At 49.6% G+C, this 277,211-nt stretch overlaps 3 protein-coding genes, 5 long non-coding RNA genes, 1 other non-coding gene and 3 pseudogenes across 24 annotated transcripts in view, besides 48 other annotated features; 3 read left to right on the top strand and 9 right to left on the bottom strand.

Moving 5' to 3' along the window:
* Positions 18,406-18,925: an enhancer, noted in NCBI's record as "H3K27ac-H3K4me1 hESC enhancer chr1:22592955-22593474 (GRCh37/hg19 assembly coordinates)". NCBI's record gives its function as "activates a minimal SCP1, AML or CMV promoter by ChIP-STARR-seq in primed H9 embryonic stem cells {active_cell/tissue: H9 hESC(primed)}" and the evidence as "EXISTENCE:reporter gene assay evidence [ECO:0000049][PMID:30033119]".
* On the bottom strand, positions 19,087-19,148 carry MIR4418 (microRNA 4418). The gene has a single exon (NR_039613.1). It is a non-coding gene; the product is annotated as a microRNA 4418 (primary transcript).
* Positions 19,582-20,464: an enhancer, noted in NCBI's record as "H3K4me1 hESC enhancer chr1:22591416-22592298 (GRCh37/hg19 assembly coordinates)". NCBI's record gives its function as "activates a minimal SCP1, AML or CMV promoter by ChIP-STARR-seq in primed H9 embryonic stem cells {active_cell/tissue: H9 hESC(primed)}" and the evidence as "EXISTENCE:reporter gene assay evidence [ECO:0000049][PMID:30033119]".
* Positions 20,465-21,348: an enhancer, noted in NCBI's record as "H3K27ac-H3K4me1 hESC enhancer chr1:22590532-22591415 (GRCh37/hg19 assembly coordinates)". NCBI's record gives its function as "activates a minimal SCP1, AML or CMV promoter by ChIP-STARR-seq in naive H9 embryonic stem cells {active_cell/tissue: H9 hESC(naive)}" and the evidence as "EXISTENCE:reporter gene assay evidence [ECO:0000049][PMID:30033119]".
* Positions 23,566-24,192: an enhancer, noted in NCBI's record as "H3K27ac-H3K4me1 hESC enhancer chr1:22587688-22588314 (GRCh37/hg19 assembly coordinates)". NCBI's record gives its function as "activates a minimal SCP1, AML or CMV promoter by ChIP-STARR-seq in naive H9 embryonic stem cells {active_cell/tissue: H9 hESC(naive)}" and the evidence as "EXISTENCE:reporter gene assay evidence [ECO:0000049][PMID:30033119]".
* Positions 27,420-32,822, bottom strand: LOC107985377 (uncharacterized). Its single transcript, XR_001737789.1, has 5 exons — positions 32,713-32,822; positions 32,454-32,558; positions 30,345-30,468; positions 29,029-29,070; positions 27,420-27,728 (listed from the first exon to the last, which is right to left on the bottom strand). It is a non-coding gene; the product is annotated as an uncharacterized LOC107985377 (long non-coding RNA).
* Positions 29,867-30,769: an enhancer, noted in NCBI's record as "H3K4me1 hESC enhancer chr1:22581111-22582013 (GRCh37/hg19 assembly coordinates)". NCBI's record gives its function as "activates a minimal SCP1, AML or CMV promoter by ChIP-STARR-seq in naive H9 embryonic stem cells {active_cell/tissue: H9 hESC(naive)}" and the evidence as "EXISTENCE:reporter gene assay evidence [ECO:0000049][PMID:30033119]".
* Positions 30,770-31,674: an enhancer, noted in NCBI's record as "H3K4me1 hESC enhancer chr1:22580206-22581110 (GRCh37/hg19 assembly coordinates)". NCBI's record gives its function as "activates a minimal SCP1, AML or CMV promoter by ChIP-STARR-seq in naive H9 embryonic stem cells {active_cell/tissue: H9 hESC(naive)}" and the evidence as "EXISTENCE:reporter gene assay evidence [ECO:0000049][PMID:30033119]".
* Positions 35,868-36,577: an enhancer, noted in NCBI's record as "H3K4me1 hESC enhancer chr1:22575303-22576012 (GRCh37/hg19 assembly coordinates)". NCBI's record gives its function as "activates a minimal SCP1, AML or CMV promoter by ChIP-STARR-seq in primed H9 embryonic stem cells {active_cell/tissue: H9 hESC(primed)}" and the evidence as "EXISTENCE:reporter gene assay evidence [ECO:0000049][PMID:30033119]".
* Positions 36,578-37,287: an enhancer, noted in NCBI's record as "H3K4me1 hESC enhancer chr1:22574593-22575302 (GRCh37/hg19 assembly coordinates)". NCBI's record gives its function as "activates a minimal SCP1, AML or CMV promoter by ChIP-STARR-seq in primed H9 embryonic stem cells {active_cell/tissue: H9 hESC(primed)}" and the evidence as "EXISTENCE:reporter gene assay evidence [ECO:0000049][PMID:30033119]".
* Positions 48,535-49,035: an enhancer, noted in NCBI's record as "H3K4me1 hESC enhancer chr1:22562845-22563345 (GRCh37/hg19 assembly coordinates)". NCBI's record gives its function as "activates a minimal SCP1, AML or CMV promoter by ChIP-STARR-seq in naive H9 embryonic stem cells {active_cell/tissue: H9 hESC(naive)}" and the evidence as "EXISTENCE:reporter gene assay evidence [ECO:0000049][PMID:30033119]".
* Positions 51,907-52,453: an enhancer, noted in NCBI's record as "H3K27ac-H3K4me1 hESC enhancer chr1:22559427-22559973 (GRCh37/hg19 assembly coordinates)". NCBI's record gives its function as "activates a minimal SCP1, AML or CMV promoter by ChIP-STARR-seq in naive H9 embryonic stem cells {active_cell/tissue: H9 hESC(naive)}" and the evidence as "EXISTENCE:reporter gene assay evidence [ECO:0000049][PMID:30033119]".
* Positions 52,454-53,002: an enhancer, noted in NCBI's record as "H3K4me1 hESC enhancer chr1:22558878-22559426 (GRCh37/hg19 assembly coordinates)". NCBI's record gives its function as "activates a minimal SCP1, AML or CMV promoter by ChIP-STARR-seq in naive H9 embryonic stem cells {active_cell/tissue: H9 hESC(naive)}" and the evidence as "EXISTENCE:reporter gene assay evidence [ECO:0000049][PMID:30033119]".
* Positions 55,842-56,475: an enhancer, noted in NCBI's record as "H3K4me1 hESC enhancer chr1:22555405-22556038 (GRCh37/hg19 assembly coordinates)". NCBI's record gives its function as "activates a minimal SCP1, AML or CMV promoter by ChIP-STARR-seq in primed H9 embryonic stem cells {active_cell/tissue: H9 hESC(primed)}" and the evidence as "EXISTENCE:reporter gene assay evidence [ECO:0000049][PMID:30033119]".
* Positions 109,628-122,044, bottom strand: LOC105376850 (uncharacterized). The gene is made up of 2 exons (XR_947057.3): positions 121,891-122,044; positions 109,628-113,332 (listed from the first exon to the last, which is right to left on the bottom strand). It is a non-coding gene; the product is annotated as an uncharacterized LOC105376850 (long non-coding RNA).
* Positions 112,456-112,955: an enhancer, noted in NCBI's record as "H3K4me1 hESC enhancer chr1:22498925-22499424 (GRCh37/hg19 assembly coordinates)". NCBI's record gives its function as "activates a minimal SCP1, AML or CMV promoter by ChIP-STARR-seq in naive H9 embryonic stem cells {active_cell/tissue: H9 hESC(naive)}" and the evidence as "EXISTENCE:reporter gene assay evidence [ECO:0000049][PMID:30033119]".
* Positions 118,582-118,631: an enhancer, noted in NCBI's record as "active region_351". NCBI's record gives its function as "activates an Ori minimal core promoter by ATAC-STARR-seq in GM12878 lymphoblastoid cells {active_cell/tissue: GM12878}" and the evidence as "EXISTENCE:reporter gene assay evidence [ECO:0000049][PMID:35858748]".
* Positions 120,104-120,203: an enhancer, noted in NCBI's record as "active region_350". NCBI's record gives its function as "activates an Ori minimal core promoter by ATAC-STARR-seq in GM12878 lymphoblastoid cells {active_cell/tissue: GM12878}" and the evidence as "EXISTENCE:reporter gene assay evidence [ECO:0000049][PMID:35858748]".
* A 5,957-nt stretch (positions 122,045-128,001) lies between the features above and the next one.
* On the bottom strand, positions 128,002-144,434 carry LOC105376845 (uncharacterized). 7 transcript variants are annotated; one of them, XR_947050.1, is made up of 5 exons: positions 144,382-144,434; positions 130,061-130,484; positions 129,484-129,590; positions 128,850-128,950; positions 128,002-128,411 (listed from the first exon to the last, which is right to left on the bottom strand). It is a non-coding gene; the product is annotated as an uncharacterized LOC105376845 (long non-coding RNA). The 7 variants fall into 7 exon arrangements; XR_947056.2 differs by lacking the exon at positions 144,382-144,434 and adding an exon at positions 142,396-142,537 and having other exon boundaries at positions 130,029-130,484; XR_947051.3 differs by lacking the exon at positions 144,382-144,434 and adding an exon at positions 142,396-142,537.
* Positions 141,871-142,200: a silencer, noted in NCBI's record as "silent region_400". NCBI's record gives its function as "represses an Ori minimal core promoter by ATAC-STARR-seq in GM12878 lymphoblastoid cells {active_cell/tissue: GM12878}" and the evidence as "EXISTENCE:reporter gene assay evidence [ECO:0000049][PMID:35858748]".
* WNT4 (Wnt family member 4) lies at positions 142,290-168,074 on the top strand. 3 transcript variants are annotated; one of them, NM_030761.5, is made up of 5 exons: positions 142,290-142,541; positions 155,536-155,771; positions 163,811-163,942; positions 164,034-164,176; positions 164,870-168,074. In NM_030761.5, exons 1-5 carry the CDS (start codon positions 142,465-142,467, stop codon positions 165,335-165,337), a joined length of 1,056 nt encoding a protein of 351 aa, NP_110388.2. In that variant the 5' UTR covers positions 142,290-142,464; the 3' UTR covers positions 165,338-168,074. The 3 variants fall into 3 exon arrangements, with proteins under 3 accessions (NP_110388.2, XP_011539899.1, XP_011539901.1); XM_011541597.3 differs by lacking the exon at positions 142,290-142,541 and adding an exon at positions 144,492-144,729; XM_011541599.2 differs by lacking the exons at positions 142,290-142,541; positions 163,811-163,942; positions 164,034-164,176; positions 164,870-168,074 and adding exons at positions 144,587-144,729; positions 157,906-158,354.
* Positions 142,763-142,822: a silencer, noted in NCBI's record as "silent region_399". NCBI's record gives its function as "represses an Ori minimal core promoter by ATAC-STARR-seq in GM12878 lymphoblastoid cells {active_cell/tissue: GM12878}" and the evidence as "EXISTENCE:reporter gene assay evidence [ECO:0000049][PMID:35858748]".
* Positions 145,876-146,830: an enhancer, noted in NCBI's record as "H3K4me1 hESC enhancer chr1:22465050-22466004 (GRCh37/hg19 assembly coordinates)". NCBI's record gives its function as "activates a minimal SCP1, AML or CMV promoter by ChIP-STARR-seq in primed H9 embryonic stem cells {active_cell/tissue: H9 hESC(primed)}" and the evidence as "EXISTENCE:reporter gene assay evidence [ECO:0000049][PMID:30033119]".
* Positions 148,704-149,217: an enhancer, noted in NCBI's record as "H3K4me1 hESC enhancer chr1:22462663-22463176 (GRCh37/hg19 assembly coordinates)". NCBI's record gives its function as "activates a minimal SCP1, AML or CMV promoter by ChIP-STARR-seq in naive H9 embryonic stem cells {active_cell/tissue: H9 hESC(naive)}" and the evidence as "EXISTENCE:reporter gene assay evidence [ECO:0000049][PMID:30033119]".
* Positions 151,472-152,197: an enhancer, noted in NCBI's record as "H3K27ac-H3K4me1 hESC enhancer chr1:22459683-22460408 (GRCh37/hg19 assembly coordinates)". NCBI's record gives its function as "activates a minimal SCP1, AML or CMV promoter by ChIP-STARR-seq in naive H9 embryonic stem cells {active_cell/tissue: H9 hESC(naive)}" and the evidence as "EXISTENCE:reporter gene assay evidence [ECO:0000049][PMID:30033119]".
* Positions 152,537-153,295: an enhancer, noted in NCBI's record as "H3K4me1 hESC enhancer chr1:22458585-22459343 (GRCh37/hg19 assembly coordinates)". NCBI's record gives its function as "activates a minimal SCP1, AML or CMV promoter by ChIP-STARR-seq in naive H9 embryonic stem cells {active_cell/tissue: H9 hESC(naive)}" and the evidence as "EXISTENCE:reporter gene assay evidence [ECO:0000049][PMID:30033119]".
* Positions 153,296-154,056: an enhancer, noted in NCBI's record as "H3K4me1 hESC enhancer chr1:22457824-22458584 (GRCh37/hg19 assembly coordinates)". NCBI's record gives its function as "activates a minimal SCP1, AML or CMV promoter by ChIP-STARR-seq in naive H9 embryonic stem cells {active_cell/tissue: H9 hESC(naive)}" and the evidence as "EXISTENCE:reporter gene assay evidence [ECO:0000049][PMID:30033119]".
* Positions 162,344-162,513: an enhancer, noted in NCBI's record as "experimental_5420 CRE fragment used in MPRA reporter constructs". NCBI's record gives its function as "activates a minimal promoter by MPRAs in K562 erythroleukemia cells, with activity observed for both the introgressed and non-introgressed 1:22449452 variant alleles {active_cell/tissue: K562}" and the evidence as "EXISTENCE:reporter gene assay evidence [ECO:0000049][PMID:34662402]".
* Positions 163,253-163,870: an enhancer, noted in NCBI's record as "NANOG-H3K27ac-H3K4me1 hESC enhancer chr1:22448010-22448627 (GRCh37/hg19 assembly coordinates)". NCBI's record gives its function as "activates a minimal SCP1, AML or CMV promoter by ChIP-STARR-seq in naive H9 embryonic stem cells {active_cell/tissue: H9 hESC(naive)}" and the evidence as "EXISTENCE:reporter gene assay evidence [ECO:0000049][PMID:30033119]".
* Positions 164,490-165,107: an enhancer, noted in NCBI's record as "H3K27ac-H3K4me1 hESC enhancer chr1:22446773-22447390 (GRCh37/hg19 assembly coordinates)". NCBI's record gives its function as "activates a minimal SCP1, AML or CMV promoter by ChIP-STARR-seq in naive H9 embryonic stem cells {active_cell/tissue: H9 hESC(naive)}" and the evidence as "EXISTENCE:reporter gene assay evidence [ECO:0000049][PMID:30033119]".
* Positions 166,085-166,254: a silencer, noted in NCBI's record as "silent region_398". NCBI's record gives its function as "represses an Ori minimal core promoter by ATAC-STARR-seq in GM12878 lymphoblastoid cells {active_cell/tissue: GM12878}" and the evidence as "EXISTENCE:reporter gene assay evidence [ECO:0000049][PMID:35858748]".
* Positions 167,270-167,319: an enhancer, noted in NCBI's record as "active region_349". NCBI's record gives its function as "activates an Ori minimal core promoter by ATAC-STARR-seq in GM12878 lymphoblastoid cells {active_cell/tissue: GM12878}" and the evidence as "EXISTENCE:reporter gene assay evidence [ECO:0000049][PMID:35858748]".
* Positions 168,813-168,982: an enhancer, noted in NCBI's record as "experimental_5416 CRE fragment used in MPRA reporter constructs". NCBI's record gives its function as "activates a minimal promoter by MPRAs in K562 erythroleukemia cells, with activity observed for the introgressed 1:22442983 variant allele {active_cell/tissue: K562}" and the evidence as "EXISTENCE:reporter gene assay evidence [ECO:0000049][PMID:34662402]".
* On the bottom strand, positions 184,027-232,678 carry CDC42 (cell division cycle 42). 3 transcript variants are annotated; one of them, NM_001039802.2, is made up of 7 exons: positions 232,645-232,678; positions 211,168-211,293; positions 206,804-206,958; positions 203,593-203,665; positions 198,839-198,948; positions 198,521-198,718; positions 184,027-193,959 (listed from the first exon to the last, which is right to left on the bottom strand). In NM_001039802.2, the coding sequence occupies exons 3-7, from the start codon at positions 206,906-206,908 to the stop codon at positions 193,870-193,872; spliced, it is 576 nt and encodes a 191-aa protein (NP_001034891.1). In that variant the 5' UTR covers positions 206,909-206,958; positions 211,168-211,293; positions 232,645-232,678; the 3' UTR covers positions 184,027-193,869. The 3 variants fall into 3 exon arrangements, with proteins under 3 accessions (NP_001034891.1, NP_001782.1, NP_426359.1); NM_001791.4 differs by lacking the exon at positions 211,168-211,293; NM_044472.3 differs by lacking the exons at positions 184,027-193,959; positions 211,168-211,293 and adding an exon at positions 194,580-195,444.
* Positions 195,277-195,571: a silencer, noted in NCBI's record as "tiled region #8542; HepG2 Repressive non-DNase unmatched - State 19:H4K20". NCBI's record gives its function as "represses a minimal TATA promoter and a strong SV40 promoter by Sharpr-MPRA in HepG2 cells {active_cell/tissue: HepG2}" and the evidence as "EXISTENCE:reporter gene assay evidence [ECO:0000049][PMID:27701403]".
* Positions 196,107-196,176: an enhancer, noted in NCBI's record as "active region_348". NCBI's record gives its function as "activates an Ori minimal core promoter by ATAC-STARR-seq in GM12878 lymphoblastoid cells {active_cell/tissue: GM12878}" and the evidence as "EXISTENCE:reporter gene assay evidence [ECO:0000049][PMID:35858748]".
* Positions 207,453-207,532: a silencer, noted in NCBI's record as "silent region_397". NCBI's record gives its function as "represses an Ori minimal core promoter by ATAC-STARR-seq in GM12878 lymphoblastoid cells {active_cell/tissue: GM12878}" and the evidence as "EXISTENCE:reporter gene assay evidence [ECO:0000049][PMID:35858748]".
* MPHOSPH6P1 (MPHOSPH6 pseudogene 1) lies at positions 216,548-217,299 on the top strand (annotated as a pseudogene).
* Positions 223,059-223,559: an enhancer, noted in NCBI's record as "H3K4me1 hESC enhancer chr1:22388321-22388821 (GRCh37/hg19 assembly coordinates)". NCBI's record gives its function as "activates a minimal SCP1, AML or CMV promoter by ChIP-STARR-seq in primed H9 embryonic stem cells {active_cell/tissue: H9 hESC(primed)}" and the evidence as "EXISTENCE:reporter gene assay evidence [ECO:0000049][PMID:30033119]".
* Positions 223,560-224,060: an enhancer, noted in NCBI's record as "H3K4me1 hESC enhancer chr1:22387820-22388320 (GRCh37/hg19 assembly coordinates)". NCBI's record gives its function as "activates a minimal SCP1, AML or CMV promoter by ChIP-STARR-seq in primed H9 embryonic stem cells {active_cell/tissue: H9 hESC(primed)}" and the evidence as "EXISTENCE:reporter gene assay evidence [ECO:0000049][PMID:30033119]".
* Positions 231,121-231,689: an enhancer, noted in NCBI's record as "H3K27ac-H3K4me1 hESC enhancer chr1:22380191-22380759 (GRCh37/hg19 assembly coordinates)". NCBI's record gives its function as "activates a minimal SCP1, AML or CMV promoter by ChIP-STARR-seq in primed H9 embryonic stem cells {active_cell/tissue: H9 hESC(primed)}" and the evidence as "EXISTENCE:reporter gene assay evidence [ECO:0000049][PMID:30033119]".
* Positions 231,690-232,257: an enhancer, noted in NCBI's record as "H3K27ac hESC enhancer chr1:22379623-22380190 (GRCh37/hg19 assembly coordinates)". NCBI's record gives its function as "activates a minimal SCP1, AML or CMV promoter by ChIP-STARR-seq in naive and primed H9 embryonic stem cells {active_cell/tissue: H9 hESC(naive and primed)}" and the evidence as "EXISTENCE:reporter gene assay evidence [ECO:0000049][PMID:30033119]".
* Positions 231,690-232,379: a biological region, named in NCBI's record as "H3K27ac hESC enhancer GRCh37_chr1:22379623-22380190".
* Positions 231,970-232,149: a silencer, noted in NCBI's record as "silent region_396". NCBI's record gives its function as "represses an Ori minimal core promoter by ATAC-STARR-seq in GM12878 lymphoblastoid cells {active_cell/tissue: GM12878}" and the evidence as "EXISTENCE:reporter gene assay evidence [ECO:0000049][PMID:35858748]".
* Positions 232,160-232,379: a silencer, noted in NCBI's record as "silent region_395". NCBI's record gives its function as "represses an Ori minimal core promoter by ATAC-STARR-seq in GM12878 lymphoblastoid cells {active_cell/tissue: GM12878}" and the evidence as "EXISTENCE:reporter gene assay evidence [ECO:0000049][PMID:35858748]".
* Positions 232,440-232,589: a silencer, noted in NCBI's record as "silent region_394". NCBI's record gives its function as "represses an Ori minimal core promoter by ATAC-STARR-seq in GM12878 lymphoblastoid cells {active_cell/tissue: GM12878}" and the evidence as "EXISTENCE:reporter gene assay evidence [ECO:0000049][PMID:35858748]".
* Positions 240,085-240,254: an enhancer, noted in NCBI's record as "experimental_5374 CRE fragment used in MPRA reporter constructs". NCBI's record gives its function as "activates a minimal promoter by MPRAs in K562 erythroleukemia cells, with activity observed for the non-introgressed 1:22371711 variant allele {active_cell/tissue: K562}" and the evidence as "EXISTENCE:reporter gene assay evidence [ECO:0000049][PMID:34662402]".
* Positions 245,311-245,380: an enhancer, noted in NCBI's record as "active region_347". NCBI's record gives its function as "activates an Ori minimal core promoter by ATAC-STARR-seq in GM12878 lymphoblastoid cells {active_cell/tissue: GM12878}" and the evidence as "EXISTENCE:reporter gene assay evidence [ECO:0000049][PMID:35858748]".
* LINC00339 (long intergenic non-protein coding RNA 339) lies at positions 254,163-260,196 on the bottom strand. 6 transcript variants are annotated; one of them, NR_109762.1, is made up of 3 exons: positions 259,744-259,883; positions 257,853-257,973; positions 254,163-255,107 (listed from the first exon to the last, which is right to left on the bottom strand). It is a non-coding gene; the product is annotated as a long intergenic non-protein coding RNA 339 (long non-coding RNA). The 6 variants fall into 6 exon arrangements; NR_109761.1 differs by having other exon boundaries at positions 259,748-259,883; NR_023918.2 differs by lacking the exons at positions 257,853-257,973; positions 259,744-259,883 and adding an exon at positions 260,015-260,196.
* Positions 259,217-259,511: an enhancer, noted in NCBI's record as "tiled region #3950; K562 Activating DNase matched - State 1:Tss". NCBI's record gives its function as "activates a minimal TATA promoter and a strong SV40 promoter by Sharpr-MPRA in K562 cells {active_cell/tissue: K562}" and the evidence as "EXISTENCE:reporter gene assay evidence [ECO:0000049][PMID:27701403]".
* Positions 259,217-259,911: a biological region, named in NCBI's record as "Sharpr-MPRA regulatory region 3950".
* Positions 259,310-259,911: an enhancer, noted in NCBI's record as "H3K27ac hESC enhancer chr1:22351969-22352570 (GRCh37/hg19 assembly coordinates)". NCBI's record gives its function as "activates a minimal SCP1, AML or CMV promoter by ChIP-STARR-seq in primed H9 embryonic stem cells {active_cell/tissue: H9 hESC(primed)}" and the evidence as "EXISTENCE:reporter gene assay evidence [ECO:0000049][PMID:30033119]".
* On the top strand, positions 259,339-261,393 carry LINC01635 (long intergenic non-protein coding RNA 1635). The gene is made up of 3 exons (NR_110692.1): positions 259,339-259,423; positions 260,421-260,581; positions 260,942-261,393. It is a non-coding gene; the product is annotated as a long intergenic non-protein coding RNA 1635 (long non-coding RNA).
* Positions 259,589-259,698: an enhancer, noted in NCBI's record as "active region_346". NCBI's record gives its function as "activates an Ori minimal core promoter by ATAC-STARR-seq in GM12878 lymphoblastoid cells {active_cell/tissue: GM12878}" and the evidence as "EXISTENCE:reporter gene assay evidence [ECO:0000049][PMID:35858748]".
* Positions 262,348-262,467: a silencer, noted in NCBI's record as "silent region_393". NCBI's record gives its function as "represses an Ori minimal core promoter by ATAC-STARR-seq in GM12878 lymphoblastoid cells {active_cell/tissue: GM12878}" and the evidence as "EXISTENCE:reporter gene assay evidence [ECO:0000049][PMID:35858748]".
* Positions 266,082-266,141: a silencer, noted in NCBI's record as "silent region_392". NCBI's record gives its function as "represses an Ori minimal core promoter by ATAC-STARR-seq in GM12878 lymphoblastoid cells {active_cell/tissue: GM12878}" and the evidence as "EXISTENCE:reporter gene assay evidence [ECO:0000049][PMID:35858748]".
* Positions 266,342-266,431: an enhancer, noted in NCBI's record as "active region_345". NCBI's record gives its function as "activates an Ori minimal core promoter by ATAC-STARR-seq in GM12878 lymphoblastoid cells {active_cell/tissue: GM12878}" and the evidence as "EXISTENCE:reporter gene assay evidence [ECO:0000049][PMID:35858748]".
* CELA3A (chymotrypsin like elastase 3A) overlaps positions 272,845-277,211 on the bottom strand; it is a 10,886-nt gene continuing 6,519 nt past the window's right edge. The window contains exons 7-8 of the mRNA NM_005747.5: positions 275,530-275,682; positions 272,845-272,937 (exon numbers count right to left, since the gene is read on the bottom strand). Coding sequence (NP_005738.4) covers positions 272,920-272,937; positions 275,530-275,682 — 171 coding nt within the window. The 3' untranslated portion in view covers positions 272,845-272,919. The remainder of the gene's footprint in view (positions 272,938-275,529; positions 275,683-277,211) is intronic.
* RNU6-776P (RNA, U6 small nuclear 776, pseudogene) lies at positions 274,299-274,402 on the bottom strand (annotated as a pseudogene).
* RN7SL186P (RNA, 7SL, cytoplasmic 186, pseudogene) lies at positions 274,441-274,737 on the bottom strand (annotated as a pseudogene).

Genomic DNA, 277,211 nt, shown 5'->3' with positions numbered 1-277,211 from the left:
GACATCTTCCTACACCTCCGCGGGAGCACAAGGAGAGAGGACAGGCTGACCCTGACCAAGGAGGGCTGGTGTGGAGGCTTCTCCAGGAGTGAGGGGTGGTCAGGAGGACACAGTTCAGGACACCCACACACTGGGAGTTATGAGGATGGAGGATGCGAGGCACCAGCCCTGACGATCCGGAACCTGTGGCTTCATTTTTCCCAGTGAGTGCCTCTTGTCAAGGCTGAGTGCAGACTTAGCCTCCTCCCTGGAGCACCCACCGCACCCCTGCTCTCCTCCAGACCGCCTCCTCCATGCGGTGCTCTTCTTACACCACACACCTGCCTCCCCTAGTGAATCAGGAGCTCCTGGGGGAAGGGGCCCAGGCGATCTCACTTCCAGATCCCAGGCCCAGCCCAGGGTGAGGCCATCCTGGGCCCTGTTAGCACTGCTGAGTGAGGGAAGGGAGGAGTCCTGTCTTCCCACATCACTGTCAACGCCACAGGGGCAGAAACTCCTGCCCTCCCAGTGTCACCTCTCCTGGAGACTCTTTTTATTCTTCACTTGGTTACCTCCTGCTCTTCCTTTAGGTCTCTGCTTAACTGTCACCTCCTCCTGGAAACCCTTCCAGACCACTCTGCCAAAACTACATTAGCTGGCCCTGCTCTGAGTCCATTATACTTCCCTAAAAGTGCTCTTACCCCAGGGGAATATAATGGCTTCTTAAATGTTCTTCCCCTCTAGGCTGAACTAGGGCTGAAGTCCCTATCTCTGAGTGAGATGAGACTCACTATTGTGTTTCTAGCTCGGGGTCTGGTGCAGAGTCAGTGCTAGATGGATGGATGGATGAATGGATGGATGGATGGATGGATAGATGGGCCTGGTGCAGAATCAGTGCTGGATGGATGGATGGATGGATGGATGCATGCATGCATGCATGGATGAATGGATGGATGGATAGATGGGTGGGTGGATGGATGGATGGATGGATGGATGGATGGATGGATAGATATATGGATGGATGGATGGATAGATGGGTGAGTGGGTGGATGGCTGGCTGGCTGGCTGGATGGATGGATGGATGGATGGATGGTTGGATGGATGGATTCCTCCCAGAGCCAGGCCCATAGTAGGGATTCAGGAGATGCTGGCAGATGGAGATGATGGTTGTGATGATAGTGGTATCTGGGGTGGATATCTCTTGCTCTTTTCTGCCCAGCATCCCTCTTACCCCAACCTTAATTTACTATCAGCCACCTGGTCCCCTGTGGGAAACTGTTCTTCCTTCCTTACATAAGTCTGTCAATTACTGAACCCCAATGCCTCATCCACATGACCCAGACTTGGTCAATGATTGTCCCCCACTTCCTTGGCTGCAGTGATTGCCCCGCAGGCACATGGCCCAAACAAGGTCAGTCAGTTCTTCCTTGGAACTGACATATGGATCTTAGAAGAAAACAGCTCTCTGGTTTTAGACTGGGGTTCCCAAGCTGGGCTGATGGTAGCCAAGTTCTCCACCTCACAGAAGGGAGAGAATGAGGCCAGCCCCACAGGGAAGCAGAGACAGCAAGGGTGAATGACAGACAGAGATAATCCTGTTGGCCCTGAGCTGTGATTCCAGCCCCCTAGCCCTACTCCTCAGGGCAATTCCCCAGGCCAGCAAGTCCCCTTTTTTGCTCAAGATGATGTGATGTGGCTTCTCTCAGCTGCAATGGGAAGGATTCTGAATAACAGTAAACCAAAGAGAAAACAGTGAGAGGAGCAGGGTGAGTCCAAGTGGAGACACAGATGTTGAGCAGCAATTGACCAGCAGACTCAAGGAGATGAAGGAATCTCCTGCTAAGGGCATGGCCAGAGACTCTCCAGCCCCACTGTGGGCAGAGCCAAAGGACAAAGGCTGTGGGGCAGAAGGAAGGACCTAGGGTGGGGTTGGAGCACCTTTGCTGCAAATGACTGAAACCTCACTGAAACTGGCAGGAAGGGGAGTTTATCAGTTCACATATCTAAAATGTCCATGGTTTTTAGCTTCAGGCATGGCTGGATCCAAGTACTCAACTGCAGTTGTCAGGAGCTGTCTCTCTCCAGGCCTCCAACCTGTTTTCCTCTGTGTTGGATCCACTCTCAGGTAGGCTTTCTCCAAATGATGGCAACTTTAGGCTTCCATCCTAACAGCAAACCCAACTGAAAGGACACCTCCTTCTCCGTTGTTGCAGCGAAATCCCAGAACTTAATCTGATTTGCCTTGATTTGATCACTTACTCACCCCCAAACAAACCCTGAGACAAGACGAGAGGAATGTGGTGCTCTCATTGGCCAGGCTTGGGCCACAGGTGCACTCAAGGTAAACCCCACCCAACTCACAACTTGAGAGTGGGGAGGGGGCCTCTCTAAGGGTGCTGCCATCAGAAGCAGGAGCATGGGCTGGGCAGGCAGGATTAAAGTTGGCTACAATCCGTGGGAAGAGGTCTTTGGCTGGAAGTTGCTCCCCACAGGAATGAAGGCCCGAGGGAGAGGAAAGGAGCTCTTTGGGGAAAAGATAACATTCCCTTTGGCTGGGATGGTCTTCGGGGGAGGGCGGAAGTGCCCCTGAAGGCAAAAGGATGGATGAGAGGAGCTCTCGGTTACTCCCAGCTCTGGAAGTCTCTAGTTTGCAGCTGTGACGCCAATGGTCTGAAGCCAGACACATTCCTGGACTTAGCCAAAAAAGGCCGAGATGAGATTCAAAGATGTAGGAACACCTCTGATGTCCGCATCTGCATGCTCCAAACTCATGTGTGCACCAATCCTGCAGCCCTGCAGAGAAAATTGCAGCCTGACCTGCCCAAATTGCCCAAGTTCTGCAGTTTGCAGGAGAGAGAACTGATGGCTTCCAGGTTGTCAGAGGGCAGCAACGTCCAGGGCCGCTCTGGAGTGGTCACTGAGCCCGCCCTGGGAGGAGACTGCAGCTGCGGAGCTCAGAAACCCTTGCTTTGTGCTTGGAGAAAAAGAGGGAAATGCCCTCTTGGCTCTTCAAGGCTGCCAGGCCCCCGCCCCATACTTCACAGTGACAACCCAGCCTCATACCCATGTTCCCCAGCCTGGCTTCCCTCGGCCAGGCACTTCCCCTTAACTCCCTGCTTCAACTCCTCCTGTCATCTGGAAAGCCGAGGATGGATGTGCCATCTGGGGAGCTACACACATCTTCATGGATGAGGCACATGTTACTCTGAGAGTCTATGTCCTCAGCTGTGTGATGGAGGGGAAACCTTCCTGGCCAACCCCTCAGGCATGCTAAGACCATCACATGGCCCGCGGCTATGACCATGTCTTGGGAAATTAGAAAGCCTCTGTCACAGGGCACTTCATAGTGACCCCCTGCATGGATATGGGGGGTGGGGGTGGGCGCAGGTTCTGAATCCTCCAGTGTGCTGTCCCTTGGAGCTGGGGTTTGGGGAGAGGATGAGTCTGTCTGGTCTGGAGGCAGGAGGATGGAGGATGGCATGAGGAAGTCTCAAAATCCTTTCAAGCCTTCAGTGGCTTCGCCCAGCCTGGAGATGGTGTGGTCAGACTTCCCTAAATTCCCACCAGACAGGAGCGCAGCCCCTTTGTCATCTCTCCAGCATGTGCTGAGCATGTAATGTGAGCTCTGAAGTCACATATGGAGGGAGCCTTCCCCAAGGCTCCCCACCAGTGACACTTCCTCTTGCCTTCCCATTCAATCCGCCACCGGTCCTGTGATGCTCCTCCACAGTCCCTCCAGAATCCACCCACCTCTCACCACATCTGCCGCTACTGCCCTAGTCCAAGCCACCCTCTCTCCCAGCCAACTTCTCAGTCTCCTCACTGGCCTGTCTGCGTCCACTACCCTGGCACCCTTTCTTCATATGGTAGACAAAACACAACAGCCCAGCAACAAAACACAACAGCCCAGATATTTAGGGCCATCACCCGTCTAATGGTATCCCATTACTCTTAGAAAAATAGAAAAATATCCACACTCAGCCAAGGAGAAAAGATGATCAAATGTTTCTTTTTTCTTTTCTTTTCTTTTTTTTTTTTTTTTTGAGATGGAGTCTCGCTTTGTTGCCCAGGCTGGAGTACAGTTGTGAAATCACAGCTCACTGCAACCTCCGCCTCCCTGGTTCTAGTGATTCTCCTGCCTCAGCCTCCCAAGTAGCTGGGAGTACAGGCGCCTACCACCACCCCCAGTTAATTTTTTAATATTTTTAGTAGAGACGAGGTTTCCCCATGTTGGCCAGGCTGGTCTCAAACTCCTGACCTCAAGTGATCCACCTGCCTCGGCCTCCTAAAGTGCTGAGATTACAGGTGTGAGCCACCGCATCAGGCCCAATGTTTCTTTTCAAATTGTAGTAAAATATATGTAACTTAAAATTTACCATCTTAACCATCTTTAAGTGCACAGTTTACTAGTGTGAAGCACATTCACATGGTTGTGCTTCCACCTCCAGAACTTTTTCATCTTCCCATACTCATCTCTGTCGTTAAACAATAACTCCCAGTTTCCTCTCCTCCCCAGCTCCTGGCAGCCACCATCCTACTTTCTGCCTCTATGAATCTGACTCCCTTAAGTGCCTCATATAACTGGAATCATACCATATTTGTCATTTTGTGCCTGGCTTATTTCACTGGATATAATGTCCCCAAAGTTCATCCATGTTGCAGCATGTGTTAGAATTTTCTTCTTCTTCAGGGCTGAATAATATTCCACTGTACGGAGATACCACATTGTGCATATCCATTCATCCATCAGTGGACGCCTGGGGTGCCTTCACCTTTTGGCTATTGTGAATAGTGCTGCTATGAACATAGGTGTGCAACTATCTCTTCAAGACCCTGTTTTCAGCTGGGCACAGCGGCTCACACCTGTAGTCCCAACACTTTGGGAGGCTGAAGCGGGCAGATCTCTTGAGGTCAGGAGTTCAAGACAAGCCTGGCCAACATGGTGAAACCTCGTCTCTTAAAAAAAAAAAAAAAATTAGCCAGGCGTGGTGGCAGCCAGCTATAATCCCAGCTACTCAGAAGGCTGAGGTAGGAGAACTGCTTGAACCCAGGAGGCACAAGTTGCCATGAACCGAGATCACACCACTGCACTCCAGCCTGGGTGACAGAGCGAGACTCCATCTCAAAACAAACAAACAAACAAAAAACCTGTTTTCATTTCTTTGGGGTACACACCTAGAAGTGAAATTGCTGCATCATATGGTAATTCTGTTTGATTTTTTTGAGGAACCACCATACTGTATTCTACAGTGGTTGCACCATTTCACATTCCCAGCACAAATGGAATGTCCACAAAGCTTCCAGTTTCTCCACATCCCTGCCAACACTAGCTATTTTCTGTTTTTTTGATAGTAGCCATCTTAATGGTATGAAATGGGATCCGATGTTTCTTTCTTGCTTTTTTTTCTTTCTTCCCTTCTTCCTTTCTTTCTTTCTTTTTTTTCTTTCTTCCCTTCTTCCTTTCTTTCTTTCTTTCTTTTTTTTTTTTTTTTTGAGACAGGGTTACACTCTGTCACTCACTCAGGCTAGAGTGCAATGATGCAATCTTGACTCACTGCAGCCTCCACCCCCCAGGCTCAGGTGATCCTCTCACCTCAGCCTCCCGAGTAGCTGGGACTACAGGCACACGCCTTCACACCTAGCTAATTTTTGCATTTTTAAAAATAGAGATAGGGCCTTGCCATGTTGTCCAGGATGGTCACGAACTCTGGGGCTCAAACAATCTGCCCATCTCGGCCTCCCAAAGTGCTGGGATTACAGATATGAGCCACTGCGCCTGGCCCCGATGTTTCTTAATGGGGGAAATTACAGTATTGTGTGGGACTTCTGGGTATTGCAGAACATTTGTCATCCCTCCCAGCACCAAATGCCAGTAGTTTGTCCCCCAGTCCCTGTGACAACTAGAAAATATTCACTGGGGAGGGTGGTGCCTCCCTGACTGAGAGCCATCCACCCTGCCCACCTCCCCTTTCTCACCTCATACAACTCTCCCCTTGTTCACCACCCCAGCCACGCTGGACTTCTTTCCATCCCTTGGTCACTCCCACCTCAGTCCCACCTCAGGGCCTTTGCACTTGCCATTCCCTCAGCCTTGCCTGCTCTTCTAGATCCTCACACGATGGAGCTTTCTAGATCCTCACAAGATGGAGCTCATCCTTCAGGTCTCAGCTCAAACAGCACCTCATCAGGGAGCCCTTCTCTGATCACCCCATCTAAAGCATCTTTCTCTCTCTCACATGGCAGTGTTTTATTGTTCCTTCTTGATATCTGAAATTATTTTCTGAAACCAAGGTGACCTTTTAGAAAAAAATAAAAATAGGCTGGTGTGGTGGCTCACACCTGTAATCCCAGTACTTTGGGAGGCTGAGGCAGGCAGATTCCTGGAGCCTAGGAGTTTAAGACCAGCCTGGGCAACAGAAGGAGACCCCATCTGTACAAAAAAATTAGCCAGGCATGGTGGAATGCACCTGTAGTCCTACATACTTGAGAGGCTGAGGTGGGAGGATCACCTGAGGCTGGAAAGTCGAGGCTGCAGAGAGCTGTGATCACACCACTGCCCTCCAGCCTGGGTGACAGAGCGAGACTCTGTCTCAAAAAAAAAAAAAAAAAGGAAAGAAAGAAAAATAAAAGTAATAAAAATAAAAATGGAATTACCTTATTTACTGTTAGTGTATTCACTATCTCTCCATCAAGAGTACAAGCTCCTTGAGAGTAGAATTTGTCTGTCTCCCTCTCATTGGCTCATTGATAACCCGAACACCTGGAGCAGAGCCTGGCACATAACAGGTGCTCAATACATGTTTGTTGACTGAATGAATGATCAGTCAAATTCAATGTTAGAGCTGAAAGGGACATCACCCATTCTTGCCGTTACTCCATTTTACAGAGGGGGATCACAAGGCCCAGAAAAGAGAAGGGACTTCCCCAAGTTCACTCAAGGTCTAAGACAGGGCCAGTACCTGGTTTTTGTGACCCCGGCCTGGTGCTCTTTCCTCTACGTCTCACACCTGGAGGGTTTCTGCACTGGGCAGAATGAAAATCAGTATCTTTACAGGGCAGTGAGAGTGAGAGGGGCATGTGGAACTGAGGCTGCCTGCCACCTGCAGAGGTTCATGGGCACCAACTGCACACAAAGCTGATCAGCAGCTAGTGGGCAGAGTGGCCCTCCCCGTGGAATGACCCTCCATCCATCCTCTTTCTCTTGCTCCTTCCTCTCTCTCTTTTATCTCTCCATCCTGAGCGAGTCCAGTCGAATGAACTCTACGATCACTGTGTCTGCCTTCTCCCGAAAATGGCCACGGGAACCCGTAAATATCCCCCCTCCCAGATCTGCTCCAATTCCAGTCCATTTGGAGAAACTAACTTTGGCCCCCTTGATCCACAAAGCTCTCGGTCAGTGTTAACCTGACATGGGCTGGAAGGTACTTCTCCAGGGAGGCAGTTTTGCCTAGAATCAGGCTGACCCGGGTTCAAATCCCAGTTCGGCCCCTTGCAAGTCAGAGCCAAGTCACCCGTTCCTGATTCAGGGGTTTCCTTGTGTGCAGGGTGAGGCCGCCTTCCCAGGGGCGTGGTGAAGAATGATTTGAGATGATCGTGCATGTGCAGGACTCGGGACCATCCGCTGCTGTTTGTGTCCAGCAGCTGAGAGGCCTGCTAAGCACCATCCTCCTCTCCCGTCTTGCCCATGCTTTCCCAGGAAGCTCCTCCCATGTTCATTTCCAGAGGATCAGGAAAGACTCAATGGCCAGTGCATCTAGAAAAACAGGATAAGTGCAATAATAACTAATACGACCCCATTTTTGGAGCGTTTATGATGTAAAGATGCCATCCTGAGCCTTCTGCAATTGACAACAGATGCAATGCCCACAGCCACCCTGGAAGCAGGTGTGATTTCTATCCCCATTTAACAGATGAGGAAACTGAGGCAAAGAAAGGCATATAGAATTGCCTGGATCACATGGTTCAGAAGCAGCTGGGCCTGGCAGCCTGGAGCCAGGAAGAAGGTGCACACAAAGGCCATGGAGCACCAGAGGGTGCCCAGCCCAGCCAGGAAAGTGGGACAGGCTTTGCTCCCAGGGCCTGAAGGGGAAGCTGGTGAAGGAGAAACACTCTGCTGTAGTGTCACCTTCTCAGGGAGGCCCCTGCGCTAACCACCCCACCTAAACCAGCACCCCTTTGCCCCAGCCTCCCCCACCGGCCTCTGCTTTGCTTACTGTTCTCGTAGGGCACAAAATTACCAGGCTGGAGCAATGGACAGAGATCAATCAGGAAGACCCAGGAAGGCTGGGTCAAGGGTTTGGACCTTACCCTTTTTACCCTTGACTACCTGGGAAGAGGGGGAAGGATCATGGGAGGCAGCCCCTACAACACACACACACACACACACACACACACACACACACACACACACACCCTCACCCCAAACAAGGCTTAGCCAGTCATCCGCAGGAGCATGCTTCAATTCTTCATTTGAACATGGATCCACCTCCCTGAGCATGGATCCATGGCTGAACCCTAGAGAGTTAGGTGAAGGTGAGTGAGCAGACAGACCACTCTTGGGGTGTCCACAGTCCTCCAGGAGACGTGACACATGAACCCACGTATACAACGGCCTTCCATAGACAAAGTGGCAAAGCACCGTGGGGTCCCAGAAGAGGAATTAAATTTCTCATCCACTGTTGAGACCAGATCGTGCATACCTCTATGCCTCTCCTACACAGTCCTGCTACTTGGAATGCCAACCACTCAAACAGCAAATATTTATTGAGCTTCTGTTACATACTAGGCACTTGAGAAACCATGACATTTATGGTTCCTGCTTGCACAGAGCCCTGGTATATCAAGGAAACTCCTGTACATCCCTCAAAACCCTACTATAATGTCCTCTCTTCTCTGTGAAGCCTCCTGATGCCTCCAAGCAGCACTGCTTCTTTTCCAGTGCTCTCCTAGCATCCTAGGACTTCATTTGTAGAGGAGGGAGACAGGGAATGACTGGCCACTGAAAACTCACCATGCCCCAGGCTCCGTACTAGGTACATCACAGGCAATATCCTTCCTCAGGCTCTTAGCAACTCTGCAAGGGAGCAAATAGTCCTCCTTTTTGCAGACAGAAAATGGGCTCAGAGAGGCTGTCTCTTGCTCAAGGTCACACCGTCAGCTGGTAAGTCAGAAAGCAGGGACAGGTAACCAAAGCAGTGTCACCCCAAGGTCAGCCACGTTCTGTGCTGTGGATGCCTGAAAGGCCAGGGTGGTGGGTCACACTGGGATTGCCCAGGTCCCAGTGCCAGCAGGGCACACAGCGCGTGCCTGTGGGTAGGAAGAACCCAAGAGATGGTCCTGGAGCCCGGTGGGGGCTGCACTGCCTTCCTTGGGGCCTAGGTGGCGATGTGCACACTCGTCTCCCCAGTCCAGTCCCTGCAGACGTCCACCTTCTGCTCCTGAATTCGATGCCCTGAAAGGCACTTCTCTCCTTCCCCAGCTTCCTCTCCCTGGCAGCCCCGGGGCAAGCTCAGCCTTTGTCCCTGCCAACTGGGGTGCCTCCCTGGCTGAAGCTTGCCACCAGAATGAGGTCTCAGGATGGGCCAACTCTCCTTTCCCAAGATGTTTCAGGGAGCGGACAGCAAGAGGCGTGGGGAGGACTCACTCACGTCCATGGTCAGACCCAGTAAGCGTCTGGTTCAGGCACCCAGGGGGCTGCCATGGACCCATCCTTGCCTGGTCTCCCCACTCCCTTGGTCCCAGTGGCGCCTCCTCAAACCCAAACAAGGCCAAGAGCTGCCACCTACAAAGTTCCAGGGACAGAGACAGAACATGTCGTCCACCTGCACCATCCAGATGGGAGACAGGGACCAAGAGAGGGACAGGAACCAGATCTTGTCCAAAGTGCCCCATGAGTCAGGAGGGAGTGAGGGTAGAGCCCAGATTTCCCGATTTGTGTCCTCAGCAATTTTCAGCACAATTTGAAGCTGTTTCTACAGGGCCCCGGGGGCAACCAGAGAAAAATGCAGTCCAACCAGTTATCTGATGTAGTAATAATAAAAATAACAACAACTCCCATTTCTGTCTAGTTTCCAGCCTTTCACCTGCATTACCTCATTTGTCCTGTCACCTGCAGGGGAGGTACATGCCACTGTCCCTCGTTTTATGGGTTCCCCAGGGAGGAAGGGGCTTACTCAAGTTTCTAGAGTCTTGGGACCAGGTCCCAGCTCCTAGGCTGGAGTCTCACCAAAGGGAGGGCTAGGAGGGGGCAAGGAGAGGCATGATGGGAGGGAAAGAGGCAAGGAAGGCTGTGTTTTGGGTAGGGGGAGCAGTCAAGCTATATAGTGTGAGTGGGGAGTGCCCGAGGGCTCTTCCTCCTCCCAGACCTGCTCTCGCCTACCCTCTCTTCTAAAGCAGCAGCCAGGCCCTCCCCCTGGCCACCTACATCTCCTCCATCCCTTCCTCCCCTCCTGCAGCCCCCAGACAATTATCTGGGCCTCCACTGACCATCAGGCCTGGCTTTCTCTGCCTGATTTAGTCAAGATCCTCCCCTGACCTTGGACTCAATTTCCCTATCTGTTAAATGAGTGAGTTGGGCTTTGGCTTGGGCCTTTTAGCTCTCATGGTCCGACCCCTCTAGGGAAAAGGGTGAGGGCAAGATAAAGGAAATAGGAACAGCTGGGTATTAAGCATCAATGATGTGCTAGGTGCCAAGCCCTGGGTTCCTTGCTGGTAGCACAGAGCAGTCAAGGCAAATGCTCAGGGTCTTCCTGAACCTCAGTTTCCTTATCTGTCTAATGGAGATGATTAATCTACCTCATAAGATTGTAGGGAGAGCCCAGTGTGATCACATATGTAACAAACTTCACATAGCACCCGCCCAGCACCCATCATCATCACCATCATCATCATTATCAGCACCGCCATCTACCCCCTCCTTCTGGTCTGGTCCGGCCCATGCAGGACTCAGCCCTAAAAGGAATCTCCTGAATCCAAATCAGAAAAGCCTGGGCTCTCCTCCTAGCTCTGCCATTAACCTGCTGAGTTGCCCAAACCTCAGTTTCTTCACCTGCAAAAGGAGACCAAGGTCTGTGTGGGAACGCACTAGGGACAGACGGCAAGGTCACTCATGGAAAAGCATCTCGTGCCAGGCCTGGCCAATGGCAGCTGCCCATGAACACTTGTTTCCTTCCTTCTTTGTTGACTCAAAAGGAAATTGTATGACAGGATAGAGCAAAGACGTGACAATACTACAGCTAATGCTTAATAAGCACATACCATGTGCCTCTCGCTTGCCTGAGGATTTTGCTCATTTCACTCAATCTTCCTAAACAACACTATGAAGGGGGCCAAGCCATTATCCCCATTTTACAGAGGGGGAAATTGAGTCACAGAGAAGCAAAATACCATCCTCTTGAAGCCTCCAATGCTGCTTAAAGCCCATCAATAGTAGGCACTCAAGTTTATTAAATAGCCACTATGTGCCCAGGAGTGTCTTAATCCCTTCCCCCATGTGAGTCACTTCAACCCTTCCAACTATGCTGCAAAGTAGCTACTATCTTTGACTCCATTTACAGATGAGAAACTGGGTCATAGAGAAGTGAAGTCACTCATCCAATCAGCAAATGGCTGCATCAGCTTCAAACCCAGGTCTGGATGATTCCTCTGCCTGGTTCTCTTAACCACTATGCCAGACCTCACCTGGAGCCTGGCACTCCCCTCAGGCCTCAGCACCACCCAGGGGTGTAGGCCAGAACCCATGGCTTCAGGGGGTGATAGGGAGGTGAGTTCTCATATTAAGTATCCTCAAGGAGCTGGGGTCTCAGGTGGGGCAAAGCTACCTTTGCTGAAAGGACAAAAACTTACTCCCCCAACCCCACCGTTTCCCTAGACGGGCAGGGAACAGGTGCACCAGTCCCTGGCCCTGGGCTAGGTGGGGGGAAACTTGTTTGGCAGCCAGGGCCCTGCGTGAACAAGAAGAAACCCAGCCTGCAGCCCCTCAGCCCTGGTGGGAGATTAACAAAACAAATACCCGAACAATCACATTTTCAACACTTGGGGAGGGGGGCCGTGTGTCAGGGGACAGGGGGCAGGAGGGAAACGCAGAGACATTTTACCACCTAAATAACTTTCCCTCTGTTTAGTTTCACACAAATGTACACTCAAGTGCTCGCAATTTTTTTTTTTACATTTTTATTTTATTTTGACAAATGCTCAAACTTTCCTGCCACAAATTATTCTTGGCCAGGTTACAAGTAGAAAGGCCGTGTGTATCCTTTACTTGACAAAAAGAGAGTGGGGGGGGAAGGGAGGGTTCTTATAAAATATTTTGGTTGTGGGTTTGAGGTGGGATTGCTTTCTTAATGTTCCCGATGGTGCCTTTGCCCAGGAGTCCACGGGTTCTCACCCTCTTGTCCATGAGCCGTTTCGACGTGGTCTAAATCCTTCCACCGCTGTGCTTACCTCCAGCTATCCTGACGGGATTTCACGGTTCTGGTTTCACGGAGCCAATTTGGAAGAGCATTTGGCAAGGGCAGATTGGAGCTGGCACTGGTGCATCTCACCTCACCCAGGCCCAGCAGGGTCTTGCACCTGGGCAGGCTGGAGGGTCCTGTTTGGTGTGTCTGGGGGTTGAGACAGAAGTTCCAGGTGGACCTGCCCTGCCCTACGCAGGACCCAAGGAAAGGGCTGGCTCTGGGGCCTCCCCAGGTGGGAGGAAAGGAGTGAGTTGTTTCGTTCACCCTGACCCTGCCCTATCCATCCTCCAGCCTCCTCCCCTCCTGCAGGCCCAGCCCAAGCTCCACTCCCCAGCCTCACTCCCACCACCCCGTCCTCCGTGGCTTCACTCCAGCCAGGGCATCTCTCAGACATAGGGATGGGCCCGTGCTCCTCCTCTGCCTGGAATCCCCACCCCTCCCCTCTTCTCATGGAGGGCTCAGTGTGGCTGTCACCCCACAAACACTTTCCTGACTGCCTCCTCCAAAGCAGAGTCCTTGCTCTTTGCCACCTCAGCCCCTGGTTGGTTTCCTCATAACACTTAGGCAATTTATTCTAGCTTTATTTGTCTATGTTCTTTTTGGTTTTTGTTTTTGTTTTGTTTTTTTTTTTTTGCTGATTCTTTCTAACTAAAGTGAATAAATGACAAGTAAATAAATGAATGAATAAGTGAGTGAGTGAGTGAAGGAGTGGTGAGTGAATAAATAAGTAAACAAATGAAGTGAATGAGTGAATGAATGAGTGGTGAGTAAATAAAAAAAGTGAATGAGTGAACAAATGAGTAAGTGAATGGATGGATGAATGAATGTGTGAATTAGTGAATAAATGAACAAGTGAATGCATGAATGAATGAGTGAATGAATGAATGGTAGTGAATGAAGAAATTAGTGAACGAGTGAGTAAATGAGCGAATGAAGGAGTGGTGAGTGAATAAATGAATGAATGAGTGAATGGATGAATGAATGAGTAAATTAGTGAATAAATGAACAAATGAATGCGTGAATGAATGAGTGAATGAATGAATGATGGTGAATAAATTAGTGAATAAGTGAGTGAATGAACCTGAGTGAACAAATGAGTAAAGAAGTGAGTGAATGAACGAGTAAGGCATCCGGCCTGAGAGGATGTTACAGCTCTACTGGAGGGACTGGGGACACCTTCAAACTCTCCTCTGGGAGGAAAATCCTGCCACCACTGCGGAAATCATTAAAAGTTGATTCCTTTTGTTTCCACTTGAGGACGAGGAGCCTGGAACCATTTGTTCCCCTGGCCAACCCCAGGCCACAAGCAGCTTCGTTTTTATCCCCAACTGCCACTGACAAGGCTGCATTTGGTTTCAGTGTAAGTGAAGACCCCACGTCTCTGAGCCTCTCACTCCCCCTGAAGCCTGGGCCAATTTTCCATTTCCTAACACTGACATTAACCCTTGCCGTGCATGGCTGCCCTTTGTGAGAGGCACTCCCCACTGGGCCGCTTAGCAGGGACCACTGTGGTGCTGGCCTAAAGGGCTTTGGGTGTCCACCAGTCCAGTGGGGGTCTTTGTCCCCAGCAGGGAGGGTCTAGGCCCTCTGGGGACCTGACTGTATCACCAAGAACATTTCAAGGCTGCTTCTTATAAAAGCAAAATCACCCAGCCACCTGAATTAGTGACCACTTCTGTGCCTGGTGTCTAAGGGTGGGTCCCACACTCATTCCATTTAAGTCAGGCAGAACGTACTCAAATCGTGTGTCTTAAGCAGATGTCACTATGAACTTTTCAATGCATGCTCTCACTCTCAGAGGTGCTTTGAGGTAGAGATTCTGAATCCCATTTGACGGATGAAAACACTGAGGCTCGGAGAGAGGCTGTGAATTGGGCAAAGCCACGCAGCAGCTCTCATCTTTGTCTCTCTGCACTGTCACTGGGCCTTTTCTCCGGCTTTGATTTGTCACCACCACTGCCCCCCATCCCCCAGTGTGCAGGCCAGACATCTGGGAGTCTTTGATGCCTTCTTTGATGCCTTCTCCTCAGCCCACATCCGAAGGGTCCCAGTGCCGTGGGGTCTGCCTCTGCACCCCTGTAAGCACCAGTAATTGCTGGACAAATGTGTTCTGGGTTCACAGTTATCAGCCTCAATTTGCACGGCCACGGAACAACTGGTGAAACCATGAGCCCTGATGTTACTTCAGGAACGTTTCATTTTATTAGCGTGATGAAAGCGTTTATGGAGCTCTGTGATATATAATTATGCTCTCATTTTACAGATTAGTAGCTTGAGGCTGAACTTACTTTTTTTTTTTTTTTTTTTGAGATGGAGTCTCACTCTGTCGCCCAGGCTGGAGTGCAGTGGCACAATCTCGGCTCACTACAACCTCTGCCTCCCAGGTTCAAGCAATTCTCCTGCCTCAGCCTCCTCAGTAGTTGGGATTATAGGCACTCACCACCATCCCCAGCTAATTTTTGTATTTTTAGTAGAGACGGGGTTTTGCCATGTTGGCCAGGTTGATCTTGAACTCCTGACCTCAGGTGATCCACACACCTCGGCCTCCCAAAGTGTTGGGATTACAGGCATGAGCCACCACGCCCGGTCAAGGCTGAACTTTCTTATCCCTTCATAGAAACCCTGCCGCTTCTCTCCACCAATTATAATGAAAATTAATGGCTACTTCTATACAAGTGAATTCATAAGCAATAATTTTGGGACCAATGACATGTGAGTTGTGAGAAATAAAACTGCATCTTTCCAGAGAGGATGTCCAGCCAGCATCCCGGATAGAGGACCCTTACCCTCATGGTGGTCTTCAGTGGGCTGGATGGTAGTTATGGTGGGAAGAGTGGAGTATGTCGCCTGCCTTCTGTGAAGCTCTGGAGGGAACATGGCTCCCCCATCACTGCACCCCAGCTCTGAGCACCACTAGAACCCAACAGGCCTTTGCTGAATGGATGCCAACGTTCCTGCATCCACCCCTAGTTAGGGAGGAGAGAGATTAGTGGGGAGCTATGGGGGAGTGTGTGGGCTGTGAGGAGAGGTGACAGAAGGGACTCCAGGCTAGAGGAGGCCCGCCCACTTGGAGCAGAGGCCCCTGGACAGGTAAGGGGAGAATGTTCGGGGAGGGAGCAGGAGACTGGGCTGGGGCAGGTGATTTACCTGAATGTACAGGTAAGTACTCAACAGATGCGTTCTGGGATTGCTGCTATCAGCCTCAATTTGCACAGCCACAGAACAATTTCTCTGCTAAACACCTTCTCCGTCTTGGGTCTGGGACCTGGGCACACATCCTGGTCCCACATGCAATATGATGTATTGCTCACCTCCCATACACCACGCACTATCTAAGTGCTGGGCATATTCAAGGAACCTCTCTGCCAGTGGGAGATGAGAAACAACAAACAGATGGCTCATGCCTGTAATCCCACAAACAGGCCAGACGCGGTGGCTCATACCTGTAATCCCAGCACTTTGGGAGGCTGAGGCGGTTGATCACAAGGTCAGGAGTTCAAGACCAGCCTGGCCAACATAGTGAAACCCGGTCTCTACTAAAAATACAAAAACTTAACCCGGCCTGGTGGCGGGCACCTGTAATCCCAGCTACTCGGGAGGCTGAGGCAGGAGAATCATTTGAACCCAGGAGGTGGAGGTTGCAGTGAGCCGAGATTGCGAGATTGTGATTGCGCCACTATACTCCAGCCCGGGCAACAGTGGGAGACTCCTTCAAAAAACAAACAAACAAAAGCATGATAATCATGGGAAGTGGGGCAGGAACAGGCAGAGGACAGAAAGAAGAGAAGAGAACGGTGAGCGCTAAAAGGAAACATTTTCAGAATCTTGGGTAGGGAAGCCCTTCCTCAGCGTGTTACAAAACCCAGAAGCCATGAAGAAAAAGACGGGCTAATTTCAATAAGTAAACCTTAAGCTCTGTGGAGGAAGAAGGCTTTGGGCAGGAGATGAGAGAGGGGCAAGGAGGGGTGAAAGCAATGACCAGGACCACAATGACCACAATCAGATGGTGGCCCCGGGCCCCTGAGGCCCCAGATGGTGGGGTGGATAGACAGGGCGCCCAGCACACAGCTCCACCCCATCACCCCCAAGGTCACTCCACTCCTGTCCCTGCCACTCTGGCCTCCTGCTGGCACTCCGTGCTGTTCCTATCCCCGTCTCTCCTTTCTCAGCCCCACAACCCGTCAGTGGACTCTGGGTTCAAGCTGTCTCTGGTCTGGCAACTCCCCTGCTCATCCCCTACTTCCTCCGCCTCCACTCCCACCCATGGACTTGACGGTGAGAGAGGAGGTAAAACCAGTCACTTGGGCCCTGAGGAAGGCACCTGTCCCTGCCTTGACACAAGCCTGCCGGGGGCTCCCTCACTCCGCTTTCCCAGGCACCCCCGCCCTGCCCTGGACATGCTAGAGTTCCTCCCAAAGACGTTCAGGCCCGAGGAGTCCTGAGGGCTGTCCCCACCCTGCCCCAGAGTGGCCACCTCCCTCGCAGTCCCGCCTGGGCGTCCTAGCTCAGGTGCCCTTTCGGGACCTGTCACAAGGCCATCCACAGCCTCAGCAACCTCTGCCCTCCTTTGCATCTGCACCTGCCCACTGCTGACCACCCCATAGGCCATGCCTAGACCCTGCCTGAAAGCTGGGCTTCTTGGCCCCTTAGGACCAGGGAAAAAAATTGAAATTGTTGGGACATCCAGGGCTTTCAAACGCCTGGAGTGGAGTCCAGGAATGTCAGGCAGGGAGGCAGGAAGAATAAACCCCGTGGGTCTAGGCAGAAGACAAGGCCAGTGAAACAGTCGCATTGTCCCTGGAAGAATGGAAGCAGAGCCAGGTGTGGGGAGGCAGGCCCAGCCCCGAGCGCCAGGGGTGTGCTCTGGACCCCGCCCCGCTGGACAGGAGCTGGGTTGCTCAGTGATATGCACAAGCAGCCAGGTACCAGCAAGGCCATGCCAGAGAGAAGGAAGCTTCCTGTATCCCAGGGACACCAGACCCTGCTGCCCTGGGCCAGCTGAGAACCCCCTGCGCCCCCCCTCCCCTGCAGCCCCCAGGTGCGGAGGAGGGATCTCTCCAAGGGAGCGAGACGATCAAAAGGAGGTGCCTGTAAATCACCACGGAGCCTCCCTCTCTGCTTTCCATGCACCGGGGAGCCTTCCCAGAGCTCAGATGTGGTTCAAGGACCCCTCGGAGATCCCAGCCTGACGTGGCTCCCTCCAGCCACGGTTCAGCCCCCTCGGCCAGGGAGGAGGGTGGGTAGGGGCAGGGGAGGCCTTCCACTAGACTCAGGTTTTTGCCACACAGGTCTGACTTCCCACTCCCACCCCAACAACGCACACACACACACACGCATGCACACACACGCATGCACACACACACATGCACACACACACGCACACACTCAGGCCCAGCGATGCACACGCCACACAGCTGGGGGCCAGCCACCCAACACCTTCCATTGGGCGGGAGGTCCAGCTTTGACCACCTGCAGCATCCCTGCCCAAACTAAGGCCATCTCAAAGGGTCAGTATGCCTAGGGCCATGTGCTCCTGGAAATTGTCCGGCCACACCTTCTCCCCAGAAGCCAACATTTGCTTTAGAAAAATTGGACTGATGCTTGAACCGGGAGGCGGAGCTTGCCATGAGCCAAGATGGCGCCACTGCACTCCAGCCTGGGTGACAGAGCAAGACTCCATCTCAAAAAAAAAAAAAAAAAGAAAAGAAAAATCGGATTGAAATGAACACCCAGGGCCCTGTTGCAGGGGGAATGGGGGATGCCATGAGGCTGCACCACGGCAGTCCTTACACCCCTGGGCAGAGGTTCCTGGACAGGTGAGTCAGTCTTCAGACCCCAACTCCTTCCGCCTACCTGGAGCTTCCTGTGCAGCGGCAGCTTGAAGCTGTGGGGAGCATGGTTAGAAGTCAGTTCCAATGACAGCTTCACCCTTTCCTTGTGGCCTTGGGCAAGTCACTTGGCCTCTTTGATGAGCTCCAGGTTCCCCGTTTATCAAGTTTATCAACCGTAGAGGGACCAGGCACATAGTAAATACCCCTCTCCTAAGCCCTGCCAGGGGCCACCATAGCTCATGGTCAATATGAATAATAAGGGGGCTGTGTGTCATCTCAGTCCCACACAGGCACCATCTCATTCAACCCTCACAAGCAGCCCGCCTGGGAGATACTCCTATTATCTCCACTTTACAGATGAGACGATGGGGCTCAGGGTGGTTAAGAACTTGTCCAAGGTCACAGGAAGATGCAAGCCAAGGTCTGTCTGATGCCAACACCCAGGTGCCCTGAATCAACTGCTGGCACTGCCCCTTAGTTCGGCTCGGCCCCACCTCAGCTGACCCCTGGGGCCTCTCCTAAGGCTCTAGAGGGGAGGGGCGTTGAAGCTTTGCACACACAAGAAGCCACACAGCCAAGCAAATGAGCGATGTGGCTCCCAGGGGAACTGGGCTCATGCCCCTGGACTGCTAATGGCCCCCAGGTTTACATCTTCCACTCCAGGCTTGGGTCATCAAATCCCTGACGTCCCACTCAACTTATCTGAGATGGGGCCTCCCCCGCCTCCCCTGCTCTGCCCTCTGTTCCCAAGCCACCACCACGTCTCAGTGGGTTCTGGCGACAGCCTCCTCACTGGTCCCCCACCTCCCACTTACTATCCAGAATTCCTGCTGAGTCCTGCAGTGACTCCCACAACCACCACGGTCACTCAGAGCAAAAACCAAAGCCCCCAGGAGGCCCCCCAGGCCCCTGGGTGACACAGAGGCTCTGCTGACTCCTCTCCTCCCACCCTCCCCCTCACCTGTCCACTCCAGCCACACTGGCCCCTTTGCCGTCCCTAGAACCCCCCAAGCATGCTCCCACCTAGGGACCTTTGACTAGCTGCGTCCTCAGCCTGGGCACCCTGCCTCCAGAGAATGACATCTCCAGCCTCTCATCCTTCAGGTCTCTGCTCAGGTATCTTCTCAGTGGCCCTCCCTGAGAGGCCATGTAACACAGCCCTCCTTTTCCCCTCACGCTGCTGAATTTCGTTCCCTAGCATGCGTCACTATGTGCCATATTACTAATGGCTTGTCTGTTTAATGTCTACCTCATCACAGAGGACACACGCTTCTATGAAAGTAGAAGCCTCTCCCGCCTTCTTATCTCCCGTTCATGCTTGGAGCCTAGAACAGTGCCTGGCACAAAGCAGACCCTCGAGAAACATTTTTTGAAGGAATGAATGAAGGAATGTTGGCATAGTGGTGGGGCTGAGGATTGGGAAGGAAGGGTGGAGAGAAGCAGGAAAGGGAAATGTATGGAAGCAGACATGAAAAAGCTGCGCAGAAGTGTGCATGTGTGTGCAGGGGTGGACACGACACACACACGCACACACACACAGGTGTCAGTACGGTAACCATGGATGAATCGCGAGGCCAACAGGCAGAGACACAAATGCACTATCTACTAACAAACACAGACGCACACCACACAGATACGCTCACACACAAATACACACACACATGCACATCCCCAGATATACACATACGTCCTCATACATGCATCCCCAAATATACACATACATGCACATACACCCTGGCGCGCACACACACACACACACACACACACACACACACACACACACACAGAGCTCCTTACCAGAACTCTGCTCTGGCCCCACATCCCCCTCACCCCAACTCTACACCCGGCTCCCAGGCAGGGAAGGAGCTTTTCCAGGTGACCTCACTGAGCGGGAGTTAAACTCCACCAGCTCTTTTTCAAAGCGGATTTGGCTCCAGTCTCCCTTGTAATCTGCTCCTGGATCAGTGCTCACAGGGGCGCTGGCCCTGGCCTAAGGTCAGGACCTCTCACCTTCTCCCAGGAAGTCCCACTGAGTCCTCCCCCACCCCCAGACCCCCAATCAGCTGCTTCCCCTGACCAGTATAACCTGCTGAGCTGAATTCTTGCTGGGTATTTTCAAACAATTCCAGTTATTTGGGGGGAGGGGTGGTACTGTGATCCCCAGGAGGGGTTTGGTATGGGGGTGGGGGCTAGGGAGCAGAGGGGATGCCCGTCAGGGTGGGACAGCCTCTAAGTTGCCTGTGCTGCAACAGCGACCTGGCCCCACCCCACTCTCTTTTTCAGCCTCTTCCAGCCCGACTCCAGCCTCTGTTTCCCGAAAACATGCCACCTTTCAAACCTCCAGGCCTTTCCACTTGCAGGGCCGTCTGCGCTTACTTCCCCAGTGAGTAAACTCCTCCACATCCTTCAAAGCCTCAGTCCGATGTCCTTGCCACTTCTAGGCTGGGGCTGCCACCGCCCTCTGCCCGTCCTGGTCTCTGTGTTATCCTGGCCTGGCTGAGTGTCTCCCTCCTGTCTAGATGGAGGTCTCTGAGAGCAGGAGGCACAGTGATGCCGCCAATACCTAGTGCAGATGCCAGTGCAGGGCCTGACCCCGAGCACAGGCCCAGGAAATGCTTATAGAATGTGAAAAAGGGGTTGGGGGAGGGTAATGCAGAGGTCTGGACGAGGCACCTGGATCCGTCTCTCCCTTGCTTCTGCCTTGAGCCAGACATGTACCCTCTCTGGCCTGCTGTTCCTAGGAGCCTGGGCTCACTGAGGCCTCAGAAGGGCTGACCCCAGAAGGAAGAGGTGGGGCCTAGAAGGAGCTGCCATGGCCAGGTGGGGGCTGGTTGTGGCCCTCAGGGTCGAGAGAGGGAGGGCTGCTGCTGTCTCACACGTCTTTACTGTCACCAGCACCACTGTCACCAGCACCATCCCTAAGACCACCGCCACTAACTTCAAGACCACCACCCTCCCCCGCAGCACCATCCTCCTGTATGGTGCCAGCACCACTGTGATCATCGGCACACTGCCCACACCACTCTTACATCCCTCTATCTGCACAAGCGCGTGTGTACACACACACATGCACACACACACTGTTCTCCAAAGCACAACTGTATCATTTTTGTCTCTGGACACCCCCACCCCACCACCACCACCCAGTGAAGAGCCTGGCACATTCTAGAAGCTCCATGTCGAGGACTGAAGGAAGGACTCGGTGGAGGAGGATGGCTCCCATGATTTGGCCCCACTTGCTCCAGCTCGCCCAGCCAACAGAGAAGGATGGAGCAGGACAGGTCCGAGGTCTAAGGGGACCCCAATGTCCCCCGTGTCCCTGCCCCTGTTCTGGCTGCCCAAGACCAACAGGGCCACCAAGGGAATGATTTTCTCTCTAAGTCCCCAAGTTCTTCTACACAAACCGGGCTGAGCTTCCGCCTGAAATCCCAGGACCCACAGAGTTATATCAGAAAGTCCAAGACACAGTGAGAGCTCCTGAAGCCCACCAGCCTCCGTTTCCTGGTTTGTAAAATGAGGAGCATGGGCCCCGCCTTTCAGGGCTGCTGGAAGGATGCCACGAGAGGCAGCAGGGCAGGTGGCCGGCTCCAGGGCCTGGCATCTAGCGGGGGCTTTCCCTCGACCTGGCAGCCCCTCGTCCCCTGGACTGCACGGCTGCTGGGGTAGGGGTGTTGCTGCACTCTAGGGTCAGGGCTGCAGAGGGACACCAAATGTGAAGCTGCCTGAGTCCTGAGCATCACCCAGATGCTCCCATGAGCTCCTCTCCAGCCCTACGAAGAACAGTCTGCATTCCCACTGGGCACATGAGAAAACAGTGATTCGCTTAAGGCTACCCAGCCATGAACAAGGCTCCCACGGCCCCTCGGCATGTCAGGAGGCTCTTTGGAGTGCTGTGAAGCCCTGGTCACTGAGTCACCAGCTGCCTTGACCTGGCGCTGCCACCCTCTTGGGACAGCAGGGGACCACAGCCTGGCTTGGATGTCCCACTTGGATGCATCCTAGGAAAGGAGTCTGCCCAGCCCCTTAGGCTGCGGAGCCCGAGCTGCCTGGGGAAGTTCTTCCCACAGTCTAACCTCAGTCAGGACCTGGGCAACTGTGTAGTTCGGGGGTCATCCCTGCTCTGCCTCACCCCTACACTCTCCAGGGAGACAGGAGATTGGTGGCCCACACCAGGCCCTGCCCCCTGGACCTCTTCCTCTAGAAGATTAAAGAGTCTGGGTCTCTACCACGCCTGCCGATCCCACCACCAGCCCAGGAGCAGCTTCCTGTTTGCAGGCATGGGCGCCCGTTGCCATGGTGACTGCAGGAGGTGCTCCCTCCAGGTGGCTGATACCAGGCCCGGCCCCACCCAGGGCCGGCCCCTATCACTGAGGCCTGGCTCCTCCAGCAGCTGGGCTGGTAGGACCATCTGGTCTGAGATCAAAGGGGCCGCAGGCAGGCGCTACCCAGGAACCTGGGCAAGGCAGCCCTTATCTCTCCTAGGCTGGGGAACTTTCCAGACTCAGGGCATCAGCAGCCCAGTGGGGCAGGAGGGCAGTCCACAGGGCGTGGGAACAGACTAAGGGTCCCTGTGAGTGGCATGGAGAATGTAAAAGTCAAGCCTGAGAGTGGAGACAGGCAGAAGTGGTCAGTAGCTCGTTTTTAGGGTTTGCTACCCCACATCCCCCTCATCTTGCCCTGGCCTCAGCCTGCTGTGTGACCTGGGGCACAGCACTTCACTTCTCTGAGCCTTGGTCTCCTCTCCCGCCAAGTGGGAACCACACTGACAGGTGGGAAGATCCGAAGGTTCAAGACCCATAGGACACTGGTGGGTGCTTGGTCCTAATAAAAAAGATGTTAGTTACCATTTATTGAGCACAGGCCCTTCAAGTGCATTATCTCTTTCAGTGCGCACAGTCCCCTGAGAGGGCCTTACCATCATCCACCCTCTACAAAACACTGATTTTCAAAGAGGTGAGGAAATTGCCCCAAATTGCACAGGTGGCTAGTAAATGTTGCTATTTTCCTCCTATTATATTTTCGCTGAACTCACAACAGGCCCCAAACCTCCATCCTCCCACCACAGCCCATCCTGCCAGGCCAGTAGCATGATCTTTACCTGGCAGCTCATTTCTTTCATTCACCTAACAATAGTTATCCTGAGTAACAATTATCAGTGACTCGTGCGTCTTAGCCTTGATAATAACTAGCAGGTGCTGAGCCCAGGTACTGAGCCAAGTGCCCTGGAATCTTTGTGATAGTCCCATGAGATTGGAACTGCGCTATGAGTGGGGAAATTGAAGCTCAGAGAGGGGCAGAGGCTCCCCCAGGGCCACACAGCAAGCTGGTGTCACAGCGGAGGCTGCCAACTCTGGCTGCCTCTCCATAAGCACTAGGGGCAGGGTGGGAATCCTGGGAGTGGCCTCATAAGGCCCAACATTGTGGACCCCAGCCTTAGCTCGGGGTGGGAGTCCAAGGAGGCAGGAAAAGGTGGAAATGGTGAGATCGGGAGGCCAAGCGTGAGTCTATTCATGAGGGAGAGGAAAGGAGAGAGGCATCTCCCCACCCTCACCCACCACCTCCTGTCCCTCAGCCCCACCCCTGCCTAGGCAACCTAAACTCCCAGAAAGCACTGCTTCTGTCTCTACCACCCCCTGCCTTGTAGGGAAGGCCCAAGTGGGAGGAAAGGGCAGCCACAGGTGTGGGGGGCAATGGTTGCAGGAAGTCCACGCTGGAAATGCCCCCCTTCTGGCCCAGCGGAAAGGCCCCTTCCCCGGGGAAGCCCTCGCCGAGGCCCACATCTAAATAACCCATTCTCTGCAGATGGTCAAGAGGTTGCTTCTAAATTCCAAGCCTACCATGCCCTCCCCTGCTTACAGCTCTGTCTTACAGCCCCCCATTGTTACCAGTATGAAGAGTGAAGTTCCTCGGCCCAGCATTCAAGGCTCTTCGGGTTCCAGCCCCACTTCTCACCACTTGCTGCACACCTGCCACACACCTGCACGCACACCTGCACGCACACCTGCCACACACCTGCACGCACACCTGCCACACACCTGCACGCACACCTGCACGCACACCCGCCGCACACCTGCACGCACACCCGCCGCACATCTGCACACACACCTGCTGCACACCTACATGCACACTTGCCGCACACCTGCACGTACACGTACACACAAATGCGCACACACTGTGCTCCAATCAGACCCAACTTCTGTTTCTGGAACATACTTCCCTCTGTCTCACCTCTTGGTCTTTGTGCTCTTCTCCCTGCCTGGAACATCCCATCTATTTACAACCTGAGTCTAGACTGGAACACAGGCTCCAGGAAGGCAAGGACAGAATCTTTGCTGCTGTATTCCTAGTGCAGAGCCTCAACTAGAGGAGGATTTGGGTATGCAAACAATGCAGGACTCATGAGTGAATCAAGAACTGCCCAGAATCTTCTTCCTATAAATGTAACAGAGCCTAAGAGACAATCATTAATCCCTGCACTTTCCAGAGTCTCCCCAGATAAAAGAATTCCAATTCCTTTAGCGTTTCCACATTTTCCACAATAGAACCCTGAGCTTCCAGTAGAGTAAATGAATAAGTGAGTGAATAAATGACTGGATGAATTCATAAGTGAGTGAGTGAGTTAGAGAGCTAGAACAAGAAGCAGAGATTTGTTGAAACAATGAAGTATATGGCTGAATAGAGAGATAAATGAGTGAATGGGTGGAAAGGAAGGAAAGGAGGAAGGAAGGGAGGGAGGAAGGGAGGGAGGGAGGGAGGGAGGGAAGGGAAAGCGGAAGAATAAACCCATCGAGGGAAGAGAAAACGGAAGAATAAACCCATCCAGGTGGAGCGGCACCACCTGCAAGGTCAAATGCAGAAGAGTCACGTCATTGCCCTGCAATCCACAAGCTTCCAGGAGGCTCTATACAGTTGGCAAGCGGTGGCTCAGGGTCCACCCCTGGCCCACTGCCTGTTTTTGTAAATAAAGTTTTATTTACAAAACCACACCCACATCCATTCATTTATGTATTGTCTGTAGCTGCTTCCAAGCTACAGTGGCAGAGTTGAGCAGTTGCAACAGAGATAGCAGGATGACCCGCAAAACCTGAAATATTTACTATCTGGCCCTTCCCAGAAAATGTTTGCCTGCCTCTCTGGGAGAGTCTCATGCACGAAGGACCTGAACTGGCATCCTGCCTGGAGTACTCCCAGCGCCAACTGGAATCCTCCTATAGTCTTCAAAGGGTACCCAGCTTGCACACCTCTGGGACCGGGTCCTCACGACCTCTCCAGGCAGCGCCTCCGGCTCTAGGGCAGCTCAGGCTCTTCTTTCTGCTGAGTGGAAATGTTGTCCTCCTTGTCACCACCCCCATCCCGACCTCCCGCCTGGAGCACGGGTGTTTACCCCGACCTCTGCCCTGCGTCCAGCTCCCCGCCAGCCAGGACAGCTCAGGCCCAGCCGGATACGATTCTCAACCAGGGAGGCAAGTGAGTCACCGAGTCCAGAGAGGGGACATCTGCTGGGCTCTGGTTCTCAGCTAATCTCACTAATTCTGTGTGAGGGGCCCAAGCCACCCCTGCTGCCTCTTGTTTGCATTCGGGCCTGGCGTGGAAGCCTGGGAGGAGATTCCCTCACTCAGAATTCTGGAGTGTTTGGACCCCCATGTTTATTTCAACTTCAGTTTTGTCTTTAGCCCCTGGGATGATTTCCCAAAAGAGCCAGGGCCTAAGAGGCTCTCTGACCTCGACGCGGGACTGTGCGCTGGGAGGCAGAGCTGTTCTCATTTGACCCCCACGCGGATTCCTAGCCCCACTTTACAGACAAACACACACAAGTTGTCCAGTTTCTGGCCCTGGGTTCCTGCCTTCTTGTTGCCTTCTCTAGAGCCTTCCAGAATTATCCAAGAACCACACAGAGCCTCTGTGGGTGGCTTTGGACCCATTTCCGCTGTGCTCCACTGATGCCTGGCTGGTGCCTGGAGGAGACTTAGCACAGCGGGGACCAAACACGGTGTCCTGGGGTGGCCATGGTCTCTGCCAAGACAGAAGGCAGCAGCTGCATCCTCATAGACATCCCAAGGCCCCTTCCCCGAAGTCAACACCCAGCATGGCAGGGCAGGACTCCTTGGCCCCACCTCACAGATGTGAAGACTGACACTTCTGGACACGGAAGGTCTGGAGTCTAGAAGGCTTCCTTCCCCGTAGATTCTAGGTCGTGTTTGTTTTCTTTCCTCTCTTCAATGTGTCCATTGCCTCTGTAACTATGACTACATGGAAAGGACCCACAGACGTGGGGGAGAAGAGGAGGGAGAAAGGAATGAATGAGAACAGCCTAGCAGTTAGGAACTCAGGTTCTAGAATCAGACTGGCTGGGTTCAGAGCTGACACCGCCACTCACTCACCAACAGAGCCCCACTTTCCTCATCCATCAAGTGGGGTGCATAAGGCTATCTCATGGCCTTCTGAGGGTGAAATGAGGTCATGTGCAACAAACGCCGGCCCAGAGTCTGGCACAGGCCAGTGGACGCCCCTTCCTTCCTCTAGACACAGGGGGTTTCTAGTTCTTGTGTGTGCTTATTTGTTTGTTTATTTGAGACAGGGTCTTGCTGTGTCGCCCAGGCTGGAGTGCAGTGGTGTGATCCTAGCTCACTGCAACCTCAACTCCCAGGCTCAAGCCATCCCTCCACCTCAGCCTCCCGAGTAGCTGGGACTGCAGGCACATGCCACCATGCCCAGCTAATTTTTAAAAATTTTTTGTAGTGACAGGGTCTCGCTATGTTAACCAGGCTGCCCTTGAACTCTTGGGCTGGAGAGATCCTTCTGCCTTGGACTCCCAAAGTGCTGGGATTACAGGCGTGAGCCACTGTGCCTGGCCGCCCTGGCTATTTAAATCCAGGGCATGATCTTGAGCCGCAGCGTGATGCTATTTCTAATCCTTGTTGGTACAAAACCCGCTGTGCCATCCCCAGCCCAGCCCAGCCCAGCAAGGTCCAGCCCAGGCCTTGCCGCCGTGGGAGCCTACCTGGCCTGCGGCTGCCCCGTGGCGTCACCTGTGCACATTAATGAAAAATTCACGGTGCGGAGCAGAGCCAGGCCAGACCAGGAAATTGGAAAGTCGCGGGCGCCTTACCTCAGCCCGGCCGCACACTCTCTGCTTTTATAGCTCCACGTGTAATAACATAAAAGCATAATTTATTAAAGTATCACTTTAAGTGGGGATGGCAGGAGGGGGTCCATGCCCAGGGAGCTGTGAGTGCCATATTGACCGGAGATGCCAAGGGCGGGGGGCAGGGCAGAGCCTTGGCACTCCCCCGCCCACTGTCACAGCACAGCCAGCTGGGAGGGCCGGGGAAGGGTCCAGGAGCCAGGAGAAGCCACATGCAAAGGCAGAGCCTGGAGGCAGGAGCTGAGCGGTATGGCTTTGAATCCTGGCTGTGCGGCCTTGGCTGGGTCGGCTGCCGTCTCTGAGCGGCAGTTTCCTCATCTGTAAATGGAAGGATTTTCTCAGAGGCCCTGAGCCCCTCCTCAGCGGCTCTCCTCCTAGGACTGTTCCTCCCAGAGCGAGAAAGACCTCCAGGCCCTGAGCCGTGCCAGGAAATGGCCCTAGGATTGCCTCATTAAACACGAAGGGCTATTTACACTGGAGAAACAAATATTTATCTCTGGATCGAGAAGGAGGAAGGGCTTTGGAACCCCAGTCTGGCTCAGCCCTGCCTGGTAGGAGGGGGAGGAGGAAGGGGCAGGGGGAGGGTGCAGCCCCTGAGAGGACAGGAACAGGGCTGGGAGTCATGCAAACCCGGGTTCAAATCCCAGCTCTGCCACCACCCAGGGCAGGGTCCTCATGCCCCTGTGCCTCTGTGTCCTCCCTGGAAACATGGTCCTAAGACCACCCTGACGTCTCAGGGCAAATGAAGGTTCAGTGCCTGGAACAGGGTAGGAGTCCAGCTATGGCCGCCTCTATGCCAGGCACTGGGCAAGCGCTTGTGATCCTGCAGGGAAGAAGGCAACAGGTAGCAGGTATTTCTATTAGAGAAAAAAAGGCGTGCAGGGAGAAGGTCTCACGGGGTAACCTACAGAGCTCTGAGGAGCTGGCAGCACCGGGGAATGGGACATTCAGCACACCTCCTGCAGAGGGTCAAATAAATCGATCAATATGCCCCCGACGACTAGACGCACAGCAGCGCTCTCCTGGTTTCACAGGCCCACTCACCCTAAGGGAAAAATGGCTGGGCCGCCACATGGGGAACAGGATGCAAAATTTCAGAACTCAAATTCAAGAGCATCTTTTTTTTTTTTTTTTTGAGACAGAGTCTCTCTCTGTCACCCAGGCTGGAGTGCAGTGGCCTGATCTCAGCTCACTGCAACCTCCGCCTCCCTGGTTCAAGCGATTCTCCTGCCTCAGCCTCTTGAGTAGCTGGGACTACAGGCGCGTGCCACCACACCCGGCTAATTTTTTGTATTTTTAGTAGAGACAGGGTTTCACTGTATTAGCCAGGATGGTCTCGATCTCCTGACTTCATGATTCACCTGCCTCAGCCTCCCAAAGTGCTGGGATGACAGGCACAAGCCCCCGCACCCAGCCAAGAGCATCCATTTCTACTCTGCATGGAGTCTGGGTGCCGAAATGGGAGAATTTCTGGAATCCAGCCAGTTTCCTCCACCTGCCACCCTTGTCCAGGCCACCATCCTCTCCTGCCTGGATTATTTTGGAAGCCTCCTGGCTGGCCCCTTCCTCTGCCCTTGCCCCCTACAGTCCTTTCACAGCAGCCTGTGTGTTCTTGCACCTTGGTAGCAGCTGGGGTTGTTGACGGTGGCTGAGAAGAACCCTATGAAATGGACAGAAAACGGGGTGATCAGATGTGGGAAGAATTCACTGCATGGGAGAAGCATCATTGGTACACCCTGGGAGAAGCTGCAAGGGGCCCAGCGTCAGGGCTTCTATGAGGGGCCGTTTAGCATCTCTGTGGGCCTGAGGCACAGCGTGGGCCCGGAAGACCCCAGAGGGTTGCACACACCAGAACACCAGCAAGCTCAGGGTGTGAGCAGACCAGACGGGTCAGACAGGAGCAAAGGCCTTCCCCAGAGCTCCGGGGCTGAGCAGCCACCCTGCCTGCCAGACCTTATTTATCTAACATTGTGGTTGTTGAGTTTGATGTTTGTGGAAATGATTCTGGGGCTCTCCTCCCACAGAGCTCTGGACCCACTGAGAACTTGAAAGTGACATTCCTCAACCCAGCTAAGGGTAGGGTGGGAGCCCAGCCAGAGGAGAGGGAAGGGAAAGCTAGCTGGAGACAGGGCAGGGCGACACGGTCAGTGTCCCAGCAGGAAATAGCCTCACAGAAAAGGGATTTACAGTCCCGGCACTGTGGCTCACGCCTATAATCCCAGCAATTTGGGAGGCCAAGGAGGCAGGATCACTTGGGGCCAAGAGTTCAAGACCAGTTTGGCCAACATAGTAAGACCCTGTCTCTATTTAATACATTTTTAAATAAATAAAACCCCGCCACTGTGGTGTGGGTGGGGTTAAGAGGAACCCATCAGCAATTGTGCTGCACCCAGGGGCTAGTAGGAGTGGAAAGCTGCTACCACCCTCAAGCCTGAAGGGGGAGGGGTAGGAACAGTTACTAGAACCCAGAGAGGATCTGTGTCCAGAGCAGGAGAGGGACAAAGCCAGTCCATGGCAACTCAGCAGGGAAATAATTCCTATGACCCACTTCAGCTCTCACCCCCCCAGTTCGCCAAGGCCAACCAGAAACCAGACAACAAGGGGCCCAGATGATGCCATCTGGGGTTGTCAGGTCCCAGAGCCCAGGGCAGGTCTGGGGAGAGGGGCAGGGTGAGTCTGGACGGGCCAGCAGCTCTCACAGGCTCTAGGAATTATCCTTCTGCAGGTGGAATTTGAGCAGGGCCTACTGTGGGCTCACATTTTCTTCGTTAGCCTTGACCTAAAGTTCCAGGCATCCCAAAGACCCCTAGCAGCATGCGCCTCCGTTGCCTGCAGGGACTAGGTAAAGGGGTTCTAAGCTCTTCCTTGCAGTGGACAAAAAGCACAGGCCACTGTGGGGGTAGGACAGTGGGCCACCTCCCTGCCTTTGCTCACCGTGTGCCTTCTCCCGGGCTCCTCTCTCTGCTTCCCTGCAGAAACCCTGCTCCTACTGGAAGGCCCAGCTCCAGGGCCACTCACTCTTCCTCTAAGTTCAAGTGTGAGGCCTCTCAGGGGAAAGCTGATGGGGAGGAGGGGCGAGTGGTGAAAAAGGCCAGAGTTGGGGTCGTCTCCAGCCTAGCAATCCCGCCCCCTACCCCATCAGACCTACTACCTCTTGCCCAGATGGGGCACTCGGCTGTTTGGTGACAGTGGGCCCCAGCAGCCCCTCCACCTCCCCACAGAAGCCAGTTCTCCTTCTGAAACCCAAATCTGTGCCCGTCCCACCCACTACCCTTGACCCTCTAACCCCTTCCCATTCCCTTCAGGAGCAAACCAGGCTCCCCAGGCTGGTGGGCTGGACCCCCACAATCTAGCCCTGCCTGCTTCTCCATGGCTGCTCCCCCAAAACACAGACATATCCCCTTTCCCTTTCGCAGAGTCCCCTACTTTTCTAAAAGTGGCTGCAACTCAGGATTCTTTCTGTCCAAGCACCCTCCACCCCTCAGCCTGACCCAATGCTTACTTAGCCCATAGCAAGTGCTCTTCAAGGGCTATTTGTATCGGAAACACTGACCTGGGAGAGCTGAATTCTGGTCCCAACCTGCTCCCACTCATTTGTTCAGACATGTCCCCTCCCTGCCCCTAAGGCTTGGGGTCCCCATTTGTACAAGGAAGGGCATGAGCTGGGAGCCCACCAGCTTGGAAAAATGCAAGTGTCTCCTCTCTCTCTGCTTGCCTGTCTCTCTCTTTCTGTCTCTTTCTCTCTCTCTCTCTCTCTCTCTCTCTCTCACACACACACACACACACACACACACACACACACACACACACACACACTGCCCATGCCAGCCTCTCCCCGGGACATCGGGCTTCTCCGTGGATTGAATTACCAACATTTCATCGGTGGGAGGAGGGGAGGTGGGGCAGGGGAAGGAGCTGTGAATTCCGCGCACTGAGCCTGTCCCCGCAAGGCCTGGACCAAATGCCACAGCGTGTCTGTGCCCATCTGCCTCTGGGCGGGGTATGGGTGGGGGTGGAGGTGCAGGCAGGGAGGGGCTCCCTAAAACTAGAATGCCAAAGAAAAGACACCGAGGGATCACACAGACTCACACACACTCTTTCCCACGGCCACTACTGCACATGCATGCATTCACGCATGTGCACGTGCTTAAACACACATGCATCTCCTCCACACACAGTCTCTCACATATGCGATCGTCCTTTTTATTTATTCAACAAATACCCATTGAGCCAGTTTGCCATGACAGCCTTGCTCTCCATCTCTCTTTTGTGAAACAGGCCCCCACATTTGGTCACACCCGCACACACACCCACGCCCTCAGTCGCTCACACAAACTCACACATCCCAAGGCTGGAGCTGCAGCCTCCTTCCAGAGCCCCGGGAGGGCCCTTGCAATGTGTTCACACGATGGTCAAAGCCAAAAAGAGAAATAAAAATCAGTAGTACAGGAATGTGCCAGGGAGTTAATTAATAAAAATATTATGATTTTTTTCTGGATTTGGTAATGTTTGTGGTATTTGTCAGCTTAAAAATTGAGTAATTCGTTGTGGTTTCTTTTCTCGTTTTAAAGTCTCTTTAGTATTTGTCATTTTGCATTCCTTTTAATAAAGAAAGTCCCCAAATTGAAGACATCTTGGCCCTTACCAAGCCTCACCCGCCTCTGCAAACATACAAATATTCAAACAATCACACCCACCCTGTCTCACACTCACACTGTTGCACATGAGTTCACACTCCCACACATTCTTATAAATCAAAGACTCGTCACACATGACCCAGTGTGCACGAGGCTCACCTACCTGCCCGCTGCAGACAGGCAGCCCACCCAGGGCACCCCCGGCCAGGCCCGACCTCAGGGCAGACCAGACCCCATCTCTCCAGCCTCCCAGGCTCCTGGCCTCTGACTGCAGACACTTGGCACTCCCTTGCCTACGGCCAGCTCCCAAAAGCCCCACAGCTGCTTGCCACAGACGCCGACCACTCACCCTCCCGCTCCAACCCTGGAACTGGACCATAAGCCACACACCCTGATTCTTTCTCACCTTGGACCCTCGGATGCTCCATGCCCAATGCCGCCTCAGCAGGTAACCACTGAAACCCACAGAATGTTCTGGAGTTTCCTTGGAGACCTTGTTGCCCATAGGTGGCTGGTATGGAAAAGAGGATATAAGAATTGGAATTGTACAGCCTTTCCTGGGTTCAAATCCTGACTCTAACGCCTGCTCTGTGCTCATGGGCAAGTGAGCACACCTCACTGAGCCTCAGTTTCCCCATCTGTAAAATGAGGGGCAATCATCTTACCTTAGAGGCATGTTGGGAGGATTAACTGAGCAAACACAAGCAAAGCACAGAGCGAGAGCCCAGTGCACAGTAGCGGTCATTACCACTTTTCTTCTCCACGACAGCAGGAAGGTGAGGTTGGAGCCCCGTCCCCTCGGGACTGGCCCCTCCTCCAGCCCCCAGCCCAGTCCAGCCCCCTTTCCCTGTTGCCTCAGCCACATCGCCCTCTCGGCCACCCGAGTGTTAGGATCCCAGCGCACCTGCTTCCAAGGGCTCTAATTTCCTGTAAGTGTAAGAATTCAGGTCAGACACGGCCCGCGGCCTGCAGCCCCCCTCCCGGCGGAAACCATAAATAACCCAGCTCCGCCAGCCTGGCCCAGGCACGAGACTTTCCCTCCTTACCCACTGTGCCAGGCAGGTACAGCGATTTCCATTCACACACAGGGAAACTGAGGCCGTAGAGAGGAATCTGAGTTTGAGATCCTGACCAGTGCACTAGAAAAAACTTCCATCAAAATATGCCCTTCCCACGCCCCCTGCCAAACAAATACCTCTCCTCTAATTCCCAACTGGCCAGTGACTTACACCTGAAATCTGCCCATTAGTGTGGGGGAGCCAACAACCTTTTCCTCTAAGGGCCAGAGAGAAAATATTTTAGCACTTGAGGGCCAGACAGTCTCTGTTGCAAGTACTCCACTTTGCTGATGTAGCCATAGACAGTGCAGAGACATTATTTTTTTCACAAATGCAGGCGCCCAGCTGGATTCGGCCATGGCTTGCCCACCTCTATGCTGTACCTCAAGCCCCTCCACCACACTGCAAATGAATTGAGTCTAGAATCCAAGACTGGCACAGCTCGGGCCCTTAGAGTTAGAGATTTCAGCTCAGCAATGACCAGAGGACAAAACTGAGGCCCAAAGAGGGGGACATGGATGGCTTGTCTGTGTTTCTTCAGCTGGTCAGAGCTGGGACTGCGGACTCCTTGTCTAGTGCTCTTTCCCTGACATCATGGGTCTGTCCTCCAAGCCCAAGACTCGTGACCTCCTGCTTGCTCTTCTGGAAGTTCCCTTGCTATGGTGGCTGAGAACAAGCCAGGCACTTGTCTGTCTCGCATGCCAGACTGGAAGGTTTCTGGACCACCAGGATTTGAAACTGGATCATCTCAGCGTCTCCAGTATCAGCTCCAGGGTCTCCCACAGTGAGAGGCTTACAGAGAGTGTGTGCAATGGGGACACTGAATCCCTATTCCAGGCCTTGGCCCGGGGGACTCCAGGCCAGGGTGCCCCAGCTTTGGGACAATCGATGGTTCTCTGTTATGAGGGCTGTCCTGTTCATTGTAGAATGTTTGGCAACATCACTTGCCTCTACCCTTATCAATGCCAACAGAATGGCAGGGCACACCAACATCGCCAGTTGCAACAACCAAAAATGTCTCCAGACATTCCCAAAAGTCCCCCGAAGGGCAAAATCTCTCCTGATTGAGATTCACTGCCCTAAGCCAAGGGCATCCCCCAGGTGAGAAGGTCCTCTTCCCTCCCTCACTCTGTGTGGCACAGTATGGAAACCAGTACCCATCCTCCAGCGGCCTCAGTCTCCACAGCCCAGGATGGGTCAATGCCATTAGCAGCAGCTCCAGCTGGAGGGACCGGCGGGAGGGGAGGGGAGGACGAGGAGGAATGCGGCCACAGCTGCAGGGCCCAAAAGTGCTGAGGAGTCACGAAGACGAAGACGTTTCCCTGTGAGTCAGGACCCAGGAATGTGTCACCCAGAGTGGCCACGAGCCAGAGCCCCCCACACACTACCCCCATCCACCCCCAAGGCATCTGCCTTTTATTAGAACAGAAAAGGCGGCAGGTGCCAGGTCTCTGAGAGCCCATTAAGGACCCAATAAACTCCACGGAGGGGGCTGCTGAGCCCCTGCTGAGTCCCTGAGAAGGAGGCCCCTGCCCCAGTCCAGCCCAGAAGAAGGAGCACAGGCTTTGGTGGACACCAGGGGCTTCCACCCAGCTGTGTTACGTCCCGACTGTGCCACCCCAGCCTGGCTGCCTGGGCTCCCTGGCCTGCCTTTCCTTCTTTTTCAAATTATTGTTTTTTACTCTTTATTTGATGAGGGTTTTTAACATTTTTTTTGCTTGGAATGAAACCCAACACATCACAAGCTCAAGCAAAGCTGCTCATGTCTGTCTTCCCCCTCCCCATCTGAGTCACCAGCATGAATAGCTGCCCAAGAGCCCTCTATGGGCCTCAGTTTTCACATCTGTATAGTGGGGCTCACCCATGCATCTTCCCCACAGGGTGTCTGGGAGGGGGCTGAGAGAATATAGGTCTCTCTTCTCCTTTCCCTTCCATCCCATTCCTCGTTTTAGGACAGGCCCAGCAAGCCCAGTCCCCCAAATCACTTCCCTCCCTCATCCTCAGGGCTCTACCAGCAACCTCCTGAGCTACCCGTAGCCCACCCTAGGTGCCCACAGCCCCCGGCTCCTCCTCCTGGTCCTGTTTCCACAGGCTCCCACCTGGACTCTCAGAACAGCTTCGAAGGCCACGCCTCCTCCAGGAAGCCTGTCTGGATGACACATTTCCAACACAAATCAAGCGCAAAACTTCAAGAAGCATCTCCATGGACCCGTGACTGCCCCTGCACCAAGCAGAGACCAGGCGCTCTGTAAACACTTGATCATTTAATCCCCACATCACAGCAATGAGACAGAAACTGCTCTCCCCAACTTCCAGATGTGGAAACTGAGGCTCAGAGAGGTCGAATGACATGCTCCATCTCCTGCATTTTCCACAGTACCAGGAGGCCCAATCCCGATTTTTCAAAAGGTTTATATTAACTTTTCAGAAACTGTGCCAGTCATTCACATGTACAGCAGAAACTTCTGATTTTTTATTTTTTATATTATTCTTTTGGATTATACATTTCTTCTTGCTTAATGAAACCCTTTGTGAAGCAAAATAACTTGGATGAAGAAACTACTTATTGATAGATTATAAACTCAATACAGAGATAGTTAATATTGATATGGAGATAGCTCCTGCACACACAAACACACACACACACACAACCCTGAAATCATGTGGCCCCAGGACATTTTGGGGACTTGCCAGTCCCCTGCGTCCCCTCCTATTTCCCGGGGTCTCAGTGTGACTTGAGGAAAGACAAGCTCCCCTCCTGACTCGGTCTTCCCCAGGTCTCTGGACCTAGAATTATATCTGCAGCCTCCTTCTTACAGCCAGCCCTGGATCCAGCTTTTCATTAACTGGTAAATGGAGATTTTTCATATTTAAAAATTCGGGGGCAAAGAAAGGCAGCTGTGGGGGTTCTGGACCAAGTCCTGGGCTGCAAAGCAGGAGCCCTTGGGCCCGGCCCTGCCTGCAGGAGGTGCTGGGGTCTTAGGTCCAAGGCCTCTCCCCTGAGAAGTGCCCCCTTCCTCCCACAGAGCCTGCGTCCCTCTCCCTTCCAGCTGCCCCTGGCCCCAGCCTGTAGATCTCCATGACTGTGGGGTGTGCAAGGCATCGTCCTCTGCTTGTATCATTTCATCTAGGAGTACCCGTGTCCTCATTTTACAGATGGAGCAGTGGAGGCTCCGAGAGGTTAAGCCATGCATGGGGCGTGGGTTGGATGGATGGCCTAGGAGCTCCTCCCCCCTGCCCCACACCCAGACCTTGCCAGGGCCAGGTCCAGTCTCACCAGCTTCCCAGAAGCCCTGGCTCAACAGGGCTCCACAAGAGCTTATGCCCAAGGCAGCTTTTCCCCAGGGTCCAGGCTGTGCCAGGAAGGCAGCCAGCACCCGCCTGGGAGGCTGCAAGGCAGGACAGGAGCCCAGCGTCCTCAGGGGCTCTCTGTCCATGCTCACACTCTCGCTCTGCGACTCTGGCAGACATTGCCATCAGCAGCAGCCCGGTGGGTCCTGGCAGAAAGGCCAGGGCAATCAGAGAGTATCAGCTGCTCTCCTGGCCTCAACTCAGGATCAGATCGGGTCAGCCCTGGGGGGCCACCTGCACCCGTCATGGCCACTGCTGGCCCTCCCATACTCCCTCTCCCCCCAGGGCTTCCACTCTCATGGGCTGTGCTCTAGGGGCAAATATACTTTCTGGACCACCTAGTGATCATGTAATAACCCCAATATCACTAACTCAGAATGCTTGAACCATTCTTTTTACTCATGAATTCTTCCCTTCATCTTAAAATGTCTGAACCAGCCCCTCTGTCCCTAGAATCTTTGAGCATGCGGATCTTTTTCTTTCTTGCCAAGAAGATGGAATCCCAGAGCTGGATAAGACCTGAAGTAGTGAGGACACCAATGAGGACACTGAGGCCCAGAGAGGGAGAGTGACTTGCCCAAGGTCACAAAGTGAGATGCTGGCAGAGCGGTGACAAGGACCCCTACGCATTTCCTCTGTCCCTGCCTGTGGGTCTGGAGCCTTCAGCCCCTGAAGCAAGGGAGACTTTCTCTGCGACCCTGGCCCTGCCTTCCTAGTCTGCCCACCAGGGATCAGGAAGAGGTGCCCCGCCCCTGCTCTCTGGAACGGCCCACGGGCGAGGGCCTATGTTCCAAGCCTGTAGCAGGGGCAGGAGGCACCCCTTCCCCCAGTCAGGGTGCCTGGGCCTCCAGTGCCACCCCCGAAATAGAGCAGCTCTCAGCCCGAAGATCAGGTTGCAGCCTCGCTGTCCAGATGGGGCGCCTGGCAGGGCGGGAAGCGCTTCCCCCACCACCCACGCTGCCCCCACCTGCTCCCCACTCACATGTCAGCACTTAAACCAAACCTTAAATCACAGCCTCCCCTGGAGGACATAGCCTTTTCTGGAGGCTGTGGGGACAAGAGCAACGGGTGCAGTGTCTGGGGCTGGGGAAGGGGGACATTAGTAACCAGAAGAAATGGTGGTGGGATGTCCCAGAGAGGAGAGTGATTTGAGGGTTCTTGTACTGTTGTGGATGTGCTGTTTGGCCTTAGAAGAGCCGCTTGTCCTTTCCGAACCTCAGTCTCCCTGTCTGTAAAATGGGGAGAGTGCTCCAGCTCATGCAGAGGCTGTGAACAGATAAAAGTCCCCATCCTCAAGGAGTCCACCTTCCATGGGTCAGCAGACTCGGGCTCAGGCAGTGGGGCTCTAGAGCCCGTGTTAGCAGCCAGCGGGCCATATGCCAGTGGGTGCTGGGAAGCCAGAAAAGAGGTTACGCTCTTTTATTTAGAGTGATCCAAGAAGTCCTCATCAAGGATCTGAGCAGGGGTCTCTACCCTGGCTAAGAGGGATGGGGATTATGGGTGGGGCCACAGGAGGCATACCCCTCTGCCATCCCAGGGTTCTAGGGATGGAACTGAGTTTTCTGTTGCAAGCCTCCAGCTGGACTTTGCCCAACAGCTCCCATTCCCCTAACACCCAGCAGTGCCTGGCCCCTGCAGTTCAGAGGAGCCCAGCTAGCAGGGGCCTGGACAGCCCAGGAGTCCTGGACTCCAGCCCTAAGACAACAGGAAGAGGCTGGTGTCCCTTATGGCTTTCTCAGTAGGGCCCTGGGGAGTGAGCAGGAGGCTGTGGTGTGAAGTCCCCAGCTTTAGGGACACCCCTGTAAGGCACGGTTGGGGCCCTGGAGCTTCAGGGGTGCTGGTGTCTGCAGTGGGTGGGCGCTGTGATGGTCCCACAGTGAGGGGCTCCTTCATCTTAGGGGCCACACCCCCAATACTCCAGGGGCCTAGAGCAGTAGTGATACATCTGACCTTCCCAGCCATGAGCCCATGTCATCCCCCAGCAGCCCTGCGAGGGTACAGATGAGGGCACTGAGACTCAGGGAGGCTGAGTCTTGCCCAAGGCCACACATCTGGGAAACAGCAGATGTGGCTGAGTCCAAAATTCACATGTTTTATTTCTTAGGGGAAAACTACAAATCTTATACTTGGTTTGTTGTCATTAAAGTACTTGTTTATTCAATCTCTTTTTCATTTCAAGATTTTCTTACTCGCTTTTTCAAAACACAAAATAACAAATGCACATTGGAACAAGTGACGTAGCGTTGTGTCAGCTGGTCATTGATCCCCACCTCCCAGTGTTGGCAGGCTCGAGCATCTCCTTCCAGGCCTTTCCCCAGGTCCGAGCATCCTCCTGGCCCTCAGGGTCTACCTGCCTTCTGGATGGTTCTTTCCTTCTTTGGCACAGAAACATTTCCAAAGAGCCTACTATATGCCAGGCTTTGTCATGAGTGCCGAGCTGGGCAGGCTCAAGGCACAATCCCGCCTTTCTAGAAACTGTGAGGACAAAGCATACAAACAGGTAAATGCTAGGTTACCAGCTCCACAGAACAGGGAATTCGGGTGTGCTTGTTCACGGATGCACCCTTGGCCCCTAGAGTGGGATCAGCCACAGAGTAGCTACTCAATAAATGTGTGCTGAATGAATGAATGAATGAATTTGCTGAGATGAACAATATAGAATCTGGAGTCAGTCTAGGGGGAAGTTGATGTTGAACTTGAGATCCCTGTGGGCCACCGAGGGAGGAGGGCGGGGGTCAGCCACCCTGCGGTGTTGGATGTCAGAACTTGGAGTGTGGCAAAGAAATGCAGCAGGAAGAAGTGTCCCTTTGGCTCAAACTCAGCTGCTCCACCCCCAAAGCCGGCCCCTCCCTCATGCCCCCACACCTCCCTTCCCAGGGTACAGACAGGAGGGTCTGAGCAAGGCCCCCTCCCATCAAGCCCCTCCAGCCCCAGACTGGCCAGCCCTGCCTCCCTCCCTCTCCTAAGCCGCCCCAACAAAAGCTGCCGTTGTAGGAGCCAGGACCATTGTAATTAAAAAGGAAACATAATAAAGCCCCTCTCTGAAGCCAAATCCCATCCCTAGAGCAGACGCCCGGGCCCGCCCCTCACTGCCCACCGAGGACACATGGCCCCTTTGTGTGCCCTGGGTGAGGGCCACTCCTGCCCTGCCCCACCCAGCCACTGCCCACCCTCCCCTCTCTTCCCTCGCAATCTGATGGCCCAGTATCCCCTCTGAGAGAGCCTGGCCTCCTTTTTTCACAGGGGGGAGACTGAGGCCTGAAAAGGCAGAGCCTGGACCTAGGCCTCCTGACTTCCAGGTGGCTGCTCCCTTAGCCCAGCATCTGCCCAGGGGGAGCCCTCTCTCCTGGGATCCATGCCCCAGAGCAGGGGTCCCAGACGGACAATAAAGAGCCCCTTCTCACACAGCTGAGCTCCAGGGACCTCTGAGAGACCAGGTGCTGAGGCCCAGAGAGGTTTGATGGTCCTGAGGCCACACAGCAGGGCAGAGGCAGACCTAGGACAAAGCTCCGAGTCTGCACAACTCTCTGCATGGAGCCACCAGCTTCTCCTGAGCTCAGAATCTGTCACCCCAGGAGGGGCCCTGAAGGACTCAGCCTCCAAACGTCGGCATCAGGTCTCTGTGGAGGCCGTAGGAGTGGGTGAGGGAGGAGGAGCGCCCCCTGCCTTCCTCCTGCACTGGAATGAAGACCCCTGCGGGGGATATTAGAACTCCAGGAGGCCTCCAGAGGTGTAGGACAGGCCTCCCTGCACCAATGAGTGGAAGGTTGGCCATGAGTTCTCAGAGAAGACGACAGCCAATCCCATTTCATCCCTTCTGAACTTCCGGAAACTAAGCAGTCTCTTCAAGGCCTCTGCTCAGCATCTTCTCCCAAACCTGCCAACCCCAGCTACCCTGGCCATCTGAACAGCCTCAAACATGGAGGTCAGAGCCGTCCGGCCGTTTCAACTTATCCCAGGGATCCTCTCCCCCATCATCCCCAGGTCCTCAGCTGGGATCAGCCCATGGCTAAATCGTGGCATTGGCTAAGGTTATCCGTGGTCCTGCCTGCCTCCCGTGTTGGGGATCCTGTTCCAGACCCCGGCTGCCTCCCCCCAGCACCCCACCCACCTTCTCCCCTGGTTATCAGTAACCCATACAGAGGCGATCACAGCAGCAAAGGCTCAGAGGGCAGCCAGGGAAACACCACAAGACTTCAAGTGACCAAGGATTGGGTCCCCTTCCCAACAGTGCAATGTTAGGTACGGTGATGGCAATACCTGGGGCACGGCACCCCACCACATGCACAGATGGTCACATCTAGACAGGCACTCATTTGAGACACAGGCACCTCAGGGTGTGCAGAGAAGCAGGACTATGACCAGGAAATGGTTTTGTTCATAACAAGAAGCCACCATTCATGGAGCATCTCCCCCAGAGCCCTGCTCATGCTACCTCCTTCAAGCCTCCCTTCCTTCCGGGGAAAATACTCATGATTCCCATTTGACAGATAAGGAAACTGCTCAAGTACATGCGGCCAGGGAGTGGTGGAGTTTGGATTCCAAGTTAGGTCTGTCTGGCCCCCACCCCCTGCAAGAGGATGTACAAAATGTCTAACACCCAGCCCGTCCCATCGGACACTGTGACATCAATCCCACCCTTTGCACAGCTGACCCTTTCAGAACTAAGTGGGGGTGCAAAGGTACCACTCACCCGCCCGTTCTATTCACATCAGCCAACCCAGAAATTCCCCAAAAGTGTGTCTGCATGTGAGGGTGGGCATGAGTGTGTGTACGTGTGTGCCCGTGTTTGTGTTCAGCGTCATGCTAGACAGGCCTGGGACATAGGACCCATCCATGGCCTGCCATTTTCTCTCCCCATGGTCCAACCACCTTGGCCAAAAGGACTGGGGCAGGGATGCCCCTGGGCACCCAGGGCAGGGAGCAGCCAGGAGGGGGGCAGCGTGGGCCCCACGCACTCCTGTGCCCCAGGAGCCAGCGAGGGCGGGCAGGGATTAGGCAGATAATGCCTCTTGTAAGAACAAGGGATTGTTGCAAAGGGGAAACTAGAGTGGGGGATCGGGGGGCCAGTTCAGATTTCCCCTGGGGTGAAAACTGAGCCCCCGGGAGGAGGCGCCCTGCCTGCCAGGCCCTAATCCCTATGGTTCTCACCCAAACCCCAAAGAAGAGGCTGTTCACAGGCAGCAGATTCCTGGGATTCATTAATTCAGGATTTGCAAGAGGGGCTGCCCAGCGTCCCTCCCTGCAGGCAGCAACCTGAGCAGGGCAGGTGGGTGCTGATGGTCGGGGACACCCTGGGAGCCACAGGGAACGGACGCTGGGCTGGGAGCCCCAGGAGCCTGGGGGCAGCTCAGGGTCTGCTCTGGCGGTGAGGGGAGCAGAATTCACCCCCAACTTTGCCTCACCCCAGAGCTCTTTGCCTGCCGGCCTGCCTGCCTGCCTGCCTGCCTGCCTGCCTTTCCTTCCTTCCTTCCTTCCTTCCTTCCTTCTTCTTCTTTTTTTTTGAAACAGGGTCTCTCTGTTGCCCAGGCTGGAGTGCAGTGGCACGATCTCAGTTCACTGCAGCCTCAACCTCCCATCCCACCTCAACCTCCCAAGTAGCTGGGACTACAGGCATGTGTCACAACACTAGCTAATGTTTGTATTTTTTGTAGAGACTGGATTTCAACATGTTGCCCAGGCTGGTCTCAAACTCCTGGCTCAAGCAATCTGCCCAAGTCAGACTCCCAAAGTGCTGGGATTACAGGTATGTATGAGCCACTACACCCGGCCACCCCAGAGCTATTTCTGTTTTACCAGTTTTTAGCTACTAGATTTTTCTCCTTCTCTTTATGAGATATAATTTACACACAGTAAAATGCACAGGTCTTAAATGTACAGTTGGATGAGTGTGGCAAGTATCTACGCCCAGGTAACCATCATGATCAAGCTCTAGAACATTTTGTCACCCTAGAAGTTTCCCCTGTACCCCTTCATATGAGTGCCCCAATCCAGGCAGCCACCGATCTGCTTTCCGTCACCATAGATCAGTTTTGTGTCTTCTAGAACTTGCGTAAATGGAATCCTGCTGCCTGGCTCTGCAGTAGCTCCAGCCCCATGTTCATTTGAGTGGTTGGGTTTCTGTGGAAGATTTCATCCCAGCTGAGGGCTCGCTGGCTAAAATCGGGGTGTAGACCCTGGAATCTTCCCAGACCTGAGGATTCAGGACTCCTGTGCATCTGATTCTTTGGATTCACCTCCTGGATTTTTTCAAATCTTCCACCCCCTTCCTGTCCCCACCCCAGTTCTGTGTCAGTCCCTCCTCCTGTCACTGCCACCTCTGACCTCTACCCCAACCCTTCGGGGTCCCCACAATTGCTTGCCAGCCCCTCCCTCAGCCACTCCCACCTCCACCTCCACTCCAGAGCAGCTTTCCAAATGCATAAGCTACTCTCCTTCTAGAATCCTCCATGTCTCCCTATCGCACACAGAAGGTCTGAGCATCTTTGCCTGGCATTCTAGGCCCTTCAGGGTCTACCCTGTCTCCATCTCTCAAATCTCATCCCTCACACTCTGGGCTCCACCCACAGAACCACTCTAGGCAAAACCACTGCACCCTTTCTCCCTGTTACTCTCTTCCACACCTCTACTCATGCCATTCCCTCAGGAGCCACCCGGATCCTACTCAAGTACTGCCATCCCAGGAAGCCTGCCTTGAACTCCACCACCCAGACTGGGTCATGTTCCCCCCGCACCTCCCGCCCTGTCGCCAGGTCTTCCATGCCAACGCCTCCCCGCCTGCACCCCCTCCCCCACCTTGATTTCCAGCCTCCAGGGATGGTGTCTAGTTCAGATCTGGATTCCGGGGCCCAAGCCAGGGTTGGCACATCATAAATCCAGCAAGGTCCTGCCCTAGCATCTCCCCTTACCCTCCTCAGCCCTGGCCCACACACACTCAGGCATGAGGTTTGGACTGGACTGGATTGAATCGGCAAGGTGGCACTGGGGCGAGCTGAGATCCAGGGTGGTGGAACAGGCAGGAAGGAGGGGGCATATCAGGTTTCTCCAACAACTGGACAGGTCTGGGTTCAAATACTGCCCCAACAGTTGCAGGGCTTGGCAAATTCACTTCGACTCCTAAGCTTAAATTCCCCTGTCTATAAACTGAGCATGCCAATAATATCCACTTCGCTGTGTGTGTGCGTGTGTGTGTAAGTGCGTGTGTGTAGTGTGTGTTTGTGTGTTTTAGGATCCATTGACATTCTGTGCTCAAAAGGCCTTGCCATAATGTTGCCTCTGACTGTCACTATTAAGGTGAAAAGAGAGAGGACAAGAGGGAGGAGGATTTAAGTGTCCCAATGGGAACTGGTGGGAAAGAGGTGGTCTCCACCCCTCTAAGACCAGCTATCTCCTCCCCAGCCTCCAGAATCCCCGCCTCACATACTGAGCCCAGCTTGTCTAATTGTCCTCCCACACTGGCCTGCCTGCCTCCAGCTTGGCTAAAAGCCAAGAGGCTAAACTTAGCAAGTTAGGCAAAATCAGGCAGAAGGTAGGTAAGGCATGGATGTTCATAGCAGCATACTCCAACAAAACAGGCCAAAACATGGAAACAACCCATATGCCCATCACCAGATGAACAGATAAACAAAACACGGAACATCCCTGCAACGGAGTGTTATCCAGCCATGAAAAAGGAGGTAGTGACACAATGCTACAACATGGATGAAACTTGGAAACACTGGGTTAAGTGAAAGAAGCCACATATCATCTCATTTCCCTTACACAAAATGTCAAGAATAGGCAAATGTATAGAGACAGAAAGTGAACGAGCAGTTGCTTAGGGCTGCGGGGTGGAAGGACAGCGGAGTGATGACTAAAGGGCACAAAGTTTCTCTTTGTGGTGATGAAAACGCCCTAAAATTGACAGTGATGGCCGGGCATGGTTGCTCACACCTGTAATCCCAACACTTTGCAAGGCTATGGTGGGAAGATTACCTGAGGCCAGGCATTCAAGACCAGCCTAGGCAGCAGATTGAGACCCCAGCTCTACAAAAAAACTTTAACATTAGGCAGGTGTGGTGGAGTGTGCCTGTAGTTCCAGCTCCTTGGCAGGCTGAGGAAGGGGGATCGCTTGAGCCCAGATGGTCAAGGCTGTAGTGAGCCGTGATCACACCATTGCACTCCAGCCTGGGTAACAGAGACAGACCCCGTCTCTAAAATAAATAAATAAATAAATTGATAGTGTGGCAATAAATTGGTAGCGGTGATGGTTACACTACCTGTAAACATACTAAAAGCCATTAAACTGTACCCTTTAAATGGATGAATTGTAGGGTATGTGACTTCTAGCTTGATCAAGCTATTTTAAAAAAGAACAGGTGTGACCTGGGTGCGATGGCTCATGCCTGTAATCCCAGCACTTTGGGAGACCGAGGCAGGTGGATCGCTTGAGGTCAGGAGTTCCAAACCAACCTGGCCAACATAGTGAAACTCTGTCGCTACTAAAAATAAAAAAATAAAAAAATAAAAAAAATTAGCCGAGCATGGTGGCAGACACCTGTAATCCCAGCTACTCAGGAGGCGGAAGCTTGAGAATCGCTTGAACCCAGGAGGCAGAGGTTACAGTGAGCTGAGATCTTGCCACTGCAATCCAGCCTGAGCAACAGAGTGAGACTCTGACTCAAAAAAAAAATCAAAAAAACTAAAGGCTGGGCACAGTAGCTCACGCCTGTAATCCCAACACTTTGGGAGGCCGAAGTGGGTGGATCACCTGAGGTCAGGAGTTCGAGACCATCCTGGCCAATATGGTGAAACCCTGTCTCTCCTAAAAATACAAAAATTAGCCAGGTGTGGTGGCATGCGCCTGTAATCCCAGCTACTCAAGAGGCTGAGGTAGGACAATCACTTGAACCTGGGAGGCAGAGGTTGCGGTGAGCCGAGATCTCACCATTGCACTCCAGCCTGGGCAACAGAGTGAGACTCCATCTCAAAAAAAACAAAACAAAACAAACAAAAAAGAACAGGTGGGGACAGACTAGGGAGTAGGCCTTCAGCTGGGGGACAGAGTGACAGCCCCCGGCAGGAAAGTCAAGCCCTAGATTTCACACTAGCTTCCTTGTTCTCCCAACAACCACGAGGGAAGGTTGTCATCATTCCTATTTTGCAGAGCAGAAAGCTGAGGCTTGGAATATGTCGCCTGAGGTCACGCAGCTGGGATGCTGAGATTCGAAATCAGAGAGAAGGGCCTGGCCCGGGCCTGCCCACCGTGCCCCTCCTCGGGCTTCTCTGACACTCCCAGAATGTGAGGCTGGCATCCCCAGCCTGGCATAGGCTGCCCTCCGATAGGCTGGAGGGTAGAGGGAGCGGCCACTGTGCTGGCACCAGCCCCAGGCACGTCCACACAGGTGTGGGCCTCCTGGCTCTGCCCCAGCGGCTGCCTGGCCCTGCACCCCTGGCCAGGGCCGCATCTCCACCCTCAGGGCAAGCCCAAGCAGCTGAGAACATCTGCCCCACCTGAAGGGGATCACCCTGGATGCCTGAGGCACCTGGCACCCCTGGGGTGGCATCTGGGACTGGGCTGGTGGCCGGGCATGAGGGGTGGCAGGTGTGTGGCTCGAGAGGGGACTCAGGCCATGAGCATTTGCATGGTGTATGAGCGTAGAGTCTCCCTGGGCTGCTCAGGGTGTGAGCCCAAGTTCAAGCACACGTGTGTGGGTGAAGAGGATGTGCCAGCCGAGGGGTGCAAGTGTGTCTCAGTGTGTCCTGCTGGAAGTGGGGATCGTGGGTGTACAAGGGATGAGCCTGGGGACAATGAGTGTGTAAATGTGGGATGCCTGGGAGCAGACGCGAGGGTGACAGTGGGCTGGGGCCTAGTGAGCATGCGAGTGGGTCTGTCATCACAGGCGTGTGGCGGCGTGCACACTTGCTCGTGTCTCCTCCTCCTCAAATGGCTGTCACCCCCCAGGGCCTGCCCAGCCACCTCCTTGATTTATTTTTCTCTCCTTCTTGTCTCCCTTCAGGCTGTGAGCATATGGAGGGTGGACACCACCCCCGAAGCCTACCCGCCACTTGTTGCAAATTACAAAGCCATGGGAGAGCGCTTGCCTCTGAGCCTCAGTTTACACATCTGTACAATGGAGATAAAATAGCTCCTACCACAGGAGGTTGCTGGGAGACGTGGACTAGAGTAAATACAGAATGCAGCGGCCCAATGCAGAGAGTAAAGGCAAGAATTCAGTGGCCCAATGCGTGGAAACATACGCAGCCACGCTCCCCAACCCATCCGCTGATTTTGCCCTGGCCACTCCCCTCCCGCCAAGGCCCCTGACAGTTACGGGCTCTAGGCAGCTCAGGGAGGTAGGAGATTTCTGAGGTCAGGACGCACCCTCCTGGGCGGGCAAAGGCAGGCCCGGGGCAGCTTCTGGGGAGGTGACGCCCAGAACACCAGGTGTTCTGCCTTGATGAGGACAGGTGGAGATCAGAGGACAGGGTGTGGGCTCGGTACCAACATGTATTCATTCAGCAAACCCCTTCTAGGCACTAACTGTGCCAGGGCCCGTGCCAGAATCTACAGAGCCCCCAACTCTGTCTGCCAGGCATCTGGCAAAGGAGGAGGTTTTCATCCAGTGTGGTGTGTGCAGGATGGAATTGCAGAAGCGCAGATGAGGGCCCCAGAGCCAGCCTGGCCCAGTGAAGGGTCTCAGAGGAGGGGGCTATGGAGATGAGACTCCTAAGGAGCAGTGAGCCAGGCATTCCAGGCTGAGGGGACATCTTGAGCAGAGGCCTGGTGCCACCTGAGCATCCACCTTGAGGTAAGAAATGAGGGAGACAGTGCTGGAAACGCCGTCAGCACCAGCGGCAGGTTAGACACGATAAGGTTAAGGCCTAAGGTTCAGTCCCAGTGGTGAAATCAGATATTGTTAACAATCATTACTCTCACCCCACCTCAACAGGGGTCTCGTGATTTGCAGAGCACTTTCATATCTAGGATCTTACTTGGCCTTTGTTGCAATCCTCCCATGGAAGTGGGATAAAAGGCCCACTCATCCCTTTTTACTTTGGCCACTAGGGAACTCAAAGACTCCACTGAGCACTTACTGGCAATTACAAAGACAGCGCAGGCATCACTTCTCTTTCTACACCTGTACACCTGCTTTTCTCTCTTGTACTTTGATTTTTCTCCTGGCAGTCTTTTTTTTTTTCTGAGATGGAGTTTCCCTCTTGTCACCCAGGCTGGAGTGCAATGGCGCAATCTTGGGTAATCGCAACCTTGGCCTTAGGTTCAGGCGATTCTTCTGCCTCAGGCTTCCGAGTGCCTGGGACTACAAGCATGTGCCACCACGCCCGGCTAATTTTGTATTTTTAATAGAGACAGGGTTTCACCATGTTGGACAAGCTGGTCTTCAACTCCTGACCTCAGGTGACCCGCCTGCCTTGGCCTCCCAAAGTGCTGCGATTACAAGCTTTAGCCACTGCACCCAGCCTCCCTGGCAGTCTTTTGGGAAGTAAGAGGGCAGAGAAGAGGGCAAAGAAGAAGTTGCCACTGATGGCATATTTTGCTGGGGTCAGGGAAGGCTGTGTGCACACACCCTGACCCACCCAGGCACCCGACTCCCTTGTTCTCCCACCAGGCTCTCTCCCATCATCCCTTCCAGCAGACCCTCTTTCTAAACTCTGCCTGGCACACTGTCAGCTTCAAAGGAAACTGAGGCCCAGAGGGAGATGTCACCTGCCCCAAACCTCTCAACAAGGCCAGAATCTGAGTCTCTGGAGCCCTGGCTTAGGATCATGCTACCCTTCACCTACAGGAGCAGCCCTTCACCACTGTGTGACGGGGGACGTGTCACTAAACCTCTCTGAGCCCTTGCTCTAAGCCGGCTTCCACACTCACGGAAGTTGCTTAAGGAGCTTAGAGGCTTGTTCAATGCTGATTGACTTTAAGCAAAGCAGAACCCCTCGCTCTATTTGTTCTTTGAAAGGAAACAATTTTCGGCTCCCATGGCTGAGAGGAAGGTGCCCACAGAGCCCTGGCTATGGGGCCACAGGACAGTAGCTTCTCCTTTCTGCGCCTCAGTTACCTCATCTGCAAAACGGGGAGGAGCAGGTTCACTACACCCACGCACTGTCCTTCCTGGACTTCACACAGAGGACCTTCATTCCATCCTCCCTGCAACGATGGAAGGAGCTGGTGCTGTGCCCATTTTACAGATGAAGATACTGCAGCCCAGGCCACACAGCTCCCAGGTCTGAGTGAACAGCCCAGGTTCTTCACCGCGACCCCATACCACCTCTCGGAGAGGACAGTCTCCTGCACACAGTAGCGGGTACCTAAGGCTCAGGGACCTGTGGGTCCCCATGGCCCAGAACCTAAGAAGGAGGGTATTAGCCCCAAAGAGGCATGGACCCCACCCTGGGAGCTCCTGGGCTGGGCATCACTCCAGCAGGGTCCCAGCGGGGCTGTGTCGGCCATGTGTGATGCAAAGTAATGACACAGCCTAATGGGAGAAGGTGCCAAAAACATGCGTATGTACAAACCAGCTGCCATCCTGCCGAGCTGCAGCCCAGGATGGTTGCAAAACTCGGCCTGGCAGGTGGACCCTGGAGGTAGCTCCCAGGCTGGTACTGGAGCCCAGGCTGGCACCATCTGAGCCATGGATACCAGGGGCTGAGGAGGGCCACTGCAGGCAGGCAGGTGACACTCAGGGGCAGCCCCCTAGGGAGGGCCGGGCAGAATCAGAATCAGCCCCTTGCTGCTGGTTCTTGGCCCCCGGTCTTCCTGCTGTGAGGCCGGAGGCAAAGCTGGATCTGAGGGAGCCCTTTCCACCCTTTGAGGCTCCGTCTGCCTCCATCTCATCACAGGTCAAGTCCAGCCTTCCTTGTGGGGAGAAGAAGAGGACAAAGGAAAGGTCAGGACTTGGAACACGTCTCGGCGACCCTCTCACCCAGACACCCACCGTTCCAGGAAGCCTTCCCAGGTCTGCCCCTCATTATGACTCTGAGCAAATGACTTCATCTCCCTTGTGCCTCAGTTTTCACAACTGTAAAATGGAGACAATAACAGTGCCACCCTCACAGGGCTGCTGTGAGGAGGCAACATAATGCACGTATAGCCTGACAACGGTATAGCCTGGCATGCAGTGAGGTCTTGCTAACTGTTAGCCAGCAGTGCGCTGGTAAATGCTTACACACGGGGTAGGGCGTGGTGGCTCATGCCTGTAATCCCAACACTTTGGGAGACCAAGGTAGGCAGATCACTTGAGGTCAGGAGTTCGAAACCAGCCTAGCCAACCCGGCGAAACCCGTCTCTACTAAAACTACGAAAATTAGCTGGGTGTGGAGGCAGGCGCCTGTAATCCCAGCTACTCGGGAGGCTGAGGCAGGAGAATCACTTGAACCCAGGAGGCGGAGGCTGCAGTGAGCCAAGATCACGCCACTGCAATCCAGCCTGGGTGACAGAGTGAGATTCTATCTCAAAAATAAATAAATAAATAAATAGAAATAAATGCTTAATAATAGGCTTCTGGGGGTATGAGGGGTCCTGGTTTTGTAGCATTGCCCAGTTTCCATGGTACAAATACTCTCACCGTCACCAATATGAAGCTACCAACATGACATCCCAGAACACGAAGCTGGGGAGAACTGAGAAACAGCACACTCTTTCATAGGTAGCGTTTCTACCCTACATTAAAGTGGAAGAATTTAGCACTAAGAGGAGTTTGTAAACAGACATTTAGAAGCAGCTAGCAGAAGTTTCTTACACCCTTGAAGTGAAAAGGAATCACTATTATCTATTAAGAGAATAGATAATATTACAATTATAGAGAGAATCTATAAGAGAATAGATAATAGTACAAATCTATAAGAGATAGAGAATAGATAAAAGTACAATCTATAAGAGAATAGATAATAGTACAAATCACTATTATCTATTGAGAGAATAGTTAATGGTACAATTATTAAGAAGTAGTGAATCCAGTGTTTATTACCTTTGTAACATGATTTGCTCAATTGCAAATTTACAAAATTTAACTTTTGCTGATAGCTGTGCCTAACAGCTGCTTTGCAAATTCCTGAGAATTCACCAACCAACTCCTGCAAGCCGGTGCAAGCCAGCTCCAGCTCACCCCTGATTTTACTCTTTCTATTCTATCACACCTCCTTGCTTTCACATAAGCCACTTCTTCTGCTTGGAATACCCTTTTTTGCATGCCTTTTCTCTTGGCAAACTCCCACTGTTTCCCCAATAATCTAGATAATATCATTTTTTAAATCCCTCCTCTGTGAAGACAGCATGCCGTTGATTAGAATCTCAATGAGCCCTCACGACTCTATGAGCTAAATCTTGAGGGCCCCATTTTTCAGATGAGGAGGCAGGCTTGGCAAGGTCTGTCAGCTGAATGGTGAGGTTTCTGGTGGGGCCAGACTGTGTCAGGCATTGCCTTTTGCAGAGACCAGGTGCACAGATGCCTTCCCGGCATACTTGGAAGAACATTTCACTGATCGCTTGCATGTTCCCTCTCATGCCCTTGACTCAAGCATCGGGCTCCATTTCTCTGGGTTAAGCATTGCCCTGTCTGGGTAGTCTGGGTACAAGAAGCTGGGGGAGGCCCTGGGATGGAGCGGGAGAGCCGGGCAGAAGCTGGATGGGGCTGAAGAAGCCAGGAAGTTCTGGGACCCACTGCCAAAGAGCTGGGGAGCAGAGCGGGCGGGGAGGGCTGTGCATGGGGAGGTGCTGACCGCCTGCCCGCCTAGGGGAGAAGCTTCTGGAGGAATGTAAGCTATGAGGGAGAAGGGGGCAGGCAGGCCCGGGCAGTCGCAGCGTGGCCCCCTGGGGAAACTGGTGGGGGAGGGGGGACATAAGCCAGAGAAGACCCTGGTAGGGCCCTTGGCCTTGGCAGCTGCCCGCAAAGAAAGCAACCCCAGACTCATCCATCATGGGGGCTGGGAACCAAAGGGAGGGGGTACCTACTGGGGCCACGGCTGCCCAGCGAGGGCAGAGCCGCCCTCCCAGGGCTCTGCTGAGGCAGGGTGCTGGCACAGGGAAGCCATTGGGGTGTGGCAGCCAGAACTGGGTTCACACCCTGCCCAATCATTTCCTGGATGTGTGACCCCTTGGCATGGCACCTCCAGCCTGAGCCTCAGTTTCCCCTCCTGTAACTCCACCTCTCAGAGTCATGGTGTATCATACCCCGCGGGCAGTATCCAAGGTGTCTGGCCCATAGCAAGTGACAATTGGAATCATGATAATAAGAGCAGCCAGCCTCTACCGGGAGCTTCCCTAGGCTAGCACCGTGCTGTGCGCTTCCCATGGTCCCAGCCTTCAGCTTCTCAAGGCCCCTAGGAAGGGGCTAGCCCAGAGCTGCCCTGGATAGGAAAGAAAACCCAGGCACAGAGGTTCAGGGTGTTCCCAGGGTCACAGTACAGCAGTGAGTAGCTGGGAGCCTGGCCCTGAGCTGAGCTCCGGGCCCCTCAAGACAGCAGGCTCCTCAAGGGTGTGCCCCGTCTCTGAGTCTTCAGCCAGGAGCACAGGGAGCGGCAGACCACAGAGCTCAGTGGCTGCTGAATGAACAGAGATGCCTCCCAGATGTGCCGCCACCCCAGTGATCCCCCAGATTTGAGACCAGCTTGGTCCCCCACCTCCACCCAGGATCCAGGCCTCCATTGGCCAATGCAGACACAGCCCGTTTTGCCCCCACACCCAGCCTTGGCCCTGAGGGGCTATGGAGCTCAGGCACCCCGTCTCAAGCTCAGTTTCCCCACTTTGCTACTGGGTGATGGGAAGAACTCAGACGGGGTGGGAGCTCGAGGGGCTGCCTTCGGAACAGGAGCCAGAGGTGGGTGAAGGCGCTTCCTCCCTGGTGGGACTCAGGCCTGAGGACTCCCTACCACCAAATGGCTGCTTCTAAATCATCCTTACAAAATACAGAGATGACCCAAGAGTACCCGTCCCCCCAGCCCTTGGGGGACAGGGGGAAGCTGGCTGAGTAAAGACAGCCCATGGAGGGGGAGGAGAGGGCTGCAGGGAGTGAGAATGGGCAGGGAGTGACAGGGCTGCCCCCTGGTCATCAGGCCCCAGCCCTGCGTGCTCAAATGCACACACTTGAGCCCAGCCTGGGGAGGCCCTGCCAGGCCAATCTCTTCTCTCCGCATGCCCTTCCAAAGGCTGGAGCCCCAGGAGTCCTCACACCCCTGGGGCCTTGGGGGACCTCACAAATGCAGGACACAAACACAAGGCACTTTGCACATTTTATCCCATTTCCCCCTTCCATCCTCCTTGTAGGACAGGTGTATATTTCTCCCCATCTACTGATGAGAAAATCGAGCAGCCCAGAAAGGTGATGTAACTCACCCAGGGTCACATAGTAAGGAAGGAACAAAGCCAAGACCGTGACTCCTATCTGACCTGTCTGTCCTACCCCAAACCTGTATTCCGAGTACTAGAGAACTGTTTGTGACCTTTGGCTGAGAACAGTTTGTGACCACATGGCCCCTGCATCCTCCACCATGTGTACATGTGTCATGGGCTCTAGAACCTGGTCCCTGGGGAAGGAAAGAGCCATTTAGTCTCTCTGAGTCTGAGTGATGATGAAGATGGTGGTGAAGGAGGAAGGAAGTGCTCCAGGGCTAGAACAGCGGTTCCAGGTGCATGGTCAGAAAAAGACGCTGAGACTCAAGTCAAGGGGACCTGGGACCATTCCCGCATTGATATTCACAGGCTGTGTGGCCTCCAGCAAGGCACTTTCCCTCTCTGAGCCTCAGTTTTCTTGAGTGTACAGTGGAGGTGAGAATGCCTCCCTCTAGTGTTGACTTGACATGAGGGTCCAGGGACACCCATCATGCTGAGTATGTGGCACCCACTAGGTGCTCAATAATGGCTTTCTGTGTCCCCTTCCTCCACAGGATGTGAGCCCAGGACAACCTTTGTCCAAGCAGGTGGTCTTTCTGGGTGCCAAGAAGAATAGTAGGGAACTTGGTTCTGGTAGCATCCATGGCACTGCCCCAACTTCCAAAGCTGCTCAGCAAAGACTCACTGGATGTCCTCAGACCGGCCCTGGCACTGGGACAGGAGGGCAGGTAAAGCCTGCGTGAATCCCTGTGACAGCACAGGGTCTGCGGTTCCAAGCAGCCAGCCCATGAATGGGGACTGTGTTTCCTCTGAGGGGCTTCCTGGAATGACAGCAGTACCAGCTATCTCTGGAAGCCTCTGAGGAGCTGGGGGACCATGAACCCAGACATCCCAGGGTTGGGAATCAGGGGCTACTAGCCACAAGAGCCAGCCCACCCATTCCCATGTTGTCTGGTCACCTCACAGCAACCGCCAGAGATATGCAGCCCCTTCAGGGAATGGGGGCGACTGGAATTAAGTCTGGGGAATCATCTCTGGACCTCCAGGGCCTCGAACTGTGCCTGAGACCCAGGATCTGGGAGATGATGGGTGGATGATGGATGGATGGATAGATGGATGGATGAATGGTTGGATGGATGGATACATGGATGGGTGGGTGAATGAATGGGTGGATGGATATATGAGTGGGCAGATGGATGGATGAATGGATGATGGATGGATGAATGGATGGATGGATGGATGGGTGGATGGGTGGATGAATGGATGAACAGATGGGTGGGCAGATGAGTGGGTGGATGATGGGTGGATGCACAGATGGATAGATAAGTGAACGATGGATGGGTGGGTGTGTGAGTGGGTGGATGGGTAGATGGATGGGTGGGTGGACAGACGGGTTGGTGGATGGGTAGGTGGGTGGATGGGTGAATGGATGGATGGATGGATGGATGGATGGATGGATGGATGGATGAACAGATGGGTGGGCAGATGAGTGGGTGGATGGATGATGGGTGGATGGACAGATGGATAGATAAACTATGGATGGGTGGGTGGGTGAGTAGGTGGATGGGTAGATGGATGGGTGGGTGGACAGACAGGTGGGTGGATGGGTAGGTGGGTGGATGGGTGAATGGATGGATGGATGGATGGATGGATGGACGGATGAACAGATGGGTGGGCAGATGAGTGGGTGGATGGATGATGGGTGGATGCACAGATGGATAGATAAGTAAACTATGGATGGGTGGGGGGGTGAGTAGGTGGATGGGTAGATGGATGGGTGGGTGGACAGACGGGTGGGTGGATGGGTAGGTGGGTGGATGGGTGAATGGATGAATGGATGGATGTGTGAATGATAGATGGACAGATTTTAGTTCTGAAAATCCACGTTTTGAACATTTCTGTGGCAGCAGCTGTCACTGCCCATCTATACCCACTATCCCATTTCTCACTGCAAATAACAAACAGTGACTCTGCCTCTACAGCCGCAGAACATACTGGCCCAGAAGTGCCTGAAACAGCCTTCAGCCAAACACAGATGAGAGTGGAGGAAAAATAACCCAATTTCCTCCCCTTTGGAGGGGCAATGCTGAGGCTTGTTCTGTCCCTTCTCCCAGACTTCCCCAGGGGTCTGTGCCCAGCTGGCCAGAGTGCTCACCTGCTGACCGACACACCCTCCTCTTGTTGGCCTCTTTCCCTTCCTGTCTCATTTCCTGACTCATCAATCTGGACATTAGGAAATCAGCTCCCAGGTAAACTGTTTGCACTCAAATCCTTGACTTGGGGTTGGCTTTTGGGGGACCCAGCTTAAGACAACTACCTCTGCCTTTTGCCTGTTCTAGGACCTTGGACGAGTCATTCCATTTCCTGTGCCTCAGTTTCCTCACCTGTAAAATGGGGACAATTATTTAATGTTCACAGCACATCCATGTGGTTGGCACCAGGCAGGGTCCACCATGTGCCCCGCCTCACACTGGCACTGAGGGCACAGAGAAGATCAGCCCCAGTCCCTGCCCTGGAGGAACTCACCAACGACAGTGGAGAGGGTGGGTGCGAGTCCAGGCCACTGGGTTGGAAGACCCAAAGCCAAATCCTAGCTCTTCATATCTTCGCTGGGTGCCCCTGGTCAAGCGACACTTCACTCTATGCCTCAGTTTACTTTTCTGTCAAGTGGGGAGAGCACCAGAAACCACTTCATGGGGCTCTTGTGAAGAGAAGGAGAGAGAATGCAAGAGAAGTGGTCAGTACACGGCCTGACACACAGTGTGTAACAAAGGGAAGGCAGTGCTATTGTCATCATTGTCAAGAAGGAAATGCATAAAGTCATGCAAAATGTGAGCTTGTGTAACTGACAGTTCAGTTAGAAAGAGAGGGAGAGAGTCAGTGCCCTGGGAGGTCAAAGAAGAGAGTCATTAGGTGGCCTGAGAATGAAGCTGAGATAAGGAAAGCCTCATGCAGGAAAAGAATCCTTGCTGGCCTTGAATTTCACTCTTAGTCATGCACGGAAATTCCCAGCACCTGAAATTTTACTCTTAGACATGCATTCCTTTTGCTTAGCCATTGCTGTCCCAGGCCTTGAGCTACACCACCTTTGTCCCCACCCCACAACCTATGCTCCCACCACTTTCCCAGAGGGCCTCACAGTTTCCCTGGCCTTGCCATGCTGTTCCTTCTACAGGCGGCTGTGCCCTCCCCCCAGCTAAAGCTGTGGGAGGCCTTTCTGAAGCCCATTCACAGCGATCCTCTCTGGCCAGTGTGGCATGAATAGGCAGGGGGGCTGGACCAACTGCATCATGCTCCCCGTGGGGCTTGGTAAAAATGCAGGGTCCTGGGCCCTGCCTTCTCAGATTTTGTCTGGGATGGGGTCCAACCAGATTAGAAAACCACTTATTTGGCCATTCATACATGCCATATTACATATGGAGAAACTGAGGCCCAAAGAGCATACACAGGAAAGTGCCCAGACCAGAGTTTCTAATTCCCCATCAAGCCCCCACCTTCCCCTCTGGGATAAAAGCTGCCTGGTGTGGGCTTCAGCACAGCCCCCTCTGGGTCCCGCTTCAGGTGTCCCATCTGCCAGCCACCCCTGCTCAGTCTAGGGGGGGGTCACAAAGCTCCCATGGGGCCGCCAGGTGTGCAGCCCCAAAATGCCTCCAAGAGGCTCTGCCAGCGTTTGGCAGGTGACAGGACTTGGGTGCGGGGGTGGAGAGGACCCAGCCTTGAGTATTTAAATATTTGCTTTCTTACAGAATGGCATTCTTCAGAATATCAGCCAATTTGTATAGAATTAGTCAGTGCCTGGCCCCCCAGCTGCAGCACCGGGACTCCAGGGAGGAGGAATGTACCTGCAGCCTCGCCTGATGCGGAGGCTCCGGCAAGTCCCAGCACAAGATTCGCCTGCCTGCCCACGACCAGGAGGGGAGGCAGGTAGCAGCAGGGCAGACATGGATCCCAGCCACTCCTGGGCAGCCTGTGCCCCACACCAATCATAAGCTGCAGCTGCCAGAAACTTGCTCAGGAACAGCAGGGGTGAGGCCACTGACTTCACACATGTGCACGCACTCACACTCACACTCACACACATCCTGGCTGAGCAAGCCCAGGGCCAGCCCTGGCCCCTGGGTCCATGTCCCCATGGACCAGCCCAGGGACCCCTGGAAAGGGGCAAGAGATAACTGGCTGAACTCTCTGCCAGAGTTCCAGAAAAAGCCGCAGAGGTTATGCAAGAGCTAAGTTCAAATCCCAACACTACCTCTTAACTTGCTGTGTGACCTTGGACAAGATGCTTTACCTCTCTGGGCTTCACTTGCCCCATGTGTAAAATGGGAATCATAAAGTGCTTACCTGCAATCACGTACACGAATGTGCTTTCGGACACTGAAGTGCTGAATGCGCTGGGAGTCAAAGCCGTGCTACTGAGACTTCCAAACAGGTCGTGCCTCCTCTGTAATGTGCGTGTTTATGTTGATTCAATTAATAAGCACTTAGTGAGCACCTACTATGTGGTGACTTTGAGGACATTATTTCTGCTTTCTGGGCCTCAGTATCTCCACTTATAAAATGGACAAGTTAGAACACAGCCTCCAACACTCCTTCTGTAACTACCATGTTATGCATCTACAATAATCATTCATGTAAAATTCTCTCACTACTAACTAAGAGGAAAGGTAAGAAGAAAGAAAGAAGTTCTTGGCCAGGCGTGGTGGCACACATCTGTAATCCCAACACTTTGGGAGGCCGAGGTGGGCAGATCACCTGAGGTCAGGAGTTCAAGACCAGCCTGGCCAACATGGTGAAACCCCACCTCTACTACAAATACAAACATTGGCCAAGTGTGGTGGCGGGTGTCTGTAATCCCAGCTACTTGGGAGGCTGAGGCAGAATTGCTTGAACCCCAGAGGCAGAGGTTGCGGTGAGTGGATATTGTGCCACTGCACTCCAGCCTGGGCGACAGAGCGAGACTCTGTATAAAAAGAAAGAAAGAAAAAGAAAGAAAGAAAGAGAGAGAGAGAGAGAGAAAGAAAGAGAAAGAAAGAAAGAAAGAAAGAAAGAAAGAAAGAAAGAAAGAAAGAAAGAAAGAAAGAAAGGAAGAAAGGAAGGAAAAGAAAGAGAAAAAGAAAGAAAGAAAGAAAGAAAGTTCTTGAGAGGGCAATGTCCAAGCAAAAGGAATGCATATCTAAAAGTAAAATTTCGGGTGCTGGGAATTTCAGTGTAAGAATGAGAGTGAAAATCAAGGCCCCTAATATTATTTTCCTGCAAGTCTACCGCCTGTGTGGGCTTGGTGGGTTATTGAACCTTTTCCCCCTTAGTTTTTCATCTGTAAAAATGGGATAATAATACAGGTTTCACAGGGCAGCTTTTGGTGTCAAGGGGAAGCATATCTGTGATTCACAAGTTGAGCAGGATCATCCCTTTTCAAGTTTTTCTCCTTCTTCTTCAAGTAACTCTGTCCTTTCCCATTCATTCATTCACTTACTCTGCACATGCACTGAGAACCATGAATCACTGGGTATTATTCTTAGAGGGGGTTATGGCCAGGAGCCCAGCGGACGGGGCCCCTGCTCTTCAAGGTCTCACTTTCCAGTCGGAGGAGACAAGGAAAGGCAAGAAATAAAACTGAGACACGGGGTGACATGACAGAGTGGGACCATGGGGCCTTGGGGGAAGTAACATTGCAGCTGAGATCTCAGTTATTTTGTTGTTGTTGTTGTTTTTTATTATTGAGACGGAGTCTTGCTCTGTCACCCAGGCTGGACTGCAGTGGCGCAATCTCAACTCACTGCAACCTCTGCCTCCTGGGCTCAAGCAATTCTCCTGCCTCAGCCTCCCAAGTAGCTGGGATTACAGGCACACACCACCACACCCAGCTAGGTTTTGTTGTTGGTTTTTTTCTTTTTGGTTTTTGGGTTTTTTTGTTTTTTGTTGTTGTTGTTGTTGTTGTTTAGTGAAGACAGGGTTTCACGACGTTGGCCAGGCTCGTCTCAAACTCCTGACCTCAGGCGATCCGCCCACCTTGGCCTCCCAAAGTAGAGATCTCAGTTACAAGCAAGAGCAGCATGCAAGGATCAGGGGAGAGAATCTCCAAGCCAAGGGGAAGTCTGTACGAAGGTCCTGAGGCAGGAAGCAGCTTGGGGAGCCTTAGGATCCGAAAGACAGGTGGCTGGAGCTTGTCAAGTGAACAATGAGGTTAAAGAGGAAGCTCACATCAGGCCTTGGAGGTGGTTAACCGCTGCCCCCAACAGGTCTTCATTCTTGCCAGCATCTCCTTCACCCATTTCCTTGATGGCACAAGGCCCAGGACCCAGGCATCAAAGACCACCGTCTCCTCCAAGGAAGCAGGTCAAACACTCCAGATTCTCTCACGGCCATCTTAACTTTCCCTGGATTTATGAGCACTGTCTCTTTTTCCCAAGGATGAGAAGCCCCATGCCGGGGTGGGGAGAGACCCTGATGAGTTTCCTCCTAGGAGCGGGGATGCCGTGGGCAGGAATGTGGGCCCCTCTGGGAGCCTTTCAGGCCAAAGTCAGATCTTGAAAAGGCTCAGCCCCACGGGTGGGGATTAGACAGGCTGCAGGGAAGGACTGGGATTACAGCAAATCCCTGAATCACAAAGCCAGGCAGGGCTCCCCCTGCCCTCGCTGCTGCCCCGGAAAGCCCCCTCAGCTGACCCCAACCCCAGTTGGGGGCTGAGCCTTTGTCCCTTCCTGTCCATCAGCTCAGAGAGCTAAGGAGGTAAGACTTCAAGCCAAGGCCCTGGGGACTAGGAGGTCCCAATACGGCCACCCCAACCCTTTTTCTTTCTATCTCATGACCTGAATGCTAGTCTTTCCCTCAAAGGTTTCCAGGCCTATAACCTCGAAAGCAGTGTTCATCCTACAGCCAGATGTGACTCCTGAGCAGCCCAGTTTTCACCCGGCATACACCCTATTCCAAACTGGAAGATTTTTCTGTAAGGTCTAATATACAAACATGTGTTCAAGTCATAAATCTACACTCAATGAGTTCTCACAAACTGAATGCATTCATGTAAGAAGCACTCAGAAACCCCCTTCCGGCCCCTCCTGGCCACTCCATCCGGGCCTGCCCAAGGAAAACCACTATCCTGATTTCTATTATTATAGATTGGCTTGGCCAGTCTTTGTATTTTATATGAACGGAGTCACACAGTATGTGTTGTCTGGTGCAGCTTCTTTTGGTCAAGATGTTTGTGAGCTTCATCCACACTGTTGTCTGTAGTGATGGTTTGTTCCTTCTCATTGCTGTATACTATTCTATCCTGGGACTATATCATAATCTACTGTTGATGGGATTTGAGCCATTTCCACAAAAATGAATGCATTCATTATTTGCTGCCGCATAACAAATTATCCCACAAACAACAAGAAATGTTTATTATTTCATCATTTCCAGGGTCAGGAATTCAGAAGCAACTTACGGAGTGGTTTTGACCCAGGTCTCTCCTGAGATTGCAGTCTAGCTGTCAAGCAGGACTGCAGTCATCTGAAGGCTTGACTGGGGCCGGGGAGAGGGGAGAGATCTGCTTCCAATACAGCTCCCTGCCATGGCTATCGGCAGGAGGCCTCAGTTCCTTGCCAGGTGGGCCTCTCCATAGGACTGCTTGAGTATCCTCATGACATGGCAGCTGGCTTCCCCCAGAGTAAGTGAAGCAAAAGAGAAGAAGGAGGAAGCCACAATGCCTTCTGTGACCTAGTCTTGGAAGTCACACACATCTGCCATATTCTATTCATTGGAAGTGAGTCACTAGGCCCATACTCAAGGGGAGGAGGATTAAACCACCTCCTGAAGAGACTATTAAAGAATGTATAAACATATCTTAAAACCATCACAACAAACAAATCTTTTTTGCATCAAGTTCAAGGTCCCTGGTCCTGGGGAGTGAGGCTGACATTTCCTCCTCCAGTTCAACCAACCCTGAGGGGACGATGGCTCCATGGGAAAGGCATGCTCAGGTTCTGGTCTCAGCTTGGCCAAGACCCTCTCTGAGCCCCAAGTTCCTCCTCTGAAAAATTGAGATAACAAGAGTGCCCACTTAGGGCACTTTGGGGGCTAGAATTCCCCAGAGAAGTCATTTGTCCCTGAATTCCATTCCCTGACGGCACTTATTTTATAATCTTTAGTGTGAACTCAAGACAAAGGCTTTTAGAAGATTCAAAATAAGTCAGGCAAATCTTCTTGCAGAAACTCCCCTGTCTTTCCTGCCTCCCTTAATGGCCCCACCCACTATCCTGCTTCCAGTCAATGCACCTGCTGTGGAGCTGAGACCTCAACCACGTGGGACCCAAACTCCCCGTGGACCCTGCTTGTGCCCAGATGCCAGCCTGGCTGTCCACCACTCGGTCCTTCCTCTCAAGCACCTGCTTTTTGCCAGGCACTGTGTAGATGCCACCAACACATAGCAAAGGCAAGAACACACCTCCTACCTTGCAGAGCCGACCTATCAACAGAGAAGGCAAATATGGTGAGAATTGCTGCAAGGGCCGAGGACCAGTGCATTGAGAGCTGAGACCTGGGCACCTGGTCTTGCCAAGGTAGAGAGGTGGGGAGGGGAGGATCCCTGGAGCTGGTCTCTGAGGGCTGAAGCCCAGGAAGGGGACCAGGAACCTGGCATTAGAGAAGAGACAGCAAGAGTCACTGTAGTGCCACCCGAGGCTGGAAAGGTGGCAGGGCCCAGACCCCACAGCTGACAGGCCAGGTGCTTGGGCTCTAGCCTGAGGGCAGGGGAGGTTGCAGACACGTTTTAAGCCAAGAAATAATGTAACTCGTTTTGTGTTTTTAAACTTGCAAGGAACACATTCTTCAGCACGTTCCTGGTTCCCCTAGAAATGCTGGCCGTTCCTGCCTGGCCAAGGAGACATCCACGACAAGGGAACCCGTTCCTGGACTTTTCCTGGCTGTGTAATCTAAGCCAGGTCGCTTATCTACTCCGTGCCTTGATTTCCCCAGCGGATAAGATCGACCCTCCAGGGTTTCCAACTGAAACCAATGGGGAAAATATACTGAGCCCCTGCCTGGGTGCCTGGCATATGGACTGTGTCACAGATGACAGGCCTCACAGCCCCCCAACCCCAGCTTGTCTCCTCTGCCCCATCCTCAGAGGCTTCCGGGGCACCAGAATGGATTCCTCTTCCCCCACCCTGCCAGTGCTTTGGCAAGGAGGCTTCTGTGCATGGCTTCACGTCCTGTCCTGTTTGTTCCTCCTGAGTCACCCACCCTCTTCACCCAACTCCCAGGGACTGACTGTGCGATGGTATCACGTGAATTCAACCAGTTCGACTCCAAGCACATCTGCCAGGCTGTGGAAGGAAGGCATCGCTGAAGATAGAATTATTCTGGCCCACTCACCACTGCTGTCATGTTTTAGGGCCTCAGTCAGTGGCAGGCACTGTGCCAGGCTCTTGATCTGTGTGATCACCTTTAATCCTCACAATAACCTGGGATTTAACTCCATCTTCCAGGAGAAGAAACTGAGGCTCAGGAAGAGATACCATATTTGCTCAAGGTCACATAAGAAGGCTCAAGCCCAGGTTCACCTGCTTTGAAACATCAATCTATCACACACACACACACACACGTGTGTGCTCATTCATGCACCCACACACACCACTGCCACCATCACTCTGGCTGGCTGCTATACTATCGACCGCTTACTCTGCGTCTGACCCTGTGCTACGAGGCTCCTTTGGACGATCTCATTCAATCCCCGCCACAAGCCATTAAGATAGATCCTACATCATTGCCATTTTGCAAATGGAGAAGATGAGGCCCCGAGAGGTGGAGTCACTGGCTAAGCTGGGCTTTGAATCCAGGATCTTCTGACTATACTGGGAGACTGCTTGTGAGGGATTGGTTCCCTTGGCCAATGCGACACAGAGGCCTTAGCACGCCTCCAAGCTGGGACACCTGGAACGCCGAGACTGTGGGTGGGTTCTACCATGACCTCCCCTCCAAGTCTTGCGGTGACTTGGCAGGGACCCCCCTAGCCTCACGCTACCTGGCTTCTGGGGCTCTTTCTGACCATGAGATCCCCACCCTCAGGTTCCTGGGCCCTGGGCTCTTCTTCTTTTCTTCTTTCACTCTGTGCCAAACAGGCTAAAAACACGCCAAAAATGAGCCCCTCTCGCTTTAGTGCACTCACATAATGTGTGGCAAAGAAGGCCGCATTAATCGCTCGGGACCCACATTTTTCAGTGACATTAATCTCTAGCCGGAAAAGCCTCTCTGGACGGTTCTTTTCAGTCTGAAGGCACTTAACGTTGGCCAGGAGAGCAGAAGGGGCCCGCCTGGAATTCCTCTCTAACTCCCAAACACCACACGCACAACCCAGCCCGGCCAGCTTCCCTGGTTATGACGGGGTGGGGGAGATGCCTGCAGGGGATGTGGGGGGACAGGGGGGTGGGCAGGGTGGTGAGTGAGCCATAGGTGTGCCGTGGGGCATGCATGAAGGTGAGAAAGGCTGGGTTTCAGCCCTTGCTTGTTCATATCCAGGCATCTGCTTACCTGAAGAATGTGCATCGATGTGTGTGTGTGTGTGTGTGTGTGTGTGTGTGTGTGTGTGTGTGTGGCGCATGCGCTAGGACACACATGCCAGTGACTGTGAGACACCTATGCGTGCCCATGGGTGTGCCCTGGCAGGTGTGTCTGTGTTTATGATTGAAAGTGTACAACTGTGTGAGAATATGTGTGCAGGAGGAACTGAGACTACGGCCATGGGTAGAGCTGGGTGTGCCACACTTAGGTGCATGTGTGATTTCGTGTACACATGTTGCTGTGAGCAAGATGGTACACAAATGTGTTTGCTGCAGCACACCAGTGCTTGGGAGCCATTGAGGGCATGCCTGACCCTGTGAGTGTGCACAGATGTGGGGAAGGCAGTGATCAGGTCTGGGGTAAGTGACAGGGATGTGGTGTCCCTCACATGTGCACACAATGCATTTTGACAGACATAGGTGAGCGCTGCAGGCTGGCCACTGCAGTGGAGAGACAGGGCTGGGACAGGTGCAAGGTGCTGGAGCCCATGCAGGGTGCTGGAACCCAGTTGAACCTGCACAAAGGAGCTGGCTGCACATCTCTTCCCAATTCCGCATTCAGCAACTTCACGCTGCGGGCTCGACATTGACCACAGTGGGAGTATTTACACCACGGGAATTGGCAAATGCCAAATCAGGGCTTGCTTTCTCGAGAGGGCCTTTTGTGAAATATTTGCCAGCACACCACTGAGCAAGACACAGCCCAACCCTATGTGTGCTGATTTTTCTTGTACTAAAGTGAGTACGTGTGTGCATGTGTGCACCCCAAGGTAGCTCCAAAATTGTGTGGGAGTAGCACATAAGATTAGAACACAGATTCAGAAAAAAGGGACAGAAGAGGCAGACGGAGGTGGCTTGAAGAGCATCGGTTTTGCAACACTCCAGAGAATGGATCCCTTTCTGTCTCAAGGGCTTTTTGTGAAATTCTCCAAAAAATAAAACAACTGCCAAAGAAAAACACTTAAACTCATATGAACGTGAGAATTGTCATGATCCTCTCTCAGCACTGAGCACTGTCAAACCAAACTGAAGTAAGACTCAGTGCTCCAGAGAGGCAGGGACACTCTGGGCCAGGCGGACTAGGACGGGGAGGATGGAGACAACTGTCCGAGGGGGAAAGGCTGCCAGGATCTTGAGAAGAGAACTGCGGTTTCCAGTCCTGTTCCCCCACCAGGTAGTTGTATGCCCTTGAACAAGTGGCTCAGCCTCTCTAGGTCTCAGTCTACTCACTGCAAAATAGGGTCTATAATACTGTCTTCCTAGGATTTTGCTGCGTGGATTAAATGCATGTAAATGGAACACAAAAACTAAGGGTTAGCAGAGCTCTTGTTAATGTAAAGTACATGGCCTAAGCAAGCACTTTAAATTGTCAATGTTGTTAAAAAGGCTGACTCTCAGGGACTGAGACAGGAGAATCACTTGAGCACAGGAGTTTGAGACCAGCTTGGACAACATAGTGAGACCCCTGTCTCTACAAAAAAATTAAAAAATTAGCCACACCTGTAGCCCCAACTATTCAGGAGGCTGAGACAGGAAGATCATTTGAGCCCAAGAGGTCAAGATTGCAGTGAACTGTGATTTCGCCACTGCACTCCAGCCTGGGCAATAGAGCAAGAACCTGTCTCTTGGCCGGGCGCAGTGGTTCACACCTATAATCCCAGCACTTTGGGAGGCTGAGGCAGGTGGATCACCTGAGGTCAGGAGTTCGAGACCAGCCTGGCCAACATTGTGAAATCCCGTCTCTACTAAAAATACAAAAATTAGCCAGGCGTGGTGGTGCACACCTGTAATCCCGGCTACTCGGGAGGCTGAGGCAGGAGAATTGCTTGAACCCAGGAGGCAGAGGTTGCATCGAGCCAAGATCGCACCACTGCATTCCAGCCTGGGGGACAGAGCAAGACTCTGTCTCAAAAAACAAAACAAAACAAAAACCCGTCTCTTTAAAAAAAAAAAAAAAAAAAAAAAAAAAGACTCTCTTCTATAGCAGGAGCACTGAGCCCCAGACTGAGAGAGCAGGAGAGGACGTAGCAGGTGACCAGGCCTCCAGCTGTGTCATGTTAAGACAATTCCTCCTGCTGCAATCTCCGTTTACCCTTCTGTACCCTTCAGAGAACGCTACCTGCCTCCCGTGGCTCTGGGGAGAAACAAAGAAGAGACCGTCTGGGCCCAGGATGAGAGAGATGCTCCCCTCCTCCACCAAAGGGGTTGGGGTCCAAAGAGTCATCATCATTGTCACCACTACTGAACATTCATGCACAAGCCACTCTGTGTTAAACATGTCATGGCTTTAAGTCACATGATTTTCTGTACAAGCATAGCTATTACCAGCCTCAGGCTACAGATGGCATAACGGAAGCTCAGAAGGGTCAAAAGACTTGCCCAGACCACGCAACTGAAAAGCAGTGAACCCAAGTCCGTGTGACACCCAGACCTGAAAGATCAGCCACTACCCTGTGGGAGTCCTAGACGGCCAGGGCAGAAGGACCTTGGACAACTTCTAGACCACCAGCCGGTCTGGGTACAAACCAAGCCTGGAGGAAAAGTGTTTCACCCAGCTGGAACAGTATGTGCAAAGGCCCAGAGGCAGAAGAGGAAAGGCCACTTGCTTGCCTGGATCAGAGAGTGAGAGGCAGCCTGGCTAGAGAGGGGATGGGGCCCAGAACCTAGCGGGGAGACAAACCTGGAGGCAGAGAGATCTGCTGGGAAGCAGCTGCATTGTCCAGGTGAGAGAGGGCAATGACTTGGGCCCAGACAGTGGCCAGGGAGATGGAGAGAGATGGACGATTCAAGAGAAGCTTGGGAGCCATCCGTCTCACAGGATCTGGTGATGGATAGAAGGCACGTTTGAGGCAGAGGGAGAAATCCAGGTTGAGACCACTGTTTGCAGCCAGGGAGACTGGGTAAATGGCAGTGGCCCCGAGGTGGGGACTCAGGATGAGGAGCAGGCAAGAACTTGAGTTCACTGGAATCTGCCCAGTCAGTGATGCCTATGAGTATCTGGGCGGGTTGGGGCGCTGCAGTCGGGGCTATGGGGCTGTGGTTCAGGAAGCAGGAGCAGAGATGCCAGAGGATCAGCCAGTGGAGCTGGAGAAAGGGATGAGCTTACCCGAGCAGAGTGGGTAGAATGAGAAGAGCTGAGTGACAAAGCCCTGAGGACCAGCATTCAAGAACCCGGCCGAGGAGAGCACCTCAGCCAGCCCAGCACTTCCACCTGCCGGACACCAAAGCACTTTACTTTGATCAACTCATTGAAGTCTCGTAGCAACTCTCTGAGGGAGGCACCAGGATGGGCCTCCTTCTGGAGATGAGGAAGTGAAGGACTTGCAAGGTTAAGCCACTTGCCGGGGTCACTGGGCTAGGAAGTGGTGGTGCTGGGTCTCAAACCCAGGAACTATATTGGCTGGAAGTGAGTAAAGACAGCGTGGCCAGAGAAGTAGGAGGGAAATGGGTGTGTGCAGGGTCACCAAAGCCAAAAGACAAGGAATTTTGAGAAGGCAAATGACCTTCAGGACCTGCAAGAGAGGCCCCTCTCTCCCTGTTTTATACAGGAGGACCCAGAGACGCTAGAGGTCAAGTCAAAAGACAAGTTCAGAAGCAAACCCAAGATGATCTGAGGTCAGGACGCCTAGAAGGGGCTGGGGTGAGAAGGACAACTCCAGACCCTTTTCAGCTTCCCAAGGCCCCAAAGCACAGGCTCAACTCCTCTGTCCCTCTCTGACCTCGGCCACCAGCCCAGCTGCCCGGTCACACTGACCATGCTACGCGAACCCCAGCCAGGCAGGACCCAGCCTCAGGAAGCCTCTTTGGGAAGCTCAACTCCAGCTGGCTCCCAGGAAGCTGAGCACCAAGGAAGCGAGGTGGGCACCAGGGAGAGGCCAAGGAGACCCCCGTCCCCCAGCAGCCCAACTCCCCTCGGCTGCCTCCATTGATCTCCCTAGCGGGATAACATCAAGGGATGTTTTTAATAAGAGGGCAGGAGGCCTTGGGAGCTGACCGGGCAAGGCAGTGCCGGGCAATTAATCACCTGGTTGAGAAGCCACAGCCATGGGTAACCGGATCCCCAGAGGGCCGTTAGGCACACCACGCCTTTCATCTCTGCCCGTGGCCGCACTGTGTGGGCTCCTGGGGCATCTTCATTAACTCTGGGCCCCAGGGGACCAGCCAGGCATGGGGGGTGCGTGTGTACCTGTACATGGATTCTTCAGGAGTGTGCATAAACGCGCATGTGTAGGCACATGGTCCTCTGTGTTCATGTGTGAGACCAGAACCCTGGTTAAGAATGCAGGCCTCTGGCCAGGCACAGTGGCTCACACCTGTAATCCCAGCACTTTGGGAGGCCAAGGCAGGTGGATCACCTGAGATCAGGAGTTCGAGACCAGCCTGGCCAACATGATGAAACCCTGTCTCTACTAAAAATACAAAAATTAGCCAGGGGTGGTGGCAGGTGCCTATAATCCCAGCTACTCGGGAAGCTGAGGTGGGAGAATCACTTGAACCCAGGAGGTGGAAGTTGCAGTGAGCTGAGATCGTGCCACTGCACTCCAGCTTGGGTAACAAGAGCAAGATAGATTCTTCTCAGAAAAATAAATAGAATGCAGGCTTCAGAATCAGACAGACCTGGGTTCAAGTTCAGGCCCCACTCCCTATTAGCTAGGTCACCCTGGGCAAGTTATTCAACTTCTCTGAGCCCCTATTTCTTCATCTGCAAACCAGAGATAGTAACAGTGGTAGTAACTACATACCCTTGAGGGGATCAAGTGATACTATTCCTATAGAAGTATCTAGAATGTAGTACATTTAATAAACATACATTCTTATTCTTATTACACATGCATGGGTGTATACATGTGCATATGTGTAGTTGGCAGAGGTCTAAGAATGATCCCAAATGACCCTTATGTCACCTCCACCCCTCTGAGTGTGGGTGGAGCCCAGGAATATGATCAGATATAACTCCCATGATCCTGTTCCATCATATGGCAAGAGGGAGATGATCCAAGTGGGCCAAGTCTAACTACATGAGCCCTTTCAAAGCCGAGCTTTCTCCAGTTGCTGGGCAGAAACCGGAGAGACGAAGCACCATGGAGGCAGACACAGGGAGCCACCCCTGCCCTTGCAGAGATGGGGGCCCACACAAGCGGCCCCAGGAGCTGAGAGGGACCCCCGCCAACCTCCAGCAAGAAGGTAGGACTTCAGTCCTACAGTTGCAAGGCACTGAATTTGGCAATGACCTGAATAAGCTTGGAGGTGGATTCTCTCCAGATCCTCCAGATCAAAGCCCAGCCCAGCAGACACCTTGATGTCAGCCTTCAGAGACTGGGGCAGAGACCTCAGAGGAGCTCACCCCACCTCTGACTGCCCAGGTCAAGGGGCCACTGGTAGAATTTTGACAGCTTCAGGAGACTCCCAGCGCCCTCGTAACGTATGGTGACACACAGGTGTCTGATCTGGGCTCTAGGCAACACCTGCTGTAGCCTCCAGTCCCAAGCTGTCATGAACAGAGGGAACAAAACATGTGGCCTAGAGCAGGCAGAGAGGTGCCCTGGGAGAGGCTGACTGAGCTCTGCGGAGGGGACTCTAGCAAGTCACTTACTCACTCAGCACCGTCTGCATCATGAGCAGAGGTGGACTGAACACAGGGCAAACACTGGTGAGGCAGAAGAGCTGTCCAGCAGCAGAGACGGCGACCGGCTCCCTGAGTAAACAGTCTCAGGCCTGGGTCTAGAGTCCCTCAAGAGGCTGGCCGACCTCAACCCGCACCAGGGCCAGCTTCCCCGCCTCCACCCGCCTGGTCTACTCAGCTCCATGGCTGCCAATTCCACCATCCAAAAGCTTTTCAAGCACCCTCTCCTCCCCATTCCCACTGCCTTGCCTACAGTCCAGCACCTAAGTGTTGCCTAGATGACCACTCCACCTCCTCCTGGCCTCCTGTATCCAGCCTCAGCCCCTAATTCAACCTCCACTCACTCACCTGCTCACAGCTAGTCCAGGGCTCCTATTGTTGTCAGGATGAAGTCTAAATTCTGCCCTGAAGATTAAAAGTCATTTTCACTTCTGCCAAATGAATGAGCCAAGAACAACAACAAAATATTTGAGTTCATGCTTCCTTGCTATGAGTATGCTTGAACAGCTTTGCATCTGTTTATTACCCTGGCATCTTTTTACCCGCCCAACTCCTACTCATCTTTAAATTGTTTTAATTATTCCAGTTTTTTGGGGGGGGGGGGTTGGTTTTTTGTTGTTGTTTGTTTGTTTGTTTTTTGAAACGGGGTCTCACTCTGTCATCCAGGCTGGAGTTCAGTGGTGCGTTCTTGGCTCACCGCAACCTCCGCCTCCCTGGTTCAAGCGATTCTTCTGCCTCAGCCTCCCGAATAGCTGGGATTACAGGCATCCGCCACCATGCCCGGCTAATTTTTTGTATTTTTAGTAGAGACGGAGTTTCACCATGTTGGCCAGGCTGTTTCAGTTTTTAAAAGGTACCACATACACATGGCACAAAATTCAAGAGGTATTTAAAAAAAAAAAAAAAAAAGACAGTGGAAGGGCAGTTCCCAACCAGCCACTCTGTATGGAGCCACCCAGGCACCACCCAAAAGAAAGGCCCTCTTAACTAGTTTTCTGGACACACACAGATTTATTCCAGGCAGATACTGGCAAATACATATATGTGTTCTTTTTTATACAAGTAATAGTGTATTATACTTCATTTTTCCAGCTAACAAAATATCTTAGCAATTGTCCATCTTGGTACATAAAGAGCTATCTCCCTTTTTTTTTTTTTTTTTTTTTTTTTTTTGTTAATTACTGCGTAAGTTCCACTGCTGGAAGGTTATGCAGATATTAACTTTTCCTCTTGGTGATATAAGGCTGTTTTCCATCTCTTGCTACTACAAACAATGTGTCACTGGAATATCATTTCACACACATTCAAGTTTGTTTCTAGAAAGTTCCTGGAACTCAGATTGTTGGATCAAAGGCTATGTCAAAGGCAAAGATATTCTCAGTTGCCCTCCATGGAGGTGGTAAAATTTGCATTTCTACTAGCATTTTATGAACATTCCTACTTCCCCATATACTCACTAACCTGGTGATTTATTCAGTTTCATAACTATTATCTGATAGGTGAAAAATGGCATCACATTGTAATTTTAAATGCAGTTTTCGAGGCCAGGCATGGTGGCTCACACCTGTAAACTCCCAGCACTTTGGGAGGCCAAAGCGGGCAGATCACCTGAGGTCAGGAGTTTGAGACTGTCGGGACAACATGGTGAAAGCCCGTCTCTACTAAAAATATAAAAAAATCAGCCAGGCGTGGTGGTGTGTGCCTATAGTCTCAACTACTTGGGAGGCTGAGGCAGGAGAATCATTTGAACCTGGGAGGTGGAGGTTGCAGAGAGCTGAGATCGCAACACTGCACTCCAGCATGGGCAACAGAGGGAGACTCTATCTCAAAAAACAATAATAAATAAATAAATAAATGCAGTTTTCTTGTTTTGAGTAAGATTGATCATCTTTTCCTGTTCTTCTCTAAGAGGAATTGTTTTCTGTTTCTGTGAATGATCTGTTCTTATACTCCATCAGTTTTTCTATCAAGTTATTAGCCCTTTCTTTTTGATTTACAAGAGCTCTGTATATATAAAGGAAATTAACCCTGGGCCAACTTAAATAATAATTTAAATCATTGAAATTGTTCTCTAAATGTTCAGTTAAATTCCCCTGTGATTTTTTTAGGAGTAATTATCTCTATTTCTTCTATGGTTATTGGTCTGTCTAGATTTTCTGTCTCTTCTAGGTATATTTTTATAAGTAACATTTTCTTTAAAAATCATCTATTTCATCCCAATTCTCAAATATATTTGCATATTCTTTTGATTTCCTCTGAAACTGGCATTATTTCTCCATAACCATTTTTTATTTTAGGAAATAGTGCTTTTTGCACTTTTTTCTGGATTAGATTATCTATGTTATTTGGATTACCTATGTTATTTGTCCTTTTCAAACAACCTTTGTTAGTTCTAGCATTTGTATGACTTCTAACTCATAAAGATCCACTTTTATCTTTATAGATTTCTTTCTTGTGATTTCTTTAGGTTTATTTTATTGATGATTTTCTAACTTCTTGGATTAATGTATGGACTTTTGATCTTTATTTTTATTAATAAAAACACTTAAAGCTATGAATTTTTCTCTGAGTTCTGCATTAGTAGTATTCCATCATCCTGATATGGATTGCTATTATTATCTCCATTGTCTGCATTTCTGAAATTTGATTTGATTTCCTTCTTGATTCAAGAGAGAGTGGTAAAATTTGTTATGTTTCATTGTTAATTTCTTCTTGTATTGCATTGAGAATGTAACCATTCCTAGGAGGATTGGTGGAATTCTTTTTTATTTCCTCTCCCATCCGCTTCCCATCTGTGACTCAAACTTATTATTTTGTATTTTTAATGTTTACCTTCATATCTTTAATATTAAAAGTAATTATATCTCTATTAATTTCATATTTAAACTCTATCTTTTGCCCCGGCTATAAAAGATAAGGAAATCTGTGTATTTCCATTACTTCATATCTTATTTCCCCCTTTCCCTCCCACTATACGTCAGTCATCATTTCTACATAGTTTTATTTATTCCATGTTTCATTCTGTTCCATAATCACGACTCTCAGGTAGGTTTTAGTCTTGGAGACAAATGGGTTTAATTCCCTGGTCAGTCCTCAGTCCTTCTGCCATAGTTTCTCCAAGTTCATCTTCCAAAAGGGATCACAGGACTTATTCCCAGAGTCCTTAGATATTAAAAAACTAGAACTGATTTCTTCAGAGCCCAGCTCGGGAAAGGCTGGTGTAGCCCAGCTGCTTATCATACATAGGGAAGCTGTAGCCCAGAGACAGGAGCAGTGGCCCACGTTGCCCAGGCTGGGGCCAGGGACAGAGCTGGGACCAGCCACCTTGAGGGGGGGCTTTCCCCTCCAACCCCTCTCATCTGCTGTCTTCCTGCCTTCTTAAGTAGGGGTGGGAAGGTAGCAGCGGGGACCCCAGGGTGCTGGGGATACCCTTTTCCACTGATCCCCTGGAATCCCACCTGGAACTCGGTGGGAAGCGACTGGTGGAGGATTCTCTCCCCTCCCCAGAGGATTAGCGTGGCTGGGAGGCCCCCAGCGGCACATCCTCCCCGGAGAGAGGGAAACTGTGAGCTCATCTTTGCCGCCGACAGCGGGCAGAACGGGTGGGGCAAGGGGCTCCACCTGTTCCCGATAATCTCTCTAATCCAGCCCCATAATTATTCTTTATTAACAGAGGCTGCTGCCTTCGTTACACGCTGAAAAGAGGGCGTCAGGAGTGAAGACACGGGGATCAGAAACTGGTCACATTTTCCAAAGGGGTTTATTTGCCATGACCAAAATAACCTCCCCAGGAAAAGGCTGAGTTCCTGCCTTGCCCCATCCCGGTGCCCAGCCTGGGAGCTCCAGGACCCGCATCCCCCAGGTTAGGCCCAGAGGTCCCTGCCAGGCTCCCACAGCCCCCAGTCTTCATGCATTCAACCATTTCCTAAGAGCAAGAGTTTGCACAAGGCCTGCTACCAGGCTTTGCAGATACACAAGTAAATCACACATGGCCCTGCCTGCTTGGGGCTCGCTATTTAAAAGGGAAGGGATGAGTATCCCAACCACTACAGGGCAAAGCGCTACATGTGCGCCATCCTAGGGAGGACTGGGGGGCTCCAGGAACAGCATGGGGGTTGTGGGGAAGCCTTCCTGGAATGAGGGACGACAGAATTCTGCTTTGAAGTATAGAAGTTCCCCAGTGGACAAGGTAAGGAAAGGACATTCTGTAGAAGGAACAGCATGCTAAAACAAAGCTGAACCGTGATTCCTGCTGGCCAGAGCAAAGGTTTGAGATGGGGAAGGGTGATACTGGGGTTGGAGGGGTAGACAGGGCCATGTCACACAAGTACCCATTCTGTGGGTTCTAGGGAATCACAGAAGGTTTTAGGTCAGATTGTGCTTTAGAAAACCCTTCTGGCAGCCGGGCTCGGTAGTTCACGCCTGTAATCCCAGCACTTTGGGAGGCTGAGGCGGGCGGATCACGAGGTCAGGAGTTTGAGACCAGCCTGGCCAATATGGTGAAACCCTGTCTCTACTAAAAATACAAAAATTGGCCGGGCATGGTGGCATGTACCTATAGTCCCAGCTACTCGGGAGGCTGTGGGAGAAGAATCGCTTGAACCCGGGAGACAGAGGTTGCAGTGAGCCGAGATTGTGCCATTGCACTCGAGCCTGAGCAACAGAGCAAGACTCTGTCTCAAAACAAAACAAAACAAAACAAAGAATGAAAGAAAAGAAAACCCTTCTGGCATCAGGAGAGCTGGCTCATTCCTATAATCCCAACACTTTGGAGGCCAAGGTGGGAGGATAGCTTGAGGCCAGGAGCTCAAAACCAGCCTGGGCAACATAGCAAGACCCCATCTCTCAGAAAAAAATAAAAGGCTTAGCTGGGCATGGTGACACATGCCTGTAGTTCTAGCTACCTGGGAGGCTGAGGCAGGATTCCTTGAGCCCGGGAGTTCGAGGCTGCAGTGAGCTAGGATCACATCACTGCATTCCAGCCTGGGAGACCCTGTCAAAAAAAAAAAAAATGGAAAACCCTTTCAGCTACAGATTGGAGACTGGATTGGCTGGAAGCTACTGGATGCAGGGAGTAGTTAGGGATGCTTGTGACAGGTGAGAAATCAGGAGTTTGGAACCTGAGCCGTAGCAGGAATAGAGAGGAAAGGCAGGAGCATCCGGTGATGAAGACACAATCCCCCTGACCCTACTGGCCAGACTGTCCACCAGAGCACGTGGTCAGATGAGGAATCAGGGTGTCCAAGGGTCCCCAGGATTTCATACTCCTATCACCAGCACCTATGTTCAGCCTGACATTCGATCTTTGCGGGGACCAGAGGACCTTGGGCCACACTTCCTGCACTTACAGCTCAGGGGGATGAGATGTAGGGAACTGGGAATTTTGAAATCCAAACTCCTGGCTTCCTGGCCTTTGATGCCTCCCTCCTTCCCAGCCCACCCACCAGCAGCGCCCTCTCCCCTCACACATGCCCCTCAGCCTCTGCCCAGGGGCATCCTCTTCCCCCCACAAACAAGCCCTGCTCACTGCCTCCTCCGAGTGCTTCCTGACCAGCCCATCCCTGCTCATTTCCTGCCCACACCTAGGTCTTACTGAAAAGCTTGGCTTACAGGTCCCTCCTTCTGGGAAGCCGATCCTCCCACGGCAATGGCCTCGCACCTGCCTCCCCCAGTCTCCCTGCCTCTCTGGGGGTCCCTGTATCTGTGCATCCCTTTCTGCCTCCACCCGTGTCTGGGTTGTCCTCTGCATTCATCCTTCTTGGCATCACAGCTTCAGCCTCGGCAGGGACAGAGCTCCCTCTTTGGCCTCCTCCACCTGTTTCTCTCCTTGCTCACTCTGTACCTAATCCCCTCCCCAGAACGCATACAATGCACGGTCCCTTCATTCAAACTAACACTGGACACAGAGTCTGAGCTGGGCCCGGGCTGGGGTCACAGAGGAGGAAACGGCGTTGTGGCTCTGGCCTCTCACCCTTCCCTGGCTGCTCCCACCCTAGCAGCCAAGGTGGGGCGGCACCAGTCAGAAGCAGCAACAGAAGGGAGATGCTGCAGGAACGGCAACAGGCAGAAACGGCACACACTGGGCTCTGAGAGGCAGTGATCACATCGGAGACCCCACACTTGATTTCAAGATCCAGCAAAAGGGCTGGCACTGGGGTCAGAGATGAGAGCAACCCCTTCCTGTCCTCCAGAAGTCCGCGGTCCGGTGTTGGAAACGGACAGATAAGCTCATCCATAGGAAATCATGTGGCCTGTCCCACAGCAGGGCCGGGCTAAACCCTCCCCACGGAACTTGGAGCCTGGAATGATACAGGAGATGCTCTGAAATTGGGCAGGCTGGGCTCAATCCCAGCTTTTCCAGTCATCTTGATTTCTCTAAGCCTCAGCTTCACATCTGTATCATGGGTACACAATAGTTCTCTAGAGGCTAATATAGGTAAATAGACAATATATGACCCAATGTATGTAAGTGTGGCTTAGCAAAGAGCCTGCCATTACATAAGCGTTCAATAAATCATACTTATAATTTGTATTGCATTTATTCCACTGCTGTCTGGGAGGCACCGGACTGGAAGTTAAGAGACCCATATCTGGTTCCCTTCTTGCCACTACCTCGCTATGTAACTCTGAATGATTCCCGTCCTCACCTCGCCCCGTTTTCTGAACTATGAAATGGGGGATGAATATGGAACTTCCTTCCTACCCCGACCTCCTAAGATTTGAAGGGAAGGCAGCCCCCGCCATGCTCTTCAGTCTCCTCCCTGCCTCTTCTTTCTCTCTCTCTCTCCTCCCCCTACCCTGCTCCCTTACTCCAACCACTCAGACCTCCTTGCTCTTCCTCCAACTCCCAGCCACGCTCTGGTCTCAAAGTGTCCACATTTGCTGTTCTCTCTGCCCCAGTCCCTACTCCTGGCCACCTCCAACATCCACACAACTCCCTCACACTTCGTTCAGGCCTTCACACAAATGTCATCTCCTCCCGGGGGCCTTCCCTGACCACCTCCATCACTGTCTCCTCAGTCTGCTTTATTTTCCTTCACAGCACTCTTCAGAACCAGATATGTGATGGGTTGCCTTCTATCTCCACTCACTAGAATGCAAACTCCAGGAGACGGGAATGCAGTCTGTCTGGTTCACAGCTGTAGCCCCAGAATCTACACAGTGCCCGGCCAGAGGCGGCACTCCATTCTCAAATGAGGACTAGCATGTGCCCAAAGCTCTGGAGAGGCCATACGGATGCGGCGGGTGGACAGAAGTCTCCAAAATCCCCTCCGTGCCAGCTCCGAGCCTGCTGCGCCTTCTCACAGCCTGGAAAAGCGCAAAGCCCCATCCACCCCTGCTGGGCACATGCCCCCTGCCCTTGGGGTCACAGACCTGAGACGACCACCCCCGGCCCCGAAGCCCTCAGATGTTTCCAGGTCGGGGCCATGAGGGAGGGGGCGGCCGACTCAGGGCCCCATCCTTTGTCCCAGGCCCCAGCAGAATTTAATTCCAAGGTTCAAAGCGCCTTTGCCCCTTCCCAGATAAAAGGCCGCTCAGCTGGAGAGATGAGCTGGTTAATAAAGGCAGGAGGGGGGCCCTGGAAAGACAGGCCCACCGTCGCTCCCTGCCCACACCCTCTGCCGGTGAATGCTCTCAGCCCTCGGCCGCCGTTCCGGCCCGCTGCCCCACAAGAAAAGCCCATTAATTGAACACTAATAGGATTTTCAATTTGTCACAATCCTTAGAGATCCCGGGGAGGCAGGGAGGAGAAGGACAGGATTCCTGTCATGACTGTGTTAAAGGCGATCTTAGCAGTGAGCCTGGCCTGGATGCCAGACAGGTCCTGCCTCTCTGGGGCCTTCAGGCAAGCTGCAGCCCTCTGGCCTCAGTTTCCTCAACAGAAAGTTCCTAAAACCTACTTCAAAAGAAGGCTGTATGGATTCAATATGATCCTGAGGGAGCAACCTCTGGCAAGTGCTGCCCGGCCGGTAGTGGGCGCTCTGCAATGACTGCCCCTCCCGCGTCAGCCTCTCTCCCTGCTCCTGCCAAGATCTCCCCGCCAGGTAGCAGTGTCCGCACGGGCTGGAGCCGTATCCCCCACCTCTGCCCCTGCCCCTGCCCCAGCCACTGTGTCTCCATTCTTCTGTGGCTTCAGCCAAACACCCCCTGGGGAGTAAGAGGGTGGGGTGTCTGGGAGCCCGTGGCCTTTTCATCCTCGGTGGGATCAGCATCCTGAATTCCTCGTTGTTCAAGGAGAGCCAAGGATTTGGAGCTTGCAAACACGGCGGCCCAATCAGAAGGCCCTAGCCCGTGCCAACCAGCTGCGTCTCGGTTACAGCACACCAGCTGCCCAAGCTCTGTTCTCCAGGCGAATTCCTCCCGGATCAGGAGATGCCAGACAGTGGGGACCGAATCTGTGTTGCTCCCTGGCCACGGGCTCTGCCTGCTCTGCGCTTCCCCATGGCCTGAAAGTGAGGGACACCCTGGCACGGGAAGGGGTTTGAGGGTGGGGGATTGGAGGGAACGTGTCTATTGCTACAGTTGACAAGTGACAGAGACACACAGGGTGCAAGGACTGCCTCCAGGATTTCCAAAGCCAATGGACAAGCCACCTGGCCGGGCCCCATGCCTGGCTCAGAGCCACGCACCCTGGATTCGCTGCTGCTGACACCACCCAGGAGAGAGAGGTGGGAAAGGGGGACTCAGGAGTCTGTCCCTCAACCCCCAATCTGGCTCTGGGCAGCTGCTTCCTTTGCAAAGCCTTCATTACTAGACTGGACAGGAGTGGAGGGAGGGAAGACGGCAGCCAGCACCGCCTGTGGTCCCTGCTCGCTTCTGCCTGATCCAGGCCCCCCAGGAGCCCTGACCGTAATTTACAACATCTCAATTCCTCAGCACCACGTGGTCCCAACCCAGACAGAGATGGGAAAGGGGAAGGGAGGAGAGACAGCAAGGAGACAAAATTGAGGGTGGTTTCAGTTACTCTATATTTCAGTTACCACAGACCCATTCAGGTGCAAAGAGAATCATATATCTTGTTAATAAAAGAAATAGAAGAAGCAAATTGGCATTCACCTCATTTTAATGGTTACAGGGGAAGGCGTGATGAGGCTCCCACACGTGGGAACAGTAGGTGAGCTTTCACCAAACCAATGTCGATGAGCCCTAGGATCCTGGAATGGAAATCTGTGGGTTCTCAGGCCCAGGACAGAAGGCTAAGTGGAGGCCAAGGAGAAGATTCTAGAAGAGAATGCTGTCTGAGTGCCACAGTGTAGACTGTGGAAAGTCTCTGTGGGTTTCAGGTGGAATTCTCAAAGAGGCTAGAAAGAGGGGCAGCCTGCCTGATAGAGGGACAGTGACGTTCTGCCCAGCGGCAGATGAGGGGGCGAGGAAGGACCCTTAATCCATGGGCCCCATCTGGTCCCCTAAACTTTTCAGAACATCTTTGCTTGGGCCTGAGTCACATCTTTGACTCATGCAGCAAGTGTCCAGCTCTGCTCACAAGCAGAAAGTGGCCCCAGGAGTCAGTGGCAGTACGTGCTCAAGCAGGAAAAGGACCATGTCACCAAATCGGAGAGTCCCTGGAGGGGCCCCCTGAGGCAGCATTCAGACTACCCACCCACTGCTCTACTGGGGATTCCTGAATTGTCAGCTCCCACATGAGGAATGATCCCCAGGATCCTCCGAGCTCCCAACTAGAATCTGATCTGGCTGTGTGAGCCTAGGTGAGTTGCTCACCCTCTCTGTGCTTTCAGTTCACTGGGCAGAAGATGTGAAGAAATAGGAGAACCAAGAGTGTTCCCCTGCCCTATGGAGGGTGAGGGCCCTTTATAAAAGAGCTTGGTGAGCTATATTCAGGGTGAAGAGGGTAGTCTATTCCTGTAATGAAGAAATGATGGCATTTATTTATTAGAAAGGGTTTTAAGAATGGGATGGAAGTTATGGATCGGGAGTGTAACATACGTCATTCATGGCCGGGTGCGGTGGCTCACGCCTGTAATCCCAGCACTTTGGGAGGCCGAGGCGGGCGGATCACGAGGTCAGGAGATTGAGACCATCCTGGCTAACATAGTGAAACACCATGTCTACTAAAAATACAAAAATTAGCCAGGCGTGGTGGCGGGCACCTGTAGTCCCAGCTACTCAGGAGGCTGAGGCAGGAGAATGGCATGAACCTGGGAGGTGGAGCTTGCAGTGAGCCAAGATGGAGCCACTGCACTCCAGCCTGGGCAACAGTGCGAGACTCCGTCTCAAAAAAAAAAAAAAAAAGATATGTCATTCATTCATTTATCATTCATTTATTCATATAACAGTGATGTATTGAGCTCCTACACTAGGTCAGACCCCACCCCAGGGACACAGTGAAGAACCAGACAGGCCCTGCCCTCAAGGATCCAGACAAGTAAACAAGGACCTACCAGGGTGATGGAGGCTCTGCCAGAACCCACACAGGGGGCTGGAAAGCACAGAAAAGGTCGGGGTTGGGGGCTAGTCTGGGTGGGAACAGGAGCTTCTAATAGAAGTAACCTCTAAGCTACCGTTTAAAAGATGAGGATAGATAGCCAGCAATGTGGGGGTGATCAGAAGGGATCCCAATGGGGGGCCTGACATTTGCAAAGGCATGAAGCATCTTCCTCCTTGCCTCCCTCACTTCTAACCACCATGCAATACCTCTGCAAAAATGAATGAATGAATGAACAAATGAACGAATGAATGAACAAAAGGTGGAAGGGTTACAGACATACCTATTACAGAAGAAGCATCCGAATACCTGAAAAAACTCCATATATTCAGGAGCACTTTGCCTAAGGTGGATCCAGCCATCTGGTTATTTCAGCACCAAATGGAATGGTCCAAGGCTGTGGTTTCTGATGTCCTCAATAAACCCCAAAAACGAAACAACGGCTCTGCCCCCTCATCCACTGATGTGGCCTCTGCTACACATCCAGTTCCTTCCACTTGAAAAGCTGGCACCATCCCATTCATTCGTGCATTCACGAATCTCTTGATCATCACCCACGTGCCAGGAGCTGTGCCAGGCACATGGAGCGAGTGCCAGTGGGAAAAGCCTGCCTTGGCGCTGCCCTTCTTGGCACATCCATCACCCTTCAGTGGTCACGGTCACAGCAGGAACCTGGAACTACCTGGGAGGATCCTGAGCTGTGGGAATCTTCCCAGTAAGTCCTCAGTCAAGGGCAGGACGGGACCTGTGAAGGGACAATCTTTCTCCTGCTTTCCCGCCCAAACTCGTGGCCAAAGGCAAGGCACATGCACGGGTGGAATCCCATCAGTGGCACCTGGCCAACTGGCTGCCACTTGCTTATTTGGCTTGGAACAGGAAATACATTTTTCTACTATTTAGACTGCTGACCTCAGGAATAAACTAATTACTGTTGCGAAGCTGCATTCCCACACTGTCCAGCTCACATCTGTAACCCCTGGTTGGGACCAACACAGAGGAGGTGCCAGATGGCTGGGAGGTCCAGGAGTCCTGGTGCAGTGGACACTCTTGTCCTGCGCCCTGGGTCTTCGGGGGAGAAGGACTTGAGACCACCTTTCCTGGATCTTCATCTCAGACCCAGAAGAGCTCTGTCTGCATCTGCCCTTTTGCCTTGAGCAAGTATCTCTCCAAGTCTTGGTTTCCTATCCACGCAATGGAGGCATGGTAATGTTGACCCCCAGGGACTGTCATTAGGAGTAAACGACACCATGTCTGAGAATCACTTCGTGGAAACGCGATCACCCCAGAAGACCCGAACAACCCAGCCCCAGAAGCCAGCTTGGCTCAGGCTGGCCCCACATCTCGGCCAGCAACAGCATCAGCCAGGTGTGCTACAGATCCCACCACAGGCATGCGCCCTGGTGCAGAAGCAGGCATCTGCCTCTAAGACTGCTGCCCGCAGCAACCAGAACAGTTATTTGGACTCAGGCAGGCAGGGCCAGCACCATCAAAGAGGGCCAGGAAATAGAAGATGAATGAATGAAGCAATGACAGCCTAAGCATAATACTATTTTAACTCATTCTAATAAATTTACTGAAATAAAAAACTGTTCAGCTCAAGAGTCAGCAAACTGATCTGTAAAGGGCAAGATGGTAAATATTTTAGGCTTTGAGGACCATACAGTCTCTGTCACAACAAACAAGTGCTGCCGCAGCATAAAACCAGCTGTAGACAATGCATACATGAATGGCCATGTCCGTGTTCCAGTAAAACTTTATTTACAAAACAGCTAGTGGGTCAGATGTGGCCAACCACTCTGGTGGAACCAGCCAAGTTGTAACTACATAAGCTCAGCAGTGTCCTTGAGACTTCCTCATCACCCCTTCATCTGATGGATCACCAGGTCCTCTCTCTTCTTCCTTCTATATAGCATTGTTTCCTTCCCACACCACAACCATTCCCCAGTCTAGCCACATCACCCACGACCTGGAGACTCCAGCAGCTTCCCACCTCTTGACCCTCTGGTCCATCCTCTACTCAGAAGCAAAAGAGATCTATCTCAGTGGCTGATCTGACTGTGTCATTCCCCTTTCCTGGCTCCCATGTCCTGATTGTCACAATCATTCAAGCCTAGATCCCACTGTTGGTCCAGCCTCATGGCTCACTGCCCTCCCCAGCCACCAGGCTCAGCTCTAGCAAGATTGAATATCTCTTCTAGTTCTCCTAACACATCACGCTCAGCCTTCTCCTATGCAAGAACACTTCTCTCCCTCCTCTTCCCCTGGCCAACTCCTATTCATTCTCCAGGTCTCAGGTCGGATGTCACCTACCCTACAAAGCTTTTCTGAGGTGCCCCCACAATACTTCTAGCTTATCTCTAACTTAGAAGTGATCACACTTTTGGCACAGACTACAGTGTGCTCAACAAACCACATCTCCCTCTCTTCCCAGTCACACAGCTAGACTACATTTCCCAGCCTCCTTTGGAGTTGGTGGGGCCATGTTGTTGAATTCTGGCCAATGGAAGAAGGTCAGAAGTGATGGATACCATTCCAGGCCTGGCCTTGACTTCCCACAAGATCCTGCATGCTTGCTCATTGTCCCCATCTTCCAGCTGAATGGAGAGGATTCTGAGGATCTGCAGAAGGGCAGAGCCACCAACAGAAGGAGCCTAAATCCCTGAATCACTTAGATGAGGGCAGCTGAAGAAAGCCACCTGCCCAGAAATCCCACTTTGTATTGAGCTCCTGAAATTTTAGGATTGTTTGTTACAACACTTGGCCTACCCTGACTAAACCAATCTTCAAATGGAATCAACTGTTTATTTGTCCACCATCCCTACTAGACTGTAACTAAGATGCATGCGGGCAGGGACTCATTTAAATCACACAACACCATCTTCCCAGAACTTAGCACTATATCCTGCATATAGTAGAAGCTCAATAAATACTTGTTAATTGGATGAATAAATGACTGAATATAACCTCAGTGGATGGCATAGGCTCCTCGTGTCACCATGGGGACACTGTAGCTCCTGAGAGCCCAGATAAGCTGAGTCCAAGGTGAGGGGCTGAAGTTAACACTTCAGCCTAGGGAGAGCAGCCTGTGCAGATTCCACTCCAGGGGGCTGAGCTCAAGTGATGCCAGGGCCAATGTCACCAACCAAGGAGGGGGCTGAGGGCAGCGTACCCATCCTAGGCTGGGGGTGGCAGCCACAGGAAGACCCTGGAGGTTGGAATCAAGCCAGCACTGGACTAGGCATTAGGAGTCCCAGATTCAGAACAGTTCTTCCCTCAGACTTGCTGCAGGACCTCAGTAAATAACTTTCTCTCTCTGAGCCTCAGTTTTCCCCTTCTGTTAAAAAAAAAAGTGATGCAGAGTGGACTATGAGGCTTTCAAATAGTTCCTAGTGGCAGGACCCCTTTCCCCACTACCCCCCCCAAAAAAAATTCTCTCTGGATTTTCAAAATATAAAACAGATACAAGTGGAATGGCTCTAATTAAAGCTGGGAAAGGGAGTCTGAGCCAGTCCCAAGCATTTTTCTTTATCCTTTTTTGTTTTGTTTTGTTTTTTGAGAAGGAGTCTCACTGTATCGCCCAAGCTGGAGTGCAGTGGTGCGATCTCGACTCACTGCAACCTCCGCCTCCTGGGTTTCAGCAATTCTCCTGCCTCAGCCTCCTGAGTAGGGTAGCTGGGACTACAGGTGCACACCACCACACCCAGCTAATTTTTGTATTTTTAGTAGAGATGGGGTTTCACCATGTTGGCCAGGCTGGTCTCGAACTCCTGACCTCAGGTGATCCATCCACCTCAGCCTCCCCAAGTTCTGGGTTTACAGGCGTGGACCACCACGCCCAGCTCCCAAGCATTTTTCTAAAGCACCTTCTCAGAACCTTGAGCTCCATCCTCTCTGACCCCCGCTAATACTTCCCAGAGTCTCCACCTACAGAGAAGCTTCTGGATCATCCAGCCAAACCTGCAGCTTCTGCTTAAACACCTCCAGTGACAGAGGGCACACTACCTCCTGGACAGGCTCTAGGGCAGCCCTAATGGTCAGATTACCCACCAGCTGCATGCTGCTTCCCTAGACTGTGCATCCCGGGTCTGTGTCATCCAACAGTCTCTGAGTGACCCAGCTAGAGACTGGGCCTTGAGAAGCTGGACTCCAGAAATAATGATAATAATAACAATAATAATAATAGCAGCTAGGCACGGTGGCTCACACCTGTAATCCCAGCACTTTGGGAGGCTGAGGTGGGTGGATCACCTGAGGTTGGGAGTTCGAGACCAGCCTGACCAACATGGAGAAACCCCATCTCTACTAAAAATATAATGTCAGCCAGGCGTGGTGGTGTATGCCTGTAATCCCAGCTACTTGGGAGGCTGAGGCAGGAGAATCGCTTGAACTCGGGAGGCAGAGGTTACAGTGAGCCGAGATCACGCCATTGCCCATTGCACTCCAGCCTGGGCAACAAGAATGAAACTCCATCTCAAAAAATAAAAATAATAATAATAATAGCCAACAGGCTTTGGCAAGCATTTTTCTAAGTACTTTACATATGCAACTCACTAAATCCATATATTAACTCCACAAAGTAGGTACCTGTACTGTGCAAGTTTATGTCACTTGTCTAATGTCATGCAGATAGTAAATGAGAAAGCTGGGACTCAAATCCAGACCATCTGACCACCTATTCTCAATTGCTTCTCTAATGTGTAGAAATGCAGCTGAAATTAAAAGGAGGGTAACCACGTGGTTAATAGCATTAATAATAACAACATAATTAATAATAATAGTAATAGTACTAATAATACTTGATACTTACATAACACTATGTGCTTTTATAAGCTTTTACAAATAATTCATTGATTTAATCCATAAGCAACTCTATGAGAGAGATACTATTATCATCCTCCTTTTATAGGAAAGGAGGAAAATGAGGTGCAGAGAGGTTAAGTAACTTACTCAAGGTCACACAGCTGATAAGTGGTAGAGTTAGGATTTGAACTCAGGCAGTCTGGCTCTGGAGTCTGTGTGTTTAACACAAAATATTTCCCTTCAGTTATAACATATGTTGAACCTACATGCCAGCCCCTGTGCTGGGTGCTCCAGACCCACTCATTTAACCCTCTCAAAGCCCTATGTGGACAGAAAAACAAAATTCAACATCCATTATCCATTCATGATAGAACATACACACACACACACACACACACACACACACACACACACACACACACCAAAAACAAAAAACACCTCTCAGCAAATTAGGAATAGGGGTAAACTTCCTCAACTTGATTTTTTCAAAAACTACAAAAAACACTACAGCCAACATCATACTTAATGACAAGCAACCAGACACTTTCCCCCTGAGATTGGGAACAAGGCATGGATGTCCTCTCTCACAACTCCTATTCAACATTATACTGGAAGTCCTAGCTAATCTAATAAGACAAGAAAATAAAATTAAAAGTATGTACATTGGGAAAAAAGAAAGGAAAACTATCTTTGTTCACAGATGACATGACTGTCTAGGTAGAAAATCCCAAAGAATGGACAAAAAAATAAAAACAACCCTCCTGGAACTAATTATAGCAAAGGGTTATAGCAAGGTTGTAGAATATAAGGTTAGTATACAAAAGTCAATTGCTTTCTTATATACCACCAATGAACAAGAAGAATTTGAAACACAATACCATTTACATTTGCACCAAAAAATAAAATAACTGGAGTACTTAGGTATAAATCTAATAATACATGTATAAGATCTATGTGAAGAAAACTACAAAACCCTGATGAAAGAAATCAAAGATCTAAAAAGATATTCCATATTCATGAATTGGAAGAATCAATATGATTAAGAGGTCAGCTTCTTCCCAATTTGCTCTATATATACATGCAATGCAATGTTAATGAAAATCCCAGCAAGTTACTTGTGGATATTGACAAACTGATTCTAAAATATATATGGAAAGACAAAAGATCCAGAATAGCCAATACGATACTGAATGAGAACCAAGTCAGAGGCCTGGCACTACCTGGCTTTAGACTTACTAGAAAGCTACAGTAGTCAAGATAGCATGGCACTGGCAAGGAGAAAACACATAAATCTATAGACCAGAAGAGACAGCCCCAAAATTTAACCCACTCAAATATAGTTATCTTATAGTTGACAAAGGCGCAAAGGCAATTCAATGGAGAAAGGATAGTCTTTTCAACAAACGGTGCCGGGACAACTGGACATCCACATGCAAAAATAAAATTTTAAAAAATCTAGACACAGACCTTACACCTTTCACAAAAACTAACTCAAACTGGATCATAGACCTAAGTGTAAAATAGAAAACTATAAAGCTCCTAGAAAATAAAACAGGAGAAAAATCTAAGTGAGTTTGGGTTTGGCAATGAGTTTTTAGATACAGCACCAAAAGCATGACCTCTGAATGAAAAATGTGATAAGCTGGACTTCATTAAAATTAAAAATTTCTGTTCTGTGAAAGACATCATTAAGAGAATAAAAAGCCACAGACTGAAAGAAAATATTTGCAATACATGTATCTCATAAAGGATTTGTATCCAAAATATACAAAGAACTCTGAAGTTCTATAAGAAAAAAATCCCATTTAAAAATTGAAAAAGATCTGAACACCTTACCAAAGAAGATACACAAATGGCAAATAAGCATATGAAAAGATGTTCAACATCGTATGTTGTTAGGGAATGGCAAATTCAAACAACAATGAGATACCACTACACTCCTATTAGAACAACTAAAATCCAAAAACTTGACAACACCAAATGCTAGCAAGGAAACAGAACAACGGGAATTCTCATTCACTGCTGGTGGCAATGTAAAATGGTACAGGAAGAAAGTCTAGCCATTTCCTACAACGCTAAACATCATCTACCACACAATCCAGCAATCATGCCCCTCAGTATTCATACACATGAGTTGGACACTTAGGTTCACACAAAAACCTCCACGCAGATGTTTATAGCAGCTTTATTATTCCTAACTGCCAAAATCTGGATCAACCAAGATGTTCCTCAAAAGGTGAATAAATAAACAGTGGTACATCCATACAACAGAATGTTACTCAGCAATGAAAAGAAATGGGCTGGGTGCGGTGGCTCGTGCCTGTAATCCCAGCACTTTGGGAGGCTGAGGTGGGCGGATCACGAGGTCAGGAGTTTGAGACCAGCCTGACCAATATGGTGAAACCCCACCTCTACTAAAAATACCAAAATTAGCCGGGCGTGGTGGTGCATGCCTGTAATCCCCGCTACTCGGGAGGCTGAGGCAGGAGAATCACTTGAACCTGGGAGCCGGAGGTTGCAGTGAGCCGAGATCATGCCATTGCACTCCAGCCTGGATGAAAGGGGAGACTCCATCTCAAAAAAAAAAAAAAAAGAAGAAGAAGAAAAGAAATGAACATCAAGCCACGAAAAGACATGAAGGAACCTTAAGTGCATATTACTAAGTGAAAGAAGCCAATCTAGAAAGGCTATACACTGCATGATTCCAATTATATGGAAACCTTCTAGAAAAGGCATAACTATGAAGACAAGAAAAAGATCAGTGGTTTCCAGGGGTTCCTGAGGTACGGGTGTGGTGGAGTGAAAGTAGGTGGGGAAGGGGGATGGCTAGGAGGCACAGGGGATTTTTTAGGCAGTGAAAGTATTCTGTATTATTCTACACTGGAGGCCACAGGACATCATGCATTTGTCAAAACCCATAGAACTGTACCACTTAAAGAGTGAAACTTAATGTAAACTACCTGTGTTACCTAATAATAACTATTAATATTGATTCATCAATGATGACAAATGTATCACATTTATGCAAGATGGTAATAAGAGGGGAAACTGTGTTTGTGAGTATGGGAGAGGGAGCAGTGTGTGGGAACTCTCTGAACTATTGCTCAATTTTTCTCTAAACCTAAAACTTTCTAGAAAGCAAAGTCTATTAATTTAAAAGAAAAAACCCCATATGGACAGATTATGATTACTCCTATTTTATAGAGATGATTATCACCCTCATTTGAAGGAGGGATATTTAATATACCCTCTTTAACAGAAGAGGAAATTAAAGCTTAAGGAAGTTGCCTGCACTGCTCAAGGTCACACAGCTGCCAAGGGACAGGGTCAAGCTTTGATTAGTGGACAAGTGGCCAGAAAACCCTCTGGGCGGGATGCCCAGAACCTACTAGTTCTTGGAACAGACACAAAGACACCTGAGTCCTACCCAGCTTTCTCTAACTCATCTCTGCATCATGAAGGACCAGAGCAGAGATCTGCACCCCACACACTGAGCCTGCTTGTAGGAGGTCATCGCTGGGCTCTTTCTGCTAACACTCCTCACCTTCTACATACAGGAAACCCAGGAGATGTCTGCAGAGGTCTAGCCCTGTCCAACTAGTTCTGTCCCAAGAGATGAGTTGATGTGCAGAATAGAAAGGTAGCTCAGGGTAGGAGATTTGGCCTTTGCCCCAGTTGTCACGGCACCAAATAGACCAGAAATAAGGGATGTGAGCATAAGCTTGTGCTGCCGCCACTTCTTCCAGCATGGGAAGCCACATATGAATGGGACCTCTCATGGCATCAGGTCCAACCATCCCCTCCCATCATGATCAAGCCTGAGGGGCCTCAGCTCATGAAGAGGTGACATCTACTATGGGAATTGCCAAGATCACCTCTGAGTGGGAGCCAGTCGGGGAGCAAAGGGTAGTTGTCCTGAGTGCTAACCATGATGCCCATCTCAGACAAGACAGTAGCAAACACCCAGGACAACGGGGGCACCCCTCTGAGATGCTGACCAGGGTCCCTAAACTCTTGCCAAGACCCTGAGAGCCATCAGGAAGGAAGGACACATGTCCATGGGATGCCTCATCAGAGAACCACAAAGAGTCCTGGAAGCAGAAGAAACCACGACCAATGACCCTTCGGCTAGCCCAGGGAGGATCTTTTGGCTGGGAGGAAGAAACAGGAAAGAATGTGAGGATATGGTGAGATCTAAGATCGTCCTTTAGGGATAAGAAGGGTTTTTCCCCCTAAATGCCTATGTTTGAGCTCCTGACCTGAGCCATTTACAACGGCCTGTCTTCCACTTCATCTTGTTTAAACTCTCAACAGCCCGGCAAGATGGGTGTATTGTACCCATTTTAACAGATGGGGCAACTGAGGCTCGCAGAACTGACATCACCTTGTGCCCATAATCACAAAAGAAATAATGACCAGAAGGCTGGGCACAGTGGCTCACACCTGTAATCCCAGCACTTTGGAAGGGCAAGGCAAGAGGATCGCTTGAGCCCAGAGTTCGAGACCAGCCTGAGCAGTATAGCAAGAGCCCATCTCTACAAAAAAAAAAAAAAAAAAAAATTTAATTAGCTAGGCCTGATGGTATGCATATGCAGTCCCCACTACTCAGGATGCTGAGGCAGGAGGATTGCTCGATCCCCAGAGTTCAAGGCCCCATTGAGCTGTGATTGCACCACTGCACTCCAGCCTGGGTGACAAAGCAAGACCCTGTCTCAAAAATAAAATAAAATTATATAAATGAATGAAAGAATAACAAGGAAGAAAAGAAGAAATAATGACCAGAACTCCTCCCCACACCTTCTGAACCTATACCCTACCTCTTCCACTATCCCCACTCTGCCCAACACCTAGAAGGCGTACAGGAAACCTTGGCAGAGCTTCGCCAAAAGGAATGTTGTCCTTCAGCTCCACTCCCTCAGGGCCCAGCAAAGGGCTGTCTTTTCTCACCATGACCCAGATCAGTGAGGGCAAGTGGCTTCCTCTACCTCTCTGGCTCATGGTTACCCTGGTCACCATGGTTATCCAGCAGGAAAATCCTGGGGTGAGGCCAACGAGAATGACCCTGAGTCTGAAGGAAAGAGGCTGTGTCTCCTCTACTGCCTGGGAGCCCCAAGGCCAAGGGACTTGGCCTTTGAGGAAGAGGACTGGACAGGGCCAGGGCCTCAGCTTATAGTCCTGGCTCTACCACTGACTGGCTCCATGCCAAGGATCAAGAGCCTTAAAATGTTCATACCTTTCAGTCAATCATTTCATTTCTGGGAGTCTCTCATAATCAGATCCAGATAAGGACCCCTGTGCAAAGATGTCACCACTGTGTCATTCATGTAGAAAATGTTGGAAAACAACCTAAGCATATGATAATAGGGGAGTAGTTAGGTGAACTATGGAATATCAACTTATAAATGGCTTTCTAGTAATTGAAAGTTATGTTTACAAAGAATTTGAAATAACATGAAAAAAACATATTCTACAGTTAAGTGTGGCGGGGCGCAGTCGTTCACGCCTGTAATCCCAACACTTTGGGAGGCTGAGGTGGGCGAATCACCTGAGCTTAGGAGTTCGAGACAAGCCCTGGCCAACATGGTGAAACCCCATCTCTACTAAAAATACAAAAAAAATTGCCTGGCGTGGTGGCGAGCACCTGTAATCCCAACTACTTGGGAGGCCGAGGCAGGAAAATCACTTGAACCTGGGAGGCATAGGTTGTTGTGAGCTGAGATTGTGCCACTGCACTCCAGCCTGGGTGATAGAGCGAGACTCCATCTCAAATAAATAAATAAATAAATAAAGTTAAGTGTAAAATAGAATGTTGCCCACTATGACATCAGTGATGTAAAGTAAAATGTGTAGAAAAAAGACCCACCATCATCTTAGCACTGGTGGGTATGGGCATTAAATGAGCACAAAAGAAAACCACTTTTTTTTTTTTTTTTTTTTTTTGAGAAAGAGTCTCGCTCTGTCACCCAGGCGGGAGTGCACTGGCACAGTCTCGGCTCACTGCAACGTCCCCCTGCCGGGTTCAAGTGATTCTCGTGCCTCAGCCTCCCAAGCAGCTGGGATTACAGGTGTGCACCACCATGTCTGGCTAATTTTTGTATTTCTAATAGGGACGGAGTTTTACCATGTCAGCCAGGCTGGTCTCGAACTGGGATGACAGGTGTGAGCCACCACATCTGGCCAAAACTCACTTCTTTCTGTATGTTTACATTTCCAATTCTTCTGCTTTATTACTTTACAAAGGAAAATATAAAGTCAACTTTATTTTTTAAACAAACTATAAGCTGGATCAGAAGATTCCCTATTATAAAGATGTCAATTCTCCTCATATTGATGTGGAAATTCAGTGAAATTATGATTTAAAATCCCATAAGTGTGTGTGTGTGTGTGTGTGTGTGTGTGTGTGTGTGTGTGTGTGACAGAGAGAGAGACAGAAAGGTGTCAAGATGATTCTAAAATTTGTTTGGAAATGCAAAACACCAAGAATATCCAAGTCAAACTTGAAAATGAAGAACAAGCTAGAGGACTTGTTCTCTGAACAAGATATCACCAGATGCCAAATAAAAGTTGATATTTAAAAAAAAAAAAAAAAAAAAAAAGGCTGAACATAGTGGCTCACACCTGGAATCCCAGCACTTTGGGCGGCTGAGGTGAGCAGATCGCTGGAGTCCAGCAGCTGGAGACTAGCCTAGGCAGTGTGGTGAAACCCCATCTCTACAAAATACAAAAAAATTAGCTGAGCATGGTGGCACACTCCTGTAGTCCCAGCTACTCGGGAGGGTAAGATGGGAGGATCACCTGAGCCCAGAGAAGTCGAGGCTGCAGTGAGCTGAGATCGCACCACTGCACTCCAGCCTGGGTGACAGAGTGAGACCCTGTCTCAAAAAAAAAAGGCATTGTAATATTGGTGTAAGGATAGACAGACCCATCAATTAGCTTAGGGAGTCCAGGAACAACCCCACACCTGTGATACCGGATGCATGACAAAGGTGATACTGCACTGCAGTGTGGGAAGCAAAATCTTTTCAGTAAAGGATCAACTAGGTGTCCCCACAAGGAAAAAGCCTTGACCTCTACTTCACAAACCATGCACAAAGTTATTCCAGATAAACTGTCTGTCTAAATGTGAAAGATAAATAAAAGCTTCTAAGCATAAGAGAATAGCTTCATGACCTCTGGGCTGGCAAAAGTTTCTTAAACAGAAAACTGAAAGCACCAACCATAAAAGAAAATAATGGATACATTTAGCAGCTTAAGGTTTAGAACTTCCGTTCACTGAAAGACTCCCCTAAGTGAGTAGAAAGACAAGCTAATGAGTGGGAGAAAAATATTTGAAATCCATACATCTGACAAAGAACCTATGTCCAGAATATATAAAGAATTCTACAAACCAGCTGGGCGCCGTGGCTCATGCCTATAATCCCAGCACTTCGGGAGGCCGAGGCAAGTGGATCACCTGAGGTCAGGAGCTCGAGACCAACCTAGCCAACATGGTGAAACCCCGTCTCTACTAAAAATACAGATAATTAGCCGGGTGTGGTGGTGGGCACCTGTAATCCCAGCTACTTGGGAGGCTGAGGCAGGAGAATCCCTTGAACCCGGGAGGCGGAAGTTGCAGGGAGCCGAGATGGCACCACTGCACTCCAGCCTGGGTGACAGAGGGAGATTCCATCTCAAAAAAAAAAAAAAAAAAATGAATTAAGAAAAGAAGACAATCCAATACAAAAATAGGCAGAAGAAATGAAAAAGCACTTCACCAAAGTGGCTATCCAGGCCAGGCGTGGTGGCTCACGCCTGTAATCCCAGCACTTTGGGAGGCCAAGGTGGGTGGATCACGAGGTCAGGAGATCGAGACCATCCTAGCTAACATGGTGAAACCCCGTCTCCACTAAAAATACAAAAAAAAATTAGCCAGGTGTGGTGGCGGGCGCCTGTAGTCCCAGCTACTCAGGAGGCTGAGGCAGGAGAATGGTGTGAACCAGGGAGGCGGAGCTTGCAGTGAGCCGAGATCGTGCCACTGCACTCCAGCCTGGGCGACTGAGCGAGATCCTGTCTGAAAAAAAAAAAAAAAAGAAACTATCCAATGGCCAGATTAAAACCATAATGGGACACTGGTTCAAGCTCATAAGAATGACCAAAATGAGAAAAACTGACAATAAAGTGTTGGCAAGGATGTGGAGCAAGTGAACTGGAACTCTCGTTCACTGCTGGTGGAGTGTAAAGATGTACAACTGCTTTGTGAAACTGGCAGAATTTACAAAAGTGAACGTACACATACTCCATGGCCCAGTAATCCCATACGGAGGTTTAAACCCAATAGAAATGAGTGGTGATATGCCCCAGAAGGTATGTATAACACAAAAATGTTCTTAGCGGCATTATTTGTACCAACCAAAAACTGGAAACAACTCACATGTCCATTAACAGTAGAATAACTAATTTGTGGTATAGCCGTATAATGAATTCTATTTGGCAATGAGAATGAGCAATCTACCAGTGCACGCAGCCTGGATGAGTCTCACAGACATGAGGTTGAGAGAAAGAAGCCACACACACAAAAAGAGGACATGCCATGTGATTCCATTTATGTAAATCACAAAAATAGGCAATATTGGCTGGGTGCGGTGGCTCATGCCTGTAATCCCAGCACTTTGGGAGGCCGAGGCAAAAGGATCACTTGAGGTCAGAAGTTCAAGACCAGCCTGGCCAACATGGGGAAATCCTGTCTCTACTAAAAATACAAAAATTAGCCAGGAGTGGTGGCATGTGCCTGTAGTCCCAGCTACTCTGGAGGCTGAGGCACAAGAATCACTTCAACCCGGGTGGCAGAGGCTTCAGTGAGCTGGGATCACACCACTGCACTCCAGCGTGGGCGACAGAGTGAGACTCTGCCTCAAAAAAAAAAAAAAAAAGGTAACATTAATCCATGCTGACAGGAGTCAGGATAGTGATTTCCTTCAAGAGATGGCTAGAGAATGGAATGGGACATGCGGGGGGCTCCTTGGGTACAGATGACATCTTTGATCTGGGTGCTGGGTGTTCGGGGGCCGTGTGAAAGAACACTCACTCTCTCTCCTGGTCTTCCTCCCCATGCTCCTGCACCACCCCCAAGCCAGAACTCTCTCCCTAGGCAGCTGGAAGATTCCAACAGCAGCCTCCAGACCATGTCAAGGTTCTTAGACAACTTTCTCCAGCTGAAAGCCACCCCAAGCACTCCTGGGACCCTCATCAGTGCCCTCACTTCATCCCCCTTCCTGCTTCACCCGCTACTCCGCCTCCAGTGGCCCTGCTGCTCTCCTTCCCAGCCAGCATCCTCTCTTTAAAGCCTCCTAATGGTCTCTGCCCCACTTGGACTCCCTCCCACCCGCTCCTCTCCCCACTGCAGATCCAGAGAGGCATTTCCTTTCATCCAGTCCCTCAAACACTTCAGCACATCTGGTTGGCACACTCTCTGGCCCCTCTCCCCCAGACTCCTTCTCCAGACAACTCTTCTCCTCCTTCAGACCTCAGTTTAAACATCATTCCATCAGAAAAGGCTTTCCCAACCCCATTATACCCACCCAGAGCTTCTCCCTCAGTGTCACTCAGGGCACTTGTCATTATTTCATAGATGCATATCTTCCCACTAAGCTCTATGGAGACAGCATTGTTGTACCCACTGTCTGGCACACAGTAGGTGCTCTCTAAGTCCCTTTGAATGGTCAAATGAATGAATGACTTACGTGGCTATGTCCACAGTTATTACTGTCTCCTCTGGCGTGTGACTCTCATGAAGCCTTCTCCCTTTCCAAACCACATTCTAGGAAGGATATTTTTTGGCTGATCTACTGAGTGTGACTACTTGTCTCCCCCAAAACCAAGCATTTCAGAACAAAGTTTACCAGACTTCTCATAGCCTTGAATTAACCTTCATTACTCAAGACTATTTTAATTACAAGTAACAGAAACAAGCTCTAAAAAGAAAAGTTTTTTGACTCATATGCATGAATCTGCTTTGATTTCAGGCAAGGCTGGCTGCAGAGAATCAAGGCATGACATCAGGTCTTAATCTCTCTCTCTCCACCTCTCGACCAGCCTAATCCTCAGAGGGAGTCTCTTCCCTCATGGAGGCATAACAACTACCAGCAGCTCTAGGCTGGTCTCCTATCCTCTCATCAACCCCAGCAGAAAGAGGGCCTCTCTTCCCAATGGTTCCAACAAAAGTCCCAGGGCTTGAATTCATTGGCCAAGCTTGAGTCACATGTCTATCCAGAATCAGTGGAATCCTCTGATTGACCAGGCCTAGTCACGTGCCTACTTACGGGCATACAGACCCGCCATGTTAGCTCACTTGGCAAGAGCCCCTGGTATGAGTTGTAATAACAGCAGCCACCTTTATTCCATGCTTTGTATGGCCCAGACCTTACACTTGGTCCTACATCTGTGCTTCTGTTTCATTTTCACAGGGACAGTATTATGATCTCCATCTTAAAGAAAAAGAAATGGGAGTTCTGGGCAGGAAGTAACTTTCCCAAGGAAATGGGGGTTAGGGGAGGGTTAGGATAAAAACCTGACTCCTAAGTCCATAGCTTTGGCCACATATCCCAGCCTCCTCCTGCCTCCCTGATCCCATCCCCCATCCCCAACCTGTGCCCCGGCCCACTAGACTCTGCTATCGCCCAGGACTCAGCACCTACTAAACACCAGGAGAGCCCTACAGGAGACTCTGCTGAATGAGAACGGGCCCGTCCTCCATCTGCCCAGATGCCCAAGTCTCCTGCTCAAACAAGCAGGTTGGAGACTGACGGGAGCAAGGCTCAGCCTTGACCCTTCCCCATTCTGGTGCTCCTGTCCCCTTCATGTCCCAGGGCCAGCTGCCAAGGCTGGGGAAGAAGGTGCGATGAGTCCTGATGGGGCAGCTGAGGGGCTCCTAGGCTGCCTGGTCTGAGCAGGGACCAGCCTCCTTGGGAGGTCAGGTCTCTGTGACCCTGGAAGGTGAGTTGGCTCCCACCACTCCCACAGAGGAATGAAGAAAAGGAGTTGAGCCCAGTGCCAATTCAAGGACAAGACAGGATTAGATTCATGCCTTACGTGGATTGTCCTTTGCAAATCCTTGGTCAAACTGGGATATTCCCCACACCCCCTTTTTGCACCCTTCCTCAAATTAAGTCCCAGAAACAAGGTTCTGTCTCCAGCCATGCCTGTGGGTTTGTCCTTTAGTAATAATAAGAACAACAGTGGCTCCCTCTTAAATTGCAACAGCTCTGGACCAGGATGACAGCCAATGAAAAAGTCCATAGATGTAGTGGTTAGGAGCATGAACCATGCAGCCAGATGGTCTGGGTTCAAATCCTGACTCTGCCACTCACCAGCTGCAGGACCTTGGAGAGCTACCTAACCTCTCTGAGTCTCGATTTCCTCATCTGTGAAATGGGGCCTGAATAGTACCAAGAATAGTCATGAGGCTTAAACGAGTTTGCACATGTGAAGTGTTAGAACAGGGCATGGCATACAGTAAGTGCTCAAGGAGCGCTCACCCCTAAGGGTTTTAAGTCCTGTCCTCTGGAACGAGAAAGGATCCCTTTTTGTTACCAGGAGACTGAGGCCTGAGGGACATGGCCACCTCCAAGATGGCACAGGTAGCTCAATCTCTCAATAGCCATATACGAGGGCCTCCTGAGTGTCAGGGCCCATGCTGGATACTGGAGCACCACGCTGCACCAGAACTCATCCCAGAAGTGCTCAACCAGTTGGGACTCAGTGGAAGAACCCAGGTCTCTGAGTTGGAAGCTGGGACCACAGCCCAGCTGGCCCTGGTGATACGGAAGCTGCAGTCCGAGGTCGAGCATTTTTGGTATTCCAATTACTCTCCAGCCAAGCTCAGCTCTGCAAGCTCATGGGACCCAGCCAGCAAATCCTCTGTGCAACGCACACCTTGGCAAGCACCTGCCGAGCGCCCAGCACTCAAGGAAGAAGCCAAGGTGCTGTGCCATGATCCCACCTTTAAGGAAGTCCTCTGTCCTCCACATCCCTCCTGGCTCCTTCCCCAAGACAATGGAAGCAAGATAACACCCACGAAAGCCCCAGGCCAAGGTGGGCGCACAGTAGGCACTTTGTCAATTGTCATCCATTTACCGTGAGGAACACCTCACTGGACAAGTGCAAAGATCTGACTTTATCTGTGCAGAGGAAAATATGCTCAGAATAGGACAGGGCCACAGATAACTCAGCATGCCTGACACTGACCAATCAGTGGCCTCTCTCCACGATACCTGCTGTCTCACCTTCCTGGCTGTGTGCTCTGATGGGACAGACTCTGAAATGGGATCCAGGCACTTGGGCTAGAGTCTTGGCTTTGCTGGTAAATCCATTTGAGACCTTAGACCTCCTGTCCCTGTGGGTAAAACAAGAGATTTAGACTGTTTGTGAGCTCTTACAGCCACTGGGTCTCCAGTCCACATTCACTGGGGCCATTCTCACTCTGTGCCAGGCCCTGGGCTCTATCCCACCATGCTGGAGGGGAGCTCCTGTGCTGGGGACACATGGAGCAGAGTCACTGGGTCAATCCTGGAGGACCTGCTGGAGGAGGTGATACCTGGACTGAGTCTTACAGGATGAATAGGAGTCGAGTGGGTGAAAGAATGAGGATTCCACCTCGTAGCACTGAGCAGTCGCAGTGGACCAGTGTGACTTAGAGAAAGCACTGTGGCAATTTGTGAAGGAAGAACTGGAGGGGGTGCCTGGAGTCCAGGGTTAGGGGCAGGCAGAGGGATCCTGATAGACTCTGAAGGTCATTACAGAATAATGTTCTGTCCAGAATGTTCTGGACTGAAGGCTGGGGAGTCCTCAGGCGGTAGCTGGTAGCTGAGGCCATGGTAGACAAGACTGTCAAGAAAGAGCATGTGGGGAGAGGCATAGGCAGCAGGGAAGGGAAGGAGGAGAGTGAGCGCCAGAGCAGAGAGTGGAGGCGCAGAGCAGGCACAGCTCCTGAGGCCACACACAGGAAGACAAGGATCCAGAAGGTCTGGCCACCGCATATCCCCCCTTAGCACAGCCTGGACACAAGGCAGGTGCTCAACAAATGTTCGGGTTTTTAAAAATCCTTTAAATGGAAAGATTAAGAAAACCCAGGAGAGGCCGGGCATGGTGGCTCATGCCTGTAATCCCAGCACTTTAGGAGGCTGAGGTGGGGAGATCACTTGAGGTCAGGAGTTCAAGACTATCCTGGCCAACACGGCGAAACCCCGTCTCTACTAAAAATACAAAAATTAGTCGGGCATGGTGGCGCATGCCTGTAGTCCCAGCTACTCAGGAGGCTGAGGCAGAAGAATCACTGGAACCTGGGAGGCGGAAGTTGCAGTGAGCCGAGATCGCACCACTGCACTCCAGCCTGGGTGATGGAGCAAGACTCCGTCTCAAAAAAAAAAAAAAGAAGGAAAACCCAGGAGAGGTGGAGGAAAGTAAAGCCTAGGAGAAAAGCGGACTGTGAGGAGGAGGGGCAACCCCCAGCATCAAGGCTACTAAGAGGTCAGAACCACTGGGTTCTGCTCACAGAGGTCCTGGTCACCGTGGAAGGATGCGGGATGGGGAGACGGACCTCAGGACTAAGGGGCGACTGGCAAGTGCAGACATGGAAAGAGTGAGTGCGGAAAACTCTAGACCTTTTGATGAAAAATAGACAAGGAAGAGGAAGGAGAATGGAGTGGAAGAGAAGGGGCTGGAGGAAGGGGAGGGGAGAGGGAAAGGAGAGGCAGAGGAAGAACAGTGGCTAGAAGGGCAATGTGAGCCAGGGAAGGATTTAAACCCTAAACTGGGTATGTGGTGAGTGATCTCAGGTGAGTCAAGTCACCTGCTGAGCCTCATTTTCCCAAGCGTAAAATGAAGGGAAATAGCCCCCACCTGAAAAGTTACTGGGAGCATCCAGCGTTACCTATACAAAGCATCTAGCACAGTGCCTGGCAGGCCACAGGTCCCCAGAGAATGTGTCCTTGTCATCCTCTCGCCAGAGCCCTATGCCACCTCAAGAGTAGCAGGACACTCATTATCAAAGCATTATCCCCATTTTACACATGAAAAACTGAGTCACAGACTTGTCTCTACCTTCTCAGCCCCGCCACCCCCCACCCCAAACACACAGGGCAGCATCTGTTCCTCACTGGTGTGGGAAAGGTGAATGTGGCCCAGGGCCTGGCATGAGAAACATTTGTTGATTGAATGAATGAGACAGCCAGGCACAGTGGCTCACACCTGTGATCCCAGCACTTTGGGAGGCCAAGATGGGAAGATCACCTGAGCCCAGGAGTTTGAGACTAGCCTGGGCAACATAACGAGAACCCCGACTCTACAAAAAAATAAATAAATAAAAATTAGCCAGGTGAGGCCAGGCATGGTGGTTCACGCCTGTAATCCCAGAACTTTGGGAAGCCAAGGGCAGGTTGATCACTTGAGGTCAAGAGTTGGAGACCAGCCTGGCCAACATGGTGAAACTCCATCTCTACTAAAAATACAAAAAAATGTAACTGGGCGTGGTGGCACATGCCTGTAGTCCCAGCTACTCAGGTGGCTGGGACAGGAGAATCACTTGAACCCGGGAGGGGGAGGGTGCAGTGAGCCAAGATGCACCCCTGCACTCCAGCCTGGGCAACAGAGCAAGACTCCATCTCAAAAAGAGAAAAAAATTAGCCAAGTGTGGTGGAGCGTGTCTGTAGTCCCAGCTACTCAGAAGGCTGAGGCGGGAGAATCACTTGAGCTGGGGAAGTTGAAGCTGCAGTGAGCCATGATTACCCCACTGCACTCCAAGCCTGGGTGACAGAACAAGACCTTGTCTCCAAAAAAAAGAACGAATGGGACAGACATAGAAACCAGGGAAAGCCTGCCCTGGCCTGGTGGCCACAGCGTCGCAAAATAAAAAGAGCCTGGAAGGTAATCAGTCAGAGCCAGGAATTTGGGTCTTGGAGGCCCATCAGAGTCAGCCATATGAGCCACAGGAAACACCTGGTTCAGGGATTCTCACACTGGAGTGTCTGGTTAGGTTCACCCGGAGAACTTGTGTCCTGGGCCCCACCCTAGACCCACTGAATCAAGTATAAGGGGGCAGGAGTCCAGGAATCTGCACTTTCTACCCGGCACTCAGGTGTTGCTGATGCCAGTGGCCTGTGGGTCATGCCCCTATTTTATAGAGAAGAGGACCACCTATGAGATCACATGGCAAAGCCCTACAGGGCCTGACCGATCACCTGGGGATCCAGGCTGCAAGCCACTGTCACTTCTGGTGCCTGCAGGTGCCCTGGGAGTGGTAGGCAAGGAAAGGAACCACAGCAGGGAAGAAAGATGAGAAAAGGCAGGATAATGGCTCCCATCTAATACACACCAGTACTAGGTGCCTATGTTCACGTCATCAGCCCCCCTTCAAAACTATATGGTGAGTTTTATTATTACGTCCATTTTTCAGGTGAGGTGAATAGTGTTCAAGAGGTAAAGCGGATTGCCAAAAACCTCACCACTGGTAGGTGGCAGGATGTGAAACCTGGTCTGTCTGGGGTGCTAGAGCTGACTTCCTTAACCACCTGGCACACTGCTTCCCGGAGAAGCAAGGAGAAGAGGAAGAAGGAGGAGAGGAGAGAAAAGGAGAGGGCCCCAGTGGAGGGAGGAGGTGGGGCCTGCATGGAGAGGGGACGGTGTGCCCTCATTGCCCACCCAGGTGGCTGAGCCAGGCTGGCTGCTCAGGGCGGAGAGTGCCTGCCTGTCCCGGTGCCCTGCGGTTGCCATGCCGACCCCCAGGCTGTGTTTGCGGATGTTGTATTTGATTTCACACGTTTGGAACTCCGATTACGTCATTTCGCAACACAGGGTTGCCATGACAGCCGGCCCCATGTTCCCTGGGTAGCTCACACCTTGGGGGAAAGGGAGGGGCCCGGGCCTCTCCCCCAACCAAACCTCAACCCTGAGCCCCCTCGGGGAGAGAGGCCAGGAATGTGGGGTTGGGAAGCACCTTGGGATCAATCAACGTCTACATTTGGGGAAACCAAGGTCTGGGTGGTGAGCCAGCTCCCCAGGCAACGCACCGCCTGTTGATGGAGGCTTTGCACACCTGGCTGCACACGGCTGAGGGCCTGACAACTGGCACCCAGCGACCAGCCTGGCCATCTGCCCTGACTGGCTCTCTGGGGCCTCAAAGTAGCTGCTGTCCTGGTCCATATGTGACTTTCCACAAACTCACAAGTGTCTGGGCCAGTGTGGGGGCGGGCTGGTTGGCTGAGAACACCAGCTTTGGCGTCAGACTTAGGTGCAAATGGTGGCCTCACACTAACCAAGCGTGCACCCTGGAACCTCGCTGAGCTTCCGCTTCCACATCTGAAAATGATGATGAAGGTACTTATCCCTTCAGGTGGCTGGGAAGAGTCACCTTAGCACACAGCGACCTAGCACAAAGTAGATACAATCAATAGTGAGAGTTGGGGCTTCTTCTATTTTCTTTCTTTCTTCTTTCTTTCTTTCTTTTTTTTTTTTTTTTAAGCTGAGTTCTGGCTTTTGTTTTGCCACCAGCCTGCACTGTGTGACTGTGGGCCACTGACCTTCCCTCTCTGGTCCTCTCAACTAGTAATAATGTGATAATCTTTCTCCACTTCTCACTTCCCTACCATTAAACTCTCCACCCCTTGTCCCTAAATTACAATTATTTAGCATCTTATATCCTGGCTTCCATCTATTGGGTAATGTCAAACAGAAGGGCTTCTGGACTTAGTCTGGAAACCTCAGTCTAATGTCACTAAGTCCCAGCTTCTTCTCTACAAGCTGCTAAAGAGACATATACATAGACATGCTTCTGTATCTATTCTGACACCTGTCCATCTGTGTGTTTATATGTACACATATATATAGATAAATCACAGATTCATACAGAGAGGTATTTGTGATTTCAGTTCAACCTCAGAAGGTCCCTTTATTTTTGAGATGGAGTCTCGCTCTGTAGCCCAGGCTGGAATGCAGTGACACAATCTCAGCTCACTGCAACCTGTGCCTCCCAGGTTCAAGCAATTCTGCCTCAGCCTCCTAAGTAGTTGGGATTACAGGTATACGCCACCACACCCAGCTAATTTTTGTATTTTTAGTAGAGATGAGGTTTCACTATGTTGGCCAGGCTGGTCTTGAACTCCTGACCTCAGGTGATCCACCAGCCTTGGCCTCCCAAAGTGTTGGTATTACAGGAGCCACCGTGCCCAGCCACAGAAGGTCCCTTCTTATTATACCTCTCCACTTTCCTTTTTCTTTGCATTCTTTTTAATTAATACTATTTTTAATTGGCATCTCATGATTGTATACATTTATGGTCAGGGGTCCCGTCTATCTGTAAATTGGGACTGGCCATTCTTCTCCACCTCTATGTTATGAAGCTCCCAGGGTAGATGACCAAGCCTCTCAAAAGGACACAGGACTTTTCATCAGCTATCCTGTCACAGCTATCCTTGCAAAGGATCTGCCCACAGAAATCCAAGAGACGGGAAACTAGTTAAATGCCCATTTGGGGCCAGGTCAGGTGGCTCATGCCTGTAATCCCAGCATTTTGGGAGGCAGAGGGAGGAGGACTGCTTGAGTCTAGGAGTTCAAGACCAGCCTGGGGAACCAAGTGAGCCCTCATCTCTACAAAAAAAAAAAAAAAAAATCAAAAAATTAGCCAGCAGGATGGCACGTGCCTGAGATCCCAGCTACATGGAAGGTTACATGGGAGGAGGATGGCTTGAGCCCCCCAGAGCCTCAGGGAGGAGTATCCTTGAAGAGATCACATGGCTCCTCCCAGGTAGCCTCCCAGGTAGAAAGGTCAATGCTGCAGTGAGCTATGGTAGTGCCACTGCACTTCAGCCTGGGTGACAGAGCAAGACTCTGTCTCTGTTTTTCACAAAATAAATAAATAAATAAATACCCATTCTGTAGATGTCGAAAATAAAATGAGAACCAGAGAGGGTACAGGAGTTGCCCACGATCTTAGCAACTGGTGAATGGTAACTCTAATCCTTTCTGCCAAACGCACACCCTCAAACACCGTCCCGGAAAATGTGAGGAGTTACTCCCAATAAGGAGGGCCGTACCCCTGGGCAGCCGTCACAGGTCACAGCTGAGGGCTTCCTGGGATGACCACAGAGACCTGCCCACTGCCCCTGCTGCCGCCCAGCGCCCTGCCCCGCCCCCACCACCCTGGATGCTTCCCCAGACCCGGAGCCAGGACCAACATGAGCTGTTTTCCCTTGATGCCGCCTCCAACTTGCATGTGCTCGAGTTTACTGGAAAAATCAAACACTGCCACATGTGCACAGACATGCACTGGGCGGGGGCCATTCAGCCCAGTCCAACCCAGCACGTCTTTCTGGGGCTCAGCTTTGGCCCGGAGCAGAGCACAAGTTTGGGAGTCTGACTGGCCTGGGTTCGAGCCCTCACTCTTCTACTGTGATGCTTTGTGATCCCAGTCCCTTAACCCTCTTAGCTGCAGCTTCCTCAAACGTAACATGGAAATGACAACGCTCACTTCAGAGTTGTCAGATGAACGACAGGACACAGCAGGCTCGAGAGTGCCTGGCACAAATTTGCCCACTGAGTGTCCGCTCCTGCCCTTCCTCCAGGGAACAGAACTGAGGCCACAGTCCTTACAACAAAGGAGCTTTTTTTTTTTTTAGACGGAGTTTCAATCTTGTCACCCAGGCTGGAGTGCCATGGCATGATCTCAGTTTACTGCAACCTCCGCCTCCCCAGTTCAGGTGAATCTAACCAAGGAGGCTTTTTATGAGCTCGTCCGAGAGCCAAGACTAATCTTCATGAGAGAATTGAAGATAAGACAGGGGAACAATCAAGTGCTAACATGGTGCTTCCGATGGGTTGCAAGAGATTGTGAGCTCAGAGGAGGCGGATGTCATTGTAGGCTGGAAGAAGGCAGGAAGGACTTCCTGAAAGAAAAGGAGAGAAGTTGAAGGAGTTCCCAGAGACAGCCATGCAAGCAAATCATTGCAGAACAGCCAGATGTGTGCAGTAACAGATACAGCTGGAAAGAAACAGCGTAAGGAGAGAAAAGACAGCTTTGTGAGAGCATCACAGAGAAGTCTTTGGACTTCTAGAGACTTAGAGGATGAATGGGCTGGACACAGGAGAGAAGGCAGAGATGTCATGTAGCGGTGTCAGGAGAGAAGGCAGAGATGAGCATGTAGGTGGAGAGAAAGGCACAGGGGTGTGAAACAGCCCAGAGCACTGGAGGAATGACTGAGCCAAAAAGAGGGAGGTGGCTGGGAAGACAGGCAGGGGGCAGATCAGGGAGGGTCTTGAATGCCAGGCTAAGAGGCTTAGAATTAATGCCATAGGCCATGGGGAACCATGGAGGGTTCCATGGAAAGAAATGACACGAACAGATTTGAGGTTTAGAAAAGCACTCTGATGAAGAGGGAGTTAGGCTATGGATGGTGAGAGTGAAATTGGAGGCAGGAAACCCAGAAAGAAGGTTCTCCATTGGTCCCACTGAGAGTCAACTACTATGAAAGAGAAAAGGAATGAATTTGAGATCATTTAGAAAGTAAAATTGCAGCCAGGCACGGTTGTTCATCACCGTAATCCCAGCATTTTGGGAGGCCAAGGCAGGCAGATCACCTGAGGTCAGGAGTTGAGACCAGCCTGGCCAACATGATGAAACCCTGTCTCTACTAAAAAAAAAAAAAAAAAAAAAAAAATACAAAATTAGCTGGGCATGATGGTGGGCACCTGTAATCCCAGCTACTTGGGAGGTTGAGGCAGAAGAATTGCTTGAACCCAGGAGGCAGATGTTGCAGTGAGTCGAGATCACACCACTGCACTCCAGCCTGGGCAACAGAGTGAGAATCCTTCTCAAAAAAAAAAAAAAAAAAAAAAAGGAGTTCTAGACCAGCCAGGCCAACATGAAAAAACCCCGTCTCTACTAAAAATACAAAAATTAGCTAATTAGCTGGGCATGGTGGCGGGCACCTGTAGTCCCAGCTACTCAGGAGCTGAGGCATTAACAATCACCCAAACCCCGGAGGCGGAGGTTGTAGTGAGCTGAGATCGTGCCATTGCACTCCAGCCCGGGCAACAGAGTGAGTGAGACTCCATCACAAGGAAAAAAAAAAAAAAGTAAAATTGCTAGATCTTGTTTTAATTGTTGTAAAATAAAATTTACCATTTTAACCTTTTTAAGTGTACAGTTCCTGCAGCAGCAAGTACATTCCCATTGTGCAACCATCACAGCACCCACCTCCAGAACGTTTTCACAGCTGAAACTCTGTACAAATTAAATGCGAACTCCGCAACCCCTGGTAATACCATTCCGCTTCATCTCTATGAATTTGACTACTCTAGGTACCTTGTGTAAGTGGAATCATACAGTATTTGCCTTTTTGCGTCTGGCTTATTTCACCCAGCACAGACAGTGTCTTTAGGGTTCATCCATCATGCGACATGTGTCAGAATTTTCTTCCTTCTTCTTTTTTTTTTTTTCTGTGTGTGTGTGTGAAACAGAGTCTCGCTCTGTCACCCAGGCTAGACTGCAGTGGCGTGATCTCGGCTTACTGCAACCTCCGCCTCCCAGGTTCAAGCGATTCTCCTGCCTCAGCCTCCCAAGTAGCTGGGACTACAGGTGCCCGCCACCACGCCCGGCTAATTTTTTGTATTTTTAGTAGAGACAGGGTTTCACCATGTTAGCCAGGATGGTCTCGATCTCCTGACCTCGTGATCCGCCCGCCTCGGCCTCCCAAAGTGCTGGGATTACAGGCAGAATTTCCTTCCTTCTTAAGGCCGAAGAGTATCTCATTGTATGTGGATACCACATTTTGTTTATCTGTTCAGCCATTGATGGACACTTGGGTTACTTCTCCTTTTTGGCTATTGTGTGCTGCTGTGAACATGATTGTACAAATATCTTTCTGAGCCCTGATTTCACTTTTTTGGGGGTATATGCCCAGAAGTGGAATTGCTGGATCATATGGTAATTTTACGTTTGATTTTTTAAGGAACCTCCACACTGTAGCCCACAGTGGCTGACCACTTCACATTCCCACCAGCAATGCACAAAATTCCAGTTCCTCCACATCCTCACCAACACTTGTTATTTTCTTTTTTTTTTTTTTTATAATAGCCAATCTAGTGGGTGTGACATGGTCAATCGCTAGATCTTAATGAATGATTGTATGTGAGGAGTTGAGGGGATAAAAGAGTAAGGAAAAGGGAGGGAATGACTCCTGGGTTTGCAACAGGCCAACTGGGTGGTAGAAGATTCATCAGCTGAGTTGGGGTCTCTGGAAGGAGAAACAGGCACCAGGAAGAATTTGGGGTCGATTGAGCTTGAGGATACTATAGGACATCCTGGCTGAATATTCTGGTCTGGAGGCCTGGGAGAGTCTGTGCTGAAGATTCAAAGTCACCTGCATCTGATATGAAGAAGCCACAAGCAAGAACAAGACTGCTTAGGAAATAGGAGATGCAGGAAAAAAGGGGGGCCCAGAACAGAAAACTGGGAGTCCCCATGTTTTATTAGAGGGACAATGAAGGTACCCACAAACAGAAATGGGAAGGTCAACCCAAGAGGTAAGAGGAAAACCAGGAAACACAGTTCCAAAATTGCGTAATAATCTAGGATTGGATTCTGCTACAAGCAGCAGAGAACACAAATCAGTGGCTTGATCAAGACACAGGTTCAGTTCTCTCCTTTGGGAAAGAAATGCAGAGGTAGGCAGCCCACTGTCTTCAGAGCCTGGGGCCCTTTCTCTCTTGCTCAGCTATTCTTAGCTCTGATTTCCATCTTCAAGGTCACCTCATGGTCACAAGATTGCTGCTGCAGCTCTAGCCATCACAGTCATGTTCCAGCAGCAAAAAGGAGGAATAAGCCAGAGCAGAAGACTTGCCTCCTAGCTGAGTGTTCCTGGAGGCCCTTTTCCACCCCGCCCCCTCTGGTTTTCACTTCCACCTCATTGGCCACTCCCAGCTACAAGGAAGGTTGATAAATGTGGTCCTTTAGCAGAGCACATTGTACTCCTGAATAAAATCTAGGCTCTGTTAGTAAAGAAGCAGAGGAGAATGGCCATAGGGGAGGCTCTAACACAGAGAGAGAAGAAGTTTCCAGAAGGAAAAAATGGTAGACGCATTGGCTAAGGCATAAAGGGTTAACCATTGGACTTGGCAACGAGATCATGGGCAGCATCCCTCTGCTGGCTGATCGGGGAGGGGAGATGGAGTTGGCAGTGGCCTGAAGCATGCAGGGGAGAAATGAAGACATGTTCACTGACCACGATTGGGAAATCCCAGGCCAAGGGAAGATCTTGGTGCCCAGAGAGAAGATGCAGGATCAAGAGTGGTTTGGGGTCCTTTACCTTGAGATGTGAGGATTTAGCCATGATAGAAGCTAAGAGGGCTGAGCCAGAGAAGGAAGGAGAAGGAAGGGATGGGGGAGGGTGGGGAGGACTGCAGGTGTGAGGCCCCAGAGGAGATGGTGGGGAACAGGATCCAGAAGACAGTGGCAGGGGCAGCCGGGCCCCAGGCAGGAGCCCTCAACTGGGGTTTCAGAGGACAGCAGGCGAAGAGGGAGTGGAGGGGCCACTGTTGGGTGGGTGGGTGGGTGGAGAAGGCAAGCCAAGGATGTGCCCGCCAAGGGCCTGGGGACCTGCATGACATAGGGGTGACAGCAGCAGAGAAGGGGCAGGTGGGGCCAGTCAAGACTAGGAGTGTCGGGAAACAGTTGGAGCCAGGGAGGCCTGGGGGAGAGAAGAGAGTGCTCCACCGGCCAGGCCTTTCAGGGGGCTGCACAGGAGGTCTCAGGGCAGGTGTAGTGTGCTCGGGGCCCGGGGGGTGGGAAGTGGTCACCATCAGAGAGTGGGGCTCAGCATTTAGCGTTTCGGGGAGGGTGGTCCTGAGGGATGATAAGGCCCAGGGTGGCAAGGTGGTGGGCCTGTGGAGGAGGGAGTCCCTGGAGATAAGAAGGTCCAGGAAGTGGCAGCCAGGGGGCTAGACAGGTCATCCATGATGTCACTAACATCACCCAGGATGGTGATGGGATGGGTGGAAGGAAAGAGCATGAGCCAAGACTTCAAGGAATGCAGAAGGTGTCGGGGAGGTCAGCAGGGGACGGCAACGAAGAAGACCCCAGCCTGGCAGAGTGTGACAGGGACAGAGGAGTGTCCCCAAGGAAAGCAGGGTCCTGGGCAGGCAGGGGGTGCGGGGGAGCCATGGGCAGGCTGAGGGGGTCACAGAGAGGCCTGTGAGCTATGAGGACATCCAAGACCTGTACCTGGGACCAAAGGCTTGGGCGAGGACAGACGGTGCTGGAAAGGAAGGCAAAGAAGTAAGAGGGTGAGAGAAGATCGAATGTTCAGGGCAGACTTGGTTATCCCATTTTAGAGATGAGAAAATGGAGGCCCAGAGAGGAGAAGAGATTCACCCAGGGTCACACGGGGAGTGAGGAACTTGAGCAGGCCCCAGGCTCTGGCCACACAAGCCTGCACGGGTGCCTTCCCCTCTCCAGGCCACAGTTTCCCCATCTGTAAAAGGAGATCAGTGGGTGTGGTGGCTGGACCTTAGCTGTGACCCATGAAGATTTGGTGATGACATAAGTTTTTGGAGTGAGAGATCCCCTTCCCTGGCCCTGCCCTTTTAACTGAGTCATCTCCAAAAAGGTAGACTTTCCAAATTCCCCCAACCCTGTGTTGGGTCCTCAGGGGGCTGAGTCACAGGGAAAGTCGAGACTGGGAGGCAGGTGGTGATTGATGCACATGAGGTTGGGTTGCCTCCAGGACGGGTACCTACGTGCCCTCTTTCCCAAGAGCCTGCCTCTCACCCACCTCGGTCACCCACCTGGGTTGATCTGATCACAGCAAACCCTCTGCAGTGAACAAATGGCAGATGCTTATTCTCTCCTTTTCCACCTTTGTCCCTATCCACTCCTGTCCATCTTCTGCATGCTGCTGGAGCCATCTTCCCACGGCCACCTTGCTCCTTGTCCCTCCCCTGCTCTGAAGTCTTCCAGGGCTCCCCATCACCTATAGAAAGTCAAGTCCATCATCTAGCATGCCAGGCCCTTCATGCTGCAGCCCCACGGCCCTCTTCAGCAACACCATGTGGTGCTCCATGCCAACTTCGTGCCAGGCCTTGGGTCATGCCATTCCCCCACCCACCCCCTTCCAATGAGGATGGCCTTTTGTCTCTGCCAATCCAAATTGCACAAATGTAAAACCATAACCCCAATGTCCCCATGTCCTCTGGGCTCACCCTGTTCTTAGTTTCAACCAATAATTATAATTAATAAAATAGTCCAAAACCCCACACTCTGTACTGCAGGGTCTCCAATGCCCTTCTCAACACTGCTGAGGTCTCCCAAGCAGGACTTCTGTGTCCCTTCACCGCTAGCTCTACCGTTGACCTGAGGCACATCCCCCCTGCACCCTGCTGCCTCCCAGCCTCTCTCTGCTCCCTAACGCTTCATTCCCCAAGCCCCCCACCCCACCCACACACAAGGCTGGGTGTGCAACAGACTCTACTGAAGGTTTGGGGAAAGAGAGAGACTTCAGGACCTAACCAGCAGCAATACCAAACTGAATATTCCTAGACCCTCCCAGCCAGCCCGCTCTATGCCCCCTTGCCCCTGAGCACCCCCTCTGCTGAGGAACCCTGGCCCATCTCCACTCTGCTCCATGTCCCTAGGGCCTGCCAAAGTCCCACTCTCCAGCTGCCAGCACCTGCTCCTCACCTCACAGGGCCACGTCCTTCACTTTGCTCGGGAGGTGCAGGGGGAGACACCTGCCCTCTACGAAACAAAAAGGGCCTCTGAAGGGGATTTCCCGAAGCAAAAGTGCAGCCTCCTCCTGTTCCAGCCCCACCTCAAGCAGGGAGCAGCTGCCTTCAGTCCTTTATTTAAGTAACACTAGGGTTTTTTTTAAGTGTTTTTTTCTTACAATGTGGAATGTTACAGAGGTGGGACCATCAATTCCAATGTCATCACTTAACAGAGGTTGACTGAGACCCAGGGGTCAGGATCCCACCCAAAGAAAGCTCAGCAATTTAGTGCCCTGCCTGGGGCAGAACCTAGTTCTCTGACTCCAGATCTGGGGCATCTGTATTCCCCACAATGCCTGCTCTTCCACATCCAGAACAAGGAGGGGAGGTGGTGAGGAGGAACTGATATTTACTGAGCACCTACTATGTGCCGGGCACAGTGCTAAGCATTTTCTATGCATCATGTCATTTAATCCTCACATCGACCCTTAATGTAGGAACTGCTGTTATCCCCCTTTTACAATGAGCAAACTGACCTCCAAAGAGGAAGCCCTAGTCAGTTGTCCAGCGTCCCTCAGCTTGGTTGGAATTACAACCAAGGCCAACTCTTTAAGGAATTAACCCGGTTTGGTCCGAGGCAGGGTTCTTATTCTTCATAACAGTAAAAGCAAACATTTGTGGACTCTTTGACAGGCAGCAGACTCAAAATCTCACAGGATTTATAGTGTTTAATCTTCACAGTCATTCCAGAAAGCATGTAGGATTATTCCCATTTTACAGATGAGGAAACCAAGGCTCAGAGAAGTAAGGTGACCTGCCAAGCTCTCACAGGTGATGAGTGGCAAAGATATATTCAAGCCTAGATTCATCCAGTCCAAGCCGCTCTCCCCACTCCTCTCCCCAGGAACCCCCCTCATCCCTTCCTGCTGGGAAGGCCAGGCGCGGCCACAAAGGCCAGCCCCCATGCCTGCCAACTGCCTCTTGCCAGCTTTGGGGCCTCCTTTTTTCCCCACTTACGAATTCACTTCTGGGCACCTGAGGACCCTTCAGTTTGGAAGGTGGTTCTGCTCATGGTGCCAGCATAGCAGATGTAGTCCCTCCATCCCCGCTCCCAAGTCTCAACAGAAAGGATTAGATGTGGAGCTAGGAAGCCCCCGGGGCAAAGTCCCAGCTGCTAGGCCCAGGCAACTCCTGGAGCTGGACAATGAGTGCCACTCAGGGACTGAATCAGCTGATCCAAAATAGGGCACTACCCTTCCTCCAGGCACTATCACCACTACCCTGGTAATACCATTCTGCCTCGTCTCTATGAATTTGACTACTCTAGGTACCTCATGTAAGAGGAAATCATACAGTATTTGTCTTTTTGCATCTGGCTTATTTCACCCAGCATACTATCTTCTAGGTTCATCCATGATGCAGCGTGTATCAGAATTTCCTTCCTTCTCAAGGCTGAAGAGTATCTCTTTGTATGTGGAAACCACATTTTGTTTATCTGTTTCCTCCCTGTTGGTGCCCTGGCTCTCAGTTCTGGGCGGCTACAGCTGGAGAGACATGGGTGCCTCTGTCTCAAGAGTTGGGAGTGGACATTTGCGATTTGAGGGGTGTCTCCCTTAGAGCTGCTTGATTGCAAACAGAATCGATTTGACTTCCTGGTGCTCAAGGGGCATTTACTGGGAGGCAGTGGAGAGCTCACAGTGTGGAGAGGAGGCTGGAAAACCATGTTCAGACTCAAGTCCAGGACAAGGAGCGCTTGGGTCTGTCCTAGCAGCCCCAGTAGCATCTCATCATGTCCCATGGGCTCTGACGCAACCAAACAATGAGCAGGTTGGCTTAGGCAGGTCACATGATCCACCTCTAAGAGGGAGGAGCCTCGCCCATAACAGGTGGACTAAGAGTAGGCAGGGAAGGATCTCAGGGTTCCTGGATCCTGGATCCTGCATGGTCAAACCCAACCAACTGCCTCAACAGAGGGCCTCAGACGTTTCTGGCATCTGTCTAGACTTGAGGCTTCTCAGGCTTGCTTCTGTGCTTCTTCCATCATACTAAGAGTTCCCCCTAGACCAGGGAGGGTGATGTTTCCACACACAGAAGGAAGGCAGGAGAGAGGGATGGAAGAAGGGAGAGGGAGGGAGGAGGAAGGTGAGCTTTTAAAGCACCAATGATGAGTTTAACTTAGTGCTGAGCTCTTTCACATAAGTTATCCCTGCAAATAAGGAAAGGGAATCCTAGCAGAGCAAACAAACTGTGAGAAGGCATGGAGGTGTGAGACAGCGGGATCGCCGGGTGGTCCAGGGCTGGAGGGGGCAAGGAAGACAGGGCAGGGGAGGAAACTGGAGGTAGGGGCAAGGACCTGATAAACAAGAGCCTGGAACACTAGGCTAAGAAGCTGGGTTCTCACTGAAGACTGGGCAGCCACTGAGGCTTGGCCTGGCCTCTGCCTCCCCAGTGCAGCCCAGGATCTAGCCACCTGCTAGCTACCCAGCCCACCCCACAGAATGGGGCCCTCCTGGGAAATGTGCCTGGCTGAGCCCAGGAAGCCCTTCCAGAAAACTTCCCGGCATCCAAGTTCAGACCCTCCATTTGGTAAGGCCTTCATCTGGGCCCAGCCTATGCCACCCTCTACCAGGGCCAAACAGACAAGCAACAAAAGACACAGGCCCAGCGGCCACCTGGCCAGCCTGTCTGCAGAGGGGCAGGAAGGGGAGCTCTTAGCAGAAATAAAAACACAACAATGGTAATTTTTTTCTGAGATGGAGTCTTGCTCTGTCCCCCAGGCTGGAGTGCAATGGCGCGATCTCCGCTCACTGCAACCTCTGCCTCCCAGGTTCAAGCGATTCTCCTGCCTCAGCCTCCAAAGTGGCTGGGACTACAGGCATGCACCACTAGACCTGGCTAATTTTTTTTTGTATTTTTAGTTGAGACGGGGTTTCACCATGTCTGCCAGGCTGGTCTCGATCTCCTGACCTCGTGATTCGCCCACCTCAGCCTCCCAAAGTGCTGGGATTACAGGCATGAGCCACTGCACCTGGCACAACAATGGTAATTTTTAAACTACTTTTATGAGGCTAAAAATGAGCTGGAAAACAAAATAATCACTACTTCCAAGCTAGATAAAAACATACAATTTTGTTCTTATTTAGTTATCTCAACTAAAATGATGCTTGGCCTGGTGGCCAGAGATTCGTTATATGATTGGATCAGCGTGTTGACGATTGCCAGCTGCAGATCTCTCTACAACTGAGCTGCTCAAATGCCACTGTCCCTGTAGATCATCCTCCCTTGGGCAGGTCTGTCCAAGGTGCCTGCTGACCTATGCCACCAAGGTATACACAGCCGTGACCCGTGAGGGCAGGGCAGTAAAGCCTTGGGTTGTGGAGTCAGTAGGATCTGAGTGGGGATTGAGAGAGCAGCCTTACATATCTAGAGGTCAGTCGGTCAATGGCCAAGGAACAACCTGGACTTAAACCCCAGATGCATTTCAAAGCCATGAAACCTTGGCCAAGTCACTTCACCTCTCGGAGCCTCAACTTCCTCTTCTGTGAAATGGAGATAATAACAACGACCCCTCAGAACTGTGAAATTAAGAAATCAGATGCAAAGGTGTTTAGTCCAGTGAGATCCACATAGTAAGCCCACAGAAAACGGCCACTTTCCTTGGTCTACCCCACTGGGCTGGTTGAACGCTTTCTCTTGCCCATTGCCCACATCTCTATCCCAGCCCTATCTCTGAACCAGCCCTGTCTCCGAAGTGCCCCCAGCCCTATCTCCAAAGCGTGCAGGAAGATAGCACTCCTTTATAAGGCATCTACAAGAAGCCGGGCTCACTGGGTGGGTCTGGGCCAACCTCAGATGCAGATGCTTCCTGGGACTATCCTGGAGCCCACGGGCATGAGGTGTGAAGGCTGCCGCCGGGTGATAACCTGCCCTGAGTCACCGCAACAGACAAAGCCTGACGCCTCCCCATGCAACAGCCCCACCACCAGGTGAGGCCTGTTTATCTGCAATATCTTGATCGGCCAAGCCAGCGCCCCAGGGCCAGTAGGGCATTTGGTGAAAACCCAAGTCTGAACCTGCCAGGCCTTGTGCGCTGGGCTCCACTCCCTGGGCAGGACCACATGGGACGGTTCATCAACCGGTGTCTGAAGGCAGCAGCGCCGCTGGCCCCCACTCTCTCCGTTCTGTCCATAGCTCCAGGCTGCTTCCTGTAATGGCCAGGTCTCTGCTCCAAGCCCTCACCTGCCAGAGGGTGCACACTCCTGGGCCACAGGTCAGATGCTGGCTGGAGAGGGGTTCTGCAGGTAAATGCACGGAGTCTGGAGCCAGACTGCCTGGGGATGCATCTTGATCTGGAACTTGCTAGTAATGTGACCTTGAGCAAGTAACACAGCCTCTCCACGCCCCGGTTTCCTCACCTGCAGAGTAGAGAGAATAGTCACCTACCTTGTAGATTCATGGTGTGGATAAGGAGCTGAGAAACAGCTCATCATAAACACTCCCCAGTTTTGCCTCTTTTAAAAGTCGAGGCAACGTTTAAAAATAAGATTCCCACTTTGGGAGGCCAAGGCGGGAGGATCACGAGGTCAGGGGATCGAGACCATCCTGGCTAACACAGTGAAACCCCGTCTCTACTAAAAAAAAAAAAATACAAAAAAATTAAGTGGGCGTGGTGGCGGGCACCTGTAGTCCCAGCTACTCGGGAGGCTGAGGCAGGAGAATGGCGTGAACCTGGGAGGCGGAGCTTGCAGTGAGCCGAGATCGCGCCACTGCACTCCAGCCTGGGCAACAGAGCGAGACTCCATCTCAAAAAAATAAAAATAAAAATAATAAAAAAATAAAGATTCCACAGAGAAATCTCAGTTTCTGGCTTTTCTTGAAAAAAATCAAAAACTTTGGAAAGACAAGTTCCTGCAAGGCACCGACTGGCATTCCTTGTGGATCAGTCGTTCTCAGTCCCAGCTGTATCTTAGAATCCAATTAGAATCACTGGGCAAACCGGGGACAGTGCCTCACACCCGTAATCCCAGCACTTTGGGAGGCTGAGGCAAGAGGATCGTTTGAGTCCAGGAAGTTGAGGCTGCAGTGTGCTCTGATCACACCACAGCGCTCCAGCCTGGGCAACAGAGCAAGAATCTGTCTAAAAAAGAAAGAAAAGAAAAAGAATCACCTGAGCGGATATTAGAATATTTTGCTGAGCCCCACTCTGGACCTATGAAGTCAGAAACTCTGGGCACGGGGTCCAGGCAGACTACATTGTCAAAGCATCCCTGATGATTCCGGTGGGTAGCCAGGGTTTAGGGCCACTGCTTTAGGTAGACTTTTCAGCTGCCCACAGTGACATTTGCCCTTTATCATTACACTGTGGCTTCTTTTAATTAGCACTTATTGGATCCCTACTCTTGTAAAAATGGGAAATAGAAGCCAGACCCAGAAGGTCATGGGGTCTTCCTTATACTTGAAAGACTCAGCTCATTCCAGTGCCTGCCTGGTCGCCAAAAGCAGCAGCCTGTGACCGTGGTCTCCGCCTCCTCTTTGGCCAAGCCCCATCCATATGTTGCTTCAAGACAGAGAACCCCCAAGTCCTCATCTCTAATCTAACCTCCTCTTTCTGAACACATCAGAAACTCTTGCTTCTCAGTGCCTTCACCTCCAATGCCTCTCCTGACTTCTTCCCTAACAAACTTCATTTTTTTTTTTTAAGAGACGGAGTTTTGCTCTGTCGCCCAGGTTGGAGTGCAGTGGCTCAATCCTGGCTCACTGCAACCTCCATCTCCCAGGTTCAAGCAATTCTCCTGCCTCAGCCTCCTGAGTAGCTGGGACTACAGGCACATGCCATCACTCCCCACTAATTTTTGTATTTTTTAAAATAGAGATGGGGTTTCATCACGTTGGCTAGGCTGGTCTCGAACGCCTGACCTCAAGTGATCGGCCCACCTTGGCCTCCCAAAGTGCTGGGATTACCGGCGTGAGCCACCGTGCCCGGCCCTAGCAAACTCATATTCATCTGTCATGGCTCCACTTGAGGACCACCTCCTCCAGGAAGCCCTTCTCAACCTGCCAGGCAGAGTTGGAATCTTTCTCCTTGTCCCAGGAGCATCTCGTGCATCTCGTGATGCTTCACGCTGAGACACAGGATTCATTCCTTAGAGGTCTGCTCCCCACAAGATTGGGAGCTTTTCAAGAATGGAGTCACCTGTGGAGGCCCAAGGCCTAGTTTAGGACCCAGACATAATCAGGAGTTCAGTGAGCATCAGTTCAACTTCCACATGGCCACCAGTCCTCCGTGGGCCCTCTCAGGCAGAATCTAAAAGAAACCACAGAAGAAACTTCCCTCTCATTCAAATCTCCAGTCCCTACAAAAGGTAGCCCCTAAAGCTTTGCAAAGTGAAGTCAAGGTCAGGCCACCCAGTCATTCCCATGGCTTCTCATTGGCTCTGATTGTGTCATTCCCCCCATCCCGGAGCCAATCACTGTGGCCAGGGAAATCCAGCGCTCAGATTGGCCAGATCTGAGTCAAATGCCACCTCTGGAGTCAGTGAAAGGAGCTAATCCCCCAGAACTCTCTTTGAGTGTTGTCTTGGAAGGAGGGAAAGTGGGTCTTGGCAGGCATGAAGGATGGAGTGTCACTATGGTCCTGAAAGACACGCCCTCTGCTCATCACACCCCCACAGCTGTGGTTCTAACATTTTCAAGAGAAGCACGCCTTCTCCATGCGAACATTTTCCCAGGTTGTACATTTTGTATTGCTTATATGAGAAATCACCTAATGATAATTTTTTAATGTGAATTCAGGAATTCTTCAGAACTGATTGGTATTTTAGTCATCACTTCAGCATCAATACCTACATGTGTGTTATGTATTCAGCCTGCAGACAATGCCGGAAGCACTATGAATATGAACAGGAGGACCGTTTCCACTCCTCTTGGCCTTCCCAAGAAAGCTCGTGGGAAATTGACAAGGCTTCTCAATGAACAACAGACCCCTCTCCCACCACGTCACAGCCCCTCAGCAGGTGTATCACTGAGGACTTTTTGGTTGCAACAACAGAAATGACCTTTGCTGACTTCAGCTAAAGGAAATATGTTGGAAGGCTACTGGGGGTTCACAGGACCCACAGGGGTCCTGTGGGTCCTTGGTCCTTGGGAACCAAGGATGCTCCAGAGGTGCAAGGACAGAAGGCACAGCATTGGGCTCGCGACCTGAATAGTATAGTGAGGATCCTGCCTAGGAAGGGACGGATCAGTCCCTTCAGCTCAAGATAGAGTGCCAGTGAGGAAGCTTCTGTTTAGCCTGCCTTTAGCTAAGGGAAAGTGAGACCCCTGAGATAATTCCAGCAAAGAAAAGCAGAATAGTGGCCTGCGGGAGAGTGGGTGTGGAAGCCAGGAGCAAGGAATACTCCCTACAGTGGTGACACACCCTTCAGGTGGCTCTGATTGGGATCCACCCTCCTCAATCAGGAGACTACTCACTTTGAGTATGACGGTCAATTATTTCACTATTAGAGTTGCCACCACCTTTTCTTTTCCCCCCCCTTTTTGGTTATTCTGGAAGCATTCACTTGGATTTTTCCCTGCTCTGGTTTTCTGTATGTTTCTATAATCTTTCGGCTCCTGGGTGGTCTGGTTTCCTACAGGCAGCAGAGTCAGCTGGTTCTCACAGAGTCCATGTGCTCATGGAGGAAATGTGGCCTGAGCCGATGTCGCCCCACCCACAGAGAGGAAGTGACAGCCACACAAGGTGGAGGGACGTATAGGCTGTATCCACAAGGGTGATTTTGGTTACAAGGAACAGAAAACCCAATTCAAACAGCCCTAAACAATAAAGGTGATTTATGGGCCCACATTATTGAAAGGTCCTTCAGGAAAGGCTTGATCCAGCAGCTAACCAGTGCCAGCAAGAGCCCAGTTATTTTTCTCTCACTTGGTCTGCCATTTTTAAGACTGGCTTCTTTTATAGGCACAAGACACTTGCCAGAAGTTCCCAAGACAAACATGTGACAGGTCTGGGTCATATGCCCAACCTTAAACCAATCACTGAAATGCACTTAATGACTTAGTTTTGCCCCTCCCTGGCATCAGAAGTGGAGACAGTCCCTGGAACTACATGGATCTCCAAACCAAGATCAAGGTTATCTGGGAAGGGGTAGATACTGGGCAACAACCCGCCCACACAGGTCCGCTGCCCTGGGCAGCAAGGGACATGGGAATTGGTGAATTAACCATCATCATTGCAGCTGCCTTCATGTACTGTATTAAGCATTTCACATGCATGAGTTATATGATTTAATGAACTGTCACAGAACCCTGGGACGTGGCCTGCTAATCCTATTTTGCAGATAAAGAAGCAGGTTAAATGAAGTGACATGAAGCATCATAGCTGGGGTGAGTCAGAGGCAGGACTTGAAGCCAGAACTATCAGACGCCAAAATCCATTTCCTTACCTCTACCTGCACCTTGCCTCTCGATTATGTGCAAGGCTCTGCTGGGGACACCAGGAAGAGGAGCACATTTACTCAAGAGGCCTTAACTGAGCACCTACTATGTACGTGTCAGGCATCCTGCCAGACTCATTGGGGTATAATCCCTACCTTTGGTGAGGTTCTTTTTTTTAGCGACAGGGTCTTGCTCTGTCACCCAGGCTAGAGTGCAGCGGCACAATCATGGCTCACTGCAGCCCCCAACTCCTGGGCTCAAGGGATCCTCCTGATCCTTCTGCCTCAGCCTTCCAAGTAGCTGGGACTACAACAGGCACGCACCACCATGCCTGGCTAATTTTTTGTAAAGAAGGAGTCTTGCTATGTTGCCTGGGGTGGTCTTGAACTCCTGGCCTCAAGTGATCCTCCTGCCTCGGCCTCCCAAAGTGCTGGGGTTATAGACATGAGCCCCCACGCCCAGCCTCTGTGATGTTCTTGATCTGGAAAGGAAACAGTCCCAAATCCACAATGACAACCCCACGGGAAGTACTATTTATTGTTGTGTTGTACATTGATGTCTTTGGGCACTTCCCAAGCATTATCTCACTGAACCCTTACAACAAGCTCTGGGAAATTGATTCCTGAGTTAACAGACAGACAATAAGATTAAGTGACTCCAGGTCATTCAGATGGTCGGGTAACCCAGTCTCACTTTCCAGGAGTCGAAGGGTCATTCAGGAAGGCTGGATCAGTGGGAAGACAGCCATGGCAGGTACAGGTCCACTGGGGATTGAAGGCCTGGAGGAAGGGAGGGGCACTGTAGATAGTGGTGGGCAGGGAAGGCTTCCTGGAGAACAAGTTTTGCTGAGCCATGGAAAACAAGAGTAGAAATTGAAGGTGCCCAGGCTGGCGCTGGTGCCAACCACCTCCTGCAGGTGCTCTGGGGAGCTGCCTTAGCAATATTCCCACCTCTGAGAATTCCTATCCCAGAATCTCCGGCAGGGAAACATGCTTGACTGTCTTGGTCGTGCTCAAACCCCAAGGCCAGCATGAGAGAATTCTAATCCTGGACTGAAGCTTGCAGGCCCCTACTCAGTACCAAGGCTTCATCTCAGCCTTGCAATCAACCTGCAAGGTGGGAATTGCAAACATCACTTTACAAGCAAGGACACTGAATGGTGGAGGGAGCCAGAGCTCAGAAGTCACCAGGCTCAGAGCACCAGGCTTAAGAACCAAGGATGCCACAGAGGTACAAAAACAGAAGGTGCACCACTGGGCTCAGGACCCAAATAATATAGTGAAGATCCTGCCTAGGATTCTACCTCCAGGCCTGACCACAGTCCCTGCTTGTCCTGAGACACTAAAATTCCCCAGGTGCATATACTGGGGATTTACCCAGCTTTGCATATCCTGGCTGTCAGAGGTAGAGGAGGCTGGTGTCCTTCCTGAGTCATCCTCCCCTAGGCTTTCCTCTGACCTGGGCTCCTGGCTGTGGACTTTCTAGAACCCTCAGGAAAACTCATTTGCCTTGGGAGTATCCTCAGCAGGGAGCTGGGTTCCCCAAGCCTCTCTAAACCCGCCACTCATTTCTTAGAGCCTTAATGGAGAAGATAAAGGCAGGGAAAGAGAACCATGGAGAAGAAGAATGTGTGTTTTAAAGACAGACAGGCCTGGGTTTGTACTGTATTAAGCATTTCACATGCATGAGTTACAGACTCAACCACTCACCTGCTGTGTGACCTTGGGAAGCCATCCCCTGTCTCTGAGCCTCAGCTTCCAGTGCTGTTAAATGAGGGGCAACAGGCCGGGCATGGTGGCTCACACCTGTAATTCCAACACTTTGGGAGGCTGAGGCAGGTGGATCACCTAAGGTCAGGAGTTCAAGACCAGCCTGACCAACATGGTGAAACCCTGTCTCTACTAAAACTACAAAAATTAGCTGGGTGTGGTGGCAGGTACCTGTAATCCCACCTACTCGGAAGGCTGAGGCAGGAGAATTGCTTGAACCAGGGAGGCGGAGGTTGCAGTGAGCCAAGACTGTGCCAGTGCACTCCAGCCTGGGTGACAAGAGCAAAACTCCATCTCAAAAAAAAAAAAAAAATGCGGGGCAATAATCCCCACTCCATAGGACTGGGGTCCTACAGAGCAAGCCAGAAATCTAGAAGCTGTCCTTTAAGTGTTTTTCTCTCCCTACCCCTTCCCCCATCCAATCAAGCACCAAGTCCTATTAATTTTACCTCCAAAATGTATCTCAAATTCATCCACCTCTTTCTGTCTCTGGTGTCATTTCCCTCCTTCTTGCCCTCTCCTGCCTGGGCTAGTACCATGGCCAACCAGCTGGTCTCTCAGCACCTGCTCATCCCCTCCATCCATTCTTCATAATACAGCCAGGGAGATCTCCACAGAACTTACACTCCATGACGCCACCCCCAGTTAAAACTCTCCTGTGGCTTCCTATTGCTCTCGAGGAAACTCCAAAATTGTTACTGTCACCTCCCCACAGAAGCCCAAATGGTCTGACCCTAGTTGTTCCTCACTTGTGCCCAACTTCATGGTAGTTCTGTTCCCTCTGCTTAAAACAATCTTCCCCATCCTAGGCCAGTTAACTCACTGATATGGTTTGGCTGTGTCCCCACCCAAATCTCATCTTGAATGGCAGCTCCCATAATTCCCATGTGTTGTGGGAGGCACCCGGTGGGAGACAATTGAATCATGGGGGCAGTTTCCCCCATACCGCTCTCGTGGTAGTGAATAAGTCTCATGAGATCTGAAGGTTTTATAAGGGGTTTCCCCTTTCGCTTGGCTCTCTCTCTCTTGTCTGCCACCACCCAAGACATGCCTTTTGCTTTCCACCGTGATTGTGAGGCCTCCTCAGCCTCACTACCCTCCACTCGTGTGGAACTGTGAATACATTAAACCTCTTTTTCTTTATAAATTACCCGGTCTCAGGTATGTCTTTATCAGCAGCGTGAAACAGACTGCTTATGATTCAAATCTCCATTCAAAGGCCACTTCCTCCACGAAGCCTTTCTTGATTTCTCAGACCCATATTTATTTTTTTTATGTATTTTGTTTGTTTTTGTTTTTGAGACAGAGTCTCACTGGGTAGCCCTGGCCGGAGTGCAGTGGTGCAATCTCAGCTCACTGCAACCTCTGCCTCCCGAGTTCAAGCGATTCTCCTGCATCAGCCTTCTGAGTAGGTGGGATTACAGGAGCCCACCACCATGCCTGGCTAATTTTTTTTTTTTTTTTTTTTGTATTTTTAGTAGAGATGGAGTTTCACCATGTTGGCCAGGCTGGTTTTGAACTCCTGACCTCAAGTGATCTGCCTACCTCAGCCTTCCAAAGTGCTAGGATTACAGGCATGAGCCACCACGCCCAGCCTGACCCACATTTATTGATTTCACCTCGTACTTCTTTGTAGCACCAGTCACAATGATAATTACATTAAGTATTGGTTAAATTGGTCCCTGAATGTCCATCTTCCCACTCATAGACACATTGCTTTTTGCCTCTTTCTCAGGATAACGATTTCACCCACATCCAATGGTGTCAAAAGTGGGTCTGGATTAAGCCCGGACGTACGGACGTTGATAGAGGGCAGAGGCGCTGCAGGGAGACTGGTGAGGGCAGCCACCTTCCCTGCACCATGGAGAATGCCCAGATGAGAATGAAGCCCCAGACAGAGAAAGCAGAAGCAGGAGGCAGAGAGAGCAGCTAAGGCCAAAAATGTTGTTTTGCCCTGAAGCCAGCACGTCTGAAAGTCTCCCAATTACATGATCCTCTCCCCGCTGCACTGTGTTTTGCTTTGCTTTGCTGAAGGTGGTTTCACCTCGCAATTCCAGACTGCAAGTGCCTCGAAGACAGAGCCTGTGTTTGTCTTCACTGCTGTACCCCAGGCCTAGTTCAGAGCCTGGATTGATCACTATTTGTGGGCTGAATAAATGAAATGGAAAGTAGACAGCCCGTGGTATGGGATCAGAAAGGACTCATGATTAATAAGAAACCAGACGCTGTCTTTCTCTCCCATCACACGGGAAGCAGCGGGCTCAACCAGAGCAGAAGCCTCCCTGGGGTCCTGTTGCCAGGACCCTGCTCCCTGGGGAGGAGACAATCCCAGCCCTCCCACATGGCCTGGCTTCTGTGTAGCCAGCATTCTAGGACAGAAGACGCCCTCTTGGGCCCTCCCGCTCATGGCCTCCACCTTGCTCTCACAACCCGAGGCCTCCCATTTCCTTCCTTCACTTCCCGGAATATTCCAGAGCTGACCTACCACCACCCATGGCACGCCCAAGTAGCCAAGGTGACTGTTTACCCTCTGCCCTTAGAAACCATCTCTGGCTGGTGGCAGCGGCCACCCCACACAGCTGCCCTCTGCCCACAGGCTGACTGAACAAGCAAAGGTGCTTCCTGCTAGGATTGGCACTGCCAGGCTGGGTTTCCCACCCCTCCCCAGCCCCTGCCCCCACTGCTCCTGGCCCACCCCAGCTCCCCACAGCCCCAGATGCCACACACCTCTGGTCAGTCTGGGAGCAAGGGGAGCCAGGAGCAGAACTCACCCCTTCCGGATCCTCTGGCCACACTGTCCAAGGTCCAGCAACACCCAGGTGGCACACGGGGACCGCTCCTGCCTTGGCAGCCAGAGAGGCCTGGGCCAACCCGCTCCCCTGCTACCTGCAGCTTCCTGACCTCAGGCAGTGGCTCCACCTCTCTGAACCGCAGTTACTGGACGTTACTCATGACGCAGTGACGCGGCAGCGTGAGGATGACAGCTGTAGCCACCCCGGGGGCTGCTCTGACAATGAAACTAGCGCAGTGCCGGCATGGGACTCAACACTGACTGACCGAGGGTGCTGTCAGGAGGGCCACCATTCCCTGAGGGGACACAGAGGTTCACCTTTGTTCTGAGGGGATACTGAGAGCTTCATCCCCTTCCTGAGGGGACACTGAGGGCTCCATCCCCTTCCTGAGAAGACACTGAGGGCTCCATCCCCTTCCTGGGGACACTGAGAGCTTCATCCCCTTCCTGAGGGGATGCTGAGGGCTTTATCCCGTTCCTGAGGGGATACTGAGGGCTTCATCCCCTACCTGGGGACAGTGAGGGCTCCATCCTCTTCTTGAGGGGACACTGAGAGCTTCATCCACTTTCTGAGGGGACACTGAGGGCTTCATTCCTTTCCTGAGGGGACACTGAGGGCTTCATCCCATTCCTGAGGGGAAACTGAGGGCTTCATCCCATTCCCGAGGGGACACTGAGGACTTCATCCCCTTCCCGAGGGATACTGAGGGCTCCATCCCCTTCTGAGAAGACACTGAGGGCTCCATCCCCTTCCTGCGGACACTGAGAGCTTCATCCCCTTCCCGAGGGACACTGAGGGCTCCATCCCCTTCCTGAGAAGACACTGAGGGACTCAGCCCTCTCCTGAGGGAACACTGAGGCCTCACCCCTTTCCCCAGGGCTGCTGGGCTGTGTGATCTCTGCCCCACCCAGTGGTGAGTCCTGAGTTTGGGGGCAGCCACCTGGTTGGAAGGGAGCCAGAGTATTGAAACTGACACTGCATGGCATAGTCAGACCATTTTTTAACTTGACTAGTGTTTATCTGGGGAGGCTCTGAGAGGTCTGATGGTGCTTATGGGGACCTGAAGGGCTCCCAAGTTGTGCCTCAGCACTGCTGACCACCTGGTGGCTCTCGTCCTATCTGACCTGAGACCTGTCCTTGCCCTCTTCAGGACAAGCTTCACAGCACAGCCATGCCCTCTTCTTGCATCACCCCTTCACCACTCCCATCAGCAGGTGCACCCATCCACATGATCTTTGCTAAGAAATGAGTTCCCCCAACCTGTGAGCACTGACTTTGGAGTCAAAAAAGCAAGGGGGTTCTTCTGGCTGTGTGGCCTTGCCTGAGTCACCTGACTCCTCTGAGCATCACAGGGCAGAGAACGCACTACCTACCGCTGGATGCCATGAGGATTAAACGTGGAAACTTAAGAAAGGTCTGGATTCAGCAGCAGGCCCTCAGTAAATGAGGAACATGCACAGGGGTATGGATTGAAGGTTTTCGTCCCCTCCCAAAATTCATGTGTTGAAAACTTATCCCCAATGCAACAGCACTGGAAGACGGGGCCTTTTGGGAGCTGTTTAGGTCATGAGGGCTCCACCCTCATGAATAGAGTGATGCTGTTATAAAAGAGTTTGCAGGAGTGTGGGTTCCCTCTCTACCGCTCTTCTGCCACATGAGGACACAGCAGGAAGGCCCTCGCCAGATGTCAACACCATGATCGTGGACTTCCCAGCCTCCAGAACTGTGAGCAATACATTTCTGTTCTTTATAAATTACCTAGTCTCAGCTATTTTGTTAGAGCAGTTTAAATGGACTAAGACACAAGCCAGGAAATAACACGTTTGCATTCTTCCCAGCCCTTCTCTTGCTTGCTTTCTAAGGGGGGTGCAGGCTTGAAGCAGAGAAGGCTGGGGAGAACCCAGGAGCGGGTGAGCCAGGCACCAGGCACGAGGCCCCAAGTGAGGCACTAGGGATACAACTGGAAATGAGACTCAGTTTTGCATACCCCCAGTAAGAGTATCAGGAAGGCCCCAGCTACACTCTGTCCTCTTTCTCTTCCCAACTGGGCCCAGTGTGTGGCCACTGCAGCCCACACATCCAAGCTCTGTCCATGTCCCCCAAACATAGGCTCCATGGCCACCTCCAGGCCTAGCAGCATAGTGGAGTCCACCCTCAGGAGAATGGGTCACAGGAAGGGAGCCACACAGGCCCCGGAGCAGGCTCAGGCCTTTGGAGCAGGCCATTCCAGCATCCAGAGTGTGCTCTACAAGCCGGGGTGGTCTGGGCTCTGGGTGGGCACCTACTCTTGGCCCCTTACCCTGTGGGACGGGGTGTGGGCCAGAAGTAACCATAGCCAGATCCAGGGTCAAAGCCTGGGCCCTGCTTGCCTTGATCTAGGGCAATTAGACACTGACTGAGTCCCTGTGCACTTAGAGTCGAACAGCAAGAACAGGCATTAAACAAAGAACTTGAAGAAGGTGAGATCCGTGATACAAACGCCAGTGGAGGGAGAGCCTGGCTTCCCCTGGGAGTGGAAGCGAATCCTCCAATGCCCCCAGCTGAGGCCCCTTCAAGTCCCTCCCAGCCCCCCAGACAGAGAGTTTAGGGAGCTGTGCCCACAGCTTAGCACCAGTCCTGCCACGCTCTGGGCTCTGAGTCCCAGGGTCCCTGGGGCAGTGTCTTCCAGCAGATGGCTTCCTGCCCAGTTGCAGATGCCTGCCCACCCCAGCCCAGGGATCCAGATGCTCGGCATGCAGTTAACAAGTGCGCTACCACATTCTCATGCACCTTGAAGTTGGAGAACCCCTGCTGGAGGGAGCACACCCTGTCTTTGCATTTGTTCTGCATTCTTATATTGAGCACCTATAGTATGCCTGGCACCGATCTGGGCACTGAGGATACACCTGTGCACAGACATGGCCCCCGCACCCACGGAGCTGGCCTCCTAGCCAGGGAGACAGACAGTAAGGCAAATAAATGCATGACGAGATCATTCCCACAGTGGTAAGATCCGTGAGGACAATAAAAAGGGCAGGGAAGGCCTCGTGGAGGAGGTGCTGTTGGAGCTAAGACCTGAAGGACTTACAGCCAGGTCTTTCTGTGCCACATCCTAACCATTGCGTGACCCTGCCTCCCTTTGTCCGGCTGGGGCACCCTCAGGCCTGAGGGGCCAGGAAAAGTGAGGGTGATGGTGGAAAGAAGGCCATGCCTCCTCCCCCTGGAGAAAAACCTTCACAAACTGAGCGTGGAGGGAAGTGGTGATATAAAACCCACCACATATAAATAGGCCCGTCCGCTCCAGAGTTGCCCGGGAAAGCTGCGGTCAGTTTGGACTTTGCTTAAGGCTGAGCTCCCGGCCACCGAGAGCCCAAAACGGCTGAACAAACTTCGAGCTTCACATGGGGCCGGCCCTCTGTGAGTTCAAGGCTGGAACATTTCTCCAGAGTCAAAACCGCAACAGGAAGACACAGAAACAGTCTTCCGAGGATGGCCGCCCTGGCGCAAGGGCCCTGGTCAGCTTCCCAAAGGTCACCGTGGAGGGGGGCCAGGGAGAAGCCAGGAATATCCGCTAGCTCCAAAACCTCTCCCCGGCCCAGGTGCCACCATGCCTGAAATTTCGCCATGAGAATTGAGGAGCTGGATTAAACATTGCTGCCCCTTTACTCCTGCAAGAAAGAACACACTTCGTCCCGAACACGGGGAGGGCAGGAAGAGGGGCTCTGGGTGGTGTGACTGTGCTGATGGTGTAGCCCGAAACCACCTTCATTTCTGATTTCAGATCTGATTTCAGATCATCTGTGCCCGTTTTCCATGGGAACCAACTGGTGTCTCCTAGGGACATAAGCCCATCCTCGTAGTTGTCTAAAGAAAGGAGTCCCAGTTGTTTATCTGCTGACATTCCCTCCACTATTGTCCTATGACCCTGCCAAATCCCCCTCTGCGAGAAACACCCAAGAATGATCAATAAAAAAAATAAATAAATAAATAAATAAAAGAAAAAAAAATTAGAAAGGAGTCCCAGGCAGGGAGTCCGGAGCTCTTGGTTCTGGCTCTGCCACTTGGCCAAGTTTCCCTTCCTATCCCTGGGCCTTGATTCACTGATCTCTACAATGGGAACTGTGACCTCATTCAAGTCCAGGGACCCTCAGGCTGATTCCCTTCCCTAACAAGAAGTAGGGATGTGGGCTTCAGAATGAAGGTGGCGGTGTCCCTGGTGAGGAGAGGAAAGAGGAGAAAAGGGCCCTGGGGAGGAAGGTGGAGATGCTGGGATGAAAGCTGCCAACTCTCCAGCTGTTGCCCACTAGCCAAATCCTGCCCCCTTCCTTGGACCCTTGGACCCCCAGGGAGCTCAACCAAGTCACCCCAGAGCAGATTTCAGCCTGCACTCTGGCCAGCATAGCCGCCAAAGCCACGCCCCAGGGCTCCCCTACTATGGGAGCAAGGAGAGCCTTTGCCAAAGCTGCTCAGACTGTCTCACTGGACCTCCACTGGTGCTGGGGAAGTGACCAGCACAGAGACCTGAGCACTGTCCGTGCAGGAAAGAGCATGGGAGTTGGGGCAGGCAGGGACCTAGGCCGGAATCTGCACTTCATCCTTAATTCACTCTGTGACCTCGACCAGTCAGTCCCTCAGCTTCTCTGAGCCTCAGTTGCACCATCTGTAGAATGGGGTTAATGATCCCTCTTAGAACCCATGGAGGCTCCCAGGACATTATGCACCGACTCTGCCTACCTCCATGCCTGGCAGACAGTAGTTTTACAGAAAAATAATTCCCTTCCTCTAAGAAATGTATGGGTTTTTTGTTGTTTGTTTGTTTGTTTGTTTATTGTTTTGTTTGTTTGTTTGAGACGGAGTCTTCCTCTGTTGCCCAGGCTGGAGTGCAGTGGTGTGATCTCAGCTCACTGCAAGATCCACCTCCTGGGTTCACACCATTCTCCTGCCTCAGCCTCCCAAGTAGCTGGGACTACAGGTGCCTGCCACCACGCCCGGCTAATTTTTTTGTATTTTTTAGTAGAGACGGGGTTTCACTGTGTTAGCCAGGATGGGCTCGATCTCCTCACCTCGTGATCTGCCCGCCTCGGCCTTCCAAAGTGCTGGGATTACAGGTGTGAGGCACCGCGCCCAGCCTGTTTTTTTGTTTTGTTTTGTTTGAGACAGAGTCTCGCTCTGTCGCCCAGGCTGGAGTGCAGAGGCACAATCTCGCCTCACTGCAGCCTCCGCCTCCTGGGTTCAAGCGATTCTCCTGCCTCAGCCTCCCCAGTAGCTGCGACTACAGGCACAGGCCACCATGCCCGGCTAATTTTTGTATTTTTTAGTAGAGATGGGGTTTCACCATATTGGCCAGGCTGGTCTCGAACTCCTGACTTTGTGATCCGCCCACTTCAGCCTCCCAAAGTGCTGGGATTACAGGCATGAGCCATCACGCCTGGCCAAGAAATGTACGTTTAACTGTGCAGTTGATCCTGGTCCCAACATTTAACCCAGGGGTTAAGCTCCTCCCACAAGGGGAGCTGGATTTATACAGTTGAGAAATATAATTGCCACCGCCACCCAGACTCCTGCCACCAGATCTCTGTATGTCACTGCGTAAGGTCCTGCCAGTGCAGGGCTACAACCATTGACAGTAACTGCAACTGAGTGCGCACCTACTATGTGCCGGGTGCTTCACACACTTTCACTGTCTCATCACATTCTCACCTCAAGCCTCCAACCTGAGGAAACCCCCCATTTTACAGATGTGAAAACTGAGGATCAGCTCAGGGATGTGAAGTTCCTCCTCAGGGACCACACAGAGGTGGAAGGGACTCAGTCTCACTGTCTGCCTGCAAAGCCCGTGCATTTACCACTAGGCTACCCTGCCTCTGGAGGATGAGCGAAGCCCCTGTTTCTCGGTACCCTAGTGAGGACTGCTGGGGAGAGCCCAGAGGAAATAGCAGAGGCCTGAGTGTCCCTCCTCCCCAACCAGCAGATGACAATTTCACTTAAACCCAATTTCCCCACATTAAGGGGAAGCCTGAACTGGGCTTCAGGGTGGACTCCCAAAGTGGCTCTGAATTCTGGAGGGGCCAAGAGTGCGGTTGTGATGCTGAGGGCACATTTCCAGGGTCATCACATTTACCGAGTTTAATATAGATACAGGAGTCTTGGTGACGGTCCCTAGATATGTGAACTTGGAGCCATTCTGGGCAATCAGGGTCCTGGGGTCACAGCTGGGAAATTCCCACAATGCCTCAGTTCTCTCTGGGAAAGTCCAGCTGTGCCTCCAGACTGGGACTCAGTCGCCACACTTACGGGCCAGCCACGGTGATCAGGGCTCTGTGGGTCTCTCCAGCCCCCCAGACACCCTGGCTGGGCCCGGGGACAGTCAGGGAAAGCTTCCTGGAGGAGGGAGGATGGAGCAGGCCTTTGTGGACGGAGAAGATTCAGGCAGGCAGAGAGAGGGGCATCTTCTCCAAAGAGTTGTCCTGGCACCATGGAGAGGGCCGGCCTTCCTAGTCAAGCAGACCTGGGTTTGAATCCTTGGATGGACAAATAAATAGATGGATAAATATATTTTGGAAAAGAAGGAAGGAAAGGAGAAAGGGAGGGAGGGAGGAAGGGAGGGCTCATTAGTACTCATTTGTTAATTCCAGGGCTGCAAGCCCTTGCTGCCCGCATTTGCCCCTCCGGCAGAACCTATAACATCAGTCAGGAGATGCTGGGTTACACACTGCAGCCACAAACAACTCCAAAGCCGGTGGCTCCACACTGTGAAGGGATTGCTCCTGTTCACACCGCATGCCTATGGATGGGAGAGCAGTGGGAGAGACCCCAAAGCCCCATCTGCTCTGTGTTGTCCCCACCCAGGTCCCAAGTCACCCCCATCCTGCTAGTTGTTGCTTGCTGTCACATTTTGCTGGCCGAAGCCAGTCACACAGCCACCTCTAACTTCAAGGGGGTGGGAAGTGCATTCCTACCTTAGATCTGGAAGGAGGAGAGCCTGGATATCTCGCTGCCACACAAACCGTGTCCCATTCCAGCTGCCTGGAGCACTGTCCCCCAGTCAGTGGGGTGGGGACTGGGCAGGGAGGGGAGACAGCAGAAAGACCCTGGCCCCATGGCCTCATTGCAGAGATCCCAGTGGCCTGCAAAGATATCCTCCCTCCCCAGCTCCCTGGCTCGGCTCGCTGTGGGTAGAGACTTCACCATCAGCCAGAGACCAAGTCTCCCAGCTGGGGCTGGAGCATGAGTCTTGTCCTGAACCACTCTCAGATGGATCCTTGCTCCCAGCTCTGCCCCCAGGGCCTAAAATGCTCTCTAGAGATCATCAAGTCCAACCCTTTCGTTTACAGAGAAGAACGCAGGCTCAGAGAGCATGCGCCGGATTCCCACAGCATTGTTGGTAAAGGGCAGAGCAGGGTCTCTAGTGACCCTGTCCAGAGTCCCTTCCACCCTCCAGCTGCAGACAGGGACCTTCTGAACGGAATGCAAGAGACGGGATAAAATGCCTGCCCTTCCCCTGGCCAAAGTCTCACTGCTGAGCTTGAAGGGGTCCTCAGGGGCAGCTGGGGCCTTGGGCCCTCTCCCACTGCTACAGGGGCCCCTTCTCACCTGCAGGGGAAGGAGCACTGGATTTGAAGTCAGACAGTCCTGTGTTCATGTCACGTCCTGACTGAGTGTCCTGGCCAAGACACCTCACTGGACCTCAATTTCCTGATCTGTAAAATAGGGACAATGATACCTGCCCTGCCTAATTCACTGGACTCATGAGAAGCTATGGGAAGATTTCTCCCATTGCGACATATTCTACAAGTGTGTATAAGGCAATGTTTTCATCCCCTTCTGCCCAGCCAGCCTGACCAGCCCTGGGTCCCCAGAGGCTCGCACAAGTTCTGCACAGAGGTGTATTCAGGGACTGTTTTGATGAACTGAATATATTAATATATGTTCTTTTTTTTTTTCTTTTTTTTTTTTTGAGACAGAGTCTCTCTCTGTCGCCCAGGCTGGAGTGCAGTGGCGTGATCTCGGCTCACTACAACCTCCGCCTCCCGGGTTCAAGCGATTCCCCTGCCTCAGCCTCCTGAGTAGCTGGGATTACAGGTGCCTACCACCACGCCCGGCTAATTTTTGTATTTTTAGTAGAGACAGGGTTTCACCATGTTGGCCAGGATGGTCTTGATCTCCTGACCTCGTGATCCACCCACTTCAGCCTCCCAAAGTGCTGGTATGTTCTTAATTCATCTCATCAGGTAGCAGCCAACTTCAAGGCCAGTGGTGTGGATAACAAAGTCCCTCGGTCCTACGAGGAGCCCAAGCACATCTGTCACAGATACAGGAGCCCGAGCGGTCGCAGTCCACGCTAGGCGCTCGGTGCTCGCTCGTCTCAGTATAATTTGGTTCATGGATTTCTAGCCCATCTCCCCCACCAGCCTGTGCACTCCATGGATGCAGGAAATGGGTCTGGCTGGTTTTCTGCTAAATCCCCAGCACCTGGGCTGGGGCCTGACATGTGGCAGATCTTCAGTGAATATTTATTGTCGGAATGAAGGATCTTGTGGATCTGGCTCTGTTCCTTCCAGCAGTGCCACCTCTCTGCGCCTCGGATTCTTTATCTGTAAGAGGTGAGGAGGTGGGAAAATCAGCTGAGATAACGAAGAACTCAGATAACAGTTTACAAAGCCCTTGGGTCACCAAAAGGCTCGCAGTGGGCCTGGCTGCTATTATCACCATTATCATCACTACCATACTGCAGAGATGAGACAAATCCCATAGCAGCTGCAGAGGGCTGGGGGAGGGCTCCAGCCGGGCCCCAACTTTGTCCTGAAATACCACACACATTGCAAGTCCAGTGCCAGACCCATGGTTCCATTTCAGCCTCCAGACAGTGGTTCTTCTCCCCATATTTTGGAAGAAGAAATGAAGAAATTGAGACTCAGGGCAACGAGAGAACTCGCCCAGGTCACACAGCGCCTAAGCACTTGATCATTTCCTGAGTGTCTCCAGGGTGCCTGTCCCTGTGCCAGCAGCGACACATGCCCTGCCTCATTTTATCATGCCCATCTTACAGGTGAAGAAATTGAGGCCCACGGAAGTCACAGGGCTTGCCCAAGAACCACAGCCAGTTAATAGCAAAGAAGCATCTCCCGCCCCCACTCGGGCCTCAGCCTCAGTTCCCGGTGCCCACTCCACCCCCAGGAGGCTGGGATCTGAGCAGGGCCCTGGCCACCCTCTGCCACTCCGGAAGTGCCCTGTGTCTGTACCTTGATCTCCACACCCACGGTGCCAGGAAACCCCAGCAGGGGCGGCAAACTGCGGGATATTTATAGCGAGCGTGCAGAAAGCTGCCACCCCCATCTGTTTACCCAACAACGCACTTCTCGCTGGCCACTTACAGCCCCGCCAGCCACAGACAGACCCTCTCGGTCGCCTCATCTATTTTTTCCTCCCCACTTAATTTTGCATCATCCCAGCTTCCAAAATAAACTTCCCCAAACCAGCCAGGCTCATTCTGGCCCAGAATCCCTGCCCAAGAGCCCCCTTCAGCCCCTGCCCCCACATCAGCCCATACAGCAGAACCACCAAACCCAACCCGGCCCCTTGGCTGCCTTTGGCCTTGATTTAGAAGCAGCTGCTCCTGCCCCGGCGGGTTTCCGACAAGGCAGTGCCGGGGCGTCTGCCTCTGTGGGGATACCGGCTGGGCTTCTGTGTGCATAGTTGCTGGTAGGAGGCTGAAGATACTGCCCCCTGTGCCCCATCCACCTCCCCAACACACATTCACACACACATGTATGCACACACACACATATACGCAGAGCCCCACAAGCGTCAGCCTCCTCCAAGGCTTCTCTTCCCTCGTTCCCTGGCCCAAGCTGGCCTCTTCCAGCTTTGCACGTGGCCCAGCCTCTCCTCACCTGCCCAGCCACCACTCTGAACTTTTCCTTCCTCAGTCCCACCCTGCCATCTCACCTCCAGGCCTTTGGACATGCTCTTTCCTTAGCCTAGAACACTAGAACAGTTTCCCCTCACCACCTGCCAAGCTCACCTTCCCAATCCCTCAGGCCTAAACTCTAGGTCACCTCTTCCAGGAAATTCCCTGTCCAGCGTAGGGGAGCAGGTCTGTCCTGGGCCATCCTACCTTCCACCAGCCCAAGAGAGAGTTCTAAGTCACACCTAGGGTGGAATGCAGCCCCCACCCCAGTTCTCCATGAATTTCTCAGCCCAGCCCTGGCCCTGCACACATAAGCAAACCAGCTCTCTCATCCCCAGGAGAAAGGACTCCTTCACCCCAGGACCAGAGAGGATCATTCAGCCCAACCACCAGTTGCAGAAGCTAGGGACGCCTCAACCATTCCAGAATTACCATTCCAACTTCATGTTCAATCCCTTGAGTTGCAGCTTTTTCAGGCTACTAATTCACAAGCCCATTTATTTCTTCTAAGTTTTTTTGCAAAGGTTGAGGATAGGAAAGGAATGAATGTTATGTCTATTCCCATTTAAAAGAAAGATACTCGTAGGCCCATTTTTGGATAAAGAAACTATAGCTTAGAGAATCCCGCTTCAATTATTCATTCAGCACTCATGCACTGAGCTCTCACCACATCCCAGGCACATCACAGCACCAGGGGCACAGCAGTGGGCAAAACAGCCACAGTCCCTGCCCTCCTGGAGGCCCCAAGCTGCGGGAAAAGACGCATTCAACAGATGATTGCGCCAATAACTATTGAATAACCATTTGTATTACGTTGACAGTGTTTCAAAGCTCAGGACTAAGACAGAATATGTAATCAGAAGCCCACAGAAGCCTTCTCAGACCTGTTATGGAAGTTGAGACCTGCAGCAAATTAGTCCACTAAAGAGCAAGTTGAGACCAGGCACAGTGGCTTACACCTATAATCCCCGCACTTTGGGAGGCCGAGGCAGGGGGATCACTTGAGCTCAGGCGTTCGAGACCAGCCTGGCCAACATGGTGAAACTCCAACTCTACTAAAAATACAAAAATTAGCCAGGCGTGGTGGCATGGCCCTATAGTCCCAAGCTACTCAGGAGGCTGAGGCAGGAGAATCGCTTGAACCCAGAAGGCGGAGGTTGCAGTGAGCCAAGATGATGCCACTGTACTCCAGCCTGGGCAACAGAACAAGACTCTGTCTCAAAAAGAAAAAAAAAAAAAAAAAGCCAGTGGAGGGGCATTCCCAGCAGGAGAAACAGCACATGGAAAGGCCTGGAGAGACCTCTTGACCTCCCAAAGTGCTGGGATTACAGGCACACGCCACCGCGCCCAGGGGTGCAAGCCTGTAGTCCCAGGTACTCAGAAGGCTGAGGATTGCTTGAGCCCAGGAATTCAAGGCTACAGCAAGCCATGATTGCATTACTGCACTCCAGTCAGTGACTGGACAGCAAGACCCTGTCTCTAAAAAAAAAAAAAAAAAAAAAAAGAGGAAGAAGGAAGGAAGAAAGGAAGGAAGGAAGGCAGAAAGGAGGGAGGGAGGGAGGAAGGAAGGAAGGAGACATTCAAGTGCAATTCAGCACCTCGTGCAATAATCCTTAGCTATCAGTTACATTCCCTGTTACCTTGACCTTGACCAAATACCGCTTCTAATTCACCTTGAATTTTTCTTTATCAGTCAGACCTTTTTCTGAGACTTCAGAATTGCTGGTGTCCAGATTGTCTGCCTCTCTCTTAATGGTCACTGCCAGACTAGCTTTTCATTCCTCCAAGTTCCTCTGATTTCTTCCCTTAAAGGTGATGTGCATTACCTTTGAGAAAAGTCAAGTTCACACTGCCCACCCCCAAGCTTCCCCAGGGCAATGGGCTGCATTAGAAGTCTGCCATTGTGGAAGGGATGGTTCTAACAGGGCCTTACCACTCCTGAATAGTGTGTTTCCCAGGTTGGGTCTTGTTAACTGCAGCTGTTCTCCTAACAGCAGCTTCAACACATGCTCAGATTCAACCTTCTGTTGAAGGTCCAGCACTAGCAAAGCCTCCACAACCCCCATGTGCCACTCTGCTTCCCAGAGGAGTGGCATCCCCTCCAGGTCAAGCCATTTTCAAAATTCAAGCAGGTGCCGGGTGCAGTGGCTCACGCCTGTAATCCCAACACTTTGAGAGGCTGAGGTGGGCAGATTGCTAGACCCCAGGAGTTTGAGACCAGCCTGGGCAATACAGTGAGACCCTGTCTCTAAAAAACACAAAAATTAGCCGGATATTGTGGTGCATGCCTACATTCCAGCTACTCAGGAGGCTGAGGTGGGAGGATCTTTCTGGACCAGGAGGTCGAGATTGCAGTTTGAGCTGTGATTGTGCCAGTGCACTCCAGCCTGGGTGATGGAACAAGACCCTGTCTCAAAAAAAAAAAAAAGATTCAAGCAGAACGCTCAGCTGCAACAAGTGTTTTCACCACAGTCTTCTGTTGCTAGAAGGAAAGAGCAAGCTCCCAGCTGACTCGGTGAGGTGACAACAGGATAAAGACAGAGAGGAGTCAGCATCCAGGATTCAATCCAGTTGGAAAGACCAAGCGAGGACAGGAGCCCTGTGAGGGAATCAGAATCACGACCTGAGGCTGGGCCAGTGGACAAGACCCCAGACCTGCTGGCCAGGCTGTGCAGGGGGATCCCAGGACGGCAGGTAAAGGTGAATGCCCTCCACCCTGATCAGTGAGAGCCCCATCCTTCAGGTGGGTGGAAAAGGGATACCTGCCTTCTGCTGGGCAGGGAGGGGCTGGGGCATAACAAGGTCTTACCCACTCCAGGGTGAAATGATGACTGCTGCAAGTACAGCCCTTGGAATCCCAGAATCACAGGACATTGGGGACTTTTTCTTCTCAGCATTACAAGAGGCTTGAGAGAGAGGAGGTTAAAATATCCCAGGGCTGGGCACGGTGGCTCACGCCTGTAATCCCAGCACTTTGGGAGGCCAAGGCAGGTGGATCACCTAAGGTCAGGAGTTCAAGACCAGCCTGGCCAACAGGGTGAAACCCTGTCTCTACTAAAAATACAAAAATTAGCCAGGCATGGTGGCAGGTGCCTGTAATCCCAGCTACTCAGGAGGCTGAGGCACGAGAATCACTTGAACCCAGGGGAGGAGGTTGCAGTGAGCCAAGATCGTACCACTGCACTCCAGCCCAGGCGAAAGAGCAAGATTCTGTCTCAAAAAAAAAGAAAAAAGAAAAGAAAAGAAAAAAGACATCTCAGGGTTCCAGGTGGAGAAAATGGGCTTCATCTAAAGCAGGAAAGACTGCAGTTAGACATGAGGTAGGAATACTGATCATCCAAGTGTCAGCATGTGGAATGAACTCCCGAAGGCGGCTATAGATTCTGCATTCCCAGGACCGAATGCAAAAGGACCTGCCCTGACTGGTGAGGCCCGACCAGAAGGGCCAGCTTTCCTGAGTCTGACGACCCCTCCTTCACGGCAAAAGATTCCATAATGAGGGCACTTTTAGTATGTGTTAATAGCAAAATAACAAAAAGCCAACATAACCCATTCAGACTTTAGAGCACATACAGGAAGTCCAGGAACAGAGGAACAGCCTGACAGCACAAACAGGCACTGTCGAGTGGGGGACCCTCTTACAAATCAACTTCATGTCTGCACCAGCCAAGGACATTTTATTTTTATTTATTTATTTATTTATTTATTTATTTATTTATTTATTTTATTTTATTTATTTTTGGGGATGGAGTTTCACTCTTGTTCCCCAGGCCGGAGTGCAATGGCGCGATCTCAGCTCACCACAACCTCCGCCTCCTGGGTTCAAGCGATTCTCCTGCCTCAGCCTCCCAAGTAGCTGGGATTACAGACATGCACCACCATGCCCAACTAATTTTGTATTTTTAGTAGAGACAGGGTTTCTCCATGTTTGTCCGGCTGGTCTCAAACTCCCAACCTCAGGTGATCTTCCCACCTTGCCCTCCCAAAGTGCTGGGATTACAGGTGTGAGCCACCACATCCGGCAGCCAAGGGCATTTTAAAAAGCCACAACTGGGAGATAAAGGGGCATGGCTCTAGATTAATAACAATCAGGAGACATAACAATCAAATATCATGGGTGAACCTTGTTTAAGTCCTGATTGAAGAAGCCATCAGTAAACAGACTTTTTTAAAACTATTGGGGACATTTGATTCTGATGTTGGTGTTAATTTCATTAGGTAAGATAATAGCATGGTGGTCATGTAAGAAACTGTCCTTGTGTTCGAGACAGTGGTGTACTGGTAAATGTTTAACAACCAGCTCTCTGGGGTGGGGAGATGGAGGGGAGCCCTGGTTTGTGGTGTGTGCCGATTCCCATGGTGTAAATATTCCCACCATGGCCGATTTCAAGCTACCAATATGATGTTTCTGAACACAGAATTAGGGAGAGATGCACCAGTCAGGTCTTAGCCACTAAAACCAGCAGCTCTGGCACACCCCTGGTCTTAGAGCTGCACATTGAAGTTTGTATGGGTGAAACGAAAAGGGATCTGGCATGTGTTTTGAAATAATTTAGTAAAGATTTTAAAAAGTAGATGAAACAGACCAGGCGCGGTGGCTCACGCCTGTAATCCCAGAACTTCGGGAGGCCGAGGCAGGTGGATCACCTGAGATCAGGAGTTCGAGACCAGCCTGGCCAACATGGTGAAATCCCGTCCTACTAAAATTACAAAAATCAGTCGGGTGTGGTGGCACTTGCCTGTAATCCCAGCTACTCAAAAGGCTGAGGCAGGAGAATCACTTGAACCTGGGAGGCGGAGTTTGCAGTGAGCTGAGATCATATTATTGCACTCCAGCCTGGGCGACAGAGCAAGACTCCATCTCAAAAAAAAGAAAAAAATGTAGATGAGGCAAATGGGGTGAAATATTGATAATTGTTGAATCTGGGTAATTCAGATATGGGTGTTTATTAATGCTATTATTCTTTATTGTATATATTTGAACATTTTCACAGTAAAACATTTAAAACTGTGATTATCTTCTATATAGAAGGAAGGCTTTTAGTCCAAGAATTCTGGGTGTTCACATTGATTTCTAGACCTCTACTCTAACTCCGCAGCCTCCCAGCGGTCTGAAGGTAAAGAATGAGAACCACACACCTACATCCATCTTCTGATCATCAATGGGTCATAACCAAGGTTACTCTACAGAACCGGCACTAGGTGATGGGTGGAAAGAAAGCCCTAAAAAGAAAAAGAAACCTACGTCCAGATTGGCAGTCCTGGGTGTACCACCTACCAACAGTGTGATGATCTTAGACAACTTAACTGGACTCTCTGAGCCTCTATTTCCTCACTGGCAAAATAAGGGTACTAACAGCTTATGGTAAAGATTAAATGCAATATGTAGGCACAGCTCTTGAGGTGTTCTGTGACAAACAGTAGGATGCTCAGTAAATACTGGCTTCCTTCCTTCCCATAGGGATCTGACAGGGGTTACGGGGGCATGAGTGAGCTGTTAAAAGTACAATCCCCATCTAAAGTCAAAGATCGCTCTTCACCCGAGAATGTGGGTCCCATGTTGCCAAATCTCCCATTTCTCAAGAGAAGCTGGAGATCTAGCTTCTCATGTGAAATCTCCCAATCTTGAAATAGTATCAGTAAATTCATGTACTTGAAAACACACTAGGCAGGCCAAGCAAAACACCTCCACAGACCACAGGTGCGCAACTTCTGGTTTCAAACATAGAACAAGATGAAGCGCTAACAATCACTGAAGCCTTACTCAACATTCACTGAAGCTGGGCCCTGTGCTCAGAAGCCTTTACACACCTTATCTACTGATTCCTCATGACATCGCTATGATCCCCTTGAACAGATGAGGAAACTGAGGCTCAGAGAGGCAAAGAGATCTGTCAGGGCCTGGAACAAATGCAGGTATTCCCCAGAACTTGCTGGTCCACTTCACTGCTTCTCTAGATCCCACAAGAGTCTTTAAGGAGCAAATGCCAGTCCCAGAGAGGAGCAAGGACTTGCCGAGGGCCGCACATACATGGATGGCTGGCTGGGACTGACCAGGTTTCCCGTTCCCTCCCTGGTCAGGGTGAACAGCCTTGGAGGAGACGCCTGTGCAGATATGCCCAGCCAAAGCCCAACACATGTAGACCAGAGTGGCACGGGAAGAAAGTACCTTTTATTTCCTTGCAAAGTGCACGGATAGGCATTAAGACTTTTCTAGACCCTAATTAGCTGGGCGAAGTGGCAGGCACCTATAATCCCAGCTACTCTGGAGGCTGAGGCAGGAGAATCGCTTGGGCCCTGGGAGGCAGAGGTTGCAGTGAGCTGAGATCGCGCCATTGCACTCCAGCCTGAGTGACAAGAGCAAGACTCCATCTCAAAAAAAAAAAAAAAGAATTTTCTAGACCCTGAGCCTAGTGCCCCCAGTTTCTTCACCTCACAAATCTGGGAAATTGGACTAGAAATCCTGGTCACCAGCTGACCTGACACTCCGTTACCAGGTGCTTCCAGGACTGAGCTGGAGAAACATCCAACCACGTTGCTTTGGGCCCACTCCCTAAGAGCTGGTGATAACTTAGACACACTGAATGTGATTCTTTCTGATTAAAAACTTGACTGGGTTTCCCTTCCTCAGTGAATTTTCATAGTTATTAAGGAGGGAGAACTAATTCCAAAAATGGGCCGCTCAGGAAGTTAAGGAATTGGTCCCTTCAAGAAAGATATGTTCCCATTCTATTATGTGTGAGGTACTCATGGTGCTGGGCACAGAGAGGGATATGGTGTGGAGGGCTCTGCCTTGGATTTTGAGGGTTTAAAGTAACCCCCAGGAAGAGTCTACAGAAACCCCATGAGCTTCCCCTTCTGAACACAGACATTAATTCTGACATGTGGAAGACTTTTGTCCATTGAACAGCTTTGTGCTCGCTCAGTGCCCAGACCACCTGCTTCCAAACCCTGGCTGTGCTGCTACCTGGGTGACTTTAGGCAATCCACTTGAACTCTCTGTGCCTCAGTTTCTCCATATGTAAAATGGGAATAACAATAATCTTAACCTATGTAATAGGGTTGTTAATATGTCTTATAGCAGTTTTAGAGCCACACATGGGCTTCCCCTCCTGTAAATGGAACTAAGAACAGTATCTACTTCCTAGAGCCGTGGCCAAGATTCCATGAGTTAATGCGAACAGGCAAAGCACTTGGAACAGTGGCTGGTATATATAGAAAGTACCAGATGCACTCTTACTACTGACATTAAAGAGCTATTGACAATTTGACTTTTTAGTTAATTTGCATTGATATCTTCACAGTTGGGCTGTTCTTGAAAGTTAGAAGAGCATTTCCTCCAAGAGACTTTCTCATTAAGAATTTCCGGCCAGGCAAGGTGGCTCATGCCTGTAATCCTAGCACTTTGGGAGGCCGAGGCAGGTGGATCACGAGGTCAAGAGATCGAGACCATCCTGGCCAACATGGTGAAACCCCGTCTCTACTAAAAAAATACAAAAATTAGCTTGGCATGGTGGCACGCACCTGTAGTCCCAGCTACTCAGGAGGCTGAGGCAGGAGAATCAGTTGAACCCGGGAGGCGGAGCTTGCAGTGAGCCGAGATCACACCACTGCACTCCAGCCTGGGCGACAGAGGGAGACTCCGTCTCAAAAAAAAAAAAAAAAAAAAAAAAAAGAATTTCCACTGACTCAGAGCAAAGGGCTCCTCCTCTCCATTATCACAGCACAGCTCAGGGAGACACTTTCTGATGGCTCCAGTTCTCTCCCTCCTGGGCTCAGCTTGATCCTGCTCGTGGGGCTCACACACACCCACTCATATGCATCTCCCAGCACCCCAGGAGAAGGCAAGCCAGGTAACATTGTTCCCACCTGATGGATACAGAAACTGAAGGTCCTGCAGCTTCCCAAAGGTCAAGTGTCATGTGCTTTGGGACAGGGGCTTAAGCCCAAACACCTGAGTCCCAGGCTCAGGATGGTATGGGAGCCGGGGATGTGGCTCTGGAGTCCCAGGTCCACCACTTTCCTTAAGCAAGTAACCTGGTGTCTTCATCTGTAAAATGAGGGTGATAACAGTACGTACTTCCTAGATTTGTTGCAACGATTGAATGAGTCAAAGCGTGTAAAGCACTAAGAACAGTGCCTGACATACCAGGGCACAACATTTGAGTGGCACAGTGCATCCTAGGTGGCCTGGCACAGTCTTGGTCTATGCCTGGTAGCCTGGCAAATCTTCCAGTTAGAGCCCCCCGTCACTCTTGAAAACATCCTGGTTTGGAAGAAAATTATATGGCCATCCTAACATAATTACCTGTTGCCATCTAAATTATTATCGTTGTTATTATTATTTTCCACCATACCATACTGAGTCTCCAGGAAGTGAATATGCTGGTTCAAAATAGGTCAGCACTTCAGTACCACCCTTAAACACAGGTGAGAGTGGCCCCTGCCCTGGGGACCCCCCCAGTCTGGCCCTCCTCCAGCTAACCTCTCATCACAAGGAGGGAAGACCATGGGACAAGGGGACATGCCCACCTGGAACTTGTGGCACCTCCACTAGAGCATACTCTGGGTGCCCAGGCCCCTGGGGTTCCCTGCAGAGATGGCCCTTAGCCCACTGCCAGGACCTGCGTGGGTCTCTTCCGCAGATCCAGCCCGAGGACAGAGTACACCACTGGCGTGCCCAGCCCTAAGCCTGAGGGGCTACCAAGGGGCTGAGCTTGCATGTGCAGGCTGAGATGTTCATGAATGTGCACAAGACTCTCGAAGGACAGGACAGAGGCAGAGGTAGGAAAAGGTAGGGGGCAGGGGCCCAGGCCAGGCACTAGGGGCCCCCTCTCCCTGTGCCACCAGCTCCAGGGCAAGGTCTGAGGAGTATGAGAATGCCACACTCAAAGCCAGCTTTCTGCCTTGTTAGGAAAGTGTATTTGTCAAGATAGAAGAATAGAACATAATTTATTTTGCATTTTGTTAGCTTGATTTATAGCCTGCAAATATTTGGACATATGGTATGTGAACCTCCATCTATACTCTTGCCCAGCCCCACAAATCCCTGCCACGTTCCACCCAGTCCCAATACCAAATGTTTACTGAGCCCTTCCTCTGTTCTGAGCCCAGGGGACCCCAGGGCACCATCCCAGCACCCAAACATGATGGCCTCTGTGGGAGCAAACTTCATACTCCAAAATCAGTGAAGAACTAAGATCAGGGGGTGAGGGCATAGACCTGGTCCTTGCCTCTGTTCCCAACCCCTAGGGAGGTGGGACAGGTGCCTCCCTTTCCGGGCCTTAGTTTTACTGTTTAGATAAGAGGTCCCTCTACCTGTGAGCAGCTGGGGGATGCAGCCTGGAGGATGAGTAGCACACAGAATCAGATCAGTGACCTGAGAGGGTGTGGCGTGGACTTGGGCAGACAATTCTTAGGGGTTACAGTGATGTGGAATTGAGCTCTCTGGACTAGCCAAGCACAGGCTGTTGCAGCCCATTCCATTCCATTCATTTATTCCTTCCACAAACATGGCAGGCACCGCCCTGTGCCCAAAACAAACAAGAGGCTGAATCTGCCTAGTATGGGAGGATAAATCGAACAAGCACATAGAAAACCAAATGCAAAGTAAGACTTGGTGAGTGAGCCAAGAGAGCTTCCCTAAACTCCTCCTGTCCTCCCAATCACAGCGTCTTAAGCCCACTTCCCGGATGAGAAAACGGAGGCTCAGAGTCAAGACCCTGCTGCCTGGGGCGCGCCCAGACCTTGTGGCTAGCCAGAAGCGAGGTTTCGGATTCCCACAGTCTCGGGCCACTGTCCCAAGCTGCCCAAAGCTGGGGAGGCCCCGTCCAGCTCCCGGAAGGCTGTAGGGAGGTGAGCGCCAGGGAGGGGCTGGGCCGCAGGACGCGGGGGCCAGGAGGCAGGGAGGGGCCGGGCGGGGGGCGGTCGGGAGACATCCAGCGCCCCGATGTGCAGCCCCAGGCACCCGGAGCGCCAGCGCCTGGGTGCGCGCGAGTGGTAGCCGCGCTCCGGTGGGTCCGCCGCGGTCGGACCGGGGTCTGGGCTCCAGGCGCCGGCGGGGGGCGGTGGGGGGGGTAGGGGGACAGCGAGGGCCGCGCTGCAGTGCCCGCAGCGGCGGGTTGGGGGAGCTGTGCCCGCCTGTCCCCTAGGCCCGGGCGGCGGCCGGGCAGCTGGGTCGCCGCGCCTCTAGCCGGGCCGGGCTCGGCGGCGCGCAGCCAGGCGTGCCTGGAGCGGGCTCGGGCCCCAAGTCCTCCGGAGCGCCCAGCCGGGGAGGCCCCGGGAGCAGCCCAGTCCCGCGGGCTAAGGCGGCAGCCGCCGCCGCTCCGGCCCGCCCCCGGGGGGGTGTCCCGGGCCGCTGGGCCCGCCCAGGTAACCCCATCCTCGGCCCGCCCCCGGCCCGCCCCCCCGGCCGCCCGCCCGCCCGCCCGCCTCCGCCGCCGCCGCCGCCGCCGCCGCCGCCGCATCCCGGCTCTGGGGCGGCGCTGACAGTCTGGTCCGCGCCGGGCAGCGGGCGCAGCAGCGGGCAGGCTGCCGGCAGGCACACGGAGGCAGAGCCCCGCCGCGCGCGCCCCGGCCCGCCCGCGGGCGCCCACCTGCAGCCCCGACGGGAGGCCCCCCGCGGCCGCAGCCGCTGCCCCGGGCCGGGCGCCCGCGGCGGCACCATGAGTCCCCGCTCGTGCCTGCGTTCGCTGCGCCTCCTCGTCTTCGCCGTCTTCTCAGCCGCCGCGAGCAACTGGCTGTAAGTCTGGCCGGGGCCGAGCGGGGCGGGGCGGGGCGGGGCAGGCCCCGGGGGCAGCGGCCGGTGCCAGGCGGCGCGGGGCAGCGGGCGCGGGGCAGCCCGGCAGGTGTCTCGGCCGCGGGACCGGAGGCTCGCTCGCTCCGCTGCCGCCGCCACGGCCCGAACGTCCCTCTGCACACCCGGGGTCCCCTCCTGCCCGGGTCCGGCTCCCTGCCCAGAGGCGTCAGGGGTGGCTGTGGCGGCGTCCGCACCGGTAGGCGGCTCGGGGCTCTCGAGGGCGCCAGGGGTGCGAGCGCGGGGCGGTGGCCCGGGAGGGGCGCCGGACGCGGGTTGCAGTCCAGCCGGGCTGACAGGTCGCTGAGGAAGCCCATTGCAGGGAAGGGCTCCGGGACATAATAGCAGGTTAATCCCGAGAAGTCCGGAGCGAGCTCCCAGCGCCGAGCTGCGCCGAGCTGCGCCGCGCTGCGGGCTGGGCTGGAGGCGTGCAGGGACCTGTTTCTGCTTGGGGGGCGGGAGCCGGAGACAGAAGGAAGGGACCAGGACGCCTGGTCTCCCAGGGCCCGGGGCTGGCGCTGGCGCTGGCCGGGCCTTGGTTTTTCCCCGGGGCAGGAAGAAACTCCGTCCAGACCTTAAAGAAGACAACGGCCCCCCAGCTCCCCGTGTCTAGCCTAAGGAGGAAGGGGTGGTAACCGCTGGTGACCTGTCTGTTTCTCCTTGACTGGATCTGCGCTCAGGGCGCTCCCTGGGTAGGGGCGGAAGGTTTGCTGCAGGGAGGGAGACTAAAGGGATGAGCTCCAGTGAGTGGGTGGACAGGGAGCAAGCGGACCCGCGCTCCTTTCATCCCCGCTCAGGGACAGTTCCCCATGCCCCGCGCTTAACCCTGGCCCCAGTTCCTCCTGCCCAGAGCTCTGCCACCATCCGCTGTGGGCAGCCAGTGGGGAGCCAAGCTCCAATATTGATCTGAAAAGCATGGGGTGGGAAGGGGGATCGCCAACAGTGTAGCTGGGGTTTCCATGGAGACAGGGAGAGAGGAAAAAATTCTCTCTGCATCAAGACCAAAGAACAAATATCTCCCATGAAATTGCCCCGAGTGTCCAATGGCTGTTGCTATGAGGTCATTGTGGCCAGCCAGAGCCCTCCAGGCTGGAAGGAGTGTGTTCGTTGGGGTCAGAGCCACCCAGGGCTTGGGGGACGGAGGTGATGTGGAATTCTCCCAGCTGTTCCGAGAGCAAACGACTCCAAGGCAGCCCGAAGTGGCTGCGGAGCTTTTGTTTTTCTTGGAGCCTTAATTTGATTAACACTTCAGGAGCAGTGGCAGAGTGTACAGAAAGCAAGGCACCACCACCTTCTCCCACTGCCCCCCTGCAGGCCACCCCCTGAATGGAGCCTGGGTCACAGAGCTGGGGAGGGAGCTGATTTGGACTTGGAGGACCCTGGGTGTCCCTGGAGCTGGTTCTTGAATGCATGGGTTCAGAGCGGGGGCCTCCAAAACAGATCTGAGCATCAGAAGGAGCAAGAACTGTGTCTCACCTGCCCAGCACCGCCAAAGCCACAAAAAACAAACAAACAAACAAAAAACAAAGAAAAAAAAGTGGCAGTCCAAGCGTCTGGCCCAGGCCTACATGGAAGACAGCGACATCTGCAGTGGAAAGTCCTTCAGGAACATCTCATCTTTGACTCAGATGAGGAAACTGAGGCCTAGGGAGTGGAAGCTACTTGCCCAAACTCAGAGCTGAGAACTGAACCCAGGTGTTCTGACTCCCAGGCAGTGACCCTATACCCCCTTCCCTGAAGCTGTCCCAAAGTGGAGCCAGCATGGCCCGGTGGCATCACCACTCACCTTCACCCATGTCCACCCCCAGAATCCCAGCCAGGAAGGCAGCCTCGGCTTTGGATCATGCAAACTGTGGGGAATTCCAACAACTCAGTTCTCCTGCCTGTGCTGTTGGGGGTGGGGTGAGGAGGGGCAGCCTAGGAGAAGAGAGGTTGGCAAACCTGTTCTCTGCAACGGTGATGGTTCAGGTTGCCACGAAGCAGGTCTCTGGATGACCCAGCTCACTCCTGCTCCACCCCCGGCTTCAAGCCAAGGGTCTCTCTGCTCCACCCAAGGCAAGAGGAACAAGAGGCTTCCCAGGACCCTCCCAAACCAGAGAGGCTATGAAGGAGAAGACACTGGGCACATACCAAGGTTGGTCCAATATTTATCAACCTCTGTCGAACAATCAGCTGGCCAGGAATGGCAGCTCTGGGGGAAATGGATGTCACAGCCTGGCCTCCCACAAGCCTGGAGTCTAGGTAGAAAGACATGATAAAACCACGACTGGGTGGAACAGGGCACATGCTCTATGGCTGTCAGAGGAAAGAGCTGAGTGTGAGCCCGAGCAGGCACAGAGGGGGACTTGGTCTGAAGACTGTATGATCATGACAATAATAATTATTATGATGACTCCCACAGCATGATCTAAATCCCAACAACGTTTCAATCCCGTTACAGATGAGAAGATTGGGGATCGCAGAGGTAACTGCCCAAGTCACCCAGCTGGTAAATGCCAGAGGTGTCCGACTGAAAAGCTGCCTCTAGAAGGAAAAGCTTCGGGGAGGCAGGTGTCCATGCAGGCATGATGGCTGGCACTGTGTCTTTTCAAGTGTGAGGTATGAGGAGGCCTGGCCCCGAGAGGATAGCTGACAGCACCTGCCAAGGAGCAAGGTCTAGGTTCCGCTCGCCTCCCAATACCCTGGAGTCCAGGGTGGGTCTGCTGGCCAGTGGCGAGAGCCAGGACTATCTGTTGTCTCAGAAGGGCAGGTGGCCTGGTGGGGAGGCCAGGTGTCCCGCCGCGTGCAGCTGTTGGGCAGGATGGAGCCTGGAGCTGGGAGGGCAGCCTGAGGCCTGGGCAGGCCCAGAGAAGCTGGGAGCTGTTGATTAGACTCTCGTCTGGCACCCGGAGGAGCCCGCTGACAGCTTGTGACGGCTCCCACCACTGAGGGAGGGCCCGATGGATGAAGAGTCCCTGGGGGAAGGCTGGGACTCTGCCCTTAAGGAGGCTGCCCTGCCACGGACCTGAGCTCAGAAATGTTTCTAATGTCCCCTCTTCCCTGCACTGAGGCTGTACCGGGAGTCAGGATACCTGGGTTCCAGTCCCAGCTCTGGGCCACATATTGGGTGTCCCCTTCCTCCCTTGGGGCCACAGTCCTCAGCAGATCGTTCTGAACCCCAAATGGAAGTGCTGGGGAGGGTTAGGGAATAAATAAGCTAAGGTTTCAGGACTGTGGATTTCTGAGGAAAGTAGTGGGGTAGCGGGGTTCTAGCAGAATCCCACGGGTGAGGGGAGGGGGACCACGCTGCACTCAGAGGCAGGCCGGCGGCATGGCCAAGAAGTGGGTCTTTGAGATCCAACCGAGCTCTGCCCTGCCCAGCTGAGTGACCTTGGACAGGTTATTAACCTCTCCGAGCCTCGGGTTTCTCATCTGTAAAATGGAGCCCACTGATGCAAATGGTGCACAATGGTGGTTGGGAAGAAAGAGCGAGCCCATGCGTGTGGCAAGCTGGCACTGGGCCAGGCACGCTGATGGAAATGGCAGCCCTGGCAGCTGCCGGAAGCAAGGGCTGCTGTCAGGGAGCTGCAGGGCTGCGTCCCTATTGATAGGGGTGGTGGAGAAAACGGGCCTTCAGGCTGCTGCTCCCAAGCCCTGTTTATCCCAGGCTGTCCCACCCAGATCCACTGATTTAACACAGGTAGGATCCTAGGCTGCAACCCCCTTGCTCAACAAGGGCCCCCGCAGGAGCCTCCCAGAGTCAGGAAGACCTAGCCTGGCTCACAAGCCAATCTTGCCAGGCAGAGGAGTTGCTGCTGGGAGCACCTTTCCGTGCCCTGGGGGCAGTGAAGGACGCATCATGCTTTCCATTGGCTTTGAGTCCCCACTGGTGTGCGACTTCCGGCCAAGCTCCCCTGAGCCTGCTTGCCCGGGGGCCGGGGGACAGTTTATATCTCCCTTGGCCTTGGGTGGAGTGAAGCCCAACACTCTGGGCACAACTCCCTGGGGCAGGGATGGGGCACGGCCAGCCCAGATGTGCAGTGCCAACCACACAGGTAAAGATGTGGCCCACCTCCTCCAGGAAGTGTGCCCTTGATTCCCAGCTTTAAAAGATCCCTCTCTCCCCTCTAAATAGTCAAAAATCCGTCTCCTTAGAGCTCCTCCGTGGCTCTGGGCAGTGAATTACAATCACAAACACCCCCACAGTACTTCACAGTTTACAGCAGGATTTCTCAGCCTCCGTATCACTGGTATTTGGGACTGGATGAGTCTTCTGTCTGGGTCTCTTCTGTGCATTGCGGGATACTTAGCAGCATACCTGACCTTTACCGGCTAGATAGCCAGTAACATCCCCCCAAGCGAAAGGACAAAATGTCTGCAGACTTTGCCAAATGTCCCCTGGGGGGCGGGCAAAATCATTCCCCCAGGAATCAATGGTTGGCAAAGATCTTTCACAACCATTACCCATTTGAACCACACACCATCCCCTCCATGCCTCACCACAACCACTTTCAGAGGACAGGAGTGTAGATTACTTTCAGCCCCACTTCAGAGGCCCAGACGTGCAATGACTTCCCCAAGGTCATCCTGCAAATCAGAAGCAGGACTGGAACTGCTCTCCCATGTCCAGATTTTACAGCTTTCATCCCCTGCCTATAGAACCGTTTCATATTATATATAACTCTAGTCTAATCATGTGGTTTCTTTACTGCTTCTACAAGGTTATAAACATCTGGAGGCCGTGGCTGTGGCATAAACACCTCTGAATATCTCACAGTGCCTGGCACGTGCCTGTCAGGTACTAGGTGCTCAGCCGATCTTTGATGGATGAATGAAAGGTGGGCTTGTTTAGAGGGTTCTCAGCTGTTGTCCAATGGTAGCCCATCTTCAAAGGCCTGCAGTAGGAGGAAGGCTCTGCTCCACTGCCCTGAGGCTCAGGTGATACTAAAAGGCACAGAGGTGGGTGGCAGGAAGTGTGTCTGTTGCCCCCCCGATCTGCTGCTCTGCCCCTCACTGCTGGGCCGGAACAGACCCTGAGAGCCAGGCTGAGTGTTTCTCCCCCAGCACTGCAGCACCCCAGGACCAGGCTCTGCCCGAGGGGGTTGCTCAGGCAGCAGTCACGACCCAGCTGTCTGCTATGGTTTGACTTTCTTCCCTCAGCCCTGGATTAGCAATTGAGCAACACAGCAAGCATCTGACAAGACAGTGCTCCCCAAACCTGTTGAAACTCGCCCAACTCAGGCTCTGTGGGTACACTGGGAAAGCTGAGCATTTGCACCAAGCCTCCTCCTCTTGTTCCTGCCTCTGGGAAGAGGGGCTTGGGCTTAGCCAGTGGGGCGCAGATTGGCCAGGGAGCCATGGGTGGGGTGACAGCTGCCTGCCGTGGGCCCTCCAGTCACCCCTTCACTGCATGGAGCAGGCGCAGCTGCAGGCAGAGCTGCGACCCCAGGGTTGCTCTCCAGATTTCCACAGGAGTTGCCAGGTTTTATCTCTGAGTCCTGAACTGCATCTTCTGTGATTCAGCCAAACTCGGGACGGCTCGCTCCCTGCCGTGACCCCACCAGCTCCCCCTCCCCCATGTCCTGGCAAACTGAAACCAAACTGTGTTCTGAAAGTTCCCTGCCAAGTCAGACCCCGCAGAGGAGGGGACCTGGTCTGAGGAGAGAGCGGGAGGGAGGTGGGAGGAGGAAGGGATGCGTCCTCCAGGGGAGAGGAGCCTCGGACAGCTCACATGTATCTTTGGAGAGGCCCATTAGAACAGCAGGAATGCTGATGGGCCTCAGGGCCCTTCCCCGAGATGACTGTGAATGGTCCCTTCAGACCCTATTTCTCAATCTGTTCACACACAAGCCCTGAAATCCCAGGATTGGGCCCTAGAGACCCTTCCCCAAGGGCTGGAGACAGCAGAATAGCCCCTCCTGAGTCGGGTGCCCAGCTGTTCCGGCAACCCAAGCTTCGAGGCATGAGTGTGAGGGGGTTCTTGGGGATTCTCAGTCAACCCCCTGGGGAACCTTCCTGCCAGGGAGGGCCTGGGATGCCCCCAGGCAAACATGTCGAGCACTTCCTCACATCAGGCCCTGTGCTGGGCACTTAGGACCATACAGCATGGCGGTGGTAGAACCAGGACTCCATCCCAGGTCTCCCAGAGCTGTTCCCGCAGCCGCTGACAGCAGCCCTGCAGCCCTGCAGCCCTGTACCCCCAGCCAGTTATTCTCTGCTGGGGGGATGAGCCCCACCCTGGTGGGGGTGGGAGTAGGGGTTCAGCCACAGGCTCTCCTAGGACTGGGCCTTTGGAAGGTATCCCCCAAGGCCGATGAACTCACTAGAAACCGGGAGCCTCACTCCAGGAGGCCAGCACTGGCTCTGGACAGTTCTGCTGGGGTTTCACCTGTCCCTCCTCTTTCCCCAACCCCAGGTTCCCTCAGCCCAGCAGGGAGGACAGTTCAATGGGTCAGTGGCCACAGGACATGAAAGGTTGTGGGGACACAGGTCGGATGGGTCTAGCAAAGGAAGAGCTCTCTGCTGGCAAATTGGGGGACAAGGTGAGGTCAGACCAGCCTTAAATTTGATACCCACTCCCCCCAACAACACACCTGCCTCAGGGAGAGAAGGCAAGTTCTCACCTGGCAGAGCTCTGGGGCCATCCAGGCTCAGGTCCAAGGGGCTACTTTGTGGCCCTGAGGCAGCCACCAGCTCGCTGGGAATACATACAGTGAGATGGGAAATGGGGTTGGGGGCTCCCAAACAGGAAGTGGGGGACACAGAGCCCTCAGGAGTGAAATGTAGGGGGCTAGGGTACCAGGATACTGGAAGTAATGAGAATTGGGAAACCAAGAGTCAGAAAATGAGGGCACTGAGGCTTCCAAGGATAGGAGATGGGAGCGAGGGGTCCCAGGAGACAGGAAAGAGGGAAAGGGGCCCAAAGGTGCAGAGTGGTGTGCACTGGCGGTGGAGGCCTGGGTTCCAGGGGAGGCCGTTCTCTCTCTCCGCCTGAGGAAATGCACCTGAGGCCAAGAGGACTTGGCCTGGGCCTTGAGAGACCTAGGACCATGCTAAGGCTGAGGGGTGAAGGCAGCACCCACTGCCCTGCAAACCACCATGAGTGTCTCCAAAGCCTGCCCCTCCAGGGGTTTTGGACCAGTGGCAGCAACCCTTCCATGGCCCCAACAGCTACAGAGACCACAGGCTTCCATACTGTCCAGGCAGTCCCGTAACCACCCAGACATCTGTCCCCAGCACCCCTTACTCCTGAACACAGCCCAGACACCTCACTGTAGTTCAGAAAAGACATGGGGCTCTAGAAAGACCCATCAAGGGAAGAATCAGGCCTCCTCCCTCAGGTCACTGTCTGTTGACTGCCAAACTTCATGCCTCAGTACCCTGGGTCATCTTTGGCTTAGGAGCCAGAGTGACCCGTTTTCAAATCCTGACCTTCCACTGCAGGCTGCATGGGCTCAAACACATGCTTCTCTGAGCTTCAGTTTCCTCATCTGCGAAACAGAGGGGAAGACACCTGCCTAGCCAGCCCTGTGCTGTTGCACTAAGGACATACTGAAGCACGTGACTATTGATTGCAGAGTATAAGTGAAGGTCCCATGCATCCACTCTGTGATGCCCACAAATGGTTTCCAAGTCCCCTTGACACTCCTGAGCTTGTCCTGCACACCACTGTCCCTGCCCTCACCCCAGTGTCCCAGCTCTTGATGTCCTAGCAGCACCATCCCCTCCACCCATCTCTCACACTCCCCAGCCTCAGAGGGTCTGACTGACAGTCGCCAGGAAACACATCCTCAAACTCTGCAGACTTCATCTGGAGACTCTGTCAAAAGCCTGCCATTGGGATGGCTGCTGAGGTCATCCACTGTACCCCGGGGGAGCGTGTCCCACCTCTCAGGCATGATCAGCTGAAAAAAAGACTGGGAACCCAGGACTAAGAGGGCCAAGAGACCCAAGCAAAAAAACACACACACAAATGAGCAGAAGTCAGCATGGGTCTGGTCTGGGGTGCAGCAGAGGGGTGGCCAGAGGAACTGGGAGAGGCTGTGGGAGGGGTGGTGACGGCACCGATGACAGTGAGCATCTTGAAGGTGCTGCTAGGACAATGCTGCAGCAGGGACGAGCATCTCCTGCACACAGATTTCATTCATTTAGGCCTCCTGCGTGCAGGAATTCCAGTCTCCCCACTTTACAGATGAACACGCTGAGGCTCAGAGGTGTTCACTAACTTGCTTCAAGCAACACAAGGATGACATTTGGACCCAGGAGTCCCTGGTCCATGTCCTTTCTGCACTGCCTGCCATGCCAAAAGACAAGGGTCTCCAAGGCTAGGGCACCATCAGGGGGAGCACAGCAGGATACCAAGACTGTGGTTATAGAAACATTCAAAGATGTAAAAGTGAGTGGGGGGTATGGTTAGGATCTTGGGAAACCAGGTACCATCCCCCTAAGAACACAGTCCTAGATGGGGACTGTGGTCACTTTCGCCCCCACTGGCCCGCATCCCCCAAGGCAGCTCTGTTCAGCAGCCACTCCGTTTTCTTCCGGCTCCCCCTCCCACCCACTTGGCCTCCTTCCTCCCTGGTATCGCAGGCACGACCGCTCCTGAGGAGGCTCTAAATGTGGCCCAGGCAGGCAGGGAGGCCAAAGGGAGGGGGCAGAGAGGCCTGCGCTGGCGTCCCAGCCCCCACCTGGACACCCGCAGGGCCGGGACCCACGACACTGATCTGCTTGGCCTCCCAAACGCTCCAGCTATTTCCCGTCCCCTCTCCTCTTGACTCACAGCGTAAGAGCTGGGAGGAGTCGCAGAGGTGCAGATTTTCCTCTAGGAATTTGTATATTTTTTTTAAAAAGCAAGCAAACCTGGAAAAGCTTGGGACAAGCCCAGCTAATTTTAGTTTCTAATGAAAACAGCAGGTGGCTGAGAGGATCTGATCTCCCTGGCAGGGCAAGGGCCCTCCAGCCTCGCAGGCTGTAGGCACGGGCCGGGCTCGGGGAGGGCCTCCTGGGAGGAGCCTGCAGGACCTGCAGCCCCCGTTGGAGAAGATCAGGGCATGAGCTGGCTGGTAGCAGCAGCAGGGGCGGTCTGGGCTGGTGGGGTAACCTGATCAACGGCATGGCCATGGCGAGAGTCCTGGGTGGCCAGGGCAGCAGGTGGCAAATTGCTAAGCCTGTACTCCGTGGTGGCAGGAAGGAGCCTAAATTGGGGCAATGCAGCCACGACAGGAGAAGCCTCAGGGATGGCCAAGGCCCTGCACAGCCTGGCCCGGCCCACCCATCACGCCCTGGCTCTCTGTCACCCCTAGAAAGGGCTGGTGCACTCCATTTTTGAGCCTGGTCCAGCTCCAGGGTCAGCGGATGGCACACGTGTCTCTGGGGTTGAGCCACCCTAGGGCACTGGGAATCCTGAGGTGTCCAGTACTAATCAGGCCTCGCCCTGATGGGTCTCCAGGCTCTCAGCAGATCAAAAGACCACAGCAGCCCCCACATTCCTCCCTCATCCTTATCTTCCCCATCCTGAGCACTCTGCCAGGAGGGAAGCAGAGGGAACCCCGTCAGGACAGAGCCCTCCATCCTGCTGCAGGCATTTATTAAACACCTTCTATGCACTGTGCCCTGTGTGAGGCACCAAGGGCAGTGTTAGCCCCCCTCAGCAGGTAAATGGGGCATATCCACAGCCAGGTACAGAGGAAAGAGAGTTGAGAGTTAGGGCTGGGTTTGCACTGCAGCTCGCCGCTCTAGCTGTGGGACTTTAAGCAAGTTGCTTTATCTCCGTAGCCTCAGTTTGTTCATCTGTGAAATGGAGCCAAATGCTAGTTGGATACTGAAACGGGCAAGCAGAAACATTGTGGATGAGGGCCTGTAATGCCTGGGGTTCTCACTCTCTAGAGCCGGTGCCCGGTTCCATTTCCAGCCCTGGCACCCAGCCCTGCCCGGGCGAGACCCTGGGGTCTGGGGGAACAGGGGTGGGGATGGGGCTGGGCCTCGTGTGTACGGAAGGGGACAGCTGCTGTGCCAGATGAAGGCAGGGGCTGGGGGTGGGCACTGGTGCCAACGGAAGAGGTTGCTCAGCTCCTTCCTGGAAGCTGGCCCAGTGACTCACGGCCACGGCAGCCCAGCAGCTCACCCTAAGCCCCTGCGACTGTCATTCAGCCAGTCTCCCCTTGCTGAGTTCTGAGCCTGGGTGGGGGGATGCAGGTGGCTCCCCTGGTCCATCTTACTACTTATTCAATGGCAGAGACACATCTATCAGCCTGGCATGGGGCCAGCAGGCCCCTGAGGCCCGGCCACTCCCCACCCTGCCAGTAGAAGGAGGCCCACCAACTCCGACAGTGGGAAAGGCCATATGGACCCACCGGTTTACTGTACCCATAAGGAGACAGGCTCCAAGTATGGCAGGGACTTGCCCAAGGTCATGGTGGGTCAGAGGCTGCCCCCCCTGCCCAGAGAACCCCTGCCCTTGGGTGCCTCCCTTGACCAGAGCCCAGGGCCCAGCACAGCCAGATGCAGCCTTCTTGGCTGCATGCTGTGGGAGCAGAGACTGAGTTGGGGATGGGCCAGCTCTGTGCCCCCACATCATAGAGCAAACAGGGCCCCCACCCTTCTCCAAGAGGCCAAGCCTCGGTCTGAGCAGGAAAGGATCCAACGTCAGGCTCAATTCCTTGTCCCCCCACCGAGGGACACCTGTGGCCTGAACGTGGACCTGGCCCACAGCCAGTAGCCGGGCTCTTGGCGCCCCCTGCAGGCCAAGAGCAACAGGTGGGACTGGCTCCACAGGCGACCCCTTGGCTGGGCACAGGCAGGAGAGCACCCAGGCAGGGCTGAGAAGCCGGGTGGGCCCCTCCCCTTCCAAATGCAGCCTCTGCTGCTTCTCAGCCCCCTTCCTGCCCTTGTCTTCCCTCCAAGGGGCTCCGAGCTCCTGCCTGGGCCTTGTCAGGACACCACCAGTCTGTGCATCCCCTGGGAACCACCTGGTAGATAGGAAGGAGGGGCGGGGAGGCCCCTGGGAGACCAGGAATGCAGGGGGTGGGGAGGGGAGGTTGGCCTTCTTCGGCCTGAGACCGCCTACTTTGCACTTGCCCCATGCTGTACACTTGCCCCCACAATTACCTGGCACCTAGAATGTGCCCAGCTGACAGCCAGGTGCATCACACAGCAAATCACGGGCATTCCTCTTGGCAGCCCTCTGGGTGAGAACCGTTATCTCCATTTACAGATAAGGAAAGCCAGGCTCAGGCTCCACAGCCACGGGGAAAAGGAAACATCCTGGGGATCAATGCCACAGTGAGGAGGACAGTGGCATCCCTGAGTCAGAGCTCCCTATGGCTGAGAAGGAAACATTACCCATACTTATGCAGACTGTTCTCCAGGCCAGTGCCCACCTAGCCTCCCAGGTGCACCTAAGGCACATTCAATTAACCTCAGAGGCCCACCAACCCCCACTGGGACTGGGGCCCAGGCACCTCCACCTTCAACAAACCCTGCACACGTTTCGATGCACAGCCAGATTCAAGAACCGTCACTTGGTCCAACCCACATACCTGACAAATAAAATTTAGCTGCCGCCTGCAAACCTCCAGGGATGGGGAGACAGCTCCCCAGCTGCACCCTGGCTAGCATCTTTGGGTTGAACAAACCCAGCTCCCAGCAGCTTCTGGCCACAGTGTCAATTCTAGTCTTTGAGCCACACAGAGAATACTGTCTCTGCCCAAGGCTGTGAAGCCAGGCAAATGCCAGGTTCAAGTCCTGCTCAACCTCACTGGCTGTGTAGCCCTGCACATGAGGTAAATTACTTAAAATGTCTGTGCCTCAGTTTCCTCCTCTTTTAAATGGCAGCTGGTTGGCTTTCTGAGAGGATTAAACGCAATAATGTAAAGTACTTAGCCCAGTCCCAAGTTCCATAGAAGTTTGATGGAACTTCCATAAGTTTCTTCTTATCATCAGAAAGAATTCCCATAAGTAGGACTTTCTGTGTGCTTTTCTATTTGGTCACCATTCATTCATTCCCTCATTCAGCAAACAAATGGCGACTTCCTGCCTCATTGCCTCGGGCCAGTGTCAGGCCATCTCTCACACAGATCCCTCTTGCTCCAGGTAGCAGTTCCTCCACTCAGACAGAACCGGTGTTCCCTTCTCTTACTACAGATGAGGAAACTGAGGCCCAAAGAGCAGTTACCTTCCCTTTATCCTTCTTCAACAAGAAATTTGTGCAGCTTCCTTTATAAGATGCAACAGCTTCTTCACAGCCAACCCCTAGAAAATCCCCAACCCTTGGGAGACTCAGTGTGCTGGGCAAGCCCCTGGGGGAGGGAGAGCATGCTGCACTTGGCTTTTGAAGCGTCCACACAGCCCACTCTCGCCACCACCACCCATAACCTGACCATCCCTAGACCTCTAGCCCATCACTGCCCTCATTGTCCCACCTCCAAAGGGTGGCAGCAATGACACTGGTCTCCATCTGGTGGTCCTAGGATGTGGCTGGCAGTGAGGATCTTGGTCTTGTGGCCAGAAGATCAGCCAAGGATCACTGGGGTTCCTGCCTAGGACAGGGAAGAGAGACCCTGGGCAGACAGCGGCTCCAGCCTCCTAGCTAGAAGGCATCTCGGCAGGGAACAGTGGGATCCCATAGCCAGGTCTGGGGTGACGTCCTGGCACAGACAGTGGCACGGGGGCTGCCAGGGCAGGGAGGGATCCCGTAGGGGCTCGATGAGCTTCCCTCCCACTGCTGCCACCTGCTTTGCTGAACTTGAGATAGAGGCTTTTTGCAGAAGACAGCATTTCCACTCCCTTGGTGCCCCTAGAGCCGGGCAAGAGGGCCTGTAACTGGATCCAGAGAGAAGTCGGCAGCCAGGCCCAGTCACTGGGACGAGTCAGTTCCCAGAGACCCGGGCTGGAGCTCAGGCCTGGTCCGGGGCCAGGAAAGATGAGGAGGTGGGCTCTGCATCACGTGTCACCCTCTCCCCAGGTACCTGGCCAAGCTGTCGTCGGTGGGGAGCATCTCAGAGGAGGAGACGTGCGAGAAACTCAAGGGCCTGATCCAGAGGCAGGTGCAGATGTGCAAGCGGAACCTGGAAGTCATGGACTCGGTGCGCCGCGGTGCCCAGCTGGCCATTGAGGAGTGCCAGTACCAGTTCCGGAACCGGCGCTGGAACTGCTCCACACTCGACTCCTTGCCCGTCTTCGGCAAGGTGGTGACGCAAGGTGAGGGAAGGGCGTGCGGGGCTGCAGGGGAGCCTGCGGTGCCAGGGCATGGGCCCAGCAGGAAATGAGACGCTCGTGAGCAACGGGACTATTGCAGGTCATTTCTGAAGCAAAACCAGCACAGGACCCAAGTGAGGGCATAAAGGATGCAGAGCGTTGGGGGCCCCAGGACAGGAGGATGATCCAGGTGGGATGTATGTGTGGGATGGGGGCCATCAGAAGAGGCGGCAGCTCTGTGTTGAGGCAGCACTCAAAAGAGCACCGTGTTTCCACTGCTGGCCTCCTGGAAGCGTAAGCAGGTAATTAAGGAAGAAACTGAGGCTCAGGCAGGGGACACCACTGACTTGCCCAAGGTTCCTCAGAGGAAGAGAAGCAGTCAGGGCTCAGACCCGAGGCTCTGGACCCCTGGCCCGCTGCTCTTCCCACCCCAGCACTTGGCCTCCAGTATCTGGGCCCATCCCATTCCTTGGTACACCTGAACAACCCTATTGTGCACCTCCAGCATAGCCAGCCCTGAGATACAGGGATGCACAGAAACAGGCACATGGAGGTTAAGTAACTTGCCCAAGGTCACAGAACTAGAAAGTGGCAGAGCCAGCTGGGCGCGGCAGCTCATGCCTGTAATCCCAGCACTTTCGGAGGCCCAGGCGGGCGGATCATGAGGTCAGGAGATCGACACCATCCTGGGTAACACAGTGAAACCCCGTCTCTACTAAAAATACAAAAAAATTAGCCGGGCGTGGTGGCGGGCGCCTGTAGTCCCAGCTGCTGGGGAGGCTGAGGCAGGAGAATGGTGTGAACCCAGGAGGCGGAGCTTGCAGTGAGCTGAGATCGTGCCACTGCACTCCAGCCTGGGAGACAGAGCTAGACTCCGTCTCAAAAAAAAAAAAGAAAAAAAAAGTAGAAAGTGGTAGAGCCGGGACTCAACCCCAGGCCGTCCCGCTCCCAGGTCTGTGGTCTTATCCTCGATGAGGAGACGCTGTGATCAATGGGCCAGGGGAGCCTGTGGAAGCACAGGGTGGACACCACCCCTGGCTGGGGCTGGGATGCTCAGGGAAGGCTTTTCCGAGGAGATTGGTCCTCAGCTGAGACCAGAAATGTGAGATGGCATTAAGCCAAAGACAGGGGGACCAGGGCATAGAGAACGGTCTATGGAACTGGAAGTCTCCTCCAGAGGTCGCCGGCCAAGCTCCCGCCCTCAAGGAAGTACTCTAAACCATGGGCCCCTTTTTCTACTTCCTGAGCATGAAACTGGCACTTCCGAGCCACTATCCATCGACAAGGCCCTTTGACTTGTTCAGGCAGCAGGAAGGGGTTGCCTGGGCCAACCCTTCTCCTGACACCTGTGGTCCTGGACGGCCGGGGCTGCTGGGCTTGTAGCAAACCATTTGGATGTTGCTAGAAACCAACTGTGATAGAAATTTGGAAGTCATTCTCCTAAGAGCTGGCAGGGGCCAAAAAGGCATGATCTCGCTTGGCATTGCTGAACATCGCTGCTCTGGAAAAGCAACAGAGACCCAGTGAGCAGCCTGGCAGTGGAGGATCTCCCAGGATAACAGGGCTGCCTGGTTGATGGAGCCCCAGAAACAGCCTCAAACAGCAGCCCATGAGCCTGGGAAGCCCTTGGACACAGTAGGTGTGTATTGGACAGATTGGTGGATAGATTGGCAGGGTTTCATATGGCAGGCTGTCACCCTCTCTCACTCCTCCCTTTGCATATGCAATGTCCTCCACCGCAAACACCCAAGCCCCCTTCTTGAGGGCTCAGCAGTTCCCTCCTCCACGACACCTTCTCAGCTCTTCCCTCTGGGCTCCAAAGCTCTTTGTTCTTGCTGTGGGATTTTTTTAAAATCATAATTTCAAACTTACAGAAGAGTTGCAAAAGTAGGACAAGTAATTCCTATATCCTTTTCACTTGATTCACCAACAGCTTACATTTTCACCCATTTGCTTTGTTATTCTCTATTTCTATATATAGACACACATTTTTGTCTAAGCCATTTGTGTTCACACTGCTTCTAGCACACCTTTTAGATTGAAATGCGTATCTCCTCACCCGACTCCACTCCCCCATCACTAGGACTCGGGCCCTTTGAAGGCAAGGTTCATGGCTCATTGACCTGTTTCTTGGCAGGTGGCAAAGCCTGGCATGGAGGAGACAGTGGATGTCATCTACTGACAGAAAGCAGGTCAGGGGAGAGGACTCAAAGGCGCAAGGAAGGAGGTAGCCTGGGGCAATGCTGGCCTGAAGCCATCGTGGGTACTCAGGACCCCATGAGAAGCCCTCCTTACCTTTGGGGGAGGAACCAAGGGGGCACCCACACCGGCTCAGCATCTGAGGGACACTGAGATTCCTACTAGGCCTGGGTGGTACCTGCTCTGGACTAAAGTCTGACTGGTGGAGTCGAACGTCCAATCCCCTTTGGAGAGGGACATGTCAAGGTGCCGAGACTAAGCCAGTCACACTCGGCAGGTGCCAGTCACACCTGGAGAAGGAGGCTGAGCTCTGCCCACTCATCAAACTCCTCCCTTTTACGTTTTTGGTTTTCTTCCCTAGTAAAATTCCTCTTGGAAACTTCTTAATTTGTCTCCACTGACTAAGAGGAAAAGGGGATTGTCCCTCCTGAGGTCTGAGAGGGAAGCACTGCTCTCAGAAGGTGCAGGGATTGGCTGGTGAGGCAGATGGAGGAAGGGTGAGGCCGAGGATGACCTGGGACAAGTGCCTGCACTCCCCTGAGCATCTGTGTCCTTGCCTGGCAACAAGGCCACACATAGGCCCACCTCATGAGGCTGTCACGAAGATACAGTGATTTCATGCATGGGAAGCACTTCGTGTAGACACGCCTCCCGTCACCAGCTGCTGTCATCTGCAGTAGCCTGTGTAAGCGGGCCTCACTCACATGCTCTCAGGACTGGGGGCATGGCCGGAGCCTGCATACATGAGCGGCCTGGCTGGGTTGTGGCGTCAGACATGGAAGACAAAGCTAGCAGGCCAGACCAGACCCACCCCGGGGTCTGAGAGGAGAGGAGCCCCCATTTGCTGAGGGCCTGTGGTGTGCTATCACGTCAGGTCATCCTCGTGACACTGAGTTTACAGTGCTGTTCTCCCACATCACAGCTGAGAAAGGAGACTTGGCAAGCAGAGGGTGGTAACATCCCCAGCCCTGGGCCTGCCAACTCTTGGCTGGGAGATTCTGGGGAAGGTCCGTGCCCTCTCTAAGTCCCAGTGTCCTCCTTGACCACTCCAGGACCAGCCTCCTAGGATTCCCGTGAGGATCAGAGAGATGATGCCTAGGAAGAGCTAACTGACCCCCACACGGCTCAGGGCTGGGGGGGCTCTCCCACTGCCAGCACTGCCCCAGGTCTCACAGCCTCCCCTGCTCCTGGCCTGGAGGCAAGATGGACAGTGAAATGATGATGAATGATGAGGCAGGTGTGTAATTCGGGGCAAAACTGTGTGTTCTAGGCTGAAAATCTACCAAAAATTTGGTAAAGATGGTATCTGGCACAGCCGGGAGGGCGGGGATCGGTGGTTCTTGGCTGAGCAGGTATTCAGGGCTAGATGAGGGATGGCCTCTGTATTTTAGTCACTACTTAATCCCAAGCCCTAGAACAGGACCTGCACATAATAGGTAATCAACAAATATTAAAATATTAAATGAGCAGGACCTGCACATAATAGGTAACTGATAAATATTGAATGGATCGTTAAATACTGAACTGATAAATATCAAATAAACCAACAAATATCGAATGAACCAAAGGGTGTGAGGGTGGGAGGGAGGCCATAGCGCCTGGCAAAGGTGTGCCTGGGCAGGTGGGAGAGGCAGGAAAGGCAATAAAAACTTCCCTTCTCCTGCTGTCCTCCATTTGTAGACAGCACCGGGCCTCCTCTGCCTCTACCGTGTCTCGTTCTGCGACCTTGAGCAAGTCCCTGTCCTGAGATGAAGGACTTGATGAATTCTGAGGCCCCTTCAGGGTCTGACTGCTGTGACTGGGAGGCCATGTGGTGCCCTGGCCATAGCAAAGTGAGGGTCCAAACCCAGGCCTGTCTGTCCATTCCCCATGTCTAAACCATCTAGGACACCTTCCTGACTGTGGCACCACCTGGACCTAAGAAGCAAATGCTCTGTGGTCTTGGGCGTCCCTCACTAGAACCTGTGCTCTCACCTTTATCCTCAATATTGGCATCACACCGGACCCAGTGATGGGGAGAACATTATTTTCTCCTGGGTTACCTCTGTGACCCAGCCTTTCGATGCTATAAGTTACAGAAGATCTGGGGAGGGGTTACCCCCGAGACATTCCCAGACTAGGAATGCCTTGAGGCTGCAGTGGCCAGACACACACAAGACAATTAGAAGATAAAACTGGGGGACATCCTGATTCTGACCGCATGGGGCAGGGAGGCAGAGAGGTGCGAGGTCTGGCCTGCCGGGGTGGCATTATTATCCCCATGTTAGAGTCGAGAACACTCAACTCAGGAAGGCTCAGAAAGAAAGGTCACACTGCTAGTAAGAATCCAATACAGCTTTGGCTCTGAAACCTTTGCTCTTTCCCTGATCCTATATTGTCTCTTAAATCCAAAGGGGCTTCCTGGAGGTGGTTTCAAGAAAAGGTAGGTTTCTGCACATCCAAGAGAGTAAAGGAATCTGGAAAGGCAGACTGGGCAGGGATAGAGGTTGGAGAATGGGGGATAAGGTTATCCTGGGAGACAGTGCCTGTCCTGCCCCACCTCCCCAGGACTCCAGCTGGCCTCACCTCCGACAAGATACGTGCCCTGGCACCCAGGGGATCAGCAAGCCTATGGCTTCATTGCCAGTCCAACTCAGCCTTAGCCAGTTCTCCAAACACTCCTAACTGCTTGAATATCCTTCCTTCTCCTGTATCTGGGAAAGACTTCACAAGTGATACGCTCTGAAAAGCACAGGCCTGGAGTCCGACAAGCCTTGGTTCTAATCCCCACTTGGCCATTTACTGCCTGAGGAACCCAGGACAAGCCACCAAGCCTCACCTTTTCTTCCACAGAGCAGAGCTGTAGAGAGCTCATTGCTAAGGCTGTCATGAGCCTTAGACAGCACATAGCAAGCCCTCAGAAAGAGTGGCTGTTAGTGGATTTACGGGTTAACTGAATTCCCAGCCCCAGGCAGCCTTAGCACCTTGGAAAAGGTGGCATTGAGGCTGGACCCAGAGGACACACAGTATTTAGGCCTGTGACGTCAGAGGCCAGGGGTGCTCTGGGAAGAAGAAACAGCAGGAAGAAAGGAGCTGGGTGTGAGAAGGGGCAAATGGCTGTGTGAAAACGGAAGAAGGCACCGTAGAGTTCTGCCTTACCCTGGCCCCTGGCCCAGGAAAGGACAAGGCGAGGATTGCCTTCGTCCCTTGGAAAGCCCCTGGCCAGGGAGCAGGATCTGCCACCTTGCTGGGGAACCCCCCCGCTGCTACCTGCCCAGGTGGACTACAGTTCTTTCTCTATATCTGAGTGGCCCCTGAGGAGAGTGCTCTGCCAGGTCCTCCTCGAGCGAGCAGGGCTCCAGCCTGGGAACCTGGGCAGAGATGAGGAGCTGGGAAGGGCCACCACCCTGGAGTCCAAGGGCTGGACACCAGAACCAGGTAGAGAAGGCTGGAGGAGCCGCCATCAGCTTTAGGGGCACAGATGCTTGCCCACATCTTCCAGGCTTTCTGGGGCCTCCTGTGCTGAGCCCAGAGGCCAACTGTTCACCATCCCCCAGTAAAGAACCCACAGAGGGAATTGGGCTTGTCCTACAGCATGTGAAGTTTGGGGTGGACCTAAGGAAGCCCTTCTTGGCTCCATATGTGGGAGGTGGAATCAACTGCATGTGTATTCCCAGGGGCTCAGAGCCTCTGGGAGGCAGAATAATGTCAGGTTTAAAAGCTCTGGAGTCTGGCTGCCTGGGCTCAAATTCTAGCTCCACCACTTCCTGGCTGGGTATTGTTGGACAAGTTGCTTTACCACTCAGTGCCTCAGTTTCCTCATCTGTCAAAGAAGGATGAAAAGTATCTACTTCATAGGGTTGTTGGGACAAGTATATAACACATGTGAAGTCCTTAGACAGAGCCCAGCACATGGTAAGCTGTCTGTAAGCTTTAGCTCGTTATTATTATCTTCCTTCCAGAATCTCTTCCTTCAGGACCACTCCCGAGCTGAGAAAACTCCAGTGTTCTTGTTCCCAAAGCCAGGGCAAAATGAACCTGGAGTCTCGGTGGATGAATGTTGGTTTGGGGAATGAGGCAGAGGTCTCTCTGAGCAACCTCCCTGGTGGCCCTGCACCCCAGGGACCACCAGTACACAGGGGAGATCAGCCTGGGGCTTGGGTTGGGCCGGGGTGGCCTGGGAGCCAAGACCAGCAGAGGAGGAAGGACCACGCGAGGCCAGGCTGAGGCGACCCGCCAGTCTCATCAGCCAGCCCCGTCTCCTGCTTTGACTTCCCTTCCCCCTTGGTCTTTGGGGCAAAGATTTGTGCTGGTTCAGGCCTGGAAATACCAGAAATACCAGAAACTGAAGTCGTCTCTCTTTGGGCGGCCACAGCATAAAACCAACCAACATGATCCTGCTATTAACCTCGATTAACTCGGAGAAGACTCTGTCTCAGGCTGTCGAGGCGCCATTGCTCCAGCCAAGCCCCCCAGTGCTGACCCAAAATGGCCAAGCCAGGGTGGAGAGTGGGCAGTGGAGAGTGGGTGGTGGGCACTATCGCCAGCTCAAGGGCCGAACCAAGAACAGGGCGTCCTGAGTGGTCGGGGACTGAGCTGCCTCCCACCCCAGTGCTCAGCCTCTACTGCCTCTGTCCACAGACAGGGGCACAGAGAAGGTGATTGTTTCCATCTGACCACGGTGACTGCTCCCTGGGGCAGCCGAGAGCACAGGCCTGGATGTCACAGAGGTAATTGCCAACCATGGGGCCAAAGCCTGCCCCCTCCGCTCCTGCGGACACAGACACTCAGGCAAGAGACAGAAGGACAGTCACAGCGTACAGAGGCCCTCCTCACAGGGCCCAGGAGGGGAGCATGGTCTGCTGTCTGGTCACACACCCAGCCGGCCATGCATACTCCAGCTCACACACTGCCCCCCACCTCCAGAAAGAGAGTCCACAACAGCTACACCCCCGAGGCACAGTTCTTAGGAGGATAAAAACATCCATTCAGGCGAGGGACGAGGGCGGGCACCAAAATAGAACCACTGAGAAGTCATGAGGCAGAGGCAGACAGACGTGTGCTTGAGTCTTGGTTCCATGGCTCTCTGGCTGGGTGACTGGGACCAAATCCCTTCCCCGGCTGATCCTCCATTTCTCCGTCTATAAAATGGGGGACAATGAAGCCCCCAGTGGTGGAGGGCTTATGCATAATAGGTATCTCCTAATTAGCCACAGTAGGGGTTGGGGGTTACGTAGAAGCTGTTGTTATTACGGTTTACTCTAAGGAAGCAAGACATTTTCAGAAACAGGCCCAGTCTCAGAGGAAGGGGCAAGATCATACATAAGGAAGGGCAACTCCTCAGAGCCCAGTGGGGCCAGCTGGGGAACAGGCCAGACCTGAGTTTATAGTCCAGGCCTTCTTTCTACCTGCAGCCTTGGCAAGCCAGTTCACCTCTCCCAGCCTGTCTGGTCTTCCATAAACCTTCACGAACCTTCTGGTGGGGGTAGTGAGAACGGCTTCCCACAGGAGCTGGGAACACAAGCTCTGAAGCCAGACTGTCTGCTGGCTCAGTGACCTCGGAAAAGCCCCCGAGCCTCTGTTTAAATGGAGATGGTAACAGTACTTGCCTCCTGGGGTGGTTGTGAGGATGACAGCATCTGCACGTTTGAAAAGCCCTAAGCCACGCCTGGTAAAGGAAGCAGATTCAGCTATTGGTGTGATAAGAACAAGCGCCGTGGGGTGCCTAGCACATGATTTCTGCCTGTCTTGCTCCCTCCTGGCCTCCAGCAAGCAGGAGGCTCCATATGCCCCTCCCCCTCTACAAAGGAGGGTGCAGGGAGGAGCCCTGGGACCCAGCTCTGCCCTCCCTCTGCCTCCCACAGGGACTCGGGAGGCGGCCTTCGTGTACGCCATCTCTTCGGCAGGTGTGGCCTTTGCAGTGACGCGGGCGTGCAGCAGTGGGGAGCTGGAGAAGTGCGGCTGTGACAGGACAGTGCATGGGGTCAGCCCACAGGGTAGGTGCAGGAGGTGGTCAGAGTGGGAGGGCAGGGGGCTTGGCCCTGGCCCTCACTCACCGCAGCCCTTTCTGTGCCCACCACACCCCAGGCTTCCAGTGGTCAGGATGCTCTGACAACATCGCCTACGGTGTGGCCTTCTCACAGTCGTTTGTGGATGTGCGGGAGAGAAGCAAGGGGGCCTCGTCCAGCAGAGCCCTCATGAACCTCCACAACAATGAGGCCGGCAGGAAGGTAGTGTGGCACTACCCCCCACCAAGAGCGGGGTAGGGATAGCATGGGCAGGGCCCCAGACTCTCCCACCCACACGGCCACTCAGAAAACATTTGTGCAGGCTCTCACCAGCACCTGGCACCTTCTGTAGGCCAGTGGGGTTCAGGACAGGCCAGAGGGGGGTACAGACAGGCAGGCAGGCGTTACAGAATGGGGTAAGTGGCCCCCTCCATACATATGGCCCCCCCACACACATACATATATGTGTCCATCCCTGTCTCTCACACACACTCATTCCCCAAAAGAGCAGCAGAGCTAGATGTGAACCTTTCTCTCCATCACCACGAAGATCATGTGCCTAACTGTAATGCCACCTGCCTTCTGGATGCCTACTCCCCAAGGTTCCCGTGGAGGTTAAATGCAGCAGTGTTCTCCCCACCCCACACCTGTCACTCACTGTTGATAGGACACCACCCTTAGTGCTTCTCTTTCTTCAACTCCCAGTGCCCCAAGTGCAGGGACAGTACCTCGTTCACCTGTCACAACACTGCTTAGCAGCCCAGTACCGCGTAATTCCTAAGAGGAGGCACAACGGCAAATCTGACTGCAGCGTCAGCCCCAGGGACCCCGATGCTCGGCTGTCAGCCTCCGCGGCCCTCCCCTGCCTTCCCTTGCCATCTCCTGATGGCCCCTCTCCCCCACCCTCTCCCACAGGCCATCCTGACACACATGCGGGTGGAATGCAAGTGCCACGGGGTGTCAGGCTCCTGTGAGGTAAAGACGTGCTGGCGAGCCGTGCCGCCCTTCCGCCAGGTGGGTCACGCACTGAAGGAGAAGTTTGATGGTGCCACTGAGGTGGAGCCACGCCGCGTGGGCTCCTCCAGGGCACTGGTGCCACGCAACGCACAGTTCAAGCCGCACACAGATGAGGACCTGGTGTACTTGGAGCCTAGCCCCGACTTCTGTGAGCAGGACATGCGCAGCGGCGTGCTGGGCACGAGGGGCCGCACATGCAACAAGACGTCCAAGGCCATCGACGGCTGTGAGCTGCTGTGCTGTGGCCGCGGCTTCCACACGGCGCAGGTGGAGCTGGCTGAACGCTGCAGCTGCAAATTCCACTGGTGCTGCTTCGTCAAGTGCCGGCAGTGCCAGCGGCTCGTGGAGTTGCACACGTGCCGATGACCGCCTGCCTAGCCCTGCGCCGGCAACCACCTAGTGGCCCAGGGAAGGCCGATAATTTAAACAGTCTCCCACCACCTACCCCAAGAGATACTGGTTGTATTTTTTGTTCTGGTTTGGTTTTTGGGTCCTCATGTTATTTATTGCCGAAACCAGGCAGGCAACCCCAAGGGCACCAACCAGGGCCTCCCCAAAGCCTGGGCCTTTGTGGCTGCCACTGACCAAAGGGACCTTGCTCGTGCCGCTGGCTGCCCGCATGTGGCTGCCACTGACCACTCAGTTGTTATCTGTGTCCGTTTTTCTACTTGCAGACCTAAGGTGGAGTAACAAGGAGTATTACCACCACATGGCTACTGACCGTGTCATCGGGGAAGAGGGGGCCTTATGGCAGGGAAAATAGGTACCGACTTGATGGAAGTCACACCCTCTGGAAAAAAGAACTCTTAACTCTCCAGCACACATACACATGGACTCCTGGCAGCTTGAGCCTAGAAGCCATGTCTCTCAAATGCCCTGAGAAAGGGAACAAGCAGATACCAGGTCAAGGGCACCAGGTTCATTTCAGCCCTTACATGGACAGCTAGAGGTTCGATATCTGTGGGTCCTTCCAGGCAAGAAGAGGGAGATGAGAGCAAGAGACGACTGAAGTCCCACCCTAGAACCCAGCCTGCCCCAGCCTGCCCCTGGGAAGAGGAAACTTAACCACTCCCCAGACCCACCTAGGCAGGCATATAGGCTGCCATCCTGGACCAGGGATCCCGGCTGTGCCTTTGCAGTCATGCCCGAGTCACCTTTCACAGCGCTGTTCCTCCATGAAACTGAAACACACACACACACACACACACACACACACACACACACACACGGACACACACACACACCTGCGAGAGAGAGGGAGGAAAGGGCTGTGCCTTTGCAGTCATGCCCCTGAGTCACCTTTCACAGCACTGTTCCTCCATGAAACTGAAAAAGGAAAACACACACACACACACCTGCGAGAGGGAGGGAGGAAAGGGCTGTGCAATAAAGTCCTCTCCCATTATCTTACTCAACACAATTTATTGAGCAAATACTACGTGTTCTAGGCCCTGTACAGGCCATCTCACTTGATGGCCACAACAGTCCTGGGAAGCAGACAAACCAAGAATGCTAATGCCCATCTGACATCAGAGACGGCAGTGCTCCCCAGACCTCTCACAGCAAGCTGGATGGACAGGCAGGGCCAGAAGAGTCCTCCAGCCAAGCCTCCTCCTTGGTTCTTGTACCCAAAGGTAGAGAAACTGCAGGTCTTCTTGGGTCTGAGCCTGGGGCAGGGGTTCTGGCTGGACGAAAAGGGGCAGGGAAGCAGCAGGAGCCAGAGACCACAGGCTGAGCTGGAGCCCACATGGTTCCTAAGGGCAGAACAGGCTCTGAGGAAAGATGTGAACAGCTGGAAGGCTGACAGTGAGGTCTCAGCAGTGTGGTGCACCCCTCCCCAGCACATCCGAGTCCCTGGGGTCCCAGGTACCATAGGTACTGCAAGATTTCCCAAGAGACAGCACCAGCAACCTGGGCCTGACCCTGTACAACCGCCAAACCATCACGAGCCCCGCCCAGGCTTGTGAGAAGGACATGCATGGATCAAGACCTTGCCCTTGACCCATCTGCTTCTCAGATGGGCTCCCAATCACCAGAGGAAGTTGCTGTAAGCCCACTTTCCAGACTGCCCCCACACTGGGGCTCTAAGTTTCAGGTCGGAGATTTTATGCTCTGTGATCCCCCACTTGGGGTTCCCAGACTCCAAGCTCCTGGCTCCTGTGTTCAGTGGCTGAATTCAACGTCCGAGATTCGGAATATGGGCTCCAGCCTGCAGAAACTCTTCTCCAGGCATTGTGGTTTGTGCCTCCTAGTGTTGGCTCCCTCATGAAAAGAGGGTCAACACCCTTGGCCCCCAGCCAAGATCTCTGCTCAATGTCCATACAAGGAGGAAGCCAAAACCAAGTGAGGTGCTGGAGCCACATTCAAATGTGGTTGATAATCTTGGGGCAGGCCAGCTCTGATGTGGATGAAAGCTGATCCAACTGTCGCCACAGCTGCCCAGCTGGGTCCGCTGCTCCCCTGGCTGGCTGTTCAGCTGTCTACTAAGCCCAAAAAAAATACTATGCCTCACTAGCAGAGGCTAGACCCAGAAAGAGGGAACAATGAGGACCCCTCCCCTCCCAGAGGAAAGAGCTGAGCCACTCTCCCCATCCAGGGAACAGTAGGTCCAGGCTGGATGCTGGTATGATGGGAACTGCCCTTTTCACCTGCCAGGGAGTTCCTAAAGCTGATCTTCCTGGGGTTCTGAAGGTTGCGACCTAGGTTAATGAGACCAAATTCTAGGAACCACTGCCCAGGCCAACCACCGCCAGTGCTGCAGAGATCAAAGAAATCCACAGCCACAGGAAAAGGAGCTTCTTTGGACATGCCCAGCTCCAAACTGTCCCAGGGGGAACTGGCACAGCCCTTACATAGCCCACCCCCTCTTGGCCTCACCGTGGCCTGGAAATTGGCCAGAGGGTCCACATCCTGCCCAAACCACTCTCCTCTCGTCCCAAGGCAAAGGTGATGCCCTGAGGCCTAGGGCTGGATAAAGCCCAGCTCTGGATGCTGCTAACCCACTCTGCTGCCCCACCCCATCCTCCAATTTTTATACTAGGCTCTTTGCCATTGTGACGTCCCATGACATAGTCTGATGCACGATAAAACAATTATTTCTTTATCTTGCAATTGTGACAGTGACTTTTTTTATAGAATAGGGAGAAGAGACTTGGAGAAGGTCATGGGAATAGCAGACAAATAGTAGCAAATTCTATATATAGGGGCCCCTTTGCCTTCTTAATAGGTGGTTTGAGGGCCACAAGGACCCACCTGCATGCTTTCTGAAACTTCACTGTTAACACACAAAGGCTTCTTCGTGTGCATTTCACTGGGTCATGACCAGCTACTTAAACCTTGGCCTAGTCAGATCTTTCAAGAGTATTGATGAGGGCCTGGTTGAGTAGAGGGCCTGGTAAACTGGGTACTGACATGGGAGGTAGGGGATGAGGGAAAAGGACTTAGTTTCTGTCCTGAGACATGGGAATCCAAGGACTATGGCTCACAGGTAAACTCCAGGATTAGAATCCAATTAGAATAAGGAGTCTGGGTGGAAAACTTCAAGTAACTCAAGTCTAAAGCCACAGCCAAGGGAACTCGTTGCTGATGGGAGATCCAGGGTGGCTTCTCAGGAACCTCCATTCTAACTAAGTGAAGTCCTTATTCTTACCAAGGTAGGCCATGGCCTATCCCCCACCCCCGCTGCAGCAAACTCACAGCAGCCGGGGAGTGGGTAGGCTGCTCTGTGCTCAGCTTTCCAAAGGCTTAGCAGGGTAAAGGGCTAAAGAAAAGTGCTTTCAGGACAGCAGGGGTGCTTATGAATTTGTGAAGAATCGGGGGCAGGGGCATAATAGACAAAGGGAGGTCCCGGACACGGTATAGAGTATGGGTGGACAAAAAAGGACACCTCATCCTCAGAAAGGCAGGGAGAGGGGATAGAGGGTACCAGAGCAGCAAATAAGTCAAGGTTAGCAACATAGTGAAACTCCACCTCTACAAAAAATTCAAAAATTAACCTAGCACAGTGGCACACACCTGTAGTTTCAGCTACTCAGGAGGGTGAGGAGTGGGGATCACTTGAGCCTTGGGGACAGAAGTTGCAGTGAACTGAGACTGCATCACTGCACTCCAGCCTAGGCAACAGGGCAAGACCCTGTCTCAAAACAAAACCAAACCAAGAAGTCAAGGTGACCATGCTGAACCATTTTCTAGCACTATGCAAAGGTCCCAGGCTTTGAAATCAGATAGACCTGGTTTGGATCCCAGCACTGCCACTTCTTCACTAGATAAAACCTTGGACAATTCATTGTCCTCTCCCAGACTCATTTCTTCATCTGTAAAATGGGCCTGTCCCACCCCCTTAAACACATACTTCAATGGGGCTAGATAATAATAGAATCTATTTATTGGGGGTGTTAAATAAGAGAACATTGGTAAAGTTCAACAACTCTTCTAGAAAACTGCTGGCTCCTTTGCCCAAATGCCCTCACCTCAGTTGCTGCCCTGAGCTCCCTCAGCATCTTCTCTAATTCTCCCTCTTCTCCTTGTGTCTACCCTCCCAGACAACTCTCACTGGAAATATTACTATTCCCTTTTCAGGAACCTAGGAGGCAGTTAAGGTCATGGCAGTTGAGGTCATTGTAAGTTGAAGAGAGCAGGAGGGGGGATGAAACGAGGAGTGGCTCAATCCCTCTAATTCACATGGAACAAGTTGAGGGCTGAGGCAGGTGCTGCAAGACTTTGACCCTACCCAGAGCTCAGAAGCAGGCAGATCTTTACCCAAAGTAGAAAACCCCAATAGGAGAGCAGAGAATCCCAGAGGCCAGGAGACCCAGGCAGCAGCCAACAAGGTTATAGCAAAGCTGTCCCTGGGCACCAGCTGGAGGGGCTGATTGAGATCCCAATGTCTGGGAAAAGCAGGGCAAGGCCAGAGAGCAGGGCCAAGTCGGAAGTGCAGACAGGAGTGCCAGAGCTGCAGGAAAAGGTGTAGTGGGCCCCAAGCGCTCTGCCTGTGGGGACGGAAGTAAGACTTTCAGGCTCCCAGGCTGGGTCCGCTTGCAGAGAGCCTGTGTCCAGGCTCTATCCTCGTAGCTGCCCTCAGAGCTTGGGCCTGAAGTTCTCTAGGAGAGCCGTGAAAATGCAGTGACAAAGTAGACCTCCTTCTCAGCCTCTTCCTGAGAACAACCAGTCCATGGGAAGTCTGGGGAGCAGTAAAGGCCAAGCAAAGGCCAGAGAACACAGGAAAACAGGACAGAAGGGAAGTCTAGGAACTAGACAACTGCGGGAGACTAAGAAAGGCTAGACACAGAGTGACGAAAAGGCAGAGAGGGAGGACAGACATGAGGAAGACAGGGAGAAAGAGACAAGAAGAGAGAAGATGCTGTGGGAGCTCAGAGCAGCGACTGAGGTGAGGGTGTCTGGGCAAAGGAGCCCAGCAGCTTCCTAGTAAGAGGAAAAAAGTGCTGAGCTTCAGGAGAAAGTGTCTGATTCAGAAGGGGAGCTGGAGAGGCGGTCTTAAGGCATGTGGGGGAGGGGTGTGTGGAACACAGCCTGGCCTGGCCCAGTCGATGACTTCATAAGCATCTCCCCCGATTCCTTCCTGAGCCGCCAGTCCTGGTGACCCCCTGCCCACATCTCAAGGGTCTAGGCCAAGCAGGCGCTGACAGGGGAGAGAAGGGGCCCTTCTGGGCCAGGCCCCCAAGCCTGGCACAGTGCCTGCTGCGGGAGGAGGGGACTGGAGGCCCAGCCCTTGTCAGCATCCCGGCCGGCACTTCGGAGGCAATTAGCAGCCCAGCTGAGCTAATCCCCCGCCTGGCGAGGCCAACACAAACAGGCCTAGACCGGGTGCACACTCACCTCCCTGTTTGCTGAGGGGCTCGGTGGTCCGCCAAGAACAACACCAATAACCCAGGGCCTTCTCTAGGTTAAGAGGAGGACCGGGGCCTGCTGAAGAGCTGACAGTGCCCGACAGAGCACACTCTGGCCAGGTGCCCTGGCTGCCCCAAAAAGGCAGCCACTGTTCCCAAGCCTTGGGCCAGTCGGGAAGAGGAAGTTGGACACAAGGAGCCATGTATTCCAATTCAGCACACACCCCACCTCCTCGTGCCACCTGTGAGGAAGAAGGCCCCATGCAAGCTTGTGCCACCTTGGCCAGTCCAACAACTGAGACCAGCAAGGGCTGGGCCCTCTGGTCAGGGCCCAAGGATTACAGGCTCAATGCTGGACAGGGAAAGGCCAGAGGCAACTCAGACCTGGCCCCTGCCCTCAAGGAGCTCAGTCAAGCCAGAGAACAGATTGTGTGTATGACCTTGGAGCAGTGCCAGTCTCTAGCCCCACCAGCACCCCAAGACTTGGGAAGGCTAAGGTAGAACCCTCAAAACAAAGAAGGGAAAGGGGGACCCAGGAGAAGGAACTGAGGCCCAGAAACTGATCACTGTGAAAGATGGTGCAAAAGCCAGTGGAAAGGACCCAGGACAGGTTTTGTCAGACTGGTCCTGGACCAGGCAGTGGCTCCTCTGGGCTTAATTAGCTCAATTCGGCAGCCACTGGGAGAACCCAGACCCCAGGCATGGCGCTTCTCATGTAGCCCCGCTTCTTTTAATTTTTGAGGCAAAGTCTCCCTCTGTCACCCAGGCTAGAGTACAGTGGCACAATAATGGCTCACCGCAATCTCTGCCTCGTGGGTTCAGGCAATTCTCCTGCCTCAGCCTCCCAAGCGGCTGGGATTCCCGGCGCCTGCCACCACACCCAGCTAATTTTTGTATTTTAGTAGAGACAGGGTTTCACCATGTTGGTCAGGCCGGTCTCGAACTCCTGACCTCAAGTAATCCACCCGCCTCAGCCTTCCAAAGTGCTGGGATTACAGGCGTGAGCCACCGCACCCAGCCTAGCCCCCCTTCTTGATTCCAGACCAACTCCACCTTCATCAGCTCTGATCCCCCTTTTGAGCCAAAGCCTCCATCCTCAATTTGGTTCCTCACCTACCCAAGGACTCCCTTTTTTTCTTAAGTCCTCACAGGCCTCCTGCCAGATATAAGGGTCAACAATGGACTTTGTAGCGACATCAGGAACAGTTGCCTCCTTGAAGCTTCTACTTGAGAAAGCAACAGACATGGCCTCCCTGAGAGAGTGATGCAGGACACTACTAATTATCAATACTCAACACCACACCATTTACTGAGCAACTCACTGACCGTGGGTCAGGCCTGCACTAAAGCACCATTTACTAGCATTATCCCATGTCACGTTCATAGGCAAGCAAGTGAACACAAACATTTCCTGTCAGATAAACCAACCAAGAGGCAGGTGTAGGCTTCATCGCTATTTTACGGGTGAGACTGAGACCTACAGAAGGGAAGAGACTTGCCCAAGGCCGGAACCTAAGGCTTCAGCCTGCTGGTCAGGATGGAATATGTTATCAGAGCCCCTCCTCAGTCCCACAGACCCTCCACTTCCCTCACTCCACTACTGGCGTAGACCTACCCTTGGTGCTTCCTGGCCAGAGGGCTTCAGAGCCTTGAGCCTACCCCTCCTCCCCATACAGGAGCATGAAATCTGTCTCTGGCTGGGCTAAGCTGAACTCTGTCACTCTGCTGGAGAATTACACATCGCTCTACAGTTTTCTCTTTAAGGCAGGGGATGAGGAAGCCTGGAGTCACATTGCTAGAGCTGACAAAGCCATAGCTGGAAACAGCAGCCCTCCCCCCACCCCTTTCCCTGGCTGGCGTGGCAGAAGAACTTCAGGCCCAGCTCCAGGCCTGTCAGATTGGCTGTCAGGTGCCTGCCTGCAGCAGGAAGGGGCTGACAATCCAGTCCAAACCCCTTTTGGGCTGCTCCCACACCTGGCTCTAGAGCATCTCGCCTGAACCAAGGTATAGATGAGTTGACGAGTCCTTTTCCCTTCAGTTCAGCCAAACAGGGAGGTATTTTTCAAAAACATCTTTTACTAGGAAATTGAAAGAAAACAAACAGATCGTAAGTACACAGAAACAAGCAGATTCCTAAGCAGGACTTTAACCAGCACCTAACCAGAGCTCTATAGATGCTTGCTTCTCCCTTCTTTCCTCATGAAGCCTCTTTCTAGGCATCAGAAGACCTGGGGTCTCATTCCTCATTGCTGGCAGCCTGAGGAATCTGAAGCAAGTTCATAAACCTCTCAACCTCATCTGTAAAGTAGAGATGAAGATACCGCAGGGCCAGGACTGGACCCAGTTCTAATTCTAAAGCCTCCACTCTACACAGGCTTCCTGACCTCACACTTCCACCATTACGGTTGCTGGAGGCCCAAGTGAAACACTGTATGGAGAAGTGCTATATGGACTGGGAAGGGCTATCAGGGATGCTGACGGTAGTCACTGGCCAGAACACTGGCTCTTTCCTTAAGAGTGAGGGAAGTATATACTGGGCATGTGGAGAATGGCATTCCAAGCTCCTGGTCTCATCAGGTTTAGGTGACACTAGAATTTGCTTGCTGGATCTCTCTTCTCCCATCTCTCCTCCTCCTTCCTTCCAGCACCTCCTGCAACCTGGGCCTCCTCCCCCATCCCCTTCTTGGACAGCAGCTAGAGCCACCTGGGAAGCTTCAAGAATGGCTGATGGTTATCGCAGCCAGGACAGGGCGAGCTGCTGCCCCTCTGATTCATCATAGAGCTGGAGTGGATCCAGAGAAGTGACCAAGAGGATCCAGGGCTGCTGCTATGAATTCAGACAGCTTCAACTGGGAAAGAGGGAGGCTGAGAGGAGCGGCTCAATCCCTCAAATCAGAAGGGTGTGAGGAGAGGGGACTTGAGACTTGCTCTCCAAAACAACAGGCAATAGTGTGGTGGGAAAAGCCTGAGAGCTGAAGTTGCACAGCTTCCCCATCTGTCCCATCTCAAAGGACTCCTGTGAGAACTGAACCATAATGCAGGTCGGCATCCAATGAATAGTTGCTCCCCCATTCCCTTCACTTCTGACCTGGGACACACACACTCACCCTTCCCACCTGGGCAAGTAAGCACAGCCAGATGCTTACTTTACACATCCTGACCCTCTCATCTCAGAATCTAGGATACACTCAATATGGGTGTGATTCCTGCTCCCCAAGCTGCTCAGGTACCCATTTCCAACCACAGCAGGCTTCGGTTTAATAGGGGGACCCCCAGTATGGCAAGGGGAAAGGCAGGTTACTCCCCTCCACTGTGCCCTCAAGGGTCACAGCTCTGTACAGCTCACCCAGTGAAGCAGCCACTTGCTGGCAAGCAAGAGATTCTCAACCTTTAACCTATGTCCCCTGCCTTTGAGAGACAAACCCCTGCCTTGTTAAATCTGTCATTTCTTTTTGTTTTTTTTTTTTGAGACGGAGTCTCACTCTGTTACCCAGGCTGGAGTGCAGTGGCCCGATCTCGGCTCACTGCAAGCTCCGCCTCCCAGGTTCACGCCATTCTCCTGCCTCAGCCTCCCGAGTAGCTGGGACTACAGGCACCTGCCACCACACCCGGCTAATTTTTTTGTGTGTTTTTAGTAGAGACAGGGTTTCACCATGCTAGCCAGGATGGTCTTGATCTCCTGACTTTGTGATCCGCCCACCTCGGCCTCCCAAAGTGCTGGGACTACAGGCGTGAGCCACCACGCCCGGCCTAATCTGTCATTTCAAAATAAATCTTGTGACTAAAAACAAATCAACACAATAGTGATTTTAAAATAAGCATTTCCTTTTTGTTGTTTTTTTTCTATTATTCTCATCTGATAAAATAAGCATTTCAAATTCTACACATCATTTGTCTACCAGCTATTCTATTACTGCCCCCAAGGGGAGCTGGTAGTACAAGTTCTGGAGTCAAAAGTTCAAGGCTGGCTGGCTTGTTCAAGTTCAAGGCACGGTGGCTCATGCCTGTAGTCCCAGCACTTTGGGAGGCCGAGGCAGGAGGATCACGAGCTCTGGAGTTTGAGACCAACCTGGCCAACATGGTGAAACCCCGTCTCTACTAAAAATACAAAAAAATTAGCCAGGCATGGTGGCACAGGCCTATAATCCCAGCTACTCAGGAGGCTGAGGCAGGAGAATCGCTTGAACTGGAGAAACAGAGGTTGCAGTGAGCTGAGACCACAACAATGCACTCCAGCCTAGGCAACAGGGCGAGACTCCGTCTCAAAAAAAAAAAAAAAAAAAGTTCAAGGCTACAGTGAGCTATGATTGCACCACTACACTTCAGCCTGGGTGACAGAGTGAGAATCTGTCTTTATAATTTTTTTTTTTTAATTTTACTGTAGAGACAGTGTTTCACCATGTTGCCAGGATGGCCTAACAGGTGTTAGCCATCATGCCCAGCCACACCTTACCACTTTTCTATAGAAATAAATACTGAACACCACTTTTCTTTTAACTGCCAGTTGACTAATTTCAGCTTAAGTAAACTAATAATTTAGTTATTGACATGTAAGGGACTTAATGTCAACTCTATTCTAGACATTTTTACATTTTCTGTAAGGCAGTTAGCCACAACAGCCCACCAATAGCACCAGCTGGATCTCAGTTACAAGAAAAAACAGCTCAGAACATTCTCAAAAATAATTTTTTTTTAAGTTGTGGAGTCAAATAACCCCAGCTCTACCATGGACTGGCTGTGAACCTTGGGCAAGTCATTAACTTGTTTCCTCAGTTATAAACTGGGAATGAAAAGAGTAGCCGTCTCACAGAGCTATCATGAAGATACAGCATGTAAAACCCTTAGCACATGGCTGGTCACACAGCCAGGGCTCAGTCATTAGCTATTACGGCTTTTAACATCAGAGAATGTTCCTGCCCCCACTTCCAATCCTGAGAATGCTGAGCCAGTAGATGTTTAAGAGTAGGCTCCCCAAGACTTCAGTTGGGCAGAGGACACACTTTAAAGAAAAAAGGGACTGATGCTCCTTTGACAGACCTGTGCTTCCCAAGGTACAAGCCACATGGTGTCATACATACTACTGCTTACACATGCATACCCCCCCACTAAACTGTGAGCACTCTCTGGGTGGGATCTGGAACTTCTATTTCATATCGAGGGTGGGAAGGATGCACTGAAGATCAAATGAACTGAGACATCCATGTTAGGGGAGAAAACATAACCATCTACTGACCATCAGAGAGGTGCAAGATAGACCGACTCACTGATGAACGGCCACACAAGAGTGGGCTCCAGCCCTTTTCCAAAATGCTACAGGTCTATGACTGTTACTCTGGACTCTTCCTTCTCCAGAATAAAGAAGTCAAGGGAACAATTAAACTATCTCTACCCATTACTATCCCTGGACTTCAAGGCCCCTTAGTGCCCCTTTCAGGGCCCCAGAGAAGAGCCTCAGCCTGGGTCCACAACCCATGGTCCCTGTGCAAGGCCTCCCTGGAGGGCCAGCCCACACGGCTTTGTTATAGATGACGGCCTGGACAGCTATCTCACCCACTGTCTTCTAGTCTCCTCATCTCCAAGTTCCTGAAGCCCCGGCCAAAGACAACAGTGTGGACTTGTTTTTTTGGGGCCCAAAGTAGAAGGCTTCTCAGCACCTGGGAGCAGCTGGAAGTTGGAACTCAGGACTCATCGCTGCTGGTCTCCCCATCCTGTGCCAAGTGCATCTGTAAACAAGCCTTCTCAGTGGTTCCCTGCAGCTGCTCCCCAAACGGGTCAAAAGGAAGAGAAACAGGCTAGAATTAGGGCAGCCCATGGCTTGCAAGTGAGAACTGAGCCAGGCAGGGCCTGGTCTGAAAGGTGGTCCCTGGATACAGCCAGGCCTGCACTGCTGGCCCTGTGCCCAAAGCCTTAGATGGGTTCAACATTGCCCATGACTGCTGCCCTATGCCAAGGTGTTGAGACCCCAAGAGCCATGGGGCCTGTGTCACACTGCTGTAGGTCCCACTGTTTTACAAGCTGGCGGGGAGAATGAGCTTGCTGGGGTGGAGATGCCTGGATGCTGGGCTGTTGTGCGTGATTCTGTTTGCTATAAAACAGCCAGACATTCCTAGGACCTGGAATCGCGCCGAGGCCATGGAGTTAGCCTTCCCAGCCATATATCTCCAGGCGGGGGACAGGCCTGAGACATCTGAGATAATAAAGACATGATTGTCTCAGCCCTGGGGCTTGTCTCCCCTTTGTCCCAGGGCCCAGCAGCCAGCAAAAAGTTTAAAGACATCCTCCCCCTTCTCCTGGGAAAATACAAATGCACCAGATTCTATAGCCCCTGGGGTGAACTTCCCAAAAACCAGGCCTCGGCCGGGATTCCTGCTCTCAGCACCCCAAAGCAGAAGGTAACTTGGAAGCACACAGTAGAGACATGAAAAGCTAGAACGTAAAGACACTCACTACATGCTGATCTCATGCACACATCTCTAATTCTCACCAACCCTACAACATAGCAATGATTTAATTTTAGGGATAATGAAACTAAAGCTTAGAGGTTAATGGATTTGTCCAAAGCCACAGCTATTAGATGGCACGAAGGGGTTTGAAACCTAGGTTTGTTTTATCCCAAAACCTGTAACTTCTCTGGTAACCTGAAAACTGCTTTTGAAAAAAATGCTCCTTCTTGGCCAGGCATGGTGGCTCACGCCTGTAATCCCAGCACTTTGGGAGGCCAACGTGGGCGGATCACAAGGTCAGGAGTTCGAGACCAGTCTGGCCAACATAGTCAAACCCCGTCTCTACTAAAAATACAAAAATCACCCGGATGTGGTGGTATGCACCTGTAATCCCAGCTACTCAGGAGGCTGAGGCAGGAGAATCGCGTGAACCCGGGAGGCAGAGGCTGCAGTGAGCTGAGATCGTGCCACTGCACTCCAGCCCAGGCGACAGTGCAAGACTCCGTCTCAAAAAAAAAAAAAAAAAAGAAAAAGAAAGTTCCTTCTTCCTTAACTTCTAGTTTCTCAACCCCAAAAAGGGTAGGAGGACTCCCTTTAACACATGAAGGGAAAAATTCGTATGATGGAGGCAAAACCCAGATTCCTTAATCTGGAACCCAAAGCAGCCACTGCCAGGCCAGTTTCCGTAAATCACTTCTACCTCAATCTGAGCAACAGCCTGTCTCAACGGTACGTGGCTTCATGGAAGGAAAACAGGGACCTGAGAGGTGCTAAGGATGAAATCCCTACATACTCCAAGGATGACTCTTACCCACTTTATGAATGAGTAGAAGGCCAGTTCTAGCTTTCCTAACCACAGAAAAGGGAGAAGAGGCACCACCCACAAAAGTAAGGTGTTTGAGTAGCGGGAACACTGGATTCAGAACCAAAAGACTCCAGTTCAATCTGTAAAATCTTGTAGAAGCTCAACTCTAAGCCAGTTTTCTCATTTGTAAAATAAACACCTGTTCTATTTGCCTCACAGGCTTTTATGAAGATGAACATGAAAGCATTTTCTCAGCAGCTTTATAAATACAATGTATTACGACCCATGCAAGCTTTTTCCCTGTTGCCTTCTTTTGCATTCCTGACTCCTCTTCTCCCTTCCTTCTGTTCATAGAACTGAACTATGTGCTCAACACCATGCTAGATAGGAGAGGCTCAAACACAAGTTAAGACAGCAGAGACATTAAGAAAATCAGGCAGTGTGAGACCAGAGCCATTTGGTTCCCAATGAACAAGAACCAGACCTGCTGAGGCCCAGGAACCGACCTCAGCCATATATTTCTGTCTAAGTTTCAGGCCTGCCCAAGACCCTCTCAGTTTAGCTGCAGGGTCTCAGGACTAGAGGTTTAGTGTCTTCCTAAGTCAGACATTCATTGCTGAACCAAGTGATCTTTTTCAAGGCTACTTCCAGCCCCAAGATCCTACCAATTTGCCCCTAACTCATCTGCTTTTTTTATCCTCAATTCACTGGCCTCTACAAACCAGGCAGCCTCAACTCAATTAGAAACACAACTGCCCTCCCTGGCAGCAAAAGGGGGCTGAGAGAAACCAAGAGCCGGAAGTCCTCCTAAATGGCCCAGGGAAAAGGTGAACCTTCCACTGACTTACCCATTCTGGGCACCTAGACTCAGAACTCTGGAAGAAGGGGGAGGTCATCTGGTATAACAGTCCCAATGGCTGCCCTCAAAAGTTCTCTGCTTGTACCTATTTCAAACAACCTAAACAGCCCTGAAATCGACCAATTTTCTCCAAGCATCATCCCACACACAGACATTTCACTATTCCCTGACAGTCTAACTTTAATTCTGCTTGTAGGGATGGAATATATCTGTCTAAAACAGAGGATGTCTTGGTCTGCAAGTTCCCCAACAACAGAATCTACAAGGCTTGACTCATGACCCAATTTAAGTAAAAAATAAAAATAAATAAAACAGACAAGGAGAACGAAGACTGATACTTGGCTGAAGGTTAACTGAAAGGCAATTTCATGACAGTCAAGCAGACTGGGGTCTAGGGAATTGGCAGCAATTATTTTAAGAAATGAGAAGCAAGATTATCGAATTTGGCGCACAGTAGTGTTTCTATATCTGCACAGGCTGCAGGTATGGGGTGATGACATTCTGTGGGCGGTGGGCTCTTTTCCCAGCAATGTGGGAGCCTGTACTCTCCTCTTAAGGACAATTAGAAAGAAGCTTAACAAACCTTACTAAGTTCCAGGTGCACAACCAGCCAGTCTTTTCTTGCTATTTCTCTGCCATCTAGTGGCTGCTCTGGATCATTACAGGCCCACCTCATCGTCATTTTCCTTGGTCCTTCCAGTAACTTCCTAAATGATGATACCACTTACACAGCTAGATCTGGTGGGTGCTTTACCTATGTTATTGCTAGTCTTCACAACACTGCAAGGTACATTATTAATTCCATTTTTCAAATGAGAAAACCAAGGCTTATAGAAGTCACCTGTCCAGGGTTACAGAGGCTCAGTAGAAAATGTGATACCAAAGTCCATCCTCATGCCATTGTATCACTCCTCCTGAAGGAACAGAAGGCCCTGAAACTAAACATAATTTCAATTCTTCCAGAAATGCCTACATGCTCCAAGCTCCTCACAGCTAGCTACGATCTTGGTCAAGCAGGTGGCACCACTGCCTCCTCCGGAGCCCCACAATGCATTGGAACCACACTGGGAACTGGGCAAATCACCCCACTACATTTACTTCATTTGAAAACTGAGAGATCATGTAAAAATGTGTACACAATGTTCATTGTAACCAAAAGGTAGAAATAACTCACGTGTCCATCATTTGATGGAATGAATAAGCAAAATGTGGTATCTCCATACAATGGAATACTATTTAGCCATAAAAAGGAATGAAGTAATGACACATGCTACCATACGGATGAACCTTGAAAACACGTTAAGTGAAACAAGTTGGTTAAAAAAGACTACATATTATAATTATACGAAGTATTCACAATGGGCAAATCTACAGTGACAGGAAGTGGTTCAGCGGTTGTTTAGGGCTGGGCAGATGGGGCAGAAAGTTTCAGGGTATGACAGCTAAAGGGTGTTTTTGAAGAAAAGAGTTTTTGAAGGAAAGAGAAAGTTCTAAAATTTATCAGGTGATAGTTGCACAATTTTGTGAATAAACTAAAAACCACTGACTTGTACACTTTAAGTGAATTGTATGGTACAGGAATTATATCTCAATAAAGCTGTTACACTCACCCCACCCCGCCAAAATTGAGAGGGCTAGTCTAAATAACCTCTAAAAGTCCTTCCCATTGTCTTTTTAAAGAGAGACTCACCTATCATTATCATTCCCATTACTGATAACTTGGCCTGAACCAAGTTCAACTAACTTGAACCAAGTAAGACTATAATATCCTCAAAGCAATTAAAATCAGAGAGGAAATAAACATAATCTGAATCTTCTAGCTCTTTAAAATACTTACAGTTCTACGATATATACAAAACCTAGATTTTGAGAAGCAGTTTTTCTTCCTTATAGCCTTTTAAGACTTTCAAGGATCTCCTTTTTTAAATCCGAGAAGTGTAAGTAATCAGACCTGATGGGACTGTGGAGTCCCGTACTTTCTCTCTACAGCACTTAACACCATCTCTGACATACACATTTTAATCATGTCTGCCTCCCCCTACTAGAATGTAAGTCCCGCCAGTTTAAGAATTTTGTCTTGGTCATCCTACTGCATCATGAGAGGTACTGATATGGTTTGGCTGTGTCCCCACCCAAATCTCATCTTGAATTATAGTTCCCATAATCCCCATGTCCCCACATGTCATGGGAGGGACTTGGAGGGAAGTAACTGAATCATGAGGGCGGTTACCTCCATGCTGTTCTCGTGATAATGAGTTCTCACAAGATCTGATGGTTTTATAAGGGGCTTCCCCCTACCCCCCACCACTTTGCTCTGCAATTCTCTCCTGCCGCCATGTGAAGGACGTGTTTGCTTCCCCTTCCACCATGACTGTAAGTTTCCTGAGGCCTCCCCAGCCATGCTGAACTGTGAGTCAATTAAACCTCTTTTCCTTTATAAATTACCCAGTCTTGGGTATGTCTTTATCAGCAGCATTGAGAACAGACGAATACAGGTACTAAGCAGACGTTTGTTAAATAAATGAATTTATGAACAAAGGAATGAACTGCATTGTTAGTGTTATGTAGGCAAACTAACTATACAGTACCTTCAGATCTATACCAGGTATACCACTAAGGCATACCAAAGAAAAATGCAGCATGTTAAGAAATAATGGCTGTAAATCACTGTAGGCAGTGACTGAATGTGGCAAAATAATCTACTGACAAACAATTAGATGTGTTCCCAAAGTCACTCCTAGTCACCCTCAATCGGGCAAATCACACTTTGTTTCTTCCTTTTATTATTACTATTATTCCCAGAGGTGCATCAGACCCACCACTGGCCCCACGGGGAAGTACCATTAGCTCCTCCAAGAGTTCTATGAGCTAAAAAGGCACTGGTTACGACTCTCAACCCCACAGTCATGATCCATAGATCACTGGTTACTACAAGGTAACAATTCCTTAGAACCTCTATCAGAAGAGAGCAGGACCAGGCTGGCATAAAAGAACACTGGCCTAAAAACAGAGGCCTGAAGTGTAGTCACCAAACAGCTGTACAACTCTAAGCAAATTGTTTTCCTTCCCAGAGACCATACCCTTATTTTAAAATGTAATGAATTATCACCCTTGGCCTATCCACCTCACAGACTGTGGGAATAAACTGAAAGAACGTGACACACTGTGCAAATGTAAAATCTTGGTCATTATTTTCAGGGAGGAAACACAGGCCTCACCACATTTCAGCACTAGCTGGGGTCTTATCCAGAAGGACTTGAGGGTTCATCAGAAAATACTACTGGGATTGCTTGACAGGTTTTTTGAACTGCATTCCTACCCATCTGAACTATTAAACACAGTCTACAGGAAATGCTTAATTCAAACATATTTGCCATTCGGGCTAGCTCTGTAAGTCTCAAGATCTCTAAGCAGCAAGCTTCCCTCAAGATAATCATACAACAGCTAACAATAATAACCAAACACTGTTGTAAGCACTTTACGCACATGAACTTGTCTAATCCTCATGAAACCCCGTGAGGTGATATTGTTACTATCCTCAAAAGAAAAACATCCAAGTTAAATATCTTGCCCAAGATCACACAGCCAGTAAACAGTGAACCCAAGATTCAAAACCAGGCAGTCTGGCTCTAGAGTCTATGTTTTTAATACTACTCTATACTGGCTCCTACAAAACAGACAAGATATAGATAAGCATTCCTGAAATGAATAAATGCCTAAACAAAAGTAAATCACAGTGACAAATTACCATTTTGTACCCACTACCATTATAAAATTGGCTGTTCTTCTATGAGAATTCCCTATCAGACAAAGCTTTGTCTATCCTCTTGTCCGAGTGCTTATTGGAGGAGAGTACCTTATCCCTAAATCCTAATGACAACTCTGCAGAATTGGCTCGATTTTACAGATGTGTAAATCAAGACTCAAAAACTAAAGCAGTTTGCCCAAACACAGCTAGTCATTAACAGAGCCAGATTCAAAGTTAGGGCCTTCTACTCCAAAATATATGTGCTTTTCCTACTATTTAATACAGTTTTTCTCTTTAAAATCAAAAAGTTCTACATAGAACTGGCACTAGAATGATTCCTGAAACATGAACAACAGGAAATATGCTATTTTATATAAATTGTAATGAAGAATGCCAGGATACTTACAAGAAGGGAAACAGATAAGTCTGTGTAAAGGGATCTAGTTTCACCACTGAATTATATTTATGCTTGGATCCTACTAGTATTCCCAAAAGGAAGTGATCCATAAGGTAGGAAAATATCCTGTCTGCCGCTGTTAAGAAGCCGTATTTGGCCAGGCCCAGTGGCTCACGCCTGTAATCCCAGCACTTTGAGAGGTCGAGGCGGGAGGATCACCTGAGGTTGGGAGTTCGAGACCAGCCTGACCAACATGGAGAAACCCCGTCTCTACTAAAAATACCAAAAAATGAGCTGGGCGTGGTGGCACATGCCTGTAATCCCAGCTACTCAGGAAGCTGAGGCAGGAGAACTGCTTGAACCTTCGAGGTGGAAGTTGCAGTGAGCCAAGATCACGCCATTGCACTCCAGCCTGGGCAACAAGAGCGGAACTTCGTCTCAAAAAAAAAAAGCAGCCGTATTTATCCTATAAACAAAAACCAACTCGGTCTTTACTGGTTACTGCTATACATTTTTTTTAAAACTACAGACTGAACCAAACTTAGAATCTCTCAACTATATCAGTAAAAATCTAAAAAGATTCTCCATATAGGGATAATAATCACAAAATTCTTGAAGACTCACTAGTCTACTTGTATATTTAGTATACAGGTTTTATAGATTTTTGTTAACTACCTGTCAATAGCTAGCAAAAAATCCTGAAACTTAAGAGGCTACAGAAATGAACCTGCACCAGTCGTGTTCAAATCCCTTGGCAACACCTTAGAGGTTACTAGGGCTGCACAAAGTTTATCTCTGTTTGCAACAAGGAGGCAGTGGGAAGAGTAAAGCTGCTGGGCCTGCATTAACTACAGCAACTCTGTTTCATACACCTTTTCTGTTTCTACAGTGGGGCTCTATATAAGCTTTTGTTTATGAAAAAGAAGGCCTACTGAAAAAAAGACACAAACCAAAAAGGAACAGAAACTCATTTTATTGAGATGAGGAAACCAAGGCCCAAAAAGGTATGGCAACTTGCCCAAGGAAACTCTGGTGCCTCAACTAGAACCTGGATCTTCAACTTCCAACTGAGAGCTCTTTCCAACAGTGTTATTACTACCATGGGAGAAATGAAGATATAGTATCAAACACCATAATGCAAGTTAGGAGCAAAAACAGGACTTGATTTATCACGCTATATGTACCAGGGTTCACGGAGTTTTCTAGCAGCAGAGGAGATAATCACAAACTCAGCACCCTCCAGTAAAGTCATTCTTACAAGAAGCCAGTGAAGAATTCACAGGTGCCTGCCCACCCTTCACAAGCTGCCAAGAGATGGACCTAACTCCTTAACACCAATAATTCCAATACAATTGTGAAATCCTCAAGTTATGGAGAAAAAGGAGCATTTCTTTAAGAGCTTCAGAATCAAGACAAAAAAAATCCCTCTCCCATCAAACTAGTGCAAACCTTACAAAGGAGGGCTAAGAAGCTAGCACTGGGGCCCCATGGTGGGTCTGGAACTCCATACACATTTCCAGCCCTATCAGAGTTGGTTAGAGATGAAATTAAAAGCCTTACTCTACTCCTGGCAATGAGTATGAGGAGGAAGCCCCTCACTGATACAGCAGTTTAAGACCCAGAAGTCAACAGGGTTTTCTGGTCCTGATTTGATGTGAGCCAACAATGATGACAGTGATGAAGACAGCTGCTATCTACCCCATTCACAGATGAGTACCTTCTACTTGCCAGGCACTATGCTAAGAACCTCACATATAGCAATTCATGTCACTCTCACAACTCTTGGGCAAAGTACAGCTATTTCCACTTCACAGAGAATGCAACACTCAGAGCATTTAAGTTACTTGCCTGAAGACATAGATCAAGTTAGTGGCAGAGCCAAACTCAAATCCAAAGCCTATGCATGTACTTCGCACAACACCAACAATGCCAAGTTGTTTCGCCTCAGTTTTACCATTTGACAAATGACATCATCCATCCCTGCCTCTTTTACAGAGTTGTACTGAGGTCAAGTGAAATCACTAATACAAACATGACTTGAAGTTTAGGAGTTTACTACTTAAACTCAAAAACTGCATGAGTATCCCTGACCGTTTGCAGAGAAGATGAAGGCAGAGCCCCAGTCATCTCCCTGTGCTTGGGTCAAGCTAATGAAAGAAGGGAGCCAGGTTGCAGAGCTGGCTCCAAGCCTCCCTCAGACCTTGGGTATTCACTAAGGTGCAACTTTCTCACCAAACAAACCCTGCTCTTCCCAACTCACAGGCCTATTATACAAAAAAAAAAAAAAAGAAGAAGAAGAAGAAGAAAGAAAAAAAGGCCAGCTGAGCAGACTCTAGAGACAGACTGCTTAAATTCAAATCCCAGTTCCCTCACTTACTAGCTCTGAATTCTTGGACAAGCTAGCTCTGAATTCTTGGACAAGCTTTGTATCATAACATGCCTCAGTTTCCACATATGAAAAAATGGGGGATTGCTGAGAAGACTGAGTTAATTCACACAAAGGCTTAAAAGAGTGCCATGTAGAGAATAAACACTCAAATTTTAAGAAGGACCAAATGACACAATGGGCAAAGGCACCCTACAATCCTCTAAAGCTACACCTTTAGATCCTCTAAAGGAAGAAGGTGTCATATTCTCTCATGCTACAACTGATCCTAAAGTCACCTCCCCCAAAAAGCTCCTACCCAACAAACCTACCCTTACAGATGAAGCCTTTTATGCTGCTTTGCTTGCCCTGTGCACTATATGATGCTTCAACTACGATTTTCAGCTTTGTAATTAATCATATACATTTTATTTCCACATAAGATATGTAATGGTAAGCACACAGTTTCCAAAATCAGACAGATAGGATTTCCAACTCTGGCTGCATATACCAAGCAATTATGATGTCTCAGAGTCCTGCTCCATAAAAAGAAGATACCTGTACTATCAACCTCAGAGCTGTTGTGAGTAGCAAGTGTGATAACACCATGTGCTTAACACAGTGCAAAGGCACACAGTAAGAGCTCAATTAACAAAGCTGTTATTTCGCCAGAATATGTCCCCATTTCTTTTATGATTCTCAGCAGTTAGGGCAGAGCCCTCCTGGATGTGATTAATATTCCTTCCTTAATGCACCAATTTATTTATGGGGGCCTTGAGGCTACCTTTCTTCCTACTGCACCCGTCCCTATGCCGTGGTGAAGCAGGGCCCCCAGCCACTCTGCAAACATGCCTGGGCCCTCCTTTGTTCACATTCCCTCCACTCAGAAATCCATACCCAGCTGGGCACAGTGGCTAATGCCTGTAATCCCAGCACGTTGGGAGGCCGAGGTGGGAGGATCAGCTCAGGAGTTCGAGACCAGCCTGGGTAAAATGGCAAAACCCCCTCTCTACACAAAATGCAAAAATGAGCCAGGCGTGGTGTCACACACCTGTAGTACCTTCTACTCGGGAGGCTGAGGCGGGAGGATCGCTTGAGCTGGGGAGGTCAAGGATGCAGTGACCCAAGACCACGACACTGCACTCCAGCCTGGGTGACAGAGTGAGACCCTGTCTCCAAAAAATAAATAAGTAAAGCTGTAATGACCTATAGCCCAGAAATACTCTAAAATTCATGTCTGACACAAATAAAACCTTAAGAAATCATCTCATGTCATGGTTTTCAAACCAATGGCACATTAATCTGATGGGCTTTAAAGAAGTGATGCCTCTAAAAAATAATTTATAAAAATTTAAATGGTGCTCAGATCCTATTTCAAAACAATATGGCCCTAAGCACTGCTTTCCTTTTTTAAAAATAAGCTTCTTAGGTAACATTACACAGAACCCTTTTAACTTTTTCAAAGTTTCAAAAAGGTTCTATCACCAAGGTGTGCACTGGTCCCTAAACATAGCTCAACAAAGTTCTATCTGGGAATCTTTTAGAAATTAGATTGATTCTCAGGTCCCATTGCATACTTACAGATTCAGAATCTCAGGAGTATTTTTTTTTTCAGCCTTCCCATCTAATTGTTCACCAACCAGGAACCCGAACTGCATTTGAGACCTCAATGATAACTAAGTATGCAATTTTACAGATAATGAGGCCAGAAAAGTGGAAGCTACCTGCCAAAGGGCACGTTGTTAGGAGTAATAATGCAAACTTCATCAAAATAAAAAGATGCTTGTTCAAAATGTAGGCTCCTAGTCTCTACCCCTAAAGATTGAGAGTAAATCCTACAGGGTCCAGGAATCCTGATGACTGAGACAAGTGATCCACAGTTCACACCGAGAAAAAGCACTGCTCTGCGGGACGCATCAGAGCAAACAGAACAGTTATGATCCTGTGCTCTATTGTAATAGGGTTGAGAAAATGCTATACTTACCTTAGCCTTGAAAATCTGTCACTTCTACTTCAGAGATGCATGGTGGACCCAAAATCCATCGAGCATTTATTTGCTTTTGGGGAAATCACCTATGAGACTATGACACTGCATTAAAATCAGGGCTCTCCTCCCATCCTGACCCCACTAATCAGCAATGTGCTTTTAAACCTTCCACTGTACTCCTTTATTAGACATACTTCACATTTTTCTATAACGTAGGGCTTTAAAGACTCACTGGATATGCCTCTAAGAGGCAAGTGTCTAACTTCACAGAAGTTTACCCATTCTGTTCCAAGCTAGTTCTAATGCACAAATTACCTGATGGCAGCAAAACAAGAAGTGCAGGGAGATTCTAGGAGAAACTTAGGTAGAGCCGCAAGAATGCAGTACTCAACTTTGAAAGGCGGACTTAAGAATACACATTTCAGGCCGGGCGCAGTGGCTCACGCCTATAATCCCAGCACTTAGGGAGGCCGCAACGGGCGGATCACCTGAGGTCAGGAGTTCAAGACCAGCCTGGCCAACATGGTGAAACCCCATCTCTACTAAAAATACAAAAATTAGCCAGGCACGGTGGCTCACGCCTGTAGTCCCAGCTACTTGGGAGGCTGAGGCATGAGAATTGCAGAGATTGCAGCAAGCCGAGATCACGCCACTGCACTCCAGCCTGGGCGACAGAGTAAGATCTGGTCTCGAAAAAAAAGTAATAATACAGATTTAAGAGGTAAAACTGGACCTAACACAGCACTGTAAGCACCACAAAAGGAGAGGCCAGGAATGCAGGTTTCACGCCCAGCTCTGCTACCATACAGCTGTGTGGTGACAGGCAAAGGTCATCTAAATGTCCTCACCTTTCCTCACCATGTGCAAGATGCAGGGATTTAAACTAGCTAGTCTCAATTCTGTGATTGTGACATATGAACTAAAAAGGATTACAAATTGTTCCCCACCCAGTTCTCCATCTTAGCCTATTTTCAATCCCACTATCTAAATAAATACAATGTAGAATAACAATCATCTCAATACAACATTGTGTATGAACTGTCCAAGTTGTGCACTGCACAAGGGTACCACATCCAAGGCAGTACTATTTGCTCACAAAATAGATCTGTGTATTTACTGTAACAGTTCTAGCAGGTAGCAACCAAATGCCTTGCTTTGGAAAATAAAATCACTAAATTATTACAAGTCGTTCATAAAGTATCTTTGGAAGGGCCTTTTCTAATTTGCACAAAGGCTCTGTGTGGCCTGGGCAGTGGCCCAGATACCCATCAGGGGTTCCAACTGACCACCTGCACCGCGGCACAGGCACACAGAATACAGTGAGTGGATGAAGCACCCTGTAGGCTATTGAGACCAAAGTCCTTACCTCTGCCTGCTTACATCTCTGCACTGCTTGAGACTGTCATTCTCCAATGTCTCCAGTGCCAGGGAAGGGAACAGGTTTTTGATAAATAATGACAAATGAATGTGTCATGAATATGCATGCACAGATAAAACTTTTACATTACTCTCTTGGGAGCAATGCAAAGTGGAAAGAGATGACATAGTTATTCAAGAGAAAGCAGCTATCAAAACTGTAAGGGAAAGAAAATTCCAAGTAGAAGTCAGGAGACATCTATTTTACTCTCTGTATATCCTCAGTGCCTTAATTGCTTTAAAAAAACCTATTTGTTGAATTTACTAATTCACTGTAAGAATGAATGAATAGGCCGGGCGCAGTGACTCATGCCTATAATCCCAGCACTTTGGGAGGCTGAGGAGGGCGGATCAGGAGGTCAGGAGTTTGAGATCTGTCTGGCCAACATAGTGACACCCAGTCTCCCTTAAAAATACAAAAAATTAGCCGGGCGCAGTGGCAGACACCTGTAATCCCAGCTACTCAGGAGGCTGAGGCAGGAGAATCATGTGAACCTGGGAGGTGGAGGTTGCAGTGAGCGGAGATGCCACCACTGCACTCCAGCCCGGGCAACAGTGCAAGACCCCGTCTGAAAATAAATAAATAAATAAATAAATAAATTTTTTTAAAAAAATGAATGAATAGCACTGACTTGGGATCGGCTATATGCCATCTCTGGGCAATGGAATACGAGAAAGTGTAAATGCGCTTTCCCTTGCCCCTCTTTGGCCCACCATAAGCAAGTCCACACTCAAGCAGCCACTGCTCTCTGGAACTAGGCTCCAGAATGACAAACACAAAGCCCACCTGAGCCCAATCTGAAGGCTAGAGACAAGTTCAGCTGACCCATGAATGAGAAAAATAAATGCTGTTTTAATAAGCTACCGTTGGCATGGTTCAAATGCAACATTATTCTGGCAAGTGAATAAAATAAGGAATTTTTTTTAAGGTGGAGGCACTTTGAAAAAAGACTCATAGTAGTAATTAAAAGTATTCATTCTGGCCAGGCGCGGTGGCTCACGCCTGTAATCCTAGCACTTTGGGAGGCCAAGGCGGGCGGATCACGAGGTCAGGAGATCGAGACCATCCTGGCTAACATGGTGAAACCCTATCTCTACTAAAAATACAAAACATTAGCCAGGCATGGTGGCACATGCCTGTAGTCCTGGCTACTCGGGAGGCTGAGGCAGGAGAATGGTGTGAACCCGGGAGGCGGAGCTTGCAATGAGCCGAGATTGCACCACTGCACTCCAGCCTGGGCGACAGAACGAGACTCCATCTCAAAAAAAAAAGTATTCAAGCATTCAAGCAGCCCTGGAAAGAAAACATGATTGGGCCATGTAATTAAATCACCATGATCTGAAGTCGGGTAGATACAGAGTAAGACTTACAGAAAACAAGTGTGACATAAAGCCACTTCCCTCCAATAATCATTCAGAGATGCCCTAACCATCAGCCCTTCCTGAAAGATGATGGAGTTGCTACTTCCTGGTGAAATGTTGTCCCTTGCCCCACAGTTATATAACAAATTTCTAAATTTGTACCCAGCAAGGACTAAGTTTCAATCCTTCTTGAGCAGGGCCCTTGTTTTGCGAGTTTCTTAGCACCCAGCACCAAAATAACCACTAATTTACCTCACAAATGGAAGAAGAAAAGGAAAATAGTCCAAACCTAACAAGTCAAAGAAGTACCACTATTTAAGCATTCTATGAAGGTAACAATTATGATAGCACAAATTTAGTGACAACTTGCAGGGCAAAAGGAGAAAAAGTACTACTACATTAAATGTACACCAATGTTAACAGGTATCCTAATTACAATATGAAAATGTGAGAAAAATACACCTCAGAATGAAGGAAATATTACAATTGTTCTTTTAAACCACAATCCTTTTCTTCCCCTTTAGAATACACTCCCCTTGTGGCATAAAGTCCAGCTTGAAGAACATCGCTTTAACTATAAAATCTATTTCTGGCCGGGCGCGGTGGCTCACGCCTGTAATCCCAGCACTTTGGGAGGCCGAGGCGGGCGGATCACGAGGTCAGGAGATCGAGACCATTCTGGCTAACACGGTGAAACCCCGTCTCTACTAAAAATACAAAAAATTAGCCGGGCGTGGTAGCGGGCGCCGGTAGTCCCAGCTACTCGGGAGGCTGAGGCAGGAGAATGGCGTGAACCCGGGAGGCGGAGCTTGCAGTGAGCCGAGATCGCGCCACTGCACTCCAGCCTGGGCGACAGAGCGAGACTCCGTCTCAAAAAAAAAAAAAAAAAAAAATCTATTTCTAGGATGTTCAGTAAAACACTTATAAATAGCAATAATATATTAACATCGTATTAAATACTATAAATTCTGACACAAACTAAGCCTGTAAGGACTATTTTCAATAACCCTTTCCAGCCTCTAAATCATACTCCCTGGAGAATATCACTCACCTTCTAAGCCACGACTATAAGCAAGTTTGTTACGTCAAATAGAAAACAATATTTAAATGGAAAACCTAAGCTGCATCCACTTGCTACCCAAGTTCTTCTGACATGCAGAAATCAATCTGAAAATATTTAAGAAAACATTAGCTTCAATCAATCCCCATCATCCTTGTTCTTCTGATACACGGATAATTCGTTGACACAACTGTATGACCTGCTTTATTTCACTTACTCATTTATAAAATAATATACCCATCCAATGACTACTTCTAGAGCCATATCATGTCAAGCATTGCTTTAGGACAAAGATATAGCAATAGTCAAGGACCTATACGCCCCTGACTACACTAAGGATACATATGTCCCTGCTTTCCAGGGTATCACATGATCCAGGTATCTCTCCCTAGTATAGTCAACAAGGAATAAATAAGATGCATTTCTTGGTTAGAACTGTTAAAGCTTACATCTGCCTCTTCCTAACCCCTTCTCAACCAACCCAGCTTAATTCTAGCACAGTATGCAAATCATGCCAAACATGACTCCATGCAGAGAACTATCAAAATGAGGCCACAGTGTACCAACCTTAACTGATTTTAAGGGTTCTTAGTTTCTAAGATTCTCATGCAGATCAGTATAATGTCCTAAAGGTAAATAAACCTTTCTTGCTACCTAAAGAAAATGTATCCCATATTCAGATTCGCAGCACAGAACCTGTATTCTGATAGTAGTAGTTTGAGATAACCAACTAGGTGTGGTGATTCCCAAACTTGGCTACATTTTAGAAATGCCTGGAAAACTTAAAAATCACATTGTTCAAGCTGCACTCCAGTTGGAGAACCACTGATGCAGAAAACTTGGGGGAAAATGAGCTGCTTTTCAATGATCTATGGATTAAAGGTACACTGACATTTCCTTCCACCATGAGCAGTGAGCTTCCTGAACACTGCTTCACTAAGAATTATTATGGACCTACTTGGTATTTAAGGGAAGGGTCAAACTTAGAGGAGAAAGCACAAACCTGAACATATAGAGGGCTAAATATTATCTCAAACTAAAATGCCAGAAAATAAAAATAATAAAGCTTTAAAATTTTATCCCAAAGTTTGTTAGAAATTGATGTTATCAAGAGTCAAATTCCCACTCCTCAATATCTGAAAAGTAAGAGACGGAGGGAAAATAACAACCCTCAGGCTGGCTTGTGAAGGGTTTTTGTTTGTTTAATACATCTGAAAAGAATGCATATACAAAGAATTGAGACATGAGAAAGCATTGGTTCAACACTAATGCATCTACAAGAATTAGGTTTGGGAAGGTGGGAAAGATTACCTCAACATTTTTAAAAATTGGAAACTGCAACCAAAATAAGCTGAAAAAATCCCTATTAACACTTAAGAAGAGTCTGCATTAAGAGTCTTTCCATGATTTTTATTAAACTAGAGAGCCTCACCTGGCTGCTCTAGGGTTCCTCATATGCAAAACAGAAATAAGGGGATTCCCCTGACTGGTCCCCATGTTGTTAAGTGTTCTCCCCACCCCCACCCTACCCCCAGCTTCTTAATGAAGCAGGCCTCCATCCTCCTAACTTGAGAGGATGTGAATCATTCCACAGATGTCTGTCTTCTAGCACCACCCCTCGTATTTCCTCTACATAACAGGTCTTCAGCTGCATTCTAGGAACACCATATACTACTGAGCTGCAAATCTATGCTAAGCATATAAGACAATGACTGAAAGGGAAAAAAATTTTTTTAATTACAAACTCAATTCATTTGGTGCATTTCAAAGGTGCAATACTTTTCTTCATTTATCAGTGAAAGAAGTTAGAAATTAACTTCCCAAAAAAATCAGCAAATGGCAAACAAATGTCCTTGAAAGTCACAGTCACATATAGTGCGTCCTAGAAAAGAGGAGGGGCAAGATGGGCTCCACCCACTTTCATGAGTTTCATCAAATACTGGATCTACTCAAGGGTGGAGAGAAAAGGCAACTTTCAAAAAGGAGTATGTTATTAAATGAGGCATTTACTATACTCCTTCCTAAGAGCACCAGATGGGGAACATGTTTTCTAAACTAGATCTAGGAAGTGGAATGTGGAATCAATCCGTCCTCCTCCCCTTAAGGGCTAACCACTGGTTAATGAATTAAAAAAACAAGACTAAAAAACAAACCCCACACACACTCCCCCCCAAAAAAAAGAGGAGGGAAAAAAACAAAACAAAACACTAAGATGTCCCAGATTACTCTCCAGAGTGGAACCAGGGAGCAGCTTCAACAATTCCAATTAGTCTGTTACAGAGTCATCCACAAGCATGCCTTGCTTTTAAACAACAAAAAAAAAAAAAAAAAAAACACACACACACAAAAATTTTTTTTTTGAAACAACAAAAAAAAATAGTACTAATCACTTTTCTGACAATACAATTACTCAAAATTAACTAGTACTGGGAGGGGGAAGGGGGGGGCCATACCTATGGGCCTTGTCTCACACGAGTGCATGTGGGTAGGTGCAGGGCATTTGTCATTATTGCAAAAACGAATTTTAATTTTTAATCTTTAGTTTGATTTAAACATTGCTTTTAGTATGATGCCGACACCAGCTGTGCAGAAAGGGCTCTGGAGAGATGTTCATAGCAGCACACACCTGCGGCTCTTCTTCGGTTCTGGAGGCTCCAGGGCAGCCAATATTGCTTCGTCAAATACATTCTTTAGGCCTTTCTGAAAAGGGGTAGAAAGAAAAAATGGGCGGTCTGATTTTCAGTATAATAAAGTTGGAGTTCAAATTTAAAACATTCAAACCCCCAAGAGTTGGCAAAGAAAGAAACATTAAAAACAACCCTGAATCTCAACACAATAATCTCACTTCACCAAGATTTGTCCAGGGCACTGGAAGGATTCAGCAATTCAGGAGCAGAGGAGCAGATATTCATGAGTGAGACAGTGGTCCTTTGAGAAAGCTTTGCGCAGACCAATGTATGTCACAAGAAGCAAACAAGCACATGTGTCATTTGCTCATTCAGTATGAGTTTTGTAATGTGCTGCTGAAACATTTTACATAAAAACAAGGGAAGCAGCTCTGCATTCAAATGAAACAGCTGGATATGAAACAGAGGACTGAGAGGACGGGCACGGGTCAGTGGCATCCTTATTCTATGGAAGGCACAGGCAAAGAGAGAGAGAGGGTGATTATGGTAGCTGCAAAGATAGTCACTTTGAACTCCCTTTATCCCACCAGTTAGACAGAGTCAAGGAGATTCAAGGGAGCAAAAATGTGGGTACCTGATACATACGTAAAATTAGAGCCAGTCAGTGCAACAGGAATAAAGCTTCATCAGGCATTTATACAAACGGTTGTATATTTTTAATTTCAAAATTTGAAGGTAACCACAATTGTATATTTCCCTCACAATAAAATCAGAAGCAGGAAAATATAAAGGTGGCAGCTTTACATCTCAGCATTAACAAACTGTAAGTCAACTGTTTAAATGGATGTTATTCTTAAAAGATAATGTAACAAATGAACTCATAAAGCAGTAGCAGATACATCAATATCTTCCCCACCCCAGACTGACAAATACTCCACTACAGCACAGACAGCCAAAGCAACAGCAACACAAAGTTTCACCGCACAAAGGAAAACCAGAAAAGAATCCTCCCTTCCCCATTACACTCTACTAGGTCACCCCTTTTCCATAAGGTTTGTCATGCAATTACAATTAACAATTGATCATAAGAGTAAAATGATGTTTGTGTTACTTTCTCCATCTAGAACTAAGATCTAGAAGTGTTAAAACTCTTGTTATTTTCTCCAAGAGGACATTCTTAAAGCCAGACCAAGTTCCCTTTTGCAATAGTAATCCAAACCAAAAAGCTCTGAGCATCAGGCAACTCAAGCAGCAGAACGTTAAAACAAGTCCAACTTGACTACTGATCACAAAAAATTTATATGATATTGCATTCTTGATCAAAAACTAATACAGAGGTTGCTCTAAGGTGGTGAGTAAAAAGACGCAGAGGCTTTCAAACAGGATGGTTTTATTCCTTTGTTTTTAAACGATCTTTCTACAGTAGTGGGACAGGAAGCAGCAGCAAAGAAGGGAAGGAGAAAACAGTTTAGAATATACAGCACTTCCTTTTGGGTTGAGTTTCCGGAGGCTCGAGGGCAGCTAGGATAGCCTCATCAAACACATTCTTCAGACCTCTCTACAAGACAGAGGGGAGGAGAGAGAATAGCAGCCAGGTTAGAGGATTAGAAAGACTAGCAGGTACAACAGCAGTCCGGATTAAATGAGCTGAATTCACAGAAGCAATGTGCCTTAAGAAAAACGCTAGAATGCTAGATCTTAAGCCCATTATAACCAGGAGAGTAGATAACTGACCAAAAACTTCACCTCAAGCAAGGTTAACTGAGCAGGAAAGCAATTTTTATTAAAATGCAATATGTTGACTTCTAACACATTTTGGAAATAAATCTATTACAATTTCAGGCTTATGTGAATTCAGCCCCTGAATAACTGAAGGACACAAATAGCAGACTAACAGGCATGCTATGTGTTTCTAGGTTCAATGACATATCTGAATGTGATTAATCAAGATTTCAGAGTAAACTGGTTTCCCAGAACGGAAAGGTTCAGACATTTAAAAAGTGTTAATTGTGCAACAGTACCAACTAGAAGGACTTTAAAGAACAGACTCTAAAAACAGCATACACTTCAGTTATTCAGCAATGTTATTAGAGCAAGTAACCACCACCCAAGTCATAAGAAAACAAAGAATGGGGTCCTAGAATGAGTTTTAGCAAGCAGTCCAGTGCTTTAAGATGTCTGCATGGGTATCAGAGCATAAAGCATGGAGTGAAAACGAAGAATATTCTCAGATCTTACGGGGATTAAGATACAGAAATACACTTACACCTCAGCCAGAAACTCCAACATGACAGTGTGACTCAGCATTGGTGGTACTTAGGACCCAGGTCTACAGACTCACCTAAAATCACCTAAATCTGAAGCCACAAGTTTACCACCCAAGGTTGTTTCACATGTTCTTTAGTTTGATCAGTTTGATCCCAAGTAAATATGTCCTAAAAGTCCCAGAACACAGCTCCAATTGTAAGTGCCAACCCCAGACCACCCCAAGTGTTCCCACCTCCACCCTGCCCCCATCCATGACATCCCACAGGACTGGTACCCACATGTCACATTAGACACAAAATAAATCAGAAACAGCAGTAAATTCTTTAAAAGCAGCAAAAGTTAAAAAGCCTTCCTCTTTCTACATCATTTACAAAGTAGAAATGCCACATAAAAGTTAAAATTCCACTGCAATTCTTTCTGCACATCTAGGAACCAACTCTGGCAGTAAAATATAAAAGGAAGGAAGGAGTACAGAAAGGGAAATATACTTTATAAGGAAAAAAAGAGGAGGAGGACTATTAGAAACTGGAGTGTATCCCTTAACAAGAAGGAATTCCTTTCTTGCTTACCATGGACGAAGATCAACAAATGCTCTATGAAACAAAACTAATCTTTGCTTGACCACCATCTGTTTATATTAAGACTTTAGTTTTAGAGGAATCAACAAACAGAATCTGTAAGCCTCAAAGTTCTAGCTCCCAAACACAACCACAGACCCCATTTTCTAACTTCCCCTCTTTTGACTTCTCCATACTTCAAACTCTGGTAAGAAAAATGTACCTGCTAAGACCTTTTAAACTTCATACTCTCTACAAACGGATTTACTATATACACCTGTTGATACTGTAAAAATCTTACATTAAAAGCATCCAATTATCTAAAGCATCACTAGTAACCTAAAAGTGAATCCACAGGGCCTATGTGTCTTCCCTCAAAGCAACCCATATCTAGAGAACAGAGGTATGCATCAGAAGCACACAGAATTAGTGTCTAACATGGACATGAGTGTTTCACACATGACTTTCCCTTGTCTCCCCCAATATACACACACAGGCACACTTTTCTGGGAATGTTACTAAAACACACAGAGAAGCACCAGGCATTTTTTAAAACTCTCAAAACAGTTGCTATGCATGAGAAGGTGTAAAATCTTCTAAACTTTTAAATAACTGCTTCTATAATAGCACTAAACTGCCCAAAAAAACGAGGATTAGAAGATTATGTTTAAATCATCTGATACTAGGCCTCGAAGTTATTTTGAGGGATATCCCAGTTAAGCATAAAAGTTTTATCTGTAAATATCCAACCAAGTACTAAACTTACTATTAAATTATGCACTAGGCCCTATAAACTAAATACCTAGTGCATATGTAATAAGTAATCATATATGCCATTTACCCTAGTATACACGTAGTTAAGAATCCAATAGTGTTTTTTAGAAACACAATAAAAATGAATGAATTACCTGAAAACATAAGCATAAATATAATGAGTTTAATATAATTATTAGAAACCTCCACCCTTCAATCTTGCCCTATTAGGCATGTCTGCTCAGTGTTCAAACTTCAAAGCACCAGTACCAGTAGAACATAAAACTTTTGTGCTAATTATTTCCATAACCTTTTCCTTTGCCCCCAGAACAGTACTCAAAGGACGGAATCAGCGATATCATGAAGGTGAAAAAGTTTAAACCATACACATCAGTTACAAGTCCCATTCCAAATACCCTAACATTGCTCCCTATCTTCAAAATCTGAGTTTCCCATCAAACTACAAAAGGAGTTCCAATTAAATCACTCAAAAACGGCCGGAATGCATGAGGAAGGAATACTTCCAAAAATATAGGAATAGGGACACTATATAAAGCACGCTTGAGAACTGTGGCAGAAATAGCCATGGCTGCCTTCTTTGACATTAAAGTCTCAATTATTATGACTAATTCCCTATCCTGGTTGAATTGCCCAAGAAACAGTATAGTATCAATTGTCAGAATTGGCAAGAAAAGATCAGACATATTCAGATGAAAATTTAAGTGTTTAGAAAAAAAAAAAATCATTCACATCGTCTCTTGCAAGTTTATGCTTATCTGAACCTTTCCTGTAAGGTTTTTGTTTTAACACAACCCTGACCACTACGAATCATTCAGTACAATACGAGAGCTTACCAACACAAGGGGTTTAGGAACTAATAATATTCTCCAAAAAACACAGAGGCCTCTAACAAAAGAACATACAATATGAAGCTGTTCATATTCTTGCTGGGCATCTTTGAGCACTGCTGATCACTGTTAGAAATAACTCCTGTATCCTAATGCTCTAATAAATGACTCGACCATAAATACACATGGGGTTTCATGCCATTCTTACCTGTGTAAGTGCAGAACACTCCACATACTTGACAGCCTTCAGGTCACGGGCCAGCTTTTCAGCAGTCTCTGGAGTGATAGGCTTCTGTTTGTTCTTGGCAAGTTTCTCAATAGTAGAGGGGTCATCTCTGAGATCAATTTGAGTCCCAACAAGCAAGAAAGGAGTCTTTGGACAGTGGTGAGTTATCTCAGGCACCCACTAAAAAAAGGTATTTTAAAATACACCTTTGTTAATCAACAAGCCTCTAATGCTATTTATAACAGGTCAGTAGAAATTCTGAGATGATCTTCTTAGGGCAAGAGTATCTGATCAGCTTACCTTTTCTTTCACGTTTTCAAATGAAGATGGAGAGACCACTGAAAAACAGACTAGAAATACATCTGTTTGTGGATAACTCAGCGGTCGTAATCTGTCATAATCCTCTTGCCCTAGAAAAAAGAAAAATATTGGAGAGAATTCAGCAACTGAATCTTGGTGTCCTCAAAGTGTTAAAAGCATGCTGGTCATTACTCAAAAAGCAACTTACTTATCTAATAAAATGTATGGCTTTGTAATATAATATGTGGGCAATATTCTCAATCAGCTAATTCTACAAACTTCAAGCACTCAGAACAGCAATGAATTTACTATTATGTTATTTGCTTTTATTACCAGTTTGTGGTGTTCAATCTTTGTGTCCATTAGAAACCCAATAATAAATGTAATAATAAACTCTTGCTACAGAAATGGTTAAAAATCAATCCTTGTAATCCCAGCACTTTGGGAGGCCGAGACAGGCGGATCACCTGAGGTCAGGAGTTCAAGACCAGCCTGGCCAACATGATGAAGCCTCATCTCTACTAAAAATATAAAAATTAGCCGGGTGTGGTGGTGCACATCTGTAATCCCAGCTACTTGGAAGGCTGAGGCAGAAGAATCACGTGAACCCAGAAGGCGGAGGTTGCAGTGAGCCGAGATGGCATCACTGTACTCCAGTCTGGGTGACAGAGTGAGACTCCATCTCAGATATGGTAAAGAAACAATCACAGTGAAATCATCTAAGGAAAGAAAAACCTCACTGAAACCCAGATGACAAAATCCACTGCCCATCATGACTACAAACAGAGGTTCACATATTTAGTTAATGCGTGTATATAAGACCGGTATCTGAAACTGATAAAGCCTAGAAAACAAATTTAGCAAGAATTAATCGATACTCAAAATAATAAAAATACTTAGAATTAACTTAATCAGAGGCAAAAGACTTGGATAACAAAAAAATTCAAAACTGCTGAAAGAAATTAAAGAAGACATAAATAAATGGAAACACATCCCACATTCATGAACTGGAAGACTTAATATTGTTGACATGTCAACATTATCCAAAGCAACCTACAGACTCAATGCAATCCCTATCAAAATCCCAACAAGGGATAGTAATCTTGAAACAAGGGACAATAGACAAAATAATCTTGAAAAAGAATAAAGCTGAAGCACTCCCATTTCCTGATTTCAAAACTTACTACAAGGCTACAATAATCAAAACAGTGCGGTATTGGCATAGGGAGATATATAAGACAATGGAATAGACTAGAGAACCCAGAAATAAACCCTTACATATGTGGGCAAATGATTTTTCTTTTTTTTTTTTTTTTTTAGACAGAGTCTCACTCTATCACCCAGGCTGGAGTGCAGTGGCACAATCTCGGCTCACTGCAACCTCCACCTCCCCAGTTCAAGAGACTCTCCTGCCTCCACCTTCTGAGTAGCTGGGACTATAGGCACACACCACCGCACCAGGCTAATTTTTGTATTTTTAGTAGACACAGGGTTTCACCATGTTGGCCAGGCTGGTCTTAAACTTCTGACCTCAGGTGATCTGCCCACCTCAGCCTCCCAAAGTGCTAAGATTACAGGTGTGAGCCACCGTGCCTAGCCTAGCTCAAATAATTTTTGATAAGGGTGCCAAGACCATTCAGTGGTAAAAGGACTCTTCAATAAATGGTGCTGAGAAAATGACATATTCACAAGCAAAAGACAAAGATGAAACCTTACCTAATACTATATACTAAAATTAACTCAAAATGGATAAAAGGTCTAAATGTTAGACCTAAAACTTTAAAACTCCCAGAAAACATAGGGCAAAAGATTCAGGTGGACTTGGCAATAATTTGTTTGGATATCACACCAAACCACCAAAAAATAGACAAACTTCATGAAGCTGTGAAAATTTTATACATCAGAAAATAGTATCAACAGAATAAAAACGCAACCCACAAAATAGGAAAAAATATATGCAAATCGTGTATGTGATAAGAGATTAATACCCGGAATCTACAAAGAACTCCTAAAACTTACCCCAAAAAAAAAATCCCAATTCAAAAATGGGCAAAGAACTTGATTAAACAGACCTTTCTCCAAAGATATATAAATGGCCATAAGATGCTCAACATCACTAATCATTAAGGAAATACAAATCAAAACCACAATTAGATACCACCTCACACTAATTAGGATGGCTACAATTAAAAAAAAAAAAAAAAAAAAAAAAACAGGAAATAAGTGTCGAACAGAAGAATGTGACTATATCAAACCCCACGTACTGTTGGTAGGAATATAAAATGGGACAGCCACTGTGGAAAACAATACGGAGGTTCCTCAAAAAAATTAAAAACATGATCCAACAATTCCACTTCTGGGTATATACCCCAAAAGAACTGAAAGCAGGGTGTCAACAAGGTATCTGTATACCCATGTTGATAGCAACATTATTCAAAATAGCTAAAACGTGGAAGCAATTCATAGCACCAGTATTAAAACTGGAACCCAAACATCCATCAACTTGTTAATGGATAAACAAAACTGTGATATATTCATAGAACAGAATAACACTCGGCAATCAAAAGAAACAACTACCAATACACACAACATGGACAACTCTCACAAACATTATGCTATGTAAAAATAGTCACACAAAAGACTACATATTGTATGGTTCCATTTATATGAAACCCTAGAAAAGCAAAACAGTAGAAACAAAGAAAGCAGATCAGTGGTTGCCTGGAACCAGGTCAAGGGACAGGGCTGACTGCAAAGGGAACCCAGAAATAAACACTCACATATATGGTCAAATAATTTTTGATAAGGGTGCCAACACCATTCAGTGGTAAAAGAACTCACCACAGAAAATTTGAGGGGTGATAAAAATGTTACACATTTTATTATGGTGGAGGGTCAGCAAAATGCATCACACTGAACACTTAAAACGATTTTTTTTTTTTTAAAGACGGAGTCTCACTCTGTCAGCCAGGCTGGAGGGCAGTGGCAGAATCTCGGCTCACTGCAACCTCCGCCCCCTGGGTTCAAGCAATTTTCCTGTCTCAGCCTCCCAAGTAGCTGGGACTTAACAGGCATACACCACTACACTGGGCTAATTTTTGTATTTTTAGTAGAGATGGGGTTTCACCATACTGGCCAGGCTGGTCTCAAACTCCTGACCTCAGGTGAACTGCCTGTCTCAGCCTCCCAAAGTGCTGCAATTACAGGCGTGAGCCACCGCGCCTGGCCTTAAAATGATTTTTATTGCACTACGCATCAAAAAAGCTTTCAAAAGTACTCGCCAGAAAATGTAAAGGCTTATAAATAATAAACTTTGAAATCTGAAAATACTAATTTTCAACCACAAGTAGCCATAAATTATCTTTTCTCGCCAGGCGCAGTGGTTCACACCTGTAATCCCAGCACTTTGGGAGGCCAAGGCGGGCGGATCACCTGAGGTCAGAAGTTCGAGACCAGCCTGACCAACATGGAGAAACCCTACCTCTACTAAAATACAAAAAAATTAGCCGGGTATGGTGGCGCATGCCTGTAATCCCAGCTACTCAGAAGGCTGAGGCAGAAGAATCGCTTGAACCTGGGAGGCGGAGGTTGCGGTGAGCCGAGATTGCACCATTGCACTCCAGCCTGGGCAACAACAGCAAAACTCCATCTCAACAAAAAAAAAAAATAAAAATTTTCTCTGTGCCTTTGGACACAAATGAACACAGAAGAAAACCCCTCATTTATCATGACATTATGGGTCATTGTTTTCTCTATATTCCAAATTTAATATACCATTACTTTTATGATTTTAATGTATTAAAAATTTCTCTAATCTTTACTGTCTCTCCATTTCACGTTCTCAATTAAATCCAAATAGTTCCTCGTGGTACACAGTGTAACACCACATTCCATGGAAGCAACATGTTAACTTGCAAACAGTAACAGTAACTCAAAGCACAAAGTTTAGAATTCCTACATTCTAAAGATACTCTAAAGGATATCTTTCTGAGATTTTCCTCTGGCTAACTGAGCTGATAATAAGACGGCACATAGAGAAAAGTCAGAAATTAAGATGTGCAGCCACTCTTGAAAACAAGAAATAGCACTGAGGAATTAGGTACATTTAAGGAAGAAAGTAATTTGTTCTTACAATTTGGATAGCTGACAAATGTCAATACTGTGAGCAGATAATAGTTCACTCTCAAAATATTTTCAGATACAGTTTAAAATAAGCTATCTATCGTAAGAAACTAAACATGTTATTAGACACATAAATTGAATATGCCTTCAAATATCAAGAGAGTAATAATAATAAATACTGTAAATGGCTTATGACCTTATAACCTTAGGCATATTTAGGAAACTCTAGGCTTTAAAAAGGAGCAGGTAGGGGTGAAGGGAGAGAATCAGTGGGCATGATTCCTATGAATTCATTCCCTTAGTCCCTCCCCAACCACTAATGCAGTCCCCAGTTCTCTGCAAGGTGCACGCATCAGGATTTTAGTTCAATTTGGAGCTTGTATGATGCACTCTAGTCTCACTCTACTTCATCTACTACACTGTTCACCCAGGGTACTCCAAACTCCTATTTGCCGACCCAGGTCTGGGACTGCTCCTTGGTCAAGCATCGACAATCATTATATTCAATCCTGCTAACTAATAACAAAAGGCAAGTACTTTGCTCATGTGCTAGTTTCTCAAAATGTCCACAAGAGACAGACAACTAGCAACTGTTAAAGATCAAAACAGTATAAAAGACATTAAGTTTTCACCTGCAGTATCAAAAAGTCCAAGAGTATATGGTTCTCCACCAATCATAACTGTGACTGCATAGTTGTCAAAAACCTAAAAACAAAAAAATACAACACTGTTAGTGTGCAAGGAGAGAGTTAAAATGGGACAGGACAACTCTTAAGCTAAGGCAGTGTTTCCTTGCTAAGACTTAATCGTCCCCTAGTCCATCCATCATCCTTATATAACCAATCTTGCCAACCAGTCCTTGCATGAGCTAAATGATTCCTGGAAAAAGACAAAGGATGTGTTCTGAGATTTCTGCTCTACCCCAGCAGCCTGGATAAAGAGCCAGAGAAGGTTTAGAGGTGTCACAGGAGCAGAGTCCTCTAGCTACACAAAATGAACCTGTTCAAGTTTGAAACTTTTCAGACAGTGGTCTACCTCAACATTCAATCTGATTCCTAAGAAACTACTTCTTCATAGACCATTTCCTTTTCATCTAGAAATAAAATATCCTAGATCCATGACCTTTCTTCCTTTCAGAGTCCTAGAAAAGATGAGCCTTGTTATAAACAAGCCCATTTGAGAGAAATAACGGTTCCCTCAAAGTACTCAAAGTGTCCAAGAAAAAGCTGGCAGATTATTTGCTGGGAAGTTTTTTTTTGAGACAGAGTCTCACTGCGTCATCCAGGCTGGAGTGCAATGGCATGGTCTCGGCTCACTGCAACCTCTGCCTCCTGGGATCAAGCGATTCTCCCACCTCAGCCTCCTGAGTAGCTGGGACTACAGGTGCATGCCACCACACCCAGCTAATTTTTGTATTTTTAGTAGAGACAGAGTTTCACTATGTTGGCCAGGCTGGTCTCAAACTCCTGACCTCATGATCCACCTGCCTCGGCCTCCCAAAGTCCTGGAATTACAGGTGTGAGCCACTGCACCCAGCCAGCTGGGAATTTTATGAGTAAAATTCATGTTATTGGGCACAAACTGCATGATCTAAGACATCTTCTTTAACAAGATGCTTAATATGTAAATAGACCATAAAACCCTTATCAAATTCAGTAAAGCATATGCTAATATCGGTTGTACGAAGTTATTTGTGAAAATGGGAGGTTTAACAATGCTAAATGGGAAAAGACCCAACACAAATTCTGGAGTCTTTAGAATTAATTTACAATTGAAAAGCAATGCTTTCATATACAACTATAATCTGTCAATTTACAGTAAAAATTTTAAAATTAAATGATATCTATAAAAAGAAAAGCAAAGCTTTCCAACTAGGAGAAGAATGCCACATTTTAAGACCAGCCCTACTTAACTTTTAGGTACCTACTCTGATTTTCTGACTTATGTTTTAACAGATTGTTCCAGAGCTTATTTAAATGTAAAGAAGAGAAGCAAGGGCATGAGGGAGATGACAGTTAAAGGAAAGTCGGTTCTTAAAAACAGGAACAAAGAAATTGAATGAATGTGGTTAAGCTCTCAAACCAAACAGATTATTTTCTTAAATCACACTTAAGAGACTCAAAAACAACCCTCCTTTACTAGATTGTTCATATCCAAAACTAGACTAAGAATCAGAAAAGCTGGCTTCCATTCCAAAGTCTACTTATGCTAGTGTAATTACGCTAAGTAATTAAACTTAGACTTCTAAGTCTCATCCCTAAATTGGGCCTGAGTACCCTCATCCATTAAGAGATGGGTAAGACAATATATATTGTCCCATCCAGCTCTGAATTTCTATTACTCTAGAAATGGCAAGCCCCAACTCATAGATGGGAACTTAAATGCATTCTACACCAAATCCATTTCCATATTAACTTCAACAGGTACCATGAGAACATTACTTGTGCCTCATGGTCCATTCATTTACCTAAATCGGTTCATTTAAAATTTTATTCTACTACTACTCTTCCTTCCACTCTATCACTTTTCCAGAGATGTACAACACAAACATACATATAAAACACCCACAAGCCCACTTAAAATATAACACCAGAAGATCAAAGTCATAAAAGACTCAGAAATTATGTTTACAAGTAAATAACTTCAATGGAGACTGAAACAGAAAAATTCTGATAGCTGTCCTCACTCTGAAACAAGATTCATGTACCTCTAAATGTCCCCTGTAAGTCCACTGAACCTCAAAACGTCTTCCATTTATCTTGTCTCCAAATGAGCCAATTCAAAATATCAATATGATTTTAGTGTTTAATAATACCTTCAAATTCTCCCCCCTTCAAAAAAAAAACTTTCCTTATTTTTGAGACAGGGTCTCACTACCTTTCACAAATGAGTGTTACTCTAACTCTTGTCTCTCTCTCACTTCAATATTTTTGTTATTCCCATCTTCCTTCTACCATTCCAAAGAGTTGATTTAAAAAACAGTTATGGGGCCAGGCATGGTGGCTCACGCCTGTAATCCCAGCACTTTGGGAGGCTGAGGCAGGTGGATCATTTGAGGTCAGGAGTTCAAGACCAGCCTGGCCAACATGGTAAAACCCCGTTTCTACTAAAAATACAAAAATTAGAAAGGCGTGGTGGCGGGCGCCTGTAATCCCAGCTACTCAGGAGGCTGAGGCAGGAGAACTGCTTGAACCCGGGAGGCGGAGGGTGCAGCAAGCCGAGATCGCGCTACTGCACTCCAGATAGAATGGACGATAGAGACTCCATCTCAAAAAAAAAAAAAAAAAGAAAAAAAGAAAAGAACAGTTGTGGGAGTGACCCCCAAAGGACTCTGTTGGTGTTCTCGAAACATAACAGGTCTTCTCTTCTCTGCCCCTAAGAACCAGTTTGGAGCTCCATTACTGCTAAGCGAACAGCTCCACAAGAAAAGTGGAGACACATACTACTTTCTCTCAAGTTACAGGACCTCAAATGGTATCCCAGGAGACCTCCAAGTACTGATCAATAATTGGCCAAAATATCAAAAAAAAAAAAAAAAAAGTCACCTCATTCCAAGATGTAGGGCATACTTCACCAAATTGAGACCACCACTCGTTAGAATCTTGTCTACTGGAGTTTTGCCTCCCAGCACTTCTTGCAAACCCTGTGTCACCCCTTCTGACTTTCCACTGATTTTTCAGCTGTTTAAAGTGTATATAATTTACCCATGAGAAGTCAAGATCTTTAAAAACAGGAAACAAAGGCAGACAACAGAAAAAAATTCAGTACACATAGAGAAAGCGTTTTCAAAAGGATATCAAATTTTACAACATTTTACTAACAGAAGGAAGCCTTTATACTTACAGTCGGTACATATTCCGATGGAAATTTGTTTGTTGTGTAGGATATCAGGAGACATGTTTTACCAACAGCACCATCGCCCACAACAACACACTTAATTGTCTGCATTGCTGAAATAGTTTTGTATCCACTTTAAATATTTCAAATCTGATGATGACCTGCAAAAAGATTAAAGACATTTGTTTATTTATACTTACATATGGATTTTTCTTCCTCACTTAGCAACAGGTTCAGGCACTCAGAGCAAGAAAAGAACTAGCACAATTATTATGGCTAAAAGAACCCAATAAGAGACACAATGACTTGCTATAAGTTACAATAACAAATAAGGTCCATTTCTAAGTTTCTGATCCCTGGCTATTCCAACTTCTTAAGTGTTATTTTTAAAAGGTCCAAAGTGGTGTGATAATCAGCGAATTTATTTTTATCATGAAAGAGAAGAGGCTGTATCAGAGAAAATTCCACAGTGTGCTAAATATTATTTTGTGAAAGCTGTTCTTCAGTTACACGTGCACACACACCTGTATGTATGCATGTATGTCAACTAGACTGCAATACAAAGGCCACTGCTTTAAAGAATGGTTCATGATCCAGCCTTATTCAGCCTTACTCAGGCTCTGACCAACAAGCAGCAGAGCACCACACGATCACACGGTAATTATATGAGTAACGTGAGGAACTGAACAAAGAACAGGGTGATCGCTGGCCTCAGCAGCTGTTTTAGCACCAGAATGCCTAGTCCAAAACCTACATTTTTATAATGAAAAAGTCAGATTGCTCTAAAGCATACTGACTTATAAACAGATACTATAGCTTCTCTTACTAGAGTCCTCCTCCATTTTAAGAAGCTATCAATTACAAGTACCAAAGAGTCATTAATTTGAGATGCTTTTTTTCATGTTAACATCTCTAAAGTCAGAATGTATCTTTGAGTCTCTTAGAATCATTATCAGCCATTTTTCCCCCACATTTTGACTTCTATGAAATTGGAATCTTAGATTCAATGAAATACTTTAACAGTTTTCTGAAAGAATAAAAAGAAACACCACCCAATATGTACCTAAATTTTAAGATTTATATTTAAATTAATTTAAATTATAATCCTAAAGGGGTTATAATTAAACATAAAAATACAGAACCACCTAACTCTTGGTCAGATGCCACCATGCTCCTATAGCACCATTCACAACAATTAATCATAACAATTTATAAATGCCTATTAACATCCCTGTAAATGAACCTATACTACCTCATGCACCACTATACTTCTAGCACTGAGCACTTCTAGACTGACACACTGTGAGTTGTTGATTGGATGCAAAAATCACGAAACAAAAGAACATGAAACTACATTAGTGTGAGTAACTCACATGAAATATACACTCTCCCGCTCCTCATCAAAATTATCTGCAGTATATTTTTCTTTTTTTTAGACAGGGTTTTACTCCCGTCACCCAGGCTGGAGTGCAGTGGCACAACCTCAGCTCACTGCAACCTCCACCTCCCAGACTCAAGCAATCCTCCCACCTTGGCCTCCCAAGTAGCTGGAACCACAGACGCATGCCACCATGCCCGGCTGGGTTTTTGTTTGGTTTTTGTTTTTTTAAGAGACGGGTCTCACTGTTACCCAGGCTGGTCTTGAATTCCTGGACTCAAGCAATCCACTCACCTCGGCCTCCCAAAGTCCCAGAGTGCTGGGATTACATGCATGAGCCACCGCAGCCAGCCATATTTATCCTTCTTTATTCAACTTCCTTTTATATCTCCTTTTTCCTTCTCCTTTCCCTTTTATGCACTAAGAAGCACCCATACTAACTAATACAGCATTAAAGATTAACAACCCTGATCCCTAAGATCAATCAATTACTGGTTAAATCTAAAAGCACTCAAATAATAATAGTAAGCAGCAAACACTCATACAGCATTTACTAAGTGCTATGTACTGTTCAAAACATATTACACATATTCACACATTTCATCCTCCCAAAAAGCCTATGAAGTATGTGCTGTATTATCCCTATTTTACAGATAAGAAGAGTGAGGCTCAGCAAGTAACTAAGCCAAGGCTATTCAGCCAGTAACTGGGAGAACTGTAATTTAAACCCAAGCAGTCTGACTCTCAAGTCCCTGCTTGTTGTGTGTGTGTGTGTGTGTATGTGTCAGTGCAGTGGCGTGATCTCTGCTCACTGCAACCTCTGCCTCCCGGGTTCAAGCGATTATCCTGCCTCAGCCTCCAGAGCAACTGGGATTACAGGTGCATGCCACCACGCCTGGATAATGTTTGTATTTAATAGAGACAGGGTTTCACCATGTTGGCCAGGCTGGTCTTGAACTCCTGACCTCAAGTAATCCAACTGCCTGGGCCCCTCAAAGTGCTAGGATTACAGGTGTGAGCCACCGTGCCCAACCTCAAGTCCCTGCTCTTGATAAACATTACATTACACTATACTGTCTGAGAAGTGACATTAATAAAAACAAATATAATCAGTGCTAGTGGAATGACAAGTATATATCCGTGAGTTACCAGCAATGCAAAGAGGAAAGCAAATATAAAGAAGAGGAAGCAAAAAATAGGGGCTAAGCTTATTTCCTGTTTTTCACCCTGCATATAACTACTGAATTTTATTGGGAGAAGGGAGTAAGATAAGAGTTTGTTCTTCCCCTTTCTATTTACCCACAAATCTTCCACTTCTTAGACTTCCCGACCTGACTGCTCTGCAATTTGTTACAAACTGGTTGGTTGTGAGTCCCCTGTTAAGCCTGGGTTCTGGAGTCAGAGTGGCTCTACCACACTCTAGCTATTCAACCTCTGTGTTATTCAACCTCTGTGTAGCTTGGTTTCCCCTTCTCTAAAAATGAAAACAGTACTACCTTTCTCATAAGGTAAACTAAGATAATACATGTAAAGAACTTGCAACAGTGCTTGGCATACAGTACATGCTTAGTACATGTTAATTATTAGTCTTTAACAAGTAATGGTAACTTTAAAGTCAATATAAGGAATTTTAAAACAGCAATTCCAAACTTCTTAGAAAGGAACTCATAACACTTTTTATCTCCAAGATAATTACAGTACAGTCAGCCCTCCATGTACACAGAGGCAGAACCCACAGATACAGATGGATAACTGTACTATGTAATTTTATATAAGAAACTTGAGCATTCCAGGATTGTTGTATCCTTGGAGAGTTCTGGAATCAATCCCCTGCAATATCAAGGGAAGATTATACTAATTGTTCTCAGCACAAATGTAGTCAAATGTAGAGTTACCATTACAAAGATGGTCATTTCAGAGTCAAGTTCTAATTAAGACTATTCTGCAAAGCATTTGGCATGTATTAATAATTGTTTCATGTGTTAAATAAAAACTATAGGAGGCTACCGTTGTGGACTAATCTCCTGCACTAGGCCCCAAGTGACCAGACTAAAAATCAAAACGGAGTTACTCATGCTAAAGTTTCACATCACTAAACTTAAATTTAGTTGTTATCTGACCTTCTGAGAAACAGGAGAGATGACAGCCAGTTTACCAAACAGGCCACTTTCAATCTTCAATTGGAATGATAATGAAGTTCCCTCTGCTTTAACCCTTACACAAAAAAAAGCAGCCTGAAGTAACCTGATATTAACTAATCAGTTATTTTTCTATTGTTCTGTCTTCTCCCTGTCCCTGCCTTACAAGAAAGGTAGCTCTGAAACAACTAATAGGCCCTTTGTTCTTTGCTTCCCCTTTCCTCAGCTCTTCTATTAAGCCAACCTCTTCTGCTCAACTCTGTTTTGTGGAATGAAGCACACTGCCCAACTCTAAAATCACAATAAAGCCAAGTGAGATTTAAATTTGTTGTAGTTTTGCCCTTTAACACATGTATTAAAGAGCACAGTGGCTCACCTGTAATCCTTGCACTTTGGGAGGCCAAAGTGGGAAGATCACTAGAGCTGAGGAGTTCAAGACCAGCCTGGGCAACATAGTTAAGACCTGACCTCTATTTCTTTTTTTCTTAATTTTTTTTCTTAATGTCACCAGATACTCCACAGATTGGGGTGGGTAAAGGGAGCAATCAGGGGAGAGACTTTGGGTTTTACAATATATATAAGTCAGACATGTTCATATACCCTATGTTAATCTCCTATTAAATAATGTCAAATCACTACGGCAGCAAAGAGGCCACATAGAAACAATTACCATTCTGCTAACCAGAAAAGTTATTCTGCGCTGGGCACGGTGCCTCATGCCTGTAATCCCAGCACTCTGGGAGGCCGAGGCAGGCAGATCACAAGGTCAGGAGATGGAGACCATTCTGGCTAACACGGTGAAACCCCATCTCTACTAAAAATACAAAAAATTAGCTGGGCATGGTGGCACGCACCTGTAGTCCCAGCTACTCAGGAGCCTGAGGCAGGAGAATCGCTTGAACTCGGGGGGCAGAGGCGCACTGCAGTGAGCCAAGATGGCGCCACTGCACTCCAGCCTGGGCAACACAGTGAGACTCCGTCTCAAAAAAGAAGAAAGAAAAAGAAAAGCTAAGTTATTTTGCACCAATAACTGAATCCTACCTCTTTTTAACAGTGAAGTTCATTTGTACCACAACTTAGAATTGGGGTTGGGCAACTTACAGCATAAAAAATGATTCTGCAGGGTCAGGCATGGTGGCTCACACCTGTAATCCCAGCACTTTGGGGGGACAAGGTGGGGAGATTGCTTGAACCCAGGAGTTTGGGACCAGCCTGGGAAACAGAGTGAGACCCCATCTCTACAAAAAAAAAAATTAGCTGGGTGAAGTGGCACACACCTGTAGTCCCAGTTACCAGGGAGGCTGAGGTGGGAGGATTGCTTGAGTCCAAGGCTGCAGTTGGCTATGATTGTGCCACTGCCCTCCAGGCTGGATGACAGAGCAAGACCCTGTCTCAAATATTTTTTTTAAAATGATTCTGCCAATCATAAGGAAATAAAATTGTGAAATAAGGTATATCTTCCTTCTGTCCTTCCTGGCATCTACCCCTCCAATACCCATATCTTCTAGGTTTTTTATTTTTCTTTTTTTTTTTTTGAGACAGAGTTTTGCTCTGTCACCCAGGCTGGAGTGCAATGGCGTGATCTCGGCTCACTGCAACCTCCGCCTCCAGGGTTCAAGCGATTCTCCCACCTCAGCCTCCCAAGTAGCTGGGATTACAGGCACGCACCACCATGTCTGGCTAATTTTTGTATTTTTTTAGTAGAGACGGGGTTTCGCCACATTGGCCAGGCTGGTCTCAAAATCCTGACCTCAGGTGATCCACCCACCTCAGCCTCCCAAAGTGCTGGGATTACAGGCACGAGCCATTGCACCTGGCCTCTTCCAGGTTCTTAACACTATGGGAATTCAAATATCCTTTAAGAATCTCAGAGCTATAGCACCTGAAATTTTAAGTCCACACACTACAGATTTTAAAAGGTTATGGAACCCTCTCTATGGTATCATTATGATTGGCTGGCTGCCATCTAAACTCCACCAGACAATCCCTGAGCAAACGATCTGTATGGAGGAAGGGGATACTCCCAGCTACAAATGCCCTATTTTCCCGTGCCCCATGGTTCATTCTAGGCACAGAGAGACAGCAACCTTAAGATTTGAGATTAAATATTTGCTAGTAAGTTTTACAAAAAATTTATATTCTCAATAAGATTACACCTCTTTTAAAACTATGTCAAGTATTAATAGTAACTGTGAATAAAAGGCAAGTCAAATTTTTGGTAATACACCAAATATTTGGCAATATTTGGTTTCCGTCCCCACTTCCTAGCAGAGAGCTCCTAAAAACCCTAGGAATTTCCTGAGTGCTGAGTGTCTCTTGTTTTTCATAACAAATTCACACCTGAATTTATGTTAATAAAGTGACAGGGTGGCGGTGGAAGGGATGCTAGGAAGCCTCAGGATGGGGCTGGTCACCAGAAAGGCAAAGTGACTAGAGGGATGTAACTTTCAGCCCCATGCACCAACCTCCAGAGAGGGGAGGAGGGCTAGAAACTGAGCTCTATGAAAACTCCAGAACAGAAGATTTGGAGAGCTTCCAGGTCTGTGAACATTTCAAGGTGAGGGGAAAGCAGGTCACCTGAATCCCTCCCCACCCACAACCGTGCCCTATGTATCTCTTCCATTTGGCTGTTCGTGAGTTGTACCCTTTATGACAAAGGCATAAAGGTAAGTAAAACGGCCAGGCACGGTGGTTCAAGCCTGTAATCCCAGCACTTTGGGAGGCCGAGGCGGGCAGATCATGAGGTCAGGAGATCGAGACCATTCTGGCTAACATGGCGAAACCCCGACTCTACTAAAAATACAAAAAATTAGCCAGGCGTGGTGGCAGGCGCCTGTAGTTCCAGCTACTCGGGAGGCTGAGGCAGGAGAATGGCATGAACCTGGGAGGCAGAGCTTGCAGTGAGCTGAGATCACGCCACTGTACTCCAGCCTGGGCAACAGAGCGAGACTCCATCCCAAAAAAAAAAAAAAAAAAAAAAAAGGTAAGTAAAACGTTTTCCTGAGTTCTATGAGTTGTTCTAGCTAATAATCAAACCTAAGAAGGGCCATGGGAATCCCAAAATTTGTAGTCTACTGGGCAGAGGTATAGGTAGCCTAGGCACTGCATTTGTAGCTGCTGCCTAAAGTGAGGGCAGTCTTCCAAGACTGAGCCCTTAAGCTGTGGGGTGGGAGTATCAGAATTAAACTGTTAGTATCAGAACTGAATTTTCTTTTTCTGACACCACATTCACTCTAATCCAAAACACACTAAAAGTAAAGTTGCCTTCATGTGAAATACGTTTGCCCCTGAAGTAACCCATTTTCATACTTAGGATACAAGAAAGAAGAGGCACTACAGGAATCAAGAGAATGACCCAATTTCACAATCTTCCTTATCAGTTCAACAGAAGGACTAGTCTGGTTGTAGGATTAAACAGAATAAAATCAAAACTACTTGTCTCTCCTGTCAAATCCAGCCACTTTGGAAAATGCAGCTTATATAACCTTCTGCTGTAAGTTATAGTAGCATATCTAACGTACAATTTTTTAAACACCTACCCATGCATGTGATTTTTAGGCAACCAAAAGTACTCAAACCACAGCAATGTATTCCATGCATTCACACACGTATGCAAGTGTGCTAACAAACTGTCTTGTTTGCAGAACTTCTTGTTTGCTTCTATATCACAGAAGACATGTAACAAAAAGCATACAGCTGGCCTTATATGTTTGTTAGAAATGCTTGTTCCGACCGGGTGCGGTGGCTCACACCTGTAATCCCAGCACTTTGGGAGGCCGAGGCGGATGGATCACGAGGTCAGGAGATCGAGACCATCCTGGCTAACATGGTGAAACCCCGACGCTACTAAAAATACAAAAAAATTAGCCGGGCGTGGTGGCAGGCGCCTGTAGTCCCAGCTACTCGGGAGGCTGAGGCAGGAGAATGGCGTGAACCCGTGAGGCAGAGCTTGCAGTGAGCCGAGACCGCGCCACTGCACTCCAGCCTGGGCAACAGAGCGAGACTCCATCTCAAAAAAAAAAAAAAAGAAAGAAAAAAAAAGAAATGCTTGTTCCTCAGTGCCGTAAAGAAATAGCACTTGAACATAAATTTAATTTTCTCAGCAAGGCCATTTATACCTTCTGCAGAAAGGATACACTTGCCAGCAGTTTTGCCACAAAAGTACACCGAGCAAAGGAGACAGGGTCATTTATAACCTGACGTGTCTATCCTACTGCTGTGTCCGGTTTTTATTGGCTGGAACGGGACCTCACGTTTTGTATTTGTCCTGATAGGCTAGCAACTTACAACTTTTAAAAAGAGGCAAAGAAGGCCAGGCGTGGTGGCTCACGCCTGTAATCCCAGCATTTTGGAAGGCCGAGGCAGGCGGATCACGAGGTCAAGAGATCAAGACCAGCCTGGCTAACACAGTGAAACCCTGCCTCTGTTAAAAATACAAAAAAATCAGCTGGGCGTGGTGGTGGACGCCTGTAGTCCCAGCTACCTGGGAGGCTGAGGCAGGAGAATGGCATGAACCTAGGAGGCGGAGCTTGTAGTGAGCCAAGATCATGCCACTGCACTCCAGCCTGAGCAACAGAGCGAGACTCTGTCTCAAAAAAAAAAAAAAAAAAAAAAAAAAAAAAAAAAAAAAGAGGCAAAGGCAGAGGACAACAAAGGAAGGAGGAAGTAACTTGTGGAATGCTGAGAAAGGTAAAAATACCTTTAAACAGGCTATGACCTAATGCTTGCTTGGACCAGTATAAGCATGCCAGGGCAAATATTTAGGCTAAATTGTGGGAGCTAAGAACATAAAGTACACTGATTTATTTATTACAGCTAGCAGATATTTAAGAATGTTAGCAAAGGTCTTTGAATAAATTTTGCTTTTAAGAGAAGTTACTATTTATTTCTGATTAGATGTGGGGGAAGTCTTTGAAGAGGAATCTCTACTTTACTTTTTACATGTTCAATTAAGAATACAACATTGCTTAGAAAATCCTACCCAGAGGCTGGGCACAGTGGCTCAAGCCTACAATCCCAGCACTTTGAGAAGCCAAGGAAGGTGGATTGCTTGAGGCCAGGAGTTTGAGAACAACCTAGGCAACGTGGCAAAACTGCGTCTCTACCAAAAATACAAAAATTAGCTGGGCATGGTGGCATGCGCCTGTGGTCCCAGCTACTTGGGAGGCTGAAGATCATCCGAGCCCAGGAGACGGAGGTTGCAAGTAAGCCAAGATTATGCCACTGCACTCCAGCCTGGGCAACACAGGGAGATGCTATCTCAAAACAACAACAACAAAAACAAACAAACAAAAAAACCTCTACCAAGGCTGGGTGTGGCGGCTCACGCCTGTAATCCCAACACTTTGGGAGGCCAAGGCAGGAGGATCACTTGAGCCCAGCAAATCAAGACCAGCTTGGGCAACATGACAAAATCCCATCTCTACAAAAAATTAAAAAAAAAAAAAAAAAAAAAAAAAAGTGGTGGCATGTGCCTGTAGTCCCAACTACTGGGGAGGCTGAGGGGAGAAACCACCTGAGCCAGGAAGGTCAAGGCTACAGTGAGCTGTAGTCACACCACTGCACTCCAGCCTGGGTAAGAGAACAAGACCCTGTTTCGGCCAAGCGTGGTGGCTCACGCCTATAATCCCAGCACTTTGGGAAGCTGAGGCGGGCAGATCACTTGAGGTCAGGAGTTCGAGACCAATCTGGCCAACATGGTGAAACCCAGTCTCTACCAAAAATACAAAAATTTGCCAGGTGTGATGGCGCTCACCTGTAGTCCCAGCTATTTGGGAGGGTGAGGCAGGAGAATTGCTTGAACCCAGGAGGCAGAGGTTGCAATGAGCCGTGATTGTGCCACTGCACTCCAGCCTGGGGACAGAGTGAGATTCTGTCTCAAAAAAAAAAAAAAAAAAAAAAAAGGAATAAAATGGAGATTACAATAAGATGTTTTCCTCAAAATACTCAAGACTTGTAGATCTACTCATTCATCTACTCATTCATTCAACAAGCCTTTACTAAGTACCTACCACGTGCCAAGCTTTGTCCTATACGTAGGCACACCCCACAATTCACATAACAAAGTTCACGCCCTCTTGGAGCAACAATTCCAGTGGGGTACACAGACAATAAACAAGCATCACCCCCTACATATTCTTCCTTCAATAATACTACCAACTGACATCCTTACATGTAACTTTCTCATTCTAGTCTCTTAACTAAGAAACAGCAGGTGGCCAGAACACAGCACAAGCTGAAGCCAGCATGGCACCTGAGCACAAGACCAAGTTCTCCAAGAACCTGCTGTACATGAAGTTCATGCAAAGAAGACTGGACTCAGAAACTAAGAAATGACTAGAAGAGGAAGAAAATAAAATTAGTTAAGAGCACTGGTACTCAGATTTGCCAGAGCTTAATAAGTAAAGAATTTCATAACAGAAGAGCAGCATCTCTTGTTATGTGAAGATCATTTCTATGGAAGGAATTTCATTCATCAGATTTACTCCTGAGGTTGAGAAATTAGTGCTTCAGGTGAATACTAAGAACAAAGCAGAAATTGAAGATGAAACAGTGGAATTTTACGTGTCAGATGAAGAAGAAATGGCTAGAAGAAATGGCTAGAATATGAGACCTTGGTGGGGACAACAGGAAAAAAGTCTGCCAAAAAGGGAGATCAAGCCAATTATGAAGACAATGAAAATGGAGACCTACAACTAATTAAAGCAAAGAAAATGTTCTTAAAGCCCCGGGATCAAAATACAGAACTTAAGAGATGGCTCAGAGATGCCTTGTGAAAGTTAGCAGCATGTTTTGTAACTAGTTCTGATGGTGCCTCTATAGTTATTAATACTATAACGTTTATTTGTAAAGAGATGTATAATTTTGGAAACATGCTGTTTTTGAAACAGATGTGTAATGGATGTCATACATCCTCTGCTAAATGGTACTGAGTGGATTTTTAGCCCTTGATCTTCAAATATACAGGTTTCCTAAAGATTTTTTTTGTTTTTGAGACAGGGTCTCACCCTGTCACCTAGGCCAGAGTGGAGTGGCTCAATCACAGCTCACTGCAGCGTCAACCTTCCTGGGCTCAAGGGATCCTCCCATCTCAGCCAAATCTTGGGTGTCTGGCCTTACAACTCACCCTATTTTCAAGCTACCCTTCCACTACAAAACCTCTCCTTCTCTGAGACCTTTCCTAACTAGTCTAGGTATTGAAACTGCCCCAACCGCCTGACCACCTGCTATGTTTGTGTCCCAAAATTCATAAGCTGACACCTGATCACCAGTGTGACGTTGTTAGAAGGTGAGACTGCTGGGAGGTGATTAGGTCCAGAGGGCAGAGTCCCCTCATCCCCAAATGGGATTAGTGGCCTTATAAGACACCCCAGAGAGCTCCCCTACCCCTTGCACCATGCAAGAAGACACAGCAAAAAGGAACAAACTGGTATGGGCGCAGTGGCTCAGGCCTGTAAACCCAGCACATTGAGAGGCCGAGGCAGGCGGATCATCTGAGGTCAGGCGTTCGAGACCAGCCTGGCCAACTTGGTGAAACCCTGTCTCCACTAAAAATACAAAAATTAGCCGGTGGCGCATGCCTGTAACCCCAGCTACTCAGGAGGATCGCTTGCTTGGGAGGTAGAGGTTGCAGTGAGCTGAGAGCACCAAAGCGAACTTGGGAGGCGGAGGTGGGAGTGAGCTAAGATCACCACTGCACTCCAGCCTGGGAAACAGAGTGAGACCGTCAAAAAAAGAAAAAGAAGAAAAGAAAAAACCAGCATCTATGAACCACAAAGCAGGCCCTCACCAAACATCAAATACGCCAGCACCCCAATATTGTCCTTCCCAGGATGCAGAACTGTGATAAGTTTCTGTCGTTTACAAGCTACCCAGTCTATGGTATTGTTAAAGAAGCCTAAACGGACTAAACAGAACCCATGGCAAGGCCCTTCTTCTTGCCTTCTCAAACCTTCTCATGCTCCGTTCCCCTGTACTCTCCATGCTCTAGCTACACAGGTCTCTTACCTCCCCAGACGTGCCAGGCTCTGTCCTGCCTTCAGGTCTTTTTTGGCCCAATCTCTGCTCACCACAACCTCCGCCTCCCAGGTTCAAGCGATTTTCCAGCCTCAACTTCCTGAGTAGCTGGAATTACAGGCATGTGCCACCACACCCGGCTAATTTTGTATTTTTAGTAGAGACGGGGTTTCTCCATGTTGGTCAAGCTGGTCTCAAACTCCCAACCTCAGGTGATCCGCCCACCTCGGCCTCCCAAAGTTCTGGAATTACAGGTGTGAGCCACTGCACCCGGCCATGCCTTGAAGTCTTTACCAACAACACTCCTGCCCCTGCTCTTAAAGCTTTTGGCTTCTCACTCTCCAGATCTCAGCTCGAATCATCATCTCCTCCAAAAGTCCTCCCCTGACCACATTATCCAGGGCAATAGTACCCTCCCTCCTTACACTCCTTTCATATTACCTTATTTCCTTTATTGTAAGGTCATAATCTATAATTATCTTGTTTATCTGTCATATGGCAGTAGAAACAGACTTTTAAAAATAAGGAAATCTCCATAAAGGTAATAACTGCTGTATGCCCACAAAATAGCTCAATACCAGTCACACAGGACACACTCACCGAATAAATGAATCACAGGAGTAATTAACCATGTTATTTTTAGTCACATATGCTTACTTTATTCTAATAGATTTTTTTTTTTGGAGACAGGGTATCACTCTGTCACCTAAGCTGCAGCACAGTGGCGCAATTTCAGCTTACTGCAACGTCTGCCTCCCACGCTCAAGCGATTCTCCTGCCTCAGCCTCCCAAGTAGCTGAGACTACAAGCATGCACCACCTCACCTCACCCAGCCCCTCTAATAGATTTTAAGCTCTCTGAGAGAACAACTAGGCTTATACTTCTTTATTCCCCGTCCCAATGCAGCCAATACAATACTGAACAGTATATTAAGGGCAAGAAAAAATAAAATTCTTAAATGTCTTTTACAACTTTGTTGACTAAAGTAGTAATATGAAAAAAACGCCCAGGCACAGAGGCCTGTAATCCCAACACTTTGGGAGGCCAAGGTGGGTCAATTATTTGAGGTCAGCAGCTCAAGACAAGCCTAGCCAACATGGTGAAATCCCGTCTCTGCTAAAACTACAAAAAATTAGCCAGGCATGGTGGCGCACACCTGTAATCCCAGCTACTCGGGAGGCTGAGGCTTGAGAATCGCTTGAACCCGGGAGGAGGTTGCAGTGAGCTGAGATCATGCCACTGCACTCCAGCCTGGTTGACAGAGACTCTGACCCCTCCCCCGCCCCCCAAAAAAAGACGAGATTTTTAAAGACAAGCAAATATGGGTTCCAATCTTAGCTCCACCTCAATGTGTACGATCCTGGCAAGTTACTTCACTTCTATGCCTTAACTTTCTCGTCTACAAATTGACATCTAATTCACAAGACCACTACAGAGAAATGAGGTAATGTATATAAAGCAACTGGTACACACACCACCTAGCAGAGAGTAAATACCTAATATGGCACCTTATTCTTACGCAAAATTAAAATCTGCAGAAACAGCCCTAAAAAGGTCAGAACAGTTGTTAAGTAAAAGCATCTAAATATCATGAATAAGAGGGAACTCAGAAAAATCCTTGCTTCTCCTAGGGAGGGTTATTTGCTAATTTTATCAATCCTTTCAGAAATCCCTTCATTCCAATCTCAAAGAGCAATTTAATTTAATAAGTGTCACATTTGTAGCCAAGAGATTCAAAATATTACAGAAAGGGCTGTAAACCACCTCGCCCTATTTTAAGAGACGAAATAACCTAATCACACAGCAAGTATTTCTCAAGTCTCTAACATGCCCAAGGAAGACGACAGAGTTGCAGTAAAGGGCATATGCTTTCAATCAAGCAGCCCTAAAGCTCAGATTCCCATTCTTGTGTGATTTTGGGCAAGCTACTTAAAACTCTTTTAAGCCTCGTTTCCTTTGTAAAACAGAGACAATAGTATCACCATCACAGGTTGTCAGTCACTCTGCAAAGAGCACTTAACACTCAACTATGAACTCTTACTATCAACGTGAAATAATCCAAATATGCAGGCAATTTAGCGGTGGCTCACGCCTGTAATCCCAGAATGCACGCCTGTAATCCCAGAATGCCGAGGTGGGTGGATCACCTGAGGTCAAGTTCGAGACCAGCCTGACCAACATGGTGAAACCCTGTCTCTACTAAAAATATGAAAATTAGCCAAGCGTGGTGGCAAGTGCCTTTAATCCCAGCTACTCAGGAGGCTGAAGCCAGAGAATTGCTTGAACCCCGGAGGCAGAGGTTGCAGTGAGATTGCGCCACTGCACTCCAGGCTGGGCAACAGAGTGAGACTCTCAAAAAAAAAAAAGAATCTTCTCTAGGCAATCTTCTATAGCAGGCTGTGTTCTAAACTCCATCAAAGTGAAAGTCAATTATACACCCCTGAAAACAAAATAAGAGCACTCACAAGGCCAGGCGCAGTGGCTCACACCTGTGATCCCAGCACTTTGGGAGGCCGAGGCAGGCAGATCTTCTGAGGTCAGGAGTTCCACACCAACCTGGCCAACATGGCAAAACCCGTCTCGACTAAAAATACAAAAATTAGCAGGCACGATGATGCACACCTGTACTCCCAGCTACACAGGAGGCTGAGACAGGAGAACTCCTTGAACCCAGGAGGCAGAGGCTGTGGGTGAGCCAAGATCATGTCATTATACTCCAGCTTGAGTGACAGAGCGAGACTCTATCTCAAAAAATTTTAAAAAAAGAGCATTCACAAGAGTATTTGATTAGAAGGGAAGAAAGATTACAGTAAGATTTTCCCTCAAAATATTAGGAAAACACAAGGTTTTTTGTTTTTTTGTTTTTTTAATGCCCTACACATACATTTCCACTTCAGGTAATTTATCCAAAAAGAAGGAAATACTTTATCAAGAAACAATGAGATGCTGTATCATCAAAACAGTTAATGTAACAAAAAAAAAACAAGTAATAATACACCACAGGATGAAATGTTATACATACTAAAGATGACTGTGAAGGCCTGGCGCAGTGGCTCACGCCTGTAATCCCAGCACTTTGGGAGGCCAAGGCAGGAAGATCATAAGAGGTCAGGAGTTCCAGACCAGCCTGGTCAACATGGCAAAACCCCATCTCTACTAAAAATACAAAAAGTAGCCGGTGTGGTGGCTCGCACCTGTAATCCCAGCTACTCGGGAGGCTGAGGCACAAGAATCACTTGAACCCGGGAGGCGAAGGTTCCAGTGAGCCATGATGGCATCACTGCATTCCAGCCTGGATGACAAGAGCAAGACTCTGTCTCAAAAAAAAAAGTTGTGAAGGTTACCAACAAAGTAATACAATGTTATTAAAAGCACATAACTGTTAAATCCTTTTTTTGTCCTAAAGGGGAAAAAAGCGCAAAAGAAATTTAACAGTAGTTGTGCTGGTATGTGTGCAGTTGAAGAACAAGATCCCAAGCACCTAACAGACCCTCTCTATCTAATTAGGACACAAGTTAGGACCTAAAACATCTGTTAAAATAGAGTAGGTTCTTGGAAGAACGAAATCCTATTAACTTATTACAAAAGTTATCTAAGTAAGATATCTAAATGCCTACTACAGCATTACACTGGGTAACAGAAATCTTGCCTTCAAAGGCCTTTAACACATTTCAATAATTTACTAAATGCCTACTCTGTACCAAATTCTATGCTAGAAAGTTCATCATACATCATCTAGTATACTTTACTGGTTATAAGGAGAAGAGGCTAACAACTGTAGTAGTCTCAGATTGCTACAATTTTACACTATGAAATATGAGTGCCACAGATTTTCAGAGTAAACATGGGAGAGTAATCTAAAATAATGTGAAAATAAATCTCTAGTTAGATAGGAGTATCAGGAGAAAAGGCACAAGCAAGCATGCAAAGTGGAAAAAAGAAACAAACAAAAAAAAACTATGAGTCCAAGTCATATAGACTCTAAAAGCTAAGCAGAACAGTCACTTCTTCCATATCCATGAACAGTGTTTTAGGAGTATCAATATTGTGCCTGTATTCCAAGGTGGGCTGCCAAAGACAACCAGATAGTCAAGGAAGTCAGCTAAGAAACTAGGGTAATAATCTAAGATTGAAATGGAGGATCTGCCCTGCGGTAGTAGCATAGAAATAGAGAATAGGTCATCAGGTTGGAGGTGGAGTGTTTAAGGACAAAGTTATAAAGACGTTTTTTGGTTTGAAAAATTAGAGGATAGGTTTGTACCATAGACAAATGGATAAGTTCGGAAAAAATCTTTTTTTTTTTTTTTTTTTTTTTTTTTTTTTTTTTAAATAGAGCCACGGTCTCACTATGTTGACCAGGCTACCAGGCTCGTCTCAAACTGCTGGCCTCAAGCAATCCTCCCACCTAGGTCTCCCAAACTGCTGGGATTACAGGCATGAGCCACCATACCCAATCAGAAAAAAACTCTTAAGATCAGGCAACTTATGTTCTTATACATGCACCAAAAAGACAAATCTTTTCAGAATCAGCACAGAGTAATTTGGTCGTAAGTCTACAAGAATGAAATCATGCCAGCCTATATCAGAAATCCTAAACAAGCAGACATTTGCAGCATAAAATAAGTCACTACATTACCTAGGCAGCAAACGTGACAAATTCAGAACCTTTCTTTTAAAAGTTATGAGGTGAGATGCCAACTACAAAACAAACTATGATTATTTAGACTTTCTTTGTTCTAGCTGATGAGGTAGAAGTACCTACATTCAGATTCTCAAACAATTTGTCTTATAAACCACAAGCCATTTTTTAAATGGGTCAAACAGCCAGGCATGGAGGCTCACGCCTGTAATCCCAACACTTTGGGAGGCCAAGGCAGGCACATCATTTAAGGCCAGGAGTTTGAGACCAGCCTGGCCAACGTGGTGAAACCCCGTGTCTACTAAAAATACAAAAATTAGCTGGGTATGGTGGCACATGCCTGTAGTCCCAGCTACTCGGGAGGCTGAGGCAGAATTGCTTGAACCCAGGAGGCAGAGGTTGCAGTGAGCCAAGATCACGCCACTGCACTCCAGCCTGGGTGACAGAGTAAGAATCCGTTCTCCAAAAAAAAGAAATAAATAAAATAAAAAAGGGTGTTCCATAGGGGTGATGGGGAGGATGAAACGTCATCAAACAAGTTTAAGAAACATCAAGTTAGGCCGGGCGCAGTGGCTCACGCCTGTAATCCCAGCACTTTGGGAGGCTGAAGGGGGCGGATCACTTGAGGTCAGGAGTTCGAGACCAGCCTGGCCAACACGGTCTCCACTAAAGTGGAGATGGCCAACATCTCCACTAAAAATACAAAAATTAGCCGGGCATGGTGGCGGGCACCTGTAATCCCAGCTACTCAGGAGGGTGAGGCAGGAGAATTGCTTGAACCCGGGAGGCAGAGGTGGCAGTGAGCCAAGATCATGCCACTGCACTACAGCCTGGCTGATAGAGCAAGACTCCATCTCAAAAAAAAAAAAAAAAAAAAAAAAAAAAAGAAAGAAACATGAAGTTAAACTGATTGACCGTCTAACTTCCCTAACCCTTTAAAATAAACTTATATACATTATGATTTCCAGGATGAAGATATAATAAAGGGTTTCTTTTTTTTTTTTTTTCCTGAGACAGAGTTTTGCTCTTGTTACTCAGACTGAAGTGCAGTGGTGCAATCTCGGCTCACTGAAACCTCCACCTCCCGGGTTCAAGCGATTCTCCTGCCTCAGCCTCCTGAGTAGCTGGGATTACAGGCACATGCCACCACACCTGGCTAATTTTTTGTATTTTTAGTAGAGACGGGGTTTCACCATGTTGGCCAGGCTGGTCTCGAACTCCTGACCTCAGGTGATCCGCCCGCCATGGCCTCCCAAAGTGCTGGGATTACAGGCGTGAGCCACTCTGCCCGGCTGGGTTTCTAATTTATCTGACACCCAAGCCCATGGAAATGTCTTTCAGATATTCTGAAACACACTAAGCCACACAGGCCTTACTCTAAAATTATCCCCTACCCTCATCTTTACTAGCTTATCAACTATTAGGATGATCTAACATTTCCTTTGCCCCTATGATGAACAGAGCAAATAAACAGCACGAATAAAATAGCAAAATAAAAAAACACTGATATCCATAGAACTATCCTTTCAAGTTATAAACCAAACTTTACACATTCTAAAATCTAATCACTTATTTTAAAATCTTGTTAATCTTAAACCCTATAATAAAAATGTTTTTTAGGCAAGCAAGTGATATGAATGTATTAATTCCATTTCAGAATTTATCTAAAACTGAGTTCTTCTCCAATAGTATTCAGCTAATGAAACAAATACTAGTAAAGTTGTAATGAAAATCCCTGAAACCAGAGATAAGTGTTATTCAAGTAACATTATTCTTTCACTTCCCACTCCTCTTCATCTGCTTTTATATAGATTAAAAACAAACTAAAAATATTACAAATACTCCTAAACTGTCTTCCAGCAAAGCAAATGAACCATAGCTGAAATCTTGTTTATGCTTTCTTCTACTAAATTTATCCTCTTTTCTCATACCCCTTAACACTAATTAACATAATATTCTTTTATTCCACCTCCATCTCCCTCTGGTTTAATCATCTGTTCCTCATTTGATCTGTTCTCAGACACCTCTCCTCCTTCCACATGGAGTAATGAATTGCAATAATCTTTTTTTTTTTTAATTTTTTGAGACGGAGTCTCAGCTGTCACCCAGGCTGGAGAACAGTGGTGCATCCCCGCTCACTGCAGCCTCTGCATCCCAGGTTCAAGCGATTCTCGTGCCTCAGCCTCTCAAGTAGCTGGGATTACAGGTGCATGCCACCATGGCTAATTTTTGTATTTTTAGTAAAGACGGGGTTTCACCATGTTGGCCAGGTTGGTCTTGAACTCCAGCCCTCAGGTGATCTGCCTGCCTCAGCCTCCCAAAGTGCTGGGATTACAAGCATGAGCCACCGCACCCAGCCTACTGATAATCTTTCAATTGAAAAGGACGTAGATGGCTTCAAATGGCCACTTAAGACACAGAGAATGGACACAGGTAATAAACACAGGTGTTCCTGAGACACTGATCCCCCAGCTCTCAGGGATAGTCCTGGAGAATTTCTCCTACACCATATAGTTAAAGAAGGAAAAAGGAAATATCAGAGAAATAAATTCAATCTGGCCCTTGAAAAATAACAGGCTGGGAGCCGTGGCTCACGCCTGTAATCCCAGCACTTTGGGAGGCCAAGGCAGGCGGATCACCTGAGGTCAGAAGTTCAAGACCATCCTGTCCAACATAGTGAAACCCCGTCTCTACTAAAAATACAAAAATTAGCCAGGCATGGTGGTGTGCGCCTGTAATCCCAGCTACTTGGGAGGCTGAGGCAAGAGAATCGCTTGAACCTGGGAGGCAAGGTTGCAGTGAGCCAAGATCGTACCACTGCACTCCAGCCTGGGCAACAGAGCGAGAATTCTCAAAAAAAAGAAAAGAAAAATAGCAATAATTTTTTCAGGCGGGTAGCTGAAAAAGATGATTTTGGTTCTTAACATTTTCCCTTGAAATTGGAAATATGATTTTAGCAAAGAAAGCAGAAAACATGTTTACATTTGACAAGCTAAATGCCAAGTCTGTATTTCACCTAAGTTTTCATAATGAATATGAATTATCCTAATCATATGCTTAGACCATTCCTCGTCACCACAATTAGTTTTCAATAAAATGTCACTTAAGTTCAAATGTATAATTAAGGCCCCGTGCTGTGGTGGCACATGCCTGTAATCCCAGCTACTAGGGAGGTGGAGGCAGGAGAATCACTTGAACCTGGGAGGCGGAGGTTGCGGTGAGCCGAGATTGCGCCATTGCACTCCAGCCTGGGCAACAAGAGCAAAACTCCGTCTCAAAAAAAAAAAAAATTAAGGCCCGGTGCAGAGGCTCACAACTGTAATCCCACAGCTCTGGGAGGCCAAGGTGGGAGGTCACTTGAGGCCAGGAGTTCAAGAACAACCTGGGCAACATAAAAAGGCCCCATTCTCTACAAAAATATATATATATATTTACAATTAGCCAAGTGTGGTGGTGCGTGCCTGCAATCCCAGCTACTTGGGAGGCTGAGGTTGGAGGATCCTTTAAGCCCAGGAGTTCAAGGTTACAGTGAGCTATAATCACACCACGCACTGCAGCCTGGTGACATAGCAAGACTCTATCTCTAAAAAATAAAAATAAAATTAAAAAATACGTAATTCGGCTGGGTGCGGTGGTTCACGCCTGTAATCCCAGCACTATGGGAGGCCAAGGTGGGTGGATCACCTGAGGTCGGGAGTTTGAGACCAGCCTGACCAGCATGGAGAAACTCCCAACATGGAGAAACCCCATCTCTACTAAAAATACAAGATCAGCCAGGCATGCTGGCACATGCCTGTAATCCCAGCTACTCGGGAGGTTGAGGCAGGAGAATCACTTGAACCCGGGAGGTGGAGGTTGCAGTGAGTGGAGATCATGCCATTGCACTCCAGCCTGGGCAACAAGGGCAAAACTCCATCTCAAAAAAAAAAAAAACTTTAAATAACACATTAGTTCCTGATAATGGGCAGACATGAGGCAATTCTACGTAATAGGCAGGAAGCAACAATTCCTTTAAAAACTAAATATGCTTCAGATTCATTTTCAGATTATGATCCTTGCAATAAATTGTGGTACACTGCCTAAAATAAACCAGGTTATGCTTCCATAGGAAAATAAAATGAAATAAAGCATTCACATTGTTTCCGAAATTTGAGACATCACTCTAGCAGTCCTGAAGAGGGTGCTTCAAGCCTTAATACACATAAAAATCATGTGGGGATCTTATTAAAATAAGATTCTGGGTCAGTAAGACTGGGATGAATCCTGATAGTTCTAATGAGCTCCCAGGTGACACTTATGCTGATGGGTCCACAGACTATACTGCATACCTGAGGCCTGACACCCTTGCTTCTATGACAACGGTAAAGGTAACGGATAAAAATGTAAAGGAGGCCGGAATGCAGCGGCTCACGCCTGTTAATTCCAGCACTTTGGGAGGCCGAGGCAGGCAGATCACGTGAGGTCAGGAGTTACAGACCAGCCTGACCAACATGGTGAAACCCCCCCACCTCTACTAAAAATACGAAAATTACCCGGGTGTGGTGGCGGACACCTGTAATCCCAGCTACTCAGGAGGCCGAAGCAGGAGAATCACTTGAACCCGGGAGGCAGAGGTTGCAGTGAGCCAAGATCATGCCACTGCACTCCAGCCTGGGTGACAGAGCGAGACTCTGTCTCAAAAAAAAAAGAAAAAAAAAAGGTAAAGCAATCTCCACTTCATTTAGAAATGTTTTTGGGCTAGACATAGTGGCTTATGCCTGTAATCCCAGTACTTTGAGAGGCCGAGACGGGCGGATCACCTGAGGTCAGGAGTTGGAGACCAGCCTGACCAACATAGAGAAACCCCATCTCTACGAAAAATACAAAATTAGCCAGGGGCGCTGACGCATGCCTGCAATCCCAGCTACTCAAGAGGCCGAGGCAGGAAAATTACTTGAATCCAGGAGGCGGAGGTTGCGGTGAGCCGAGATCGCGCCATTGCACTCCAGCCTGGGCAACAAGAGCAAAACTCCATCTCAAAAAAGAAAAAAGAAATGTTTTTGGATTCATCAGATTAGTCCGGGAGAAGGATGGTTATTAAAATGTTTATGTTTGAGAGAAACACAGCTTCTCAAAGATGGCGGGGAAGGGTCCTCACAGTTGTGCCAAGAGCAAAAATCTATACAGCACTCACTATGTGCCAGTGAACAGTCCTAAACACTTCATATATATTAATTCAATCTTCCTAACACTGCAGCCCTGTTAGGTAAGCACTACTGCTACCCCTATTTTAGAGGAAGTAAACCTGAGTCACAAAGACGTTACTTAGACTGCACATACCTAATAAGTGGCAGAACCAGGATCTGAACCCAGGCAGTCTGGTTCCAGAGTCTATGCTTTTAATCATTATAGTAGCAATATACCAATCAAGAACACACAGCAGAATTGAAATGGCAAATGGCAATGGCTTAATTTTACAGAAAAGGATGCAAGGTTAAAGTGTAAAGCATTACAGAACAACAGTAACAGAGCCTAAATCAGACTTTGTCTTAAGGTGATAGAGCACCAGTGCTTAGTGAATACCATGGCTGAACAATATAGTTTTCTGCTCTATTAGAAATTGTTCTGGACTTTAGTATAATGGCTAATGCCAAATCTTTGATTTAAAAAATATTTTTCTAAAATTGCAAAAAGGGACGCCACATTGGTGGCAGAAAGCCTGGTTTCACTTCACGGAATAAGCAGTTTGAGATCAATGTCCCAGAAGAGTTTTGACATTCAGGACTTAAAATAGCAGCAGCAGCAGCAGAGGTAGCTGAAATGGCAAGTAATGAAAATTGCTTTAGTAAAAATATTTTGGACTGAAGGTATGAGAAACTAAAAGTAGAAACTAGTAAGACACAAAGCATAACATGACCAGGAATCTGATACAGTAGTGAACAAGCGGTAAAAGTTATTTGCAAACAAAGAAATAAAGGAAGATAAGGAAACAAACATTAAGTGAATAATTTTTAGGAGAGTAAGAGAACTAGTAGTCATCACAGATTTTCTAAGTGATGGTAAATTGTCCAGACAGTGCAGCTGCAGAAGATACTGACCTAAACAGATGGAAAAAGTCAAGCAAGAGTAGATTAGTAATCACTACTTCAATGAGCCCAAATAAAGATATGGCTGACCAAGCACAAAAGCTGTCTCAGGAAACACAGCAAAAAGGCCCATGGAATATTAGGGAAAACGTTAACCCTCAGACATCATCAAATTCATTCACTTAAAAAATATTTCTTAAAACCTACTGTATGTATGGCAGTATTCTAGGCATTAGCAATGGGGTGACCATGCCAGGCCAAAGCCCTGCCCTCACAGAACTTACAATCTAATGAGGAAATCTATGTGGAAGAGAACACTGAATAAGGCATTACCATAAAATTCCAGAATGAAGCCTTTTAATACAGAGAGATATTTTCATGGAAGATATGTTAACACAATATTTAACCCTCTCTCCCCTTCAAAGGAAGCCCTGTAGCCTAAGGTGCTCATTGTTTCTCATCCTCTCAAAAAAAAAAAAAAAAAAACTCTAAAACAATAGAGAAGTGCATTTAAAATACATCTATAAATAAAAGCACAACTAGTCTTTTACTTCCAAGAAAGCCTGTCAGCGGCACAGCAGCTCATGCCTATATCCCAGCACTTTCAGAGGCCAACAGGAGCAAATAGCTTGAGTTCAGGCATTCCAGATCAGCCTGGACAACATGAGGAAACCCGATCTCTACAAAAGATACCAAAATTAGCCGGGTCTGGTTGCATGCACCGTAGTCCCAGCTACTGCAGAGGCTGAGGTGGAAGGATCAGTTGAGCCTGGGAGGCCGAGGCTGCAGTGAGCTGTGATCACACCACTGCACTCTAGCCTGGGCGACAGAGTAAGACCCTGTCTCCAAAAAAAAAAAAAAAATCACCAATTTTTTTTTTAACTCCCTATACTACTCTAGGCTATAACATCTGCCTTAGATTCCCAAAAAATTAAGTTTAATACGGACAGGTATTGGTTGTAACATGAAAACATTTTAAGAGTATAAACAGAGGATGTGATACCTTTCTGGTCTTGAAGAAATTACTGAAAACGAGCTCATTCAATACTTAGTTGATTACCAAACTCTTATCTCCATCTCAGTATAAAAACTATAAATTCAGGCCGGGCACGGTGGCTCACGCCTGTAATCTCAGCACTTTGCGGGGACGAGGCGGGCGGATCACGAGGTCAGGAGATCAAGACTATCCTGGCTAACACCGTGAAACCCCGTCTCTACTAAAAATACAAAAAATTAGCCGGGCGTGGTGGCGGGCGCCTGTAGTCCCAGCTGTTCGGGAGGCTGAGGCAGGAGAATGGTGTGAACCTGGGAGGCGGAGCTTGCAGTGAGCTGAGATTGCGCCACTGCACTCCAGCCTGGGAGACAGAGCGAGACTCCTTCTCAAAAAAAAAAAAAAAAAAAAAAAAAAAAAAAAAAAAAAAAAAAAAAAAAATATATATATATATATATATATATATATATACATAAATTCAAACTACTGTTACTTTCTAAAAGGAAAGATACAAATTGATATTATTTAAAATTATTAAAAATAGAAAGCTCAAGAAAATAAGGCAGATGTGTTCCAATTTTATATGCCTAAAATATTACATCAAGGCTAACAAATGTATTTCAGAAGATTCAAGTTCCACACCTATCCAATGGTCTGTAATGCCTACACACTACAGAAAGCTGCCTTGAACCTACACTCCTTTTAAGTGTTTACCAATCTGTTCTCTATAGAAATGAGAAACAGTGGGAAAGCACTTGTTTCGACATGAATTATCTTTACAACAATGCATTACACAATTGGATCTCATTTGCTTTACAGAGTCAACATTTTTGTGTGATACTATTGCAGTCGCGGAAGGATACAAAATTTAGAATGTAAACACCCTAGGGAACAAAAATTGTGATCTCTGCTTGACCCCAGGAGTCCGAGACCAGCCTGGGCAACATGGCGAAACCCTGTCTGTACAAAAAATACAAAAATTAGCGGGGCATGGTGGTACATGCCTGCAGTACCAGCTACTCGGGAGGCTGAGGTGGGAGGCTCACTTGACCCCGGGAGGCGGAGGCTGCGGTGGGCCAAGATCGCGCCACTGCACTGCAGCCTGGGAGTGCAATATCCATTATATTTAGTAACGTCTTTGAGACCCTGTCTCAAAAAAAATAAAAATTGTGATCTCAAAATTATGAAAATATTAAGTTTTTTGCTTAAAGATCGAAGTCTCGTTTTTAATAACAAAACTAAAATGTCTAGCATAGATCAGGCATAAACTGATCCTCTTTTCAACACAACTTCACCACAAAAAGTGCACTTGAATCAACCTAGGGAGATTCCCAGCATGCAGTAAGTCATAAAGGAGAATAAACAGTCTGGGAAAGTCATTTTGGACCGAAAAGTGTTCCCACAAATAAACCCACCTCATTCTAGTATAGTCAAAGGGACCTCTATTTAAAGTTAATGCCACGCAAGGGGCCGTGGACGGTGTTGTCTTACACTTTATTCCCTGACACAAACTAATCCTGGGATTTTAAACCTTCCTAGCTTTTAGGTGCACTGAAGGCGGTCATGAACACAAGTAACAAGCTTTCAAAACATCATCTGTGAATACGACGTGTTGGGAAGCAGGCAGGATAAGCCACTGGGTGACCGACTAAGGCTGCAAAATGCTGTTTGAATTTAAGTCCCTGACTTGTAGGAGTTAAGTCTCACTCCTTATACCGCGATGACGTAATCTTCCACACTACATTTATCTTGGACTTAAAGGGGAGGAAAAACAAACGAACAAAGAAAATTCCCCCCCGATAAGAGGAATTAACCAAGCAGCAGAACGACGGCTTCGGGAGGTAGTTAGGTAACTCCCCGAAAGGGAAGCTTCAGCTAAACCGGCAGGGAGCGGGCTGGAGGAGCGGATGGAAATGCTAGGAACTCGACCTCCGAAAGGAAGAGCAGCCTGGAGGCCGTGGCTCGGGGCCACCCCGCCCAGAGGACGCGGCCGGCGCGGAGGGGAGCTCGGACAGGCACCGCCGCGAGCAGCCAGCGAGCTGCCCTCCTGCCACCGCCCCGCCGCGGCCGCAACGCCACTCCCCTCCCCCGCCCCCCCACCCCCGCCGCAAAATGTCCGCGGCGGCGCCCGGCGAAGCAGGAAGTCCAGGCCGGAGCGCAGGGCACGGAACGCAGCCTGCCAGCACGGAAGACCGGCGCCCGGCCCGGCCCAAGCGCCCGCGAGTCGCTCTGAGGCCCCCGGCCGCCCTTAGGAGCCCGCCGGGCCGGGCTGGGGGGAGGGGAGCCCGGGCGCCCAGGATGGGTGTGACCCCCTTCCTTCCGCCGCTGCCGGTGACAGCCCGGTCCCGCTCGCGCCCCGAGCCCCGGCCGCGCGCCCCTCCTCAGACGGGCGCCCCCTGCCTCCCCGGCCGCGACCCCCGCCCCGGCTCCCCCACAGAACGCGGACCCGCGCCCGCCCGGAGGACGCAGCGCGAGCCGGGCACTCCCCCACAACCCGTGCTCCCGGGCCCCCCACGATCCCGCAGACGGGGTGTCCCCGAGGACTGGGAGAGGACGGAGACGGCGGGGATGGGAAGGTAGGGTGGCAGCTCCCGCGGGGAACCTCGGGCCCCGCACTCACCTCAGCTTCTCCACCGGGGCGTTGGCAGCACTGCGCGGGGTCTCCTCGGCTGCCGGACAGGGGCACGCACCTGACGTCAGCGCGCAGGAGACGCACAGTTGGGTGCCCGCGGAAGTGGGAGGAACAGGGAAGGGGAAGAGGCTGGGGCGGGTCAAGGCGGTGCCTGGACTGCCCTGGCTCCGCCCGCCTGTCGCGCACGCGCGGGCCGGCGCAGCTCGTGAGTTCGGGGCTATGCTCTGCATGTTTTCCTAATGGTTGTATTTGTAATAATACTGTGAACGATAGTATGCAAAGCGCTTCCTCTACCAGTTCTTTTTTGTTTGTTTTTTCTGAGACAGTCTTGATCTGTTGCCCAGACTGGAGTGCAGCGCGCGATCTCAGCTCACTGCAACCTCCACCCCTTGGGTTCAAGCGATCCTCCTGCCTCTGCCTCCCGAGTAGCTGGGATCACTGGCACCTGCCACCACGCCAGGCTAATGTTTGTATTTTTAGCAGACACGGGGTTTCACCATTTTGCCCAGGCTGGTCTCGAACCCGTGACCTCAAGTAAGTGATCCACCTGCCTCGACCTCCCAAAGTGCTGGGATTACGGGCGTGAACCACCGCGCCCGGCCCACTACCAGTTCTTTTGATCCTTGCAAGCTTGTGAAGCAAGGTATTGTCCCATTTTGCAGAGAAGACGGAAGCTTCTCTGAAAGGGCTGGTGACTTGCCCCAGATCACAGGGGTGGATGGTCTCTCACTCCCCGGGCCTGTATTCAGTCCGCCGTGATGTGAGAACTGAGTATCACTCTTCTTATCTCTACCTACACCCAGTGTCCCTCGCTGTAGCCACATGGGTCTTTTTTAGAGTTACAACCTTCCCCCAACCACAGGCCTTGTGTTTTTGTTGTTGTTGTTGTTGTTGTTGTTGTTGTTTTTTCTTTGAGACGTTCTTGCTCTGTCACCCAGGCAGGAGTGCAGTGGCACGATCTCAGCTCACTGCAATCTCGACGTCCCGGCGATTCTCCCACCTCAGCCTCCCAAGTAGCTGGGACCACAGGCGCATGCCACCATGCCTGGCTAATTTTTGTATTTTTTTGTAGACACAGGGTTTTGCTGGATTGCCCAGGCTGGTCTCGAACTCCTGGACACAAGCTATCAGCCTGCCTCAGCCTCCCAAACTGCTGGGATTACAAGGTGTGAGACATTACGTCTGGCCAAGGCCTTGAATTTCTTTGCTCTGCCTCCCTCCTCTTCCCCCAAATTTATATCACTGCATTCTTCAATCATCCTATCTTCGCAGTATCTATTATTTGTCTTCTCTGCTAGTATGAAAGCTTCAGGAAAATAGAGAACTTCCCTCTCTTATTCTTAGATGTTTCCCCATGTTAGAGAAAAATCGCTTAAATTGCTTATCCTAGGCCGGGCACGGTGGCTCATGCCTGTAATCGCAGCACTTTGGGAGGCCAAGGCGGGCGGATCACGAGGTCAGGAGATCGAGACCATCCTGGCTAACACGGTGAAACCCCGCCTCTACTAAAAATACAAAAAAATTAGCCGGGCGTGGTGGCGAGCTCCTGTAGTCATAGCTACTCGAGAGGCTGAGGCAGGAGAATGGCGTGAACCCGGGAGGCGGAGCTTGCAGTGAGCCAAGATCGCGCCACTGCACTCCAGCCTGGGCAACAGAGCGAGACTCTGTCTCAAAAAAAATAAAAAAAAATTGCTTATCTTAATAACAGCTCATTTATTGTCTACTGCCACAGCTATTTGGCCAACAAAGACACTTAATTCCAGTATATTGACTTATAGTCATATTTTCTTTTGGATTTTTTTTTTTTTTTTGAGACGGAGTCTCGCTCTGTCACCCAGGCTGGAATGCAGTGGTTCGATCTCGGCTCACTGCAATCTCCGCCTCCCGGGTTCAAGCAATTCTCCTGCCTCAGCCTCCCAAGTGGCTGAGACTACAGGTGCCCACCACCATGCCCAGCTAATTTTTGTATTTTTAGTAGAGACGGGGTTTCACCATATTGGCCAAGCTGGTCTTGAACTCATGACTTTGTGATCCACCTGCCTTGGCCTCCCAAAGGGCTGCGATTACAGGTGTAAGCCACCGCACCCAGCCCTCTTTTGGATTTTTTAATTACCCAAAAATAAGAACTACATTTTTTAGTGTTTACTGCAGGTATGGCTAATAGCTTTGCAGGTAGTAGTAGCTAATTTAATACTCACAGCCACCCTATGAGTTAAGAACTGTTACCCCCACTTTATGGTTACATGAACTGAAGCTCAGAGGTGTTAAGAGACTTGTCCATAGCCGCCATGCCAAGCAGTGGCAGAGCTGAGACTTGCACTCAGGAGGCTGGCTCTAGTTGACTATGACACTACCACACTATCAAGCAGGTTTATTATAGAGAAATTAGAAGATAAGCTTCAGGCCAGGCACAGTGGCTCACATCTGTAATCCCAGCACTTTGTGAGGCTGAGGCTGGTGGATCACCTGAGGTCAGGAGTTGAAGACCAGCCTGACCAACATGGTAAAACCCCATCTGTACTAAAAAACACACACACAAAAATTTGCTCGGTGTGGTGGCAGGTGCCTGTAATCCCAGCTACTTGGGAGGCTGAGGCAGGAGAATCATTTGAATCCAGGAGGCGGAGGTTGCAGTGACCCCGAGATCATGCCATTGCACTCCAGCCTAGGCGACAAAAAAGTGAAACTCTGTCTCAAAAAAAAAAAAAAAAAAAAGCCAGGTGCGGTGGCTCACGCCTGTAATTCCAGCACTCCGGGAGGCCGAGGTGGGCGGATCACTTGAGGTCAGGAGTTCAAGACTAGCCTGACCAACATGGTGAAACCCTTTCTCTACTAAAAATACAAAAATTAGCTGGGTGTGGCATGCACTTGTATTCGCAGCTACTCGGGAGGCTGAGACAGGAGAATCGCTGGAACCTGGGAGGCAGAGGTTGCAGTGAGCCGAGATTGCGCCATTGCACTCTAGCCTGGGCAACAAGAACAAAACCCCACCTAAAAAAAAAAAACAGGAAGATAAGCTTCAGCTGTAGTCCTACCTCTAATGTGGCTCACACCTATAATCCTAACACTTTGGGAGGCCGAGGCGGGTGGATCACTTGAGCCCAGGAGTTCAAGACCAGTCTGGGCAACATAGCAAGACCTGCCCCCACCCATCTCTACAAAAAATACAAAAACAAAACAAAACAAAAAAACTACATTGTGAACATCTTTCCATGTCAAATAAAGCATCATTTGTAAAGGCTGCATTTTACTCTCCGGGCATTGCAATATTTACCCAGACTCCTACTGTTGGAATTTGGGTTGTTTTGGGCTATTGTGAATTTATTACTATTGTAAAAATGCATAAGCTTCATTTTTTAAACTTGAGGGGAAAATGGTTGTTTCTTCCCTTCACAAGTCCAGCTGGCAGTGCCCTTTCCTTCATCCTGTCTCACAATCCCATGAATGTCCCCAGACAACGTCTGCCCTTTCCAGTAGCAGCAATATCTTGATGGGGTGTCACCCAACTGTTCAGCTTTTCCTGCCTTTATTCTGAGGACAAGGACTTACTTAGCACTATGTCTTTTATGTTGTCAGGTTTTTTGTCAGAAGAACCCTCCTAGACCTTTTCACAGCCCCAAACAGCAGTGGCAATGGTGTTACTATTACTTGACCCAATCTACCATGTCCCTCACTGCTGGCCCAGCCCCCAGCCTCCTAGTGCCTCCCCGCTACTGCCCCACTGCTATAGCTGCCTCATGTTAACAGGAGGGACAGCCTGTGGGACTCCGGCTCCCTTCCCGGTGGCTACCATTCCGGTGTCCATTCTTCCTTCTGGTAACAGCACTTCCATTTCTCCTAGAGCAGCCCCTGCCCCAACTCTCAATCCATGTGGCTCTAGAGATGACACTATCTCTAGTTGCGGGAATGGACACGTGACCCAGGCTTGGCCAATCACAGCATTATAGAGAGCCCTGTTGCCACACCATTTCAGCAACAGGCATGTGACCCAATGAGATTTAATTCTGGAACTTTGGTCACAACTATTCAGTTCAGTGAATCTCTGTTTGCTGAGAGTAGGATGTAATCGTGGCACTGCTGGCAGCCAGCTTCCCACTGCAAGCAGAGATGCTGCCTGAGAATGAGACCAAGACAGAGGGGGAAACAGAACTGAGAGATGGAGACATGAAACCAAGTCCCAGTGGCATTGCATGAGACATCAGATCCAGTCTTGCTTCAATCTTCAGTCACATTAGCAATAAATTCCCTCTATTGCCTGAACGAGGTTGAGTAGGTTTCTGTTGCTTATGACTGCCAAACTCTTGATGAATCACTGCCACCCCTGCCCTGCTTGTCTGCCCATGAGGTACTTGTCCCTACCCTCTAGGTAATAACTCCCAAATCTATACCTCTTCCAACCCCTATTCCCACCCCCAATTTTTTTTTTTTTTTTTTTTTTTTTGAGACAGAGTCTCACTCTGTCAACCAGGCTGGAGTGCAATGGTGCGATCTCAGCTCACTGCAACCTCCCCTCCCAGGTTCAAGTGATTCTCCTGCCTCAGCCTCCCGAGTAGCTGGGATTGCAGGCAACTGCTACCATGCCCAGCTAATTTTTGTATTTTTTAGTAGAGATGGGGTTTCACCATGTTGGCCAGGCTGGTCTCAAACTCCTGACTACAGGCGATCCACCCGCCTCAGCCTCCCAAAGTGCTGGGATTACAGGCGTGAGCCACCGCGCCCGGCATCCTACCCCCATTTTCAAATTTCCAGCTACTCAGCACCATCAAAATCATCTTCCAGCTCCCACCTACTCCAGGGTCTAAGCACCTATGTCTGCTTTTGGCCCCTACAGCCTTGTATATCCAGGAGTTCTCAACCTTTTCTGCATCACAGATCCTATACCCACAAAATTCATATCTAATTTCTAGAGGCTCCCTTCAAGCTCTCTGCTTTAGTCCAGGCATGGTGGCTCATGCCTATAATCCCAACACTTTGGGAGGCTGAAGCGGGAGGATCACTTGAACCCAGGAGTTTGAGACCAGGCTGGGCAACATACTGAGACCTCATCTCTACAAGAAATATAAAAACCGTGTGGTGGCAAGCACCTGTAGTCCCAGCTACTTGGGGAGGCTGAGATGTGAGGGTCGCTTGAGCCTGCGATGTTGAGGCTGCAGTGAGCCATGATCATGCCAGTGCACTACACTGCACTCCAGCCTGGGTGACAAAGCAAGACCCTGTCTCAAAAAAATAAATAAAAAGAATCTCAGCTGGGTGCGGTGGCTCACGCCTCTAATCCCAGCACTTTGGGAGGCCAAGGCGGGAGGATCACGAGGTCAGGAGATCAAGACCATTGTGGCCAACATGGTGAAACCCTGTCTCTACTAAAATACAAAAAATTAGCTGGGTATAGTGGCGCTCACCTGTAGTCCTAGCTACTCAGGAGGCTGAGGCAGGGGAATCGCTTGAACCCGGAAGGCGGAGGTTTCAGTGAGCAGAGATCGCACCACTGCACTCCAGCCTGGCCACAGAGCAAGACTCCGTCTCAAAAAAAAAAAAAAAAAAAAAGAATCTCTACTTTAACTCATTTGACAAAGCACAGCATTTATCTTCCTATATCATCGCTCTGATTAGGTCACTCCCTTACTCAGAAACCTTCAGTGTTTTCTCCTTTGTCTTCAGAATAAAATTTAAGACCTTTGGTTGGGTACAGTGACTCAGACCTGTAATCCCAGCACTTTGGGAGGCCGAGGTGGGCAGATCATGAGGTCAGGAGTTTGAAACCAGCTTGACCAACATGGTGAAACCCCATCTCTACTAAAAATACAAAAATTGGCTGGGTATGTTGGTGCATGCATGTAATCCCAGCTACTCAGGAGGCTGAGGCAGGAGAATCGCTTCAATCTAGGAGGTGGAGGTTGCAGTGCCTGGGTGACAGAGAGAGACTCCATCTCAAAAAAAAAAAAAAAAATTTAAGACTTTACCCAGACATTCTATGTCCTCTATGATCTTTGCCTTTCCAAAGTGATTTCCCTTTCTTTTTGTATTAGTCATAGTTCTCCAGAGAAACAGAACCAATAGAATGGTAATATATATTATTTATATATTACATATAAAACCATTCTGGCCATGTGCAGTGCCTCACACCTGTAATCCCAGCACTCTGGGAGGCCAAGGCGGGTGGAACACTTGAGGTCAGGAGTTCGAGACCAGCCTGGCCAACATGGTGAAACCTCATATCTACTAAAAATACAAAATTAGCTGTGTGTAGTGATGCGTGCTTGTAATCTCAGCTACTTGGGAGGCTGAGGCAGGAGAATCATTTGAGCCCAGGAGGTGGAGGTTGCAGTGAGCCGAGATCGAACAACTGCACTCCAGCCTGGGCGACAGAGGGAGACTCCATCTCGAAATAATAATAAAAATAAAACCATTCTCTATATAGAGAGTGGTTATATATACATATAGAATGGTCTATATATAATATATAAATTATATATTATATAATCATACATAATATATAAATTATATATAATAATCTCTATATATAAAATATACATATATATATATAGAGAGAAAGATTTATTATAAGAGATTTATTATAATTGGCTCACTCACACGACTATGGAGGACAAGTCCCAAGATACACAGGGTGAGTCACTGAGCTGGAGACCCAGGAGAGCCAATGGTGTAGCTCCAGTCCAAGCCTGAAGGCCTGAGAACCAGGAGAGCTGATGTTTCAGTTCCAGTCCAAAGGCCAGCAGGCTCAAGACAGAGGAAGAGCCAGTGTTTCTCTTTGAAGTCTGAAGGCAAGAAAAATTCTCCCTCAGTCAAGGGAGGGTCAGCCTTTTTGTTTTATGTTGGCCTTCAACTGATTGGATGAGAGGGCAATTTGTTTTGCTCAGTCTCCTGATTCAGATCTTAATCTCATCCAGAAACAAGTTTGCAGTCACACCGAAAATAATGTTTGACCAAATATCTGGGCACCCCATGGCCCAGTCAAGTTGACATATAAAATTAATCATCACACCTTCCACTACACACCTATGCTACAGCTAGACTGTATAATACTTAGTATCATACAGGCAGGAACCATGACTTCTCACCTCTCTGCCACTGCTCATGCTGATCCTCTTCCCTAAAACACCTTTCCTGCTTATCCATCCTACATGTCAAGTCCACTCTTCTTCCCACCATGAACTGTACATTTTGCCAACATCCACCTTGTGTCCTTTCCCACCTCTGTGCCTCTGTGGATTCAGTGGCTCCCTTCTCTGTCTGCCAAACTCCACTCTTCTCTCCTTCAAGGACTGGCCTAGGCCTTAGTTTTGAAATCTCCCGACAACCCCAGGCAACCAATCAGTCTTATATCACTTTGTATTTAAAGCATCTCATATTGGAATTATTTGTATCTATTTATGCTAAACTATTAGGCCATAAGCAGGCAGAGATCTTATTCATTTTATTTTTTTTTACCTAATTTCCTGGCACACTGCCATCCCTCAAAAATGTTTGATAAATGATGCATGAATGCATACACCACCACCTCTTACACAAAGCCAGCTCTGCTTCCCACTGCCAAAAGGGATTGCTGGCTCTTCTAAACCCCCAGAGCCCTTATCAGAGCCCCTCTCCAGGCCCTCTGTCTGGGCTATCATGTTTACCCACACTTTTTCCACCCTACTGCAAGCTCCCAGGGGCAAGCTTGGTTTTGGATGCATTGCTGTGCCCCTCACAGTCCTCTTCAGATCCCTAGAACACTTTGGCTGAATGAGAGAAGCCTCATACTGCATTCTCTGCCAAATGCAAGACTGCAAATCCACCACCATCTCCCCAAGGGCCTGCCAAGATTTACTAAAGAAGAAGAAGATCTACATTAAAGAGGCTCTCCTCCAAGGTCTTCAGGCTTGGGATTTGTGTGAGAAAATTCTAATTTAAGACTTTCTGTGTGATTCATAGGCAAAAACTGCGAAGAAAACCAAGGAAGTGATTATCATACAAATTCAGCTAGTGGCCGCCTCTAAAGGGGGTTAGAATCTGGAAGGGATGGGGGTACTGGGGGGGCAGTGTTGGCAGTGTTCTATTTCATGACCTGGGTGATGATTACATGGATGTTTGCCTTATCATTATTTATTCTATGGTACATGTTTTATTTGCTTTTCGTATGTGTAATAGTTCATTAAAAAATAAAAGGCCAGGTGCAGTGGTTCATGCCTGTAATCCTAGCACTCTGGGCGGCTGAGGCAGGTGGATCACTTGAGGTCAGGAGTTCAAGACCAGCCTGGCCAACAGGGCCCGTCTCTACTAAAAATACAAAAATTAGCCAGGCATGGTGATGCATGCCTGTAGTCCCAGCTACTTGAAAGGCTGAGGCAGGAGAATGGCTTGAACCCGGGAGGCGGAGGTCGCAGTGAGCCAAGATGGTGTCATTGCACTCCAGCCTGGGTGACAGAGCAAGACTCTGTCTCGAAATAAATAAATAAATAAATAAATAATAAAAGTTAGGGCCAGACACAGTGGCTCAAGGCTGTAATCCTAGCACTTTGGGAGGCTGAGGCGGGCAGATCACTTGAGGTCAGGAGTTCAAGCCTGGCCAACATGGTGAAATCCCATTTCTACTAAAAATACAAAAACTAGCAGGTGTGGTGGTGGGTGCCTGTAATCCCAGCTACTTGGGAGGCTGAGGCAGGAGAATCACTTGAACCCAGGAGATGGAGGTTGCAGTGAGAGGAGATCATGCCACTGCACTCCAGCCTGGGCAACAGAGTGAGACTCTGTCTCAAAAAAAAAAAAGTTAAAGCCTAGGCAACATAGCAAGACCCTCGTCTCTACAAAAAAAATACAAAAATTAGCCGGGAATGGTGGTGTGCGTCTGTAGTGCTAATTACTCAGGAGGTGGGAGGATCATTTGAGCCAGGAGTTCAAGGCTGCAGTGAGCCAAGATCACACCACTGCACTTGAGCCTGGGCAACAGAGTGAGACCACCGTCTCAAAAAAATAAATAAAAATTAATTAAAGTTGAAAATAAATATATTAAAGTATCTCTGTTGTTGCCAAAAGGTTGATGTGTTGTATAATTCATATCACTGAGACCGCAGCCCACCCCTCTTTCCTGATTCCCCTGGCTGGTCATGGCCCAGACCTCTCCAGGAGCCCCCCAACCCTACTGCCAGGACTCCAGCCGTGTTCCTGGTTTACCTGCTGCACCACAAGGGGTTACAGCTGCTGGGGCTGCCTCCACTAAGGGATCTGCTCCCTCTGCAGCCCCTCCAGCTGTTCAGCCTCCCTCCTCCACTTATGCCCACATCATTATGCTTGTCTAGGGACCTGAACCCTTCCTGGAGGCAGAGAAAGGGGAGGAACTCACCAAACCTGTTTCCTTCTTGCCTTTTCTCTAACTGGCCCAGGCTTGCCTCCTTCATCTTGCTTACACATCTCTGGCAAAGATAATCTGGGTCACTGAACAAGGGTGGATGAGAAAGGATAGGGGAAAGAGTAAAGTCCAGAAATAACTGAGCAACTCTGTCCCCATCGTGTAGGCCCTTGTCCATCTCTCCAATCTCATCAGGACCACGTACTCACTCACTGGGCTCCGGCCATGCCGCCCTGGTTGCTGTTCCTCGGACACACTGAATTTATTCTGCCTAGCTCAGAGGCTTTGCTCTTGCTGTTCCCCCTGGTTATCTGTACACACCTGCTCCCTTCCACCCCACAGGAATTTGCTCCAATACCACCTCTTCAAGAAGACCTCTTCCTTCTCAGCTTAACTAGCACCCCCCACCTGCTATCACACGCAGCTTTGCTTCCCTCATAGTGCTTATCTCTATCTGAAATGGTCTCAGTTCTGTATTTTTCTTACTGTCTCCTCCCATTAAAGCCAAGTAAAACCCAGTAAATCCAAGGACTTGCTTCATCACTGTACCCTCAGTGCTAGAATATAGTGCATACTCAATAGAAATCTGTTAAAGAAATACAATAGGCGGGGCGCAGTGGCTCACTCCTGTAATTCTAGCACTTTGGGAGGCCTAGGCTGGCAGATCACAAGGTCAGGAGATCGAGACCATCCTGGCTAACACAGTGAAACCCCGTCTCTACTAAAAATACAAAAAAATTAGCAGGGCGTGGCAGCGTGCGCCTGTAGTCCCAGCTGCTGTGGAGGCTGAGACAGGAGAATGGCGTGAACCCAGGAGGCGGAGCTTGCAGTGAGCCGAGATCGCACCACTGCACTCCAGCCTGGGCGACAGAGCAAGACTCCGTCTCAAAAAAAAAAAAAAAAAAAGAAATACAATAAGACCATAAGACCAATCCCTACTCAAGGAATTAAGGACTCCCAGTGGGACAAACAATAATTAAAACGAGGCTGGGTGGGTGCGCTGGCTCACACCTGTGATCTCAGCACTTTGGGAGGCTGAGGCAGGCAGATCACCTGAGGTAAGGGGTTCGAGACCACCCTGGCCAACATAGTGAAACACCGTCTCTCCTAAAAATACAAAAAAATTTAGCCAGGTGTGGTGGTACGCGCCTGTATAGTCCCAGCTACTCAGGAGGCTGAGGCAGGAGAATCACTTGAATCTGGGAGGCGGAGGTTGCAGTGGGCCGAGATTGCGCCACTGCACTCCAGCCTGGGTGACAGAGTGAGACTCCATCTCAAAATAATAATAATAATAATAGTAATTAAAACAAGCACTAGGACAGGGTATATATAAGGTGTAGAGGAATTGGAAAAGCAGACTATCCACAATAGTTCTAGCTAACATTTGTTAAGCACTTCCTACACTCCAGGCACTGCTCTAAGTATTTAGTATGTTATTATCTCACTTGAAATTCACAACAGCTCTGAAATATATAAATTATCAGCAAAAGTCAGGCATGGAGAGGTTAGTAATGTTTGCACAAATTCATGCAGCTGGTAGGTGGAAGGGCTGGGATTCAAACTCAGAGCTGATCATGGAAGTTTTCCCAAAGGAGCAAGGTCTGATCTGCATCTGGAGGAGCTGCCCAGACTGGCTGGGCCAGGATAGAGCATGCTGTGTCCTGGCAGAAAGAACAGGCGTGTTCAGGTACACAGGCATGGAAAAGCAGGATGCTCAGGGGATGGATGATCTCACAGACAAAGTGTTCAACATAAGAAGACAGACACTAATGACTCCCTTTGGTTCAGAAACAGACAACACTAGGGCAATAATATTTTGGAGGTTAATAATTGGGAGAGGGCCTGAGGAAGGCTTCTGAGGTGCCTGTAATATTCTGTATTTTGATCTGGAAGGTGGTAATAAGGGTATGCCCACTTCGTACAAATTCATTAAGCCATACAATTAAGATTTGTACACTTTTTAGGATGCATGTTATATATATATGTGAAATTTATTATATATTCTTATGGTTTTTTTTTTTATTTTTTGATATGGAGTCTCACTCTGTAGCCCAGGCTGGAGTGCAGTGGCGCGATCTCAGTTCACTGCAACCTCTGCCTCCTGAGTCCTGGTCAAGCAATTCTCCTGCCTTAGCCTCCCAAGTAGCAGGGATTACAGGCACACGCCACCATGCCCAGCTAATTTTTGTATTTTTAGTAGAGATGGGGTTTCATCATGTTGGCCAGGCTGGTCTTGAACTCCTGACCTTGTAATCTGCCCATCTCAGCCTCCCAAAGTGCTGGGATTACAGGCGTGAGCCACTGCACCCGGCCTATTTTTTATTTTTTTGGAGACGGAGTCTCATTCTGTCACCCAGGCTGGAGTGCAGTGGCACAATCTTGACTCACTGCAACCTCCGCCTCCCAGGTTCAAGCAATTCTCCTGTCTCAGCCTCCCGAGTGAGCGATCTGGGCTCACTGCAATCTCTGCTTCCCGGGTTCAAGGGAAGCTGGGATTACAGGCACGCGCCACCATGTCCGGCTAATTTTTTTTATTTTTAATAAAGGCAGGGGTTCATCATGTTGGCCAGGCTGGTCTTGAACTCGTTACCTCAGGTGATCCACCCCCCTCGGCCTCCCAAAGTGCTGGGATTAGAAGCATGAACCACTGTGCCCAGCCTTTATTTATGTATTTATTTTCTTTTGACTCAGGATCTGACTGTCACCGAGGCTGGAGTGCAGTGGCACAATCTCAGCTCACTGAAGCCTCCACCTCCTGGGCTGAAGGAATCCGCCCACCTCACCCTGCTGAGTAGCTGGGACTAAAGGTGTGCACCACCATACCTGGCTAATTTTATTATTTTTTGTAGAAATGGAATCTCGCTATGTTGCCCAAGCTATCCTTGAACTCCTGGGCTCAAGCGATCCTCTTGCCTCAGCCTCCCAAACTGTTGGGATTACAGGCGTGAGTCACCATGCCTGGCCAAGAACAGGATTTGACGTATAGAAATTTGACATAAGATGGAGCTGCCTGCAGAGAGAGGGTCAAAAGAACAAGATCCAAGGGACAGCTGAGAAAAGGTCACTCACTGAATCTTCCCCTAATTAAGCAGATTCAGATTCAGATACAGTAGCATTTACTGAGTATTTGTGGACCTGGGCTGCTGTGCTAGGGTAACCCTGCCTGAGAATAAGCCAGGACCAAGACAGGTATAGGAGCTGAAGCTCAGAAAGGTGGCATGACTTGTCTGACATCACACATCTAAGTGGTAGAAGTTATTGTTGCTAGAAACCTTCCATTTGTGTTTCTAAGACAGGGCTCAAAGCAATAAGTATTGGCCCCAATTGGAGGCGGAGTTTTGGCTCAGAGGAAGTGAAGGGGAGGCCCTGGCTGCTCTGGCGGTGTTGGTGGCTTCCTGCCCAGGAGACCACACCCAGCTTCAAAATCACCATTCTGGGTAGTCAAGTTGTTGCTAGGCACCTAAAGAGGCCCCTGCGCTTTGCAGAGCCAACTAAGGGCAGTTAACCTCATCTCACTGCAAGGTCAGATGCAGAACAGAGAAGTGAAGCCTTCCCTTTGTAGTTTTTGTTTTTGTTTTGTTTTGTTCTTATCTCCATCCCTACTTCTTCTACAGGAGACTACTAGTCTCACTCCTTGTTTCCTCCACAACATAGCACCTAGTGGTCACTGATGAACCGTGGATACTTGTGTTTGCTAAAAGGAAATATCTTAAGAAGTAGCAACCGTGGCCAGGCACAGTGGCTCACACTGGTAATCCCAGCACTTTGGGAGGCCAAGGTGGGCGGATCACGAGCTCAAGAGATCGAGACCACCCTGGCCAACATGGTGAAACCCCATCTCTACTAAAAATACAAAAATTAGCTGGGCGTGGTGGCACGTACCTGTAGTCCCAGCTACTTGGGAGGCTGAGGCAGGAAAATCGCTTGAACCCAGGAAGCGAAGGTTGCAGTGAGCCAAGATCGCGCCATTGTACTCCAGCCTCACAACAGAGAGAGCCTCTGTCTCTAAAAAAAAAAAAAAAAAAAAAAAAAAAAAAAAGCCAGGCGCATTGGCTCACACCTGTAATCCCAGCACTTTGGGAGGCCGAGGTGGGTGAATCACGAGGTCAGGAGATCGAGACCATCCTGGCTAACACGGTGAAACTCCGTCTCTAATAAAAACACAAAAAATTAGCCAGGCGTGGTGGCGAGTGCCTGTAGTCCCAGCTACTCGGGAGGCTGAGGCAGAAGAATGGCATGAACCTGGGAGGCGGAGCTTGCAGTGAGCCGAGATCGTGCCACTGCACTCCAGCCTGGGTGACAGAGCGAGATTCTGTCTCAAAAAAAAAAAAAAAAAAAAAGGAACAACCATGTCTCCCATGTCTCCCACAAAAGTCAAAGTGCTCCTTGAGGATCCCCCAGGTGCAGGCCCTGTGTTCAATGCAAAGAACATAGAAAGTCTCCCTCTTCATGGAGCTCACAATCTGCCTGGGACACAAACAAGATGCTGCACTGCAGTGTGATGCTTAGAATGGGGCATGGCACGTAACATCTATTTGCTGCATGAGCAAGTACCAAGAACTAAAGCTAAGGTGTTGTAGGAGCTCACAGGGGGGCTTCAAGTGCTAGTTCAAAGCAGAAATCAAAGAAGGCTTCATGAAGGTGACCGTGTCTATCTGCATCATAAAGAATGAACAGTTTGGGAGGCCGAGGTAGGCAGGTCACTTGAGCCTAGGAGTCTGAGACCAGCCTGGGCAACATGGTGAAACTCCTTCTCTACTAAAAATACAAAAAATTAGCCAGGCATGATGGCGCACATCTGTACTCCCAGCTACTTGGGAGGCTGAGGTGGGAGGATCACCTGAGCCTGGGAAGTCAAGACCACTGCACTCGAGCTTGGGTAACAGGAATGAGATCCTGTCTCAAAATAAATAAATAAATAAAGAAAGAACGAACAAACAGGAGTAGGCTGGCAAAGATTCAGGGAGGGGCATTCCAGGCTGAGGGAAAATGTCCAATTGTCTAATACATGCGTAGCAGTGGGTGGAAAGAGAATGCTTAGCAAAAGAGTCAAGTCATTGTCAAGCGCATTGTACTGAGCTGTCTAGGGAAACTGACCCCACGTGATGCTCTGGGAGGACCAGCTGCACTTGAATTCTGCAGCCACCACCATCACTACCACAGTCGACTCCTCGTGGCCCCCACACCCACTGGAGCTGGCCTCCTCTCTGGCAGCCAGGGCCTGGCACCCACTCACTGCTCAGGGAGTAGCTGCCCAACAGATGACATGTTTTTCCATGGCACAAGCCAGTTGCTAGGGATCTCATATTACCTTGTGGTCCTAACACTGGTTTTTCCCAGCAGCCATCTCGCAGGAGCACTTTTCAATAACTAGATGAAAGTATTATCTTGTGGAACTTGCAGTCAAAATAATCACAAAGGGGAAATAGACATCTTAGAAATACAATATGGAAGTATTTTACATTGACTTCCTCCTTCCCCCAAGATTCACGGACAGAGTTTTTAGGGTTCTTTAGAACTGAGGTCTAGATTGATTCAAGAAACAATGACAGACACAGGCACCATCTCAGAGGTGTGGCGACAGAAATGGGGAACTCCTCTATTCCCGAATCCTCACAGAGCCCTTCAAACAGTGGAGCTGCTCTATTCTTTGACATTCAGGTAGTATGACCTTGTGGCAAGGCGTGAGGCTAGGGCCAGATGAAACGAGAGATGAACTGTAGCTTCTCCACTTACTAGGTTTCTTTGGGACAATCTAATCTGTAAATTCATTTCCATAACAAAGAACTGGTACCACGGGGTTGTTGGGAACCAAAGCTGGTTTCAGAACGTGAAAGTTGAGCCCTGGCTCTGTCAGTTACCTCTCTAAACCTCACTTGTGCCTCAGTGGTTTGAGTCCATACCTAAATCCTCTACCTTACACTTCTTGCTGGAAAGTAAAAGGCCAAGTACAGCCATACAGCTGCCAAAAAAATTTTTTTTACTTTTTTTTTTTTTTTTGAGACAGTCTTGCACTGTTGCCTAGGCTGGAGTGTGGTGGTGTGATCTCGGCTCACTGCAACCTCTGCTTCCGAGGTTCAAGGGATTCTTGGGCCTCAGCCACCCGAGTAGCTGGGATTACAGGCATCCAAAACCACGCCCAGCTAATCTTTGTATTTTCAGGAGACAGGATTTCACCATGTTGGCCAGGCTGGTCTCAAACTCCTGGCCTCAAGTGATCCACCTGCTTTGTCCCCCCAAAGTGCTGAGATTACAGGCATGAGCCACCACACCCAACCAATTTTTTAAATAAAGTAAATCTCTGTATGTTGATAGCAAAAGGCCTCTAAGACTTATTGAGTAATGAAAAAATATGCACTAAACATGCATATTTTTATGTAACTTCTAAAGGAATATATATGTGTATCTGCTCACATAATTTGTATTTTCTGCTCACATATATATAATTTGTATTTTCTGGAAGGATACATAAGAAACTGTTAATAATGAGAAGAGGGCCTTTAAGTTTTCTTTTTATATCCTTCTATTCTCCTGGACTTTTCTATCCATATGCAAATATATATTTTTATATATATTACATATATATACATTTATATAAACTAAACATTTAAATTTATATATAAATATGTAAATGTATATATGTATATTCTTTTTTTGAGACAGGGTCTCACTCAGCCACCTAAGTTGGAGTGCAATGGCACAATCACAGCTCACTGCAGCCTTGACCTCCTGGGCTCAAAGGATCCTCCCGCCTCAGCCTCCTGAGAAGCTGGGAACTACAGGCATACACCACCACACCCAGCTAATTTTTTTGTAGAGACAGGTCTTGCTATGTTGCTCAGGCTGGTCGTGCACTCCTGGCCTCAAGTGATCCTCCCATTCTGGCCTCCCAAACTGCTGGGATTACAGGCATGGCCTCTACTGACATTTTGTTTTGCGACAGTCTCACTCTGTCACCCAGGCTGGAGTGCAGTGGCATGATCTCCGCTCACTGCAAGCTCCGCCTCCCGGGTTCACGCCATTCTCCTGCCTCAGTCTCCCAAGTAGCTGGGACTACAGGCGCCCGCCACCAAACCGGGCTAATTTTTTTTGTATTTTTAGTAGAGACGGGGTTTCACAGTGTTAGCCAGGATGGTCTCAATCTCCTGACATCGTGATCCGCCTGCCTTGGCCTCCCAAAGTGCTGGGATTACAGGCGTGAGCCACTGCACCCGGCCTCTACTGACATTTTTTAAAGGTAAAAGAAATACTTGCAGGACAGGTGTGGTGGCTCACACTTGTAGTCCCAGCTAAGAATGAGACCCAGGCTCTTAAAAAAAAGTCAATAGGAATTACCTGGGCAGTGAGATTATGAACCATTTTTTTTCATACTTTTTCTGTATCAAATGAATCTAAGAAATGTTATTTTAAATTGTAAAATAGAGATTTTTAAAAAGCAAAAGAAGGGCCAAGCACGGTGGTTCACGCCTGTAATCCCAGCACTTTGGGAGGCTGAGGTGGGCGGATCACAAGGTCAGGAGTTCGAGACCAGCCTGGCCAAATTGGTGAAACCCCGTCTCTACTAAAAAATACAAAAATTAGCCGGGCATGGTGGCAGGTGCCTGTAGTCCCAGCTACTCAGGAGGCTGAGGCAGGAGAATCGCTTAAACCCGGGAGGCGGAGGTTGTACTGAGCCGAGATTGCACCACTGCACTCCAGCCTGGAAGACAGAGCAAGACTCTGTCTCCAAAATAAATAAATAAATAGCAAAAGAAGAAACACTGTGCATACAGGAGATTCTCAAATGTTAAATTAACATTTCCATACATGAGGGATGAAGGCCCACGCCTTGGATAGACATCTAAGGCTCAGATCCTAGCTCCACACTTATTAGCCATTATTGCTTAACTGCTGGACCTCAGACTTCTCCTCTGTAAAATAGGTAGATTTACTATTTACCTCACATGACTGTTAGGATTCAATGAATCATAGATGCATCAGTGCAGACTTTGGCACACAGTAAACCATCCCAACTGAATGTTCTACAGGTTGACGATTGGGAGGTATAGCATTTAGTCTTCACATCAAAGAGCTGCTTTTTTTTTTTTTTTTTTTTTGAGATGGAGTTTCGCTCTTGTTGCCCAGGCTGGAGTGCAATGGCACAATCAAAGCTCACAGCAACCTCTGCCTCCCAGGTTCAAGCAATTCTCTTGCCTCAGCCTCCCGAGTAGCTGGCATTACAGGCATATGCCACCATGCCCAGCCAATGTTGTATTTTTAGTAGAGACGAGGTTTCTCCATGTTGGTCAGGCTGGCCTGGAAATCCCAACCTCCAGTGATCCGCCCACCTTGGCCTCCAAAAGTGCTGGGATTACAGGCATGAGCCACTGCACCCGGCCAAGAGCTTTTTTAAGATTTGCCAGAGTGGGTGGTATTACTCAAGCACATAATAGGAATTTTTTTTTTTTTTTTGAGATGGAGTCTCACTCTGTCACTTAAGCAGGAGTGCAGTGGCGTGATCTCTGCTCACTGCAACCTCCACCTCCCTGGTTCAAGCAATTCTTCTGCCTCAGCCTCCCGAGTAGCTGGGACTACAGGCATGCGCCACAATGCCTGGCTAATTTTTATATTTTTAGTAGAGACGGGGTTTCACCATGTTGGCCAGGCTGGTCTGGAACTCCTGACCTAAAGTGATCCACCCACCTTGGCCTCCCAAAGTGCTGGGATGACAAGCATGAGCCACCGCGCCCAGCCATATAATGGGGATTTGAAGACTAATTTATTATATATCCCACTCTTCCTACAGCATTCTCAGTTCAACGTTAAGCCTGAGGCCAGGGATTGGAGGGCTGAGTTCCATGACCCCCTCAAATGGCCATGATGAACTCTCCTACATAATCAGTGGTTCTCGACCAGGGGCAATTTTGCGTACACCCTCACCCCCACCCCCAGGACATTTGACAATGTCCAGAAACATTTTTGGTTGTTACATCCAGACAGGTGCTACTGGCATCTGGCAGGTGGAGGTTGGGGATGCTGCTAAGCATCCTGCAATGCACAGGGCACGCCCCTACAACAGAGTTATCTGGCCCAAAATGCCAATAGTGCCAAGGCTGAGGAATTCTGTGCTAGGGTCACTCAATTCAAGAAACCTCAGCTGACCAGGCGGGGTGGCTCGTGCCTATAATCCCAGCACTTTGGGAGGCTGAAGTAGGAGGATCATTTGAGCACAGGAGTTCGAGAACAGTCTGAGCAACATAGCAAGGCCCTGTCTCTACCAAAAAAATTTAAAAATTAGCTGGGTGTGGTAGCACACAACTGTAGTCCTAGCTACTTGTGAGGCTGAGGTAGGAAGATCGCCAGAGCCCAGGAGGTCAAGGCTGCAGTGAGCCGTGATCCTACCACTCAACTCCAGCTTCAGTGACCAAGTGAGACCCCGTCTCAAAAAAAAAAAAAAAAAGCTCGCCTCGGTGGCTCATGCCTGTAATCCCAGCACTTTGGGAAGCCAAGGCAGGCGGATCACTTGAGGTCAGGAGTTCAAGACCAGCCTGGTCAATATGGTGAAATCTTGTCTCTACTAAACATACAAAAATTCACTGGGCGTGGTGGCACGCCTGTAATCCCAGCTGCTTGGGAAGCTGAGGCAGGAGAATCGCTTGAATCAGGAGGCAGAGGTTGCAGTGAGCTGAGATCGTGCCATTGCACTCCAGCCTGGGTGACAAAAGCAAAACTCCGTCTCAAAAAAAAAAAGAAAAGAAAAGAGGCCAGGCACCGTGGCTCACACCTGTAATCCTAGCACTTTGGGAGGCCGAGGTGGGAGGATCACTTGAGGTCAGGAGTTCGAGACCAACCTGGCCAACATGGGGAAATCCCGTCTCTACTAAAAATACAAAAATTAGCCAGGTGTGGTGGCATGTGCCTGTAATCCCAGCTACTCAGGAGGCTGAGGCAGGAGAACTGCTTGAACCTGGGAGGCAGAGGTTGCAGTGAGCCAAGATGGCGCCACTGCACTGCAGCCTGGGCAACAGAGCAAGACTCTGTCTCAAAAAAAAAAGAAAGAAAGAAACCTCAGCTGTTGTGTCATAAAATCTGTGAGTCCACCTGTAAAGCCAGGTCCTTTACTTGCAGACCAAATCCTAGATCACTGAAGCAGCTGAGAAATTGATGGAGGCCAGGAAATTCCTGAATGCCAGGAGTTCCAGATCCCTGCAGACTAAAGGAAGTATCTTCAGAATGATTCAAAATACTACAACCCTATCAGTGATACTAACTCCTTTGCCAATGTTACATTTTACTATTCAAATTAAGGATAGAAAACCTTACCTTACAGTGGCCGGGCACGGTGGTTCACACGTATAAGCTTTGGGAGGCCAAAGCAGGCAGATCACGAGATCAGAGACCAGTCTGGCCAACATCCCGTCTCTACTAAAAATACAAAAAATTAGCCAGGTGTGGTGGTGGATGCCTGTAATCTCAGCTACTTGGGAGGCTGAGGCAGGAGAATCATGTGAACCCTGGAGGCAGAGGTTGCAGTGAGCCGAGATCATGCCTTTGCACTCCAGCCCAGGTGACAGTATGAGACTTCGTCTCAAAAAAAGAAAAGAAAAGCTTATCTTAGTTACCAGAAAGCATAATTAACTAATCTTACGGTCACTATTCCCTGAACACTACATACGATTGCATTCCCATGCTTTTGCCTTCTGTCCAATGATCTCCTACTTCCCTTCCAGAATTCCATTAAAATGTCACTTCTCCACTTTGACTGTCCTCTCTCCTCTGCTTATAATTTTTTTTTTTTTTAAGACGGAGTCTTGCTCTGTCGCCCAGGCTGGAATGCTGTGGTGCGATCTCGGCTAACTGCAAGCTCTGCCTCCCAGGTTCACGCCATTCTCCTGCCTCAGCCTCCTGAGTAGCTGAGACTACAGGCGCCTGGCTAATTTTTTTGTATTTTTAGTAGAGACGGGGTTTCACCGTGTTAACCAGGATGGTCTCAATCTCCTGACATCGTGATCCGCCCGCCTCAGCCTCCCAAAGTGCTGGGATTACAGGTGTAAGCCACTGCGCCCAGCCTGTAATTTTTTTTAAATTAAAAAATATTTTATCTTGGTGCTATTTCAAACGAGATACCAAAAGCAAGGCTGGTTTTACTCCAACATTTTTTTTTTTTTTGAGACAGAGTTTCACTCTGTCGCCCAGGCAGAGTACAGTGGCGCGATCTCGGCTCACTGCAAGCTCCGCTTCCCAGGTTCACGCCATTCTCCTGCCTCAGCCTCCCGAGTAGCTGGGACTACAGGGGCCCACCACGGCGCCTGGCTAATTTTTTGTATTTTTAGTAGAGGTGGGGTTTCACCATGTTAACCAGGATGGTCTCGATCTCCTGACCTCTTGATCCACCCGCCTCGGCCTCCCAAAGCGCTGGGATTACAGGAGTGAGCCACTGCACCCGGCCAACATTTCTAACAATGTATTTTTAATGCTTTTTCCTCTCTTCAAAAATGACACACTTCCTTAAAAGTGGGTTTTACATTTCCATTCTAGAAGAGTCGGAGGCACAGGAAGTACTCAACAAACCCTAGCAGAATCAACAAGAGTTCCAGCATGCAGCTGACCACTCCCTATACCAAAGGCTGTTTCTGAAGTGGCACCAAGTTTGTTAGAGAAGGAGCAGAGCTACAAGTCCCGGAGCCAGACCACAGAGGCAGACAGGTTCCTCCGAACTGGGTTGTGCCGGGAAGGCAGCTGCTGTTTACCCTGCCTGTCACAGACACAGCTACTGCTCTATGTCAGCTGTCAGCCACAGAACAGGTCTCCACACACAGAAAAACAAGGATGACCTCTGTTGCAGAAAAAGCAAAACACAGTAGTGTTGGGGAGCTTTACAGTAAGTTCTCTTGCAGAAAGGCAAGCTATAGAACAAAGGTGATGGACATGGTGAAACAGCCAATCAAACAGCTCTGTGTACAGGTTACTTACCTCTTATGACCGTTTGACCCCTTTCTCAGTTCTGTCCAATCTAAATCTTGACTTTGAATACAAAGGCCAGGACTGTTCCTATTTCCCAGCACAATAAACACCACAGCCATAGTTCTTATCGCTAGCTCTCATCTACACCTGATAATTATCTCACCTGTCTCCAATTGCTGACTACTAAGCGCTAACCTGATTAATCACCACAGCACATATTTATTGAGGACCAAACTTTAATATTTCAAGGGCACCCCAAATGAGTTACTGGTGGGGTTACATAACCTTTCATTCATGCCACCAAACCAAGATTCATGAATTCTGAAAGTTAAAGTTGATTACCTCTTTGGATACATAAAAAATATATATATTAAAGCATGTCACACAGTGCAAAAAAAAAAAAAAAAAAAAAAAGAGGCATCCAGCAGATGAAAAATAGGCTCTTGGAAAAGCCCAAAGCAGCAGGCTGATTGTCCTAACAAGAGGACAGAGAAACTCTTTCTGTAGGAAATAAAGCTGCCTCAGCCAAAGAGAGATCCAGACATGGGTTTTGATGGATTCTTATTACAACCAAAGACAAGCTCAAAGAAAGTGGAAGTTCAGATTTCCCATGGGTGCAGTTGGATCTTGCATCCAAGAGAATGCTTGGTTGACTTCTCATATGCAGGCTGAGCAAGAAGCAAGCAGCAAGACTTAGCCAGTGATTCTGATTCCAGGCTGACATCTCTGTGCTTGAGCTCTGAGCTCCTCGGGCAGGACAGCCTGGAATTGCTCCTGCACCAGCATTTCCACAGTCTGCTCCTTTGTGTGGATATCAGGTCTCAGCCACCACCGTCCAGCAAGGTCCTAGAGATGCCTGAGGACATCCCTGGGGCCAGCTGCATCCTCATAGCAGAACTTCCTGAACCTCTGCCGGGAGGCTTTCTAGCATGGTCTTAAAGTCTTCAACAGAGTCTTCACTGAGGGTCTCTGGTGGGAGCCCAGAAGGCTCTCGTGGAATCTGGACCTGGAAAGCAGGTAGTAGGACAACTTCTGGCTCCTCGGCCCATCATTTCATTGGGTAGTGATCTCATTTGATCATTCTGGACTTCTGTATTTCTTTGTGTCTCTGGGTACACTTCAGTCTCAATTCTGGAACTCTAAGAAAAAACGTTCCAGACTTCTAGGCACAAACAGAAAAGTAAGAATCAGCAAAAACAGACCATAAAAGCTGTTAAACCACTCTGATCTCACGGATCTGGTCCAGACCCAGGTTCCATCAGCCTTCCAATCTTAACAGGGTTTCTTAATAAAGGTACTAGAAACTCATTTTTGTCTTCTTCCTGGTAGATCAATTAACACAATTGAGGAAACATGACAGTAGTTTACCAAAATAAGAAATGTAGGTTCTCAAAGCTGATTGAAGAATACTGGCCTTGCTAGAGAATCGTGCATTCATTTTGTCTCTCACTATGAAGTGTTTTACATTATGTTGAAACAAGAATTGCATATGCACATGATTTGCTTGGGAGAGGGCTTTAAAATCATGGGTGTTTGCTTCCTCCAACCATTTTTGTTTCTTTTTTGGAGACAGCGTCTTGCCGTCATTCAGGCTGGAGTGCAATGGCATGATCTCGGCTCACCGCAACCTCTGCCTCCCAGGTTCAAGCAATTCTCCTGCCTCAGCCTCCTGAGTGGCTGGGATTACAGACACGTGCCACCACCTCCAGCTAAATTTTGTATTTTTCATAGAGATAGGCTTTCACCAGGTTGGTCAGGCTGGTCTCGAACTCCTGACCTCGTAATCTGCCCCCATCAGTGTCCCAAAGTGCTGGGATTACAGGCATGAGCCACCACACCCAGCCCCTCCAACTATTTTTATATAACATTTGTTATGTCTACAAAGCAATTTATGAAGAGGAGCTAAAAGAGGAGAATAAGGTCAGTTCATTTATATCTAATCTACTGACTTTCCACCTCCCTCCATCTCTTTCATCATGATTAAAGAATAGCAAACATTAACAAGTACTTCAAAGGAGCAGTGCACTATGATTGCACCTGTGAATAGCCACTGCACTCCAGCCTGAGCAACACAGCGAGAGCTCTTAAAAAAAAGAAAAAGAAAAAGAAAGCCAGGTGAAGTAGCTCACGCCTGTAATCCCAGCACTTTGGGAGGCCAAGGTGGGTGGATCAACTGAGGTCAGGAGTTCAAGACCAGCCTGGCCAATATGGTGAAACCCCATCTCTACTAAAAATACAAAAATTATGGCCAGGCATGGTGGCTCACGCCTGTAATCCCAGCACTTTGGGAGGCCAAGGCGGGCGGATCAACTGAGGTCAGGCGTTCGAGACCAGCCTGACCAACATGGAGAAACCCCGTCTCTACTAAAATTACAAAAATTAGCTGAGCATGGTGGCGCGTGCCTGTAATCCCAGCTACTCGGGAGGCTGAGGTAGGAGAATCGCTTGAACCCAGGAGGCAGAGGTTGCTGTGAGCTGAGATCGTGCCACTGCACTCCAGCCTGGACAACAAGAGCAAAACTCCATCTCAAAAAAAAAAAAAAAAAAGGTGGCTCACTTGAGCCCAGGAATTCGAGACCAGCCTGGGTAACATGGCAAAACCCTGTCTCTACAAAAAAAAAATTATCTGGGTGTGGTGGCACATGGCTGTAGTCCCAGCTACTGGGAGGTAGAGGCTGCAGTGAGCTGTGATCACGCCACTGCACTCCAGCCTGGGCAACAGAGTCCTTGTCTCCAAAAAAAAAAAAAAAAGAACCCAGGTTAAGATCAAGAATGAAGCACCTCTGATCAGTGTATGGGACTTGTCAAAATCCTAATAGAGTACACTTCCAACTCTTTGGATATTTGAGAGCTCCAGGATTATCAAACCAGCTATAGCCGTGGGGGGCGGCGGGGCGGGAGGCAAATTAAATACCTGTAAAATGCCAGAAAAAAAGCCTTTGCTTCATTTGGGCTAGGGCCCCAGTTCAAAAGAGGAGTTATTTACAGGAAAACACATCCTATGTTAATTAACTTTAAAACAAGAGAGTTCAAATAACAGAAATGACTAAATTAATTCTCACATTAGGATACAGCCCCATGATGCAGTCACTTTTCAAGGATCATCATTTTCTTTTTTTTTTTTTTTTTTTTGAGACGGAGTCTTGCTCTGTTGCCCAGGCACAATCTCGGCTCACTGCAACCTCTGCCTCCCAGGTTCAAGCAATCCTCCTGCCTCAGCCTCCTGAGTAGCTGGGACTACGGCACGTGCCACCAGGCCCAGCTAATTTTTTTTTGTATTTTTAGTAGAAATGAGGTTTCACCATGTTAGCCAGGATGGTCTCGATCTCCTGACCTCATGATCCACCGCCCTTGCCTCGGCCTCCCAAAGTGCTGGGATTACAGGTGTGAGCCACCGTGCCCGGCCCATTGTTTTCTTTAATACTCTCTTCCCTCAAAGAACTAATCCCTTCCAGACATATAATACATAGCAGGAGAGCTGACATTTAAAATCCTTCCCACCTCAGAGAATCTCTCAAATCTGTTTCCTGAGCAACAATTGACAGAAGCCAACAATCACTAACGCTGACTAGCTGCCGTGCACCCAGCACCTAGTCATCCCTTCTCTAAAGGTTCCCTGACCCATTTCTTAGGAGACTTTAATTGATTCTAGACCCAGCACCTTGGATATTCTTGGGAGTACACCAATTCTTCTCACATTATCTTGGTTTTTGCTCAGTTAATAAGGTGTGCTCATCCCCCAAAGTAAGCTGTTACTAACCTAGGGTGGTGAATAGGGAAAAGCAGAATCACTTAGGGTGAGTTGGACTAAAATATTTCGTCCAAGAAAGGTTGGGTGAAACACTGTGGGAAAGCAAAATCTTGGGAACAACCTAAGTGACCATCAACAGGGAAATGACTGAAGTACCGTCAACCACTCAGTGGTGCCGCCACGTAAAAAATGAAGCAGGCTTATGAGTACTGGTAAGAAAGCTGTCCATATCACAACATGACTAAGGTCCCGATCGATGTGTAGTATGACCCCCGATCTGAGGAAATTAAAAATACATAAATACAGATACAAATAAATAAAACCTGATATATCCAAATAATAGATAGAAAGTTATCAAAGAAATTAATTGTATTTACTTCTGAAGGGCAGAAACAGTAGAAGGGGGAAACACTTTTCATTTTACATCTTTCTGCATTGTTTTCTAACTACACACATGTATTACTTTTATAACAACTCAAGAGGAAGAAAACTTCTCAGGCTTTCCCCTCCTGCCCAAAAACCTTTCTGAGTGAAAACCCCTAACCCACTTAGGAAAACACCCTTTTATTACTTCTTCTAGCTCCCAGCACCCAACGTCTTTACAACCCAGGTTTCTAGGAACAGACTGTCAGTGGGCCTTTTTCTTTCCTTTTTTTTTTTTTTGAGACAAGTCTCACTCTGTCGCTCAGGCTGGAGTGCAGTAGTGTGATCTCGGTTCACTGCAACCTTTCCTCCTTCTGGGTTCAAGCAATTCTCTGCCTCAGCCTCCCGAGTAACTGGGATTACAGGTGCCCACCACCATACCTGGCTAATTTTTATGTTTTTAGTAGAGATGGGGTTTCACCATGTTGACCAGGCTGGTCTCGAACTCCTGACTTCGGGTGATCCACCCGCTTCGGCCTCCCAAAGTGCTGGGATTACAGATGTGAGCCACCACGCCCAGCAGTCAGTGGGCCAATTCTTAAGGCTGGCTCTCAAAGATGAACCAGCACCACAATTTACCCGGCTTATAAATCCTGTCAGCTTCAGAAGACGACTTACCAAACACAAATTTATCCTCACCAGTTAATAACTCCTTTTCTTTGCTCAAAAACCCAGTGAGAAAAAATAACTCCAGGCCAGGCACAGTGGCTCATGCCTATACTTCTAGCACTTTGGAAGGCCGAGGCGGGTGGATCACCTGAGATCAGGAGTTCAAGACCAGGCTGGCCAACATGGTGAAACCGTCTCTATTAAAAATGCAAAACATTAGCCAGGCGTGGTGATGTGCGACTGTAATCCCAGTTACTCGAGTGGCTGAGGCAGGAGAATCGCTTGAACCCATGTGGCAGAGAAGGTTGCAGTGAGGCGACAACGCGGCACTGCAACTCCGGCCTGGGCGACAGAGCGAGACTCCGTCTCAAAAAAAAAAAAAAGAAAAAATAACTCCAGTGCACTGCGCCCTTACTTCCTATCTAACATTGTGCCGAACGTTATACACAGATCCTCCTCCGTATGATCCTTAGTTCAGGATCATAAACTCTTGATAAATTACTGCCCCAGGAACCTCCAGTGACATCAACCGCTGCTACCATTTGTGGAATTCTGCCGGCCAGACACCCCACACTGCATTCCCTCACAACTGATCCTCCCGATAGCCCATGGGGTAGGCACTGTTATTTCCATTCACAGATAAGCAAAGTGAGGCTCGGAGGGCGGGGACTTGCCCAAAGCCACAAGGATGAAAGGTAGTGCGATGACTCAACCGATAAAAATAATCCCGGTTGTGGTGGGGGGGAGCTGAGCCCGACTCCTCCCACTATGCTGCCGCGGCTCCGAAGGCCTAGCCCGAGTGCGGAAATGGGCTTCTAGGGTCCCAGGACGAGGTCCACCTCCAGAGCTGCAGTGAGGTCCAAGTCAGCCCGAGGAGCCCGCAGGTCCCACATTTCAGTCATTTCCCTACCCCAAAGGCAGGGACTCCCCGCTCCTGGGGCAGGCAGCCACTGTGGCCGCGAGCAAGCGTACTCGGGTTAGGAAGGAGAAGGAAGGGGACAGGGGGAACGTTCACCTACGCAGCTGCCACCTCGGAGGACGGGGGAGCGGGGGACGAGGAAAGATCAGGATAAGACCCTAACTCCCACAAATGACTCCAGGAAAGGGAGACCACCACTCCCCGAGCTTTGGAGCGCCGCGCGGGAACCGGAAGTCATGCCCCGCCCGGAAGTTAAGAGGAGGGGCATAGGTTGGAAGGGGTGGGCCGGGTCTCTCTAGCCTCCGCGGTACTACGCAGCTTCATGGTTTTAACTCTTGGTGGTCTTTTGACCGTCCTCAGTCCTTACCGTGCGGAGTTTTGGATACATTCTTAGCAGCTTTTTCGCTCCGGAGAAGTTCTTTATCTTTCTGAGCCGCAGTTTGCCCAACTGCAAAATGGAAAGAGATGAAGCAGGAATTAAGATACTCTAGGAGCTCGCCCACAGCTGATTCAGGGCCCCATTCTGAGGTTACACCCTTAAGCCTTTGCACCACTCAAAGGAAGGAAACCAAGAGAGAGGGGTGGCTGGCTGCTGTTTGGAGACAGTGGTCCTTGTATTGGCGCCCCGCGGAATCACTCCAGATGAGTCAGTGGATACAGTCTATAGGTCCCGCCTCATTGTACGCAAACAGCAGTGGGCATATGGCCGTGGGGGGTTGATACAGCCTGTCCGGGGTGGGACTCTGTGTGTATGGGAGGCTAAATCTCAGCAGGACTTTTCCAGTTGCTACCAGACTACGCACTGTCGCCTGATGGTTAAGAACTGAAGCTTTAGCCGTGCGCGGTGGCTCACGCCTGTAATCCCAGCACTTTAGGAGGCAGAGGCGTGTGGATCACCTGAGGTCACGAGTTCGAGACCAGCTTGACCAACAAGGTGAAACTCAGTCTTTACTAAAAATACAAAAATTAGCCGGGCGTGCTGGCAGGCGCCTATAGTCCCAGCTGCTCGGGAGACTGAGACAGGAGAATTGCTTGAACCCGGGAGGCGGAGGTTGCAGTGAGCCGAGATTGCGCCATTGCACTCCAGCCCGGACGAGGGAGCAAGACTCCATCTCAAAGATGAAGCTTTGAAGTCATACTGATCTGGTTTGCGTCTGATCACACAGGTTCAATGACACAGCCGGCTAGAGGAAGCAGAGATGCTAACCACTGCAGCCCCGATCTTAACCCTGAAGGGGAGGGATTGAGCTGTTAGAGAGAGGTACTCAGTTGACTTCTCCCTCTCTCTTTCCAGCTGGCATATCCGAATGGGCTGAGCTACCGGATTAAGAGGGACACCCCAAAGCCCCCATTGCTGGGTTATTGCTCCAGAGCCAATGTTCTTGGGGAAAGGAAGATATGCCCTTTGTCAACATTGCCACTGCTGGTCTGTAAACTCCTAGACGGCCAGCTGGTGGTTCACAAACCAGGACTCCTTGCTCTGGCCCTACCCCTACCTACCAGAATGACCGTGAACCCTTCCCCACTCACTCCTACAACCAGGTTTCCATCTCCTCTCTCAGCTTAGGTTTCCCTAACTGTAAAATAAAAGGGTTGGACTAGGTTAAGGACTTCCTGCTATTTCTCTCTCCCACACTCTAAGGTTCCTTAGGAATGCTTCAGAAAACAGCAGGGGTTGGGGCAAGGATGCCGCTTGAGTCCCAGAGCAACTCCAATTTCATAGGCACATAAATTTATGTGAAAGTATATACGTTTCGGCTTGTGTAAGATTATTTTATCATCCCAGGTAAAATTCAGCCTTTGTGCTTCATCTTTCCCCACCCTCCTGCTCACTCAGTTTGCTCCAAGAACACTGACCTTCTGGCTATTTTGCAAATCTGACAATCTGACAAGCTCATCTTCACTTCTTTTTTTTTTTTTTTTTTTTTTTTGAGACGGAGTTTCGCTCTTGTTGTCTAAGCTGGAGTGCAATGGTGTGATCTCGACTCACTGCAACCTCTGCCTCCCGGATTCAAGCGATTCTCCTGCCTCAGCCTCCCGAGTAACTGGGATTACAGGCACGAGCCACCACACCCGGCTAATTTTTTGTACTTTTAGTAGAGACGGGGTTTCGCCATATTGGCCAGGCTGGTCTCGAACTCCTGACCTCAGGTGATCCGCCCACCTCAGCCTCCCAAAGTGCTGGGATTACAGGTGTGAGCCACCACGCCCAGCCTTTTTTTGAGGCAGAGTCTCATTCTGTCACCCAGGCTGGAATGCAGTGGCATGATCTCAGCTCACTGCAACTTCCACCTCCTGGGTTGAAGTGATTCTCTTGCCTTAGCCTCCCAAGTAGTTCAGATTACAGACTTGCACCACCCTGTCCAGCTAATTTTTGTATTTTTAGTAGAGACAGGGTTTTGCCATGTTCCCCAGGCTGGTCTCGAACTCCTGACCTCAAGCGATCCACCCACCTCGGCTTCCCAAAGTGCTGGGATTACAGGCGTGAGCCATCGCACCCGGCCTCATCTTCACTTCTTTTGCTGATCTCTGCTTGCAGTGCTCTTTCCTGAGATCTGTTCACCCAGGTTCCAGTTCAACTGTAGCGTCTCCTTTTCTGCCCACCTCCTCTATCCCCCGACCCCGGGCACCCTTCCAATTCCTTTATAACCTGTTACTTTGTTTTTGTGATTACCTAGTTATTTTCTATCTCATCCACTAGAGGCAGTGTCCACAAAGCTAAGGACTTTGTCTGCCCTGTCACCACCATGACCCCAGTACTTAAAACTGAGCATAGGCCGGGCACGGTGGCTCACACCTGTAATCCCAGCACTTTGGCAGGCCGAGATGGGCGGATCACAAGGTCAGGAGATCGAGACCATCCTGGCTAACACGGTGAAACTTCATCTCTACCAAAAATACAAAAAAATTAGACGGGCGTGGTGGCGAGTGCCTGTAGTCCCAGCTACTCGGGAGGCTGAGACAGGAGAATGGCGTGAACCCGGGAGGCGGAGTTTGCAGTGAGCTGAGGTCACGCCACTGCACTCCAGCCTGGGCGACAGAGCAAGACTCTGTCTCAAAAAAAAAAAAAAAAACAAAAAAACAAAAACTGAGCATAGGAGCCAGGCGCAGTGGCTCACGCCTATAATCCCAGCACTTTGGGAGGCCGAGGCAGGCGGATCACCTGAGGTCAGGAGTTCGAGACCAGCCTGGCTAACATGGTGAAACCCCGTCTCTACTACAAATACAAAAATTAGCTAGGCATGGTGGCAGGCGCCTGTAATCCCAGCTACTCAGGAGGCTGAGGCAGGAGAATTGCTTGAACCTGGGAGGCGGAGGTTGCAGTGAGCTGAGATCACGCCATTGCACTCCAGCCTGGGCGACAAGAGTGAAACTCCATCTCAAAAAAAACGAACAACAACAACAAACTGAGCATAGGCTGGACAAACACTGAATGAATGGATCAATGAGTGAGTAAAGGAACAGAGCAGCTGGGCGTGGTGGCTCACACCTGTAATCCCAACACTTTTGGAGGCTGAAGCAGGAGGATCCCTTGAGCCCAGGAGTTTGAGACCAACCAAGGCAACATAGTGAGACCCATCTCTACAGAAATTTTTTAAAAATCAGCCTGGTGTGGTGGTGCACATCTGTGGTCCCAGCTACTTGGGAGGCTGAAGTGGGAGGATCACTTTAGCCCAGTAGATTGAGGCTGCAGTGAACTGTGATTGAGCCACTGCACTCCAGCCTGGGCGGATAGAACAAAACTCAGTCTCAAAAAAAAAAAAAAAAAAGGTCTGGGCATGGTGGCTTACGCCTGTAATCCCAGTACTTTGGAAGGCTGAGGCGGGTGGATCACCTGAGGTCAGGAGTTCAAGACCAGCCTAAGCAACATGGTGAAAACCCATCTCTACTAAGAATAGAAAATTAGCTGGGTGTGGTGGTGCATGCCTGTGACCCCAGCCACTTGGGAGGCTGAAGCAGAAGAATTGCTTGAACCGGGGAGGCAGAGATTGCAGTGAGCCAAGATTGTACCACTGCACTCCAGCCTGGGCAACAGAGTGAGACTCCATCTCAAAAGCAAAAAAAGAAAAGAGAAAGCCTGAATTTTATGACAAATCCAATCTGAAAAAGACCACTAGGGATGTAGCTGTAGTTTAACAAAATTAGGCTTATTAACTTGATGTAGCAAGAGAGACAACACACCAGAGAAACTGTGGAGGGTCTCACCAAACAAAAGAAGAAATGGGATTATCATAGGATTTGGAGGAGGTTGGAGTTTAGGTGAAATTGAAATGAAGCCGTGTTGATAGGTGCAAAGCAAAGCTGGCAATGTGTAAAGGGGTTAACATCTGGCGTGGGCTGAGAATCAGACTCAGAGTCTTGTTTCCTTGGACACCACAAAGGTAAGACAAATATAGACTATTGTGTCCAAAAACCCTTTATCTGAAGCTCTGCATCTGGGTAGATACAGGCTATGTCTCTGTATCAAACCTGGCTCTTCTGACCCACTAGAGAAGCGTGGGATGTTCTGCTCTCACTGATGTGATTTCAAACAGCAAAGTTTCTGACAGTCTCTGATTTTAGAGAATGAGATTCCTTTTTTTTTTTTTTTTTTTTTTTTTTTTAGGTGGAGTTTCACTCTTGTCGCCCAGGCTGGAGTGCAATGGTGCGATCTCGGCTTACTGCAACCTCCGTCTTCTGGGTTCAAGCAATTATCCTGCCTCAGCCTCCTGAGTAGCTGGGATTACAGGTGCCCGCCACCACACCCAGCAAATTTTTGTATTTTAGTAGAGATGAGGTTTCACCATGTTGGCCAGGCAGAGAACAAGATTTCTCAGCACTGTCTTTTTTTTTTTTTTTCTTTGAGACAGTCTCGCTCTTTGGCCCAGGCTGGAGTGCAGTGGCGTGATTTTGACTCACTGCAACCTCTACCTTCCTAGTTCAAGCAATTCTCCTGCCTCAGCCTCCAGAGTAGCAGGGATTACAGGCATCCACCACCACGCCCAGCTAATTCAGCCTCCCAAAGTGCTGGGATAGCACTACGTCTTTGATGTTAATTGACAAAAGAAAGTTTGACAGATTCACCTTTTTTTTTTTTTTTTTTTTTTTTGAGACGGAGTTTTGCTCTTGTTGCCCAGGCTGGAGTGCAATGGTGTGATCTCGGCTCACTGCAACCTCCACCTCCCAGGTTCAAGTGATTCTCCTGCGTCAGCCTCCCTAGTAGCTGGGATTACAGGCATTTGCCACCACGCCCAGCTAATTTTGTATTTTTAGTAGAGATGGGGTTTCTCTATGTTGGTCAGGCTGGTCTCAAACTCCCGACCTCAGGTGACCTGCCCACCTCGGCCTCCCAAAGTGCTGGGATTACAGGCATGAGCCACTGCGCCCGGCCTCACCTTTTTTTTTTTTTTTTTTTTTGACAGAGAGTCTTGCTCTGTGTCCCAGGCTGGAGTGCAGTGGCATGATCTTGGCTCACTGCAACCTCCACCTCTCAGGTTCAAGCAATTCTCCTGCCTCAACCTCCTGAGTAACTGAGACTACAGGTAAGTGCCACTACACCCAGCTAATTTTTAAATTTTTAGTAGAGACAGGGTTTCACCCTGTTGGCCAGGCTGGTCTTGAACTCCTGACCTCAAGTGATCCACTTGCCTCGGCCTCCCAAAGTGCTAGGATTACAGATGCAAGCCATTGCGCCCAGCCCAGATTCACATTTGATCTCAATCATCTGACCTATGTCCAGAATATATAAAGAATTCTACAAACCAGCCAGGCGGGGTGGCTCATGCCTGTAATCCCAGCACTTTGGGAGGCTGAGGAGGGCAGATCACAAGGTCAGGTATTCAAGACCAGCCTGGCCAACATGGTGAAACCCCGTCTCTACTAAAAATACAAAAATTAGCCAGGCGTGGTGGTGGGCCTGTAATCCCAGCTACTCAGGAAGCTGAGGCAGGAGAATCGCTTGAACCTGGGAGGTGGAGGTTGCAGTGAGCCAAGATTGCACCACTGCACTCCAGCCTGGGTGACAGAGTGAGACTCCGTCTCAAAAAAAAAAGGAATTGAAGTATTGACATTGTGCCTTCTTGAAAAATGCATTGCTGGCTTTTCATGATTTAGAAATCAAAAGCAAAAAATTATTGGCCTTGACATTCTAATCATTATTCAAAGAATTAAGTTATTGACTATATGGGTTTTAAAAGACTTGAATTGATAAGACTTGGAGATTTGAACAAAGGAAAATTGAATGCTGGCAGTTTTAGGCAAGATTCCCTGACTCTCTGCTGCCCATGTGTGGAGAGAACTGGGTCATCACAGCTCCCAGCCTCCCTCTGAGGATGGGTAGAGGTCCCTTGGGGGCCCGCTGGCCAGCCACATTATGAAATTACATATATCCCACTGCCCTTTACTCTGAAACTATTTTGGAGAATTATCCAAGGGTTCTTCCTGACTCATTGGGAGGAAGTGGACACTCAGCCTTTGCAACCCTACTGTGCCTTGGCAACGCCTGACAGTTACATGTCAGCAGGCACTGTCTGTCTGACTCAATAACAATGATAAATGTGTGTGGTTTCAGAACTTCCTCCCCACCTCCCACCACCCTCATGATGCGGAAGTCTCTGTTCAGCTTGACTCCATTTCTTCCCTGCTCTCACTCTGCCCTTGCCATACCAGTTCTCAGGCTTTGCAAGACCTGGAGCTTGCAGGCAGATCACCTGAGGTCAGGAGTTCAAGACTAGCCTGGAGAACATGGTGAAATCCCGTCTCTACTAAAAATACAAAAAAATTAGCCAGGCATAGTGGCGTGTGCTTGTAATCTCAGCTAGTTGGGAGGCTGAGGCAGGAGAATCACTTGAACCCAGGAGGTGGAGGTTGCAGTGAGCCGTGATTGCGCCACTGCACTCCAGCCTAGGAGACAGAGTGAGACTCCGTCTCAAAAAAAAAAGAGCTGGAGTGAGAGTAAGGATGGGAAGAGAGTTGTAGGGGACGGCTGAGATGCCAGAAGTGGTTTAGGAGAAAAATGGGGCCAGTTTGTAACGTGTAGGGGCAGTGGATGGGAAAAGAAAAAAAAAAGAGAATTTGAAGGAGTATTGTTGATACAATCACTTTGGAGAGCAATTTGGCAATTGGTAAAGTTGAAAATGAGCATGTCCTCCCAGTCAGCATGTCCATTTCTTGGAATATACCCTAGAGAAACTCTCCTACATGTGCACCAGGAGACATGTCCAAGGACATCCACTGAAGCACTGTTCACAATCACAAAAAATTAGCTCTGCTTTAAATATCCATGAGGAAGGAATAAAGAATAATAAAAATTTAGGCAATGGGATATGCTACAAACAGCAGCAACGAACTAGAGATAGACCTCAAAAACACAACATTAAGGCCAGGCGGGGTGGCTCATGCCTATAATCCCAGCACTTTTGGAGGCTGAAGCAGGCAGATCACTTGAGGTCAGGCATTCGAGACCACCCTGGCCAACATGGTGAAACCCCATCTCTACTAAATATATATATATATATATGTGTGTGTGCATATATATATATATATATATATATATATATATATATATATATATTAGCCGGGCATGGTGGTGGGCACCTGTAGTACCAGCTACTCAGGAGGCTGAGCCAGGAGAATCACTGGAACCCGGGAGATGGAAGTTGCAGTGAGCCGAGGTGGCACCACTGCATTCTGGCCTGGGTGACAGAATGAGACTCCATCTCAAAAAAAAAAAAAAAAAAAAAAAAAAAAAAACCCACAACATTGAGTGAAAGAAGCAATTTGCAGGACAGTCCATACAGCATGAAGCTGTGCATGTATTTTTAAAAACCAAAACAATGCAATATATTGGTTTTGGATATTTATATATATGATAAAAACATAACAGCACAGAATAGAAGGACAAACACCAAACTCATATTATCAGTTAGGATAGGTTAGGTCCATGCCTCTGTGATAAATAACACCCAGTCTTAGTGGCTTATAACAGAGTTTATTTCATGGTTGGGCTACATGTCCATCAGGGGTTAGCAGAGCCTCCAGTTCACATCTCACTCTGGGACCAGGCTGACCAGCAACAACCAGATGTCACAGCAGAGAGAACGAGAGCCTGACAAATTGCTTTGTCTCTCAATATTTCACCTTGGCAAGCCTAATGGCCAGACCCAACTTTTTTTTTTTTTTCCCCAGATAGACAGGGTCTCACGGTCACCCAGGTTGGAGTACAGTATGTGAGCACCACTCACTGAAGCCTCAACCTCCCAGGCTGAAACAATTCTCCCACTATAGCCTCCCGAGTAGCTGGGACTACAGTCAGATGCCACCATGCCTAGCTAATTATTTTATTTTATTTTTAGTGGAGACGAAGTCTCATTATGTTGTCCAAGCTGGTATCAAACTCCTGGGCTCAAGCAATCCTCCTGCGTTGGCCTCCAAAGTGTTGGCATTACAGGCATGAGCCATCCCATCCAGCCAAGGTGATAGATGTATTATTATTATTATTTTCTTTAAGACAGAGTCTCCCTCTGTCACTCAGGCTGGAGTGCAGTGGCATTATCACGGCTCACTCAATCCTCAATGTCCTTGGCTCAAGCGATCCTCCTACCCTCAGCCTCACAAGTAGCTGGGACTACAGGCATGTGCCACCATGCCTGGCAAATTTTTTACTTTTTGTAGAGACGGCATCTCTCTATGTTGCCCAGGCTGGCCTTGAACTCCCAGGCTGGTCTTGAACGCCCAGGCTTAAGTGATCCTCCCACCTCGGCCTCCCAAAGTGCTGGGATTATAGGTGTGAGCCACTGTGCCTGGCCCAAACCTAACTTTAAGGGGGCAAGAAAGAGGTATCCTATTATGTGCCCAAAAGCAAAAGCAGTAATTGATGGATAAAAACCCTCTGTCCATCATGGTGATGACTTTTGGGAAGAATACAAAGGTGCTTCCACCTTAACTGTGAAAACTGGAAATAAAATCCTAAGCCCTCTCAACCACTGAATGGGCCTCCTCTTGGCCAAGAGGACCCCAGAGAAATCTTAAAATTTGAGTTCCCAGCCATGACAGGATGGGAGTCAGGCACACCTCATTAGACTTCCTTTTGGTGGTGTAGACACAACTGACCAGCATTAATGTTAAAAATTAGGCCGGGCGCTGTGGCTTATGCCTGTAATTCCAGCACTTTGGGAGGCCAAGGTGGGCGGATCACCTGAGGTCAGCAGTTTGAGACCAACCTGGACAACATGGCAAAACCCAATCTCTGCTAAAAATACAAAAAATTAGCCGGGCATGGTGGCCCATGCCTGTAATCCCAGCTACACAGGAAGCTGAGGCAGGGGAATCACTTGAACCCAGGAGGCAGAGGTTGCAGTGAGCCGAGATCGCGGCATTGCACTCCAGCCTGGGTGACAGAGTGAGACTCCGTCCCCAACCCCCGCAAAAAAAAATTAATGTTAAAATAGAGATCTTACAACTGACAGAACAGATTCTCAGTGGCAGTAAGATACCAAATTATAACAAGAGCTAAGGTCATGCCAGATAAGGGTTAAGACCCCTACACTTAAAAAAATAAGCTATGTTCTAACTGCCACAAGATTTTTCTTTCTTTGTTTCTTTTTTTGGAGACAAGGTCTCAATCTGTCACCCAGGCTGGAGTGGTACAGTGGTGCAATCACAGCTCACTGCAGCCTCAACCTCTCGGGCTCAAGTGATCTTCCCACCTCTGCCTCCCAAGTAGCTGGGACTACAGGCATGTGCCACCCCACCCAGCTAAGATGGGGTTTTGCCATGTTGCCCAGGCTGGTCTCAAACCCCTGGGTTCAAGCAGTCCTCCAGTCCTCCTACCCTAGCCTCCCAAAGTGCTGGGATTATAGTCATGAGCCACCGTTCCCAGCTGCCTGAGATTTTTCCTTTTCTCTAGCAGCTCAACAAGCACTGGCCTTGAGATCAATAATATTAAAACAACTGCAGCTCATCCACCACCAGACCCTAACAGACCCCCTGCTCCTGCTCCAAAGCCATAACTCCAGCTTTGATTGGTAAGGACACAGATTTCAGTAACTTTCTCCTGATAAGAAGACCACAGAGCATGGACTGGTTCTGTCTGGTTTACAGAAGCTGCACTTGAGTACCTTCATGTTCCTGCTTCACCTTTTGATGCACAGGGTCTTGTTTTCATGCTTAAAGAGGTGGGGTCTCACTATGTTGTCCAGGCTGTAGTGCAGTGGCTATTCACAGGTGCGATCATAGTGCACTGCAGCCTTGAACTCCTAGCTTCAAGCTACCCTCCTGTCTCCACCTCCTGAGTAGCGGGGACTATAGGCACATGCCACCATGCCCAGCAGTAATGCATTTAAATGTCAAGTCTCCACCCCACAGTGAACATGGGACACATGTAACATACGTTTGTTCAGTACACATGTGTCAGGACCCCCTTTGTTAATATTTACAGCTCCTTTTTTTTTTGAAACGGAGTTTTGCTCTTGTCACCCAGGCTGGAGTGCAATGGCACGATCTCAGCTCATTGCAACATCTACCTCCCAGGTTCAAGCAATTCTCCTGCCTCAGCCTCCCGAGTAGCTGGGATTACAGGCACCCGCCACCACATCTGCCTAATTTTTGTATTTTTTAGTAGAGACAGGGTTTCACTATGTTGGCCAGGCTGGTCACGATCTCCTGACCTCAAGTGATCCACCCACCTCAGCCTCCCAAAGTGCTGGGATGACAGGCATGAGCCACTGCGCCCAGCCCACAGCTCCTTCTATAACCTGTTGAATATGTATGTTTAGCCAACTCTTTCAGCTTCAAGCTTCCACTCCAATCCCTCCTCCTTTGGAGTGCCTGTTTCTCCTCTTTGCAGGAGGCTACACTTCCCAGCCTGTCAGCATGGCCACCATGCAGGCTGTAACCCTTTATAAGATATAAAATCCCCTTTCCAAATTTATAGACCCTGGCCAGGTACAATGGCTCACGCCTGTAATCCCAGCACTTTGGGAGACCAAGGCGGGTGATCACTTGAGGCCAGGAGTTCGAGACCAGCGTGGGCAACATGGAGAAACCTCATCTCTACTAAAAATACAAAAATTAGCTGAGCGTGGTGGCGTGCGCCTGTAGTCCCAGCTGCTTGGGAGGCTGAGGCAGGAGAATCGCTTGAACCCGGGAGGCAGAGGTTGCAGTGAGCTGAGATTACACCATTATACTCCAGCCTGGGCGACAGAGCGAGACTCCAACTCAAAAACAAAAAAAATAAGCCAGGCATGGTGGTGGGTGACTGTAGTCCCAGCTACTCGGAAGGCTGAGGCAGGAGAATCGCTTGAACCTGGGAGGCGGAGGTTGCAGCGAGCCAGGATTGTGCCACTGCCCTCCAGCCTGGGTGACAGGCTGGATCTAAAAAATTATAGATCTCTTGATTTTTTTTAGTGAATGATTGTAATTAATATTTTTTAGAATATGAAGCAAAATGTGAAATTTGTTAATTCTGAAGGGAGGATACCTATCTGAGTCTCTGCTATATTATTCTCTATGTTGCATCTTTTTCAGTTGTAGCTGAAAGTATAAAGGGAGGCTACAAATGGGCCATTAATATCAAAGTCATTTGTGTGTGTCCTTGCTGGGACAATCTTCCCTTTCATGGTGTTCAAAGAGAAATATGAGGAAAGAGATTCCGTTGAATTTTTTTTTTTTTTTTTTTTCAGACAGAGTCTTGCTCTGTGCCCAGGCTGGAGTACAGTGTCACAGTCTCAGCTCACTGCAGCTTCTGCCTCCTGGACTCAAGTGATTCTTCCACCTCAGTCTTCCGAGTAGCTGGGACTACAAGTACCCACCACCACACCTGGCTAATTTTTATGTTTTTTGTAGAGATGGGGTTTTACCATGTTTCCCAGGCTGGTCTCAAACTCGTGGGCTCAAGTGATCCACCCACCCTGGCCTCCCAAAGTGCTGGGATTACAAGTATGAACCACCAGGCCCAGCCAGACTCCCTTGTTTTATGTTGCTTTTGTCTGTGTAACAGCATTCTTTTTTTTTTTTAAGAAGGAGTTTCGAACTCGTGACCTCAGTTGATCTACCTGCCTCAGCCTCCCAAAGTGCTAGGATTACAAGCATGAGCTACTGCACCTGGCCAGCGTTCTTCCTTTCAAAACTCAACTGTTTGCTGGCTCTGGGCTCGTGCGCAGCATTGTGTGTACCTGTGTGTGTATACCTGTGTACCTGTGTGTGTGTCTTCTCCCCCCTTCAGTAAGGGCTCTTCCTAGGGTTGCCTGACTTGTCTCTGTTTTTCCAGCCCTGAACTTGCCACAAGGCAGGTACCTAATACATGTTTAATGAATGACCGTGATATGCTCATGACATGGTTAGGCTTTGTGTCCCCACCCAAATCTCACCTTGAATTGTAATCCCCATAATCGCCATGTGTCAAGGGAGAAGGTAATTGAATCATAGGGCGGTTCCCCCATGCTGTTCTCATGATAGTGAGTGAGTTCTCGCCAGATCTGATGGTTTTATAAGGGGCTCTTCCCCCTTTGCTAGGCAATTTTCCTTCCTTCCACCTTGTAAAGAAGGTCCCTTGCTTCCCCTTCATCTTCCACCATGATTTTAAGTTTCCTGAGGCCTCCCCAGCCATGCTGAACTGTGAGTCAATTACACTTCTTTCCTTTATAAACTACCCAGTCTCGGGCAGTTCTTTATAGCAGTATGAACACAGACTAAGAGAGCTATCTTTAAATAATGAGCCACTTCAGGGCAGGAACCATGTCTCCTTACCCCTCTGAGCCCTCCTCTAAAACAAGGAATAAGTGTTTGTTGAATGGACGAATACCAAAGCCCCCAGCCCATCAGTGGAAGCAGAACACACATTGTCCTTCCCACTCTACCATGAGCCTCCTCAAGGGCTGGCAGGGTCTGTTTATCTGCAGAGTTTTACCATGTTTATATGCCTGCATTGAAAAGCTACTGACTTATGTGCGACTATATACTAAGGCGACCAACTTGTCCCATTTTTCCTGGTACCTTCCCAGTTTTAGCATTAAATGTCCAGTGTCTTCACTCCTGAAGTTCCAGGCAAACCAGGATGGTCAGGTCACCGCACAGCAACTCCCTTCTCTCCCAGCATCATTTTTCCCTCATCTTCGTATGAAAGGGTTGGACCTGGTCCTGTCTCTGCATATGAGATCTAAGATTTTAGGAACAGGCCAGAGGGGAAGAGGTGAGTCAACAAAGAAAGAAAGATTCAACTTGGAATTTTCTGAGAGATCTTTATTCTTTATTCAGGATGTGGGATCGATCAGCACTGCCAGCTGGGCCTTGGTTCTAGTGGCTTGCTATGGTCTGGAAAAGTTGGGGGGGCAGACAGAATAGTCAATTTAGGAGCACAGGTTCTGGAGTCAGATGAAACTGGGTTCAACTTCCAGCCCTGCTGTGTGACCCTGGGAGAGGGATTGACCTCTCTGAGCCTCAGTTTCCTCCTCTATGTAGTAGGGATAGAACTTACCTCATGGGGGGGTTCTTGATTAAATTGTTAACTAAGGTTCTCTTTACAATGCCCAGCACAAATTTAGATGGGATGTGTATGTATATATATATGTATATGCATGTGTGTGTATATGTGTGTGTGTATATATATACGTATTTGTGTGTATATATACGTATGTGTTTGTGTATATATATATACGTATGTATGTGTATATATATAAACAAAATCTATATTTTTTTTGTTTTTTTGGTTTTTTTTGAGACAGAGTCTCACTCTGTTGCCCAGGCTGGAGTGCACGATCTCAACTCACTGCAACCTCCACTTCTTGGGTTCATGCCATTCTCCTTCCTCAGCCTCCCAAGTAGCTGGGACTACAGGCGTACGCCACCATGCCTGGCTAATTTTTGTATTTTTAGTACAGATGGGATTTCACCGTGTTAGCCAGGATGGTCTCAATCTCCTGACCTCGTGATCTGCCCACCTCGGCCTCCCAAAGTGGTGGGATTACGGGTGTGAGCCACCACGCCCGGCCTTTTTTTTTTTTTAAGACAGAGTCTTGCTCTGTCACCGAGGCTGGAGGGCAGTGGCACAATCTCAGCTTACTGCAACCTCTGCCTCCTGAGTTCGAGCAATTCTTCTGCCTCAACCTCCCAAGTAGCTGAGATTACAGCGACGCACTACCACGCCTGGCCAATTTTTTTATATTTTTGTAGAGACAGGGTTTCACCATATTGGCCAGGCTGGTCTCGAACTCCTGACCTTGTGATCCACCTGCCTTGGCCTACCAAAGTGCTTGGATTACAGGCATGAGCCACCGTGCCTGGCCTTATATATATATTTTTTTAACATGGGTCAGGGAACCAAGGGATTAAATGGTCTATAAATCATCACTGTTTTTTTGTTTGTTTGTTTGTTTTTGTTTTTGAGATGGAGTCTTGCTCTGTCACCCAGGCTGGAGTGCAGTGGCGTAATCTCGGCTCACTGCAACCTCCGCCTCCCAGATTCAAGCAGTTCTCCTGCCTCAGCCTCCTGAGTAGCTGGGACCACAGGCATGCACCAATACGCCCGGCTAATTTTTTGTATTCTTAGTAGAGATGGGGTTTCACCATGTCGGCCAGGCTGGTCTTGAACTCCTGACCTCAGGTGATCCATGGGCCTTGGCCTCCCAGAGTGCTGGGATTACAGGCATGAACCACTGCACTCGACCAGAAATGTTTTTTTATTGGAAGGCTTCATGACTTTGCATGTCATCCTTGCGCAGGGGCCGTGCTAATCTCTATATCATTCCAATTTTAGTACATGTGCTGCCAAAGCAAGCACTACTGTTTTATTTTATTTAGTTTATTTTCATTTTTTTAAGAGAGAGGCTCTTGCTGTGTTGCCCAGGCTGGAGTACAGTGGCTATTCACAGGTGTGATCCTACTACTTTTCAGCATGTGAGTTTTGACCTGCTCTGTTTCTGACCTGGGACAGTTCACCCCTCCTTAGGCCACCTGGTGGTCCCCACTCCCAGGAGGTCACCACATTGATGCCAAACTTGGTGCAGAACCTGATGGGTATAGCGCACTATGGCCCAGAACTCCAGGGCTCAACCGATCCTCCTGCCTCAGCCTCCCAAGTAGCTGGGACTACAGGTGGGCATCACTGCACCCAGCTAGCTATTACTCTTTTTTTTTTTTTTTTTTTTTTGAGACGGAGTCTCGCTCTGTCACCCAGGCTGCAGTGCAGTGGTATGATCTCGACTAACTGCAACCTCCACCTCCCAGGTTCAAGCAATTCTCTGCCTGAGCCTCCCAAGCAGCTGGGATTACAGGCACCCACCACCATGCCCGGCTAATTTTTGTATTTTTAGTAGAGACAGGGTTTCACCATCTTGGCCAGGCTGGTCTTGAACTCCTAACCTCGTGATCCACCTGCCTCTGCTTCCCAAAGTGCTGGGATTACAGGCATGACTATGCCATGCCCAGCTATTACTCTCTTTTTTTTTGTTGTTTAGCTATTACTGTTACCATGAGCGTTATTAGTCCTCTCTGATCACCCATCCCCAGATGAAGTCTGGGGCCTGGACTCCCCTCTCTCGGCTCTCATCAGACTGCATCGTTCTCATTCATGTAATCACCTGTCCCCCACCAGGCAGCCTCTTGTCTGGCATGTCTCTCTATCCTCCCTGACAAGAGAGGACAAGACCAGAGGAGATACTTTATAAATACTTGTTGAAATAAGGAAGTTCAGCTGTAGTTCCAAGCACCACCCAGAAGCCATCAAGTTCCTGGGGTCACACTGTATCAGAAAACATCCCCAAGCCTTTCTGGAATGTCCCCAAGGGCCCTTCCCCACTGAGCTTCTAGGATCCTTTCAGGCCCTCCCCAGGATCCGATGTTTCTCACCTGTCACCTCTCAGAAGAGCCACCACCCTAAAGCCCTCCGGGCCGCCCTGCCCTCCTCACCTCCTCAATCCAGTCGATGAAGGCGGAGACTCGAGTGAACACCGTGGGCTTCCAGATGAAGTTGCAGCCAAAGGCAGAAACAAAGCTGGTCACACCGTGGACCTGCCAGCCACCATCCTCTGTGGGGCAGTTGAGGGGTCCTCCAGAGTCACCCTGGAACCGTCAGAGAGGAGTGGGTGGCTGAGCCATGTCTGAGGTTTACGGAACTGGTTCTGAATTCTAGGGATTTCAAGAAACTCTGACATTACTTGACACCTCTGAGCCTTAGCTCGCTCATTTTTTTATCATTTATTATTTTTATTTTTTTAGATGGAGTCTCGCTCTGCTGTCCAGGCTGGAGTGCAGTGGCGCAAGCTTGGCTCATTGCAACCTCCGTCTCCCGGCTCCCAGGTTCAAGTGATTCTCCTGCTTCAGCCTCCCAAGTAGCTGGGATTACAGGCACCTGCCACCACACCCGGCTAATTTTTGTTTATTTATTTATTTATTTTTTATTAGAGACGAAGTCTCACTCTGACGCCCAGGCTGGAGTACAGTGGCAGGATCTCAGCTCACTGCAAGCTCTGCCTCCAGGGTTCACGCCATTCTCCTGCCTCAGCCTCCCAAGTAGCTGGGACTATAGGTGCCCACTACCACGCCCGGCTAATTTTTGTATTTTTCGTAGAGACGGGGTTTCACCGTGTTAGCCAGGATGGTCTCGATCTCCTGACCACGTGATCCGCCCGCCTCAGCCTCCCGAAGTGCTGGGATTACAGGCGTGAGTCACTGCACCCAGCCATATTTAATAGAGATGGGATTTCACCATGTTGGCCAGGTTAGTCTCAAAGTCCTGACCTCAGGTGATCCACCTGCCGGGGCCTCCCAAAGGGATTATAGGTGTGAGCCACCACGCCCAGCCAGCTGACTCATTTGTGATAGGGAATAGTAGTATCTGTCCAAGAGCCTAGGGAATTACATGAGATGATGCACGATCTTAGCACGATATCCAGTAGAGAAGAAGCACTCGATAAACATAGTTCTTATTAGTGGCACCATAGTTAATTATTAATTCATACTCAATTACAATACAATGAGGGTATTTGATAGTATTTTTTTTTTTTCTGAGTCAGCGTCTCGCTCTGTCACCCAGGTTGGAGTGCAGTGGCGCGATCTCGGCTCACGGCAAGCTCCAACTCCTGGGTTCACACCATTCTCCTGCCTCAGCCTCCCGAGTAGCTGGGACTACAGGCGCCCACCACCACACCCGGCTAACTTTTTGTGTGTTTAGTAGAGACGAGGTTTCACCATGTTAGCCAGGATGATCTCGATCTCCTGACCTCGTGATCCGCCCGGCTCGGCCTCCCAAAGTGCTGGGATTACAGGCGTGAGCCACCGCGCCCAGCCTTTGTTTTTTTTTCTTAGACAAGGTCTTGGCCAGGAAAGTGGCTCACATCTGTAAACATAACACTTTGGAAGGCCAAGGCAGGAGGATTACTTGAGCCCAAGAGTTAGAGACCAGCCTGGGCAACATGGTGAGACCTCATCTCTACAAAAAATTTAAAAATTAGCTAGGCATTGTGGCACACACTTGTACTCCTGGCTGCTTGGGAGGCTGACATTGGAGGGTTGCTTGAGCCCAGGAGGGCAAGGCTACAGTGGGCTATGATGGCATTACTGCACTCCAGCCTGGGCAACAGAGCAAGATC

The sequence above is a fragment of the Homo sapiens genome, chromosome 1, assembly GCF_000001405.40.
Source record: "Homo sapiens chromosome 1, GRCh38.p14 Primary Assembly".
Lineage (NCBI taxonomy): Eukaryota > Metazoa > Chordata > Mammalia > Primates > Hominidae > Homo > Homo sapiens.
This window is presented reverse-complemented; position numbering and strand designations above follow the sequence as displayed.

Bases quoted from the DNA above. Each gene is read 5' to 3' on its own strand.
- WNT4 (XM_011541597.3), top strand. From the start codon at position 144,587: ATGACCCAGCTCACTCCTGCTCCACCCCCGGCTTCAAGCCAAGGGTCT. The intron at 155,772-163,810 runs GTGAGGGAAGGG...TGCCTCCCACAG, and splicing joins CGGCAAGGTGGTGACGCAAG to GGACTCGGGAGGCGGCCTTC. The intron at 163,943-164,033 runs GTAGGTGCAGGA...ACCACACCCCAG, and splicing joins GCATGGGGTCAGCCCACAGG to GCTTCCAGTGGTCAGGATGC.
- CDC42 (NM_001039802.2), bottom strand. From the start codon at position 206,908: ATGCAGACAATTAAGTGTGTTGTTGTGGGCGATGGTGCTGTTGGTAAA. The intron at 203,666-206,803 runs GTAAGTATAAAG...TTTTGTTTTTAG, and splicing joins CATCGGAATATGTACCGACT to GTTTTTGACAACTATGCAGT. The intron at 193,960-198,520 runs GTAAGAATGGCA...ACCCCTTTTCAG, and splicing joins AGTGTTCTGCACTTACACAG to AAAGGCCTAAAGAATGTATT.